General features: G+C 42.7%; 1 protein-coding gene across 8 annotated transcripts; it reads left to right on the top strand.

Annotated features, from left to right (window-relative positions):
- The first annotated feature begins 80,941 nt into the window (after window positions 1–80,941).
- On the top strand, window positions 80,942–283,478 carry RBPMS (RNA binding protein, mRNA processing factor). Of its 8 annotated transcripts, XR_010318656.1 has the most exons (9): window positions 80,966–81,440; window positions 161,793–161,870; window positions 165,018–165,056; window positions 166,300–166,362; window positions 203,849–203,999; window positions 248,965–249,095; window positions 265,513–265,582; window positions 272,599–272,702; window positions 281,180–283,476. XR_010318656.1 is itself a non-coding variant. In XM_010592476.3 (8 exons), exons 1-7 carry the CDS (start codon window positions 81,375–81,377, stop codon window positions 250,853–250,855), a joined length of 585 nt encoding a protein of 194 aa, XP_010590778.2. In that variant the 5' UTR covers window positions 80,963–81,374; the 3' UTR covers window positions 250,856–250,867; window positions 252,201–252,316. The 8 variants fall into 8 exon arrangements, 7 of the variants coding, with proteins under 7 accessions (XP_064128908.1, XP_010590777.1, XP_010590778.2 ...); XM_010592476.3 differs by lacking the exons at window positions 265,513–265,582; window positions 272,599–272,702; window positions 281,180–283,476 and adding exons at window positions 250,799–250,867; window positions 252,201–252,316 and having other exon boundaries at window positions 80,963–81,440; XM_064272836.1 differs by lacking the exon at window positions 272,599–272,702 and having other exon boundaries at window positions 80,965–81,440; window positions 281,180–283,478.
- Window positions 283,479–288,358: the final 4,880 nt, after the last annotated feature.

Raw genomic sequence — 288,358 nt, 5'->3', positions numbered from 1 at the left:
AATGCAGGTCTGTTGGTGATAAATTTTTTTCAGTATTTGTATCTCTGAAAAAAGTAAAAATTTGTATCTTTACCTTTGGTTTTGAAAGATACTTTTTGCTGAGTTTAGGATTTTAGGTTGATAGTGTTTTTCTTTTATCATTTTAAAGATTTTACTCCACTCTCTTCTGGCTTACATTTCTGGTGAGAATTCCACTATTATTCTTATCTTTCTTCTTCCTACTTATAATGTGTTCCCCACACCCTCCTCCGCCAGCTGCTTTTACGATTTTCTCTTTATCACTGGTTTTAAGAAAGTTGACTGTGATGTGCCTTAGTATATTCTTCTTCATGTTTTTTATGTTTGGGGTTCGTTGAGCTTCTTGAATCTCTGGGTTTATTGCTTTCATTGAATTTGGAAAATTATTTGGAAATTAAAATATTATTAAACATTTCAAGAAATATTTTTCATATCCCCTCCTTCCTTTTGGAATACTAATTTTATATATACCTATTGCCATCAACTCCGACTCATAGTGACCCTGTAAGACAGAGTAGAACTGCCCCATAGTATTTCCAAGGCTGTAATCTTTACAGAAGCAAACTGTCACATATTTCTCCAATGGAAAGGCTGGGAGGTTCAAACCTCCAACCTTTCAGTTAGCAGCTGAACACGGAACCCACTGTGCCACCAGGGCTTATACACACACACACACACACACACACACACACACGACCTTCTGAAGTTCTTTCTGTGTTTCATTAGTTTTTATTGATATGTCTTCATGTTTACCAGTCTTTTTTCTGAAGCATCTAATCTGCTCTTAATCCCATCCAGTGCATTTTTAATCTCAAACACAGATTTTTTCATCTCTAGAAGCTCAATTTGTTTGATTCTTATATCTTCTGTGTCTCTCCTTAATATGTTCATGCATTTCTCTACCTTCTTGAATGTATGGAATTACAGCAGAAGTCTGGTGATTTTTTTTTTTTACACTTTTGTTATTGCAGTTAGTTGCCATTGAGTTGGTTCTGGCTCATGGTAACCTTATGAATAACAGAACAAAATGTTGCCTGGTTATTAGATTTTAAGCTACAACTTGCCACTTTCTCCCTGAAGTAAAAAATTGTCAAAAATCTAAGTAATTAAAGGTATGATATTTTAGGATCTGGGTAATCAATATTTATATTTACTATATTTGGTCTTAAGTTGATACGATTACCTTAAGGATATGAACAAAAAACCCGCAAACACAGAAATACAACTAATTAGTGGGCACATAAGAAAATGTTCAATCTCACTAGCAATCTAAGAAATACAAGCCAGAACAAAATGCTATATTTATCCCTCGAATAATAAAAAATTTTAAATGAAAACATTTGATCCTGGCAAGAGTTTAATATAATGGGAACTCTCAAATACTCCCAATGAGAATATAAATCAGTACAACTCTTAGGAAATAAAATTTGGCAATGTACTTCAAGAGTCTTTAAAAACCTTCATTTCCCTTTAACATTTCCCTATTACAAATTTATCATAAGGAAATGACCTAAAATATGAAAAAGGGCTTTTTGAACAAAAATGCTCACCCAGCACCATAAATAATGTGAAATGTTAGAAACATTTATTTGCTAAATATCTGTACTTCCCTGAATCCTCATCAGACCGTGAGTGCCCTATGAGCAGGATCATGTCTATTCTGTGCACCAATTTACCACAGTTACTGGCCAAAGTAGGTGATAATGATTATTATCATAATAATAACTAATATTTTGAGTGCCTATATATGCTTTGGAAACCCTGGTGGTGTAGTGGTTAAGTGCTATGGCTGCTAACCAAAGGGTTGGCAGTTCGAATCTGCCAGGCGCTCCTTGGAAACTCTATGGGGCAGTTCTACTCTGTCTTATAGGGTCGCTGTGAGTCAGAATTGACTGTATGGCAGTGGGTTTATACATGCTTTACACGATCTCATTTTATTATCATTTTATACATTTTGCGGAGACTTCACATATACAGTATTTCAATTTGTTTTTTTGCTAGGCATTATGCCTGCAATTTTGGTACAATGCTGCTGAGGGCATTGGATCTTAGCAGCCAGGTTTCCAGTTTTAAGGTGCTTCTGCTCAGAGAAGAAGGTAAGCTGGGTTTCCTAAGCCAAGGTCTGGCTAAGCCACAAGAGAAGCAACGGCAGAGGCCGGGATCCCCAGTCACCAGAGGACAGGGGTTGTGCGGGGGCGGGGGAGGGGGGGGATCCTTGCTCAGGCTCAGAGCAGGAGCCAGGGGTCATCCTGCGGTAAGCGGCCGGGTGCCATTGGATCACCCAACAATGTGCGCTCCCAGTGGCAGGCTGAGGCGGAAGCGAAGTCACAGAAAGAGGAAGGTCTGGAGGCCAGGACTGCGTGTTGTGTGGTTTCCTCTCCCAACGTTGTTGGCGCACATGTAAAAGATAAATTAGTTGGAAGCAAAGAATATGTAAATTCTGCAACCATCGTTTTACAAGCCCTCTTTTCCTCCATGGACCTAAAGCTTAGGGAGTCAGTCCTATGGCCTCATCCCAGGTTTGCCTGGCCCCTGTGGCAGAAGGGCTCTTCTTCAAGTCAAACGGAGACAAAGGAGAAGTCTGTATTCTGAAGTCATAATTCTCCAGAAAAGCATTGGCAGTACTTTGTGCTGTCCTCTCAAGGGTGCAGTGGAGATAATTCAACCGCAAAATAATTCATTTGCAGATAATTCAGCAAAAGGCAGGGGCTGCTGAATGGCTTAGACTTACACTGGACACAAACCTGTAAACAATCCCCTTGGCAATTCGGACTCATAGCGACCCTATAGGGCAGGGCAGACCTGCCTCAGAGGGCTTCCAAGAAGCAGCTGGTGGATTTGAACTGCCAACCTTTCAGTTAGCTGCTGAGCTCTTAACCTCTGTGCCACTAGGTTTCCTTACACTGGACAGAAACCTGAAATCGAGGCATTTATCTTTCATTCCCTCTCATTTCTTTTTTTGAATTTTATTTAAAAAAAAAATATATATATATATAGTTTAAAAACTAAATACTGCTCCTAGAATTTTAAAAAAGAGCCCCTATTGCATTCCTCTTTTAATCCCTTCCCCTCCCCCCATTTACTCGTTATTTCCAAAACACAACTTATCCAGCAGTTTCTTGAGTTTTCAGTTTTAGATATTGACTATTATCTTTCTGGTATGGAAGAGGAACATCTAGAGCTCTTACACCATACCTTTCCCCATCCCCTATACTCTTCCCCTTCTCCCACTCACAAATTTTTGTTAAATCAATATTTAGCATTTCAATTATTATGACTTTCAGTTTCATTTGCAGCTGAGGCAAAATCGTGAACTCTCTCCTCTGTATTCTCTTCCATTCATTTGGTCCTTAAGGGTATGTATATGTCTTTTCCATCCCTTAGTAACTTTGGGGGAGTAATCATTTTCCCATGTTCACCAGAAGCTTCTTCAAGCTCCATTGAGCCCTCTCTCCTCCAGAGCCTTGACTTGTGCTGGTTCTTCAGAGCACGTGAGCAGATAAAAGTTGTAGTCATTTCCCTTCCCAGGGGTACTTGCATAATGTTATTAAGACATAGTTGATGATTAAAAAAAAAAAAATTGGGATGCAAAAAAGGAGGTTTGTCAAGCAGAATTTCAGGTTGCTGGGGCCTGGGCACTTACTCGGGTGGCCCCCCTCATGTTACGTTTATTCTGCCTGTTTGAGGCTAGCAGGGAATCCTTAAGGGAAGAAGGGGTTAAAAGTCAGCCAGCAGGAAGGAATAGGAGGGGAGGCAGAGGGAGAGGGACAAAGGAATCCAAGGCCTCTGGAGGAAGGCTAGTTGGCTGGAACTGGCCAGTCCCTCCTACGGCTTGCTAAATATAAGGGTTAAGTAATCTGCAGTCCCATGGGTTCATTCTAATGGGAGCAGCTAGGCAGGAAAATAAGTGGTTGTTTGCAGTTCCAGGTCAAAGGTATCTTGGAGAGAGCACCATTGGCACATTCTTTTCCTGCGATTCAGTCATCTGAGTTCAGTGTCATCACTGTTTTCAGTTTTCACACTGAGTAGTCTGTCCCTGCCTGACTGTGCCACATGATAAAGGTCAAACACTCCCCGAGGAAGGTCTGGCTGTCCCTGGTAACTCTGATTGAGTGCCTGCATTCCTCTCAGTTCTTTATCTGAACATTCCTGACTAAAATGAGACTGATCCATGAGAAATGCTGATGGACGGGGTCTCTTGCTGACAGGCGCACAGGGCCAGCCCTGGGCTCAGGGGCCCCACTAGAGCTTTTTTCCCAGAGTGGGATCCCCAGGAAAAGGCCACGCCGCCTGAAGGAGCCTTCTGGAGAAGTGTGCCTGGTCTAGCGCCTGCTGGAAGGAACACTCTGGCATTTCCTGGCTTGTTTGTTTGGTGCAGCCAGAGGCCTGTGTGACAGGGTCCTCTGTCTGACAGGCTTTTGCTTGTGCTGCGCGTGGACTCTGTCAACTGGAAACCTACGATCTCTGTTAAAAAATAATGACAGAAAGAAAATCTGTTGGGGAAGGGGCAGAGAGAAAGGGAGAGCTGGGTTCAGAGAGACGAGTTATAGTTTACAGTGAAGAAAATTCCCTTACTTAACTTTGAAAAATTGCTTTCCAAGGAGCATGGGGGAGAGGTTGTGGTAATTTCAGATGAGGTCTTAAAAAAAAAAAATACACCCTTTTATGTAGGAGTGTTGGTTTCGTGGGAAACCCTGGTGGTGTAGTGGTTAAGTGCTACGGCTGCTAGCCAAAGGGTTGGCAGTTCGAATCCGCCAGGTACTCCTTGGAAACCCTATGGGGCAGTTCTACTCTGGCCTCTAGGGTTGCTATGAGTCAGAATTGACTCGACCGCACTGGTTTTGGGTTGGTTGCACTGGTTTGGGGTTGGTTTGGTGGGGGCATATAGTGTTCTGTTAAAATGCGCGTTCCGATTCAGGTCTGTGGTGGGGCCTGAGAGTCAGCCTTCCAACAGAGGCTCCGGGGATGCCAGTGCTGCTGGTCAAGGATCATATTTTGAGGAGTGAGGCGCCAGAGCACCTTGATAAAGAAACACGGAGTAGCCCAGATGACATCGTACTCAGGCCCCTGGATTTGTGAGACTCCTCTTCCTCTCCGTGGACTCCCGGCTGCCGTGGTGCTCCTGATCCACACCTCTGTCTTCGAACAAGGGCGAGGTGACACCATGCACAGGGTCTTCCTCTGCTTCTCACAGAAAGTTTCATGAATCTGTAATAAGAATAAACCAAACCAGTTGCCGTCAAGTTGACTCAACTCTTGGTGACCCTGAGTGTGTCGGAGTAGAACTGTGCTCCGTAAGTTTTCAGTTGTGGGTTTTCTCAGAAGTAGATTGCCAGGTCTTTCTTCTGAAGTGCCTCTGGGTGGACTGGAACCTCTCCAACCTTTTGGTTAGCAGCCAAGCCAGTTAACAGTGTGCACCAAGGACTACACACTTAAAACCTGCAAAACTCCATAGCAGGCACAATGCTAATTAAGCACTCCATGTATAGTCATCCTCACAAAACCCCATGGGGTTGTGACTATTGTACTTGTGAGCTGGGTGAGGACATCAAGGCTCTGAGAAGTTAAATGATTAGCCAAAGGTCACAGGTGATGGACCTGGGGATCCTAATCATTGTACTGTGCTGTCACCCCATTATTGACTGGGATGGCAAAAGCCAGGAGGGGCCTGAAAGGTGGGGCACCTTCCTGGATTATAGGCACAACTCTAGGACTGGTATCTAATTCTCCTCACCAAACAGGACTTCCTGCATCTGGGCCATGGAGCTGGGGTTCCAAGGCCAATCAAAGCACTGCCATGTGGGTTTGAAAGTCAGTGGAGCAGGGCTATCTTATATCTATGCTTCAGGGAGAGAAAAAAAGGGGTGATGATATTCAGACTATCAGGGCTTGGGAATGAAAAAGCCATAAAGGGAAAATGGGCTTTTCGTAGAAGGTGGCCCTCAGATAACCTTTGCTTCCACTTTCAGCTTTCAGTCAGCCCTGGAATTCCTTGTTTTTTTTGTTTGTTTTCCCTCCAGAAGACTGAATAAGAGAGTCAGAAAAGGCACCTATTTACTTTGGAATATTTTTTATTTTTATTGTGGTGAAATATGGATAGCATAAAATTTACCATTTAAAAAAAAGATTTTTTTTTTTTTTGGTATACACAGCCAAAGATACACGATTTCAGCCATTTCTACATGTACAATTCAGTGACATTGGTTGCAGTCTTCAAGTTGTGCTATCATTCTCGCTATTCTTTTCCACATTATTATTCTACCACCATTATATTAAACTTTTGAGTTGCCATTGTCAATATGATCTCACACAGGTAATTCTTTAAAAGAGCACAAAGCCCAAAGCAGACACACTTCACTAATTAAAATAAGCTATTTTTATTTTTTGATTTAAAGAAGACTTCAGGAGATAGTTTTGGTTTAAGGTTAAAGTTTAAAGATTGTCTCAGGGCAATAGTTTCAGGGGCTTATTCAGCCTCAATGGCTCCAGAAAGTCTGGATTCCACTGAGAATTTGAAATTCTTTAACCATTTTTAAGCATACAATTCAGTAGCATTAATTACATTCACAGTGTTCTGGTATCTTTCAAACTCATCTGTCTATGGCAGTCATTTAAAAGGGGGAGAGTGATCCCATGCCTCCAAGTTTTGCAAGGGTCTGGTGAGCCCATGTTATTTCACATTTATATACATGTGCACACATACACACAGACACACATGTACACATACATAGGCATGTACATGCACACACATGATTTACCAGGCAAATAAAGGGTTCAAGGGTGGGAGGGAGGATATGTATACACTTATGAAAACAATCTTGTTAGAAGAAGTTTGGGAGACTCCATCTTCATATATCTACTTCCTCATCATTGCAAGTCTTGAGCTACCTCTCATTTCATTAAACTTGTTATTGTTGTTGTTGTTAGGTGCCGAAGAGTTGGTTCCCACTTATAGCAACCTTATGGACAACAGAACAAAACACTGCCCAGTCCTGGACCATTCTCACAATCATTGCTATGTTTGAGTCTATTCGTTGCAGCCACTGTGTCAATCTATCTCATTGAGGGTCTTCCACTTTTTTGCTGACCCTCTACTGTACCAAGTATGATGTCCTTCTCCAGGCACTGGTCCCTCCTGATAACATGTCCAAAGTACCTGAGATGAAGTCCTGCCATCTTCTCTTCTAAGGGTGTTCTGGTTGTACTTCTTCCCAGACAGACTTTTTGTTCTTCTGGCAGTCCATGGCATATTCAATATTCCTCGCCAACATCATAATTCAAAGGCATCAATTCTTCTTCAGTCTTCCTTATTCATTGTCCAGCTTTAACATGTATATGAGGCGATTGGAAACACCACGGCTTGGGTCAGGCGCACCTTAGTCCTCAAAGTGACATCCTCGCTTTTGAATACTTGAAAGAGTTCTTTTCTAGCAGATATGCCCAAGGCAATACGTCATTTGATTTCTTGACTGCTGCTTTCATGTGCGTTGATTGTGGATCCAAGTAAAATGGAATCCTTAACAACTTCAATATTTTCTCCATCATGGTGGTAGGGCCCTGGTGGCACAGTGGTTAAGGACTCAGCTGCAAACCAAAAGATCGGCAGTTGAAGTCTACCAGCTGCTCCTTGGAAACACTGTGGGACAACTCTACTCTGTCCTATAGGGTCACTATGAGTCAGAATTGACTCGATGGCAACAAGTTTTTTTTTTTTAATCATGATGGTACTTATTGGTCCAGTTGTGAGGATTTGGGTTTTCTTTATGTTGAGGTGCCATACATACTGAAGGCAGTGGTCTTTGTTCTTCATCAGTAAGTGCTTCAAGTCCTCTTCATTTTCAGCAAGCAAGGCTGTGTCATCTACATACTGACGGTTGTTAATGAGTCTTCCTCCAATCCTGATGCCACAGTCTTCTTCAAATATTCCAGCTTCTCAGATTATTTGTTCAGCATACAGATTGAATAAGTATAGTGAAATTTACTGTGGAAAATCACCAACTGTAGCTACAACCGTGGCCTCTGCTCATCTTTTTCTGTATTCTCATTTCACTGCAGCTCCGTCTGACCTCTATTCAGAGCGCCCTGTGAAGCTTGACATCCCTGGGAAATAAACCAGCCCATATCCTTAACCTTTACTTCATCACCTCGCTTTAAGCAAAATCTGGCTTTATCTGCAGGACATTTCCCTCCTCCCCTTGCACAACATCCCACACACATTCCTCCTACTCCTCACCTTCCCACCCCAAACTGATAGAATCACTAAGGGCCCCTACTTATTCCTTGTTCCCAAGCTCCTTTTCCTGACCAACTTTTACATCATCAACTCAGCAACCTCTATTGAAGTCCACACCATTCCATTTACCATCCTCTCCAAAGCCTTCTTATTCCTGCCTACCACTCTCTAGGATATTCTTCAGATGTCCTAGTCTTTTTCTCCTCCCATTCTGGAAACATCCATAGTTATCTTTTTCTTACTGTTCCTCAGCCTCTGTTGGTCTAAAGAACTTTACCTCCACTCCATTTATGTCATCAAGACACGAGCAGATCATCATATAGAATTGCTTCAACCCCATGCTCTGGGTCTCTGAAATTCTTCTCTCTGCATCGCACTATTTGCCACTCCCTTGCTCCCCCTGAACAGTGATTTTGCCACTAACCTCTCATCTTCTCAGTGCCCTCCTGGCTTTACTTGCATCCCCGTTCAGACTAGACACTTCCTACTTTCAACCCCTTGGGCTTGAGTCCCCTGCCTCAGACATTTCTACAAGGGTCTTCCTCCAGCATCTGTGTTTCTCTCATCCTTTCGGGTTTCTTCTTGACCGTATAAGGTCTCTACTCCGCCTAATCTGCACCTCCCATTTTCTCCTCTCTGCTGTGAGTCTGGTTGCTGGTTTTACTTCTGATTCTTATTTACCCTCAGGGAAAACTTCAGTGGCCCTTGGCAGTCCTTTAGTCACCTCTGACTCCTCTGACACTCTGACAGCCTTTCATCCTTAATTCTCTCTTTGAGTTCCCAGGCAATCTCTGGTCCCTCCTCTTCACATTTAAAAAAATTTTTTTTATTACTGTCTTAGTCAGCTAATGCTGCTATGACAGAAATACCACAAGTGGATGACTTTAACAAAGAGAAGTTTATTCTCTCACAGTCTAGTAGGCTAGAAGTCTGAATTCAGGGTGCCAGCTTCAGGGGAAGGCTTTCTCTCTCCTTTGGCTCTGGAGGAAGGTCCTTGTCTAGGAGCTTCTCCACACAGGAACCCCGGGTCCAAAGGATGCACTCTGCTCCTGGCACTGCTTTTTTGGTGGTATGAGGTCCCCAACCCTCTCTGTGCTTCCCTTTCCTTTTATCTCTTGTAAGATAAAAGGTGGTGCAGGCCACACCCCAGGGAAACTCCCTTTACATTGGATCAAGGATGTGACCTGAACAAGGGTGTTACATCCCACCCTAATCCTCTTCAACATAATCCAATCATGCCTTATTAACCGTAGGCAGAGATTAGGATTTACAACATACAGGAAAATTATATCAATCACAAAATGTAGGACAACTGCACAATGCTGGGAATAATGGCCTAACCAAGTTGACACATGTTTTTTGGGGACACAGTTCAGTCCATGACACCGACAATACTGTGATTACCTGAAGTAAGGGGCTTCCTCATTTTCTTTCCACTTCCTGTTGTCCTTCTAGTTAGAATATTATTTTCAGCTTGGAACTCTGTAATAGCCTCCTAACTGTATTTCATTCTCTCCTCTAATCCAGTCCACTGTGGATTTATCATTCCGATATTGCTCTGACCATATCCTTCCCCTGCTTAAGACTGGCTTTTCTGGCACCATGCTGTGTGACTCGTAAACTGGAAAGTGTGTGAAGGATGAGTTGATTTTGTCACTCTGTGGTTTTTTTCACACTTTGGGATCTTTAATGCCCAGGGTAGTCAAGTTGACCCTTTTTATCAATGCCACCTCCACTGAAAGTCATCAATAACTGGCTTACCCAGAACCTCTGGTCACTGAGTCCTTGAGGGTTCAAAGGATGGCAAGAAAAAAAATTTTTGTTTCAACCGAACTCACTAGGTAAGGGAGGAAAAGATGGAAGGGCTGTAAGAACAGGAGAAGGTGTGCTTTTAGTACTTACACAATAGCCAAACATTTGTATGAAAAGGACATTAATTTATCCAGATGACACACAGATAATGGACTGAATATTTTCTCCTTAGACTTAGCCTTCCCAGAGTTAGCAAATGAAGATACAGGATGCCCAGTTAAATTTGAATTTGAACTAAACAAAGAATTTTTTTTTTAGTAGAAGAATGTCCCATGCAATACTTGGGATACACTAAAAAATTATTTGCCTTTTATCTGAAATTCAAATTTAACTAGGTGTTCTGTACCTTATCTGGCAATCCCAGTTAGATTAGACATTTTTCATTTATAGAGACACAATTTGATTTTTTTTTTTAAGTCAATGATGATCCTTTTCTTAAATATATATCCATAGAATTTAAGTCCTTCCCATGATTTATGTACATTGCCGCCATCTTTGAAATGGAAATTTAGACTGCTCTCTCAATTCCAACCTTTCTTCCTTATGCTCCACAACCCAACCCTTGGCATGAAACACTAACACATCATAGTCTGGTTGCTGGGTAAATTTGAGTTAATGCTCTGTTCTGTCAGTATGCCCTTTATTAACTGATTGCCTCTAACTTTGATCAGTGTAGTGGCAAGCCAGTGTTACAATGCTTAGCCCTTGTACGTGCTCCTAACTAGTGGTGATGCAGTCATCCACTCAAGGACGTCCATTGTCAAGCACATATTTCACATAAAGCACATTTCTAGGCTCTGTGAAGTGTAGACAGATGTCTGACACTCATCCAGCAACTCCTTACAAGAAGCCTACTGTGCAACTCACTATTCAAGGTTCTGAGAGTGCTATCGCCAATAAGCAGTTAGAGTTCCCACCTTAGTGGGGCTTATAGTCTATTGAGGAAAAACACCTCAAATAGGGCGGGGGAAAGGAACCAAGACCTCCAGCCCCAAGGTGCATGCTAACTACAAGAGTTTTGTTTTGCTGAATAGAATATACAAGCTGAGGGCAAAAGCTGAACTTCTTAAGACAACAGAGATAAGTTTTAAAGTTGGGTGGAGGTAAAGAAAGAGGAGAGAAGAGGCAGGGGGCATAGGTGGGCTGTTTGGTGGGAAAAGAAAAGATGTCTGATGGGGTAAAAGACTGTGTTGCTGCTAGGACATGACCCCTCTTTCCCAGGCTTCATGGAATCTTCAATAAAACATTGATTTCTAGTTCATGTGTTGTAGGATTGGGTGTGTTTTGGAGGATACGACAAAACGGAGGGTATGGCTTCAAAGTAAGAGCCAAAGTTCCCCCTTCAGAGTCCCACCCTATCTGGGTTACATCTTGGGAATTCTCATCTCACATATTTGATATAAGGTAAAGAATCCAGCTGCATTTCAGGTTAAGCTGTTGCTAAGGAGAGAACCTCACATCTATGGCAAATATTTGGGTTTTTGTGTAAGCAAGTGAAGACACTCCTGGCATGAGCCACAATGGTCTTAAATTTCTTTTGTTTCAAGCAAACCGAGGCTGATTAGGCAAGAAAAAAGAAGGGGAGGGGGGTGGTGGAGAGGAGAAGAGTGTGGGGGTGGCTGGATGGTGGTATAATTTATTGGAAGCACATGGGGGAGGTCACGGACCCAGAGGAAGAGCTGAACAGCCAGGCCTTAGAAAGGGCAGGAACGAGGCGGCTCCAGGGATCTCAGCAGCCAGAGCTCACGGATCTTTTCTCTGGCCTGCTGCTGTCACGTGATTCAGCCCTGCTTACACACATCTGTGTTGACATTTCAAATTCCTGTCAGAGAGTCTGATTAGTATGGCTCCCACCAGGGCTGGGGTCTCTACCCTTTGAGGATAGCCAGGTAGCATAGATGTGGCTCTCAGGGAATCACTGAATTGGGCATCCTCTCATTTTCATGTCTCCTACATGTCTCAAAGCTAGATGGGAGCAGTGTAATCTCTGGTACTTATACTGTTTTATGCTTCTTCTGGGTTGGCTGAGTTTTTAATCATTCCATCTAGTTTGGAAGTTATACACTCTGCTTCTATTCTTTTAGCAGTTATCCTAAATTGCCTTTCCAGTGGGCCTGGAAGGTGGAGCTGAAGCCCAGTGCAGAGAGGCCTCCACCCAGAATCTGGACAGTGTGGCCAACACCCAGAGTCTGGAGGGCAGGGCCATTGCCTAAATGGTCTCAGAGAACAGAAGGTTCTGTTCAAGCCTTGAGAGCTAATGTAATGTGCTCTGCTGACTTGCTTGGTGCCTGTTATGCCTTCTTTCCCTCCAGTTTCTCCCATTTGTAATGGAAATGTATAGCTCGTGCCTGTTTCACCATTGTACTTTGGAAGCAGATAAATTGTATTCTAGATTTCACAGATGAAGAGGAAGTTTTGGATTTTAGATCTGGAATTCACTTAAGACTTTTGCTATGATATGATGGGGTGAATGTGTTTTATATCTAGCAAGGACATGAATTTTGGGGGGCCAAAGGGCGGAGTCGCCACTCAGATGGGCTAGTAGAATGGGGACCTCATACCACCAAGAAAGCGGTGCCAAGAGCAGAGCACATCCTTTGGACCCAGGGTCCCTGCTCTGAGAAACTCCTAGACCAGGGGACGACTGATGACAAGGACCTTACCCCAGAGCCAACAGAGAAAGAAAGCCTTTGCCTGGAGCTGGCACCCTGAGTTTGGACTTCCAGCCCACTAGACTGTGATAGAATTAATTTTTCTCTTTGTTAAAGCCATCCACTTGTGGTATTTCTGTTATAGCAGCGCTAGATAACTAAGAAACCCTAGAAATTCGAAGTTGCATACTTAACCCAACAAAATCTGAAGTTAGTATCTTTACCTGCTTCCTCCCCAGGAAACACAAGGAACTTAACTCCATTCCCCTTACCCACTTATACATTATTATTTTTAAATATTTTAATTTGATTTTTAAATCACAATCGAGAATCATTCATTCCTATTACGTATTGTCAGTGTCCATTTGCATTTATCACTTTCTTTGTTCTTTACTCCTTTTTTGTGTCTCAAATGTTCCTTACAGAATCACTTTCTTTCTGCCTCAGATATTAAGATAAAACCCAAACCCATTGCCGTCAAGTTGATTCCAATGGACAGCGACCCTGTATGACAGAGTAGAACCGCCCCATAGGGTTTCCAAAGAGCGGCTGGTGGATTCTAACTGCCCACCTTTAGATTAGGAGCCAACCTCCTAACCATCTCACCACCAGGGCTCCACCTCAAGCATATACCTTAAAATTTCCTTTAGGAAGTTTTGTTAGTAATGAACTAACAATTTTTATTTATCTGAAATATTTCTTTATTTTGTCCTTAGTCTTAAAAGATTTTTCCACTAGGTATACAATTCTAGGCTGGCAAATAATTTTTTTCAGCATGCTGAGATGCCATATCACCTTTTCTAGGTTCCATTATCGCTGTTGAAAACCTGCTGTCAGTCTAGCTTTTCTTTTTTTTCTCGCTGCTTTCAAGATTTTTCTATTTATCTTTAGTTTCCTGAAATTTAACTACGATGTGTCTACATGTTTCTTTTTATTTATTCTGCTTGGGATTCAGTGGGCTTCCTGAATCTCTGGATTCACGTCTTTGATCAGTTCTGAAAATGTTTGCATAGTATGTCTTCAACTATTGTTTCTTCCAAGTTCTTTCTCCCCTCTTTCTGGAATTCCTATGTAACATTTCTCCATGTATCTTAGCCCCTCTTTCATTGTTACCACCATTTTTTAAATCTGTGTTGCATTCATAAAATTTTCTTTTGCTCTGTTTCTCACTAATGATTTCTTCATTTGTGTCTAATCCATTCCCCGATTTTGAAATTTTGGTTATTGTACTTTTCATTTTTATAAGTTATATTTAGTTTTTTTCCCAAATCCACTGAAACTTTTTTTTATAGTTTCCCATTTCCTACAGATATTTCTAAATTAGATTTTATTTTTCTTAACCCAGTGACATTGACATCCTATAATTTGTAGCTGCTAATTTCATAATCTAAAGTCTATACGGTTCTCTCTTGTCTCTTTGTTGTTTCTGTGGGTTTTCTTATATGCTTATTGTTGCTGCGTGCCGTTGAGTCGATTCCGACTCATAGTGTCCCTAGACGACAGAGTAGAACTGTCCCATAGAGTTTCCAAGGAGCAGCTAGTGGATTCGAACTGCCAACCTTTTGGTTAGCAGCTGAGCTCTTAACCACTAGGCCACCAGGGCTCCAACCCTTGACAAGAAAGATAATATTAGGTATACAAGAGAATGAGCCCAATGAGGAATGGTAACTGCCATTTAACAGCACAGGGGAATGAAATCTTAAGCCAGGGAGACTTTGCAATCAGGTGTTGCTTAAGCAGAATATCTTAAAGAGGAGACAGACATGGTAATTTTTGTAGTTATAGACTTGGGTTCAAATAGCATTTACCAAGGCCCTATTATTCACTAGGTCATACACTTTTGAAAACAAAATCCATCAAGTTTGTAAGAAAACAGCGATGTCCCTTCTTTGGTGTTGAGCAGAGAAATGTGAGAAAAGAGAGCTATTTTAGGACTAAGGAAGGAAGAAAAGTTCTCAGTAGACATTATTCCATGTAGGGGAAAATATTTCAGAAAAATTTTCTGGAGGCTTAAGGACACATTTTTTTTTTTAATAATTTTTATTGAGCTTTAAGTGAATGTTTACAAATCAAGTCAGTCTGACACGTATAAGCTTATATATACCTTACTCCATACTCCCACTTACTCTCCCCCTAATGAGTCAGCCCTTCCAATCTGTCCTTTCGTGACAATTTTGTCAGTTTCTAACCCTCTCTACCCTCCCATCTCCCCTCCAGACAGGAGATGCCAACACAGTCTCAAGTGTCCACCTGATACAAGTAGCTCACTCTTCATCATCATCATCTCTCTCCTACCCATTGTCCAGTCCCTTCCATGTCTGATGAGTTGTCTTCGGGAATGGTTCCTGTCCTGGGCCAACAGAAGGTTTGGGGACCATGACCGCTGGGATTCCTCTAGTCTCAGTCAGACCATTAAATCTGGTCTTTTTATGAGAATTTGGGGTCTGCATCCCACTGATCTCCTGCTCCCTCAGGGGTTCTCCGTTGTGCTCCCTGTCAGGGCAGTCATCGATTGTGGCCGGGCACCATCTAGTTCTTCTGGTCTCAGGATGATGTAAGTCTCTGGTTCCTGTGGCCCTTTATATCTCTTGAGCTCATAGTTATTGTGTGACCTTGGTGTTCTTCATTCTCCTTTGATCCAGGTGGGTTGAGACCAATTGATGCATCTTAGATGGCTGCTTTTTAGCATTTAAGACCCCAGATGCCACATTTCAAAGTGGGATGCAGAATGTTTTCATACTAGAATTATTTTGCCAATTGACTTAGAAGTCCCCTTAAACCATGGTCCCCAAACCCCCGCCCTTGCTCCGCTGACCTTCGAAGCATTCAGTTTATCCCGGAAACTTCTTTGCTTTTGGTCCAGTCCAGTTGAGCTGACCTTCCGTGAATTGAGTATTGTCTTAAGGACACATTTTAAAGCTGAAATTTGAACACTACGCCACTCAGCGAAGCCTTTAGTTCCTCTGAGGAAAATGCTGAGACTCTTGCACCTAAGAAATTTGCATTTTCTCCACATTAGTTCATCTTACATGTCAACGTTGTGGAAAGCGTGTGCAAGGTGCTGTTTCTGTGAAACACACCATACATGGGGTGAGGGTTTTCAGCACACAGTGCAAAAAGCTGTGCTGCTCTGTTAGGGAAGGAAGCACCATGTGTCTGTACAGTGTCTAGGGAAAGCACCCTTCTTATTTCTCTTTGATATATATATTTTTTTCCACTCTAGCTAACTGTGTCTGTCTTTTCTCTCATTATAAACCTCTGGTTTCCTGGGATCTGAATGTTGCTTGACCACAGCACCTAGCACAATGAGTTGCCCATTACAAAGCAGCACAGAAAGCAGAGATGTAAGTTCTAGATCCAGCTCTACCAGCAAATACAGGGTAAACTTACTTGTAGCAGATGCTAGTTCTTCTTCTCTCTCCAGTATCTGTTCTTCCTTCATCTCAACAACAGCATCCTAGTTTTCATTATCCATTCCTTGCTCCTACAGCCCATGTTGTTTGCAAAAACCTGACCCTGCTCTTGGCTCCAAGGATTCTGTTTGCTTTAAACCAATGGTCCCATCCAGTCATCTTCCTGGATGATTGGATCAAAGATGGGATTGAAGATGGGCAAGTAACCCACTGCAGGACAATGAAATGGAAGATAACATTTGCTGGGAATTTTCTGGAAAGAAGCTTTCTTACTCTTCTATGGATGCAGCTTTACCTACAGAGATGTTCCTTTCCATCTGGACATGAATGAAAAAGCTAAGTCCATGAAAATGGTAGGTAGTCATATTGTGAGCACAGAGAAGCCAGACTTAAGATAAAAGAAAGACGTGGCAGTCGGCCTCCATAAAAATTACAGCCTTGGAAGCCCTAAGGGGGCAGTTCTACTCTGTCCTATAGGGTCGATATGAGTCGGAATCAATTCAGTGGCAATGGGTTTTGTTTTTGTTTATTATTTATTATTCAGGGTATTTCAACTGTCCTTTTAGTGTAGTTTGGTTGCAAAAATTTCAGGCCGTATTAGTCCAGTTTCTAGTCTTTATTTCTAAAGAAAAAAATTAGCCATTTACCCTGTAAATATGCATTCTTCATACTATCATTCCATTTGACAAAACCCCGAAGGTGATGTTTCTGTTTATGTGCTTCACCTTCTGAAAGCCATCAGGCCTCACTACTATACCTCATAGGGCGACACTGGGGAGCTGACTGCAAAAGAGCAAAGCCAGTGGCAGCCACCTCAGGCAGCAGCAAGGCCGCCGTGGGCTCTGTAGGGCTGGGATCTATCTAGCTCTGAGCACTCAAGGACAGATATGGCTGTCCAATCTACAGTTCTCAGAAGCTCTTTAGGAACCCAGAACTAGTCTTCCGGGCCTGACATCTCGAGAATCTCCTTCCTGTAATATAACAAAGCGGTTGCTCTTTGATTAGGGTGCCATAGTTAGCAGTTAGCATGAATGTCGTGTACTCTAATCTCACTGCCACGAATCACAGTTTTAAAACTGATCTCCTTTGCAGTACAGTAAATTGCTGTTATATGGCCTTTCTAGCCATGGTCTTCTAACTTTCCCAAAATGATTGGCCTAACAACAACAAAAAAATAAACCCAGTGCCGTTGAGTCGATTCCGACTCATAGCAACCCTATAGGACAGAGTAGAACTGCCCCATAGAGTTTTCAAGGAGCACCTGGCAGATTTGAACTGCCGACCCTTTGGTTAGCAGCCATAGCACTTAACCACTACGCCACTAGGGTTTCCAAAAAGATTGGCAGGGCCACAGTTTTTCAAGAGATTGGTCGATTACTATGCAAATTGAGTGAACTTGTGGGTTTACCAAGGAGACTGGTCAGTTCGTGGTCCTGGTGGGAGGACCATGCTTTGAAATTGACAAGAAGTAGGCTTATATATACAATGGAGCCCTGGTGGTGCAGTGGTTAAAGTGCTGAACTGTTAACTGAAAGGTCAGTAGTTCTAAACCACCAGTGGCTCCACGGGAGAAAGATGCGGCAGTCTGCTCCCGTAGAGATTTACAGCCTTGAAAACCCTTCAGGGTCACTATGAGTCGAATTGACTCCATAGCAGTTGGTTTGGTTTTTTTTTTTTTTTTGGTTCAGGCTTATGCCAATCCCACAGAGGCTAGGAGCGACCTCCCTACCATCAAGAAAAGTCTAGACCAGAGTTCGTCTTTTGGACCAAGGACCTGGAGTGCCTGTGCTGAGAACCTCCTAGACCAAGAAGAGAGAGCTATAACACTGAAGATGGCGCCAGATGGCAAGAGGAGACTGCAGTGGGCTTGCTGGCCCACGGAAGGAGAGCTGAGCCCCTCTAGGCAGGAGGCTTGCTGCCGGAGCTAAAGGAGCTGTAACATCCGTGCAGGGCAAGAGAGAGTCGAGTGTGCCCGTGCAGGGGTTGTGCATCTCTGCCCTCCACCAGGTAGTGTGGTGGCAAGAGAGCCCCAGGGGCCTGGGTAGCATGGCAGGAGCTGGCAGGGCAGAGTAGAAGCCTTGGGAGCCATGCAGGCATGCCGAACCGCGTGGTGGCAGCCAGAGGCAATGGTGACATGAACACGGCATCTGACTTGAACCATGGTACACCCGCTCAGCAACATAAGAATGGACATGGGTCTTTTAGGGAAGGGTTTGGAGCCCTGGTGGCACAGTGGTTAAGCACTCAGCTGCTAACTGTAAGGTTGGTGGTTTGAACCTACCAGCTGCTCTGCAGGAGAAAGATGTGGCAGTCTGCTCCCATAAAGATTGTTGTTGTTGTTGTTGTTGTTAGGTGCCGTCGAGTCAGTTCCGACTCACAGTGACCCTATGGACAACAGAACGAAACACTACCCGGTCCTGAGCCATCCTTAGAATCGTTGTTATGCTTGAGCTCATTGTTGCAGCCACTGTGTCAATCCACCTTGTTGAGGGTCTTCCTCTTTTCCGCTGACCCTGTACTCTGCCAAGCATGATGTCCTTCTCCAGGGACTGATCCCTCCTGACAACACGTCCAAAGTATGTAAGATGCATCTTGCCATCCTTACCTCTAAGGAGCATTCTGGCCTCACTTCTTCCAAGACAGATTTGTTCGTTCTTTTGGCAGTCCATGGTACATTCAGTATTCTTCGCCAACACCACAATTCAAAGGTGTCAATTCTTCTTCGGTCTTCCTTATTCATTGTCCAGCTTTCACATGCACATGATGCGATTGAAAATACCATTGCTTGGGTCAGGCGCACCTTAGTCTTCAAAGAGACATCTTTGCTCTTCAACTCTTTGAAGAGGTCCTTTGCAGCAGATTTGCCCAATGCAATGCATCTCTTGATTTCTTGACTGCTGCTTCCATGGCTGTTGATTGTGGATCCAAGTAAAATGAAATCCTTGACAACTTCAACCACGTGTCTGTCAGTTTGTCGTACTGTGGGGGTTGCACGTTGCTGTGATGCTGGAAGCTATGCCACCGGTATTCAGATACCAGCAGGGTCACCCATGGAGGGTAGGCTTCAGCTGAGCTTCCAGACTAAAACAGACTAGGAAGACCAGCAGTCTACTTCTGAAAAGCATTAGCCAGTGAAAACCTTATGAATAGCAGCGGAACACTGTCTGATATAGTGCTGGAAGATGAGCCCCCCAGGTTGGAAGGCACTCAAAAGGTGACTGGGGAAGAGCTGCCTCCTCAAAGTAGAGTCGACTTTAATGACGTGCATGGAGTAAAGCTTTCCAGACCTTCATTTGCTAATGTGGCATGACTCAAAATGAGAAGAAACAGCTGCCATAAATATTACACCCTAGGAAACCCTACGAGGCAGTTCTACCCTGTCCCATAGGGTTGCTAGGAGTCGGAATCACCTCGACGGCAATGGGTCTGGTTTTTAAGGTTTTAAGCTGTTCTTTGAGAATCTGTTGTTATCATTTATCGTTTGCTTATTATAAAAAATAGCAATGCCTTTCACTTTGCCAACACTGTGTAGATGTCTTGTGTGTCCAGCTCAATCCCAGATGGACGTAGCATCCATGGAATGATTGATGCTAGTGGGTGTGTGTCTCATTCCAGCAGCCTTCAGAAGTTTAAGGCACAGCCTGTCTCCATATGCAGTGCAGAGAGACAGACAGACATTTGTACGTCCTTTATATTCAAACATGATAAAACATGTATTCCCCACATGGGGGAAATGGAAAACAGGCTGGTAAGCATCAGAAATAAAATGGTCTGCCCAATAGTTCACCAGGAAAGGAAGTAGTTTCTACCCAGGCTGGACCTGGGTGACAAGAGCAGGATTGGCTATATGCAGAGTGGGTGGCGACAAGCACTAGAATCTAACCCTCCCTCATTCTAGGTGCCACAGATCCTCCGCAAATTTCACCATCAGAAACATAATTTTTTTTTTTTTTTTTTGGTTAAGGTTAGTAACCTTCCCTTACAGTTCTTTCAAATGCAAATTGTCTTGGAAGTCCCTCCCATTATTTTATCACCACTCTGGTATGAACTGACATAATAGTCCCTTTATCCCTGCCCCAGAGGGAGGGGGCTAAATAGGGCAATGGGGAGGGCAGAAATGGAGAAGTGGGGATGGGGCTTGCAAAGATGCAGGCATTGGGGACATCGGGGTGCTTTGTCTCGGTCTATTTCTCAGTCGTAGAAGGCAGGCTGCAGTCCGAGAGCGAGGAAGATGGTCTGCTTGCAGTGTGAATCATTGAGGTTTTACTTTAGTTAAAGCGAACAAATGGGGGAAAGGGCTTATAAAAGTAACCCATGCATTTATTTATATTCACTGAGTGCCTACTATGTGTCAGACATTATATTCTAGGCAGGTCCACTCCTGATTCCTCACTTTTGTAGAGCATGGGGCAAGCTACCCTTGGAGACCCCTGGCCTGTGGCTCACTCCCTTCTCCTCTCATCCCCCACTACATCCCACACCAGGGGGAGCCATGTGCAAAGTATGCAGATACTCCAGCCTACCTGTCCAAGCTCTGTCCACTAACCTTGGCAATAAGGCCAAGGAAGGCGGACCTGAGGAAGAGGTCTATGATGCTGACCCTGGAAACAGATGTGGACCATTTATGCAGGTGGCGGCAAGATGTGGGCTCCTGGAGCATGGTCTGGGAGAAGGGAGTGGGCTCTGTCTGGATGCCATGTGGGCACATCCACTTGGCCACACAGACTCCCCACCTGGTGGGGTGAGGCAGGGCCAGAGAGCACGGAGAGTGCTCTCTAAAGCTTGGTGGGGCATAATGACCACACTGAATATGCACAATTAAAACTTACAAAAATCTCCACCCTCGTGGTGCTTATGTTCCAGTGGGGAGAACACAGAATATAAACAGGTAGATGAGTAAATAAATAGTAAATATATCGTGTGTTCAGTAAGGTCCCTGGGTGGCGCAAATAGTTTGCACTCAACTACTAAAGATGGGAGGTTCAAACTCACCCAGCGGCACTGTGGAAGAAAGGCCTGGAGATCTGCTTCCGTAAAGACTACAGCCAAGAAAACCCAATGGAGCAGTTCTACTCTGTAACACATGGGGTCACCATGAGTCGGAATGACTCTGTGGCAATGGGTTTGGTTTTGTGTGTGTATGTGTGTGTTGTTTCGTTTTTATAGTATGTTCGATAGTGATAAGTACTCTGTAGAAGGAAGGGGGAGAGAGAGTACCATTTTAAATAGTGTAGTCAAGGAAGGTTCCACCGTAAAGATGACCGATGAGCAAAAGCCTGCGCAGGGGAGAGGGAGAGTCATGCCGAGACCTGGGGGAAGCGCGTGATGGCAGAGAAAACATTAAGTGCGAAGGTCCTGCTTGTTTCTACAAACAACATTTTGGTGAGTGGATATGAGAGGTCAAGGAGGAAAGCCTGCAGCAGAATGATGCACTAGGCTCAGAAATGACACACCTGCCTCTCAGACATTTCAAAATGAGTTTATTCTTGGTGTCCTCTATCACATGGTCCACCCATTTAGAATACTGAAGACTTACATTTCCTGAAGGCACAGTCTAAGGTCATGGAAAACAGGACACGAGTCCCCTGCCTCTTTATATCCCATGGTGGTCAACGGATGTGTGGGGTGATGCCGAAGCCACATTTGCCGCCATCATCCCTCATCTCCACTCCAAGGAATGGCTTGAATCCAAAAGCTCGGGAAGAGCCCATGGGCCAAAAGGAAATTTGGCGGCAGGCAGGTAAGGTGCCAGAGACAAGGGAGTCAGGTTTACCATCAGAAGAACCTACAGAGTTTTTTTGTCATCTATTGCTACACTCCCGTCAGTCAGCTAACTGGAGGAAGTTATTAGTAGGTTTGGAGCCCTGGTGGCGCAGTGGTTAAGAGCTCATCTGCTAACCAAAAGGTCAGCAGTTTGAATCCATCAGCCGCAATTTGGAAACCCTATGGGGCCGTTCTGCTTCATCCTATAGGGTCACTATGAGTCAGAATTGACGCGGTGGAAACAGGCTCGGTTTTGGTTTTTGATCAGTTGTTTTGTTTTTTGTTTTTCAAAATAGACAGCAAAGTTTTAATACTCATCCTACATTGGGAACTAGAAATCAATTTAAGAAGTAAAACAGCCTTGTTAAAAACATATAAATGATACGAATAAGTAATTTACAGAATAGTAAATCAAACTGGCCAATAAACACATGAAAATATTTTAACCTCACCAATTACAAAAACGAGTAAATTTAAATGATATATATTTTTAAGTAAACTAAAACTGGAAAGTCTGGTGGCGTAGTGGTTAAGTGGTACAGCTGCTAACCAATAGGTCGGCAGTTCGAATCCACCAGGCGCTGCTTGGAAACTCTATGGGGCAGTTCTACTCTGTCCTGTAGGGTGGCTATGAGTCGGAATCGACTCAACGGCAGTGGGTTTTTTAAAACTAAAACTATATACATGTAGTTTTATATATATATATATATATAGTTGTTGTTCTTAGGTGCCGTTGAGTCGGTTCCAACTCATAGGGACCCTATGCACAACAGAACAAAACACTGCCTGGTCCTGCGCCATCCTTACAATCGTTGTTATGCTTGAGCTCATTGTTGCAGCCACTGTGTCAATCCACCTCGTTGAGGGTCTTCCTCTTTTCCGCTGACCCTGTACTCTGCCAAGCATGATGTATATATATATACACTCACCCTCTTCTGTTGATGTGGGTATAAACAGATGACCTTTTTGGTGAGCAATTTGGTAATGCCTATTAAAATTCCAAATATTAGTAGGTTCAGTGCAATTTTTCTTAGTTTTTAAAATCATACCTGCAAATTAAAATTAAACCCCAAAACCAAACCCATTGCTGTTGAGTCGATTGCGATTCATAGCGACCCTATAGCACAGAGTGGAACTGCCCCATAGGGTTTCCAAGGAGCTGCTTATGGATTGGAACTGCTGACCTTTTGATTAGAAGCCTAGCCCTTAACCACTGCGCCACCAAGGCTCCTAATTAAAATCAGAGAAATAAAAAAGTTTTCTGAAATTAAAATTCCAACGAGAAGGGCCTGTCTTGAACGGACACCCGACAGCTGCTGATCTACCCCAGCGTTAGGAAAGGACTGATGTAGCGTTGAAAGGTCTCTGATTTATTTCACTTCAGCTCACATCACAAGAGAAACAAGCAGTTCTTTAGACTTTCATTCAATCTTCCCTGACCTCTGCCTTTACTTATCTCCAAGTTGGAATGCTCTCTTCAGCTTTCAGCCATCACCCCCCACCCGAAGCGACTCCCCCATCCCGTCCATCCTGTCCAGATAACAATCCTTTCCAAACAGGCTTGTTTCCGCCATGTTTGGAACGCTTCAGAGTAAAAGCTCAATGTGAATAGGAACCCACATCGCCTTCATTACATTCCGTTCACCTTCCTTTCACATTCCACACCTCACTCTTAGCTGGAGGGGGCCAGGTTGTGTTCCGCTCATGGCTCCCCCAGTTCCGCTCAACTGCGCCCAGACTTGTTATGAAACCAAGCCCTTTGTTCCCGTGTTCTTTGTGGCTCTGGGCACCCTTCCTTGCCACCCCACACCGGCAACAGTCCCCTCCTTGTCTGTCAAGAGCCGTCTGCGCCCAAATCCTCGGGTAAGATTCTGGCCCTGTGGCTGTTTTCTGGTGCCTGTACCTTTGGCTTCTCCCTGAGGCTGGGACAGGAAGCACAGAAACAGGCTTAAAGAATGGCAGAGGGAGAAAAGGAATAAAACCCAGCCAAGTCCACAGCCTTGTACTTTCTGGGGGTTTCAAAGCAGAGTGTTGACTATGGCTTTCTTTCCAGGGCTCCCTTCTCTCCTTCAAAGGGAGGAGCTCAGTGGATGAAGGGGTGGGCTGCCCTAGGCCTGGTGGTTTGATTCAGTAGAAATCCCAGGATTGGGAAGGAGGAAGGACAAACAAAAGGTTTTTGTGTATGCCCCAGCAAAGTCTCTTTGAAACCAACAGGCACCTAGATATCCTTCTTGGTGTCGTTAACTGCCGTCCAGCTGGCTCCGACTCGTGGCGACTCCATGCATAACTGAAAGAAGCGCTGCCCAGTCCTGCGCTGTCCCCACGATGGGTTGCAGGTTAGACCATTATGACCCATAGGGCTTTCATTGGTCGGCGTCTTAGTGGTGGCGCAGTGGTTAAGAACTTGGCTGCTAACCAAAAGTTCAGAAGTTCAAATCTACCAGCCTCTCCGTGGAAACCCTATTGGGCTGTTCTACTCTGTACCATACAGTCACGATGAGTTGAAATCTACTCAGTAGCAACAGGTTTGGTTTGTTTTTTTTTTGGTGTCTTTGTTATCTAGTGCTGGTGTAACAAAGATACCACAAGTGGTTGGCTTTAACAAACAGAAATTTATTCTCTCACAGTCTAAGAGGCTAGAAGTCTGAATTCAGGGCACCAGCTCCAGAAAAAGTCTTTCTGTCGGCTCTGGAGAAAGGTCCTTATTATCAGTCTTCCCCTGATCTAGGAGCTTCTCAGCACAGGGATACTGGGTTCAAAAGACACACTCTGCTCCTGGTACTACTTTCTTGGTGTTATGAGGTCTCCCTGTCTCTCTGCTCACTTCTCTCCTATATCTCAGAAGAGATTGACTCAAGATACAACCTAATCCTATAGATGGAGTCCTGCCTCATTAACATAACTGCCTCTAATCCTGCCTCACTAACATCATAGAGGTTAGGATTTACGATGGAGGATAATCACAACAGATCACAAAATGGTGGACAACCATACAATATTGGGAATCATGGCCTAGCCAAGGTGACACATATTTTGTGGGAGACACAATTCAATCCGTAACAGCTGGTTTTCAGCAGCAGTTTGCCAGGCCTCCCTAGTTCACCTTAGTCTTGAAGCTCCATGGAAAACTGGTCAACATCATAGCAACACACAAGCCTCCATTAACTAATGGCCAGTGGCTGCTCAGGAAGTGCCTTGGCTGAAAAGGGCTCAGAAATTAATCAATATTGGGGATCTTCTAAGACCCCTGCACATTCATATTCGTTGTATAGTCTTATCTTCACACACACACACACTAAACACTGTTAAAAAAAACACTGTTGGGTAGGTTTTATTATCCTCATTTTACAGACACAGGAACTAAGGTCTGCAATGCCAAGTCCCTTGCCCAGGTCACATAGCCAGGAAGGAACAGAGCCTGGACTGAACTTAGTTCCCAGTCCAAAGCCGAGGCTCTTCCTTCTTATTGAAAAACAAATATTGTTGCTTTTCTGATTATCTAAGTGATATTTTTCTTTATAGAAATTTGGAAAAGGCAATAAAAAATACAAAATCACTTCCACTACCCCAAGATAGTTACTATTAATATTTTAAGTATCTTTTTCTCTAGGCTAAATTTGTTATGCTGCACAATTTTTTGTCCTGTTTCTCCCTCTACACTCTATCTTAGGCCTAGGCTCTTTTGACCCCACAAGTCCAATACTTCTTTTTTCAGGACAGTTTTATTGAGATACAATTGACACACCATACAATTCACCTATTTGAAGTGTATAGTTCAACGGTTTTTTTACTATATTCACAGATATGTGCGACTGTCACCCTAGTTAATTTTAGAATATTTTTATCACCTCAAAAAGAAACTCCATACACTTTAACTACTGTCCCGTATGTACTCTCCCCACCTGAGCCTTAAGCAACCACTTACTCACTTTTTGTCTCTATAGATTTCCCTATTCTGGACTTTCCTATGAATGGAATCATATAGCCTGTGGTCTATTGTGACTGACTTCTTTCACCAAGCGTCATATTTTCAAGGTTTATCCATGTTGTAGCAAGTATCAGGGCTTCATTCCTTTTTATGGCCAAATAATATTCCACATATGAAACCAAAAACACCCATTGCCGTTGAGTCTATTCTAACTTATAGCAACCCTGTAGGACAGAATAGAACTGCCCCACAGGGTTTCCCAGGAGTGCTGGTGAATTCAAACTGCCGACCTTTTTGGTCAGCAGCCAAGCTCTTAACCGCTGCGCCACCAGGGCTCCATAATTTATCTATTTGTCCATTGATGGTTATTTGAGTTGTGTCCATGTTTTTGCTATTATCAATGCTATTACAAACATTTGTGTACAGGCTTCTGTGTGGACATAGGTTTTCATTTCTCTTGGGTTTATACCTAGCAATGGAGTGGCTAGGTCACATGCTAGTTCTATGTTTAACCTTCCAAACTGCTTTCCATAGCAATTGCACCATTTCACATTCCCACCAACAGTGTATGACGGTTCCATTTTCTCCACAGCCTCACCAACACTTGTTGGTATCTGACTTTTTTATTCCAGCCATCCTCGTGGGTGTGCAGTGACATCTCTTGTGGTTTTGTTCTGCATTTCCCTGGTGACTTTTCACCTTGAGCATCTTTTTATATGCATATTGGACATGTGTATATACTCTTCTGTGAAATGTCTGTTCAGATCCTTTGCCCATTTTTAATTGAGTTTCCTTTTTATTATTAAGTTATACGCATTCTTTTTATGTTTTAGATACAAGTCCCTTACCAGATATATGCTTTGCAAATATGTTCACCCATTCTGTGGGGGGTGGCTTTTCATTTTCTTGATGGTGCGCTTTGGAGCATAAAATTTTTAATTTTGCTTTAGTCCAATTTACCAATTTTTTTCAAGTCTAATATTTCTTTGTCAACTTGGCTCACACTAAGTTGTGACAATTGGCAGGTAGTACTGCAGCAGCAAGATGCCACCTGTGTGCTCTGAAGACTGGTAGGATGGGGTGCAGGACCTCAGTGTGGAGAACAGGCTGAGAGGGAGCCCCTGGCAGCCAGCAGCCATGGTCAGTAAGAGAGATGGCAGCAGAACAAGTGGAAGGCTTGGCTGAGACTGGGCAAGAGAGCAGGTTAGGATCAGCATAGACTGGGTCAGTGATATTCCTTCCACCTGATTGCTCCAGCTGTTAGAACAGAAAGTTAGGATCAATAAACCCAGCTGGAAAGACATTGGAGTGCCTCTTCAGAGAGGCGGCAAGGGCATAGGCCAAGGGCAAGCCAAGGTCCAGTGGCCATTTAGACTAGAAAAGGGGTCCTAAAGAAAACCAAAAAGCAAGCCAAATCCTTTGCCATCGAGTCAATTCTGACTCATAGCAACCCTATAGGACAGAGTAGAACTACCCCCATAGGATTTCCAAGGAGTGGTTGGTGGATTCAAACTGCTGACCTTTTGGTGAGCAGCCGTAGCTCTTACCCACTGTACCACCAGGGCTCCAAAGAAAGGATTGGACAGTGTTAAGTGGGAGATTGGGTGAGAGGTGGCGTTAACAGCAATACCCTTAACGTTACTCAATCACTTAGGTTTCAGACGATTCTTCAGCTCCGAGGGTTTGCTCTCAGGCTCACTCACAGTGCAGTCATGCTCTGGGCTTCAGGACTTCTGGCCTTCTTACACAACAATACCCTCAGCTAGAGGAGGGCTGGCAGCTTTCAGTGCCAACCAATTCTGTAGCTCTGAAGATAAGGGTTGACCTTATCTTACCCTCTGAGAGGGGCTGTGGTATCTTTTGCGGGCTAAAATTTCTTCTGAGCCATCTTTTGCTTTCATTGGAATACAGTTGTTGTTTTTCCATGACTGATTACTAGAGAATGCTCTATGGTTAGCAATGGGATCCTCCAATAAACATTGCCTTGAAGCAAACAGACGCAACTGTGGTAGAATCCAGGGGAGGGCTTTCTCAGTATAAACACTTAAAGCCTTGAGATTTGAGTGAATGTGTGATTAAGTGAAGTGGAAGGACAAAAAGCAGGGCAAAAAGGAAGGCAGTGAAATGGTCACAATGCACAGCCAGACACTCCTCAGTTCCTTCTTGCTTTGTTACTGTCCAGCTTTGGCCTTGTTACTTTCTCAGAGTTTCAGTTTCCCTGACAAGGATTCCCAGTATGGCCCCTCAGGAGAGTTTGCTCACTCAGTAACCATTTATGGAGCACCTATGAAGTACAGTAAGCCCCTGAAAAGCAAGGCTATTTGCTGACCATCTTCTATCCCAGATGCCTACCACAGTATCTGGCACATTTTAAGAATCAAATCAATGCTTATTGAATGAGAAAATAAATGCATAAGTGAAAAAAAAAAATAATAATGAAGAAGAAAAAATGAGGGGACACAGAAGCACTGACTGTTGACATGAAGGTCAAAATGAAGTGCTAGTGTTGATGTTTCTAGCAGTCACTAGGAGCCCTGGTGGCACAGTGGTTAAGAGCTCAGCTGCTAACCAAAAGGTCGGCGGTTCAAATCCACTAGCAGATCCCTAGAAACCCTATGGGGCAGTTCCACTCAGTCCTATAGGGTTGCTGTGTTTCAGAATTGACTTGATGACACTGGGTTTGGTTTGGGTTTTTAGCAGTCACTAGCACCTCTGTGAAAGCAGATGGAAATAAAAGAGTTAAGTCCCTTGATAATACCCAGGACAGGGAGACAAGGTGAGTAGAGAAGTGATGGAAGGCCAGGAACTAAGCCAGTGCATTGTGTCAATTGTGTCAGGAGCTACGTGCCCTGACTGACGAGACGGTTGGGCCAATTTTGTTAATGCCCTTAATGATTAATTTCCTGGTTAACCATTGACATGTCCCAGGAGAGAAGCCTGAGAGCTGCAAATGTCAGTTGTTTTATTATTTTGGATTCTCCCATATGTCTGGGCCCTGACAATAGCCACCACCTGATACACGGAGACCCCAGCAAGGAAAGGCATGTTTTAATCTTTTGAGGTATTTAAATAAACTCAAATAAAATGATAATTAAAAAAAAAAATCTCCTTGGTTACCTGAAGAGGAATCAGGGAAGTAAAGAAGGTGCAGACTGGCTGCCCGAGACATCTGAGAGCTCTAAGCAGGTCCTGGGTTAAGATTTGGCACACTTAGGACAGGACTGCTGTAGAACAGAGTCACCCCACATGTAACCGGGTAGCTGAGTTTAACAAAAGGAACTCTGGAGGTTTTCTGCCTTGTCATTTCCTTTTTCAGAACAACAGAAAAGTCTATTTGGCTGGTATTCTGGAACACTGCCGACTCTTCCTGCCCTATCCAACTGTAAAATTCAACAAGGGATCATAAATAATAGACTCGCGTCCAAAAATACATTTGGGGAACCCTGTTAAATAGAACTACTGACGTCAATGACTTCTGCATGGCCTCTGATATTTAGTCTAAACAATGAGAAGAGGGATCACAAATCCCAGTGGTGGTTTTGCTGAAGAGAGCTGAGAGAAGGAAATGAGGCAAACGGAGGCTCAGCACAGCCTAGGCAGCCCCAGGGTTCAGCTATTGTGATGGTTAAGGTTATGTGTCCACCTGGCTAGGCTATGATTCTCAGTGCTTTGGCAGACATTGGACTGATTGCTCTTTTATAATGTAATGCAATGTAATCACCTCCATGATGAGATCTGCTATGAGCACCCAATCAGTTGAAAGGTGAGTTTCCTTGAGGTGGGGAGTGGGTGGCCTGCCTCCAGTATATAAACGGATTCACCAGCAAAGCTCACTCTCACTCTGGGATCCTGCGTCTGACTCATCATCATCTGACCTCCAGTTCTTGGGACGTGAGCCAGCAACCTGCCTCCTGACCTGCTAATTTGAGTTCGTCGGCCCCTGCAACCACGTGAATCAGGAGAAGCCCCCAGCCTGACGCCTGACCCATAGATTTGGGACTTGCCAGCCTCCATAACTTTGTGAGCCATTTCCTTGAATTAAATCTCTCTCCGTTTCACCGGTTTTGCTCCTCTAGTGAACCCAGCTTAAGACAGTTACCTATTGCTGTGGAATAAATTGTCCCAGAACTTAACAGGTTAAAGCAACCAACATTCTACATCATGATATGTGGGTCAGGAATCCAGGAGGGTTCAGCTGGGCAATTTTTCTGCTCTGCATGATATCAGTGGAAGCCAATGAGTCGTGTTCACCTGGCAGATGGCCTCACTAGAGGATCCAAGATGGCTCCGCTCACATCTCTAGAGTATTGGTGGGCTTGGCTAGAACAGCTGACCAGAATGTTACTGGCACGGTGGTCTCAGGGTAGTTGGACTTCTTACGCGGCTGCTCAGAGCTCCCAGGGAAAGTTCCCAGAAGTCTGGGTGGAAGCTACAAAGCGTCTAATGTCCTAGCCTCAGAAGTTCTTGAATGCCGCTTCCGTAACATTCTACTGGTCAGGCAAGTCACGTAAGCCAGCCCAGCTCCAAGGGGAGAAGCACTAGACTCCATCCCTCAAAGGGAGAAGTTGCAAGAATTTGTAGCCATCGTTAATCTAGTACCTCTGAAAATGGGAGGAGTTTCTTCCAAATGGAAGTAGGCCATCTGCACATGCATCCTTTCGCTTCTTTACCTCCTTCTCCAGCAGCACCAAGGCTCCCGGAGAGATGCCAGGCTGGTTGTGAATATGTGCTGCCAACCCTCCCAGAGACTGAGGGCTGCTGCAAACACGTCAGTGGAGACCCAGGGCCTGCTCTGCAAGCAGCTCTCTCTGACCTCCTCCCTAAGCTTCCTGCCCATCTCTTCTACAAACTCTTAAGTCTCAGGATGTTCTGAAAAACTGGTCATGCTCTTCCCAGCAACAACAGATTAGTGTGAGTAAACAGAGCGTGAGCCCAAAGCCTGCACATCCAACAAACGTTCAAGTACAGGCCTTTCTTCATATGTTGAAGACATGTTATTCCAGAAACTTTTCTATTGCACTTTTCTAGTTCCTAAGGCTGAAGAAGGAGCCCTGGTGGTGCAGTGGGTAAGACCTCGGCTGCTAGCCAAATGGTCAGCAGTTCAAACCCATGAGCCGCTCCTTGGAAACCCTATGGGGCATTTCTACTCTGTCCTCTACGGTCACTAAGACTGAAGAAGAATTGATGCATTCGAATTATGGTGTTGGTAAAGAATACTGAATATACCATGGACTTCCAGAAGAATGACCAAATCTGTCTTGGAAGAAGTACAGACAGAATATTCCTTAGAAGGGAGGATGTCTCATGTGAGTACATGTCTCACGTATTCTGTACATGTTGTCATCATGCTTGGTAAAGCAGGGGGTCAGCGAAAAAGAGGAAGACCCTCAACGAGATGGATTGACACAGTGGCTGCAACAATGGGCTCAGACATAACGACTGTGAGCATGGTGCAGGACCAGGCAGCATTTCGTTCTGTTATAAACAGGGTGGCTATGAGTCAGGACCAATTCAATGGCACCTAACAACAACAAACACTGTGATGCAAGAGAGTGTGTGAAGTCAATTTATCCCTTCCAAGACAGACATTTACTGCCCTTAGCCAAGTGGCAAGGACAGAGCTGGGTCCTGGCAGTGCAAAGGAGAATGGAAATCCATTTGGTCTCTCACACCTTTTCTTAGGAAATCCCTCTGAGTGGGCACTCTCACTTAACCTCACTCACAGATGAGGAAACAATCTGAGGCTCTGAGGTTTGGCCATGGGGTGGTGGGCTGGGATTAGAACCCAGATCAGGCTGTCTGCTTCTGGGGCATTTGCTCTGGACCCCATGCAACACTCTCTCGGAGATAAAATCCTCTCACAGGAAAGAAGCAAGATGCTCTTCTGTGTTTTCAGACAGCATGAGGCTGCTGGTCTTCTTGACACCTTCTTCTTCGCATTTAGATAACAGAAGGTTATCTAAATGGAAGGGGACCTGGTGCAACACACAGGCTCAGCTTTTTCAGTTGAACTACAATTTCTCCAGACCCCATTGTCTTATTTGGAACTTTCATAAAAGTATCTCTCCCCGCTGGCAATCAGTCTGGCAATATATAACAAGAGCTATAAAACTGTTCATACCTTTTGACCCAATAATCCCATTTTTGGAATGTATCCCAAGGAAATATGCAAAAGAGAAAAGAAAGCAAATAGCACAAAGTTGTTTACAGTTATACCATTCATAACAGTGGAAAAATGGCACATGATTCAATGCTCAAATTGGGAAAAGGTTACGCAAACTATGGTACATTAGGACAATGGAATGCTACGTTGCTATTTAAGAAAATTAAGTTTACAGATTCGGTTGATACATTAAAGTGCATGTGTAAGATGATTAAGAGAAGAACGCAGAAGAGCTTGCACACCCTGGCTATAAATATAAATCGGTCTGCATGCTCATTGATAAGGATCCGAAGCAAACAGTGACGCAAATAGCCAGCGCTCTAAATTTATAGCATTTTTGCCTCTGAAGTTCACAGTACCATGCAAATCCCATTTTTGGGTCTGGGATAAGAGAGTGGGGAAAAAAGATTTATCATCCTCTTCTGCTCACGTGAGGGTGGAGGGATTTCCTAATCCAAAGTGTCAATGCGCATCTGCAAATGTAATGTGTCTGCAAGAACAGACCCCTTGCTAAGCTACTTAACAGAAATGCAGTGCTCTTCTGAGCACGAATGGGACTCCCGGCCTCTGCTCATCAGGCCAGATCTAGATAATTACCGATAGTTTGAGACAATGTCTTTCAGCGGAGATTGACAAACTAGAGCTCGTTTCAAAGAAAGTAATTAGGTTGTGTCATGACTGAAGACCATGGTGTTGGGATCACACACCCTTCCAACCCCACCTGGACCACCTCGTCAGAAGCCTTGGGCCCAAAACATTCCTTGATAATAGAGGCTGCAAACTGAGCCACTCTTTCTCTCCCAGTTTCTTCTCCTTATGGGGGAGCTTCCCTCCTTGTTCTGGGTTCACAGTAAACTTTCTTTCCCTGCTCATGCAAGGGCATGATATGGTGCCTGGCCAATCCCACTTCTATATCTGCTCCTGGCAGAAGGAAACGAGGCCTCTCAACTGTGGCATGAGAGGGGTGTGTGTGCTGTGAGTAGTGATCCACTGGCCACGGGCGACCAAGACCCACAGTTGAAGCTGACTTTGTTCTGTGTCTTCTCTACACAAGCAAAAGCGTTCCATCCAATGCCTGTGTGTCAGCCATGCTTTTGCTGGTAACCACAGACCTTGGCTCAATACACGGAATACGGAAAAAGCTGGAAAAGATCAAGGATGCCCATCCCGCAGCAGAAAAAATTATCAGAGACCCACGAGCTCTCTTCCAGCCCTTGAGTTAGGCTTGTTTGAGGACAGGAAAGCACCAACAACTAAGGACAGACGTTATGGAGAAGCAGAGTTCAAGCAACATGAGAATAAAAAAAAAACCATAGTTATCAAGTCGATTCCAACTCACGGCGACCCATGTATTACAGAGTAGAACAGCTCCATAGGGTTTTCCTGGCTGTAATCATTATGGAAGCAGATCGCCAGGTTCTTCTTCCATGGCACCCCTGGATGGGTTCAAACGGCCAATCTTTTGGTTAGTACAAGAGCACAAACCTTTTGTGCCTTCTAGGGACCAAGAGGAAATTCTGGTAACGTAGTGGTTAAGAGCTACAGCTGCTAAACAAAAGGTCAGCAGTTCAAATCCACCAGGTGTTCCTTGGAAACCCTAGGGGGGCAGAAACAGCTCAAAACATAGCATAATGATAAAATAACAGTCCTAGGGGTGTGTGAACTAATAACAGAGTTTCAGATACATGAATTAAAATAATAATAATGTAACTGCAAAGAGAAATTGACAAATCTACAATTATGGTTGGAAATTAATTTTGTTTGTTAGAATAAGTAGACAAATCAGTAAGGATTCAGAAGAACTGAACAAAACTATCCATCAGCTTGATCTAATTCGCAGGAGGCAGTGACTCCAAGTTACTAGAAGTGTGTAAGCAAACAGTGTAAGGTTCCATCACTTAACTAAAGGTCCCTGCGTCTCTGACCCTCCAATTTAACTTTCACCAACTTAGATGGGTTTATGCTTCAACCAGGGAGCACAGCTTCACTGATTTATGAGGCCCTGACAGGAGAGCATATGGTAAAAATGGAATATTCTGCCCCTCACATGCTAAAATAATCCTACTGACCCACTGCCAGTGGGACTTACGCTTTGAGTTGTTTTTCCAGGACTAGTCAATAGATGTTTGCAAAGCCACCCAGCCATGATGACCCACCCACCAACAGCTAGAGGCACAGCCTGTTGATTTTATTTTTTCCAGTAAAAAAGGTAACTGTCTTGAATTGAGCAACACCTGTGATCTTTAGCCTCATTAATCAAGCAAACAATTATCAACTACCTATTTGTGTTTTCCAGCCATTACACCAGGACCTCTGAGGGATGCAAAAAAGTATAAGTCATGATCCCTGCCTTCAATGCGATATTCTAGTCTAGTGGCTTCCATTTTTGACTATGAACCTCTATCAGCAAAAAAAATTTGAGCATGCACCCCCAATGGATGTATGCTAATATACAAATATGTGCATGAATACATTAAATACTCATAAAGATTAATTTCTTTCTTATCTGTAGCTAAAACCCATTGCGTCGAGTCCTGTCTGACTCATAGTGACGCCGGGTATTACAGAGCAGAACTGCACCATAGAGTTTTCTTGGCTGCAATTTCTACACAAGCAGATGACCAGGATTTTCTTCCGTGGTACTGCTGGGTGGGTTCAAACTGCAAACCGTTAGGTTAGTAGTCCAGCGCAAACCATTTGTGCCACCCAGGGGCTTATCTGTAGCTAAAAGTATATAAATAAAAGTTCTAATATCTTCTTCCCACGCCCCTTGGATCATTTGCTCTTTCCCTGGGAGTGAACACCCACTCAAGAGACCTCTTGGCAGCTGAGAGGTCTGTCTGATAATATTGAATAAGCTGCGATAGGGGTAAATACATCAGGGTTTAAGAGAATTTATATCTAATAAATGCAATTATCTATAAAAAAATCTAGTTCTATTGGTAGAATTGGAGTTGAGGTTTGAGCAACGTTTAAAAGTACTGTTGATAAAATCTTATAATAAAATATAAGCAACTTTGCAAAGGAATAAATAGGAAGCTTTAAAACAAAATACCAGCTCTCACCTATGGATTTCAGTAGTGCCTAGCACTTAACAATTGATTGGTTTATTAATTTAATATTTATTAAGACCCTAAGAGGCCCCTGGGTGATGCAAACGGTTTGCTCTCGACTATTAACCTAACGGTTGGCAGTTCAAACCCACCCATTGCTACCACGGAAGAAAGGCCTGGTGATCTGCTTTCATAAAGATCACAGCCAAGAAAATCCTATGGGGCTCGGTTCTATTCTGTAACAATAAGGTCACCATAAGTCAGAACTGACTTGGTGGCAACAGGTTTGGGTTTTTTGTTTATTTGTTGGTTTATGTACCAAGTAAGCGCTGAGTACTGTGCGCGAGGCATTAGGGATGCAAAAAACCAAACCAAACCCACTGCTATGGAGCAACCCTACAGGACAGAGTAAAACTGCCCCATAGGGTTTCCAAGGAGCGGCTGGTGGATTCGAACTGCCGAACTTTTCGGTTAGCAGCTGAGTTCTTAACTACTGTGCTACCAAGGCTCCAGTGGGGTAAAAAATAGACAGAGGGTCCCGGAGCTCGTGAAGATAAACAAGGATATGAGACAGAGACTAAACATGCAAGCGAACAAATATCTAATTACAAACTGTGGTTCAGGCTATGAAGTGAATCACCAGGGCGATGTGACAGAGAGCGATGAGGGGAAGGGCAGGGAGCCACTTTAGATAAGGTGCTTGGGGAAGGGCCTCTCAGGAAATGGCATGTGTAGCAAGTGTTGAAGATTGAGAGGAGACTGCCACACAGGAGCAGGGAAGGATATCAATGGCACATTCATGACACCCAAAATCCCCTAAACCACAGAGCAAACTCAAACACTCTTGGAGCCCATCAGAGTCCTTTAAGAGGCTTTCTAAAGAGGCTAGGCAGAGCCCTCGTGGTGCAGTGGTTAAGTGTTTGGCTGCTAACCCAAATGTTGGCAGTTTGAACCTACCAGCTGCTCCTTGGAAACCCTATGGGGCAGTTCTGCTCCGCCCTCTAGTGTTGCTATGAGTTGGAATCGACTCAATGGCAATGGGCTTGGGTTTGGTTTTTTTGACAGAGGCTAGAGAAGAGTTTTGCTCATATCAGGTGTTCAAGACACTGAGTGAACAGACATCTGGCTCTTGGAACAGCTTTCCTGCCTTTGGGCACTTGATAGCTCCATTCAGTGAAGCTCGCCGTGGTTGAGCACTGTTGGCAACTGTTATAGACGACACAAAAGCAAGACGACTCCACCGCCATAGACAAACCACCTCCTATCATGACCCCTCCTAGTGGAGCAGGGTTACCAAAACCCACAAGCGAAATATCAAAGAAAACTTTGGATTTGCTCAAAAGCTGTTCCAAAACCCAGCAAGGGCACCTGCTTTATCTCAACATGTAAGACTCTGGAAGGAGCGCTGTGTCGGTTCCATGACTGCTGGAGATGTTAATGTATGCAGGCTGGTTGGATTTATGATGCCATATCGTCTGGGAATCCGTTCTGTCCATTAGGTCGAGCTAAGTGCTGTCAGGAATGCGAAGCTGAGCTTTGCTGAAGCGAGGGAGCAGATAAGTGGTGATGGCGTTTTAAGTGACTCCAGATGGACCGGCAGGTTCTGCGGTGGCAGCTCCACCCAGGACAACAGCTCACTTAACCCTCAGAAGTTTGGAATTCAAAGCCCTAGGCTTTTGCTGTTTAGTTTCACTTGCTTCTTTTATGCACTTACATGACAAGAAAGCTTGACGAGAAATCACCTGGTACACAGTTTATATTGAAATTAACAAGTGTGAATGTGCCCTTCAAGTCAGATTCGCCTCACGGTCTAGGGTCTCACACCGCAGCTCTCAGAGGTGTGGTTAACACTCACTTCTGTTCTGAGTGCCATCAGTGAAAAAGAGTGAGGAGGAAAGCCCCTTGATTTTTGTTCAGAGAGAGAGAACTCTGGAGCCAGTAAAAATTGGGCATTAAAATAGTATTGTAGGAGAAAGATGTCTTTCTAGTGGAAATAGAAAGATGCTAATAATAGGAGACACTTAGAGACACTGCTAATACAAAAACCTCATCGCTTTAAATAAGTTCAACCCACTACCCACTGCTGTTGAGTTGATTCTGACTCCTAGTGACCCTATGGACAGAGTAGAACTGCCCCATAGAGTCTCCAAGGAGCACCTGGTGGATTCAAACCGCCAACCTCTTGGTTAGCAGCCATAGTACTTAACCACAACGCCACCAGGGTTTCCTAAATAAGTAAGCAGCATGAAATAAATCCCACCGTACCATAAGAACGTCATTCGAGCCATTCTCAGTAATCGTTTAGAATCTTAAAGCAGGTAGGAAACAAATCTGCCTAAATTCAGCATGAGAACAAGGACATATTCAAGGAAATACAGAGCAGAATATGTTTGATTTCAATCCACAGGAAAATGCAAAGATTTATGAGTAAAAGATGGTAAGCAGGCACTGAGAAAAGGAACAGGTGAAAGGTACAGCCAAACTGACTTCAGGTACTTTTTAAGACTGTTTAAAAGATTAACTAAAAAGCAATACAGAAGGCTGTGTACCACGATGTCCAGTAGGTATCTATCAGAATCTGTTGTGGTCTCCTTCTCGTTAGAAGGACATTTGTGGGCTCCATGGATGATAAACGACCAGAGTGGGTTTGTCTGCTCTGTGTAAGCCCGCAGAGGAGGCCTATGGAAGTGTCTGTCCTTAAACAACCAATTGCCATCGAGTCAATTCCCACTCATGGCTACCCCATGTGGTTCGAGTAGAACTGTACTCCATAGGGTTTTCAATGGCTGTGACCTCTTGGAAATCGATGGCCAGGCCTTTCTTCCAAGGCACCGCTGGGTGGATTTAGTAGCCAAGCACTTAATCTTTTGTACTCCCCAGGGCCTATGTCTGTCCTTAGTCCTATCCATTTCAATATTATTGTCAGCCTTCTAGATGGAAACACAGAAGACCAGCTATCTATCAGGCTTTTAGCTGACTTTTTTTTTCTTTTACATGATAATGGGCCATTGACTCATTGGAGAAGACGCACACAAGCTTCCACTCACCACTCATCAGCTGTGGGACCTTCTCTGAGCTTCACTTTTCTTCTCTGAGTCCCTGTAAAATAAGAACACCTCAGAGAGTCGTTGTGAGAATTAAATTACCCAAGAGAAGTAAAATACCCAGGAGGGAGCCTCGGTAAATGCTGATTGTCTTCTAGTCTCAGAAAGGACTAGGATTCGGTATTATCTGAATAGCTGAGAGTGATAGATGAAAAACCCCAAATATAAAATATAACAGAAACAATCATCCCTTTCCTTAAAGTATACAAATGTAGACTCAGGGAGAATTAACCTAATATCAATTCTGATTAAAAAAAAAAACAATAATAAGATTCTGAGAATTTTATAATGGACTGCAAGTAGAACATAAAGAGGTGGGTTTTACTATTATTGTTGTTGGAAAAAGACATATAACACGACACTTGCCAATTCAACATTTTTTAGGTGTACAATTCTGTGAAATCAATGACATTAATCATGTTGTGCAACCATTACCCATTACTGTTGCCAAATTTCCTCCCATCACCATAAACAAACATTCACTAAGCCTGCCCCTGGTAACCCCTAATAAACTTTGGTCGCTATACATTTGTAAGTGAGATCACACAATATTTGTCCTTTTGTGACTGACTAACTTCACTGGGCGTAAGGTTTTCGAGGTTCATCCATGTCGTAGCATGGATCAGGACTTCGTTTCTCTTTATGGGTGAGCAGTGTTCCATTGCATGTAAGAGGTTGCTTTTTAAGGAGCATACACAATCAGAAGACACAGTGATCAGGGTGTAGAATAGGGCTAATGGCTGGACGCTACAACCAGGCAGAATGTCCTCAATAAACTTTTGGGGAGTGAAACTGGTTTCCTAGTGAGGCAGTGAACCTCCATCAGGCTCCCCAGGGGGAGGGAGTATTCTTGGGCTCCAGGTCTTATAAGGTCTCTTTCAGCATCTGGGGGCCCCACACCCTGGCTCCCCTCCTACATGCTCTGCATGGTAGGTCTGCATGGGCTGTGCCTGACCACAGCCAAACTGCCTGGGCTTACACACAAATATGCTCTTCCCATATCTGGAAACCTGATTGGGCATCACGACACAACTGTATAATTCTGTTTACCACCAAGGTCAGGCAGTAATAAAGTGAACAGATTCAGAGATTGAGTTCAGTTCTGGAAAGTTCTACAAGGTGTGGATACCTCAATCTCCACTTAACCTCTAGGCCATGTTGGGGTAACAGTACACAATTAACATGGTCAGTGTTTATCAAGAAGTTCTACATTCGACAACATAGTTAGTCCTCAGTTCAAGCTACTCCAGGTTCATTAAGTGATAAAACTGAGTCTCTCTTAATAATGAATTATTCCGTAATTTGAATTTTAGAGTTTAGGTGGCCCTTTCCTTCCCACCCCATTGGCCAAAATTCTTCTAAGAACTACTGAGTGTCACATACCTATTTTGTGAGTGTGTATGTTTTAAAAAAGAATGAGAGAAGGACTAGAACCTAATTAGAGTTAAAAATTCACATTGGCTCAGATAGCACACTTTTCAAATTTTGTTATTTACAGAAACAAGTCACCACCTCGTCACGTTTACAACGAACACAGACAAAAGGACAGTGACCTTTAAGTAAAACGGCAGACTGCACTAGGTCTGTGCAGAGAGCAGTTTGAAAGCATTTACAAATACAAACCCAAACCCACTGCTGTCGAATTGATTCCGACTCATAGTGACCCTATGGGACAGAGTAGAACTCCCCCATAGAGTTTCCAAGGAGTGTCTGGTGGACTTGAACTGCCAGCCTCTTGGTTAGAAGCCGTAGCACTTAACCACTACGCCACCAGGGTTTCCATAGATTTTCAAAATTACCTTCTTCAAATAAGGCCCTATTCCTCATCCAGGGTCAGATACGGTGCACGCCAAAGTTACTAAAAACAAAGCCATTTTTTAGGTAGGAGTGTAAAAATGTATCTGCTTTTTTTTTTTTTTTGCCTAGTAAAGGAAACATTTTCACAGTGATCAGAAACAACCAAATGGACTTTTAGGGAGTTTCCCAAAAGAAAAGAAAGAGGGAAGTGAGCTGATGTCAAATCCGAGAGAATCTGGTTACCTGAATGAATTTTGTCTATAATACATGAAATATTAATTTAGTAAAAATCATAGTACAGTAGGTCTCCTGGGTTCAGAGTGGCTACTGATACATATTGAAAAAGAGATCATTTATTACGTCATTTGTATTATTATAAACTCAGTATTCACGTGAATCCAGACTTTAGGCAAAGTAACAGGACAAGTCTTGTAGACCAAGTGTATTGTAACTGTCTATTGTTAGAAGTTGTTATCAGTAATTTTGTATCACAGCCTTTCTCTTGTCATGCTTTACATTAAGCAGAGCTTCCAAGAAAACATTTGAAATACTTTCTTTAGTTGCCAGTGGAGTGAGACACATTGAATGAATTAAGCCTGCTTAATGCTGCCGACACTCATGCTGCCATGGGCTGGTGGTGCCGACCCTAGGGTGCAGGAAGGTAGAGAGATATCCAAATATCCTCCAAAAATAACTGACATATTTGTGGAGGCAGCCGCTGTCTTCACTACACTGTCTTGGTTCAAGTCATTTCCCTTCGTGGGAAGTTGTCTGTGAGTTAATCTATTTTCTCATCCAATGGATTGCCTTTTTCTCAGAATTCTCTCTACCTGGGAGGGTCTTTCTTCCTCTCCCCCACAAATCTATTGCCTTTAGCCTTTGTTTTTCTCCAGCCAACTCTGTGATTTAAAAATGTAAAATTTGAACTTAGCATGACTTCCCTGTGCCTTTTGGAAAGATTCTAGGAGCCAAATTTCCCTCAACTAAAGAGAAAGAGGGGGTGAAGGTAGGCAGGGAATTAATCTAGCTGTGGGTATACGTGTTGCTGCAAGCGTAAAAATCTGAGAAGTGTAATTTAACAGGTAAAATGTCTGCTAAAACACAACTACTTTTGATTTAAAACTTCAGAAGATATTTTACTATATAAAACCAAAAAAACCAAACCCATTGCTGTTGAGTCAATTATGACTCATAGTGACCCTATAAGGCAGAGTAGAACTACTTCACAGAGTTTCCAAGGAGCGCCTGGTGGATTCGAACTGCCAACCTTTTGGTTAGCAGCAGTAGCACTTAACCACTACGCCACTAGGGCTTCCATTTTACTATGTGGATGTTCTATATTCACCAAATCAACAAACCAGACAGCTTGGCATAACCCACATGTGTTCTATTACATCAGTAAACCACGTATTAGCTAATATATTAAAATCACCCTTAAACTGAGGACATTAGAGCTTTTTGTTTTTTACTGGGGGCCAGTTACAAATTTGCAGCACTGCCTAAACTCAATAGTCGATATCTCAGTTTCCAAAAGCCCTGTGGCTCTATAAACATAAATAAGTGAAACCATTCTATTATCTTTAAAAAGTCACACATACATATCCTTAGAGATCTATCTGTAGATCAAACCAAGGATGCAGGTAGCAAATCTGACATAAAGGGTGAAGATGAAACAGGAGTCAATGTCAATGCTACAAGCTCCAAGCCTAAGCTACTAGGAGAAGTAATGAACTCAAGTGTGAAGACCAGTTTTATAATCTGTAAAGTGCTACAACAACGTCTGTGATTGGTAAGAACACAGAAAAATAAACTGAAAAGGGAAAAGCTGGAGAAGGTGTGAGGGGTAAGACAAAGCGTGATGAGCGCAGTGCTGGAAATTCCCATATTGAAAGGCGAGACATTGATGCAGAGATGTACTAGAAATAAGAGATTTGCGACCGGAAGTTGAGTAAGGTAGCAAGTCTGGAGACAGAGATTCAGGAGTCAGGCATGTAGATGTTTGAGGGAGAATAGGTAGGGGAAACATCATCAATGCACGACAATCTCTTTGATTTTCACAATATAAATATTTCCTTGTCATTTCCTCCAGTAGGTTGTCATTTGAGATGTCTGTTCTATGTCTGCCCTTTCTCTGTATTTTTTGGTTTAACTCCCAAAGGGTAAGGATGTGTCTGGTTAACTCACTTTGGATAGGAGACAGTTCAATACCAACGGCAAGTAGGCTCTTAAAGTACAACTTCCTTACGCAGACATGAGTTGGTTAGGCCTGGGCTTTGGGGTGGGAGGATCTTGCACAAAGCCTGGAGCTAAGAGTGAGTGGAGGGACAGGGCTTAGAGTAAAAAAAACAGACTCAAAGTCCAGCACCATGGTGAAGGTCCTGGGAGGAGGTGAAATCTAGGTAGAAGACCATCAGAGGTCAAACAGAGGTAGGGTGTCCGAAAGCGTGGGTGGGAGGTTTGATGTGTGATACATGATGGTTTGCCCGAATTGCCTCCCCTCCACTTATACATTCCAATTCTGCCAGAAGCTCTGACACACTGTTTTCATATTTTACCCATTATTTTAGGCTTCCAAGCGTGAGTCAGAGCATACACTGTCCCATGTGTAAAGTAGGGTATTTTAAAGTCAATTGGTTTTCACTGCTGAAGAACCAAATTGTAAGTATCTCATAGGTAAGGATGTATCAGAAGCCCACCACTCACGGCCTATGCTGGAACTCTTGAGCAACTCCCCCAGCCCTCCTGCCACTTGGGTCTGAGTTAAAGGGGTACCCACTTGTCTTAGTCAACGTTCTCCAGAGAGAACAAATAATAGATACTTATTTTAAGGAATTGTCTCAAGCTATTGTGAGGGCTGGTAAGTCCAAAATCCATAGGTCAATCGGTGGGCTAGAAATTCCAGCAAGATATCTGGCACAGTGGTTAAGAGCTTGGCTGCTAACCTAAAGTTTGGCAGTTTGAATCCACCAGCTGCTTCTTGGAAACCATATGTGGCAGTTCTACTCTGACCTATAGGATCACTACAAGTCAGAATTGACTCAAAGGTCATGGTATTTTTTGGGTTATTTTATTTTATTTTATCTATTTACAGTCTTGAGGCAGAATCCTTTTTCTTGGGAAACCTCAGTTTTTTGGTTTTACAACCTTCACCTGATTGGATGAGGCCCACCCACATTACGAAGGGTGATCTGGTTTACTTAAGGTTAACTGATTTAAATATTGCTGTTATTAGGTGCTGTTGAGTCAGTTCCTACTCACTGTGACCCTATGTACAACAGAACAAAACATGGCCCAGTCCTGTACCATCCTCGTGATCATTGTTATGCTTGAACCCATTGTTGCAGCCACTGTGTCAATCCATCTTGTTGAGGGTCATCCTGTTTTCACTGACCCTCTTTAAATGTTAGTCACATGTAAATATCTTTACAACAACATCCAGACTAGCATTTGACTGAACAACTGGGCACCATAGCCTGGCCAAGTTGACACATAAAATTAATTATCACACTACTGAATGTCCAAAATTCAAGGACTCAGTTTACTGAACCAAAGGACCTCCCATCCTTGTACCTTGTTCTTCACACTATTCTCTGTGGTCCCACAGGCAGCCACCTCACTTCTCATCAAAATAACTTTTTTTTTATTTCCTCACCCCTCACAGTCCAAGGAAGCCCTGGTGGCATAGTGATTTAGAGCTATGGCTGCTAACCTAAAGGTCGGCAGTTCAAATTCACCAGGCGCTCCTTGGAAACCATATGGGGCAGTTCTGCTCTGCCCTATAGGGTCGCTATGAGTCAGAATTGACTTGATGGCGGTGGGTTTTTTTTTTTTTTTTCACAGTCCAAAATCTTCTGCTTTCTACTCAAGCTCTATTTGTATCTTTCTTCTTTGGCCGAGCACTTTCTCAGAAAACGATGTCTCAGGCTCAATGCCTCTCAGCTTGACCTGGGCCCAGAATCTCTACACTTCCCTGTAGGCCCCACCTGGTGAAAGAGATCCATCAATCTAGTGTTTGCTGCTACCTTTGGTTCTGGCCTGTTAATTTCACATTTCCTACAGTCTTGTCCCTTATCTTCTGCTATGAAAATGAGTGAAAACCTAAGGGCTGAAACAGCTACCGTTGTGACTAGCGTGTATAAAACTGTTAGCAAACAAAACATAAATCCAACAAACAAATAAAAACACCCCACCTTTGTGTGGGCATACATCTTTTTGGTTATATTTCCTTCTCTGCATAAAATTAGAACTAATTGCTGTGTTTATTGGAAAGACTTTGCTTCGCCAAGCAAATTGGCAGAGAGAATATTCTTGTAATAAAAGGACAGCATCCTAATATCTTTTCCCAGCTCTGGCCTATAAAATACAGCCTCTATTGCATTTCCAAGCAGTAGTTAATTATAACTTCTTCCCATCATCACCAACACTACTACAGGCAGGAAAAGAAAAGCCAACATCTTCATTAATTCTTTGAATAAATTGCTACTGTGTACATGTCAAGGCCTGGGGGTTGGGATAGGCACTAGGAGAGTTACAGTTGCGTGAAAGCCATGGTCCCTGACCCACCAATGCTCACAACTTAGCTGGGGAGATAAGATGTGTACGATCAGCCACTGCTGGGCAATGTGCCATACATACATGGGAGAAGCACTGAGGATCTTAAGTGCCCTAGGATTTCAGAGAAGGCAGGGACATTTTCTGGTTTAACAGAGGAAGTTCAAGTTGAGCTGGTCTTTTGTTAATTCATTCAATAAATGGTTACTGGATGTTTCTCAGGACTGGGCACTGTGCTAATCACTAAGGAACTCAAGAGTGGGCAAAACAACCATGGTCCATGGCTCCTGAGGGATCCCATAGGGAAAGCAGACATTAACAAAAGGATCACACCATTATATAACAATAAATAATGATAAATTGTATGGAGGAAAGTACAGGGGGCTAAGAAGGCACAAAGAAGGGGGCCAGGGAAGACTTCCCTATGGAAGGGACATGGAAGCTGGGGTCTATAAATAAGTAGCAGTTACTCATCACCACCACCCACTGCCCTACAGTCCGTTCTGACTCCTAGTGACCCCACAGGGGTTCCAAGGCTGTAAATCTCTACAGAAGTCGATTGCCGCATCTTTCTCCTGAGGAGCCATTGGCGGGTTTGAACTGCCAAGTTTTCAATCAGTAGTCCAGCACTTTGACCATTGCACCACCAAGTCTCCTTAGAAGTTGTTGTTGTGTGTCCCAGAGTCAATTCCTACTCATAGCGACCTTATACAGCAGAGCAGAACTGCCCCATGGGGTTTCCAAGGAGCAGGTTGTGGATTCGAACTGCTGACCTTTTGGTTAGCAGCTGTAGCTCTTAACCACTATGCCACTAGGGCTCCTTAGGAGTTAACTAGGCTAAGAAAAAAGAAAAACACAGCGGGGGGCGGGGGGCATTACAGTTAAAAGGAATAGTACACGCAAAGTTCTTGAAGGAGGAGAGACCACAGCAATTTTAAAGAGCTAAAAATGCACAGTGTAGGCAGAGTGGAAATGATAGGGAAGAGGGAAGAACAAGAAGAGACTTGACTCTCAGGGCCTAGTAGGTTGTGGTAAGGACCTTGGTCTTGATCCCAGGAGCAATGAGAAGAGTGGTGAGAAACAATAAGAAGAGGAGAGATGAGATCTTCCTATTAAACACACTATTCTGGCTGCAGTGCAGGGAATGAGCAATTGTAGGGCTCAGGAGTGGGTCAGGAGACCAACTGTAGACAATGACAATATCCAAGCAATAGATTATGGTGGCACTGGCAGACAGCAGTGGATGGATTTGGGAGATATTTAGGAGTAAAAAGCATCATTTCTTAGTGATAGGCGATGAGAGTGTGGAAGACTTTTTCCTCAATCCCAATATTTCCTTCCTGTGAATGGTGTTTGTCTCAGTCCTTCTTCCTCTCGGGAGTGAGCTGCCAGAGAATAGGGATTCTCTCCAGGTCCTTCTGGCTGTGAACTGTGAGTGTTGCACAGGACTGGGTGAGCCTGTGAGTCTGCTTTATAGCGTGGTTTACATGCCAGCCCACTTGGTCTTCATGCTGAGTTAAGAACTCAACCCCTCTCTATCAATAAAGCTACTGTGTTGGCCTCCATGTTTACTCTTTGTTCTGTTTCTCAAATTGTTCACATCTCTCTGGGCAGACAGATGCTATTTACTAGGGGCTCCTTTTCAGACCCCATCCCAACAGGGGAGATGACTTAATGGATGAATAAGATTTTGATAGAATAGACATTACAGGCATGGGGACAGCATAAGCAAAGAGGCAAAATGGCAGAAAAACATACACAGCTTCTGTGTGGAAAACCAAATGAACCAATCTGGCTAGAGTGGAAGTTCTACGTGGGAAAGTCACTAAAACCAGGCGAGAAAGATAGGTTGAGTTCAGATTACAGAAGGCAAAGAGGGCCAGGCTAAAGACTTTGGATTTTATACCAGAAGCAATGGAAGGTCACTGTAATATTTTCAAGCAGGTGGCATGAACAAAAAAACTTGTGGTGTGAAGGAAAGCTGGAGGCAGGGAAGACTGTTAGAAGTTTATTACAAGGTTCTGAATTAGTGGATGTTACAGATTGAATTGTGTTCCCGAAATGTGTGTCAGCTTGGCTAGGCCATGATTTCTAGTGTTGTGTGGTTGTCCACCACTGCATCATTTGATGTGATTATCCTATGTATTGTAAATCCTAACCTCTATGATGTTAATGAGGCAGGATTAGAGGCAGTTATGTTAATGAGACAGGATTCAATCTATAGGATTAGGTTGTATCTTGAGACAATTTTTTTTGAGATATAAAAGAGAGACTCAAGCAGAGAGGAGGGGGACCTTGTACCACCAAGCAAGAAGAGCCAGGAGTGGAGCATGTCCTTTGGACCCGGGGTCCCTGCACTGAGAAGCTCCTAGGCCAGGGGAAGATTGATGACAAGGACCTTCCCCCAGAGCTGGCAGAAAGAAAAAGCCTTCCCCTGGAGCCGGCGCCCTGAATTCAGACTTCTAGCATCCTAGACTGTGAGAGAATACATTTCTATTTGTTAAAGCCATCCACTTGTGATATTTCTGTTATAGCAGCACTAGGTGACTAAGACAGACACCTTGGAAGACAGGTCTGATGATCTGTTTTCAAAAGGTCACAGACTTGAAAACTCACTGTATGGAGCAGTTCTACCCTGTGCACATGAGGTCACCATGAGTTGGAATCGACTCGGCAGCAACTCACAACATCATTTATTAAGTGCTTTCTGCACGCTAGGAGCCTTACAAACATTATCGTATTTAATCCTTATAATAACTCTATAAGGGTGATGTTATCATTATCTCCATGTTATACATAAGGAAACGGAGGCTAACAGAAGTTAAATAATTTTCCCAGGGTCATAAGCTATTAAATAACCAGTTCAAAAATAAAATGATTTTAAGTTACTTAGTTAAAATTTCAAGGAATTCTTCAAAGTCAAAGTTAAATTTTTTAAATTCTTTAATGTCAAAGTTAAATTTTTGTACCTGAAAATAGTATTTTTAAGGATTGAAATTATTCTCAGGACTATCGCTACCTCTGGAAACCCTGGTGGTGGACTAGTTAGGAGCTATGGCTGCTAACCAAAAGGCCGGCAGTTCAAGTCCACCGGGTGCTTTTTGGAAACTCTATGGGGCAGTTCTACTCTGTCCTATAGTCACTGTGAGTCGGAACTGACTTGATAGCAACGGGTTTGGTTTCATTTGATCACTGCTTCTAAAAATTAAGTAGCTTTAGAACAAAATGAAATACCAGTGTTTGCCTGATGAATTGCAAAGATTTAAAAATGTGTAAGAGCCAGTGTTCTCGAGGATACAGTGAACTGGAAACCTCTGAACAGCGATTTCACAATGTAAATTGGTACAACCCTTTTAGAAAGCCCTTTGGCAGTGATACCCGGAGAATAGGAGCATCAGAAGACCAGGATATTAAATACTCATTTTCTCAAAGTAATTCTACTTCTGCAAATTGATCCTAGACTAGATTCTATGTATGGAAAGTTGTGTATGCAAAGATGTTAATTGAAACATTATTGTATTAATAAGATGCATTAAAAAAAAACCCTGGAAATAGACTAAAATATCTAACAATCTTAATGGGTATGCAAATTATTATACATTTATTCAACAGAGTATCATATTTCTTACAAGTATTGTTTATATAATATGGGAAGATACTTGTTACAATCCTAAGTTTAGAAAGCTAGATACGAAATTAGAGGTTCGTTATGAGTGTAATTCAGTAAAAATAGTATGAATAAGGAAAAAAATCACTTCAAATTAATAAACCAAAAATTTAAATACGAGAGTGTCTTTGGGCAGTGAATTCTATGTGATTTTTCCCCTTTTTTATGTATTACTCAAATTTTCTCAAATGAGCTAATTAAAAGATAAAATGAACTTTTTTTTTTAAGGAAAGATATGGTTTAAAAAAAATTTTTTTTTTTTTTTATGGTTTAAAAAGACCCAATCTATATTGCACTTTTGGATTCGTAAGTAAAATAAATGATTTTCTTTTTCCATTTTCAAAGATGGTATGTTCTTTTTATTATGTCTTGAGGGCACTGGTGTGATTAAAAAGACTGATAAATGACCAAGAATTCCTGGGTCATCAAATAGATCCCTTGAAGAACTGGGAGAAAATCCAAATCCTTGAGGTTAGTATTAAAATAGCATAAAAATTTAGTCATGTAAATCTAATCAAACTGATTATTCAGTACTTCATTTATTGTTTAGTTAACAACCAAAAACACGTTGCCATCGAGTCAATTCCGACTCATAGCGGCCCTACAGAACAGTAGAACTGCCCCACAGGTTTCCAAGGAGTGGCTGGTGGATTCAAACTGCTGACATTTTGGTTGGCAGCCGAACGCTTAACCACTGTGCCAAGACACCCTGAATTCTCTAGTGCGGGGAAACTGATAGAAATTTTAATAATGACAGCAACAGAGGCATCCCTACTTTAGGCAGAGACCTAACCGGAAAGATTTTGAAAAGATTAAAATATTATAAAAACCTGAAGACAAAGTCACACAGGAAGCTGAGGGTTGATTTAACAGTTTGAATTCAGATTTCGTGCACACACACAGGTGACCCTGGGAGAAAGCTGGGGAGGAGCGAGTGACTCCTTCACACTGAGAAACCAAGTCCAGTCAATTCCTAGCGACCCTATAGGACAAAGTAACTGCCCAACCTTTTGGTTAGCAGCCGAGTGCTTTTTGCTCCTTCTCAAACTGAGGCTCAGGCATAATTAGGTGAATCCTTAACACTAAATGGATATCACAAATCTGTGACTTAGTCTGCATGAGATTTTATTTTTACCTCAGGCTCTGTCCTGCGTCAAAATTTGCCAGTTATTTTCATGAATCCCATGACAGTTTTACATGAGTCCAAATAATGCATCTCACTGTTTAATATCCCTGTCTGACCCTAAGATTTTGATAGACTGGTTTTAATTTTTAATATTGAGCATATTCTATGTTAGACCAGGGAGCATGAAGCCATTACGCAGCTAATGAGTTTCATCGTTGTATACAATACCATGAACAGTGTTTTATTTAAATCAGACAAACATGAACAACATATACACACTCCATTTATGGCAGACGGCAAAATGTCGTGACAGATACAAAGAACAGGAAGAGTGAGCTCTGAACACATGCTGTGACTTTGGACTATGACTCTTATTGGCACATGTAAATGTCCTCCTCAGCCATTCTTTCGAGCCTCTTTTCTTGTCTTTACCAAATTATCACTGCCACTTCTTCGGCAGAGTTTTTAACCTCATCCCATTGCTGTTGATTCCAACTCACAGTTACCCTATAGGACAGAATAGAACTAACTGCCCCACAGGGTTTCCAAAGCTGTCATCCTTACAGGAGCAGACTGCCACATCTTTCTCCTGCAGAGCAGCTGGTGGGTTTGAAACACCAACCTGTCAGTTAGCAGCCAAGCTCTTAACCACTTCGCCACCAGGGCTCCTTGTTTTTAACCTGTTGTTGTGATTTTTGTTAGGTACCATCAATTGGTTCCGACTCATAGCGACCCTGCGTACAACAGAACAAAAACACTGCCCAGTACTGCACCATTCTCACAATCGTTGCTATGTTTGAGCCCACTGTTGCAGCCACCATGTCAATTCATCTTGTTGAGGGTCTTTCTGTCTTTCGCTGACCCTCTACTCTACCAAGCATGATGTCTTTCTCCAGGGACTGGTCCCCCCTGATAATATGCCCCAAGTATGTAAGACGAAGTCTTACCATCCTTGCTTCTAAGGAGCATTCCGGCTGTACTTCTTCCAAGATAGATGTGTTCATTCTTCTGGCAGTCCATGGTATATTTGATATTCTTCGCCAACACCATAATTCAAAGGCATTGATTCTTCTTTGTTCTTCCTTAACCATTGTCCAGATTTCACACGCATACGAGGCAATTGAAAATAACATGGCTTAGGTCAGGTGCACCTTAGTCCTTAAAGTGACATCCTTGCTTTTTAACACTTTAAAGAGGTCTTTTGCAGAGGATTTGCCCAATGCAATGTATCATTTGATATCCTGGTTGCTGCTTTCATGGGTTTTGATTCTACAATATCCTCTCATCCAAGTAAAATGAAAAGCTTGACAACTTCAATATTTTCTCTGTCATGATATTGCTTATTGGTACAGTTGTGAGGATTTTTGTTTTCTTTATGTTGAGGTGTAATCCATACTGAAAGCTGTAGTCTTTGATCTTAATCAGTAAATGCTTCAAGTCCTCTTTGCTTTTAGCATATCACAGATTGTTAATGAGTCTTCCTCCAATCTTGATGCACCATTCTTCATTTGTCAAGCTTTGCTCAGCATACAGATTGAACAAATACAACGAAAGGATACAACCCTGACACACCTTTTCTGATTTTAAACCACTCAGTATCCTCTTGTTCTGTTCAAACTACTGCCTCTAGGGACCTAGAAGTCCCCAAACCTGGCACTTCATCATCTGTGGAGATTTGTTATCTAAAATAAGAGATACTCAGACACCAACCTCTAGAGACTCTGATTCAGAAAACATGAGAGGCTTAGAGGTCAAGAGCATAGAATCTGGGGTCAGATTGCCTGGGTTCAAATCCCAGCTCCCTTGCTTACTACGTGGGTCTGTGAGCAAGTCTCTTATCTGTAGTTCAGTTTCTTCATCTATAAAATTAGGATAATAACAGCTCATAGAGTTGTTAACAACATGGAAAGGGTTATTATCAAGTATATGGGATAGGGCGCAGCATCTGGTATTTTCAAAGGGGCTGTAGACCATGAGACAGCTGATGAGGGGAATCACTTTTCCACAAAGCTATTTTAATTGGTTCCACTCACTGGTCTTTAATGTAATTTCAGAAGTAGAAACAAGAGACTCAGGAACATCAAAGAATAATTTTTGGCAAATGACTAATAACTGACAAGAAGGATGAAAATTTGAAGGCATTGCTTTTTGATCATTCCTTATATGGATACATTTAAGAAACACTGGACACTTTTCAAGGTAAACCAGTTACATCAAGAAGCACAAAGTCAAAAGGTTGGAAGCCAACTCAAAATTACAGGATTGCACATGACAAATCAAAAGGAAATGAAGCATTGCCAGCAATGTTAAAATCTGCTTGAGTTGTACACTAAAAGTCAAGAAAATCAGATGTGCCCATCTTAAAATGGAGAAAATTCCATCCAACTAGATCCAGATGTATTTAGAGCACCACACCTGTCTGTACACAACAGACCAACTGCTTTAAGAGTCAGAAATGAAATGCAGGCAACATATAAAAAGGGAATTTCAGTATTATTAGCAGCTTGGTATGTTATCCATGCTTCTAAACTTCAGAGGTGCCATCCTTACTTGTTTCTTTCTTTTTTTTTTTTTTTTTACTTTTTTCCCCCTTAATTGCTTTCTTCAAATTCCTTTCTCTTCCTTTTGTATACCATCATTTACTCGAATAAGCAATTGCAGAATCATCCATTTTGCCATTAACCATAGCATGGGTATTTAGATGACATTTTTTAATCCAAGTTTTTGTTGAGATAATTGTAGACTTACATGCAGTTGTAGAAAATAATACAGACAGATCTTTTGTACTTTGCCCAGTTGCCTCCAATTGCAACATTTTGCAAAACTATAGTATAATATCACAACCAGGATATTGCTGCAATTCACTGATCTGATTCCAATTTTCTCAGTTTTACTTGCACTCATTTGTGTGTGTGTGTTTGTGAAAGTTTATGAAATCCTGTACAATGTTATCACCTACGCAGGTGATAACGTTGTATAGAATCCTACACCAGAGTCAAGATACTGAACAGTTCCAACACCACAAAGATCCTTCATGTTGCGCTTTTATAACCATTTCCACCTCCCTCCTACCCCTCCACCTGCCCCAAATCCTTACTCAGACATCTATTAATCTGTCCTCCATTTATAAAACTTTGTATTTCAATAATGTTGCATAAATGGAATCATACAGTACACGACCTTTTAGGATTGGCTTTTTCATCCAAGTTCTGTGTAACAGTAGTTCATTCCTTTTTATTGCTGAGTAGTATTTCACGGTATAGATATTCCACAGTTTGTTTGACACCATTCACCTGTTGGAGGGCATCTGGGCTGAGAACAGTTTTTGCCTGTTACAAATAAAGCTTCTATGAACATTTGTGTACAGGTTTTTGTGTGAACATAAGTTTCCATGTCTCTGGGATAAATGCCCAAGAGTGTAATTGCTGGGTCATACAGTAACTACATGTTTAGTTTTATAAGAAACTGCAAAACCATTTTCCAGAGTGGCTGTGCTGTTTTTCCATTCCTATTAGCACTGTGTGAGTGATCCAGTCTCTCTGCAACTTCACCAACATTTAGTATTGTCACTGTGTTTTATTTTAACCATTCTGATAGGTGCGTAGTAATATTTCCTTGTGGTTTTAGTTCGCATTAACTTCATGGTTAATGATGCTGAATATCTTTTCTTGTGCTTGTTTGCCCTCCATATATCCTCTTCAGTGAAATGTCTGTGTCTTTTGCCCATTTCCTAACTCGCTTGTTTGATTTTTGTACCACTGAGCTTTGAAAGTTTTTTTTTTTTTATGTAGTCTACATATTAGTCCTTTGTTGAATACATGATTTGCAAATATTTTCTCCCACTTTGCAGTTTGTCTTTTCAACCTCTTAGTGGGGTCTTTTGCAGAGCAAATGTTTTCAATTTTGATGAAGTGCAATTTATCAATTTTTCCCTTTACAGACTGTACTTTTGGTAATCAACTATAAGAACTCTTTGCCTAGCCCTAGATCCAAGATTTTCTTATTTTTTCTAAAACTTTTAGTTTTATTTTTTACATTAAATCCTTGATCCACCTAGAGTCAATTTTTTTTTTGTATTTTGTGAAGTGTAGGGTTTAGATCAAAGTTTGTTTATTATTTAATTGCTTGTGTATTTATTTTGCCTGTGCCATAAAAGCTATCCTTCCTACATTGTATTGCTGTTGCACGTTTGTCATAAATCAATTGAGCATATTTGTGTAGGTCTATTTCTAGAATTTCCATTCTGTTCCATTGATGTGTGTGTCTCTCTGCCAATACCACAGTGTCTTGATGACTATAGCTATGTAGTAAGATTTAATCTTGGGTAGATCGATTCCTCACACTTTATTCTTCTTTGTAAGATGGTTTAGCTATCCTAGGGCCTGGGACTTTCCATTTAAATTCTAGAATAAGCTTGTCCATGTCTACAAAAAAACTTGCTTGGATTTTGACAGGAACTACAGTAAATCTATAGGTCAATTTAGGAAGACTAGACATCTTTATTACGTTTTCTAGTTCATGACCATGGTATGTCTCTCTACTTATTTAGGTCTTCTGTGATTTCTTTCATCAGCATTTTGTAATTTTCAGCACGTTGTTGTTGTTAGGTGCCACTGAGCCAGCAAATCTGCTGCAAAAGACTTCTTTAAAGTGTGAAAAAGCAAAGATGTCATTTTGGGGACTAAGTTGTGCCTGACCCAAGCCATGGTATTTTCAATTGCCTCATATGCATGTGAAAGCTGGATAATGAATAAGAAAGACCAAAGAAGAACTGATGCCTTTGAATTATGATGTTGGCGAGGAATACTGAATATACCATGGACTGCCAGAAGAACAAAAAACCTGTCTGGGAAGAAGTACAACCAGAACACCCTTAGAAGAGAAGATGGCAGGACTTCATCTCAGGTACTTTGGACATGTTATCAGGAGGGACCAGTGCCTGGAGAAGGAGATCATGCTTAGAAAGTAGAAGGTCAATGAAAGAAAGGAAGACCATCACAGAGATGAACTGAAACAGTTGCTTCAAAGATGGCCTCAAACATAGCAATGATTGTGAGGGTGGCACAGGACCAGGCAGTGTTTCCTTCTGTTGTACACAGGGTCTTCATTCTCCCTTGCTCCAGACAGGGTGGGACCAGTGGAGTATCTCAGATTGCCACTCACAAGCTTTTAAGATCCCAGACGCTACTCACCAAAGTAGGATGTAGAACATTTTCTTTATAAACTATGTTATACTAATTAAGCTAGATGTCCCCTAAAACCATGGGCCCCAGTCCTCAGCCCAGTAATTCAGTCCTTCAGGAAGTCTGGATGTTGTCTGTGAACCTCCTATGACCTTGCCTTGCTCCATATTCTTGCAACACTGTCTTGCCAGACATTATATATATGTATATAAAAAGCCTTTGTATTATGGAAAATTTCAAACATGTACAAGAATAATATTATGAACCATCCCTCAGCTTTAACAACTACAAGCTCATGACCAATTTTTCATGGTCCATCTCAGATTATTTTAAAGCAAATCCCAGACATAGTATCACTTCATTGGTAGAAATTTCAAAAGATAAGGACTCCACCTTTTAAAAATTGAGGTAAAACTTATACAGCAAAGTGCATAAATCTTAAGAGTACAGCTCAGTGAACAGTGAATTTTTACGCCTGGAAAAAAATTTTAAAAAACAAACCTGTTGTGGTCGAGTCGATTCCGACTCATAGCGACCCTAGAGGACAGAGTAGAACTGCCCCATAGAGTTCCCAAGGTGCACCTGGTGGATTTGAACTGCTGACCTTTTGGTTAGCAGCCTTAGCTCTTAACCACTACGCCACCAGGTTATACCCAGACACAACTGTAAAACCACTATCAGATCAAGATCTAGAACATTCCCAGCTTCCTCAAAAGGATCCTTTGTAGGACTCTTTAAACCATAAGCAAACAACTATGTTAACTAGATTACTCCTCTAAAGAGAAATTTTCCCACATTTGGTTACTCTGGGATACAATTTGCATAGGAAATTGCCAAACTTAAAATTTTTGCCAATATAAAATATCATTGTGTTTTTATTTTATTTCTTTGATGACTAATGAGGTTGAGTATCTTTTCAAATACATTTCCATGTTTTCTCTTCTGTGAACTGCCTGTTCTTGTGTTTTGTCCGTTTCTCCATTGGATTGGTAGTCTTTTTCTCACTAGTTTTTAAAAGTTATTTGTATAATCTGCATACCAATTATTTGTTGGTTGCAAATATCTTCTCCCAGTTTGTGGTGTTCAAGGATTGGCAGCTGAGGATTTCCCTACTTTGTTGCCAGCTTGGACATACATTTAAAAGATGCTGAAATATGTTACCCATTATATTGCCATGCGAAGTGCACAGATACACACATCAGTTGCATGTGGCGTAAATGAAATGTGAAGTTTACTGAGAAACTTACAGGCAGAGAGAATTAGCAGCATGCATGGGTTCCCATCCCCTCACTATCTGTCGGTAGGTGTTCTTGGGCAAAGTATAGCTAGAAACACCCAGGAAAGTACTCCAGTAGAAGGTCCTGGCACCTGTACCACTCCACCTATTTATAGAAAAATTAGACTGTGACAATAGGGGCTTCCTAGACAAGGAAACTGGCTTATTTGAAAGGAGGAACCTCTGGAGCTCAGCTACTGGCAAAGCTGTTCTTCTGCTGAGGCACAGACCTGCTGAGGCAGCTTCTTGCTAAGCTATAGAAATGGAAAAGGAAATGACCCTTCTGTGCCACTGGATTTGTCTCTTCTTATTTCTGAGGTGCCCATGGAAGTAGCAGTCAAAAAGTCAAATGATGTATTCCATTGGGCAAATCTGCTGCAAAAGACCTCTTTAAAGTGATAAAAAGCAAAGATGTCATGTTGACGACTAATGGAATCTGACCCAAGCCATGGTATTTTCAATTGCCTCATATACATGTGAAAGCTGGACGATGAATAAGGAAGACCAAAGAAGAATTGATGCATTTGAATTACAGTGTTGGTGAAGAATGCTAAATATAACATGAATTGCTGGAAGCATGAACAAATCTGTCTTGGAAGAAGTACTGCCAGAATTCTCCTTAGAAGAGAGGATGAGAGACTCTATCTCATGTACATTGGACATATTATCAGGAAGGACCAGTCCCTGGAGAAGGACATCATGCTTGGTAAAGCAGAGGGCCAATGAAAAAGAGGAAGACCCTCAATGAGATGGATTGACGCAGTGGCGGGAACAATGGGCTCAAAGAAAGCAATGATTGTGAGGATGGCACAGGACCAGGCAGTGTTTTTGTTCTGTTGTACGTAGTATGAGTTGGAATCAACTTGACAACACCTAACAACATTTCTGAGGTGTTTTGTAGTAGAATTTTTTGGGGGGGCTATGTAGCCTGCCGTTTTACCAGAAATGGAAGTCCTCCAAAGAGTGTTTTTCAGGTCAACTGGTTGCTTCCAATTAGACTGTGCATAGAGTAATATAAGCCAAGCTACACTTTGCTGCCAGATTAATCTTCTTGAAAAATTCACTTTGTTCATGCCAGTCCTAGTTCAAAAGCTTTCAGTAGAACCACACTTTGTACATGTTAAAGTCTAAACTCCTTGGCTAGACACTGAGGCCTTCTACAATCTTGTCCCAGTGCGGTTCTCCAACCACACCTTTACACAAGTCTCCAACCTACTAAATCGGACTCCTTGGTGTCTTTCAGGAACACCAAGCGTGTTTTTATTGCCTTCTCTCCAATTATTCTAGCCAGAAGCCTCCTTTAAGACATAAAACAAATTCTGTCTTCTCTGAGATGTACGCCCTGACTGTTCCTGTCCCCTGTGCACTATTGATTGTTGAGTGGAGACAATGACTTTTGACAGACTTAGTGCACATCCAAAGACCCATGTTCTCCTGATATTTCCCAGCCTCCTTTGCAGTTGGGTTGGGGCTGTGAAACTAGTTCTGGCTGGATGACTATGAGGATGTGACATATGTGCCTTCTGGGCCCAAGGTAGTTAAGAGTTGATATGTTTTCCTCCATTTCTCTATTCCACTACTGTGGCAACCTTGTAGAACATATGTTCTAGATGGCATTGCTATAATATTGAGAAGAACTGTCCAATCCACATTGAAGTTGATGTAAATGAGGACTAAACCGCTGAACTTTGAGAGTTGATTTGCTCCTCAGCATTGACTAAACCAAAACCAAACCTGTTGCCTTCGAGTCGTTTCTGACTCATAGCCACCCTACAGGACAGAGTAGAACTGCTGGGTTTCCAAGGAGCAGCTGGCGGATTCGAACTGCCGACCTTTTGGTTAGGAGCCATAGCTCTTAACCATCGTGTCACCAGGGCTCCCAGTATTGACTAGCCTATCCTCTTTAATGTAGGCCCCATTTCATTTGGTCACTATAAAAGTGTATTGCTTCTTGACTCAGACACAATTTTTTTCCTCTCTCGTTATTTTTGTCTGCCAAGCATCACCACCCCATCTTTTTAAAAATATTCCTCCCCCTCTTCTAGAGGCATGACCCCCATGGGAACGGTCATGTTCTTACAGGCCACAGTTGACTAGTCCAGGGTGTCTGATACGAGCTGGGTCAATGAGTTCCTGCCCATGATTTTTGACTTGGAACCAAGAGTCAGCTCAAACTTTTCTAGGGACTGGAACTCTAGGATATAAAACTAGGCTATATCAGCAGCCATGTCCTGACATGTGGAGACACATGCCAGAATATTGAGTTGAAAAGCAAAGACACTTAAGACTCTGCTTCATTTGTTCCTGAGGCTTAAATGCTTCTTAATGTTTCCCTCATCTTAAGTATTAAACCTTTCCTGAATTCCAAGAGGTAATAAGTTCCAGCTTGAGTGAAGTGTCTGTCACCTGCAACCAAGCGAGTCCAACTGACATCTACTCTTTTCCCTGTGGAAGCATTGTCAAATCAGCTGTTATGGGCTGAATTGTGTCCCCCAAAAGCATGCTGATGTCCTAACCCCTCTAGCTGTGAATGTGATGTCAATGAGGTCATACCGGACTATGAGTAGGGTAGATCCTAAATCTAACCCCTTCTGGTTGGTGTCTTATAAAAAGGGAAAACAGATACGGGGAGAGATACCCACATGGGGGAAGAGACCATGTAAGGAACCATCTACAAGCCAAGGAACACAAAGGAATACCTGGGGCTACCAACAAGGAAGGATCCTCCCCTACAGCCGATGTCCTGATTTGGGATTCTAGCCCCGAAAACTGTGAGAGAATAAATTTCTGTTCTTTAAAGCCATCCATCTGTGACATTTTTTGCTAAGACACCAATATAACAGGAGTCTGGAAAAATTTTTGCCTTTAAGGTTGCCCCCAAGCAGTAATGTTCCTTAAGGGCACAGGATGCCCCGATCCACAACCAGGTATCTTCTTGTCAAGAGAACTTCTACTTTTATGTCCAAAAGAGATACATGGGGTTTAGCTCTACAGAACAATGGAGAATGTGCTGGAAAATGAAAGGAGTAGGCACCTTGGAGGCACAAACCCAGTCCTGCAGGAAGGAAGAATCAGAACAGCTGGCTGGTTATGTGGTGGTCAAAGTCTTAATGAGACTGTTTTGGGAGCTAAGCAGTAGGGTCGGCAGGAAGGAGAGGGTTCTTAAAATGTTTTAATTTCACTGTAGCAGATGCTATTGGTGCCTGCCCACATCCTCTGAACCCATCTCAGATCTCCTGCAGCTTAGTGAATAGTACCTGACCACATCAACTCCTTCTTACCTCGAGCACCTGAGGGCTTTCTCTTGGGGTGCTCAGCCTATGTGCCAGGCAGGCTGGAAGTACCAAGGAATTAAAACACCCAAGAACAACTTTAATCAATGAGGGGTGGTAGTTGATGGGTAAATACCCCAGCCTTCTCACCCTGTGGTAGGACAATTCTGAGGTGTGTTGTATAGTCTCAGAGGGATCCCAGTGGAAGCAAGCAGCAGCCTGCTCATTAATTCACTTTTTCCTCTCGCCCCTGTACTTCCCCACTCCTTCTCTATGCTTTCTGGTTAATAAATTACTCGCATCCAAATCTCAGTCTCAAGAACTGTTTCTGGGAACCCAAACTGAGGCACTCTTTATTGTTGTTAATATTAAAGTGTTTAATTTACATGTAGTAAAAGTCAGTTTTCTTTATGTACTGTTCTGTGAGTTTTGACAAACATAGACAACTGTGTAAATACCACCACAATCAAGATATAGAGCATTTCCATCACCCCCACCCCCCCCCAACAAATTCCCTGGCACTCCTTTGTAGTCAACCCCTCTCTCTTTCTACTCCCAGCCCCTGGCAACCACTGATCAGTTTTCTGTCCTTTTTCCAGAATGTCCTATAAATGGAATCATACACTATGCAGCCTTTTTGAGTCTGGCTAATTTCACTTAACACATATTTGAGATTCACTACGCTGTTGATAGGGAGTCCTGGTGGCACAACGGTTAAACCTGGGCTGCTAACTGAAAGGCTGGCAGTTCAAACCCCCCCAGCAGCTCTGAGGGAGAAAGACCCGATGATCTGCTCCCGTAAAGATTGGGAGAAAACCGTATGAGGCAGTTCTGTTTGGAGCCCTGGTGTGCAGTGTTTAAGAGCTTAGGGTGCTAAGCAAAAAGTCGGCAGTTCAAATTCACTCGCTGCTTTTTGGAAACCCTATGGGGCAGTTCTAGTCTGTCCTATAGAGTCTCTATGGGTTGGAATTGACTTGACGGCAACTTTTTCTTTTATGTTATTAAGTGTATCAGTAGTTTGTTTCATTTTTATTACTGAGCAGTAACCCATTCTACGGATGTTTCACAGCTTGTCCACTCACCAGTTAAAGGACATTCGGAAGTTTTTAGAGATTATGCATAAACTCCCAAACCCAACATAAACATTCACGTACAGGTTTTTGTGTGAATGTGTTTTTATTCACTTGGGCAAATACCTAGGAATAGGACTGCTGCATCGTGTTATAAGTTTATAAGAAGCTGCCAAGTTGTTTTCCCAACAGCAATGCATGGAAGTTCAGTTGTTCCACGTCCTCATCAGTCTTGGTATTTTCAGTTTTAAAGATTTTAGTCATTCTAATAGGTGAAACCTTCTGGCAAAGCGGTTAAGAGCTACGGCTGCTAAGCAAAGCTCAGCAGTTCTAATCCACCAGGTGCTCCTTGAAACCCTATGGGGCAGTTCTACTCTGTCCCATAGGGTCGCTATGAGTCGGAATCAACTCGACGGCAGTGCCAAAAAAAAAAAAAACAAAAAAAACTAGGTGTGTAGTGGTCTCTCATTTCAGTTTAATTTGCACTTCCCTAATTTTTTTTTGGTTTTTAATGACCAAACGTGTTGAGCATCTTTTCACATGCTTATTTGCCATTCGTGTATCTTCTTTGCTAAAGTATCTGTTCAAATCTCCAGCCCATTTTTACATGGGATTGCTTTCTTATTATTCACTTTCGAACATTCCTAAGACATTCTTTTCTTTAATTTTCAAAATCAAAATAAGTATTTTTTAAATTAGAAATGTGGTATGTGCTCGTTAAAGAAAATCAGACAGCACAAAAAAGTCTAAAGAAAATAAAAGCAAAATTAGAGGCCCTTACTCTGAATCTTTTAATCACAACAAGATGAATGCTCAGGACACAAAGAGACGGGTCAAACGCAGATTTTCCTGAGAACGCCAAACATCAGTCCGCTGTTACCCACTGCATCTAGCCCTCTACTCTAGGTGGCATTTCTTCTGACATCGAGGACCTCCAAACTGGTGTGGCCATTGGTCAGAGGATGAACATAGGACCCGCTACCAAGCTCTACTTTCATGACCAAGACTCTGTTCCAAAATGAGGATGTGATCTTTCCATTTTAATATCTTCTCCCAGACACAGATGACGGCAAACAGAACTCTTGTAGCTCACATAAGGCTGTGAGATGGTGAAATCCAATCACAACTTAGTTACCTCATCTAGAAACTGAAGAAAGAATCCTTCTCTGTTCTCTGAGAAAACTGTTTGACACTAGGCAAGCACTCTTTCTTGACAAAGATTTCTCACAAAATTCTACAATAATCCTCATGCATTCTCTTTCCTTGACTTTATACATACGTACATTTATACACACATACCTGTTACTGTGGAGTTGATTTCGACTCATAGCGACCCCATAGGACAGAGCAGACCTGCCCCATCCTTTGATCTCTTTCTTTGGAGCTTTGAAAAGCACCTTAAATATTAGTAATGCTAACTATAATTAATTTAAAAGCCTTCAATAATCACGAGCAATCTTCTTGCCATTCTTCATTTCTTTCTTGATAATTCAATAAAAACCCATTAGGCAGGCCCAAGCTGGGAGGGTGATTGGAGCCTACGCAAGGAAGATGGACAAGCAAGATAATGGCCTGATGGCCATTAGAAGAATACATACAGGGGAACTGAGCAGCAAGTAAATTTACTGATGATAATGAGACCCAGGTTTCCCACTGTTGGATAAGGGAATCACAAACATGGAAAAGTAAAAAACTAGAATGAGCTTTGTGCATTGGATTGGAATTACAGGGATTGGTGTGACATAATCATTTGTCATGTAAATACAGAAAAAAATACATACATATGCAAAAGTATGTGTGTGTACATATGTAAGTATATACATCATATGTATGTGTTCGCTTGTATATATGTATATTTCCTACCTCTGTTCCCTAAGAGGGCCTGCTGCAATGAACACACCTAGTGCCTGGACCTTAGTATGTAAATACCGTTCTCCACTGAAAGGGCTCCTTGTAGAAATGCCTGGTTCCAGGTCTGAGGAACGGAAAGTACAAGAGAAGTTGGGAACATTTTGCTGTACCAGAAAGTAGGAAGTGCTCGTGGGCTGTTGGGGAAATATCAAAAGGACACAGGAGTGAGTGGGGTCTCACTGGCCAAATCTGGGACAATTTGAGTATCAAAATAAATAATGATAGTAACAGATTATATTCCATCGATTAAAATTGTTGTTATTGGTAGATGCCATTGAGTTGGTTCTGACTCTTAGCGACCTTACATACAACAGAATGAAACACTGCCCAGTCCTGTGCCATCCTCACAACCATCCCTCTGCTTGAGCCCATTGTTGCAGCCACTATGTCAATCCATTGAATAAGATGGGAATACATAAATCTATACTGGTGGAGAGAGATAAATAAATTAATATATGGAGAGATGAAAGCTCTTCTGCAGAGTGAAATGTCAACAAATAAATGTAGAAAGAGTGATGAAATTGTAAAATCTCAACAGCAACAAGTTTTTGGTTAATCTACATAGTAATAATTAATTCAGGCATGAAGCATCAGTTGAAGCTAAAACTGGAAGGTGACAGTCGCAAGAGGCACAGGATGTTCACACAGCCTTAAAGTACCTCCCCACAAAATACTTATTAATTTCGAAAGGAAAAAGTAACTTTACCATCAGACACTATTAACATCATTTTGGGACAAATGACATCAGGTACCACCTGATGGGACTGCAGTAAGAAGAAGACAGCATCACTTCTGTGATATTCCTGCCAAAATGCATACATAACCTTAATCGAATCCCGAGACACATCCAACCGAGGGATGTTCTACAAAACAACTGAGGAACTCTTCCGGATTGAAGGAAACTGAAGAGGCATAACAACCAAGTACAATGTGTGATCTTGGACTGGGTCCTTTGGCTACATAGGACATTATTGGAACAGGAGACAAAACTTGATGGTGTCCCTGGGTGAATAGTATATGGGAGCCCTAGTAGTGGTCCAGCAATTTTTCTGTAAGTTTGAAATTACTCAAAATTAAATGTAAAAAGAAAAAATTCTCAAGCAGAGGAAAGCCGAGAGAGTCAGACGTGGGGAACAGGACAGAACACTCAAAAGACCTCCTCTTTGTTTTAAAAATGATGACAGAAAAGCCTCTGAACTAAAGGAGAAAAGAAGGTGCGAATGCCTATAAAATATAATGAATTTTTATTAATTAGTAAACATATAACAGAAATAGGTCAATCCGGAAAGGCAGTAGGCTGCTAAGGTTAATGTGATTACGGATTGTCATTTTCTCACAAACAACTACATGGTGAAAAGCAAGCGTTTAAAGTAAAGACAATCACACACAGTTCAAAACTCTATAAACAATATAGTGCCATGGGGCTCAAGCAGGAGGATACTCTCGGATTGGGTTTCAGTACCTAAATTTAACCATGTGGAGCTTTTTTTAAGGGTCATCCTACTCAACCTTTTCAAATAAAAAATATACCTTTTAATAGAAAAACTGTATTTCATCTTAAAGATGTAAGGAAGCACACCATGCCTGTCTTAGTTATCTAGTGCTGCTATAACAGAAATACCACAAGTGGGTGGCTTTAACAAAGGGAAATTAATTTTCTCACAGTTTAAAAAACCAATTGCCATTGAGTCAATTCTGATTCATAGTGACCCTACAGAACAGAGTAGAACTGCCCCACAGGGTTTCCAAGGAGTAGCTGGTGAATTCAAACTGCCGACCTGTTGGTTAGTAGCCGAGTGCTTAACCACTGAGCTACCAGGGCTCCTTCTCACAGTTTAGGAGGGTAGAAGGCCGAATGCAGAGCACTGGCTCTAGGGGAAGGCTTTCTCCCTCTGTTGGCTCAGGAGAAAGGTCCTTGTCTCTTCAACTTCCGCTTCCTGGTTCCTTGGAGATCTCCATGTGTCTTGGCATCTATCTTACTCCATCTCTGCTGGCTTGCTTGTCCTAATCTGCTCTTTTTATATCTTGTAAGAGATTGACTCAACACGCACCCTACACTAATCCTGCCTCATTAATATAACAAAGATAACCCATTCCCATATGTGATTATAACCACAATCACAGAGGTTAGGTTTTATAACACATAGTTTTGAGGAAATAATTCAATCCATAATGGGCATGTCAGCTGAGGCTATGACACTATTTGGCCTAAAAAAAGTCAATAAAAAAAAAAAAAAAGCCAATGAACATACTAGCAAAATTCACACACTTGTTCTCATTTTTTAAAAAGTTGGCAAAGACGTGGATTTGAAACTATTTAAAGGTATTCATTCTACAAATACTTATTGATTATGTGCCAGGCACACGGTCTAAGTGAGTGAATAATTTTCTTATGTTAATGATGGAAATTAAACTTTGGTTACCATTCCAGTGGCAATATGAGGCATACCTGAGCATACACAATACCCAAAATATTAGTTGTTTCAGGACATTTTTTAGATCAACTAAGGCACTTTATGAAGTATGTGTGTCAAAACGTCACGCCACGGATTTAACTGTTTTAGGTAATTGTATCAGAATCAAATCAAACAGAGTCAGAATGTTTAGAGGTGTTGTAGAATATGAGGTTATTCTGCTTGAGAAGGACAACGTGCTTGGTAAAGCAGAGGGTCAGCAAAAAAGAGGAAAACCCTCAATGAGATGGACTGACATAGAGCCTGCAACAATGGACTCAAGCATAGCAACGATTGTGAAGATGGCTCAGGACCGGGCAGTGTCAAGTTCTGTTGTACATATGGTCACCATGAGTTGGAATCAACTCGATGGCACCTTTTTAAAAAATGAGATCAAGTATACAAATTTTGCTAGTATCTTCATTGACTTTTAAAGCAAATAGTGACATAGCCTCAGGTGACATGCCCATTATGGAGTGAATTGTGTCTCCCACGAAGTCTCATTACGTGGAATTTAAAATTGTTTTCCTTGTTTAAGTCACTTTAAGTCGTTTTATTTTGTTACTTGCAGCTGAAAGCATTCTACAGAATACAGTTAATGATTGCCTTAAAGTGCAAACTACTTTCTAAAACTTAGAAAACCCTTGTCATGTGCTGCTGAGTTGATTCCGACTCAGGACAACCTTAAAGGACAGAGCAGAACTGCTCCCTAGGATTCCCTAGTCCGTAATCTTTACAGGAGCAGATCACAAGGTCTTTTCTCCAGTGGAGCCACTGGTGGGTTCAAATCTTTAGGTTAGCAGCCGAGCACTTAACCATTGCATCGCCAGGGCTCCTTACACTCTTAATAATCTAGCCTTTTTTTCCCTTTAACTTCTCCAAGCTCATCTCTTACTGCTTTTCCATTTGTACTCTTTTCAGTTCTCCAGCAAAAAGTCCTCTCTCCTCCAGTTTAGTTTCTGACTGAAACCCTCACCAGTCTTATCACTCCTATTTTACCTGGCCTCCACCGCTGCCATCCTTTAGGGCTCAGTGAAATGTCACTTCCTTCTGGAAACCTCTACTGGCCACGCGGTGTGTGTATTTACCAACTCCCTAGAATTTTCCCATGACTCCATAGTCACAGCACATATTACACTTCATTGTAACTGCTTGACATTCTATCGGTCAAAGCAGTTACAGGTTCAGCTCAGATTCAAGGAGAGGGAACCCAGCTCCAACTGTTAGTATAAGGTAGACATTTACAGACAGGTAAAATTATTGGGGCCATTTTTGAAAACTAGCTACCACCATCCAGCGTGTGGCTATAACTCATGTACCTCCCATGTGGAAAACATACTTATCTCCTCTCTCTCTTTTTTTTTTAAATAATTTTTATTGTGCTTTAAGTGAAAGTTTACAAATCAAGTCAGTCTGTCACATATAAGCTTATATACACCTTACTACATACTCCCATTTACTCTCCCCCTCATGAGTCAGCCCGCTCCCTCCTTCCAGTCTCTCCTTCCGTGACCGTTTTGGCAGTTTCTAACTCTCTCTACCCCCCCCATCTCCCCTCCAGACAGGAGATGCCAATACAGTCTCAAGTGTCCACCTGATACAAGTAGCTCACTCTTCATCAGCATCTCTCTCCAACCCATTTTCCAGTCCCTTCCATGTCTCATGAGTAGTCTTCAGGAATGGTTCCTGTCCTGGGCCAACAGACGGTTTGGGGACCATGACCGCCGGGATTCTTCTAGTCTCAGTCAGACCATTAAGTCTGGTCTTTTTATGAGAATTTGGGGTCTGCATCCCACTGATCTCCTGCTCCCTCAGGGGTTCTCTGTTGTGCTCCCTGTCAGGGCAGTCATCGGTTGTGGCCAGGCACCATCTAGTTCTTCTGGTCTCAGGATGATGTAAGTCTCTGGTTCATGTGGCCCTTTCTGTCTCAGGCTCATAGTTATCGTGTGACCTTGGTGTTCTTCATTCTCCTTTGATCCAGGTGGGTTGAGACCAATTGATGCATCTTAGATGGCCGCTTGTTAGCATTTAAGACCCCAGACGCCACAGTTCAAAGTGGGATGCAGAATGTTTTCATAATAGAATTTATTTTGCCAGTTGACTTAGAAGTCCCCTTAAGCCATAGTCCCCAAACCCCCACCCTTGCTCCGCTGACTTTCGGAGCATTCAGTTTATCCCCGAAACTTCTTTGCTTTTGGTCCAGTCCAGTTGAGCTGACCTTCCGTGTATTGAGTATTGTCCTTCCCTTCACCTAAAGCAGTTCTTATCTACTAACTAATCAGTAAATAACCCTCTCCCACCCTCCCTCCCTCCCTCCCCCCTCTTGTAACCACAAAAGAATGTGTTCTTCTCGGTTTATACTATTTCTCAAGAACTTATAATAGTGGGCTTATACAGTATTTGTCCTTTTGCATCTAATTTCACTCAGCGTAATGCCTTCCAGGTTCCTCCATGTTATGAAATGTTTCACAGATTCATCACTGTTCTTTATCGATGCATATTCCATTGTGTGAATGTACCATAATTTATTTAACCATTCATCTGTTGATGGACACCTTGGTTGCTTCCAGCTTTTTGCTATTGTAAACAGTGCTGCAATAAACATGGGTGTGCATGTATCTGTTCGTGTAAAGGCTCTTATTTCTCTAGGGTATATTCCGAGGAGTGGGACTTCTGGGTTGTATAGTAGTTCTATTTCTAACTTTTTAAGAAAATGCCAGATAGATTTCTAAAGTGGTTGTACCATTTTACATTCCCAGTATAAGAGTTCCAATTTCTCCGCAGCCCCTCCAACATTTATTATTTTGTGTTTTTTGGATTAATGCCAGCCTTGTTGGAGTGAGATGGAATCTCATCGTAGTTTTAATTTGCATTTCTCTAATGGCTAATGATCGGGAGTATTTTCTCATATGTCTATTAGCTGCCTGAATATCTTCTTTAGTGAAGTGCGTGTTCATATCCTTTGCCCACTTTTTGATTGGGTTGTTTGTCTTTTTGTGGTTGAGTTTTAACAGAATCATATAGATTTTAGAGATCAGGCGCTGGTCAGAGATGTCATAGATGAAAATTTTTTCCCAATCTGTAGATGGTCTTTTTACTCTTTTGGTGAAGTCTTTAGATGAGCATAGGCGTTTGATGTTTAGGAGCTCCCAGTTATCTGGTTTCTCTTCATCATTTTTGTTAATGTTTTGTATTCTGTTTATGCCTTGTATTCAGGCTCCTCACGTTGTCCCTATTTTTTCTTCCATGATCTTTATCGTTTTAGTTTTTATGTTTAGGTCTTTGATCCATTTGGAGTTAGTTTTTGTGCATGGTGTGAGGTATGGGTCCTGTTTCATTTTTTTTGCAAATGGATATCCAGTTATGCCAGCACCCTGTTAAAAAGACTATCTTTTCCCCAATTAACTGACACTGGGCCTTTGTCAAATATCAGCTGCTCATATGTGGATGGATTTATATCTAGGTTCTCAATTCTGTTCCATTGGTCTATGTGCCTGTTGTTATACCAGTACCAGGCTGTTTTGACTACTGTGGCTGTATAATAGGTTCTAAAATCAGGTAGAGTGAGGCCTCCCACTTTCTTCTTCTTTTTCAGTAATGCTTTACTTATCCGGGGCTTCTTTCCCTTCCATATGAAGTTGGTGATTTGTTTCTCCATCACTTTAAAAAATGTCATTGGAATTTGGATCGGAAGTTCATTGTATGTATAGAGGCCTTTTGGTAGAATAGACATTTTTACTATGTTAAGTGTTCCTATCCATGAGCAAGGTATGTTTTTCCACTTATGTAGGTCCCTTTTAGTTTCTTGCACTAGTACTTTGTAGTTTTCTTTGTATAGGTCTTTTACATCTTTGGTAAGATTTATTCCTAAGTATTTTATCTTCTTGGGGGCTACTGTGAATGGTATTGATTTGGTGATTTCCTCTTCGATGTTCTTTTTGTTGATGTAGAGGAATCCAAGTGATTTTTGTATGTTTATCTTGTAACCTGAGACTCTGCCGAACTCTTCTATTAGTTTCAGTAGTATACTGGAGGATTCCATAGGGTTTTCTGTGTATAAGATCATGTCATCTGCAAATAGAGATAATTTTACTTTTTCCTTGCCAATCTGGGTGCCCTTTATTTCTTTGTCTAGCCTAATTGCTCTGGCTAGGACCTCTAGCACAATGTTGAATAAGAGCGGTGATAAAGGGCATCCTTGTCTGGTTCCCATTCTCAAGGGAAATGCTTTCAGGCTCTCTCCATTTAGAATGATGTTGGCTGTTGGCTTTGTATATAGATGCCCTTTATTATGTTGAGGAATTTTCCTTCAATTCCTATTTTGCTGAGAGTTTTTATCATGAATGGGTGTTGGACTTTGTCGAATGCCTTTTCTGCATCAATTGATAAGATCATGTGGTTTTTGTCTTTTGTTTTATTTATATGGTGGATTACATTAATGCTTTTTCTAATATTAAACCAGCCTTGCATACCTGGTATAAATCCCACTTGGTCATGGTGGATTATTTTTTTGATATGTTGTTGAATTCTATTGGCTAGAATTTTGTTGAGAATTTTTGCATCTAATGTTCATGAGGGGTATAGGTCTGTAATTTTCTTTTTTTGTGATGTCTTTACCTGGTTTTGGTATCAGAGATATGGTGGCTTCATAGAATGAGTTAGGTAGTATTCCATCATTTTCTATGCTTTGAAATACCTTTAGTAGTAGTGGTGTCAACTCTTTGAAAGTTTGGTAGAACTCTGCAGTGAAGCCGTCCGGCCCAGGGCTTTTTTTTGTTGGGAGTTTTTTGATTACCTTTTCAATCTCTTTTTTTTGCTATGGTTCTATTTAGTTGTTCTACTTCTGATTGTGTTAGTTTAGGTAGGTAGTGTTTTTCTAGGAATTCATCCACTTCTCCTAGGTTTGCAAATTTGTTAGAGTACAATTTTCATAATAATCTGATATGATTCTTTTAATTTCAGTTGGGTCTGTTGTGATGTGGCCCATCTCGTTTCTTATTTGGGTTATTTGTTTCCTTTCCTGTATTTCTTTAGTCAGTCTAGCCAATGGTTTATCAATTTTGTTAATTTTTTCAAAGAACCAGCTTTTGGCTTTGTTAATTCTTTCAATTGTTTTTCTGTTCTCTATTTCATTTAGTTCAGCTCTAATTTTTATTATTTGTTTTCTTCTGGTGGCTGATGGAGTCTTTTGTTGCTCACTTTCTATTTGTTCAAGTTGTAGGGATAGTTCTCTGGTTTTGGCTCTTTCTTCTTTACGCACGTGTGCATATAAATTGACCTCTGAGCACTGCTTTTGCTGTGTCTCAGAGGTTTTGATAGGAAGTGTTTTCATTCTTGTTGCATTCTAAGAATTTCTTTATTCCCTCCTTAATGTCTTCTATAACCCAGTCTTTTTTGAGCAGGGTATTGTTCAGTTTCCAAGTATTGGATTTTTTTCCCTGATTTTTCTCTTATTGATTTCTACTTTTATGGTCTTGTGGTCTGAGAAGATGCTTTGTAATATTTCAATGTTTTGGATTCTGCAAAGGTTCGTTTTATGACCTAATATGTGATCTATTCTAGAGAATGTTCCATGTGCACTAGAAAAAAATATATACTTTGCAGCTGTTGGGTGGAGTGTTCTGTATAGGTCTATAAGGTCAAGTCGGTTGATTGTAGCAATTAGGTCTTCCGTGTCTCTGCTGAGCTTCTTACTGGAAGTCCTATCCTTCTCCGAAAGTGGTGTGTTGAAGTCTCCTACTATAATTGTGGAGGTGTCTATCTCACTTTTCAGTTCTGTTAAGGTTTGTTTTATGTATCTTACAGCCCTGTCATTGGGTGCATAAATATTTAATATGGTTATATCTTCCTGGTCAATTGTCCCTTTAATTATTATGTAGTGTCCTTCTTTATCCTTTGTGGTGGATTTAACTTTGAAGTCTATTTTGTCAGAAGTTAATATTGCTACTCCTGCTCTTTTTTGATTGTTGTTTGCTTGATATATTTTTTTCCATCCTTTGAGTTTTAGTTTGTGTCTCTGAGTCCAAGGTGTGTCTCTTGTAGGCAGCATATAGATGGATCATGTTTCTTTATCCAGTCTGAGACTCTCTGTCTCTTTATTGGTGCATTTAGTCCATTTACATTAAGTGTAATTATAGATAAGTATATATATATATAAATTTTTTTTATATGTTTAGTGCTGTCACTTTGATGCCTTTTTATGTGTGTTGTTGACAATTTCATTTTTCCACTTACTTTTTTGTGCTGAGACGTTTTTCTTTGTAAATTGTGTGTTCCTCATTTTCATAGTAGTTGAATTTATGTTTGCTGAGTTGTTATGTTTTTCTTGGTTTTTATTTTGAGTTATGGAATTGTTAGTCCTCTTTGTGGTTACCTTAATATTCACCCCTATTTTTCTAAGTAAAAAACCTAACTTGTATCTTCCTATATTGCCTTGTTTTCCTCTCTATATGGCAGTTCTATGTCTCCTGTATTTAGTCCCTCTTTTTGATTATTGTGATCTTTTACATAATGACTTCAATGATTCCCTGTTTTGAGCATGCTTTTTTTTCTTTTTAAAATTAATCTTGATTTGTTCTTGTGATTTCCTTATTTGAGTTGATATCAGGATGTTCTGTTCTGTTCTGTGACCTACCTGATGTTATTGATTTTCTGACCAAACAATTTCCTTTAGTATTTCTTGTAGCTTTGGTTTGGTTTTCGCAAATTCTCTAAGCTTGTGTTTATCTGTAAATGTTTTAATTTTGCCTTCATATTTGAGAGTTTTGCTGGATAAATGATCCTTGGCTGGCAGTTTTTCTCCTTCAGTGCTCTGTATATGTCATCCCATTGCCTTCTTGCCTGCATGGTTTCTGCTGAGTAGTCTGAACTTATTGATTCTCCTTTGTAGGAGACCTTTCTTTTATCCCTGGCTGCTTTTAAAATTTTCTCTTTATCTTTGGTTTTGGCAAGTTTGATGATAATATGTCTTGGTGATTTTCTTTTTGGATCAATTTTATATGGGGTTCGATGAGCATCTTGGACAGATATCCTTTCATCTTCCATGATGTCAGGGAAGTTTTCTGCCAACAGATCTTCAACTATTCTCTCTGTATTTTCTGTTATCCTTCCTTGTTCTGAAACTCCAATCACACGCAAGTTATTCTTTTTGATAGAGTCCCACATGATTCTTAGGGTTTCTTCATTTTTTTTAATTCTTTTATCTGATTTTTTTCAACTATATTGGTGTCAATTGCCTTATCCTCCAGCTCCCCCACTCTGCATTCCGACTGCTTGATTCTGCTCCTCTGACTTCCTGTTGAGTTGTCTAATTCTGTAATTTTACTGTTAGTCTTTTGGATTTCTGAATGCTGTCTCTCTATGGATTCTTGCAGGTTATTAATTTTTCCACTATGTTCTTGAATAATCTTTTTGATTTCTTCAACTGCTTTATCAGTGTGTTCCTTGGCTTTTTCTGAAGATCGCCTTATTTCATTTTTGAGGTCATCCCTGATGTCTCGAAGCATTTTGAAATTAGTTTTTTATGTTCTGCATCTAGCAATTCCAGGGTTGTATCTTCATTTGGGAAAGATTTTTATTCTTTAATTTGGGGAGTTGTAGAAGCAATCATGGTCTGCTTCTTTATGTGGTTTGATATCGACTGCTGTCTGAGCCATCTATAAGATATCATAATGATTTATTTTATATTTGCTCACTGAGTCTTATCTTGTTTTGTTTTCTTTCAATAAACGTAGATGGGCTACTAGATTGCACTGTCTTGATTGTTGTAGCCTTTGAATCACTTATGTCCTTTTACCAGCTGGTTTGGGCCATTACCAGAAATATAAGCCTAAGAGCCCATTCACTATTCTTAAGTAGAATCTGATTTTGGGTCACCAAGTGTGTGGTGCAGACTGTCACCTGTCCATCTAGAGAAGTAGTGGTGATAGTTGTGTGCACCAGATTCTAGTAGCAGCAGGGGGTCACATTCCAGGGGGGACAGGATGCTGACAGGCTTCCCCCAAGTGTCAGTGAGGTAGGTGTGTCTCTATTCCTAAAGCACTTTGGTGGGTGAGCTCTGCAGCTGTACCTTAGGCACCCAATGCATGTACCTCTACAGATTGGTAGATGTCACTATCCTCAGACCCCTATGGCAGGAGGTTAGGTGGTTTGGGTGGAGCTTTTTTTTCAGCCCTCAGTTCCCCGTTGTGGGTCAGTGAGGGCTCTGTTTAATAGGTAGAGATATCAGACCTGGGAAACTTGTCTTTCCAGTAATCTGCTAAAACAATTACAGTCAGATCACTATCAGAATTGCCTTTGCATTGTAATAGCCACCTTGTTCCCTGTAGGGATGAAAGCCCAAGACTGTGGATCTCATATGCTTGGCTGGAGCTGGTTCTGTATTTTTAGTCCGATTTTGGGAAGTCAGTGAAGGATTCTTGGTCCCTGGGTTTTTTGTAGCTGCTTCTCTCAGGCCAGGAGAATGGGTTAGGAAAAGACAAAACAAACAAACAAACAAAAAAAAAAAACTGCAGAGCACTTCACTCTCTGGCCCAGGAAATTCCAATGCTAATGAAGCCACCTGGGAAGGGGAGGGGAAGGATCAAATAGATAGGAGAGAGTAGCACCCAGGAATACAGACAAAGTTACTTATCTTGCTTGGTGAGGACTGTTTTATCTGAGATTCCCGAGGGGCACGTTGACTGTGCGCACTGGCTGGGTAGAGATTGCCCCCGAGGGTCAGACCCGCGTCCTGTGCATGTGCTGTCTCAGAAGCCGTGGTCAGTTCCTCCGCTCCCAGTTCAAAGCCCAGTGCCAAGGTTCCCCGGCTGGGATGCCGCACTCCAGGCTCTAAAACCAGTCGCTGCCTCCCCTTGACTTCTCCTCCTGTCAGCCGCGTCGCTGCGCTGCCTGTATGCACTGGCTGGGCTTCCCCTGAGGTCACTTCTGGGGGCTAGGGCTGCATCCCGTGTTTGCACCATGTCAGGATGCCGTGCTCAGCTCCCCTGCGCCCAGTCCAAAGCCCGGCGCCAAGGTTTTCTGACTGGGATGCTGGCTCCAGGCTCTGAAAACAGTCGCTGCTTCCCCGTGGTTGCTTGTTCTCTCGTTAGCCGCGTCAGTGTACAGCCTGCTTGTGCTGGCTGAGTCTCTACGGAGGTTACCCCAGGGGGCTGGGTTAGGGCTGTGTCCCGTGCCTGCCCCACCTCAGCAAGCCGCTATCAGCCCCGCCACTTGGCACCAGGGAACCGCAAGGGCTCAAGGCTGTGGAGCGGGTCGCGGGTTCCAGAAGCGGTCGCTGGTTCAGGGCGCAGCTTTTCGCTCACCTGTCACTCAGGTCAACTGTTTAGATCTGTGTTTGATGGTCAGAGTTCGTAGACTGTCATGTATGTGATCAATTCACTTGTTTTTCCGAGTCTTTGTTGCAAGAGGGATCCGAGGTAGCGTCTACCTAGTCAGCCATCTTGGCCCCACCTTCTATCTCCTCTCTTAAGACCCCAAAATATCTCATCCTATTGCACATCAGCTCAACGTCTAGGTCAGGAATGAGCAAACCACAGTCTGAAGGCCAAATCTAGCCTGTGGCCAGTTTCTGAAAGGCCCCTCTGTTAAGAACGGTAGTTATATTTTTAAAGGGTTATAAAAAACAAAAACAAAGCATATGAAGACAGGGACCATATGTGACTCACAAAGCCTAAAATATTTACTATCTGGTCGATGGCAGTGCTTTTTTTTTGTGGTTGGTTTGGTCCTATATAGAAAAAGTGTGTCAATCCCTAGTCTAGGATATTGTCATCTAAGTCAGGTCCAAGTGTGGATGTGGCCATTCCTTTAGCAAGGCTCTTCAGACACAGTTCTCTTGATCTGAAGACCAGTTAACTAAAGAAACAAATTCTCCGTTCTCCACACACCCCATACCTAATGATAAAGCAAGGCCGGAAAATCTGTAATAGACATTTCTATGCAAAAAAGGGAGAAAATAGGAGGGGGCACAGCAGAAACTGGTCCATAGCAATTCTGACATCCAGCTAGTCAAAGGTAACCAGTTGCTTAGTGTAGCCACCCCCTGTCTGTCACTGGAGGCTTGTGTGTTGCTGTGATGTTGTACAGGTGTCAGTGGGGCTTCCAGACTAACACAGACTAGGAAGGAAGATCTGATGATCTGCTTCTGAAAAATCAGCCAACGAAACCCTATGGATCACAACAGTGTGATCCCATTGTGCATGGGTTGCCATGAGTTGGGGGCCAGCAAAACAGCAGCTAACAACAACAGCAATTAGGTCCGCTCCTGCTCTTTGGGAATGATTCTCAGTGGCTCCTGGCTCCATCTTCTGAGTCATCGTTCCTTTGTAACCTAATCTTGGAAGTGATAGCCCACCCTTTTGGACGCTCTATGCATTAAAAACAAGTCATTAGATCCAGCCCACACTCAAGGGGACAGGATTACCCAAGGGCTTGTATACCAGGAGGTAGAAATCACTGGGGGCCACAGTAGAGGCTGCCTACCAGAGGCACACCCTTGGCCTGAACTTAGGTAGGGCCACATTTTCCTGGTAGCACCTTGGATTTGACCTTTGGCCATAGGCTATTTCTTATTTCAAGAGTTTTGTGCCGATGGCGAGCTTTTATCTCACTTACTTTGGACATGTTATCAGAAGGGACCAGTCCCTGGAGAAGGACAACATGCTTGGTAAAGCAGACAGTCAGTGAAAAAGAGGAAGGCCCTCAATGAGGTGGACTGACACAGTGGGTTCAAACATAGCAACAATTTTGAGGATAGTGCAGGACAGGGCAATGTTTCATTCTGTTGCACATAGGGTCACCATGAGTCGGAACCAACTGGACGGCACCTAACAACATTAGCCAGGAATGAGAAATAGATTTATTGCAAGTCCCGGCTTCTTTATATTTCTACTAAATTCTGATTGAAAATAGAAGTTTCTTTTCTTTTTTAAAAAACTCATCTCTCTTCTTTTACATTATATCATAATAAACCATTTGGCTCTTTCAACATTCCGTCCGGAAATTTACTTAGCCTGTTCCACATGTTATTAGGCACCTTCTCTACCTTTCATGTAGCTCCAGGCTACAGTTTGACTAATTGTCCTCCCAATACATACATTGGGTCCCCTTTTCTCCAGACTCCGATAACAATATTCTCACTGTCCTTCGAGCCTTCACTAACATACTCCTCAAGACTCGTCTAGCTTCCATCATCCATGTGATCCCAAAGCCACTGCCAAATGTTTTAGGTTTCTGTTATAGCAGGATCCCACCTCCAGGTACCAAATTATGTTTCAGTTATATACTGCTATATAACGAACCACCCTAAGGCTTAGTGGCTTAAAACAACAGCATTCACTTTTTTGGTAACCATTTTGCAATTCGGGCAGGGCTCAGTGAAGACAGCTCATCTCCCTTCCACACGGCGTCGGCTGGGGTAGCTGAACTAAGGCTAAGAACATCCACTTCTGAGACAGCTCACTCACAAGGCCAGCAAATTGGTGCTGGCTGTCCACTGAGAGCTCAGCTGGGGCTGTAAGCCAGGGACCTTGATTCTCCTCCATGTGGGCGTCTCCATGTGGCTGCTAGAGCTTCCTCAAATGATTAGAGGGAAGTGATTGGATCTGAGAACTACTTGGGAGGTAAGATCAGGGGGAGACAGTGATGGCCTGGAGGTGAGTGGTGTGAGGGAGGGAGAGGTGTGAGGATGGCAAAAATCAGCAAAGCACATCCTCTGGCCTCAGGACCTTTTTGGTACAGCATAGGATACAGAAGTTAACAATCACAACACATGTGGTAGATACGCAGCCTTCTACCTCAGAGCTAACACAGGTACAAAAACCCATGCCGCACAAATAGCCTCAGAATAGACCTTTAATGTCTGCAATTCTCAGAGACAAACACGTAAGACATAATTACAGGTTTGCATTTCTTAAAGCAAGCCTCCAAATGAACACTGCCAGAGAAACAGAGATGAGTAATAAAAAATACAGGTGTGTACAGTATTTCCCTTTCAATCTAGCATGTCGCCTTGTAGGCCAGACAGCTGTGCGGTAGGGTGGTGGGCAGGGGAAGAAGCAGATGTTACTTGGTCATTAGCCCAATTTTTCCAGGATATAAAATCCCTTCGTTGTCTTATAATTATATTTATGTGTCTGGAAACTATTGCTACTGAGGCGATCTCATGTTTGAAACTTTTCTTCTTTGAAGTAGTGAACAGGTCATAAAGACCATTTATATCCTGACATTTTCCTCCACGCTGTCAAACTCTTTCCCCTCACTCCCAAAGTTTTATAAATAGCAAGAGTCTGTTTATAGATTCTCATTGGGTTTTGTTTGGTAATACGTTACTCTATCATTCTTCTAAATAAGTCTAAACCATGCTTTATGGAAAGGATAAAAAACCGGAATCCCTCTTTTCCTGGCATATAATTCCATCCGTACGTGCTCTTCTGAAAACATCTTCAATTTCACTCTCATCATTGACGGTAATATTCTAGGTCTCCCTGCTTGATTGCAAACTACCTGATGTATCAGAAGGAACCCTGGTGGGGCAATGGATTGCTCGGCTGCTAATAAAAATGACAGTGGTTTGAAACCACCAGCCACACCCCAGGAGAAAGATGTGGCAGTCTGCTTTCTTAAATATTTACACTCTTGGAAACTCTATGGGCAGTTCTACCCTGTCCTTTAGGGTCGCTATGAGTCAAGATCTAATCCATGGCAGTGGGTAACCTGGTGTATCAATTGTTGTTGTTGTTAGGTGCCATTGAGTTGGTTCCGACTCATGGCGACGCTACGTACAACAGAATGGAACACTGTCCGGTCCGGGGCCATTCTATTGTCCAGACTTTGCAAGCATATGAGATCGAAAATACTATGGCTTGGGTCAAGCACACCTTAGTGGCATCTCAAAGGGACATCTGTGCTTTTTAACACTTTAAAAGGTCTTTTACAACAGATTTGCCCAATGAAATACCTTGTTGATTTCTTGACTGCTGCTTCCATGGGCGTTGATGGTGAATCCAAGTAAAACAAAATCCTTGACAACTTCAATCTTTTCTCCGTTTATCATGATGTTGCTCATTGGTCCAGTTGTGAGGATTCTTGTTTTCTTTATGTTGAGGTGTAATCCATACTGAAGGCTGTGGGCTTTGATCTTCATCAGTAAGTGCTTCAAGTCCTCTTCACTTTAAGCAAGCAAGGTTGCATCATCTGTGTGTATTGCAGGTTGTTAATTAGTCTTCCTCCAATCCTGATGCCCCGTTCTTCTTCACACAATCCGGCTTCTTGCATTATCTGCTCAGCATACAGACTGAATAAATACGGTGAGAGGATACAACACTGAGGTGTGTGTCAGGATGTATCAATATAGTGCCGTGATTTTATTTTTTCTTTCTTGAAATCTCGTTAGGTGCCCCACTGTGTACAAGGTCTCTATCTAGAGTCTGCCCCTTGGAACAAAATAATGAGCAGAAATCACTGCCATGACGTTATGGGGGCTCTCCAATCTCAGATGTCCCCACTAATTTGGTCCTTCCTGCCGGATCTTGGAAGGATCTAATTCATTCAGACTAGAGAATCAATAACTGATGACTTAATGTGTTAATTCATTAAAAATTAACTATTGAGTGCTTACTATGTGTTCAGGAGTCCTGGTGTTGCTACGGTTAAGCTCTCAGCTGCTAAGCAAAAGGTTGGTAGTTCGAACCCACTAGAAGCCCTGCGAGAGAAAATGTGGAGATGTAGAGATTACAACCTTGTAAACCCTATGGAGCAGTTCTACTCCGTCCTATAGGATCTCTATGAGTTGGAATCGACTCTACGGCAACAGGCTTGGTTGTTTTTGGACAACGTGTTTGGCACTGTCCAGATATTGGGAATGCAACATTGAACAATCTAGACAAAGATCCTCTCATGAAACCTATTCTTGTTTTTTATCCCGGTTTTTGACTTTTAATAATAGACAAAGTCCTGGCTTGGCTGAAAGACAAAAGAATCAGGTTCTACTCTGAGAATGAAGCTACATTTCCCTGTGTAGGAGGACGTGAGGTTTTCCCAGCATCCTGAACTCACACAACGTATTCCACCTACTCATCAGTGGGGTCTGACTGGAACCATCAATGACCACATCAACTGTCACTTTTCTTGAGCGTTTGCCAGGCTCCAACAAGACAATCCCCTTCTGTGGAGTGTCCTCAGCAACAGGCAGGAATGGCCAAGGAGGACAAAGTTCTGCCATTATTGACCCTCTCTGGGGCCCAAGACCACCACACAATCATTGCTCAGGAAGACATTGCCCCCTTGTGGTCACCTCTAACCTTTATAACTGAGGGAGAAGCTGGCAGTGGAAAGAGCTCCCAGTTAAGACAAATGAATAAACAAAACAAAGACAAGTGAGTTACCAAGTTTTAGGAACAAAATAACCCTTGTCCTTCTCAGCTTCTTTAACTGTAGTTTCAATAAACTCTTGGTTTAGTTTCATCCAGGATTCACTTTGTTACCATAGAGAAATGATATTACGACAGCAATTAAAGAAAAACATTTTTTTTCTTACAGAAGACCTTATCCTTATCAAAATCTTCAGATCACCAAGTAAAACCCAATATGTAAGTCCAAGTATCACTACTGCTTTTCTCTTCATGGTATGCTTGAAGCAAGTATTTTCTACATTTAGACAATTAAACTGCTTTCGACAATTTAAACCAGAATTCTGCAATCACGTTGCTGTGGCGTTGTTTTGGGTATCTTGTCTCCACAACACCACTTTAAACTTCCCAAAGGCAGAGGCCTCATCTGCAAGCCCTACCACACTTGCAACAGCACGTAAACCAGTATACTAGGAACCAGAATGTCCAGTGGGGGAGAAAGAGATAACGTTACAAAAGCAAATAAACAAAAAATAAGTGATTAGAAATTGTGATTTCTGCTGTGAAAGAACAGCATCATTTGAAAGAGAATTCCTAGCAGTGGCAAGCGGGGGGAACCTACTGATGTGGAGTTTTAAACTTATGTTTGCAGCACTCAAGTTGGAAAGCTTAAAGGAGCCAGTATTGGAGAATCCCTCCAAGGCCCAGCAGAAATGGAACTTTTCTTAATAATCATGTTGGCTTCCATATATTGTGAACTTCGGCTGAGCAAGAATGGCTGTTGGGTGCTACATTTTTATCAATCTATCTTGTTACTGTTGGTTCTGATTCATGGCGACTCCATGTGTGTCAGAGAACAACTGCTCTACAGGGTTTTCAAGGGTGTGACCTTTTGGAAGCAGATTGCCAGGCCAGTCTTCCTTGGAGCCTCTGGGTAGGTTCCAACCACAGATGGCTATTAGCCCAGCGCCTAACCTTTTGTGCCACCCACGGGCCCCTCTATCAATCTATAATCTCCTTCAGTTCGCATGACCCTGGGAGATAAACATAGCTATTTCTACTTTACGGAGACTGAAACAGAAGCCATGCAGTCCTTCCAAGGTTGGTGTACAGTGAAGGTTTTTTTTTTTCTTCTGCATGCTTCGAGCCATCTGAAGATCAGCTCTACTGACCTCAAGTTCTGCTTAGAGTGAGGAATGTTCACTTGGCCAACAAATATTTATTAAGTGCCTACTATATACCAGGTAGTGTATTTAAATAGCCGTGGGATTAAAAAGATAAACAGGGCACGGTCTTTGTCTTCTTGGAAGAAACTCCGGGAAGAGTGAGGAAAACAGCCAGGTAAACAAATAATTCCAAAGAGCCTGGTAAGGGCTGTGGGAGGTCTGAACAAGAGCTATGAGGAGCCCAGAGAGCAGCAGCCCGTGCAAGGAGGCTGGAGAGGCTTCGGTGGACCGGACGTTCGTGGTGGGCTTGAAACTGCGCTTTAAAAAGCCGGTTGGGAGCAGGCTGCCCCAGGGTGTCTCTCCAGTTCCTTCAGGCCGTCATTTCAAACTGCTGGCTGAAGGGAAGAAGTGTGCCTAAACGAGTAGTAAAAGGGGGTAGACTCAGGGACAGGGGTGCAAATCCCTCGCGGAAAGCCAGCAAGCTAAAGTAGCACACCCCAGTTCCCGCTCTCCGCACTGGCAGGGCCTGTTTCCCCGAAGCCCCTCTCCAAGCTCACGCGCACGGACACGCGAATTCGCAACTCGGGCCCCGCTCGGCCGTGGGGCGCAGCGGAGCCCGTGAGCCCGCGGCGCTGACCTTCCCCCCCTCCGGTGCCTTCGCCCTCGGACCTACCGCGAAGTCGCGGGCTGGGGTCGGCCGCTCCCGCCCGCCGCACGCCGCCCCTCCCCGGCGCGCGCCATCCGGCCGCCCGGCAGCCGCCCTCGGTGCAGCCCCTCCTCCCGCGGGGGGCTCCGTGGTCCCGGTCCCGTCCCTCAGGGCTGAAGCCCGCAGCCCACGTCCTGGGAGGGCGGAGGGAGGAGGAGGGGAGAGGAGGGCAGAGGGGAGGGAGGAAGGCGAGAGAAAGGAGGCTGCTCCGATCGCGTCCGCCCAGAGCCAGCCAGCAGCGCGCACTCGGCGGCTCTCCGGCCCCTGCGCCCCAGCCGCCCCGAGCCCGCGCCCGGCGCCCGCACCAGCTGCTCCTCTCGGGCGCCCCTCGCGCTCCCCGCTCCAGCGCCCGCAGGCTCGGCAGCGCGGCCCCGGCCCCAACTCCAGCCCCAGGCTTTCCTCCTTCCTTCCCTCGCGCCCGCCGGCCCGCCCTCCAGGTCTCACTCCCGGGTCCCGATTGTCTCCGTTCCCTTCTCAGTCCGCCCTTGCCCTCGCCCTGCCCGGTCTCTCCCTCGCACTTCCTGAGTCGCCGGCCGCCGCAGCCTCGCCGCGCCGCGGGAGCCCGCGCAGCCGCTGCCCCAGCTCCAGCCTCCGCAGCCGGCGGCGCCCCACCCGAGGGAGCCCCGGTGCCCCGGGAAGGGAAGAGTGGGCGAGCGCGCCCTCGCCCAGCCCCGCGCCCCAGCCCCGCCCGGGAAGAAAGGACCGGGAAGATGAACAACGGCAGCAAAGCCGAGAAGGAGAACACCCCGAGCGAGGCCAACCTTCAGGAGGAAGAGGTACCGAGTGGCCCGGAGCGGTGGTGGGTGCGACCGGGGGCGCGAGCCGCTGGCTTTCTCCAAAGTGCCGGGAGGGAGAAGCCGGCGGGGCGCGGGCGCTTGTCCCGGGGCGACGGGCTGTGTGCCCCTGGAGGTTTGAAATATTGTCCTTGCCCCAAGACACAACCCCACAATTTGGCCCCGGAAGGGTGTATCTTTGGAGTGTGTTTTTGTGTGTCCACGCGCGTCTGCGTGCCTAAAATTGCGTAACTTTGAGGACTTCTCGGAGACTTCTCTAAGTATAATGATCAGCTTTGTTTGCTTGGGATTTTAAAAGAGGAATTGAGAGGTGACTCCTGGGTGACCTCAGATTATTAGGACCCGCAGGGTCAGGGTTTAGTTCTGCGTTTGAGATTGGAAGTTATAGTGTGTGGGTGTTGTAAGAAAGGCGGGGACAAGTTCTCGTTAAAAGATACCTTCTGTCCCCCGCCCCCCTCCCTTTCGGTGTTAAAAGTTCTTGGTGAAAAATCTTTCAAGCGGAGGCATTTTGGTTGAATAGATAACTCATTAGCCTCATTCTTTGATGAGTCAAAGACCCCGAACCTGGGCAGTTAGCTTTTGCAAATTTAGGGACGATGGAGATGTGGGAAGACGAATAAAAGGGTTAAAAACCTAACAGTTCACCAAATGACCCTTGAGGCTATTTCTGAACATAAATTTTAAGTGATTTGTCGGTAGTAACGGTAGAACTTTGCGGCTGCGAAGCGTTCCTTTGGTGGAAACAACAAAGCTCAGTAAATGTAGGGAGGGACTCAAACTTTTCAGGATTTTGTATATAGGATATTTGTGGTACCCTATTAAATAGCTCCGTTCAGGCAGGTACAGAATCTAGGATGCAAAGAATAATATTTTTCTCTTACTTTTTAAGATCTCAATCGCCTGAATTCTTAAACATTTTAAGAGTTTGTGCAAATGCTAGAAAGTATGTGTCTAGATCTGACCTAGATACCATTGTCAGGTCTTGCATCCTAATGTATAAGGTGAATACAGTGGTAAGCCAATTCAGAGTGATTCAGAAACTGAGATTATTATTGTAATACTGTGTGTGCAAACAAATTCAGATAGTGAAACCAAACGTGGGGGAATTCATTAATACACACAAGCCAGCTGGATATTGTCTGTCTGTTATATGGGAACCACTTCAACGTGGAAGATAGAGAACTAAGACAATGTAAAATGATGGAAAATAAATGTAGGATTCTCCTCTTTAACGTTTGTATGATAGTGCAACCTAGGTGAATTGTGGTGAGATGAAAATTGCCTTTTCACTTGAGGAAATTATCTATTTTATGATGAAGTATTATTTTGAAAAGTTTTCTTCGCATGTTTTATTACAAGCGAAGTAATACTACTGATATTTCTTTCCTTTTTCAAAGAGCTGGAGATTTGAATCGCAAGTTCCACTTTTTTTTTTTTTTTACTGGTTGCTTTGCTATTTATTTCCCTATCACTTAAGTAAAATTTAAAAAATGATGGCAAGTTTGTATTTTTAAGGATTGCAATGTGTTTAATCCGCTTAACACACCAAGACAATCATTGCTTTCGTTAGATATTTGTTTCACTTACATGGGCAATCTCTTTACTTCTAGGGGTAAAAACAGATAGTACGAAACCATCTTTCTCTCATCATCCAGTTGTGAAAACTTGTAATTGGGAAAAAGTTGATCAGGCACACCAAAGATTATTTTTTGCTTTTGGTAGGCAGCAAAAGAAGTTTGAGTGTTCCAAAAACATGACCCACTTAATGAAATTAAGCAGAGAAAAGTCACATTTTTCTGCTGGACCTGTCTCAACTGCTGCCAGGACTGAGGTTAGGCTGCCTTGTTCCTGAGAGCCTTACCATTAATGTGTGTGAAATTGCACACCAATACAACCACAGGCAAGCTCGGGACAGTGACCGCCTCCTACCTGCCCAGTTGCCCTGTCTGTGTTCCTCTTCAGGTAGGAATGACATGTGGCTCTAAGAAAGTGTCACTATGTTTATCAAAACTTTTGTTATTTTAAAAATAGGTGGGGAGCCTCAGGAAGATTTCAGAACTCCGGTTGTACAAGAGATGGGGTGTATAAAACACACACCGTGAAGACCGGGTCTGTGTTAGGAATTCAGGAAAAGAAAATAGTGGCCCTGAATAATCCAGGAAATTTTGCTCCAGTTTCCAGTTTTGGGTTTTGTTTGTTTTTCGAAGACTCCTAACCCCCTTTTCTCCCCTAACCGTGAAAGCCACAAGTAAAATAAATGGTATTTGGTGAGTTCCATTAATGTCTTGACATGATACAAAACCACCACACACAGGACTCTCTCCCTGCCCACCCACTGGATCAGCAGTTCTTTCTCAAACACATTTAAAAGCCTTGGCAAAGGACTCTAGTAAACAGAACACACACATATAAAATGTATATATGACGCACAGCGACAAGAGAGGAAAAATGTGTTTTGTTGTAGTTTCTCATGGCTGTTGAACTGACATGGAAAAGTGAGTCCAATCCTAAAGAGCAAATAGTTTATTTCACAGATTCATCAGAGGTTTATTTATATATATATTTTCTATTTTTTTTAAAAGTGGGCTCCTTTTAACATTCAGTATATTTTATCCCTGTTTGAAAGTGTTGCATGCTTACTGTGAAGCCGCAATGATGCCGAAACACTGATTTAGGGCCGGTTGTATAGAATGATCATTTTTGCAGCTTTTTTAGGGTTGGAAATATTTGAGAACTTGGGCAGGACGTGTACTTTTGCTTTGGATAGCATTGAAAACTTTGAGGAAAAATCATTTTAAGTTGTGGCTAGCCAACTGTGTAAGAGATCTAGGTAATACATCTGGCCTTCTGGTTTCTAGAGTGTTACAGCTGTTCTTATACAAGTTGTCCTTGTAAAGAAAAACTAGTTGTTGAGCTGTGGGGGTCTGAGATTTATAAGGCGTACTATGTGTATAACCAGAAAAAACCAAACCCACTGTGGTCATGTCGATTCCAACTCATAGCGACCCTATAGGACAGAGTAGAAGTGCCCCATAGGATTTCTAAGGAGCTGCTGTTGGATTCGAACTGCCAGCTGTTTGGTTAGCAGCCAAATGCTTAACCACTGCACCACCAGGGCCCCACTATATGTATCAAAAACCAAGCCTAGTGACATTGAGTCGATTATAGGGCTTAATATATGTATCAGATCGTTTTTTACATCATTTTATGAATAAAATAATTGCTAGAATTTGCTTCTAATTTGGGTCCATATAATACTCTTAAAACACCTTTGGCAGTTTGCACCTGATCAGGCTTTATTACTAATAAATAATATGTAAGCCATAAACTCATTTAAGTTTATGACCATTTATGGTAAGTTTCTTCTTTCTTCTTAATGTAGTCAAATATACTAAAACGTTTTCTCTCTAAAGAAATAATGTGTTGATCACTGACTTTTCCAATAGAAGTGTCTTTTATGGAAAGTGGATAAATAGGTAATTTGGTTTGATTTTTATTTTATCCAGGTCATGGGGTACTTTTCAGGCAGATTATAAATCATTTCTAAAAAGCGTTTTTATTATGTGGAGGCACTGGCGTTAAATGGAGTCATTTTTCTTAAATTGCTTTCACGGAACCGACTTGTACCTAAAATAAAACCGAAAAAGCAAAAAACTGGGCCCTATTTTTTTTTATTGGAATATTGATCGAAAAGACGTCTGGCAGATGTTGAGTAGAAATCCTGTAAGGACAATTCTTCAGAGGTTAATATGCGTCTTTACTTTGCATTCCGCCTTTTGAAGTGTTTAGTAATTCTGCCCAAATACTGGGGTTGTAAAGAAAATCATTTCGTATAATTGGCACAGAGAAAGGGCATCATGTCATTTGGATGTGGCCACTCACATTGAGTGTTAAGATTAACTGACATTATGGCTTTGGGAAAGTACAGAAAAGTCTTAGTTTAATTGCGTTTGGAGTCTGTTATGCCAAATCAAATATATTATGATAAACTTATATTTCAGTCGTAGAGTAGGATTTGTTGACAATATTTTGGATGAAGGTGTAGTGACCTTATGGTAACATGATGCTGTCACACCACTGACAGCCCGCCATGCACTTTGAGTTACTTTTCCGGGGGCGGTTTTAGAATTTCTCTTATAGGCCATTATGGACCAGTGCAGCCCGCCTTTATCCAATGACCTTTGTTTTCAGGCTAAATAGCCTGTATGGCATATAGGTCCTTTGTGGAGATACTTTCATATCATCTGTGAAGGTTTATATTAATTTTTGCTTCGAGGATAAAAGTGTTCAGAGCTGAAGGACTTTGTCATTATATATCAAAACGTGTTCAAGCCCTTTGATTCAGTAACTTTGTTTTTAGGAATTTACCCTAAAGAAATAGTAAGCATGCACAAAGATTGATTTATAGGAATGATTATTTCACAGTTACTTATGATAGTGAAAATTCACAACTTTCTGATACTTTTCTACATTTTCTAAATGTTCTAAAATGAACATGTCAATAAAAATAATTGATGGTGTCTTTGCTTTGAAGATTTCATTAAATTTCCCTGCAGTATCTGTAAACCAGAAAAACCAAACCCGTTGCCCTTGTGTTGATTCTGACCCTGTAGGACAGAGTAGAACTGCCCCATAGGGTTTCCAAGGAGCAGCTGGTGGGTTTGAACCACCAACCTCGTGGTTAGTAGCCGAGCTCTTAACCCTTGATCTACCACAGCTTCTGGAATATCTGTAGACGTCACAGAGCCATCGGGTTGGTCATACTCGGTTTTGTTCACAGGCCTTGCTGCAGGGCTCCTCTTCCTCATAGCCGTTCTTCATGATGCTTATCACAGTCATTTTTTTATCCTGGGTCATTGTAGTCGTCTTTAGCTGCCTTCCTTGTTCTAACATTCTTTCTCAACCCATTCTTGTACTGCGAATCCTATGATGCCTGAAATCCTTCAGCAGTACTCCGGTCTCCTCAAAATAAAGACCAAGCTTGGCTTAGCATTCAGGATTTCCTGAATGTATCTCTATGCTCTGTAAACCATTTGCTTCAGCAAACAGGTGCCCAATAGCTTTCAACCTCTTTCTTCCTCTTTTATTCTCTTGCTCCAGCCTGAGCTGCTTTCAAGGCAGGATTCATGTTTCAGCTTACATTTTGAAGGATGCCCTCACCTGAAAAGCCCCATCCCAGAGATGTCTTTTCCTCAGAATTCAGTAGAAGTTACTTTCTGTTATGCCTGTTTCTGGAGATATCTCCTGGATTGCCAGGATTTTTTTTTTTCTTTTAAGATCTGTGTCATCTTTTTACAGTATTCCTAGCACTCAACACCAAACCAAACCTAACTGATTCATATCAGCCATGTGTACAATGGAACAAAACACTGCCTGGTCCGCAATCATTGCTATGCTTGAGCCCATTGTTGCAGCCACTGTGTCAGTCCATCTCATAGAGGGTCTTCCTCTTTTTCACTGACCCTCTACTTTACCAATCATGATGTCCTTCTCTAGGGACCGGTCACTCCTGACAACATGCCCAAAGTACTTGAGACAAAGTCTTGCCATCTGTGCTTCTAAAGAGCACTCTGGCTGTACTTTTTCCAAGACAGATTTGTTCGTTCTTCTGGCAGTCCATGGTATACTCAATATTCTTCATCAATACCCTAATTCAAAGGTATCAAGTTTTTCTTTGGTCTTCCATATTTATTGTCCAGCTTTTACATACGTACAAGGCGATTGAACATACCATGGCTTGGATCAGGTGTACCTTAGTAACACCTTGAAGTCACATACTTGTTTTTTATCACTTTAAAAGAGGTCTTTTGCATTAGATTTGCCCAATACAAAGCATCTTTTGATTTCTTGACTGCTGCTTCCGTGGACGTTGATTGTGGATCTAAGTAAAATGAAATCCTTGACTTCGGTCTTTTCTCTGTTTATCATGATGTTGCTTATAAGCAGCTAACACAAGTATACAAGTATTATCCTTTATACATACATGATTTATAGACACATCCTTATTAATGAGGTTGGTGATTCTGACTTCACGTAGGTCAGCTGTTCAGAAGCAGCCACTTGTTTCGTAATGTTGAGGGTCTCTTGCCCACTAGGGATTTAGAGAAGTCATGGATGGCCCAGTGGAAACATTCTCTGCCTTCCTCTTCATCTGTACCCTTCCTTTAAGTGCACAGGTGGGCACAGGTAAGCATGCTTGGTCCCTCAGGCAGCCAGCCACGAGGTACCGTTGAGTTTTTCATCATTAGAATTTGATTTGACCTCTTTGACGAGGGCTTCCGGTAGCCTTGGTTAGGTGGAAGGGCACGGAGCTCCCTGCGTTCCCAAACAAGCCTGCTCTGTGTGACAGTCACTCTGGAATGTTTGTGTTCAGTTTCATTTGGCACCTTAGTGTCTGCCTAGGGGTAGAGGAAAGGGAATGCAAATGTTTCTTGCAAACAGTGCTTGCTTTGGTCAAAGAGAAAACGAAAGAAGGAACGAGGAAAATGGGAACCTTAATGGCTGTAGCAAAAGCGGCTGCCTGACTCGGTGGGCTTGAGGCCACCTGGGACCAGGTAATAAATAGAGGCCAAAGTTGAGAAGAGGATGTTGGAGCACCACGGCCCTGACAGGGATGAGCTCGTTTGACATTTGGGGATAACTTGGGTACAACTCCTCACACTCGTCCCAACTTTAAAGAGTACTGGGGGGATATTTTTGGAGCCCTGGTGGCACAGTGGTTAAGAACTCAGCTGCTAACCAAAAGGTCAGCAGTTCGAATCTACCACCAGCAGCTCCTTGGCAACCCTATGTGGGTAGTTCTCCTCTGTCCTATAGGGTCACTATGAGTCAGAATCAACTCGACAGCGTGGGTAGGCAGAGGTATCAGAAAAAGGAAAATGGGGAAACATTTGAGCCTGTGAAATCTTCGGAAATCTTTTTATTCATCCAGTCAAGAAATAATACATGGCGAACATTTATTGAGTCGTTTCTGTGTGGCAGGTACCGGCCAGGCACGCTCCATGTGTTATCTGATTTCATCCTCACAACAGGCTCTTACGGGGAAGCAGCTGAGGCCCTGAGAGGTTAAACAGCCTGCACTCCAGTGCAGATTCTGGGGAGGCCAAGATGGATGAGAGGCCATTCCTGCCCTGAAGCTGCTCACAGCTTAATGGTGATGCCCTGTGTAAACAAACAAGTATCGTAAACTACGGCATTAAAAGTTGAGGTGCTTGTTTGATTTGGGAACACAGCCAGCTCTGAGGAGGGCTTGATGGGGCTGTGTCAGAGAAAGCTTTAAAGAAGAGGTGACATTCGAGCTAAGTCTCAGGGAGACTTCAGTCAGATGAGGAAAGGGTTGTAGCAGTGGGGAGAAGATGGTCCAGACAAAAAGATCAGCCCTGTACAAACATAAACTAGTTGCCATCGAGCTGATTCTGACTCATGGCGACCCCTATGTGTGTCAGAGTAGAACTGCACCCTGTAGGGTTTTCAACGGCTGATTTTTCAGTAGTAGGTTGCCAGGCCTTTCTTCTGAGGAGCGCTTGCACACGTTAGCCGTTGACACCATCCAGGGAATTCGCTTTTGAGGAAAGGCGACCAAGGCTTGACAGGAGAGGAGGAGAAGAAGTAAGGCTGAAACTGGAGAGGGAGGTGTGGGCCAGTCATACGACAGAGGAGTTTGCATTTCACACCGGGATGGTCTAGACTGTACCCTGTGATTGGGGAGCTGGAATGGTTGTACAGCAGAGATAAGGATCCTGGACTTTCCAGAGGGAAAGGGGATGGTGGAAGGTTCTGGAATAGCTGAAGAGAAAATCAGTGAGGCCACTGCTACAAGAATCTGGGTCTCAACGTGAGATAGTGGCTGGCAATGGTGAATGAGAGGAAGAGAGACTCAGGAGGCGTTCAGAGGCCTTGACAACTGTTAGGTGTGCGGCTGAGAAGACTAGGAGACATCCATAAGCTCTCGGGGTCTCTCCTTTGGACGCCAGGCTAAGTGGCAGTTGTGTTTGTACAAATACAAGATAGAGAGGTCGATAGGGGAAGGAGGTAACTAGGGAGGGAAGATGGTGAGAGTTTGAGATGCAGAGGCGAGCTCTTATTTTGAATACATGTCCATTTTTCACAAGCAGTTAAGGGATTTTTAGCCAGCAATTGAAAATATGGGGGAAATATGAATGAGAATGCCCTGGAAATTGAAGCGAGGTGTGGAACCCAAGTTCTTAGGAAACCTTGTGAAGGTAGGCGAGAAAAGGTAGAAAATTTACTTAAATCTGAAGCCAGGGAGGGAGTGGGAGAATCGGAAATTCTCGGGAAAAATTGAAATGTTTTTTAAAAGCACTCTTTAATTTACGTACATAAAAAGGTATTCTATATAATCTGCCTAGTTATAATATGTTTTGCTATACTTATCTATTTGAAAGCTTCAGGGGAAAGCTTTAGAAAAATACAGGTATATTACAGAGTTCTCCTCATGCCCTTTTTTGCTTTCATCGAGTCTCAAGAAATTGTTTTCCTCGAAAACTTGCAATTCTTTTCCCAATTTTGTACCTAAAAAAGAAGATCAATCCACCATTAAGTCTGTAGGTGGGCTTGGGAAGTAAAGGTGGAAGGTCCGAAGAGGCTGACCTTACCCTACTGTGTCTCTATAAGAAAAAAATTCTCCAAGTTGCTTTGTCTTTTGTGAATTCACTGGGGAGAAAGAGTAGACTGAGCCTGTGGCCAGCAGCTTGAAGTCATCTGTTCTGTTGGTCATCTTTTCAGTTTATTTGTTACCTTTTATGCCCAGAAGGGGTAGGAAAGTAGTTCAGGGACTTTACAAAGAAAACAACAACTCGCATTTGTGTTTCTATCAGCTTTAACCCTGCTGCCACCATTATGATGCAAGTTATGTAGAATACTAAAAAAGGAAATGGTAGCCATAAAGGCCAATCACACCAGGAAGGTAGATCAAAATTCCAGATTGCAATACAGTATTTCCAAGAGCAGTGGGTTTTTTTTTGATACAGTATTGTTACACAAATTTAAAATGCAAGCGGAATGGCTGGGTGGCCCAGCTCAATCCAGTCAGCCACAAGCATTTTGCTAAGAACTCTGCGAGCCTCAAAATGAAGGTGCCTTTCACCAACCTACGAAAATAAGTTCGAGATCAACTTTCACTAATTAATCTTTATTTCTCATGAGTTGGCTTTTAGTAATGTGCCTCTGATTTTCCCAAATTCTTACGCCACCAGGTAGATACGCTGGCTAGTGGCCAGCATTATCCTAAGTGAAATCCTGAAGATTTAAAAAAAAAAAAAAATTCTTCTTGAGTCCCTGGGATCCTGTTTTGTGAAATTTCTTCTTATGCCCACCTAGAAGATGGATAGCTAAGTCCTCGTGGGAGAAGGTGCAGTTCAGAAAGTGCTATCTAAACACAGAAGTACCAGAATTTCCTTTGTGTTCGGAAGGGAAGTGCTACAAAAGTGTAATTACTTTACCCAGCATGTGTGAGCTACAGGACTTAAAATGTGTGAGTTTCCTAAGAGGCATCTGTTTTTAAATACAGTATCCCTCCCAGCCGGCAGGATGTGATGGGGGGTGGGGGCAGGGGACATGCATTTCCGTCCTGTGCCTGCCCTGGGATGCAGGGTGAAGGGGCGCTGAAATTGTTGGTAATTGCTGTTCCTCGGGCCCTGGTTTATCAGAGTTGGAAGAAACAAGAAAAACGATGGAGTGCGGGAATCTGATCGGCTGCTAGTAAGCCAAACCTGTGTTCTGATTCTGCCTTCTCCCCTCTCCACCTACCGAAGCCCAATTTCCTCTTTTCTAGGACCTCCAAGCGTTTTCCCTGTAATGGGCAAAAGAACTTTTAGAGCTAACACTGAGACCATTTTTGTTGCAAAAAATTTCCGTTTTAATCTTACTTCTCTTGAGAAAATGCATGAGAGAAAACTGGAGGGAGAATTGAAGATCAGATGCAAATCCAAATGAAATCAAACTTGTAACATTTATGGCTTTTTGCATATTAATTTGGCTAACTGGCCCAGCATTTAGTGAACAGTGTGCAGCCTGTGTTTTTTAACATTGCTGTTTAACAAGCCAGATGAAGGGTTACCACCCTAGTTTCGTAGCTGAGAAAGCTGAGGTTCTGAGAGATTAGTGTGAGGTTTTACAGCTGGTGCGGAGGAACGTAAAATTCTCTGGAGAAACACAGGCTTCACTTGACTGGGGCCTTGCTCATCTCTCTGACCTCATCCACCACAAATCATAGCCTCCTTCATTATGCCTCAGCTACCTGGAGGTAACTAAAACTTGCCAAACTTGTTCCTGCCTCAGGGCCTTTATGCTTGCCTTTCCCTTGGCCTGCAGAACCCTATCCCAGATGTTTACGAGGCAGAGGCATTCTTGTCACTCATTCAGATCTCAGTTCAAATGTCATCCCAAAGAGGGCTTTAATCTCCAAATTTAAAGTAGCCCCACTAGTACATCCTTCTTATTTTAGTTTAGAGATTTTGTCCTGACTCACTAGCATTACCTTGTTCGGATTTCACTCATTTACAATTCGTCCTGCACCCCGAAATGGGACTCCCTGGCAGCAGGCACCTTCTCTATATTGTTTAAGGCTGTGACCCCCAATTCCCAGAACAATGCCCGGAACTGGTCAATACACTTACTTGCTAAATAACCGGAATACAAACCAGCTCATCAATTTCTGAAGCCTATACAATATTTTTTACAATATACCACATGGTCATAAATCTCTCTTAGCATTTTTTAGATTAAATTTTAATTATTGCTGTCTGTTCATTTCTGGATCTCCATCCCTTTCCCCACTTAATTACGTCAGAAACTTCAACTATCATCTCACCTGCTTTTAAGGGTAAATGCTAACTAGCCCCTTTATTGGGGGTATGGAGCGGTTTTTCACACATCAAGGAATCCTCCCCTTTGTCCGATTAGAATGGAAGCCTACTACATAATTCTAGAGAACTGGGAGTGAAATGTGGGCCTAGAATGTAGTGAGAAGCCTGTAAGTAAAAACAGGGCGAGATGAAGTACTTAATGTCATGATTCCTGTTTTGCAGTTGTGACTCTTGGGTTGCAAATGTTTATGTTAATAAACCAGGTTGAATGGGTTTGGAGATTTAGCTCTTGTTGCTCTCCTCCTCAGCCAACAAAGTAAAAAAAATAGGTAGTTCAGGATAATGCCGGCTGTAGCTGGACCCATCTAGCCTATAAGCACCTGTTTGTGTTAGCCATGAGGGAGCATCTAATTTGTTTTGTGTGAACCCTTACAGAGGTACCCACAGCCACAATTTATGCCGCTTGTCAGCCTCACAGACTCAAGAACTGTTTTTCTTCATTGTAAAGCAGAACAAATGACAGACAGTTCAGGATGAAAGAAATGTAAGTCCTCATTACTTTGGGCATCAGACTGGCAAACCGCTTGCTAATCGAGCAGACCGATGTAGTAATGAAAATGGGGGCCATTAGATCATGGCATTTATGTCCCAGGACTTGACCTTGAGCAAACTTTTTAAACTTTACCATTGTCTGATAGCCTTAGAACCGATCTGTAATATAACCAAAAAAACAAAACAAAACCAAACCCAGTGCCGTTGAGTCGATTCCGACTCATAGTGACCCTATAGGACAGAGTAGAACTGCCCCATAGAGTTCCTAAGGAGCACCTGGCGAATTTGAACTGCCGACCCTTTTGTCTGCAGCCGTAGCACTTAACCACTATGCCACCAGCGTATACACACCTGTATATACACTCAGTTCCTAACCAAGTCATCAGGACCCTTCAGTTCTTTTTTTTTATTCTCTCTGGGACCTTAGACAAGCCACTTAAGCTGTTTGCCGTTTAAGCCTTTGTATCCTTAACTAAGACGTAGTGACTGGACAGACGGTACCTGGTGTGCTTTAGAAGAACCTTAAGCCTGATTTTTCCACTTCCATCCCAAGGTACATCAGGGCTGAAGGGATAGGCTGTTTGGGGGAATGGTTTTAAGCCTTTTAAACGAAAACACCAGACCTGTGCCCGTTTAGTTTGTTAAATTATTTCTTATTTTAATGAAATGAAAAATTAGTGGAGCACTATACTTTCGAAGCTCCTTTCTGTATTTGAAAATATTTTCTTAAGCCCAGATTTTCATACCTGAAGTTTTTTTTTTAATTACTAAGAGAATGAATGCCTCTCCTTGAAATGGGTGGGGGTTGCTGGGTGTAAGCTAGCAGCAGGAAATGACCCTCTCTAAACAAAAGGAGTCTGTAAGGCTCATCCTGAGTCTTTGTGTTTTGAGGAGGGGTTATGCAGAAAACCAGAGCTAGGAAATGAATCTGTACTTTAGCCATTCTGCTGGGGGAGGGGAGGAAGGCGAAGATTTCCCGGGTACACGCCCTCCCTAGCGTGTTAAGCGGGCAGTCGGTAATCTGTGTGAACCTGAAAAGTTTGAAAGAAGGGCAGGGTGGTTCTCCTGGACCACCAGGTTGGGCAGAATTAATACCCAGTGTAGCATCCAACTTTGCCTGGGATATCAGCTTTGACTTGAAAAAGCCCATCACCAGCAAAACTGAGAAATGAGTATAGAATGGGAAGAAGCAGGAGAAAAGGATTTTGTATGAGCTCTTTAGCCAGAGTAAAAGTTCAGGTGCTGTGATCAGCTAGTAAATGCCCTGTAAAGAAATCAGTTTTGAAGCGCTACCTTAACCACTGTCTTCATGTTTCTAAATCATTGGTTCTGTCTCTTGACTGACGCAGAGGGGATTGTCATCATGGCTGTCCTAGGTTGTGGGTCTCTCGAAGAAAAACCGACCATGCCTGCTTGGGAATGTCCCTTCTCATCACGACAAAAAAAAAAAAAAACCTAAACCCGTTGCCATTGTGTCCATTCCAACTCAAAGTGATCCTATAGGATAGAGTAGAATTGCCTCATGGAGTGTCCAAGAAGCGGCTGGTGGGTTCGAACTGCTGACCTTTTGGTTAGCAGTGGAGCTTTAAATCAGTGCTGTGTATCAGGATCCCCAGCTGATATTGCTAGAAAAAGGGGTTATGCCTTATCAGACTTGTTTTGCTTTTACAAATTCTTGCAGCCATGCAGTTCAGCTCTTTGCGGTACATCGTTTCTCCAGGAATATAAATCTCGCTAAAAATTAGAAACAAATATTTTGCTGAAAATGGTCTTGTGGTTTACTTAATTTTCAGAACACTTAAAAACGACAAACATCTTTTCAAAGAAAAAACATTGTTACACTATTTTTAGGCTTTATATTGTAACTACATTTGAGAAAGGCGGGATGATCATTTAGGGGTCTGTGTGTTGGGGTTGCCATGAGTCGGGATCTCCTCTGCTGCAATTGGTTTTGTTTTTTTGTTTTTGTTTTTTTTTTTTGGTGTATTAGTGAGGGTTGGTTGACTTACTCCACAGCACCAGATACTTAACTGAATTGCAGAGATAAGGTTAAAGCTGCCACTCAGATCCCATTATGAAAGAGCTTTGTTTGTATATGAAATATGCCGGAAGATGGTGTATTTTAAATATGAAGTGAAGGGGGTAGTTGTTGTTCAAAAGAGATGAGATCATTCTGAATTCCAAAGTCTACAGGGAAGAGGTACTCTCATTGAAAACCCCCATGTCTGAAGTATTGGCAGGTTTTTTCAGTAAATAATTTTTTTCATCCTTTAATTCGAGGCAAGTTAATATTGTAGTAACTTATTAGTTTACAAATATGGAAATACATGTTGACTTATTTTCATGAGGATCTTACATATGCTATAAGGAACCCTGGTGATGCAGTGGTTAAAGCGTTCGACTGCTAACCTAAAGGCTGGTGGTTCGAAACCCCCAGCAGCTCCGTGGGAGAAAGATGTGGCAGTCTGCTTCTGTAGAGATTCACAGCCTTGGAAATTCTATGGGGTCGATATGGGTTGGAGTCAACTTGATGGCAGTGAATGTGGTTTCTTTTCTTTTTTTTTTTTTAAATATATGGTATACATCTGGTATTTATTTTTCATTTTTGAAGCATCAGTTATTTTCCTATTATTATCCAGGTTAGTATTATGTGTATTTTTAAAAAGAAAAGGATACCAGTAATGATCTACTCTTAAGGTGACGCACTTACAACTCTGATATCCAGAGTCACAGTAAAAGCACTACAGTTCTTTGCATTGGGAACTGTTTCTGCATCCGCCTTGCAAGCGTGGTGAACAAGAGTAAACGCTGGCAACTAGGACACTTTACACAGGTTTGTTTGCGGTGTAGATGGATTCGAGAATGTGGTGGGTCTGATTTACTGGTAGCAGGCGCTGCTTTCTCTGAAGACTTGCACGTTCCTGGAACTACTGGTAAACGCCGAATCCAAGTGAAAACGTCCTGATCAGGAATGTTTGTCCATTCTCCCCATGTTCTTAGATGATCAAAGGGAAACGTCTTACCCTTTGCAAGCCCAGCATCTGTTGCCATTTGGTCATAGTGCACGCAGCCTGCTGACTCTGTGTCTTAAAAACAAAAACAAGAGTCAGTGGGGAGGGAGCAAAGATTCAGTGCTTGTTGGGCTTTGGAATATTGTGAGTTTCTGATGTTGGCAAATACACATGCAAGAAGTTTTAACCATTAACTGTCCCCTCGTCTGTCTTCCAAAACACCCCACAGGCCTTTAACCAAGATGAAGATTGTTCTCCTTTCTGTTATTATAATAGACAGAGAAATCCTTTTGGTCTGAGCTTACCCTGGAGTCAACAAAAACATATTATTTTCCCTAATACACGGTAATGAAGTCAGACCAGGTAAAGCTTGAAAGCCCCTCGGAGTTAGAGATGATGACACAGGAACCCAGAAGTTTGACGTGAGTCTTCTCACTCATGCAAATAAATGTTCCTTGAAATCTCCACAAACCTAATGATGACGTTACTAAAATCATTGTATTTTCCAGAAATTGAAGATTGCAATCGTATTGATGTGGTAAAGACCTCACCTAGTCTCCACCTCAAGGGATAAAGAATAAACATTGTTCGATGTAAAGCCCCTGGGTCGTTTCCCTGGATGGAGAGATGGAGGATATTCATGGAGTTGGTTTTTTGTACTGGAAATGTGAAGTGCCCACTGCTGCAGCAGGTGGCCAATAGCGTAGCTTACTCGTGGAGCAGAGATTTTTCTCCTGCGATATCTTTGCATATTTCAAGTCCCACTATGCACTTCATTCTGTTGGTCATTTCTTCCAGCATTTTTCAGATGAAGGGTAGTAATGTATTGCTCCTATTTTAGAGATTAAAATAATGGCAATAAACCCATACCTGGTAATGGATTTTTAATTTATTTGATTTTTACAATCGGGAAGACCAAGAGTCCTAGCCATTTGTTCACTTAATTGGATGACGTTGTGCTGGATCCAGGTTTCTTTTCACTTTTTGTTTTTCAAAGTTAAGTCTTTTTTTTTTTTTTTTCTTACTGGCAAATAAACTCACACACTGTTCTCTCCTCCGAGGGGGTGGGAGGATCAGAAAATACAGGTAAGCAAAAAAAAAAAAGAAAGAAAGCAGCATAGTTGTAAAACCCCTCCCCCTCCATTAGTGTTAACACCTTAGTGTGTATCTGTGTCCTTTTCTCTTTATTCATACATCTCTTCTAACAAAAATTGCATCACTTTATCAAGTATTTTTGATTTAGTAGACATCTTTGCAAGCCAGCTACATTTCTGCAGCATCGTTTTTTAATTCTGTGTACTGTACCGTAGTATGGCTGGGCTGTGATGTTTTTAACCCTTTCCTTATTGAGCGTGGAGCATGTTTCCAACTTTGTGACAAAGTGCTGTACACCCTCTGAGCTAAATCTGTGTGTACACCCTTAGCGCTTTCTTTAACTTAAACCCTCAGAGTTGGAATTTCTGGGTCAAAGGCCATACATTCTTTTGAAGACATTTGATGTTTATTGCCAAATCTTCTCTAGAAAGTCTGTACAAACTTAGACTCCCACCCAGGGTTTATGAACAGGCCCGTTTTCCTGCGTCCTTGGCCACCGCAGTGTTTCAGAGGTTGCTCTTCACTGCAGAGTTTTTCACATATGTGTTCTATCTCTTTCCCATTTGTGTTGTGTCTGTGATTCATAATTAATAATCCAGTCTCATCTGTACAACACCTGGATGTTACATACTGAGTTACTTTTTTAAAAAAAGAAACAAAACCTTACTTCAAGACATTTTCTCCCAATTGCTTCTGACACTCCTGTCGGCACTAAAACATTTATCAGCTGATTTTTGGAGATACCGTTCTTGAGTTCATTGAACACATTGAACAGTGTTGACTTGGTGATCTTGCTCCGCGGGAGAAAAGACCTGGAGATCTGCTTCTGTAAAGATTACAGCCTAGGAAACCCTATGGGGCAGTTCTACTCTGTACTATAGGGTCCCTATGAGTCGGGGCTGACTTGACAGCATACAGCAACATGTGCTTGATATATTTTGCTGGCTACTCATGTCCGAAGATGAGCCCAATACTTAGGGGGTGTTCTGTGTGTATTTACAGAATTTCATTGAACCAGTTTCATGACCTGTAGGTAAACTGGTAACACTGCCAATTAAACTATTGTAAGATGCATCCTAATTTTCAGAAATGTTACAGTGTGAAAATGTGTGTCTCCGAATCCATATGTCCTTGCATCTCTCCTTTTCTGGTCACATGGTTGGTTTGTCCACCTCACCTTGAGGTGAGGACAGAGACACTCTTAAGACGTTTTGGGCAGTTTGATTTAAGTCTTGGTGGACAGCTGACCATCCTTGGAAGGAGCTTTATGAAAACAGTTAGATCAATAATGCAGTTTGTTAGGTATGGAGCACGTTATGCCCTGGTGACGAAAATGGTTAAGCGTTCGTCTGCTAACCAAAAGATCGGAGGTTTGGACTCACCCAGCGGCTCTGGGAGAGAAAGACCTGGAGATCTATTCCCATAAAGATTATAGCCTAGAAAACCCTATGGGACAGTTCTCCTCTGTCACATGGGGTCACTCTGTGTCGAAATAGACTTGACGGCACCTAACAACAACCACATGGCTTTACTTGTGAAAACGTTCTTTTTCCTTTCCTGCAAATCAAGGAGGAGGATCAGAGCTCCCATGTGGAAGCTGCCAGGAATATTCCTCAGTCAGAAGGACAAGACTGACTGATCAGGGCATTCTCTTCCTCCTGGGGAGGGGCTGTTTTCACTGCGATTTCCACAACCTACCAAGACCAAGTACTGTCTGAGGAGTGGAGCTGAGTCTCCGGGTGCGGGCAGGGCAATCACCATTAACCTCAGCCCACAGGCAGCCTTAATTGTTAACAGAACATTCCCGGGAGTACATACCCTCCACAGAGCCTACACACTGCTGTAGAGTGTGACTCTGGGAAATGAGCAGATGTAATGGAAGCCTCAGTCTTGACTCATCCTGATTGTTATGTATGAGTGGAATTTGCATCTCATTTAGCATTTAATCTGACAGAATTTCAGGGCAAATTCCCGTTGAGGTCATGAAATACTGAATTTATATGCACTGTTGCGCTTTTCTCAAAGAAACCAAGTCTTTGGCGAATGAAAACATGCCTTCTTTTCCTTGAATCCTTGATTCTGGTTGACAGATGGCGAGGGAGTCTGTGAGGAGAACGTTGATTAGTGGTGAAGAGGCTCGACGTCCGTGGGGTACAGACACTGGTACTTGTTGAAGACAGGCCACGAGCTCGGTGTTGCCTTAGCTGTTCGGGGGGAATGTAGAAGTGGTTATCAATCTGGAGCAGCTTCCTGTCTTACTTGGAAAGACCCAGTCACCATGGGAAACAATGGGCGAATAATAGGAGATCTTATATAAAATGTCAGCATTATATAATACAGACAAAGAGGGCTTAAAGAAGATCAGTGTGGATCAGAGTACAGTAGGCTTTGTGGAAGAGATAGGCTTTGAAGAACTGGTAAAATTTAAATCAAAAAAGCCGTGGCTGTCATGGTGATCCTTTTTGTGTCAGAATAAAACTGTGCTCCATGGGGTTTTCAGTGGCTGTTTTTCACCAGGCCTTTTTTCCGAGGCACCTTTGGATGGACTCGAACCTCCAGTCTTTCAGTTAGCAGCCAAGTTTGTTAACCATTCATACCACGCAGGGACGCCAAGATTTAAATAGGTAGAGAGAAAGGAGTACTGAGGTAGGAGCGTTTTCACCATCTTAAAGATGTGGAAGTAGGAATGCACGTGGCATACTTATAGGTCAGGGGGAAACCTTATGGGATATTAATTTTCAGTGGTTGAGATAGTGATTGGGAGCTATTCTAAAGAATTTTTTTTTTGTTAATGTCATTGGTTCCCTAACCAACCTTGTTCCATGGGTGGTAATGTACATCGTGGTAGAAGTTTGATACCTGCAGAAAGTCATGCTAACATGCTAAGCCTTTTTTTTTTTTTGAAGTGGGGAGAGGTTCTAGGATTGCGTGGTCATGAAAGCCCTTCAGATTAGCACACTGGAGAAATGGAAGCATGTTTCTCTTTGATGATTCCCCCTTAGCTTCCTTATGAAGCCACATACTCCATGACTTCACTTGCTGGTTTGCTTCTTCCTTCTGTCTATTCAGAATAGCACAGCTATTTATCAGTCATGATGCTCCTGGTCTTGGAACCTGAATATATAATTCCTTGGTGATACAGTCATCCCAAAGATATTAAACTCTTGTTGTATTAGGCCCTGGTGATACAATGGGAAGCAAACAGATATTGTCCTTGACCTTTCTGGGACGTATAGTGTAATGGGAAGTATATATTAAACAAAGAAAAGCAGAAGTAAATATAGAATTACAAACTGTGATAAGTACTTTGAAGGAAAAGTATAGTTCATGTGAGAACTGTAGTTGTTAAGTAACCGAGGGGACCTAGTTTACTTTGTTCCAGGCACTGTTCGAATTGCTTAAAAAAAAAAAAACCTATGTTAAATAATTTTAATCCTTACTCCAACACTAAGAGATAACTAGCAACTATCATTATCCCTAACTTACAGATGAAGCCCGTAGGCTCAGAGAGCTGACTATTTTGCCCTAGCTCACAGCTAATAATGCAATAGGAGTGTACTATCTATGGAATGACTGTATCACCACGGAATTGTATATTCAGTTTCCAAGACTAGGAGCCATCATAACTGATCAACAGTTGCCCTGTTCTGAATAGGCAGAGCCTGGCTTGAACCTAGGCAGCTGGTTCTAGACTCTGTCTTCTTTATACTAGATATCAACTGCTGGTCCGGAGTACTCTTTCTTCAGAGTTTATTGCAAGAGGATCAAGAGGTCTGTTAAGCCCAGAACATCTCAGGAGCCTGCCTTTATAGAGAGAGGAACCTGAGACCTGGGACTTGCCTTAACCCTCAGGGATCAATCAGTACAGTGTGGCAGTTTCTTGTCAAGGAGGTGAGCAACTCCATTACAGCATCTTTAGTTTCATAAATCTGGGTGGGGTTAGACTTCCCCTCACCACAATCTAATCTTTCCCACCTTTTCTATCCTACTTGTCTCTGTACTCTGGAAACCCTGATGGCCTAATGGCTAAGTGCTGTGGCTGCTAACCAAAAGGTCAGCAGTTCAAATCCACCAGGCGCTGTTTGGAAACTCTACCGGGCAGTTCTACTCTGTCCTTTAGGGTCGCTATGAGTCGGAATTGGGCTTGGTTTGATTTTATCTGGACTCTAATAATAGACCTTCAATTGACTCTCCCTCCTTTAGTCCGTTCAACACTGGTGGCATATTCTGCTTCTGAAGGTACTACTCTCCATAAGTCAGCCAGCACCTGAACACCTTTGGAAGCTCTTTGATCAAAGAATCTAATGTATGTGAAAATGCTCTGAAGACTGTAAAATACTGTACAAGTATAGGCCACTATTCTTACTGCCATAGTTAGTGGATAAGATCCACATTTCTTGGCTTGATATATAAGCTTTCCATGATCAGGCCCTTACCTGCGTTTCCAAACTAAGTGTCTGCTCTCTACCCTGGTGCACTGTCTCTCTTTAACCTCTGAACGAGCAGCTAGTCCAGGGATGGTGCCCTGTTCTTCATTTTAATAATTGTCTCATTGAGATACAATTCACATGCCATAAAATTCACCCTTTTAAAGTGTACAGTTCACTAGTTTTTAATGTATTCACAGAATTTTTAGTATATTCGCTCTGTGCCGTGTAACCATCACTGTTATTTAATTTTAGAACAGGTTCATAACCCCAAAAAGAAGCCTCACGTAAGTAAGCAGTTACTCCCCACTCCCCCTCCCCTTGTCCTCTGATCTACTTTCTGTCTATGGATTTGCCTATTCTGGATATTTCTGTTGTTGTTGTTAGGTGCTGTCAAATCGGTTCTGACTCACGGTGACCCTGTGTACAACAGAATGAAACACTGCCCGGTCCTGCACCATCCTTAAAATCGTTGTTATTCTTGAGCCCATTGTTGCAGCCACTGTGTCAATCCACCTCGTTGAGGGTCTTCCTCTTTTCCACTGACCCTGTACTCTGCCAAGCATGATGTCCTTCTCCAGGACTGATCCCTCCTGACAACATGTCCAAAGTATGTAAGATGCAGTCTCGCCATCCTTGCCTTTAAGGAGCATTCTGGCCTCACTTCTTCCAAGACAGATTTGTTTGTTCTTTTTGGCCTTTTGTGTCTGGCTTATTTCACTTTGCATAGTGTTTCCAGAGGTACTTCGTTCCTTTTTATGGCTGAATAATATTCCATTGTCTGGATATGACACATTTTGTTTATTCCCCAGTCCACAGACATTAGTACTGTTTCCACTTTTAGGGTGGCCTGCTTTCGCAAAGGCATTCCACCACCAAGTCTCTGACTTTCTCATGCCCAGAGTGTTTTCTTCCATCCTCTCCATTATTTACATTTTTTCCCTTCCAAGCTTAGCCTTAGCTTATGGGGCTTTCCCATCTGTTATGCCAGTCACTGCTTTAGCACACTGAGTAAGTTACCTAGTATTTTTACTTACCCATTTATGTCTGTCCACATGTGTGATTATATGTTTGTCTCTTTGGACCTTGAGCTCGTTTTTTGTCTTTTTTTAAGAAAATCTGTTCAACAAGTACATATTGAACACCTACTATGCCGTGGGTACATAGTAGACAATTGGGAAAAATCAGGGAACGAAGCTGACATCCCTGCCTTCGGTGGGCTTACATTCTAGCAGAGCTGACAGTCTAAGCAATTTTTTATTTTTAAACAAATAACTTACTTTTTTATATTTCCAGTACCTGTCCACAAGATGTCAAGTAATATAAATTCTCAATAAACATTATTTGATGACTGTCATCTTGAAATTTTTTTAATAATTTTTTTTTTTAATTTAATGAGGCCTCTTAATCCTCTCAGCATAGGTTGCAATCGTATTTCTTACCAAGGCTTTAATCACAGTTGCCGAGTTAATTTGTGAAGGTGAAGGGACATAGCATCCTGTTAGACAGTAGGAGCAAATAGGGAAAGCACATTTCACATGCTCCCATATGAAACCCTGGTGGCGTAGTGGTTAAGAGCCACGGCTGCTAACCAAAAGGTCGGCAGTTCGAATCCACCAGGAGCTCCTTGGAAACCCTATGGGGCAGTTGTACTCTGTCCTATAGGGTTGCTGTGAGTCGGAATTGACTGGACAACAGCGGTTTGGCTTTGGTTTGGTTTTAATGTGTCTTCACTCCAGAACCCTTGCCTGCTTCTTATTTCTTTCCTGGGCTGTTCAAGTAGGAGTCTTAATTATTCCAAGGGTTGGAATCTTGTGGAGACTCTGTGAGAGGAAGAGGAGTGAGGGTGGAGTCTGTTGGTCACTTACTGTCAAACTTGACAAACCTTCCTCCCTCTTCCTGTTCATTTGTAGGAAAGGCCTTGCTCAGTTCCTGGCAGAATTGAGGCGAGTGTTACCCTAAACAAGGCGCCCAAGGAGGGCTGCCAGCTCCTTACCCACCTTGTCATACTTGGCTGTAATTATCAGTTATCCTTTTCTTACCCCAATCTCTGGAAATTGATAGTAGCTTGGCTCTCCCAGAATACCGAGATTTAAGGAGTTAATATTTACAGAGGCCTCTGGAAATGTTAAGTGCTTGGTGTCCTTATCTTCTCTCTGAACACAGTTGCCTTATAAGGCTGTCCACTGGGGCCCAGAGACTTCTGTGGAGAGCTGGGCCAGCCTGTGGGGCTCCATGACGGTGGCAGTCAATGACAGCAGTCCGGAATGGGCTCAGATTTTAATACTATTTTAATACTGGAGATACCACCTTTTTTTTTTTGCTAATTGTTAGTGTCTCATAAGTACTTTTGCCCCAGCTTTACTACCTCTATTTTTAGCACCCCATCTCCATGATTCTTGCTCTGTCAAACCAATTATAGTAAAATCCGTTTGAACAGAAATATTTGAGCCACAGCTAAGTTCTTTTTTTCCTGGAAAAATAGGCTATTTACCCCAAGAGTTATTTTGAAGTGAGTTCCTTCTTTTTGATGCTGTATTTAAAATAATAATAGCCAATACACCATTCCAATAGTGTTTTTTTTTTAATCAATGAATTAAAATGTACAGATACTCAATATTGATTTCTCAAAAGTTTGTTTGGTTTCCTTTCATGAAGCAAACATTCCTTTCCAAAGAGTAGTGCGCAAACATGAAAATTTACAGGTTCGGAAACCTTCTACCTTGGTTGTCAGTAAGATTTTGATATATAGTGTCATGCTGTTACAGGTTTTTTGAGCTGGAAGGGACCTATAAGGTGATTTTTGTTCAGTGCCCTGAGATCGGCTGAGACCTCAGGTTGGGCTGGAGTTCGTTTCCTTTCTTAAGCTGGCTGCTCTGTTCTGATTAACCCTTATTTCTGTCTCTGGAAGGAGAGATGTTGTTTCTTTCAGGATCCCTTGACGTCAAGTAAAATAACCCCTATATTTTGAGTTTAAAGTGGAGAGAATGATGCCTTTTCTCAGTTTATTCTGAAAAGAGCCCTATTATAGGTGAATATTATAAAAAAAATATATCTAAATGCTTTTTTGGGGTCAAGAGAAGGGTAGAAGGTCAAAGTGTTGTTTCACATATTGTTGGCCTTTAGAAATATTTTGACAAGACCTTTTTTTCGGAGTCGTCAGAACGACAGACATTGCGTCATTGGTTACCATCCATGCGGGTTTAATGGTCTACCATCATTCTCATTAATGATACACTTTTGTTTGCCAGAGCACTTACACTTGTAAGTAAACAAAAATCCTATCCAGAGGCGGTGAACAAATATTTTTGGTGAGCCCTGGGCCTCCTGTATCTGTGAGAATGTTTACGGGTAATCTCTTGTTTATAGCAGATGGCACACAGTTGAGAAACTTTGGCCTTAGTAGTGATGAGAAGTGGAACAAAGTAGGCCGGGTCTGTTGCTGGTTGGCTCGTTTGATTAGAACAGTATGCTAATGGACCCAAGGTCACTGGGCCATCTGTGTGTGGGCCAGCCAGCTCTGCTCTGTCCAGACCTTGGCCAGAAGGCTGGTCAATGTGTGTCATTGGTCAGGAAGCTGGAGTAGATAGTGCAGATTCCTCACCAGACCCAGAAAAAGAACTCAAAAGTTATGTCCTTTGGATGGTAGACTCTTTAATTGACAGGGATATTATACACAACGTGGAAACCCTGGTGGTGTAGTGGTGAAGTGCTACGGCTGTTAACCAAAGGGTCGGCAGTTCGAATCCGCCAGGTGCTCCTTGGAAACTCTATGGGGCAGTTCTACTCTGTCCTCTAGGGTTGCTATGAGTCGGAATCGACTCGACGGCACTGCGTTTGGTTTTGGGTTTGTTATTATAAACAACATTTAGAAATTTTGTCAGTTGTCTTAAGTTTTTTTTTTTCCTGCTTAGTAATAAAATACACATTTATTGAGGGTCCTAGGAAAATACAGCGAAGTATAAGGAAAGAAATAATCTTCACTTGTTATCCCAGTGCTGACGTTTTGGGTTTTTCCGTTCTGGACATTCTCATTCCCTGGCTTCCAGGGTATCACATTCACCCGACCCTCTCTCTGACCCTACCCCTACGTTTTCCTTGGTTTGGTCCTTAAATGGGAGTATTCTTAGCCCGCTGTCTGGTTCTTTATTTCTTATGTCATACACCTCCTTGGATAGTATTGTTCTGCACAGACTTCTGTCCTAAGTGCTAAATTCAAATATCCAAGCGTCCCCACCAACTCCAGTTCATTGTCTCCCGTGCACCTCAAACATAATACATCCAGTAACTGATTTCATTATCCTCACCCCTAAACTTGCCCCCTTTCCATGTCCCCCATCTCTGGGAATCACCCTTCACCCAGGTGCCCAGCTCTTCCCTCTCACTTCCTAACGTTTCTCTCAAATCTGTTGACTTCTCTCATCCTCCTTGCTACCAGCAAAGCTTTCCTCACTGCTGTACCAGCTCCGAAGCCCCTTCGTGTCTCCAGCCTTGCCTCCCTTCAGTCCTTGCTCTTCAGGACAGTCAGAGTAACCTCACAAAATGTAAACGTGCTGTGGTTCTCCTGCTTACAGCCTTTGAGTGCGCCCCCTACCCAGATACCCTCATCTGGGACACTCTCCTGCAGCGTCTATGCTTCAGTCATACTGAGCTTCACTTCCTTCTCTGATAGTGTCCCATCCTCTATTCCATAAACATTTTATTGATTCTCTACGATGTCAGACACCAGGTTCTGGAAACATGCTTCAGGGTCTTAGACGGGGAGGGGTCAAGACAGACTTGGGGTGGGCCTGGCTGTAACGACTCGGTCTGTGGGAAAACCTGGGGCAGGAACAGGCAGTTAGCCGTGTGGTGTGTGGGAGACGGGCGTGCGTACACGCTGTGCCTAGTCACCGTGCAGTACGTAACTTGAGGTTGCTTCTCTGCTGGGCCTTGAAACTCCTTGGAAGATCCATGTGTGAAGCACATTGTGCAGAAGGAAGGACATCCTGACTTCTTCATCTAAAATACATGCTTCTGAGGTTTGTCAGTGTGGTTTCGTGTCAGCTTTCCACTTAACCATCTCTGTGGATAAGGCTAGATTTGGATGTAATGCAAGGAGTTCCTTTTGTTAACTTGCCAAGTCATGTCACATAGCCAATGTGGGGTTTTGAGAACTGGAAAATCCTTGAGAGCCAGGCTAGTAGAAAGAGTTGTTTGTCAGGATATTCTAGAGACTTGTGGGTTGGAAGGTACATATATAATGGCCATGTCCCCTGCTTCATCTTGGATTTGTTTTGCATCTTTCTGGCAGGATAAACTAAACAAAATGATAAAGAGTAGAAAAAGGCCTCCATTTGTGGAGTTAATGTTTGTCTAAGCATTAAACCATAGGAAATAGAATGTTCTTTGCACTCAGCTCTTACAGATATACTCACTCTGCCCTTGTGATGTTGTTTTTCCTTTCTTGTTTTCCTTTTGGTGGGGAAAAGCTTATTCTTCAAAGGGACAGACACATCTTTTCACTTAATTGAAGAATACAATAAAATCTTTTGATTGGGTCCGTGATGACTAAATTGTTTGTTAAAATGTTTGGGTATTTTACTGTCATGTAAAAACAAGACAAAATGTATTATAATGACAGAGTACTCAAGCTTTTACCAGAATGTTTGAACGCTCACTCTGTTTTCTTTCTTACTGTCTGCACCTCACTGAATCTTCACTACTTAGTACCAGATGACTGATACTATCAGTGGCCGAAATCAGTATGGAGCCTTCTCAGAAAACCTGTTTTTCATAAACTTGCTTTTTTTTAATTTACATTTTTTTATTGTGCTTGAGGTGTAAGTTTACAGAGCAAATAAGTTTCCCATTCAATAATTTATACACAAAATGTTCCGTGACATTGATTGCAGTCCCTGCAATGTGTCAGCATTCTCCTCATTACTACCCGGAGTTCCCCGTTTCCACTCACCTAGTTTTCCTGCCCCTTCCTACCTTCTCATCTTTGCTTTTGGGCAGATGTTGCCCTTTTGGTCTTGTATAGTTGATTGTTCTCAGGAGGACTTTCCTCACAGATGTTATTGTTTATTTTTATAGGCCTGTTATTTGACTGAAAGGTGATCTCTGGGAGTGACTTCAGAGCTAAGTTAGAAGGGTGATGAAGAGCTATAGTCTTGGGGTTCCTCCAGTCTCTATCAGACCAGTAAGTCTGGTCTTTTTTATGAATTTGGATTTCATTCTACATTTTCCTCCTGCTCTGTCCCAGACCATCTATTGTGATCCTGGTCAAGAGAGGTCGGTAGTGGTAGCCAGGCACCATCTAGTTCTTCTGGTCTCAGACTAGTGGAGGCTGGGTAGTGTGGGCCATTAGGCCTTTGGACTAATTGCTTCCTTGGGTCTTTGGTTTTCTTTACTCTCCTTTGCTCCAGATGGAAAAAGACCAGTAGTTGTATGTTAGATGGCTGCTCGTAAGCTTTTAAGACCCCATATGCTACTCACCAAAGTAGGATGTAGAACATTGATTTTATGAGCTATGTTTTGCCATTTGACCTAGATGTTCCCTGAGACTATGGTCACCAGACCTCTTCTATGGAAAGTTGCAAAGAACCATGAAGATTATCCCCTCTTGTTTTTCTGTTCTTAAAAATTACTAAGTGATAAGTACTTGTAATTGGAAAAATGTAAATAATTCAGAATACAGCAAAAAGTAAAAATTCCCCCTCAGTGTCCTACCTGATCCACTATCTTTCCGGACCATTTTCTATGCGTCTACTTAACTTCCCTACAAAAAAAGAAACAAAAACAAACCAAACCTGTTGCTGTTGAGCCAGTTCCGACTCATAGCAAGTAGGACTGCCCAGTAGGGTTTCCAAGGAGGGGCTGGTGGATTCGAACTGCCCACCTTTTGGTTAGCAGCCAAACTCTTAAACTCTTAACCACTGTGCCACCAGGGCTCCATTTACCTACTTAAATGCAAATAAAAATGTTTTCTAACATTGATTTGCTCCCTCTTTTTATTTTAACTTAACAATAAATCTTTGATCTTTCATGTCAGTATGCACAACTGTAACGTATTCGTTTTATCAGCCATAAAGTATTTCATAGTGTGGCTATCCCGTGACATATTTAACTAGTTCCTGCTGATGGAAAACTGCCCTATTTAATATTTTTGCTGTTATAAATGCTATTGCAGTGAACATTTGCATATAAAAAATTTGCATATACATCTTTGGAAATGTGTGTAATGGTATTTGTAATAACGTGAAGTGGCGTTTTATGCATTCAGCATATTAGAATTCAACCGTATGTATTCTTAAGTAATTAAAAATGTAAAATTTTGTTTAGCCCATGTATTCGTTATGATATGTGTACATCAGTAAATATAATTTGTGTTTATTTGCATTGCCTTACAGGTTTGAATAAATCACATACAGTTGTGTGATACAAAGAATCTTTAAGGAAACCTTTTACCTTACGCCATTTTACAATTTACTCTTCAACTCCAAAACTTATGTCTAATGCAGAAATTCCTAAAAGCTAAATTTCTGGTGAAAGAGTTCTGTGCATTTCATTTTTTGATAGACAATGCTGAATTGGTCTCTAAAAATACTTATCAACCTATAGTCCCATCACCAAGGTGTTAGAGGGTCTGTTTCATATTAGATATTATCTTTCTGCAGTCATTTTGACTAGAGAAGGGCATTTTCTTATTTTAATTTGCATTTTTATTAACAAAGTTAAACATTTTCATTGTTAACTGGTTATTTTTAGTTTTCAACAACTTTACTATTCTTTGTCTAATTTTCTATTAGGTTGTCTTTATTGATCTCTAGATACTCTTTATATATTGTAGAGATTGATTTTTTTGCCTCTAGTGTACTTCAGAAGTATTTTCCCCAGTCTTTTCCTTGTCTTTTAAGAACAGGTCCAAACTGTCATTTTTTGCTGCCAATGTGATCATCTACCTAGAAAATCTAAAATTATCAATTAAAAAAAAAAAAGATCTAATAACAAACTTAAGTAAGGTAGCCAGATGAGATAAACATACAAAATGAAGGCCTTTTTTAAAAAAAGAAAAAAATGTATATGTGTCTCAGCATAAGGAAGCAGTACTAATCAATTAGAAAACAATAAGATACTGTTCTTGGCAGCAATAAAAAACTACAAATTCTCAAGAACTACATGAAGAATATTATATTTTTAAGGACATAAAAGTCCTGGACAAATAGAGGTAAACATATTCCTGGATCCACCCACTGGAAAAAAAATATATTCCTGGATAAGAATCCTCAAATACTATAAAGTTGTCAGTTTTCTCCAAATTAATTTGCAAATTGAATACAATTCCATTAAAAAGTTAAAAGCAGTTTTAAAAAGAACTTGACAAGCTACCTCCAAAGTTCAACTGGACTTGTCTATAAAGCCAAGAGAAATTGAAAAAGAACACTATGAAGGGGGGCCTTCCTTCACCAGATATCAAAACCCACTTCAAAGCTACAGTTATAAAATAGTACACTGTTGTGAGGAAACTGGGGCCCACAAAGGTGAAAACCAAACCTAAAAGCAAAAATGACTTGCTTAAGGCCGTTTGGCTAGATAGGAACATTTTTCATGTGGATATGTTGAAGTATTTCTCTATTTCTGAACTGACTGTGTATGATTCTAGCTTTTGCCCAGGTTGGTGACTCCATTTGGGGATTTCTTGTTTTACCTACTAAAAAGTGTATTTTGCTAAGATAGTATACGATACACCAAATAGGATGCTGTAATATAGTATGCATGCAAGAAATCAATTTACCGGACATTCACCTAGCTTGAACAGAGGTAGGTAAAGGAGAATGCTAAGGTAAACCTGGCAAGTAAATGTGTGTTTTGTGTTCTGCCATTTTCCTTGTAAATACTACCTCCGTTCTTGTGCAGAATAGTTCCGAAGTGAAGGTAGAGGTGGGGATGAAGAGCGTCCCTCTGGGGGATAGTTCCCACCAAACCCACTGCCATCAAGTCGATTGCGACTCATAGCGACCCTATAGGACAGGGTAGAACTGCCCCGTAGAGTTTCCAAGGAGCGCCTGGTGGATTTGAACTGCCGACCTCTCGGTTAGCAGCTACAGCACTTACCCACTATGCGCCACCCCCCCCGCCCCCCAAAAAAACCAAACACACTGCTCTGGAGTCCATTCCTACTTATAGCGACCCTACAGGACAGAGTAGAACTTCCCCATAGGGTTTCCAAGGTTGTAATCTTTATGGAAGCAGACTGCCACGTATTTCTCCTGTGGAGCTGCTGGTGAGTTCGAACCGCCAACCTTTTGGTTAAAGTCTGAGTGCTTTAATCACTGTGCCTCTAAATCTGCTACACAATATCTAGGAGCAGTGGTTAGAGAAGGACTGGTTGAGAAATTTGGAATCAAATCGAGAGGCTAGTTAGTTCTTTCCTGGCATTGTGTTAAACGTTTAAAATATTTTATCTGAAGTCATCAGAATGGCAACTTTTGATTTATTTTCCTCCTGTACCTAGAATGTGTACTGAATTATGCAGATGAATGAAGAATTCTGGGATGGGAGGGGATTTAGAACTCCAGGGTAGTTTCACTTGCGTAAAAATTCGACAGAATGTGTTTTGATTTTTCTTAGTGCTTCTCTAAGTGCAGTGTGAGCTGGTCAGCTGGAGAACGGCTTGTTTAGCAAACTTGATATCATCTAGGGTGGAGCCAACGGGGCGGGGTGGGGGGGGACGTGTTTAATCACACACTCACCAGCTTCCTGGCACTAAGAAAATTATCACCAGACAGCAGCTAGCAGGCTAATTTAACTTTAGGTCTGGACAGGCAAATCTGCAGCAATCATTTCTTAAAGTAAAAACCTTAAATAAAATGAAGGAATTATATGACTTCCTCTTTCTGGTGATGTTTTCTTAAATACACATTTTTTTCTTGTTTTGTCTTTTTTTTTTTTTTTGGTATGTGTGTGTTTTTCCCAGAAAAATGACTTAAAGTTCAAATGTCATATCCAAATACTATATATAACCCATTGCCATCGAGTCGATTATGACTCATAGTGACCCTACAGGACAGAGTAGATCTGCCCCATAGGGTTTCTAAGGAGCGGCTGGTGAATTCCAACTGCTGACCTTTTGGTTAGCAGCTGTAGTTCTTAACCACTGCGCCACCAGTACTCTTAAATTGGAAAGCACAACATCAAGTAAATTATTTTTTAAAAATTTACTGGGCACCTGTATGTGCCAGGAACTCTGTTGTCGATGTTAGGTTCTATTGAGTTGATTCTGACTCATAGTGACCCCATGTGTGACAGAGTGGAACTGCCTCATAGTGTCTTCTTGACTGTAATCTTTACAAAAGCTGATCACCAGGTCTTTATCCCTTGGAGCCCCGCTGAGTGGGTAAAACCGCCAACCTTTCTAGTTAGCAGCTGAGCGCTTAACCCTTGCACCACCAGGCACTCTAACGCCCTTAAACAGCTTATGAGCTATGTGGAAAGATACATAAATACAAGGATAAAAAAAGAAACCTGATGCTGTCAAGTCTATTCCGACTCATAGCAACCCTATAGGACAGAGTAGCACTGCCCTACAGGGTTTCCAAGGAGCTGCTAGTGGATTCGAACTGCTGACCTTTTGGTTAGCAGCCAAACTTTTAAGCACTGCGGCACCAGGGCTCCAAGTACGAGGTTAGAAAAGGGTAATAGCTATCACAGGTGAGAATAAACTAATAACTGGGTAGGGAATTGAAGAGAGGTTCTTGGGAGCAGTAACGTTTGGGCTGGAATGTATAGGATAATCTGTTATTTTATACACAAATCTGGGCTTTGTTTAGGCATGATGGCGTTCAGCGGTACTTCCTTCCTAGATAGGGACTTACAATGTACAAAAGAAATCCAAATGTCTATTCCTAAACAAATTTAAACAGAAATATCTGAGGGTGTTTGGAAAGCTTGGGATTATTGTCTTAATTTTTTTCATATGTGAACACCAGGGGCCTCATCACACCCGGGAAAGTTGTGGGAAAATTACGGGAAAAAATGCACCTCAAAAAAACATGGGAAGTATCGTTTCTTAATGAATGGTGTTGAGTGGGTGTGTCTGACTGAAGCAAAATCGCATGTTAAATATTTATTTATGTCTACTGTTTGTGGTAGAGAAACTCAGTAAAGCAGGAAATCCTATGTAGTGCAGAAAGGCCCGTTCAAAGTTGCAGTAATCTTTCGTTTTGTAAGTAACCCATTGCCATAGAGTCGATTCCAACTCATGGCGACACTGTAGGACAGAGTGGAACTGCCCCATAGGGTTTCCAAGGAGTGGCTAGTGGATTCGAACTGCTTCCCTTTTGGTTACCAGCCACACTCTCTTAACCACTGCACCACCAGGGCTCCATTTTGTAGGTCCCACCCGCTGCCGTCGAGTTGATTCCGACTCATAGTGACCCTATAGGACAGAGTAGAACTGCCCCATAGAGTTTCCAAGGAGTAGAAGTCACTAATATGTGAGTTTCAATTCCCCAGCACAGGGTTGAGAGGTAGGACCTGGTGCGGCAGTCTCTAGCGGTTGAAATGCTTGTTAGGAGCTCCATGCCCTAAAACTCCCACCTTCTGTTAGAAGGGGAGCTAAGCAGCCTCCCTTAGGGTCTGTTTGCTCTTGGCACTGCATCCTCATGGGCTTTGTTATCTGGTTTCCGAGCCTAGCCAGCCTACCAGCCCCCTGCCCACCAATGTCTCACCAGGACTCTTTTCTATCCTTACTCAGACTGTAATCCAGACTCTCAAACATCTGTAATATTTGTCCCTTATCTCTTTGTTCTTGTGCCCATCACCTTGTGGGTATTTATAAGTCACCAGTTCTGCTTTCGTTTGAAGACCTGTCTGGCAGGGCTTGGCACCTCTTTCCTCTTTGTGTACGTCGGCCTGGTTGCCTAGCTACGGCCTGAGGGAACCTAGTGAGGGTTGGTCTGGAAGGGAAGCCGTCCAGTCGATTCCGACTTAGGGCAACCCCATGTGTGTCAGAGTGGAACTGTGCTCCATAGCGTTTGCGTGGCTGTGACCTTTCAGATTCCCAGACCTTTCTTCTGAGGTTCTTCTGGGTGGGTTCAAACCATCTTTCTTTTCGGTTAGTAGCCTTGTGCTTAACCCAGGGTCTTCATTGTTGGAGAAACGGCCATTTTTCTTGCATTTCTTGACTCTATCCTTCCCCTTTTCCTGCCTCTCTTTTAGTCCTTCATTTCTGCTTACATCTCAGACCTCCCCATGCAAAGAGTGGCCCCGGCCTCGTGGGACTAAAGAATCTTTTGGGTAAATTGGTGGTGAGGGAGGAGGATGGCAAGGAACTTCCCGGGAAGAGTAAATCTGAGTTTAGTTTTTCAGAAGCAAGTCACGTGGGTCAGTTTAGTGGAGGGCAGGTTACTCCCCTGTGGAAGAAAGAAAGGCCTGTTGGAGAGAAGAGTTTTAAACTGGGTCTGCTTTCAGAAAATTTGGATGAGCTTTTTAACCTCTTCGTAGCTAAGTCTGTGGACTTTGAAATCAGCCAGTGTAGATTTTGAGCCCTGGCTCTCACTTATTAGCTGTGTTATCTCGAAGTTCCTTGATTTCTCTGAGGCTAGTTCTTCCTGTATAAATTAGAATAACAAAATCGACAACGTAGGGTTGTTATATGGATTGTAGCGATCATTATATATTACAGATAATGCCTCAATAGAATTTAAATACTGTGCTAAATAAGTGGAAGTTATTATTATTGAAATTAAAAAAAAAAAAAACCCACTGCCAGCAATTAAGGATGTAATTGAGAATGGAGTCCCTGGCTGGCGCAAATGATTAAGAATCAAATACTAAACTGAAAAGTTGGTGGTTTGAACCCACCCAGAGGTGCTTTGGGAGACAGGCCTGGTGATCTTCTTCCGAAAGGCTTCTGGCTTGAAAAACTTCTGGAGCCCCTATGCAGTTCCACTCTGACACACATGGGGGTGCCATGAGTTGGAATCGACAACTACCAACAACATGATTGAGAAATCGAACGAAGACAGACACATCAGTCAAGAAGCCCAGGTTTTGTGATATTAGAAATTCACCTAGGTGTATAGTCCCCACTTGCTGGTTGGGTGATCTTTATCTTCTGAAAACCTTAGTTTCTTCATCTGCGTGTAAGAAGACCGTGATAATGATGGTGCTACTTCATGGAGTTGTTGTGAGGATTGTGTATAAAAAATGTGGTGCAGTGTCTGGCAAGAATTTGGGCCAGAAAGAAGCTATTATTTTTACTTCATAGTAAACTTTAAGGGACAGTTCATAACCCAGTGAAAGAGTGATATACTGCGATGACAATTACGTTATTGTGCTTTATCCCTTTGAAACGTGGCATTTCTATTTCCAAAATTTTTTTATACCCTTGCATTATTTTAGTTTCCTAGAACACATACACACAAGTCCATTATTAAAAACTGTTTACTCCATTACTACGTTTGTAGGGATTTCCATCTTCCAGCTAAGACTGGGTTCCTCAATATATTGCAATATATACAAGCCTGAGTCCTGCCCTGTCACTGTTCTCTGCACCTGTGGTTTAAATATGTATGATAAATGTAGATTAATTTTAAGGCTTATGCTTTATCCCCAGCATCTAGCAGCGTGATTAGCATGTGGTAGGAGTTCAGTAAATGGCTCTTTATCTAAATTTGATTTCCCTATCTTTTTTACTTTTCCTTCCATTGACAATTAAAACTATTTGCACTACAGTGATAATTTTTGGTGCTCTATTTCACAGTTGAACACTAGGCAGATTAACTCTGGGTGTTAGCCTGTTCCTGAACGTGCTTTTTCTTTCATCAGCTTTGTTGGAATAGCTGCTTTCCTTGACCAAGAAATTTTGGTAAAAATTAGACAGTACATCTGTCACTTACAAAGGTCTAGGCACTGTTCCAAACATTTTACAAACACTGACTTATTGAGTTCTCATAATAATACTTCAGGGAGATACAACTGTGACCCCATTTTATAGATGAAGAAACCACAGGGCAGAGAGGGTAAGTAACTTGCCCAAGCACCCACAGCTCATCTGTCTTGTAAAGCTGGCATTTGAGCCCAGGCAGATGCTGACTCCAGCGATGGCTTTCTTAACCACCACTCTGCTCCCCGTTGCCAAGAATGTACCAGAAGGCTTCTCCCCTTTCTCTTTCATGAAAGTTACATACATCCCCTTGACTTGTCACTGCTTTAAAGAAGGCAGCATGGAGTTAAGCAGCGGTCGAGTGAAGTCTGGCAGTAGGAGAATCATGTTGCCTGGACGACGTATGACTAAGAAGTTGATGACACACGTTGGTTCCATGTTCTTGTTCTACCAGTGGACCCAGTCGCCGGTCTCTAAATAAGGTTTCTTGTGTTCAGACTCCTCGGTGATTATTTTTTTTCAGGGGGCAGTCATCCTTTTAATCTTGTGGTAGAAAATTAAAGTGAGTTTCACTCAAGTGTGGTTCATTTTAAGTTTTCTTTTAAATATTAGTTTAGAGAAGTTAATTAAGTACCTGACCCATGGGTCTGGCTTCTTGCATTCCTCCACTGTGTTCGCTATTTAGAGGGAAGGCTTTCCTTCGGAGAGTTAGATTACATATTGGAGAAGATTATACTTTATCGTGGGGCCCTGGTGGCACAGTGGTTAAGAGCTGTGGCTGTTAACCAAAAGGTTGGCAGTTTGAATCCACCAGCCACTCCTTGGAAACCCTATGGGGCAGTTATACTCTGTCCTAGAGGGTTGCTATGAGTTGGAATTGACTCGATGGTAAGGAGTTATACCTTATCTTATTGGTAAATCATGAACGTTTGGGGTCCTGGGTAGATAGCACCCCCCCAAAACAAACAAACAAAAACCCGTTGCTGTTGAGTTGATTCCAACTCATAGTGACCCTCCCTATAGGACAGAGTTTCCAAAGAGCAGCTGGTGGATTCAAACTGCCGACCTTTTGGTTAGCAGCTGTCTTAGTCATCTAGTGCTGCCATAACAGAAATACCACAAGTGGCTTTAACAAAGAGAAATTTAATGTCTCACAGTCTAATAGGTTACAAGTCCAAATTCAGTGTGTCGGCTCCAGGGGAAGCCTTTCTCTCTCTGTTGGCCTTCTTGTCAGTGTTCCCCCCGGATGAGGAGCTTCACACAGGGACCCCGGGTCTAAAGGACTCGCCCTGCTCCTGGTACTTATTTCTTAGTGGTATGAGGTCCCTGCTTGCTTCCCTTTCCTTTTATCTCTTGAGAGATAAAAGATGGTGCAGGCCACACCCCAGGGAAACTCCCTTGACTCCCATCAGGGAGGTGACCAGAGTGAGGGTGGTGTTACAATCCCACCCTAATCCTCTCAACATAAAATTACAATCACAAAATGGAGAGCAACCATACAATACTGGGAATCATGGCCTAAGCAAGCTGATACAGACATTTTTGGAGGGACATAATTCAATCCATGACGACAGCCAAGCTCTTAAACCACTGCACCACCAGGGCTCTGGATAGATGGCAGGCTTGCATAATATGAGCTGAATATGTTAGGCAAACATTGCTATCTCAGATCTTAAAGGCCTTTTGAAAAGAGTCTGAAGCTAGAGTGTTTGTCATAGTTTCAGGTAATACCCAAGAAGGAAGGTGAACTTTCCCATTTTGCTTGCTGTGATTTTTCACTAATAGTGTCTCCGGGTTTCCCCAGGTGTTATAAGCAGGACTCCTTCAGACTCGAGCCCTTGCTGAGAATTTGAATTTTAACAAGTTCCCAGGCGACCTAATGCTGTTGGTTAGGGGCCAATTCTGAGAACCACTGGTAGAGCAGTAGATGACCCACTGCCATCAAGTCAGTTGCCACTCATAGCAACCCTATAGGGTTTCCAAGGCTGTAACCTCTACGGAAGCAGACTGCCACATATTTCTCTGGTGGAGCCGCTGGTGGTTTCGAACTGCCTACCTTTCAGCAGTTGAATGCTTTAACCACTGTACCACCAGGGCGCCTTACTAGAAGAGCGGTGGGTCTCAAAATTTATTATACATAAGAATCACTTGGAGGATCTTGTTAAAATGTAGATTCTGATTCAGTATATCTGGGGGTGGTAATGCAAATTCTCACTGGGGATGAGAACCAGAATGAACCATTTGGAAGTCCTGGTTATAAACTGCATGAAGGCCTGGCTCCGAGCCTGCTTGAAAGCAGTCATTGTTCACATTTTTTGAGGTCATTGATCCCTTTGAGAATGTGATAATACTTAATGAGCACACACATACGTATATATACCCCTTAAGGCCCACGAACATAGGCCTTAGAACATGTGACAATTCATCATGGGGGCCTGTGTATCCCCACCCCCGCCCATCGCATTTTTTTGTCCTGTCTTCTGCCTGGATGGCCTGGCTCTAAGTCAGCTGATTTGTTAGTTTATTATACTTATCCACCCCAGGACTATTTACATATGAAAGTCTTACTGAATCTCATAAGGGAAGAAAAAACATCCCCACAGACTCCATGAGCTATCATTTCAAGAGGCAGCTGTAAAGTAGACCCCGCTTTCCTGCCCCCACTAGCCAAATAGGAATTGAGGCAGAAAGGGGCCCAGTTAGCTAGGCTGTAAAACCGTCCCAGCTCTGTGCCTTCTGCTCTCCCCTCCTGCCACACTGGATTCCCCGCGCTCACTCACCTTTACGTACCTTGGCACTTGCTGTTCTCTATCTGGAATGCCCCTCCTTTCTTCCTCCCCCCAAGGAATGCCTGCTCATCTTTCAGTACCCAGCTCAAATAGAAGCCTTGCTGAACTCCCCTGGCAGCCTCTCTGTCCTCCTCTTTTAAAGGCCTCTGTTACAGCACACATATCATGTTGTAATTATTTTCTTAAATATTTGGCAGACTTCACCTCCTATAAACCAAGTGCTTGTTTTAATCCTCTTTGATCACCCAGCAAGGTGTCAGGTGCTAGACATGTTTGCTATCCAGAGTTTTAAACAAGTGGGCTGTGGGGTTACCCTGCTAGGATTCAATTCTGACTTTGCCACATACTTTGGGTATATGACTTTGGGTAAATTACTTTGTCTCTTTGTGCCTTCCTTTTCCCCATCTGTAGCCTGACATGTGCCTAACACCTGATAAAATGCTCAATAAATGTTAACCGTTGTGATATTTAAGCACAACATTAAAAAAAAACCAGTTGCCATGGAGTTGATTCCGACTCATGGAGCCCTCATGAGGGTCAGAGTAGGACTGTGCACCCATAGGGTTTTCAGTGGCTGATTTTTCAGAAGTAGATTGCCAGGCCTTTCTTCCATGGTGCCTCTGGGTGGACTCAAACCTCCAAACCTTCAGTTAGCACCTGAGGGCATTATCTGTTTGTGCTACCCAGGGACTTCATGACGTTAAGCAGTGTTTTTATTGAGTGGATGAAAAGCTCTTAAAAAAAAAAAATCCAGCCTAATTGGAGATAACATTATTTAGACTTTCAGAAATTTTGTCAATTCTGTATTCTCCAAGTTTAAATTCCTGCACAAATCAAAAACAAATAAATGTTAACATTTATAGAACACCCAGGGAGGCTTGACTGGGCATTCTGTCTGCAGTCTACCATCCATTTCTCTGTATTACTATTAACTGCCATCTGGGTGAGGGCTTTAAGTTGTTAAGAGGTAGGAACTGTGGACATAGTAGGATTTTTTTTTTTTAAAGGGGTAGGAAATATAATGTGCAGTATTTTAATGCTGTAATTTAAGTGTCTTCAAAACCTTGTGTTTTTCAAGTCATTTTTCAGAGTAGTTAGAGCAAGCTTTGTGAAGTGTAGTGGGTCACCACTACTGCCACTCAGGCCCGTGGGAATCCATCAGAAACAGTTAATCACAAAAGCATTTGCTTCCGTCGTAGTGAGAAAAAAACGATCATTGAAGGAACTCTTTCCTTGTTGTTGTTAGGTGCCATTGAGTTGGTTCCGACTCATAGCGACCCTGTGTACAACAGAACGAAACACTGCCCAGTCCTCCACCATCCTCACAATCATTGTTATGCTTGAGCCCAGTGTTGCAGCCACTGTGTCAGTCCATCTCGTTGAGGGTCTTCCTCTTTTTTGCTGACCTTCTACTTCTGACCTTCTACGGAGCATGATGTCCTTCTAGGCAGGATAGAGATTTTTCCACAAAAGTCATGTAAGTGTAATAATTCTGTTTTAGATCTGGAAGGAACTGCATTATCCCAGCCTCCTGTCCCTTTACAAATGAAGAAACTGAGGACCGAAAAGGTTGAGAGATTTGCCATGTAACATCCCGTTGTGGATGCGGAGACAGCAGATCCGTGCCATCAGTCCTTGCGTGGGTGGCCATGTGGTTGGCTAGGGGGCCTTGCGTGCCCTTCCATACCCTTCTGTGCGGGAGCTCCTGTCTGTCTTTGAGCACACAGCTTGCGCCAGGAAACCTTCCCGGACTCTCCAGGCAGTGTCTCCTGTGTTGTTGTTGTTAGGTGCCGTTGAGTCGGTTGTGACTCATAGCGACCCTGTGTACAACAGAAGGAAACACTACTCGGTCCTGTGCCATCCTCAGAATCGTTGCTACGCTTGAGCCTAGTGTTGCAGCCACTGTGTCAGTCCATCTCGGTGAGGGTCTTCCTCTTTTTCGCTGCTCCTCTCTTTACCAAACATGATGTCCTTCTCTAGGGACTGATCCCTCCTGATCACATGTCCAAAGTACATAAAATGAAGTCTCGTCATCCTCCTTTCTAAGGAGCATGCTGGTTGTACTTCCAAGACAGATTTTGTTCGTTCTTTTGGCAAGTCCATGGTATATTCAGTTTTGTTTGCCAACACCATAATTCAAAGGCATCAATTCTTCTTCAGTCTGCTTTTGTGCGTTCATAATTAGATTTTGCCTAAATTAAAAGCAGTGAAATCCAAGCCTCCTGGAAGATATTTAGTTTTCCCTTTTAAAAAGGCAGAACAATTAAGCTAATGATGGTGCTGGAAGCCTTAACAGCCCCATCCGGGGATTGATATACATGTCCCTCAATTTTTTTTTTTTTTTTTAGTAAAATATAAAATTCATCCTATAGTCTTATTTTGTAATAAAAGTTTAGCCAGTTATAGTACCAAATCCACAGCCAAACCTGTTGCCTTCGAGTTGCTTCAGGCTGAGTGACCCTGCAGTAGGTCTTAAATGCAATTGGTTCTTCAAGTAACCCAGCAAGATCCCTTTCATCAAGTTCCTTACAGTCATTTCCTTTTATGTTTTGACTTCTTGGTGTCTACGGAGTTTCTGAACTCAGTAGCCCAGTAAATTGTGTTACTATGTCCAGATGTCCATGTTTTAAAAATGGTACATTTTGCTGTTGTTTCCTTTTTCAAAATGTTTATCCATTTGTGATTCTTATTTTCAGATTAAAAGGGAAGGGAGCTTTAAGTGAATTAAATATTTGCATTGAAAAAATTAAATGCCCAGGCCTTAGTAATTTACATTTATAGAAAAATATTTTTAGTTGTAGCTATATGGTTATAGAATCTACACTTAAATGTGGCAAGTTTTTAAAATCTCAAATCACATAGGCCCCTTGCTCCTGTTGGCAATATAGGAGATAATCATACCAAAAAAAAAAAAAAAAAAAAATCCAAAGCTGTTGCTACTGAGTCAGTTTTGACTCATAGCGACCCTATGAAACAGAGTAGAACTGCCCCATAGGGGTTCCAAGGAGAAATTGGTGGATTCAAACTGCTGACCTTTTGGTTAGCGGCTGAGCTCTTAACCACTGCGCCACCAGGGCTCTAGGAGAGAATCATACTGCTTACTCTATACCTGCAGTATCCATGTAAGAGGAGAAACAAACTGTATGTTTTCATTCTGTTCTGTAATGTGGAAGGAAGTATTTGAGAGCTCAAAGCAAAGAAGAGGCTTCATTTTCATTATGCATATTCTTGAAATGTACTTATTTGGCACGTTTTTCACATCTTATAATAAAGGACACCAATCTTTTAGTGAGTTATTTTGTAACTTTTGCTCCATTCCTCAAAGTAACGTACAACGTCGTGTATCATATCAAAGAATAAATACACAATCATAAAAGTATTTTAAAAATTACTGGTAGTTATCATGCTGTTTGAAGAGGGTTTTGCTTGAGTTCCTACAAGCTTATCTCAGTTGTTAATTAGATATGGTGGAGTAATCATGCAACAATTTTTTTTATATGTGTATGTGTTTGAGTATTTAATACTCACACCAAACTTAGAGTTTCTCCCAAAGGCCAAAATTGCAGCCTCAGCCACCTTCATTTCTTTACTTCAACATGGCTGAAAGTGCTATGAATTTTTTTAAATTCCTGTCTCTTATAGTTCATTTCTTCCAAAAACACATATTCAGTGCTTACTATGTGTTAGGACTGTGCAAGCTGCTAAACATTTAAACAGAAATAAGACTCTTTTTTTCTTGTTTAGTGCCCAGAAAAACCCACAAACCTGTTGCCATGGAGTCAGACTCATGGTGACCCTATAGGACAGAGCAGAACTGGCCCAGAGGGTTTCCAAGGAGCAGCTGGTAGATTCAAACTGCCGATCTTTTGGTTAGCAGCCGAGCTCTTAACCACTACGCCATCAGGGCTGGTAAAAAGTGAAGCAGATGATTACAGTGTAGTAGGATAAGTAATTATTTGTGGGTCTGACTTACTTTTCATGTATAAATTAAAGTGGTTTTTAAATGAACAGTTTAGTAATCTCAATCACTTGAACTGAATGGGAGAGAAAGGTGTAGGATTACAGTTCAGTTCACTGGGAATTGTGCATTATACCCTAGACACAGCTTGGGAGTACACGATAGAACTGCCTTAAGTTTGCACATAGTGTACTTGGGAGTCCCCTGGGTGGTGCAAAGGGTTAACTGTGCTCAGCTGCTAACCGAAAGGTTGGAGGTTTGAGTCCACTCAGAGGTGCCTCGAAAGTAAATCCTGGCAATCTACTTGTGGAAGGTCAACCACTGAAAACCCTGTGAAGAACTTAACAACAAAGACAAATAACCCAATCAAAAACATGGGCACAGGACTTGAACAGACATCTCACCACAAAGGACTTTCAAACGGCCACCAAACACGTGAAAAGATGCTCAACGTCATTAGCCATCAGCAAGGTGCAAATCAAAACCACAATGAGGTACCATTTCACTCCGACCAGGATGGTTAAGATTAAAAAACCCAGAAATTAGCAAATGTTGGCGAGGATGTGGGGAAATTGGAACCTTTATCCATTCATTGCACAGTTGTTGTGGAAGACAGTGTCGTGGTTCCTCAAAAAACTAAATAAAACTTCCGTATGAACCAGCAGTTCTACTCTTAGGCATATGCTCAAAAAACTTGAAAGCAGAGGCTCAGAGACTTGTACACCAGTGTTCATTGTAGCTCTATTCACAACAGCCAAAAGGTGGAAACAACCTAAATGCCCAGCAGTGGATGAATGGGTAAACAAAATGTAGCATGTACATACAATGGAAGAGTACTCAGACAATAAGAAAAATGAAGTCTTGATACATACTACATATAGATGGAGCATGAAGACACTATGCCCAGTGGAATAAGCCACAAAAGGACAAATATTATATGGCCTCACTTATTTAAAAGACAAGAACAATCAAATGTATAGAGACCAAAGTTTATTAGTGGTTACCAGCGGCAGGAGGGAGGGAGAAAGAAAAGATTATTGACTTATGGTGTACTGGGTTTCAGGGTATGGTGATAGAAAAATCACATTGATTAAAGTAGGGTTGCTTAGCTAATTAATTTAATTGTTGCCAGTACATTGTACACTTGTCAAAAGTTGGATTGGCAACAATTATGTTAGATACATATTTACAACTACAAAAAAAAAAAAAAAGTAGCTGCTGAGGCTTCTTATGTAAAACCATATACCTCATGGTATTTGATTCCTTGGTTTGGAGGCTTAGGGTCGTGGTTTAATGGGACATCCTCGTTAATTGCCCTAATAACATGTTTTGTGCTTCTGTTCTACTTCCTAGTTCGTTGCAGAGTGTCTGGGTCTTAAAAACTTGCAAGTGGTAATCCAAGGTACAAAAATTGGTCTCTATTCATCTGGGGCAACAAAAGAAGAAGGAAGAGTCAGGAATAGGAGGAAGAAATGGAATATGAGGTTAATAGTCTCCATGAACAACTGCCCCTTTTGCCGTGAGACCAGAAGAGCTGAAGAGTGCCTGTTTACCATTACTGAATATTTTGATCAAAGATTCCATAGAAGAATCCTGACCAAAAGTGGGGAATGCAGAACAGATTTTCAAATTCTCACGGACTCCAGAATTTCTGGAGCTAGGGCAGCTGGATGAACTCCTGAAACTATTACCCTGAAATTATCTTTAAACCTTAAACTAAAAATATCCCCTAAAGTCATCTTAACACCATAGCCTAGGTTAACTAGTAAGAATGTCTGCCTTGAGTATTGTGCTCTTTTATGATCTATCTATATGGGATGGTATTGACAACAGCAACTCGAAAGATTAGGTGGGAAATTTAGGGGGCAGTGAGTTTATGTTAATGGAGGAGGAACAACTCAGAACAGGAGGATGAGCATGGTTGTACAACTTGAAGAATGTAATCAAGATCACGGACTTTTACATGTAGAAATTGATGTACATCCTGTTGTATATATTCTCAGCAACCTCCCAAAATAAAACAAATTATTAAAAAAAAGAACATTTAAAAAAAGGAAGAAAGAAAACCCTGTGGAACGCAGTCTTACTCTGACACACATGGGGTTGCCGTGAGTCGGAATTCACTCTATGGTAACTGGCTAACTGGTATCAGTATACTTATTACTGGTTATTGGGCTCTGTATATAAGAGATTTTTAGCTTTTGATTTTCCTTCCGAAAGACTACTTTTCTTTTTACCCACTCTTACCAATAGTTTGAAGTAGTTCTGTAGTTTGAATAAACTGACTCTCCATTCAAAAAGAAACAGTTTTCTCCACTGTCTAATGAGACGCTCTGAGCCTTTGGTCGGATGGAGGACCTCAGAGAAGTTATCCCTGCATTTCCTTTGCATTGTGTTTTTACTCTTGTGCAAGAAACATTTACCAGGTCCTATGAGCCCTGGGGGAAACTCTGGTGCCGTACTGGTTAAGCGCTACGGCTGCTAACCAGAAGTTTGGCGGTTCAGATCCACCAGGTGCTCCTTGGAAACCCTATGGGGCAGTTCTACTCTGTCCTATAGGGTCGCTGTGAGTCGGAATCGACTTTGGCAATGGGTTTTGTTTTTTTAAGGTTTGAGCCCTGGGGAGCACTGGTGGCAGAGTGGTTAAGCGTTCGGCTGCTAACCAAAAGGTCGGCAGTTGAAATTCCCCAGCCACTCCTTGGGAACCCTATGAGGCAGTTCTCCTCTGTCCTATAGGGTTGCTATGAGTCGGGATTGACTCTATGGCAAATGGGTTTGGGTTTTTTTGTATGAGCCCTGGGGCACAGTGGTTAGCACTTGGCTGCTAAGCGAAAGGTCTGCGATTTGAACCCACCAGCTGCTCTGAGGGAGAAAGATTGGCAGTCTGCTTCTGTGAAGATTTACAGCCTTGAAAACCTTATTGGAGGAGTCCTACTTTGTCCTATAGGGTCACTACGAATTAAAATCAACTTGACGGCAATCAGGAGCCCTGGTGGTGCACTAGTTACGCACTTGGCTGCTAACCAAAAGGTCAGCTGTGTGGTTAAAATGACCTGGTGATCTACTTCGGTAAAGATTACAGACTAGGAAGCCCTAAGAGGCAGTTCTGTTGTGTCCTACAGGGTCGTCGTGAGTTGGAATGAATTTGAAGGCACACAACTACAATGAGACTAATGTAAGAATTCTATGTAGCAATGATACCATACTGGCCACAGCAATGCTCTTGACTTCTTCTAGTGCCTTTTGGGCTCTGAGGGCAAAGGGTTGCTTAAATCCTTCCTTGAGTGGAATGTTTTCATCCCTCGAGATTTATTGTCTCAACTTGTGTCATTTACAAGTGTTACCTGTTTCCTTAGTTTCTGTGAGTGATTGTGGAAGGGCTACCTCCATGAAGTAACTGGATGGTTAGGTTAGGTGCCATCAAGTTGGCCCCTGACTCATGGCAACCCCGTGCACAATGGAACAAAACACTACCCACTCCTGCGCCATCCCTGTGATTGGACCATTGTGTTCATGGGGTTTTCACTGGCTGATTTTCAGAAGTAGGTCACTAGGCCTTTCTTCCTAGTTTGTCTTAGTCTGGTAGCTCCACTGAAATGGGTTAGCATCCTAGCACTGATAGATGGGTGGTGGATGTTCCTGAAGCGCCTTGGTCTCCTGCATGGAACCATACCAGCTCTCCAACAGACCCACCATTGTCCCCTAAAGTCAGATAAGCTTCATTAATAGAGTGTGGTGCGCAGGTTTATATGACTCGTAGTTTAAGATAAGAGTAATAGTTATTGTAATGAAATCAGGTCCTGCTTCTGGTTTGTTCATATAACAAAGCGATAGTTTATTATTTGCTGCTTTATGCTTGTTAGAATAAGGAACCCACTGCCTTCAAGAATAAGGAAAGAAATAAGTAAATGAACAAATGGAAAAAGATCATCGCACGGTTGTTTTCTCTCTGCCTAAAATGCAGCATAAAAACAACAAAAGAAAAACTCTAGTTTAGACATTTCATTGGCCCCAGAAAAGTCACACAAACTCCCCAAAACAGCTTTTATTTGAAAAAATACTAGACTTTGCTTGAGTCTTCCCATATGGAACATCCAATAGAAATCCAATGCAAGCGTCGACTCCTGAAATGGTGTCTTTCTCCTAAGAATAGATGCTCCTTTCAGTAGAGAAGCCAGATAAGCTGTCATCCAGTGATCCAAATGGCCCGCGGCCTTCCCCGCCCCCACACCCCTGAACTTGACTAACAACACAGCAATATAATTTTACCGTTTAAAACTTGGCTGACCCAAACATGAACTTTCAAAGAAAACAAGAGTCATTACGAAAAGAGATTCCATTTCTTTCCGGGGCCTAATTTAAGATGGCTTTCTAAAACTTTTGAAAAAAAACTTACTCTTCCAATGGCTGGCTTAATTGCGAAACAAAATAAACACCCACCAAGAGGCAGAATATAGAGTTCCCTATACTTGGATTTTAAAATATCTTTTTTTCCAGGGGTGAGTTTTCAATTTCTAGCCTTATCCTACATAGCGTGTCATAATTCTCAGTTTGCATCTGAAGATTCTACTCTATTTACACCGAATTGGTTCATGAATAACTAATTCCATAAAACTTCAGTTCTTAAAATTTGCCTTAGTCTCCCCATAATACTTCTGTATTCCACATGCTTCAATTATTCATAACCTGTGAGTGATGAGAAGCCCTGCTGGCAAAGTGGTTAAGAACTTGGCTGCTAACCAAAAGGTTGGCAGTGTGAATCCACCAGCCATTCCTTGGAAACCCTATGGGGCTGTTCTACTTTGTCCTATAGGTTTTTTATGCATCAGAATTCGCTTGATGGCAGTGGGTTTGGTTTTTTTAAGTGAGGATCTGCAAATATGGGTATTTCAGGGATAAAGTGGCTAAACAATAATTAATCCCAAACCAAGACGGTGACTTCTGAGGTGATTGCGTAGCTGTAAAATGAGGCCGCCACACTAGTTGGTCTCCTAAGTTACCTTCTAACACTGAAATTCTGCCATCGGTGTGAAGTCCAGTGATAGAATTGGGATCTTTTAATTTCTACAACTCCTAGGAAATGAGGTGTGTAGCAAAGATTGCTATGTGAGAGCAGAGGTAAGAAAGTTACCGTCAGAGAGGTCTTTTGTGTCCAATACGAGTAGGAAAAGGAGTCAATGTCCATTCAATCATATTTGCAAATAAAGAAATTTCCTCTCACAGCACACGCACGCGCGCACACATGCACACACAACTTTTTAGTTTTCCGAGTATAATTTTTTTTTAATTGGTAAACAGTTTGTGAAATTCCACTTAACCAGCTAGCTGCTAAGATTCTGTGGGACAAGGAAAGGAACACGCCGCTGTCCTCAAAGGATTTACAGTCTGTACAAAGCTAAATGATATAAAATGAAAAGGGTCTGAGAGATGTTCCCGAGGGAGGAACTTCCAAAAAAGACATACATGGTTACTACTTCCTTGTGTAGGCACTAGAATAGATGCTGTCTGGAGGCCTCTCTAGGCTCATTGCTCTTTAGTTGGTTAAATTTGTAATTTTCAGTGGTACTATTTTATCGTAAACCAAAAATCAGACCTCAACTCCTAGAAACCCTATAGGACAGAGTAGAACTGTCCCATAGGATTTCCAAAGCTGAATCTTTTTGGAAGCAGGCTGTCACATCTTTCTCCCGTGGAGTGGCTGGTGGGTTTGAACTATTGACCTTTCTGTTAGCAGCCAAGCACTTGACCACTGCACCACCAGGCTCCTTTATTTTATGGCTTTTGTGCTTGACATAAATTGGAAGCCCTTTCTGATAGTTTATAATTCCATTCAAATCAGTAATTTTCAGGTGGCAGTGGGTACTGTGTTGGTGACAGATAACTGGGAGCTTAGAGGAAAGACACTGGAGCCAGTGGGAGTGTGTATGTGTGTGCTGTGTGTGTGAGTGGGCGAGCGTTGGAGCAATGAGTTAGGGAAGACTCCATATCAAGAATAATCTTGAAAAGTGTTCAAAGATAAGTTGGTGACTTAGAGAAAAAGAAACTTTTTTTACATTATGTAGATCAACAATGTATTGACCAGCGATAGAGGTTTTTTTTTTTTTTTTTTTTTGAAATAAGGTAAATACAGGAAGGGAGCAACAATTTTTCTGACCGCTTCTTTAATTCTTACTTGGAATTTAGTTCCAATAATTGTCCCCTTTCTCTTTTGAAGAAAATAATTGTCATTTCTTAATTACTTCATCCTCAAAGCTGGCCTTTTCACTTTTCCTAACCTCTAAGTATTTCCTGCTGCCCCGGAGCCTTGTGATGGTTATTCACTCCATACACTCCTGTGACTTCCATTCTTGGTACTGTATCTGCCTTGTCGGATGACTACATAATTAATCTATTCCTTCTATAAACACGGCAGCTCTTCAAATATTTAAAATGCAGTGTCAGTTTCTCCTGAACTTTGCTTGTTCTCCTTCAGGCTAAACATATCTGTTCTCTTCCATCATTTTTATATGCCATAGTTTCCAGTTTCTTTGGTGACCTGATTGTTCTTCGCTGAGTCTCCTCCCAGCTTGTCTTCTGTTGGGATTTTGTGCTTTGAGGGTGTTGCTGCCACATTCCTCCACGGGAATACTGTTGTTGCTTAGGGGACCACCTTATTTTTCTCAACACTTGTGACGGTGTTTCTATACTTCTCCAAGATGGGGATATGTGATTTGCCACAGCGTGCTGGTGCCCTTGAATCTTCGTGTGCTGTTACGACTTACTGGTGTTTTTGTTTTGATAGTGGATGCTTTAAAAGAAAGCTATGGATTCATCGTGTTGAGAAATTCATGGGTTTGGATTTTGTACTAGCAGAGGTCTTTGCTCATGGGCACGTAATAAATGTTTTCTGAATGCAATTGAATAACGAACCTTTAAATGTTTACACTTCCTTGTCATGATATGTGTAGCAATTTGACCTGGAGTTGTCAGGATTATAGGTCAAAACATTAAAATCGATCTTTTTGGAGCCTGCTGTTTGGAAAAACAAGTTCACTTTTCAAAAAGGTTCATATTGAACTCTTTGTACGAAAGCTTTATTTTAAAAACAAAACACTTGTTTTCACTTAAAAAAAAAGCCATTGCTGTCGAGTCGATTCTGACTCATAGCGACCTTATAGGACAGAGTAGCACTGCCCCATAGAGTTTCCAAGGAGCGCCTGGTGTTTTCACTTAGGAGATGGTTTATCTATTATGCAAGTTTGCCTTAGATCACAATTGTAGGTATTTATTGTTTATTAATTCATTCCCATCTTCCTGTTGCCTCACTGATAAATAACCTGGTGGTTTTTATAAAATAAGTTAATCAACAGGGTTCTCTAAATAATATAATCTGTAAAGTTACTGAGTCAACTTCTTTTCTTCTTTCCAAGTTTTAGGATGGTCACAATAACCTTTATCAGATAAAGAGTCTAACCAAATATATTTGTCACTCCAATCACCTCTTTGCAGTGGAGACTGACGATAAGTAGAACCGGAAGTACATGGTGGTCATTAGTACGTGGGGTAAGGAAAATGGTAGCAGCAAAGAATGCCATTTACCAGTTACTTTTCAGGGACTTGGCTGGAGGAACTGTTGCTCAAGTGAAAACACAACTGCCTCACAGAGGAATATGAGAATTGCCACATTTATTCTTGCAGCTGAAATTAATTTCATGGTGTAGTCTTTAGTTCTTTATCCTAATACATTTTTGGGAGTAGAGGGTATATTATTGGAGGAGGCATTTCAAGTGCAGATTTTTGACTATTTTACCTTAATGTTTTTCCTCCCTTGGCATCAAGTTTGGGTTATACCCAGATCTAGAAATAGGAAGGTGTGGTCTTGTTTTAAATGGCAATTGTTCACAGAGGGGGAAAACATCTGAATTTAAAGTGTCAAAAATACTCGGATACCAAAGTGCTGTGTCTTTTCTTGTTTGAGATAAAATTAATGGGAGCTGTAATCAGTCACTGCGCTCAAGAAAATGGTTGAAGGGTAAATTTATGTGTGCTCTCCATTCCTTTCATAGCATCATCTATCAGCAAACCTCTTTAATCAAAGCCAAAAGAAAAGGATGTATTCTCTTTCTTGCATGTTGCTTGGCTGATCTTAGGGCTGAGTTGAAGTTACCTGAATGGGTAACTTCAAGCAGTAAAAAAGTAGTTTTCATAGTTCATCAGCAAAGTCTTTTCCTTTGAGAGTGCTTTCTCAGAGCAGCATAATGACGTGGAGGCACTGATTCATGATTTACGTGAAGCCTTGTAGTGCCTGAGAGAACCTCGAGTAGGCTGACTGCAGTGAACTTCTCCAAAAAGGAATGTTGTGGTGAGAAAACATTCTGACATCCTGAAGGTCTGTTGGTCTGTGAGGGGAAAAAAATTCCTTAGAACCAGCCTACCATTAGCTTCTCTCTTGCTAATGTCAGTTTTTAACATTAACCATTTTAAAAAACAAGAACACTACCAAACTCATTGCTTTTGAGTTGATTCCGACTCATAGTGACCTTATAGGACAGAGTAGAACTGCCCCATAGAGTTTCCAAGGAGCAGCTTGTTGGATTTGAATTGCCTACCTTTTGGTTAGCAGCTGAGCTCTTAACCACAGTGCCACCAGGGCTCCAACACGAACCACAATGACCAAATAATTTTTGTGTGCCTGGGGGTACACAAAAATGGGAGATTTTTGTGTAGTCTAGAAAGTTGTTTTTAATTTTTTCTCCTTCACTTGCTTTTAAGCGCTGGGGGCTTTTTACTTGTAATAGGTCTGGTGCAAAATATTAGTGTTTCTTCTTGATTTTCAGCAAAGTCTGTGTGGGAATTTTTAACCTAAGTAGAAAAAGCAGTGGAACATTATGGTAGCTAAAATTGCAGGTCTCAAACTTGGCAGAACTATTATGCTGATAGTTAAAAAAAACAAAAAGTAAAGTTTAGTAGAACAGATTGTGGGGAAAGCATTATTCATGTCAGAAGAGTTTACAAATAACAGGTGTGCACAGTCCAGGCACCGTGATGATTTTTGCCCATTAATGGGAATGCACCAGAGGCCGTACATCAAGGAAGATGGATAAGGTGGTGGATCTCTTCAGCTCTCGCCAGTGATTCACTTTTTCCTTCCTCCTACCAAACCTTCCGTTCTTTCTCTGTTACAGAGGCTAGATCCTATCAAAATCTGTCATCTTGCTGTTAAATCCAAAAAAATGAACCCTACAACAATTAAAAAAGAAAATCTAAGGTTTCGGAATTTTGATTTTTCTGCCTCATCAATAGTATTTTTTATTCTAGGAGTCTCAGTGTTGCATTAGAAATAACTTTATAATGTGCCTCCTAGAAACTACATATTATCAGTTATGTATCAGTTATAGAATGACATAAACGTGGATAGAACATGGGAAGTTCCTGACCTAAGAGCACATCATGGCAGAGTAACATTTTTAAACAATACTCTTCCGGGCATTGACTACGACAGATGTTCCCTCTGGTAATACAGGCAAAATTAAGCCAAATTATGAAATAAAACCATTTTAGATCCATCTTCACAGTCCGTTTCCTCATTCTTCCCCGTCCCCGGGTCCTAGTCGCTCTCGGCCTTTACGCTTCATTTTGCTGCACTCTTTCTCTGGCTGGTTTTTTCTCAACTAATTCCCACTTCTCTCTCACCCCTTCTCCTCTCCCTTTGCTAGCCCCAGGGTGAGGGTTTCCTGGCGCTTTATCTTCTTCTGTTTCTGTGAGCCTGTCACAGCCCTTTCCATTTTAATTACATTCTCCCACCCCCGCAGTCCTCCGGGAACGCTTCCTGTTTTGCTAAGCCGCCGGCCAGTTTTCCCTTGGTCTCCATCTTGGTCTCTTCTCTATCTCGGACAGCTGCGCGCGCGGGCGGAAGCCGGGTCAGGTGCGCAGCCGCACTTCCGGTCGCGGAACCCGAGGCCGCCGCCATAGCTGTGGAGGGTTGGGGTGCGCCTCCAGGCCAGAGCTTCCTGGCAGACGGGGAGGGCGCGGAGAGCCGAAACCCAGTTAGGGATTTATTAAATTCCTAACCTCCTCCACTGGAGAGAGGGAAGGTCAGAGCAGGGGATTTCGTGTGGCAGGGACTGCACTTGGGTTTCCAGTGGAAGGCTCTTCAAAGACGGGGTGATAGGCTCCCTCTCTTAGTGCGATGCTTCTGTGCATTTTTTTTTAAGGTATTATTAATAATGTCTCCCCTGAAGCATCCACTTGTGGCAGTTGGAACAATGAAAAAAAGCATGTGCTTAGGCACCTTTGTCCACAGGATATATCACGCGTACACTCACCTGCTTGCAATGGCTCCTCAGTTTTGACTGAGTTTTGGGAACATGGCACCTCAAACTGCAGTTTCTCCAGAATCCTAATCTGGAGCAGTAGGCTCTGTGGATGCTGCTTATTTATAAAATACTGGAATGAGTTTGCAAAGGTGTATTTTTCCCCCAAAATGCTTATTCTTCTTTTTCTGAAGCCTAAGTATGGTTTAAAAAAAAAAAAAAAGTGTGTCTTAAAGGTGTCCTGTATTAATTACTTATTGAGAACCTCATTGATTTACACTTTATGACTTAGACTGTTACTATTTAAAAGGTTAGATAGGTCCTTGTGATTCAGAGTGGGTGTTTGTGTGGAGACCCGTAAATACATCAATCTAGTTTTCATTATTTCCTTCGGGTTTCAGGTCTGCCCCTTTTTCTAAAGAGCAAACATTGGGTGAACAGTAACAAGGTGGAGCAGAAAAATTCCATTTTGCCTAGCTTAACATTTGGCTCTGCAAAAAAAAATTTTTTTCCAAAATGAATTCTCTTCCAAAGATTTCCAATAATTTCTGAGATATTTTCTTTTATTGTGACTCTTGACTTCTGCCTTGATACGCCTCTGCTCTTAAGCACCCATTAAGAACAGGAAGCCTTTTGATCTGCATTGCTTCCAGTGGATGGTTTCTGGAACATCTAATGGTGGGAAGTTCTTAAGTTTTAAGCAATTTTTACTACTCCTCAGATTCCAGCTTTATTTATAAATAGAGAACCTCCTAACTTTAGGGCTGTGAAGTAGGTGGTTCATGTGTGAGGTGTGTATTAGGATGTTGATTTGACTGCAAGCAACAGAGACCCAAAATGATATGGCCTAAACATAATAGATGTTCATTGCTCTTGAACATAAAAGCTTACAAATCAGTCCACAGGTGTTTTGGTGGCTCAGCATTCATCAGGGACTTTGCTATCTTGTTGCTGTGTCTTCAATAGGTAGCTTTTATCTTGTGGTCTAAGATGGCTGCTCCAGTTCCCACCATCCATCTGCTTCTAGGCAAGAGAAAAGAGGGAAGGAGGAAGATGTACTTCCTTTAAGGGCACAACCTCCAAATTGCAGTCATCTCTTCTGTCCACATCACAACGCCAGAACTTAGTAATATAGTCAGGGAGTTTGGGAAACCTGGTGCCCAGCTTATATTTATTACTTTGTAAAAAGGGAAGAGTCGATACTGGAGGAAGTGGGCAGTTCTGCTGAAGTGTATAATATTACTGCAGTGTTCCGTTAACTGTGAACGCTCAGCAGTATTAACTTCTGCCAAATGGGAAGAAAAAAAAAAAGGACTCACCTCCATTATACAGCCATTGGGGTCTGTAAGTCCCCAGTCTTTAATATCCCTGCAAAACATCATTCCTGTCTAGTCCACAGTTGCCTATAGAGGAAGAGCTCTCCTAATTCCCAATTTAGGAAAAATTTTAGGAGACCTTGTTATAAAAGTGAAACATAGTAAAAAAAAAAAAAAAACCTTAGTCGAGAAGGCTGGAAAGTACAGGCACTCATACATTAAGAACTTTATTGCATCTGTATACATAATTGTAGATACATACATCTTTTTTTTCTCAGTTTATAATGTATCTTAGACATCTTTCTATATTAGCAATGTAGAGCTACCTCATTTTTTAAAATGCTGGATCGTATGTATTTGGGACATTTCTTAACTGTTACTATAACGGTCTCATACTTCATTTGTGATTACATTTCGTGCTAGATGATGGATTATAGATAGTTCCACTGATATAAACAGGAGATTTCTGAAGCCTCCGAATCCATTTTGTCCTCTTGCTTCAGGAGTCTGTAATCCAGCCTTTTAGTGTTCCTACATTTTCTCTGTGAGAATACATATGCCGTCAGAAGTAAGAGCGTTCGGGCATGAGAAACAAATGAACAAATGAATGAACGATGTGGTCTGCAACCATAGTGCCCAGTGTTAAGTCTAGGATGAAACAGAATAGGCTAGAGCTGGTTTCTAGATCTAGATAATGTTTGCACAGTTCTTTTTTCTCAGTTAGAATTTAACATATTAGCTCGTATATTACTGAAGCATTAGAAGAGTTACGTGTATTTGGTATTTTTCATAAAATTAAGTCGTCTTGTGAACCTTTGTGAGCGCACAGCATAACTGAAATGGAAGATGCCGAAATGCTCGCAGAGTGGTACATTTCCGGGGATTGGCCGGCCCCTGTGTCCTTCCTGCCTTTGGCTCAGGGGACCTGCTCTCCCACTTGTTTTCAGTACTGGTCTTAAATCCAGCTCCTTTCTTATCCCTCCCCTCTTTCCTATGTTGCCTCTCAAATTTAAGGCAAGACACCTTTTCTATCAAACTTGGAATTTTTCTGAGATGGAAACAGCAGTGTGCAAAGAAGAGAAGGTGGTTGGTGGACATTTGTAAGAATTTGGAAAAGCAGAGAGATCAGTACGTAGAAATGGTGTAATGGTGAAGAGCTTTTGGACTCAGGAAGCAGACAGGTTCAAGTCTTGGCTCTTTCTAGTTGTGTTTCTTAAGTTATTTAAGCTTTCTGAGCCTCGGTTCCCTCTCGTATAAAATGGAGACAGAAATAGGACCTAGTTCAATCTAGTTGGAGTTAGGATGGAGTGAAATGCTTTGCAGTGTGTTACAGTTCCAATTCCACATCCAATTTATCAAAACTTTGTGAGGCATACCCACAGGGGGAGCTTTTCTGTCTTCAGTTTGTTTTATCCATCATCCTGGCTGGCTTGCCTACCCAGCCCTTGGACTTGAAGTCAGGCTTACAAATGTGGAGGTTTGGCACATTACGTTTTATGTTATTTGTTCACTCAGCTAGGAATGCTGGAGAAAAACGATAGGTATCTCCCGCAGTGGAAAACAGCTATTAGAGCAGTGCTAATTGCATATTCTCAGGCTTTTGAACAGTTCACCATTCTGGCACGTATCCCTTAAATGCTTTGTCAACTTGAGCCTAATTGAGAACGAAAGAAAAGAAGAAATGAAAAATGAAAGAACAACAGACTTTATGTGGAGATTTTAAACTTAGATTTTAGTTAAAATACTAGAAAATCCTAACATGACTTTCCTTTTCTGATTTAGTCCTGTGTTCTGATATCCCCAAGCAACTCGAATCTTTCTCTCCCCTCCAGCTTCTAGTTTTTCGTAGGTCCTGCAACTTCACGCCACCTCTTTTCAGGTGGAGACAAGCACCGTCACCTCTACCTCACACGTGAAGAAACAGGGCCTGGGGTGACTCACTGGCAGAACATCACGCACATATGAGTCTTGAGGTCAGATTCTAGGGTTTTCTGCTTCTCTGATTGTCTCTTAGGCATTTTGTCATTCAGAGTACTTTTCCATTGTTTTAGAAGAAAATTCCTTCAGGTCTAGATTCTACAGTTTTATGAGCAGACGTGGGTTACAACAGAAAATCATGAAAAATTACAGTTTATTTTTAGTTATACTCCAAGTCAACGAGGATGTCCTGTTTAGAAGCAGGGCTCCGAGCCTCCTTAAAGAACAGTTTATCTTTCTTTTAAACAAATGGAGGTATTATAGAGCACACAGATGGGAGGCAAGTTACCACATCAAAATAAATTAATGCACGGTTATCTTCTCCCAAATAACTTTCCTCTTCAAATGAGGGAATAGGAGACTGGATTAAGACTACAGAAGTGTAGATTGCCATGCCTGTTCAGGTCAAAATCAAGAACCCTGGTAACTACTAGCATTTTAATACTTGTTTAAAAGTAAACTGCTTTAAAAGCCCTGGAGGTAGAATAATCAATTGCATGTTAGTGACTAAGAATTAATAATTAAACAGTTCAGCATGAAATAAATTTACAGATGGACTACTTTGGGTTTGATATTCTCTATCAGGTAGACCTGGCACCCTGGTGGTGCAGTAGTTAAGAGCTTGACTACCAACCAGAAGGTCGGCAGTTCGAATCCACCAGCTGCTCCTTGGAAACCGTATGGGGCAGCAGGCAGTTCTGCCCTGTCCTATAGGGTCACTATGAGGCGGAATTTACTCTACAGCAATGGGTTTGGGTTTTTTTTTTTTTTTCTTGGTATCAGGTAAACTTCGTTTCAGTCTGGTGGAAACTGTGGATGGTTTCAACTTGCTCTGTCTGTTTGTTTTGCTTCTCACAACCAGAATTGGACTTTGAGGAGGAAGGTAGGACAGAAACTGTAGGTCACTTCAGGCAGGGGACGGAGGGTGTGAACACAGCCTCATGCCCATATCTGTGATACTGGCTGGGAACAGCGAATTATGAGCAAATGGTAATTTTTGGTAATATACCAAAACAATTCAGGCCTTCAGCCCCAATTTCTGCCTTGGAATCAGGGATACTTGAATGGAGAGAAATCGTCACACTAAATGCTGAATATAATTTCCTGAACTGCATGACTTCAAAACAAAACAAAACTGGCGTTCTAAAAGCTGATAATCTTTTATAACCGCACAGAAAAATGTAGTGATTAATTGTTTGTCACTTTTGGGTTTATTTGGTTTCCTATTGCATGAAAGCAATAAAAAATACGTTTTTTTTTTTTTTTTAACTTAAGGAAAACCTTTTATTTAAAAAATAGTGAAGCTTCAGAGTAAAATGACTTCTTATCCTTTTACGATACTGGCTGATGAAAAAAAAAATCTGCTCCCCCCGCCCCACAAAAAATTCATTACTGTCAAGGTGATTCTGACACACAGAGTAGAACTGCCCAGTAGGGTTTTCAGGGAGCAAGTGGCTGCTGTATTCGAACTGCCGACCTTTTGGTTAGCAGCCGTACCTCTTAACTTACACCACCAGGGTCCAATTGGCTGATGAAAGGCAGGTGTATATCTTTGGTAAAAATCCTATTACGTAAAATGTGTAGAAAACATCATAAACACCAGAAGAAATGGTCTCATCTTTGGGGTCTTGCACAGGCCCTGGATTTCACAACATAGCAGTTTGTTGTTGTTGTTGGTTTGTTTACAACACTGGCCTGAGCTCCTGAAGCTTTTAGATTCACAGCTGCCATCTGTGTGTGTTAAGAACCAGATTTCCTTTTCATATCACCCCTAAGCTAATATCTCTGAATTATGCCCGGTCACTGACTGTTCCTTATATGATAAACTTCAGGCATACAATGTCTATCAGGTATTACTTCAGCTGTTGACACAGGGTCTGTACTCACACTGGCTTCATTGATTAGGCAAGACTGAGCTGGCTGTCATTATGTACTGGGTGTTTTTATACAGGTCATGTGGAGGTTGTCTTTCAAGCAGAACAGCAATGCTTTGCTCAAGAACCCAGTTGAGATTTTGATAGATAAGGGTTATTATCTCCCCCTCTCTCCCTACACGTTTTCTCCTTGGAATAGCTCACATTATTTCAGACTCTCAGGAAGTGTGAATGGGGCTAGTGTGTTTCTCAGGGCAAGCTGCCGTTCTGCTGATGTTTCCCAGCAGGAAACAGTCTGTCGTTGATGAAGACACGGCTAAGAATGGTGAGCAAGTGAGAAACTAGAGACTTCTGCACAGGCTTTGGGGGCTGATTTTATTTGTGGAGACATTTAGTTACTTGGGTATTTTTTAAATTATTATTTGTTTGATTTTTTAGAAACAAATGCTAGGGAATGCAGAACACGCAGCAGCGGTTGCATTGTTGCTTCAGAAGTTGTCATTCACCTGGAACTACTATGTGATGGTTGGCTCCATGTTTCTTTTCCATCATTATTTTAATCACAGCATTATTTCACGTGTTCTCAGGGGGGAAATGTCACATCCATAGCTGGCAATTTTGGGCAGGGGAGCGGGGGGACCAAAACCAAAGTCATTGCCATGGCGTCGATTCCAACTCATAGTGACCCTATAGAAGGGAGTAGAACTGCCCCATAGTGTTGCCAAGAGGTGCTGGTGGATTCCAACTGCCAACCTTTTGGTTAATAGCCATAGCTCTTAACTACTGTGCCAGCAGGCCACCTTTTACGGGGGGAGCAGTGGTTAAAGGTCATTAGTACTAGAAGACAGGACTCCCAATTCTCTGTCAAGCGCTTTTTCCCCTCCAGACCTCTCTGCCCTCATCCTTTGCGAGATCCTTCACTGAGGCTGCATTTGTGTTCGTAAGTGGTTGCCAGATCGAAAGACTCAACACAGGATGAACTTAAATATTAAGAAGAAAGCAGTGATCAGAAATGTACGTTACAATCATCAGTGTTTAGTTTCCGTGAAAAATATGGGCATTTTTCTGGGCTGCTATCTCTATTCAGAGGTGGGCAGAAACCAGGGTCTGTCCAGTCCAGCCAATGGGGAGCAGGAAGGAATGAGTAATTCCTATTTAATGTGCAGAGAAGATTGTACCAGATAGCACCCTTACAGAGAAGACACCCAGTGCGTAATAAACAAAAAGCCAGCTGCCACAAGGGGGAAAGGTGAAGAATCACTAGCGTGGTGTTGGGTATTCAACACTGGCGTTTTATCCAGACACTAGATGAACATGATTGTTGCATTTATGCCCCACACATTGTGTATAGGGTTGATTTTGTTTTCCTTTCATTTCTTTTGACGTAGTTACTGTAATTTGCTCATCTTTGACCTCTGTGATGATGCCCCAGTGGGGAAAAGTACCAAAATACCTCAAATTACTGCCAATCCTTGGGGTGTTTGTAGTGTTCCTACTGCCAGGCACATACCAGGGCAGCCAGGTTTATCCTCAAAGCACTTATTATTTCAGGGGGTGTTGGGAGGCTGATTTGTATATATATATATTTACGTCATTTGAAGTGTACTTAAGCTGTTTGCTTGAAAACTATCCTTTTGCTTAATAGTTTTAGTTACTGTTTGCTAGTCAAAACTGTTCAAAATCTTTATCTTAAAAAAGTTTTCGTTCCTAAGATGTCAGTATCTTCTAACTTTTAGAACAAATTTTGAGTGCTCTTCTGGACAAGTATCTCATACACTGCTTTGCAGTGTGGCTGTTTGGCACAGATGTCTTCTCTCCTCTAGCCTGTAATCCTCAGAGAGAGATCCCAAACTTTATTAATAACCTTTGTGGTCTCTACAGCAGTGCTCTTGGTGTGTGTTCTGTGGGCTGCATATATCGGTGTCATTTAGGGCCCTTGTTAAAAATGCAAGTTCCGGGGGTCCAGCCTTACTTAATGAAAATATCCAGGAATGGAGACCCAGAATCTTCATTTTAAATACGATTCTATCTTCTCTGTGGCCCCTCATGCGCATTAAAGTTTGGAAAGCTCTTACTTTAGGACCGGGCTAGTGTGAACCTGGCAGCTAGTTAGAAACACAGACTCTGAGGCCCCGCACTAGGCTTACTGAAGCAGAATCTCCATTTTAACAAGAATCCCATGTGGTATAATATGTACACTCAAGTTTGAAACACATGGTTTCAGAGCTCCTTACTAATAGTAAGCTCTCGTTAATTTGTCGTTGCCTGTAGGTTCGTTGATCCCGCTTCACAGATACTCACCTTCTCTAAAACAATGAAGAACCCACAAACAGCATAGGGAGTGTCTCAGGAGAATCTTTGTCTTACTATATGATTTTCAGTAAACAATAGTGAAAGTTAATGGTGTTCCTAGCTTAAGCACAGATTTAGCGATTTCCTTCTGAATAAATGGAGTAGTACCTCATAAAATATAATTGGAAATCTGTTTCTCATATGGAAGAGTCTCATTCTTCCCTGCCCGTGTGAGATTCACTCCAGGCCTGGCTCAAAGGCCCCTGCTCTCAGATCAAGCAGAATCTCCCCAATAGGCCCCGCCGGTGGCACTTGGCAATTAGGAACTTTGAAGGGACAGACCTTACCTCAGAGGGAGTAGGTAGAACTGAACATTGTTTGCATGGTTCTAAAAACTAGAAAACCTCCCATGGATTTGTTGATATGTTAGTTCTATCAGTGTTTCTCAGATGGACCAGTATTGCTAGTTGAAATCATCTGTATTGCTTGTTAGTTTTCAGACTCCTAATCTTCATCCCCAGACCAACAGTGAGAATTTCTGGAGTATCGTCCAAGCAATCCATTATAGCAGACACCCAGGAGATTTTTAAAACCAGGCATGTTTGAGAAGCACTGAATTATGTGGTCTTCCCCACAGCAGATTGCCTTTCTGATTATGTATTTTGGAGCTTCTGGTGTCATCTCCTTTGCCTTCTTGCACATACGTCACCCTGAGTGGAGAGGTCGCTCAGGACTGCCAGTTAGTACTGAAAATTGTAAATGTGGATAACTAAGTACTTCATACTGTTGTTTGTCAAGGACTTAAAAGCACTTGACCAGTAAGTTATTCATACTTCCTATATTTCTTTGGAAACCCTGGTGGCGTAGTGGTTACGTGCTACAGCTGCCAACCAAAGGGTCAGCAGTTTGAATCCCCCAGGTGCTCTATGGGGCGATTCTCCTCTGTCCTATAGGGTTGCTATGAGTCGGAATCGACTCGACAGCACTGGGTTCTGGGTTTATACTCCTTTGGAAACCTTGGTGGCGTAGTAGTTAAGATCTATGGCTGCTAACCAAAAGGTTGGTTGTTCATATCCACCAGGTGCTCCTTGGAAACCCTATGGAGCGTTTCTACTCTGTCCTAGAGGGTCGCTATGAGTCAGAATTGATTAGATGGCAACGAGTTTGGTTTTGGGGTTTTATATTCCTTTGAAAGTGGCATGAAGATGGCAGGTGTCATTTTATCCATTCTACACATGGGGGAAAAACACAACCCGAGGTAGTAAAATGAGGAAACAAAATGAAAAACATGAGAAGTGTCTGTGTGTGAGAGGAGGGTCCCAGAACTCCTTCTGTTCAGATTTAATTCTTGAATGGGCTTTAACTTTAGAGATAACGTTTATTATTATTACTATTTTATTTAGAGAGATGAATTATGGTGCTTCCTTTTCCTTTAATTAAATAGTTCATGTGTCATTCTTTCAGAACTTTACAGGAGGCTGGTTATTAGAAACAAACTAATTGTGTTGGCCTCCAATTTAGGATTGGAATTGTAATCCTTTGTGTCTTGGCCATTAAGAAAAAAAAGATGAATTATCCAATACTTTATTGTATTAGAAATAACTGAATCTCTTATTTGTGTGTAAATCCATGATTAAATTAGGTAGTTTTACCTAATTTGGTATCTCAAATTCTTGAACTTTAAAAAATCATTTGTTGGGGGGGAGGTGGTAATTGATAGCCTCTCAATGTTTGCCTGCTAGTAAGAAAATAAAAAGACTCAGATTTCTTAAAACAAACAAACATTTTTGGGGTTTAAGTTCTTACTTATTTTTGATCAATAGATAGAAATGGAGCCTTTTTTTCTTACAATGAAGATCCTAACCTTTTCTCTGAAACAGTTTAAATACTATTCATTTGTGGCTTTCTCCAAATGAGTAAGTAGGTCCTTCTGTCCATGCCAGATGCACAGGAATACCTAGATCCCTAATTCAGGGTTTAATGATAGAGGTGAGTAAGATATGCTGCCTGCTCTCAAGAAACGTATAGTTTTACTGGAAAGGACTTAACTAAAGCTTGTGAAACAATTAGAGAAAACAATAAGACATGTGATTGTGGTGCAGACAGTGTCCTAGGAGTTTAGAAGGGGAGGGAGTGAAGCCGAGCTTCCCAGGAGAAGCAGGGAGAGCCAAGGCTGCTAACCAAAAGGTCGGCAGTTCAAATCCACCAGGCGCTCCTTGGCAACTCTACGGGCAGTTCTACTCTGTCCTGTAGGGTCGCTGTGAGTCAGAATCGACTCGACGGCAATGGGTAGGGCTAGTTAAGATTTGAACATGTAGTAGGAAGAGAAGAAAGCCTTCTGCAGAAGTAAAGAGTAATAAAAGGCTTTGAGTCAGGAATGCACTTAGAGCAAGGTGTGGTGTTAAGAGCCTGGGGAAGTAATTGCTGCAGAAGAAGAAGAGGGAAGCATAATAACGAAGATTTGAAGACCAGAGACTTGGGAATTTTGTTTGGATGTCGTTGGAAAAAACTAAAGCATGCTAGCAGTGCTGATTGGGAGGTTAGAAAAACAATAATTTTGCTGTGTTTTTTTTTTTTTTTTTTTTAAAGTAATGCATCTCCAAAACCAGATGCGTGTATATGTGTGTACTTGATATTTATTTTCTTTTTTAAAACCTTTGAGCAATAAGATGACGTTGCAAATAAAATTTGACATTTCCAATGAATGGTGTACTACTGTCCAGCGTAAAACAAGACATAGGGAGAAGATGGTAATCGTACTAGTCTTAAACCATTTGCCATCAAGTTGATACTAACTCATGGTGACCTCATGTGTTTCAGGGTAGAACTACGCTCCATAGGGTTTTCATGGCTGTAACCTTTTTGGAAATAGATTGCTAGGCCTTTCTTCCAAGGTGTCTCTGGGTAGATTGGAACTGCCAACCTTTAGGTTAGTAGCCCAGCACTTACCCGTTAGAAGTTCGTTTAAGGTTTGTCCAAGCCCTGCTTTTACCCTTGGGCGGTGTTGAAGAACCCTGGGTCCATAGTGACTTTGACACAATTCCAGTTGGCAAAAAGAGTATATTGCATGTGGTATTAACCACACTAAAAAGATAAAAAACAAAAATCCTGGGTATATTGCAGTTCAATACATGCATATAATGTCTACTGTTTTTTTTCCCCCTGAAGTTTATATTCTATTATTGTGTTTCGCACAGTTGGAAATCTCTCCACAAGGCTCCCAATAAATTACACTGTAATTACTAGCTTAGATGGGGCCACTTGGAAGCATGATTGTGAGACGTTTTGGCACGACACAGCCGCGTATCAGGGATGCTGGTTGTATCTTTATTTGGTCATATCAGAACACAGCCCCGGGCCCTGTGAGGGCTGTTTTGGAGGCACACATCTGAGCCTGTGTTCTGGCCACAGTTGGGCTGGCACACCGGGTTCCAGGGAGGTCACTGACTGGCTGAGGCATGCTCACGCTGAAGGGCCCATCACATGTCCAGCTACGTTCCGATGGATTGGGGAATTCTTTCTCCCTCTGAGGAGAACCGTTTTGAAAACTGCCTGAGCTCTTTGAAATTCATGAAATGGGAAACACGGAGCGGGTTTCTATCAAAAGGGCCATAACATTTTGACTGTGCTGGTAACAAACACGTTTATATTACAAAGGCATATTCTCATTTACTTGTTAAACTTCGAAAATGAATTCAACATTCCTGAAAGGTGGTGGAAGTAGGGGTGGGGGCTGGCTGAGTAATAGCATTTCACACTGGAAATTCAGTATTACTAATAAAATTTTTCTGTCTTAAAGTGATACACACTTTTTTTTTTTTTTTTTAAATTTGTTGGCTGGGCATCAACAGAGATGGCTTACGCCTGAAAAAATCCTCAGGAATTCCAAAGGGGAGCCTGAACAACCTCTGAAGCTTCTGGAAGTTACTCTGATAGGTGCACGTACACATTTTTTTTTTTCTTTTTTACAAATTTTATTTATTTTGTTCTTTTTGAGAATATACACAGCAAAACACACACCAATTCAACAGTCTCTACGTGCATAATGTAGTGACATCGATTACATTCTTTGAGTTGTACAACCATTCTCACCCTCCATTTCTGAGTTGTTCCTCCCTCATTAGCATAAACTCACTGCTCCCTAAGGTTCCTGTCTCATCTTTCTAGTTGCTTTCGTCACTTTGATCCTGTATCAGTAGCTCTTAAGGAGTCCTGGTGGTGCAGTGGTTAAAGCAATCAACTGCTAACTGAAAAGTCAGTGGTTTGAAACCACCAGCAGTCTTGCAGGAGAAAGATGTGGCATTCTGCTTCCATAGTGATATATAGCCTCGAAAACCCTACTGGGTTGCTATTAGTCAGAATCAACTTGAAGGCAGTGAGTGAGTAGATAGTTTTTAAAAGAGTATAATCCTCAAGGCAAACCATTTTTACTAGTTAAGTTATTGTTAGGTTTTAAGATGACCTCAAGGAATGTTTCTGGTTTAAGGTTTAAAGATTGTTTCAGGAGTTCATCCACCCTCCATGGCTCCAGAAAGTCTAGAGTCCAAGAGGATTTGAAATTTTGTTCTACATTTTCCCCCCTTTGATTAGGATTCTTCTATGGAACCTTTGATCAAAATTATCAGCAATGATAGCCTGTACCATCCAGTTCTGGTCTTGTGGCAAAAGGGGGCAGATGTTCATGGAGGAAGTTAGCCGCACATTCCATATCCTCCTCCTATTCCTGACTCTCCTTCCTCTTCTGTCCCAGTCAAAGAGACCAATTGTCATGCCTTGGCTGGCTGCTTGCAAGCTTTTAAGACCCCAGGCACTATGCAGTGAGCTCGGAGGTAGAACAGAAGCACTAAACAGGTTATTAGGCCAATTAACTGGGACGTCCCATGAAACTATGACCCTAAGCCTCCGAACTAACGAACCAAATCCCAGAGGTGTTTGGTTGTATATAAGCAGCCTTGCAGCAATTTTTGTGTGTGTGTATGTGTTGTCACTGTTGTAAATATATATCTGTCACACAGCTTTTGCCAATTCAACTTTTTACAGGTTACGACATATTGATAGCAATTACAGTCATCAACTGTACCCTTAATCAATGTGAGTTTTTTATCACCATTAAACCCTCTTGTCCATGTCCCTTCCACACCTGGTAACCAATAATAAATTTTGGTCTCTGTACATTTGCATTTTCTTGCCTATTTATATAAGTGACGCCATACAGTATGTGTCATTTTGTAATTGGGTTATTTCACTCAGTATAATGTCTTCAGGCTCCATCCATGCTGTAGTATGTACCAAGACTTCATTTCACCTCCTGGCTGAGTAGTATTCCATTGTATGTAGGTACCACATTTTGTTTTTCTATTCATCTGTTGATGGGCATTTAGGTTATTTCCACCTTTTAGCTATTATGAACAGTACTGCAATGAATATTGATGTACAGATCTCTTCTTGAGTCTTTGAAGTATTTTCGGTATATACCTACCAGTGGAATTGCTGGGTCATATGGTAGTTCTATTTTTAGTTTTTTGAGGAACTGCCTCACGGTTTTCCACAATGGCTGTACCATTTTCGTCACCATCAGCAGTCGATAAGGGTTCCAGTTTCCCCACATCCTCGTTAACATTTATTATTTTCTTTTTTTTATCGTAACAAACTATCTTGGTTGTCTAATGCTGCTGTAACAGAAATACCACAAGTGGATGGCTTTAACAAAGAGAAGTTTATTCTGTCACGGTCTAGGAAGTTAGAAGTCCAAATTCAGGGTGCCAGCTCCAGGGGAAGGCTTTCTCTCTCTGTTGGCTCTGGGGGACAGTCCTTGTCATCACTCTTCTCAGGGTGAGGATTTTCTCAGTGCAGGGACCCCGGGTCCAAAAGATGCGCTATTCTCCTGGCTCTTGTCCGTTAGTGTTAGGAGGTCCCTATGTCCCTCTGCTCTATGGATACAACCTGATCTTGTAGATTGAGTCGTGCTTCATTAACATAACCACCACTAATTCCACTTTATTAACATCATAGAGGTAGGATTTACAACATATAGGAAAATCACATCAGGTAACAAAATGGTAGCCACACTGTGCTGGGAATCAGGGCCTAGCCAAGTTGACAGAAATTTCGGGGGGACACAGTTCTAGCCGTGACACCATCCTAGTGGGCGTGAAATGGTTATCTCATGGTGGTAATGATTTACATCTCTCTGATGACTAATGACACTGAGCATCTTTTCATGTGTTTGGTGGCCATTTGGTGAAATGTTTATTTAAGTCCTTTGCCCATTTTATAATTGGGTTATTTGTCTTTTTGTTGTTAAGTTGTCAAAGTTTTATATATATTTTGGTTATTAGATTCTTGTTGAATTTATGGTTCCCAAAGATATTCTCCCAGTCAATGGCTCGTCTTTTATTTGTTTTGTCTTTTGCTGTTTGTACTTTTGTTATTATTTTAGATAATCCATTGTTGAAAGCTAGATCTGACAGAGTTGCCCCTGCTTGTTCTTCTAAGAATTTTATGGTTTTAGTTTGCACATTTAGGTCCTTAATCCATTTGAATTTGCTTTTTGTGTATGGTGTGAGGCATGGATCCTGTTTCATTTTTCTGCATATGAAAATCCAATTTTCCGAACACCATATATTGAAGAGACTCTTCTTTGCCCATCAAATGAACTTAGTACCCTTGTCAAAAATCAGTTGACCATAGATGTGTGAGTTTATTTGAAGCACTATTTTTATTAGGGTAACTTTTCTCAAAGTATATTTAGCTCACTAAATGAAATCCTAAGTTTTAGAGTTTGAATAATTTCATTCTTTAGTATTCTTTCTGCCCCTGCCTCCAGAAAGTATTACCAGATAGCATTTGAGAGATTTTATTTTATTTAACAAAAACTTGTATAGAGCTTACTATGTGCCAAGCATTTTTGTAAATGCTGTATAAATACTCACTTTTTAATCTTCTTAACCCTATAAAGTAGGGTTTTGTTGTTGTTTGTTTACCACATTTTAGAGGTAAGGAAACTGAAGCCTAGAGAAATTAATAGCTTGTCCAAGATTGCTCAGCAAGTAAGTGTTGGTTCTGCAATTCAAACCCAGGCGGTCTTAGCTCCAGAGTTTGTGTCCTTAAACCCTGTGCTCTGCTTAAATAGTTCTCACAAGGAAAAAACAATTCAAGTAGATTTAATCATGACTCTTAGGTCAGAGTGGCCGTGGTTGCACATCAGTAACTCTGGAGATTATTTACCTGGTTTTGCACTGGCAGCTCTGTGCTGAATTCTTAAAGTTTGTAGCCTAAGACGTCACCCTCTTTTTATTCATTATTACAGTGACTATAAATAAAAAAACAAAGAGTTTAGATAACTATATAATGGAAATATGTAACAGAAAGTGAGACTCGGTCGAGAGGTTCTCCATGGTCTTATTGGCTGCTGTCCTGTGGCCTTTGCTTCTCAATATATCTATGGATGTGGAATGGAACTGGGAGATCAACTATTCCACACTTTCATTTTATAAACGAGAAAACTGAGGCCCAGAGAGGTAAGTGTCCAAGCCCTCAACAGCTAGTTTTGAAGTGAAAATAGTATTTAAACCAGTAGGCTCAATTTAGTGGTCTTTTTCCTTCCATTTTATGTATTGGAAAGTTAGACAGTGCAGCACTACGGGAACCCAAATTAAATATAACAAACTTTTAAAATTTATCTTCCTAAATATTTTAGGGTGCCCTGGTGGGGCAGGGGTTAAGCGTTTGGTTGCTAACAAAAAGGTTGGCGGTTCAAACCCACCAGCCACTCCTTGAAAACCCTATAGGGTAGTTCTACTCTGTCCTTACAGGGTCGCTATGAGTTGGAATTGACTCATCAGCAACGGGTTTGGGTTTTTTGGTAAGTATTTAAAAGCCATTTTAAATTTTAAGCACGTATTAGTTCTGTTGAAACCTCACCATTTCTTTGTTCTGGCATTTAAGTTACACGTCTGAGTGCTCCTGGCAGGCACACGTATAGTCCCACTTGTAAGTCATGCCAAGTCTTCTAAGACCTAAGTTTGTTTACATAATTACACACACACACATAGATAATGTGTAAACTCGACAACGACTTGATTCAAACTACCACAAAATGGTTAACAGACATAAATATAGGTGGTGATCAGATCAAACAAGTGTGTCTTCAGTGGAAAGGCAGTTTGTGTAGTTGGCTGGAGGGATATTCATTGTAGCCTAATCAACTCAGTGCCAACCAACAACAACGACAACAGATACATTAAATGTATTCCAAAATTAGAAATGCCTAAGATTGGAAAAACCAGGAGATGATCTAAACTTAATAATGGAAGTTTATACTTTTTACTGGAAGTACTCATTATAAGCTCTGGGCTTTACAGTACTTAATAAATAAAGCAAACTATCCAATTTGTAAATTAGGGGAAGTAGCCAACTTAAAATAGATTGTGTACCAAAAATTAGTATTTCAGTCGTGTGGTATTTTAAATGCGAACAAATAATTGGTTGAATACATATTCTTGTCGAAACAGGTTTAGAAAAGTGGGCGGTCCTCAGTGATATGCTCACCAAAGCCCTGTTAATACAAAATGTAGCCAGCATCCGTATCTGTGCTCTGTGGAGTTCCCTGGGCTTGATCATCTTAGTCTCTTCTGTGGTATCAGTTCAAAATAATTTTAAATTTATATTTTGCTGTTTTATTTTCTTCATCATGTGAAATGTATCGAGAATGAAACATGGATATTAATCAAAGTATTAAAAAACTGGTTGCTGTCAAGTGAATTCTAACTCATGGCGACCCCATGTGTCAGAGTATGTCAGAGTAGAGCTATTTTCCAGGGGTTTTCTGTGGCTGAGTTTTTGGAAGCAGATCACCAGGCCTTTTTTCCAAGGTGCCTCTGGGTGGATTTGAACCTCCAGTCTTTTGGCTAGCAGTTGAGTGCACCACTCAGGGACTCCCTCCCTCACCCTTCAGACTCAGACAAGGGAATTATGCTGAATTAAAAAAAAAAAAATCGCTATAGGTTACATCCACTTATATAACATCCTTGAAATGAAAAATTACAGAGAAAGAGAACAGATTAAGTAAGGGCTTAGGGATGATGACGATGATGACCCTTCATCCCTGCAAACAACTTGTCCTCTTGCCCTATAATTTTTCATTTCAAGAATGTTATATAAATGGATGTAAAAACTGTAGAGACGGGCTCTTTTTTCACTCAACATAATACCCTTGAGAGGGTCTGGAGGCTCTGCTTCCAAGAGAACTCCCTCACATGGCCGTAGTAAGGAGGCCCCAGTTCCTCACCATGTGCACCTACCTGCTGGGCTTGAGTGTCACCACAGCGTGTCAGCCGGCTTCCCCCAGAGTGATTCAAGAGCGACTTCTACTGAGGAAACCACAATGCCTTTTTTGACCTGGTCTCAGAAGTCACAACTATCATTCCTGCTATATTCGGTTGATCTGAAGCAAGTCACTAAGTAAAGCCACCCTTAAGGAAGGGTTAAACTCTGCCTCTTGAAGGGAGGTATCACAGAATGTGTGGACATATTTTAAAACTGCCACAAGCAGGCACCATTACTGTCTCATTTTTGAGATAAGGAAGCTTGGGCTTGGAGAGGTTAAGTGACTTGTCCAAGGTGCATAGCTAGTAAGTTGCAGAGCCTGGCTCCATGTGAGTACTGTTTTTTTTTTTTTTTTTACGGCATATGCTCCAGTGCCTTGAGTACTTAACCACATGAATGCATATGGCAAGTCACACTAACTTTATTTCTTCATACTCATCCACTCATATCTGGATATTCATAGAGTAGACGGCCTTCTCTATTATGCCACATCCCTAGTACGTGACTCAGTTTTTACATTCAGTCCCTTAGTTTATTCTGCAGATATTTACTGAACACCTGCTCCTAGGTACTGAGGCGCTCACCACTGCCATTTGGGAAATAACTTCCCTTTTGAAGGAGGTGAGCTGGCTGAGCACCAAAGAATTTTAAGCTGGGTGTTGAATAGTTTCTCACAACTAAATAGGGACGGAAACCTTTTTTTCCACAGGTTTCTAGTTTTGCAGTTCCCATACCTTCTTGTAGATGTTACTAAGAATGCTTTGCAAACTGAAGTTGGTAATGGGATCAAGTCCCTCATACGGAGTTTTATCTACCACTAATATGAAAAAAGCAACAACTGCTTTAGATCAGTGGGTACAGTTGGAACCATAAACCATCGTTGTCTGATTTTTTTTTCCCAAATACTTTAAGTGCCTATGAAGAACTCTGTGTGCTGTCTGGGGTAGTTTTTTCTATGTCGTTCAGGAGGGGTGGAATGACTTTCTTCTTTGAACAGACCTGCTGCTTATAATAACAATCAGTCTAGCTGCGCAGAAGGAGAAAGGAAGAGAGGTCTTGGGATTTTCATATTTTCTGCTTGCATTTTATTTTATCAGTCCGTGGAAGCGTCTGTATCGTAGTTAGCCTAGGTGATCTTTTTGACATTCAGTTTCAAAATACTCTTGCCTGATATGATTACATTAGAATGCAATAACGGATTGGATTAATGTGTGCATTTTAAATCTTCATGTTTTAGCTGTGTAAGCAGTGTAATTGAATGAAGAGTGAGATCCCATAGGCCAACCAGGATTGAAATAGTGTAAGCAAGCCAGAAGTTGGCTAAAGGAACTAAGGGAAAGCTAATGCCAGGGAGTCAGGGCAGAACAGGACACAAGAGTTAAAGAGTAAAGCTTGTTGCCTTATAAGGAATTTCTGGTTGAGCTCTAAAGACTTGACAACCATATTTTGTGTTTGACAGTACTCAGTGAATTTTCTAGTAATGAGGTTGAGTTCTCACAGGCACACACACACCTCTGCCTATACCAAAGGACTAATGGACCACGTGAACCACAGCCTCCACCAGCCTGAGCCTAGAAGAACTAGATGGTGCCCGGCTACCACCACTAATGGCTCTGACCCGCAATAGAGGTTCCCAGACAGAGCAGGAGAAAAATGAAGAACAAAATTCAAATTCACCAAAAAAACAAAACAAAACAGACTTACTTGTCTGACAGGACCTCCGAGATTATGGCCCCTGGACACCCTGCTAACTCAGAACTGAAGTCCACATTTCAGCCAAAGATTCCCTCTCCATTGCTGTTGAGTTGGTTCCGACTCAAAGCAACCCTATAGGACAGAGTAGAACTGCCCCATAGGGTTTCCAAGGAGTGGTTGATGGTTTCGAACTGCTGACCTTTTGGTTGGCAGCCAAGGCTCGTAACCATTGTGCCACCAAGGCTCCAGCCAAAGATTAGACAGGCTTATAAAAGAAACAATAACAGACATGAGGAATGTGTTTCTTAGTTCAATCAAGTGTATGAGACCAAAGGGGCGACACCTGCCCCAAAGCAAAAACAAGAAGGCAGAAAGAGACAGGAAAACTGGACGAATGGACACGGAGAACCCAGGACATAAAGGGAAAGGGGGAGAGTGCTGACACATTATGGGGATTGCAACCAGTGCCACAAAACAATTTGTGTATGAATTTTTGAATGAGAAACTAATTTGCGCTGTAAACTTTCACCTAAAAACAAAAACAAAAACCTAAAGCACAATGAAATTAAAAAAAAGATTGAACATATGGTGTGGCGTACTCAATACAAAATTTCCTGTTCCTGCATGTTCTGGGCAGTGCTTGGGCTCTGCATATATGACTTTATGGAATACGGTTGTTCCTTTCTTCCATATGTATTCCTGTGAGACGTCCTCTTTCCTATAATCCTCAAAACCAAAAACCAAACCTGATGCCATTGAGTTGATTCTGATTCATAGCGACCCTATAGGAAGAGTAGAACTGCTCCATAGAGTTTCCAAGGAGCGCCTGGTGGATTTGAACTGCCAACCTTCTGTTAGCAGCCATAGCTCTTAACCACTACGCCACCAGGTTTCCCCTGTAATCTTACTGGAGACTTTCTGAACCTCTTGGCAGAGGAACCCTGGTTTCAACTAATAGACCTTAATTCAGGGTGTAAATTTGGTGTTCTACAGATAGGGTCAACCAACTAAACAGCCTTTACGGCAAACACCAGTGGATTCCTCAAAGGTAGGGAGGCGTGCACTGTGGGTAATTATGTGGCTTTTTCCCTTAGAAAGGAAAGAGGACATAGGAATTTATAATTAAGACAAACCTGGGAGCCCATAGCGACAGCTTTGTGACCCTTTCTTTTCTATCCTGTGGTTAGTCAATCCTCGGTGTCTCTAGCAACCTGGCCTCCTGAACCAAAACATACCTTCCCGGGGCATGGAAAAGGAGCGAGTCTTTAATTCAAATAGATGCCCATTGTCGGGAAGAGGAAACCTGACCACCTGCTCTAATCTGAAGCTTGACCAAAGGCCTGTCACTTTCTACTGAGCTGCACCCAGAATTAAGTGCCTGGCAGACTATTTTAGTGATTGTGGCAATCCATTTTCATGGTGGCAAAACATGAATGGGAAATTAAAGCAGGCCAACGAAGCCTAACTTTGGAAATGAGGTGAATAGCAGGGTTCAGTGTTGCAATTCAGTGTTTCAGCTGGTGCTTAACGTGCAGAGAACTAAATCCATTTATAAAACAAACAAAACAGAAAAACCCATTGCTGTCGTGTTGCAACTGATAGCAACCCTGTAGGACAGAGTAGAACTGCCCATGGGGTTTCCAAGGAGTGGTTGGTGAATTTGAACTGCTGACCTTTTGGCTGGCAGCCAAGCTCTTAACCACTGGGCCACCAGGGGTCCAAATTCGCTTACAGCTCATTTTAAAAGAGTGAAATAATTTAACCAGTGTGTACAACTTATAGACCCCCTTCTCCCTCGTGTGTTGAAACAACCCAGCTCTATGAAATGTATGCTGTGCAGATATTTGGGGTTCTTTTTAACTGATCCATCCCTGGAACCACGTTTACATTACATGGTCTCTCAGAAGAGAGAGACGGCAATTCCTGAGGCTTTAGAGAACTGCTGGTCTCTTTGGTCTGGTCTCGGTGGGCAGCAGGGTGGTCCCAAAGCAGGAACACCCTTTAACTGAACCCGGTGCCCTTTTTGGTTAGATTTTCTGTAGAGACATGTGCTAAGAAACACTGACTCTTGGTCGAAATTGAAATGTGAAGCAAGCTACCTGAGTGTATATTCTTCTGAGATGAAGCTTGTCCCTGTGGAGCAAAACAGGCAGGAAAATGAGAAAATTTCTAAGGACAGACATAAATCGGCAGGACCCAAGATTCTGTATTTTCAAAGGAAGGAGATATATTTGGGCTTGTGTTTGTTCTCTGTCGCTCTCTTCCCCTCCTCTCTCTTGAAGTAGTTTATGCTTATAAATATTTAAGTACAAAAATGTGTAAATGTGTAAAATGTAAGTTTTCTATAATCCCAGCTTCCTTCTCACTGTTAACATATAGGTAATTTCGTATATGTTCCTTGCATATTTTTTTTCTTCAGCATGTACTAATTTATAAAAATGTGGGAATTAAACTGGAATTACAGGGATTAACAATTGTGAACCTTGCTCTAAGTCAGTAGATAGAGATGTCTTCCCTCCCTTGACACGTTAAATATGCAGGCAATTAGTGAGTTTGAGTTTAGGCATCTTATCAAAAAACTTTTTGTGGATTATTCACTTATATTTGTTGAAATTGGACTTATATATGCATGTTTTTTTATCATGAATTGAAATGTGAGTGATTTTACCAGTAAATATTTTTACACCTATATTGATACTTTCAGTCTTTGTTGATGGGTCTATATATAGTCTTGAATTCTTTGTTTTCTGTTTTTTTTTTATTCTGTGTTCTAGACTATGGCTTTCCATTTTTCTCCTTTATTTCTGATTTTTTTTGGGGGGGAGGAGGTCTCATTTCTCTTTTTCTCCATCTCTACATTTCTGTCTCTCACAGTGCTAATCTATTCTGCCTTTTGCCACGTATGAGTATCTGTTATTTGTTGTTGGGGTAACCATTGACATGGCTGTTATTGGGAAATGTGGTCATCTCATTTTGCTTGCCATATGGTTACCAGAGCTGTTGACAAGCAGCCACTGATTACCTCCTATGAATACACAATGTTATTCTGTAGATTTCTGAAATCAGTCAACAAATATTGATTGCATGTGGCTGTGATGCTGAACAGGTTTTAGCGAAGCTTCCAGACTAAAGTGGACGAGGAAGAAAGGCCTGGTGATCTGCTTCCAAAAATCAGCCAGTGAAAAACCCTGTGAGTCACAATGATCTGATCTGCAACCGATCATGGGGCCTGCACAAGAGTGGACAGTGTTTTGCTTCATCATGCATGAGGTTGCCATGAGTCAGGGTCCAACCTGATGGCAGCTAACCACTACAATCACTCTGCTTAGGATTGTGCTGCTGCTGCTGTTAGCTGTCATCGAGTCAATTCTGACTCCTGGTGACCACATATATGCAGAGTAGAACTGCTCCATAGGGTTTTCAAGGCCTTAACCTTTCAGAAGCAGATCACCAGGCTGTCCACTACCAAAAAAGAGCCTTCAAACTCTGAAACGCAATTGGACATAGTTTATCTGTGAATCCACCTGTGCGTTTCAAAGAATGATTACTCCAGAAGAGTGATTCAAACATACAGCACATTTGAAAGCTTTTTTTGGAGTCTACATTTATATGTTTAGGAACATGGGTAGATGGAGAGAAAACTTACAGAGGGATAGCTTAACGTAGACACACCCTCATAGAATTTACTCATTAGAGTGTCTCAAATAAGTGACTGTATATGATTACTCATGAGTCATTAGAAAATGAGAAATTGCCTTACCCAATCCTGTGAATTTAAGAAGAACCTCAAGAGGTCAGCTAAGAGCAGCTAAAACATAACACAAAAAATGCCCACAGCCATTGGATGCTGTGCTGTTTACTGGATGTGGCTTGTGGCTGAAAAGTATGTGTGATTATTCTCTGCGAGGTACTGAAATTAATCATTTGTCTCTTGGTTTTTGTTTTTATGTCTAGATTATATTCAGAATAACGTATATGTGCTTCATTAAATTGAGGGCTTCTCCATTTCAAGGCCTATTCCTGGTCTTTCTATCCAGGAGGTTTAAGAATGAATGACACAGTGACTTTTCTTATTGAACTGGAGCCTTAACCCCAAAGCCAGTCACTGAAATGTAGCTTGTCCTTCCCAGTGGGAGCTGGCAGTGCCATTTAAGAACACATGGCCTGTTTTATCCAAAATGTATTGTGGCCTTTGAAGGAACGCTAGATAATGACCGAGCCGGGAAGACCCTTGCACTTGTTTTTCAACACAGGACGATTTCTACTAGCATTTATTCTTTGAGGCCTATTGGGGTAAAAATGATGTTGGAGGTACTTCTACAGAATCCATTAGAGCCCCTTTGGGACAGAGCTATCAGCAGCTTCATCTCTTGAATTTCTATGAGTTGTGTCCTTGACTGAGAAATGTGTTTCCCCATGTGTCTGATAAAGTAAACATCTGTGGCTGCTGAAGGCATAGTTCCAGGCACATCTGTGTCCGTACACACTGCTGGTAAATGAAGGGCTGCCCTAGATGAGGATTTGACCTGCTGTGAAGTTCATTTGGCATCATTTGTTTGTTCTTTTTTGGGAACAGTTTTTCACGAGTGTCTGATGATGGAGAAACCCAGCTTTGCTATCTAATGGTTCAGATATCAAGTATGGTGATGATGAGAAGACTAGAGAGACTAGAATGTTCTTAAATACCCATGTGTTTCTAGTCCCTAGTCATTACAGAAAAGCATGGATTGGCTGTTGAGAAAGAGTAATTTTTTCCATTCCTTTTCCATGATTTCTTTTAAAAATTGTCTTCCCTTCCCTTGTTAGTCTTTCTGTTCTGTCAGAGGAGAGTTTCTCTTCAGTGAGAGAAGAAATATCCTGTCAGGTTTCTGAGACAGTAGTGGGCTTAACTGGATCCCAGGAAATGGACGTCTCATGTCCATCTGTAACTGAAATGCCAAACATCTTAGTTGCCTCAGATTTGATCAAACAGTTGTTTTGAGCCTTTTGGCACCTGTGGGTGAGTGGTAAACTTGGGTCTAAAAGGATCTCAATTTTTTTTTTTTTTAATGCGTAATAGTTTATTATTGAGACACTGGAAACCCTGGTAGCATAGTGGTTAAGAGCTATGGCTGCTAACCAAAAGGTTGGCAGTTTGAATCCACCAGGTGGTCCTTGGAGACCCTATGGAGCAGTTCTACTCTGTCCTATAGGGTCGCTATGTATGAGTCATAATCGACTTGACAGCAATGGGTTTGGTTTTTTTGGTTTATTGAGCCACTAAGATAAGAATCTCACTTTTCATTCTGATTTCCATAAGATTTTCTGTCATACACTTTATAATTTTTTATTCATATAAAAAATGATAATTTTTTTTTAGTTTCCTAAAGAAAGAAAGGTAATTTCCTGAATCCAGGCAGTCATCAACCTAACCAAAGAAAACAAACTTAGAGTATATAATACATGCTTATTATAGAAGGATGGAAAAGAAGGTAATAGAAAACATTAGATTCACTTATTATTCCACCACTCAGGGCTGAACTATTTAAATATAAACATTTTGGTGTATACCCTGTAAGACTTTTTTCCATCTGCAAATATATATGTACCTTGGCTGTTCGTTTTACAGAATGAAAATGCATATTGTTCTCTCAGACATCATTTTTATTGGCTGCATCATATTCCATTATATGGACTTAAAAAAAAAAAGTGTTGCCATTGAGTTGATTCCCACTCCTAGCGACCCTGCAGGACAGAGTAGAGCTGCCCCCATAGGGTTTCCAAGAAGCGCCTGGTGGATTCAAACTGCCACCCTTTTGGTTAGCAGCCATAGCTCTTAACCACTATGCTACCAGGGTTTTCTGTATGGACTTAGATGAAGCTTAATTTATATTAAGTAATCTTTTGTTGATCACCCCTAGATTTTTAATTAATTTTGTTGGTAAATTGTTTTGATTTCCAAGTTTGTAAAGCCTTTTTCTTTAAAACAATGCTATACACCGTAGCTTATTTCCTAGGTAAACTCCCCAAAACCTAATTGATACCTATCACATAGGTAAGCTGCACTGCTGGACAAATGATACCAAACAGAACTTGCTTATATTATTTCCATGGCACCCTCTGTAATCTAGTCAGCACCTGGCATAGTGTCAGGCACGTAATGGGCACTCAACAAAAACCGGGTTGTCCTGGTCAAAGTGGAACAGACTGTGTTCACCTCCTAGGCTATGGAAGAGGGTTTTGGGAGGTAGACTGGGCACACTAGATAGTAGGATTCCCTCATGGTCTATGTCTTTGGCAGCTGTTGGAAATTCAGCTTTAGCAGCCTTGATAAGGAAACAGTCTTTGTCAGTGGCGAAGATGGTGGACAAGAGGGGGAACGTAGGCCTCAGAAAGAGGCGTTGGGAGCTCTTCTAATAAAAAGAGTACTAAATAAGGTGTTCAGAGGACATAGCAATCCAAATGTTCCTGAACCGAGTCACAAAGCTTCAAAATAATATGAAGCAAAAATTGACACAATCGCAAGGCGAAATCTACAATTATAGTTAGAGATTTCAATACGTGCCTTTCAATAATTGATAGAAATTGTAGGAATGAAATCAGTAAAGATTTGAACAACAAATTTGACCCGGTTGACATTTATTGAACATTCCACCCAACAACAGCGGAACATACATTTAAGTGCACACAGAACACTTACCATGTTCTGGGCTGTAAAACAAGTCTCAATAACTTTAAAAGGATTTGAGTCATACAAGCTATGTCTCATACTGCAATGAAATTATATTAGAAATCAATTACAAAGAGATAGCTGGGAAGTCCTCAGATAACTTGGAAACTAAATAAAGTATTTCTAAGTAACCCATGGGTCAAGGGAAAAATCAAACGGGAAATGAGAAAGCATTTTGACTGAATGAGAATAAAAGCACAGCATACTAAAACTTGTGGGAATGTCACGAAAAGTGGTAGCTAATGGTAAATGTATATAGCTCTATATAGAAAGAAAGGAAAAAAAAAATCTCAGTTATATCAATGTCTTCCTGAACTACTAGAAAAAGAAGAGCAAATTAAACCCAAGGAGAGCAGCAGAAAAAAAAAAAAAATCTGAGCAGAAATCAATGAGCTTAGAAAACAGAAAAACCACAGAAAATGGATGAAACCAAACGCTGATTCTTTGAAAAGATCAACAAAATTGATAAACCTCGAGCCAGGATGGTCAGTAGGGAGAGAAGTGATGGACAACTTTATGCCAATAATTTCGGGAGCTTAGATGAAATGGACAAACTCCTTGGAAAACACAAACTACCAAAGCTCATTCAAGATGAGGTAGATAACCTAAATAGCACTGTATCTATTAAAAGAAATTGAATTGTAGTTAAAATCTTTCTTTCCCACAAAGAAAACTCCATGCCTATGTGAGTTCATTAGCAAATCCTACCAAACATTTAAAGAAAAAATAATACCAATTATACTTAAATTCTTCCAGAAAATTGAAGAAGGGAGAATATTTCCCAACTCATTCTACAAGGCCAACATTACTCTGATATCAAAAACAAAGACATTACAAGGAAAGGAAACAATGGACCAATATCCCTTATGAAGATAGATGCAAAAATTCCAAACAAAATTTTAGCAAATTCGGTCTTTAAAATGATAATACATCCTCACCATCTGGGATTTATCCCAGGAATGCAAGGTTGGTCTGATACTTCAAAATGAACCAGTGAAATTCACTGTATTATAAAAATATTTTTGAAGCATTTAAAAAGATGTTCACCATCATTAGTCACTTGGGAAATGAAAATTAAAACCACAGTGAGATACCACGCTTGTCAGAATGACTGAAACTTAAAAGACTGACCATACTAAACGTTGGCAAGGATGTAGAGGGACTGGAACTCTTATATACTCCGGATGAGAATGTAAATTGGTGCCGCCACTTTAAAAGCCAGTTTGTCAGTTTCTTAAATAGTATATGTATTATATGATTAAGCCACTCCACTCCTAGGTCTTTATCCAAGGAAAAAGAAAATACGTATCTATACAAAGACTTCAATGTTCATGCTGATGTAAATGTTCGTGGAAGTTTTATTCCTAAAAGCCAAACACTAGGCACAACTCAGTGTCCTTCAACAGTTGAATGGATGAACAAACTGTGGTGTGTCCATACAACACAATACTGCTCATTAATCGAAAGGAATGTAGTACTGATACATGCATTAATATAGGTGAATCTCAAAATAATTATGCTAAGTGAAAGAATCCAGATCTAAAAGGGTACATAGTCTATGATTCCATTTATATAGAACTTCAGAACATACGGACTTATCTATAGTGACAGAAAGCATGTCATTGGTTTTCTGGAGATGGGAGAAAGCATTAAAGGGGGATGAAGAAACTTTTGGAGGTGATGGATGTGTTCCTTATCTTGGCATTCGGAATCCTGGGGCTCTTCACATCATTATGGAGTCCCTAGGTGGTACCATTGGACGATCACTCGACTACTAACCAAAAGGTTGGCGGTTTGAACCTACCCAGAGGTGCCTCAGGAAAAATGACCTGGTGATCTTCTGAAAAGTCACAGCATTCAAAATCTCGTGGAGCACGGTTCTACTCTGCATACATGGTGTCGCCATGAGTTGGAATCAAGGGCAACTGTTGTTACTGTTACATCATCATTTAATGTTGTTGTGTGCTGTGGGGTCAATTTCAACTCACGGCGACACTATATGACAGAGTAGAGCTGCCCCATAGGGTTTCCTAGGCTGTAATCCTTACAGGGAAACCCTGGTAGCATAGTGGTTAAGTACTACAGCTGCTAACCAAAAGGTCAGCAGTTCAGATCCACCAGGTGCTCCTTGGAAACTCTATGGGGCAGTTCCACTCTGTCCTACAGGGTCCCTGTGAGTCAGAATCGACTCGATGGCAATGGGTCTGGGTTTTTGTTTTTTAAATCTTTACAGGAGCAGATCACCAGGTCTTTTTTTTCTCCCGGATCCACTGGTGGTTTCAAAGCACTGACCTTTTGGTTAGCGGCCGAGCAAGTGCTTAATCATTGCATCACATAGTGCTTATTAAACACCTACATACACATGGCATGACGTTTTGCTGTGTACTGTGCTTAAAGGGACTTGCTTGCTGATTTGTGCTTCTGTGCTAGTAGCACCGGTGCGAAGTGTTAGGGAGCTAGAGGACACCCTTGCTATTTCTCACTAAGGAAAAAGTCTTCCCATATTTTACACACGGTTAACAATTGATCATTCAAATTTTCTTTCAGTAGCAGCATGATTTCTGATGAGGAAAGTCATGTTGTATCACCAGGAGTGGAGAAGGGGACTAGAAAGTGTGGAATTCAATAGTTAACTCCTTGCCTGTTGAATTAAGACTGAATTCCTAGCCAGTGACTTTTTCTGTCCTCTGTGGTTTTGACCCTAAGCTACCTGGTCAGTTTTGGTTCACCCTTCCCCTCTCCCCTGAATCTCTGCAGGAAACCACACCTCCAGTCAGCTGTCTGCGCACCCCGCCCCCACAATCCACCGGGCCACCCCACTTCACTGCCTCCACTAATGCTTTTCTATGCCTGTGATTCTCACCCACCCCATCTCACCTTTATCTTTATCTGCTAAGATGCTACCCTGTCTTTATCTAGTAAAATGCTACCCATCCTTTAAATTCTCATTCAGATGCTAGCATGACTTCCACTCCTGCAGCCAGAACTGTGCCATCTGCCTTCTGCATTTTAGTACACACTGAGCACATGGTGTGCACCCTGTTTCTCCAATTACAGATGTTTACATGTGTCTCGTATGACTTTTATTAGTGGCACCTAGCCAGGCACCTTGGAGCCCTGGTGGCACAGTAGTTAAGAGCTCGTCTGCTAACGAAAAGGTTGGCAGTTTGAATCCACCAGCTGCTGCTTGGAAACCCTATGAGGCAGTTCTACTCTGTCCTATAAGGTCGTTGTGAGTCGGAATCGACTTGACAGTAATGGGTTTGGGGTTTTGTTTTTTTTTTTGAGCAGTGCCTTGCACATCGTAGGCATGCATTTTGGTTGTGCTATAGAAGAACCCAACGGGAGCACCCATCAGTGAGGTCTGCTGCTGTTTTAAAATGGACCAGATGCAGAATTAGCCATTTCAGCTACTATTTCAATTCATTTGGATTGTTAACTGTACTTGTACATTTATTAAAACTACTGTTATTATTCACACCAAATGAGGGAAGCCGTTACAAGCAGGAGAAGGCAAAATTTGTTTCCATTTTGTTTTTGAGGCATGTTATATGGTCATATAAATAGTTAGGGTAAAATTGCATTTTTTTCTGAAGCTAGTATTTAAATTATACGGAACCCCCACACATTTTCAGAACCGGACAATGGCTATTGGGAAAAGGAGGTCAATATGTAAAATTTAAATTGTTGTTAGTTGCTGTCCAGGTGACATTATATAATAGAGCAAAACATTGCCCAGCCCTGTGCCATCTTCTTGATCCTTGGTATGTGTGAGTCTGTTGTTGGAGTTACTGTGTAGTGCCCTCTAACCTAGGAGGCATGTCATCTGGCACTATATCAAACAGTAATTCCATTGTGATTCATAGGGTTTTCATTGACTAATTTTTGTAAGCAGATCGCCAGGTCTTCCTAGTCTGTCTTAGTCTGGAAGCTTTGCTGAAACCTGTCTGCTGTGGGTGACCCTGCTGCTATTTGAGATATTGGTGGTATAGGTTCCAGCATTCTAGCAATACAGACGCCACCACAGTACAACAAAATCATAGACTGCTGGTGGAAATTTAAATTAGCTAGTGGTCATTCAGCAGTGGGGTTTTTTTTTTTTTTTGGTGGTTGTTGTTAGTGGTCATTCACTCTGAATAATCCACATAGAAAATTGGCTTAATGGCAGCTTAATATTAGAATGTTTGTTATCACGGAAACTGCTTGAGTTAGGTGTAGGAGTCATGGAATATTTGGAGAAACGTGTTTATTGAGATTTCAGATGACAGTTATTCTTTGGATTGTCCACTCTCTTGACTGCTTCTCAATTTTATTTTTACAGGTCCGGACCCTATTTGTCAGTGGTCTCCCTCTGGATATCAAACCTCGGGAGCTCTACCTGCTTTTCAGACCATTTAAGGTACCTTTACCTATCTTTCAGAAATTGTAAAAGGAAACAAAAAGTCCATGTACCACGTGCTTCATGGGGGTTTTTGGGAGGAAGAAATGAAAGGTTTGAGAAAGCACCTTGTAAAGTGATGTTTTGAAAAGATTAGCGAGTAAGGGAAATGTAATAGCTTAGTTCTAATGTGTAGTCTCACCAATAGACTAAAACTGTCTTTAGTCCTCCAGTGACTCTTATTACTGTGGACGTGAAACTGGGCCCCACTGTCTGTATTCCAGTCAGAATAGCCTCAGCGTCCTCCTCATTTATCTTACTGCAATTGGGGCTGTGCTTCTGAGTACAGATCACCCACAACATTATAAATTACTTAAAAAGTATTTACATAGCCGTTGCAATAACATAGGTCAAGCCCTATACCTAGGAGGCTTCCTTCTTAGTTGAAATAGTGCTGTTAATACTATTCTTTGGAGACATAATAGGTTAAATAGGCTTTTATGAACTGCCCCAGCCACTATTATTTTTACCATGGGAAAAAGCGTCCTTAAGTTTCAAACAAAGTAGAAACGAAATTTTAGAGAATGTCTTGGTTTGAATTGAGGGGACTTTTTCCTGGTGCTTAGTGAAATACTGAACATAGCTGTTTGTCCATGGTAACTATGGAAATAAAATAACTTTTGGGATTCTTAATGTTGATGAGATTGAAAACTTAACAGGAAGTTGGCATAAGCTGAAATAACTCTGCCACCAAGGAGCAGCCTTGAAGGTTAGCCTTTGGAGAAAAGGAGTAAGCTGGGAAGGGGCAGAATGTGGACCTGGGAGGCGTGAACTCAGGGCCTATGCCTGGGACAGCTGAGCTGGTCAGTGTGGGCATGTTGGCAGCACTTCATTACAGGGGCCACACTTAGGACTAGGTGATGGGCCATTTTAATTTCTGGTTAAAAAGCCATCCTGGTTGAAGCTGGACCCTAGCCAGAGGCAGGACAGCTGGAGGGACAGGATCTAGTTCAGGAAGAAGAGGAAGTAGGGTGTAGCAGCTGAAAACACCTGGGTGGAGGATGCCAGTTACAACTGATAGAGATAGAGTCTGGTTTATGTGCCAAGAAGGCGCCCTCTAATATGGGACATAACTCCCCTCTGACAATGTCCCCCGAATGTAACAATAATGATGCCAACACGGGACAGCAAAGTGGTTGGACATCAGCTTAGCTGACAGAAAGTGGAAAAGGAAGAAGTGTTGTGGAGAGAATGTCAGCTTTATAGGATTTTCTGCGTTTTCTCTACTGGCTAGTGGTTTTTACTATCTTTTTTTGTAGGATGATGACTTTTTAAGCTGATTGAGCTTCCTAACAGAAAAGTTACTGCTATGTTTTTGTATTTATAAAGAAAAAGAGAGCCAGCAAGCAAGCCCCTTATACGAATTATCTAATGTAGTTCTTGCCACAATCCTTTAAAGTAGGTTAGCCCCATTTTTTTTTTTTTTTCAGTGAGGAAAATTAAACTTGGAGCAATTAAAAGAATAAGTTTTGCTCAAGTTTACAATGTGTAATAAATGGTAGAGCCAGGATTCAGACCCTAGCAATCTGACTGTCTTGTTCCTGCTCTAAACTATTAGCATTAAGGTGTACTGCTTCTCTGTTTGGGGCTTGAGAAGTAATATATCCCAAATGAGTCTGTATATTTCACTGGAGTGAAATATACATTTGTCCTTTGCCTCTGAGGCCCTCGGGGTGTTTAAATCTCCGGGTTTTTTCAGAAGAGAGCACTTTGAAAAAGGAGGAGGCAGGGCTGTGAATCATGACCTCTTTGGCCAGAAGAGCTCAAGGCCTTTGAGGTAAAATGTTTACAGCAGCTAATTGGTTACGTAGAGTTCTCTGCCAGAAAGATACGAAGATGAATCAATCCCAACATCCTGTTCACAAACCCCAGTGTGAAAGTCAGGACCCTAGGACATTCCTAACGACTCTCTTTTAATTAAAGTCCCTGGAGGCTGACCCTGGTCTGCAAACCTGCCTTCACACTGATAGGCGCAGTGGTCAATCATGTCAAGTGATGTTTTTCCCCCTCTGTGTCATCCATCAGTGTGAGCCACCAGCCATTGATTACTTTTAGAAATAGACTTGACATTCTTATCCTGAGGAGCTGGGGTGGGTACGAGGAGTGTTTCCATTTTCCTTGAGGAGGAGCAGGGAATTTTTACATGTCCCAATCAGAATACCAGCCTGAAAACTGGCAGCTTCATTAACGAAGAAAAAGAATCCACAAAATTCCGGCTCACTTCTTGCCTGGCCTCCCCTGGCAATTTTGAATTGTTGCTAAATAGGTTGTACCTAGTGTGTTCCTAGGAGCCTTAGTGGTGCCATGGTTGAGTGCTCAGCTACTAACAGAACAATTGGCGATTCAAACGCACCAGGCTCTCCATGGGAGAAAGATGTGGCAGTCTGCTTCTGTAAAGATCACAGCTTTGGAAGGCACTGGGGGCAGTTCTGCTCTGTCCTGTAGGGGGTTTCTATGAGTCAGAATCAACCTGTTGGCAGCGAGTTTGGTTTTTTAGTATGTTCTTAATGTTTCATTGTTGTTTTACAGCGAATGTATGACCAAGTCATCACAGCGTCTCACCTTCTCATCCTTATTAAATCAATCCCATTCTTTGTCCTAGTTCTACAAAATCCCTATTCTTATCTGCTGGAGACAGTCATTGTTTTTCTACCATTGCATAACTTCATGAAAAAATAAAAAGAGGAGACACATAAATACATGAATTTCAGGCCTTTATTTTTTTAGGCTCTGAGTATACAAACCTATTAGAAGTCTATGTCCAAATATAAATCCATTGCCATCGAGTCGATTCCGACTCACAGCCACCCTGTAGTACAGAGTAGAACTGCCTCTTAGGGTTTCCAAGGAGCAGCTGGTGGATTTGAACCGTCGACCATTTCGTCAGTAGCCTGAGCTCTTAACCACTGTGCCACCAGGGCTCCGTGTCTAAAAAAAAATGTGTAGCTTTAGCTATATATGTATTTGCTTTCCAGTTAACCTAAAAGGCATTTGTCAGGAGAATAAAATAGATATTCAAAAAGGGACTCTCTTACTTGAGCAGTATAGTATTAGAGTTATTTTCTTCCCCTAGAACTCATTGGCTAAACTTGCTATTTTTATTTTCAGGGCTATGAGGGTTCTCTTATAAAGCTCACGTCTAAGCAGGTAAGAATCTCAGACTTGGGTATAAATTATCTCTTTATTAAGTTTGAATCATCTTTCTTCAGGAACGTTACTAGGACCCAATATTTTTCATTTCCATTAAGATTTAATTTTTGCTGTTGCTTTAAAACTATGGGGTGAGATCAGTTAGGCATTAGCACAGGAAAGTGATTCATAAATCATTGTCTCCAGCTAGAATGTTCGAGACTGTCCCCAGGGGAGATAACCACAGTGTACCCAGCTCTGAACCAGCTTGAAAAAAAGATCACGGTTATACTGGAATTGGTTGTATATTCAAAGGAAATAATGAATTATCATCCAAACTCACTTTTATTTACTTTTTTTTTTTTTTTTTATAAGGTCAAACAGGCCACCTTTAACAGTCGATAGAGTATCAGATGATGAAGAATCATGCTGTCTTTCAGTCCCCTCATATTTATGGGCAGGGTCACAAGTCTAGACTGGAGCTTGGAAGGGGTAGAATGGAGGCAGTCGTCGATGACCCTGATAGTTACTTTAAACTTCCTGAAGATTTTTAGCTATGTGTTTCTTCTTTTTTTTTTTTTCTTTAATCTGAGCACTCAGCCTGCTCAGCCCACTTTGTATCTCAATAAGGAATTCTCTGGTTCATCAGGAATAAGCCATGAGGCAAGCACCCATCTGAACAGCAAAATATGGAGCCCAAAGGGATTATTACCTTTATTTATCTGACGTTATGTCGTGCCTAATTAAATAACTGATTTTTTAAGGCATCCCTTGGGATTTGAGAGGGAAATGTTCACTTGTGATTCTGCTCATCGGTGAGAGAACAGGGCTTTTATTAGTTTGTCATTGTATTCCTTGCACTTACAGTGTACCGAAAGGTGATTCGGTTCTCTTTCCATTTTAAGAGATGAAGAAACTGAGGTACAGTGAATTTGACTTAGGAAAGTAGAGCCTCTCTGACCCAAGTTTTCCTCTGTCCCCTTGTTCACTGCTACTCACCTTCCAACCCCTTCTAGATTTTTTTGTGATTCTACATCCCCAGCTCTGCCCTTGAAGACCCACCCTTACAATCCCTTTGATTCATGTGAGAAATTTGACTAAGCCACTGAGTCATGATTTTTCTGGACTGGCTTTCTTATTTCTACCCATTGCCTGTGGTCGTTTCTTTATCTTAATGCTTCCGTTCGGCATTACCCTTGACACAGAAAAAATAGACACCCCCCTGATTGTTTTTTCTTCGTATTTCTTTTTATCTCCTCAGCCTGTAGGTTTTGTCAGTTTTGACAGTCGCTCAGAAGCAGAAGCTGCAAAGAATGCTTTGAATGTAAGTACTACAATGACGTAATCTTTGGGGGTTTCTTTATGAGGTGGTGGGAAATAATGGAATCTCTTTGGACAGGAAATCAAATGGAAGGAATATGAGCGCTCAACCTAACAGGGAGGGATTCGTCAATTTAATTATCCCTCTAAAGAGCTCTTTCCTAGAATTGTGATCAAATGTGCAAAATATTAAATCACACTTAGCTTTTCTCTGGCTTTTACTGAAATGCTCAAAATATCTGATGATGTAGGGCCCAGAACATCCCACAGTGGTATGCAGCCCTGCGTATGTTCTCCAGAGGAGATGAGAAACTAGCTTAGCCATCACTATACCCTAAATGACAAAGCCCAAGAATAGATCAAAATCTTGGGTTTCCTTATCTCATGAGGTTTTCCTTTTAGGTATGTGTATGTGGCTTTTTTTTTTTTCTGATTGATGCAAAATTTCCATGTAAGACTTTCCCCAAAGACATTCGGCATTGTGATAGAATAACTTACAGTGAACTGTAAGTGAGTAGAGATACCTATATTTGGTTTGTGGGCATCTTGCCTACATGTCTGGGGGCTTCTACTCGTGTCATTAATGATTCCCCTTTGGTCTGTTGAAAAAGTAAACAAGTTACTGTAGTAAGGGGACTAAGCTCAGAGAAGGTGGAAGGAATCCGAATTTAAATCCAGACGCTGAGGACTGATCCTCAGGTGGGGAGTCTCAGTGAAAAGTCTAGCTCCGTCCTGCTCCAGGCGGTTCTCCTGGCATCTATCAGTAAGTGTGGATTAAAGCAGCCAGAGTGTTCAGGGTGCTTCCTGAAAGGCAAGTGGACACTTGACTGGTTATGGAGTGCCTTTGTGTGGGCTTCGGGGAACTTATTGCTGGCCTTTTTGCTATGTGGAGCCTGCTGAAGTTCCTGCCAGCTTCTCCTGAGGGCCTGGACGCTAAGGCAGATCATGCTTAAGAGGGCTGTTGGAGAGACCTGATATTCAGCTGACGCGGAGTCCTGAGGGAATGAAGCCTTTATATGGGTCTGTTTATTTGATAGAATGATATCACACTGTAAAACAGTCTTGAAAGGATTTTAGACTTGGAGAGAAAAAAATGTGCATGATCTCAGAAGAAGTGTTTTGCTTATTATTATTGTTGGCTTTTCAGAAGAAACCTACAGGAACATCTTAGGAACCAAGTGCTCCAAAGAGCTCACAGTTTTTCTGGGCTTGGGCAAATGACCTCTGGTCAGAAAAACTCTGCCTACTCACTGTGTCCCTCTCCCACAGAACAAAACACAAACCAATTGTTTTTTCAGCACCCACAGTACACGCTGTGCGATTCAATATTTTGATATAGAAGTAGTTTTGTGACTTTTTTTTTTGCATTGCATAGATACAATCAGAGTTTTCTCAGTATAACCCTATTTTTAAACTTAAAAATAGAACTGAAATTTCTTTTTGGGTGGTGTTTTCTATTATTCTAACCAGGTGGGCATCTTTCTAAATGGCAGAAATATTCTGGTGCCTTCGAAGTCGTGTTAAATGAAGGGTTGACCGTGCGCTTTTCACTCGTTCTTTTAAAGGATGTAAGAGCAGATGAAGGTTGTTCACAGGGCATGCCCTCATTGCCCTAAGTTGTCTCTTGTGTGTGTGAAGATGTCAGTGACCCACTGTCTGAAGAACAGTGGGCTCTTTAGTGACCTGTCATCTAAGGGAGGCAGAATTCCTAGATAGGTTGATTCCCACCCCCATAACGAAAGTTTATTTTAAATATTTTTAAATGATGATAGCCCTAAGCTGTGTTTTTTAGCCTTGGTAAGCAGAGTACAGTAAACCTAATTCAACTTTTTCCTGGTGCCCGACGGTCATCGTTACTCATATGAGGTATTGAACCATGCTGTAACTAGTGATAACAGTGTTTAAGTGTGTTTGCCCCTATGTCTGCTGACCCCATATCACTGCTTTCTAGTCTTGAGGCCTGGTTTTGGGTTATTCTCCTTGCTCTCAGCTCTCCCTTCTTTTCTCTGGCAGTGGCCTCCCCCCGCACCCCCCGTCATTAATGCTGTTTGCTGTTCACGTATTAATAACTTGGGAAGACCCCGAAGCAAACTGGCCTCGTTCTGTTTGTGTGGGCCTGAGGGTAACGAGCTTGGGCTTTCTGACTCGGGAGTGCAGGGTATTAACTGAGTTCCTGGCTAATAACCTCTGTTGACATTTTTAACATATGTATGGAGTGCTGGTGGTGCAGTGGTTAAGAGCTCAGCTACTAACCAAAAGGTCAGCAGCTCAACTCCCCCGACTGCTACTTGGAAACCCTATGGGAAGTTCTGCTCTGTCCTGTAGGGCTAGTATCAACTTAACAGCAATAGGCTTGGTTTTGTTATATGTATATATACACACACATATATATTTCTAATATTATGTGTAGCAATACTCTGTTCATTAGAAATCTTTTCCTCACTTTAAAGTGAGAGGAATTGAGACCTGGAGAAAGGTGGTTGCCTCATTCAGTCAGCTCAGATGAGAGCTGCAAGTAGAAGTAAGTCTCCTGCAGCTCAGTCCTCTACATTTCAGACAACATCATGCTACTTGCTTGGTCGATGGAATGTAGCTGCGTTTTTCCCCAGTGGAAGTGTTTAATTCACGTTGTCCAAGACAGATGAACATGATAAAGTTTGGTGTGTGAGCACTGATCAGGCTTTCTTCTCTCTGCAGAGGAAATGGGCCATTCCGTGTTTAATCATGAAGCTGACTCTTATCTTCTGTATGACCCAACACAGTATACTCTTTCAGGGCCGTCTTTTCTAATTGAGTTAAAAACATATGATGCTCATAGCCATTATGAAGTTTTCTTTTCTCATGTCATTTGTCCAGGCTTCTTTTTTTTCAGTAATTTAAATTAAAAGCTTCCCTCACAATTCTTTGGGGAAAGTTTAATGTTGTAATATTTTATTTTATTCCACTATTCAGAAATTTAACTCTCAGTCCCTTAAATCCTCTGTATAGAACAGTTCACAGTGTTACAAACCACTTCTCCATCATTGTAGCTTCTTTTCCTATTGTTATTATTATAGGATAATAATACTCTTGGTTATTATGTCTTGGTTACTGATTGGCTCAGTAATTGATATTAATAACTAATCTTTTTCCCAAATGAGTGATTTTTTTTGTTGGGTTTTTTTTTTTTTTGAACAATTTATTATGGTTTGGGTGAATGTTTACAGAGCAAATTGGTTTCGCATTCAACAATCTGTACACATTTTGTTTTGTGACATTACTTGCAGTCCCCTCAATGTGACAGCATTCTACCTACTTCCTCCCTGGGTTCCCTGTTTCCATTCGGCCATCTCCCCTGTCCCTTCCTGCCTTCTGAACTTTTTTTTTTGGTGGGGGGTGGGCGGTGGGGGTTTGCAGATGCTGCCCTTTTGGTCTGGTATGGTTGGTTTTTCTGAGAAGCACATTCCTCATGGGTGTTATTGTTCACTTTATAGGCTTATCTGTTTGGCTGAAAGGTGATCTCGCTTGCGAGTTGGTTCAGTTCCAGGTTTGAAGGGTGTCCAAGGGCCCTAGTCTTGGGAGGACTGATACTTAAGTCCATTTATTTTCTTTTATTTTTGGATGATGGTTCATTCTGTTTGATAATTTTATGAGAAAACATGCTCAGATCAAATTAAGTGGTAACACTGAACTTTTACTACAGGGTTACAGTACTCAAATCTTCTAAAATAAATAACAGCCCATTTTATTTTTATAGCAAAATCTCCCTAATTAGGCTAAAAACAATCCCAACTCAGACTTCCTTTCAGATTATCTGTGGTCCCATTAATCCACATGATTACAAATCCCATCCATTCCTCACCTTGACAGCAAAATATCTGACATTTCTTGCCCTTCACATATATTTGCAATTTCTGGACCAACAATCCTCCATTTTCTCCCCAATGGAAGGGGGAGCTGATAACCCAGAACATCAAATTATTTTTAGAATTGGCTTATAATTTTGGAATGTAAATCAAGGCTCAGCCTGATTTAACAGAAACTCTGATTTGTGGAAATTTTAAAAAGAAACACAGGAAGCGGGGCAGGTCTAATGGTAAACACCCTGAACAGAGGTGGGAATAGACCCTCTCTGCCTTTTCCAGCAACTGTCGGACCCCCAAATGGCCATTGTTGCCTAGCAGAAATCTTGTTTGAATAAATACAAATGATTTGCATTTAACACTTCAGATAAACAGGTACCCAAGGGTCCCTGTTTGTGTTACAGTTCCGGAAGTACATTGTCTATATCAGAGGCTGGGAGTTGCCCATCTAAAGAAGGTTGTGGACTCTTGAGTCTATGTGTTTGGCTGCTATCCCTTCTATTTGGTATCCCCTATTTTAAAAGTTGTTACCGAGTTAGGTTATATCTTATTGTTGTATGCCGTCGAGTTGATTCCGACTCCTAGCGACCCTATAGGACAGAGAACCGCCCCATAGATCTTTCTCGGCCATAGTCTTCACAGCAGCACATCGCCGGGTCTTTTCTCCTGCGGGGAGTAGTTGATAAGTTAGAACTTCTGACCTTTTGGTGTGCAGCCTAGCGCATAACTGTTGCGCCACCGGCGCTCCTTAGGTTATATCTTAGACTCTATTAATAAATTATTACATCAGAACTAGAAACATGATGTAGCTAAAGGTTTTTTTTTTTTTTTTCTAGGCTAACACAGTAATTTGTTTTACCTGGCTGTCTTAGTCATCTAATGCTGATGTAACAGAAATACCACAAGTGGATAGCTTTAATGAAGAAAAATTTATTCTTTCACAGTCTAGTAGGCTACAAGTCCAAATTCAGGGTGCCACCTCCAGAGGAAGGCTTTCTCTTCCTGTTGGCTCTGGAGGAAGGTTCTTGTCATCCACCTTCCCTTGGTCAAGGACCTTCTCAGGTACGGGGTCCAAAGGATATGCTCTGCTCCTGGCCATGCTTTCTTGTTGGTATAAGGTCCCCAACTCTTTGCTTGCTTCCCTTTCCTTTTATCTCTTGTAAGATAAAAGGTGGTGCAGGACACACCCCAGGGAAGCTCCCTTTACTTTGGATCAGGGATGTGACCTTAGTAACGGTGTTATCATCCCACCCTAATCCTCTTTAACATACAATTACAGTCACAAAATGGAGGACAACCACACAATACTGGGAATCGTGGCCTAACCAAGTTGACACATATTTTGTGGGGAGGACACAATTCAACCCATGACACTGGCCAAGAGAGAAATAAATGTATACATCTCAATTGCTTTGAAAAAATTCATGCATAGGTTAGGATTAGGTATGTTTATGTGTTCTTCTGCATGATGGTGTTCTTCTCATTCTCTCTTCCTCTCAAACCACCCCAAGTTCAATGTGCTCTTAATAAATACTTTTTGACTGATTTTAATGGCAGATTGTTTCCCGATGTATCATCAAATTCACAATTCTTAGCCCTTTCTCTGCCTAACCATTTGATTTCTTTTGGAATCTCACCTGACTTAAAATATTGTTTCTTTTACCAGGTAGCAGTGACATTTCTTTTCTGGGATGATAGATCTAGTTAATGGAAGTATGTTATCCTTAAATGGTTTACTTTACCTGTTAATAAATAGCAGATGGAGGAAAAACCCAACTGTTGGATGATTCGTTTAATGAGACTTATGTGTCGTATTCTTTTATATATAGCAGGGAAGAAGCGAAGGGAAGGTATTTTCTCGAGGTCTAAAGAGATTTTGGAATAAAGAGTTGAAAAGCAGTTCTACTTTGAAAAGGACAAAAGGTGACTGATAGAGTCGTTCAGAGATGTTCAATGCAGAAGAGCCTGAATAGTAAAGGGAACGATAAAGAACTGAGAAGATAGAAAGTTTCTATGGTGTGGCGATTGTCACGTTCGCCTAACACGGGAAAGGTCCCTGGTTCGAAACCGGGCAGAAACAAATTGTTTGTTCTTATGGAAACCCTGGTGGTGTAGTGGTTAAGTGCTACAGCTGCTAACCAAGAGGTCGACAGTTCAGATCCACCAGGCGCTCCTTGGAAACTCTGTGGGGCAGTTCTACTCTGTCCTCTAGGGTCACTGTGAGTCGGAATCAACTCGACGGCAGTGGGTTTTGGTTTTGAGAAGATAGAGTATTAAATTATTCTTTGCTGATTGAAGAAATGTATTGGCTCGACAGTGTCTGTAGTAAATAGAAGAGGTTTTAGGAAGATATTTCATAACTTGTAAGAAAGCGTGTTGAAAAGGTACTTGGCTAGTGTAACATGTTAGAAAAAGTAATTGATATAATTAGGGAAATTTAATTTTTCTATCTTCATAAATTATGCCGGCATTCAACTAAACATTACAGTTATTTATATCACACTGACTCCATCATTGTGCTTAATTCCAGGTTTTTGTTTTTTTTTTTGTTGTTGTTAAATAGCTGAATCTTTCAAACAACCAAGTTATTTGTTATTCCTGTATATAAGATTCCTCATCTATGAAACGGGGGTATTATTCATCCCGAAAACATCCAAGGGAAATAACCAATTAAAACATTTGCAAATGTTCTAAATGTGAATATATTTTCTTAGCCGAAAAATGCAGTGTAAAGTGCACATGAGTTCAGAGGGACGCAGGGCCATGCCGGCCATGCAAAGACCTTTTGGCTTTTTGCTTAGATAGAAGTCTGGATGACAGTCCTGTTTCCTGTATCACAGATTTTCCTAATGGATGGTGCAAATTAGGACTTCAGATCTTTATATGTGTACAGCTCGTGAGTTAGGTGAATTCTTTCCTCTAAACAGTACTTCACACACTCAGGCATTCAGATGGCCCATCTCAGCCCCCTCACCAGGCACCCTGTCAATATGTTTCTTATCAATTTTAAAATTTCTCCCTAAGTTTCTTTTAGCCTATTGCTCAAAGTGGTTGCGAAGGCCCCGTTAGCATGATCCCAGCTGGGACTTTTGGATAGGAAATGTACAAGGCTGCCAGATGAGATCATGAGCCTGATCTAGTGTTTAGCTGTTAAATCTGTTTATAACTGCTTACTCTTGACTTGCAGTGTTTAAAGGCAGCCACTTGACGTCACTGGGTTGGGGGTGAGGCTCATGCCAATATGGAGCCACCCCAATGCAGGGCCACTGGACCATTCCTATTTTTCTCAATGACTGTGTATTCACTTTGGGGCTTAACGGACAACCGAATTCAACTGGCCCCCTAAAGAAATCTGAAATAGGCTCTCCATGAAAGACACACCACCAAAAGTGACCCATACCTCAAATACAGTTTTTTAAAAAGCACTGGTGTAACAAATGGAAACCCTGGTGGCATAGTGGCTAAATGCTATGGCTGCTAACCAAAAGACCGGCAGTTCGAATCCGCCAGGCGCCCCTTGGAAACTCTACGGGGCAGTTCTACTCTGTCCTATAGGGTCGCTATGAGTCGGAATCGACTTGACGGCAGTGGGTTTTTGGTGTAGCAGATATCCAGTGCGTGACTGGTAAATAGAAAAATCGTCCAGATTTTCGTTTTGCTGGGCTCTGCTCTTTTAGATGGGCTGTGCACATTTCAGTTGTTATAAAACTTCTCAAGGATGGAGCAGCACATAACATAAAAGTTTTTCTGGAAAAAAAAAAACACATGAAGATGCATTTTATTTGGGTGGGAGGAATTTGTTAAATTCCCAGTTAGGGTCTTTGTCTGAAGAAGAGCAAGTTATTTAAATCTCTTTAAGTGTTCACATAGTAAACTAGAAAATATAACCCTAGTGTCTTAGTCATCTAGTGCTGCTGTAATAGAAATACTACAAGTGAGTGGCTTTAACAAAGCGAAGTTTATTCTCTCACAGTCCAGTAGGCTAGAAGTCCGAATTCAGGGCACCGGCTCCAGGGAAAGGCTTTCTCTCTCTGTCGGCTCTGGAGGAAGGTCCTTGTGATGCATCAGTCTTCACCTGGTCTGGGCTGCATCTTAGGGCAGGAACCTCGGGTCCAAAGGACATGCTCTGCTCCCAGAGCTGCTTTCTTGGTGGTATGAGGTCCCGCACTCTCTGCTTACTTCCCTTGCCTTTTATCTCTTGAGAGATAAAAGGTGGTGCAAGCCACACCCCAGGGAATCTCCCTTTACATTGGATCAGGGATGAGACTTGGTAAGGGTGTTACAATCCCACCCTAATCCTCTTTAACGTAAAATTACCGTCACCAAGTGGAAGACAACCTAGAATACGGGGAATCATGGCATAACCAAGTTAATGCCCACATTTTTGGGGGAACATAATTCAATCCATGATACCTAGTAAAAGAAATCCCAGGAAAGTCTGAAGAAGGAAAATTAGCCGAGAAGACCCATAGGTTCTCACAAATAAACAGGTATCTATTCCAACAACAAGTATATGTGGATATCTCAAGTTCACCTGGCTCTTCTCTAGGTAAAACAGTCCATCAGATTTTACATGGCTGTTGAGCCCTGGTTGCTCAGTGGTTAACCATTCAGCGGCTAACCAAGAGATCAGCAGTTCAAATCCACCAGCCACTCCTTGGAAACCCTTTGGGGTGGTTCTACTCTGTCCTATAGGGTCGCTATGAGTTGGAATCCACTCGATGGCAACAGATTTGTGTGTGTGTGTGTGTGTGTGTGTGTGTGTTTTGTATGTGAAACTATCCTGTGGATTTTCATTGTGGCCTTTTTTTAATGGAAGGATCTACTCGTTTAACATACTTGGACTGCCTTTTGAAAATGAAATCTCATGTTGACCTTGCCCTTTCTACACGGCATTTCAAAAATGCTGAGAATCTGGTTTACCTTTATTGTAAATGTAAGTGGAAAATATAGTTAGTGTTTGTGGACCATTAAGTCCAAAGAGTAGGTTATTTGCTAGGATGCCTTTTGCTAAGAAGCCAAGCCAGTTTTAGAACTGAGAAGTCTTGACAGCGTACTGCGTTACTACATTACCGGTTATTGTGCTATGTAGCTAGCACATCGCGAGTCATTACACCACTGTCTTTGGTGCTCTTCTTTATTTTTAGGGACTGATCATACCACCATAATGACTGGGAGCTACAGTGCTCCCTCCCACGCTCTGCCTTAATGTTTCTGATAGTCTATGTGGACCACAAAACTGAAATCCTTTGTCTTACTCTGTAACTGGAATGCATTAGAACATTTTAAAGCCTTAGAGGGGGGTGGAGGATTTTACCCCTTAAAATGGAATAAGGTGTTTTGACTGGACATCTGTCAGTTATTGTTATTATTTCCTTGTATGTGTATACATTATGAGGTGCTTTCTTCCTTTATACTTAACTGCGAGCTTTTTCCTGCTGTTTTCATAGATATATTTAACAATTATCACATGGAAACTTAAAAGTTGTGTTTTTTTTTTGTAATAACAGCCCATAAATAGTCAAGAATTTTTTAATGTATAAAATAAGGAGAGAAGAATGAAACAGAATGAATGCTTCTAAAATATTAGAAAAATAGATATCAAATGAATTATGAATATGCAAATTGGAAGAATAAGTAACAAACCAGTTCGTGTGAACTTGAGGAGAGGGCGTATGTATTGGATTAATCCAGAAACTTTTAAGATGAAAAATTCCTTTCTAAATATGTAGTTTTAATTTTCATTAGAGAACATTTTGAAAAATTAAGTGGTACTTTGAATAACCTGTACATTGCATTAAAAAAATAAGATTTTACCTAGCTATTGTGGGGAAATTAATTTTTAAGATCAATACTTTAATTTTAAAAAGATAAAAGTAGTTTCCCCAGAAAATGCAGTTGGATAGAAAATTCCTAGCATCAACCGGTGACAAAGGGTTCTCTTGTTTTTCGAATGGTTTTAACCCACTCTGTTTTGTATTTGCCTTATACAAGACCTCAGTCAAAAGTAAATCAATGAATAAATACACAGAGAACTTAAAGGGTAATTTGGAAGAGTCTTATGGGAACTAAAAATAAGCTTAGATGGAAAGAAATTCACATCACATTCTCAAACAGAAAGTTAACAAAGTATAAAAGGGTTGTTTCTGGACATACTTTCAAAATAGAAACAAAAAGTAGAATCCACGCACAATGGTACAGTACAGTTTCTCAGAGTTTCGGTATTCACTGAGAAGACAGTTGTAATGATGTGCGCAAAGAAAAGAATGTTCAATAGTAGGCAGAAAAGGTTATTCAGGATTTACAGGTCACGGATACAGCTCAATGAGAAAAGCAAACAATGAGGTATGAAAGAGAACCTTGCTAACTGTTTACACGCCTTATGATGCTAAGTAAATGACTAACAAAACTAACAGAGGAAAGGTTTTTTAGGCTTCGGGTCGCCTTAGAAGGAAGATGTTGATTTTCCAACACTTCATGGAGCTTTCTTTATTTAATTCTAGGAGTGTTTACCAAATTCTCAAAGCACACAACAGTCCTACAAATGAATTTTAATTCACTGATACGTAAAGCATACTCTGTATTTGATTTATTATGGTGGTTTTATGTATTGGTGCATAACATTGAGTGTTAGGGCATTCACACCTGTGAAAAGGTGTGGACTTTCCAAATTGAGGCTAAGTGGAGATGAATTCTCCTTCTGGATGACTAATTATCATGTTTTGGGGGCCTTCTCCCTCAAAGGCTGAGTAATAAAGGCGTCAGAGTCGGCAGACTTGTTTTGAATCCAGGTTCTACCACTTATTAACTGATTTGGGTCTCTTCCCTGAGCCTCGGTTTTCTCCCTTTAACATGCTATGATGATACCCACCTCAAAGGGTAAAGGTATCAAATGAGATAAGGTAAAGTCGGTGACATTCAAAAAATGGTAAAAAAGCTGGTGATTAACGCTGATAATAACCTTCACAGAGGACTGACCTTCCCTAAATCTCTTTTTTACACACTAGTTTTAAAACAATTTCGGTGGAATCCCAATTCCTGTGGAGTTCAGAGAACTTCTCAACATTGACTTATATTTTAATATAGTTGATGGCAAGTTGATAGACTCTCCGTCATCCTTATTCTACCACACTAACCACACACATGTTTTTCTTCATTTCTGACAAATTCCAATTGATTCTGTATTTCAAAACAAAGACACCCAGATCCATGCAGTATAAACTGTTGTGTTTAGCAGCCAGTGAGGTTCCTGACTTGGAGTTCATTGTATAGACAAATGCTTTGTAGAGAGGGAGAAGTTTAGCCTCCATCTGTCAGATCACCGGTAAGTGGCCTTAAATGATGCATTAGAGTGGAGCTGACCACTGACTGAAGCTGCTCAGAGGTGAGGAACATTCTGACTCACTTTGTTTTGGCTCCCCGTGCAGCACAGGAAGTACTTTGCAGTGAACTTCCGAAGTTTGGACTTGACTGTTTACATTCTTTTCAACTAATTTGTGCCTAAGCCCCAACTATTTGGTTGGGAAGAGCTTGCAAAGTATTTGATGGTCCGCGCCAGAGTTTTCAAAAAACATGTTTAAAGAGCAAATTCTACCCTCTTTGCTTATTTCTATATTTTCATTGCATTCATCAGAGAACAGACTTTCCCCCATGGAATGATTTATCCACAGTGGTGTTAACGAATGACTTTGACGACCAAGAAATAATTTATTGGTTTAGGTGGCGCTGATATTTATGCTCTATAAAGTTGGAATCGGCTCAACAGTACCTGGTAATGTTGAAGATATAAAACTGTCACCTTCTAAAGATATTTTTAATTTTATAAATATAATACGCTTTTTTCTTTCTATAGCATTTTCCGTAACCTGTTATGCAGCTTGAAAATCAGTTACTACAATGTACAAGTTTTCTGCTTCCTCTTGGTATTTAACTTTATTAAGATTCCCTAGACTTGGCCACTCCGGCACAATGTGGGAGCCTTCATTTGGTCCTGTCTGAGGGGAGTTGGGGGTGGTTCATTGCTAAATACGGGGAGAGCAGAAACAGGGCTGTAAAAATATACTTGAAGGCCTGTTGTGGTATACATCTGATCTTTAAATGGGAGTCTTTTTCAAAACGGTTTTGCAAGGTTTAGGCAACTGTCTTTTTTCAATTGTAGACTTTGTTTATGTCAACACTGTTCTTTTGTTTTTTTTTTTTTCTCCTCCCTCAACCTCTTTCTTTCCTTCTACACCAGCCACTAATAAAATCTCAGAGTAAACTTTGCAGAATGATTCTTAAAGCATATACAATTGAGATGGGTCCTCAAATGACCTAACAAGCACTAAACCCACTGCTGTCAAGTCGATTGCGACTCATAGCAACCCTACAACGCAGGGTAGAACTGCCCCATACGGATTCCAGGGTGCAGACTGCCACCTCTTTCTCCCACAGAATGTCTGATGGGTTCATGGATTCAAACTACCGACCTTTCTCTTAGCAGCCAAGTGCTTTACTGCTGTGCCACCAGGGCTCCTTATCAAGCACTTAAGGTGCCACTGAAAAAGAGTATTATCTTAGCCTGCCTACTTCTCAAATAGGACTTATTACTCATATGCCTTACTACACAACTGTCTTAGTCATCTAGTGCTGCTATAACAGAAATACCACAAGTAGATGACTTTAATAAAGAGAAATTTATTTCTTCACAGTAAAGTAGGCTGAAAGTCCAAATTCAGGGCGTTAACTCCAGGGGAAGGCTTTCTCTCTCTGTCAGCCTTCTCATCAATCTTCCTCTGGGCTAGGAGCTTCTCCACACAGGGATCCTGGGTCCAAGGACACACTTTGCTCCCAGCACTGCTTTCTTGGTGGTATGAGGTCTCCCTGTCTGCTCGCTTCCCTTTCCTTTTAATCTCTTGATAAAACTCCCTTTACATTGGATCAGGAATGTGACCTGGGTAAAGGTGTTACAATCCCACCCTAGTCCTCTTTAACCTAAAATTACAGTCACAGAATGGGGGACAACCACACAATACTGGGAATTGTGGCCAACCAAATTGATACACACATTTGGGGGGGGTGCATAATCAATCCATGACAGTAACACAGGCACACTAGATTTTAATAATTCTGAGACTCTTTGTACTGCACATTGTTAGTCATTCAACATGCCATAAAGCGTATTCATCCACACACACACGAATACATATACACATGTCCATTGTCCTCTTTTCCCTCGTAATAACCCTGGCACGCACATAGTATGTGTTAGATGCAGAGACAAGTCAGTCTCCTTTTCAATAATTAGAAAATTAGTGTGCAATTATGTGTATGTAGTCTTTTGTCTTCAACAGCCGAAACACTTGCCTAGTGATTCTTGATCTTTAAAAGAACTATGTAGTCATCTATTAATGACCCATTATATATGTGGTTAATAAGTATTTAGAAACTCACCCCTGTGTAGTCATCTACTAAACTCATTGATATAAGCCCATAATCTGAGGTTTACAGAGATGTACCACATAACTCAGAGACTGTTATGGATTGAATCGTGTCCTCTAAAAATGTGTGTCAACTTGGCTAGGCCATGATTCCCAGTACTGTGTGGTTGTCCTCCATACTGTGATCTGATGTGATTATCCTATGTGTTTTAAGTCCTACCTCTACGATGTTAATGAGGCAGAATTTGAGGCAGTTGTGTTAAAGAAGCAGGACTCAATCTACAGAATTAGGTTGTATCTTCGGTCAGTCTCTTTTGAGATGTAAAAGAGAATCAAGCATAGAGGAAAGAGACCTCATACCACCAAGAAAGAAGTGCCAGGAGCAGCTTGTCCTTTGGACTCGGGATCCCTGTCTTGAGAGGTTCTTAGACCAGGGAAAGATTGATGACAAAGACCTTCCCCCAGAGCCCAAAGAGAAAGAAAGCTTTCCCCTGGAGCTGGCACCCTGAATTTGGACTTCTGGCTTCCGAAACTGGGAAAGAATATCTGTTTTTTAAAGCCATCCACTTGTGGTATTTCTGTTACAGCAGCACCAGATAACTAAGACAGAGACCACGTATATGGTCATATTGACAGAGCATCGTTTGTACCCTGCATTTCTTTAGGCCGTCACTGAAATTTTTGCTCTGACATCTGTAAGGCTTCCGACAAATACAGGGAGGCAGACCCTCCTTGTTTAGTTCCCAAATAAGTAAAGGTAGCCATCAAAATTCTGAGGCTCCCCTGGTGTCCACTGGAGTAAAAGACATCAAACTAGAATGTCACCGGTCAACGTTAAGCAAGTGTGCACCATCAAAACTTACCCCGTATCAACCCCAACGTCTTCCCAGTTTCAAAAGCGTAAGTAAATGGAAATTATCTCCTAGGGCCTAATTCCTTTTAAGCTTTCATTATCAGTGACATTTGTGCGATGATCTTAATTTAGCAGGTAGCAGCCACTATCTTTTTCCCCCTGAAAAGAGGAGAAGAGGGAGCGCTAGCTAATGAGTGCATTCATTGTCCTACCGATGAGAAATGAGAGAGGGAGGCATAAGGAAATGGACATTAAGGGGGGCTGCTGGCAGCACCAACAGCTTTTGATATTTGTGAATTAAGGTTTTCAAGAAATAACCTTTGCCCCAACCACAGTGGTTGACCTCTGTTTACCTTCATAGTCCTTAGGGAAAAAATGTGAATGTTAGAATTCCTGAGTGAAAGAGTACCATCTGCACTCTGGCCTATGTTTCTTCCCATGTAATATTAGCTATTTCAAAGCGTCACTGGAAAATATTGCTTTAATGGGTAACTGACCGTGCTTGGCTTGGAGACAGCCTCTTCCTAACATTGTCAGGGCCCAGGTCTTTCAATCATCCTTTCCAGGATGGTTTGAGAACATAGTGGCAAAAGTTCAAACTATCATGCCCTCTCACCCCTTTGGAAAATAAACTCTACTTGACTCTGATTCTGTTGACATGTTAAAGATTGAGTTTCTGGCTTCTTCAAAGGCCCTGTCATGACTTTATAGCCTTCCTATACAAAGCAGATTCTCCTAGGGCATGGTTATATATACAGGGGGTGGCTGGCTGAAAACAAAGTAAGTGTGCTTTGGTGGGGGGAAAAAGATTTAACTTGGGTCAATGGTCAAGTCGGATGCAGACCCAGATACCTCCAAAGCACGTCTACGAAGCTCTCCTACGGAGTGGATCCAGTCTCTGTGATTATTAGCCAGTCCCCCAAGAGCCACTCAGTCTGTGGGAACCAGCAGAAACGGGGCAAGAGAAGCAGGATGCACATTCCCTGTGCTGGAAATGACACCATGTGGAATAAAAGAATTCTGAAACTGTACAGCGCCAGATTGAACAGCAGCTCAGGTGTCCTACTGCTTCCTCTCATTTGAGAGAATCTCAGGCCAGGTATAAATTTCATCACTCCTTCCTTACAAGTAGCCTCTGTACGGAGCCCAAAAGAGAAGAAAGAAACTCCTATCTGGCCATGTTTAGGGTAGCTCCATAGCTGATGAGCCCTGGACCACAGGGACTAGAATGTGTATCATAGGCTGGGTCTGAATCTCACCATTCACAAGAGCTCATTTAATCTTCATAAGCAATCCTGTAAGGTGTGTCGTCATTAGGTATTGTCTAGTCAGTTCCGACTCATAGCAAACACAAAACGAAACACTACTAGATCTTGTGCCATCCTCACAATCGTTGCTGTGTTTGAGCCCGTTGTTGCAACCACTGTGTCAATCCATTTCATTGAGGGTCTTTCTCTCCTTTGATGACCCTCTGTTTACCAAGCATGATATCCTCCAGGGACTGGTTCCTCCTAACAGTGTGTCCAATGTGTGGGAGACAGGGTCTCACCTTCCTCACTTCTAAAGAGCATTCAGGTTGTACTTCTTCCAAGACAGATTTGTACATTGTTCTGGCAGCCCATGGTATTTTGATTATTCTTCTCCAACACCACAATTTAAAGGCATCGATTCTTTGATCTTCCTTATTCATTGTCCAGCTTTCTCATGCATGAGTTGATTGAAAATACCATGGTTTGGGTCAGGCTCACCTTAGTCCTCAAGGTGACGTCTTTGGTTTTTAACACTTTAGGGAGATTTTTTTTGCAGATTTGCCTAATTTAGTATGTGGTTTGGTTTCTTGACTGCTGCCTCCATGGGGGTTGATTACCAATCCAAGTAAAATGAAGTCCTTGACAACTTCAGTCTTTCTCCGTTTATCATGATATTCCTTATTGGTCCAGTTGTGAGGATTCTCGTTTTCTTTATGTTGTGGTGCAATCCATACTAAAGGCTGTATTCTTTGATAGTCGTCCGTAAGTGCTTCAAGTCCTATCCACTTTCAGCAAGCAAGGTTGTATATCTGCATATTGCAGGTTGTTAATGAGTCTTCCTCCAACCCTGATGCCGAGTTCTTCCAGATTATTTGCTCAGCATACAGATTGGATAATTATGGTGAAAGGATACAACCCTGATGCACACTTTTTGTGGTTTTATACCATGCAGAATCCCCTTGTTCTGTTTGAATGACTGCCTTTTGGTCTATGTACAAGTTCTGCATGAGCACAATTAAGTGTTCTGGAATTTCCATTCTTCAGAATGTTATCCATAGTTTGTTATGATCCTCAGAGTCGAATGCCTTTGCATAGTTAGTAAACACAGGTAAACATCTTTCTGGTATCCTCTGTTTTCAGCCAAGATCCATCTGGCTTCAGCAACAAATCCCTAGTTTCGCGTTCTCTTGTGAATCCAGCTTGAATTTCTGGCAATTCTCTGTCAGGGTACTGCTGTGACTGTTTTTGATTATCTTCAGCATAATTTTACTTACATATGATATTAATGAAATTGTTAGATAATTTCCACATTCCATTGGATCACCCTTCTTTGGAATAGACAAAAATATGAGTCTAGTTGGCCAGGTAACTGTCTCCCAAACATCTTGGCATAGACAAATGACCACCTCCCATGCTGCATCCATTTGTTGAACCATTTTAATCGGTATTCTGTCAATTCCTGGAGCCTTGTTTTTCGTCAGTGCCCTTAGTGCAACTTGGACATCTTACTTTAGTGCCCATCGGTTCCGGATCATATGCTGCCTCCTGTAATGGTTGAACGTTGACCAATTCTCTTAGGTGCAGTGACTCTGTATTTGTTCCATCTTCCTTTGATGCTTCCTGCATCGCTCAATATTTTGCCTGTAGAATTCTTCAGTATTGCAACTCGAGGGTTGAATTTTTTCTTGAGTTCTTTCAGACTGTGAAATGCCAAGAACGTTCTTTCCTTTTGGTTTTCTAACTCTAGGTCTTTGCACATTTCATTATAATACTTTGTCTCGAACTGCCCCTTGAAATCTTCTGTTTGGCTCTTTTTACTTCATCATTTTTTCCTTTCGCTTTAGCTAGTCTACATTCAAGAGCAAATTTTAAAGTGTCTTCTGATATGTATCTTGGTCTTTTCTTTCTTTTCTGCCTTTTTATGGCCTTTTGCTCTCTTCAAGTATGATGTTCTTGATGTCATTCCACTCTTGTCTGGTCTTCAGTCATTAGTGTTCAACGTGTCAAATCTGTTCTGGAGACGGTATCTAAATTCAGGTGGAATATACTTAAGGCCATACTTTGGTTCTCGTGAACTTGTTTTAATTTTATTCAGCTTCAGCTTTTACTTGCATATGAACGATTGATGGTTTTTTCTGCTGTTGGTCCTTAGTTTCTTCTGAATGATATTAAACTTCTCCATCATCTCTTTCCACAGCTGTAGTCAATTTAAATCCTGTATTCCATCTGGTAAGTCTATGTGTTGTTTCTTCATCTTTGGCATTAGCAGTTGATCCGTAAATTTGAATAATAGTCATGTTAATTATTCTTCCTTATAAGCATATGGTTATTATCCTATCACCGACAGTGTTATATTTCAGGATAGATCTTGAAGTGTTCTCTTTAATGATGAATGCGACGCCGTCCCTCTTCAATTTGTCATTCCCAGCATAGTAGACCATGTTACTATCCAATTCAAAATGGCCAATACCAGTCCATTTCAGCTCACTAATGCTTAGGATAGTACTCTTTAAGTGTTCCAGTTCATTTTTGACAACTTCCAAAATAAGGTATGAACTGTTGGAATTTCTAGCTGATAGCTGAGGAGACTGAGGCTCAGTCCTGAGAGTCTGTGAATTTGAGTGCTACAGTTTGTTCACACAAATAAAAGTGAAACCGAGGATAAAATATATTTTAGGAACTGTCCTCGTCACTAGGAAATATTATTAAAATCCTTTTATATCAGACCCAGGACATCTAGTAAGGGGGTGAGGTTGAGTTTCTCTGTTGTGGCCAAACAGATTCTATTAAGAAAACTCCAGAGACCTGAGTTAGTTATTAAACATTTTTGGAGGAGAAATAACATAGGCTAGAAATCAAGGTTAAACCTCTGGATACATTTTAGGCTAGCCATGGAAGTGTATTCCTTTCTGTCTCTAAAGCCTTCAAAGCAGGAGAGAATTTCATTGTGTATTATGGAGCGTTTGATTTAGAAAAAAATGTATACAGATTTAAATTCTTTATTTTAATTCAAGGGGTTTGTAACAAGAAGAGAGAGATAAAAGCTATTGGAAATCTAATGCTTACTAGAAGGCAATGGAGCAAGGAATTCTACCTGGACTTATCGTCCAGCTTCAAGCTGAAAATCTCTGTGTCTGTTTGGTGTACATATACCCACAAAGAGAACCATTGGAAAAGGATTTTCTTTCTTAACGTATAATACAGATAATATTTCCAGTGGAAAGGTATACATACTTTTCAAATAACTCTTGACTTTAGGCAAGGAGTACATTGAGTAGTAAATTAGATTATTCTAAGGTAAACCCAGGGCAAGTTCTCAGAGATAGTCGGATTAAGAAAGAGAACAAGGCCTAATTGGTCTGGTAGAGTTTCTCAATGGGCAGAGACCCAGCAGCACAGGCTGTTGTATTAACAGTCCCCATGATTCCACAAGCAATGCCCTTATTTAGGAAAAGTATGAAATACGGTTTACATCCAACAGACTCTTCCCCTTGCTTGTTCATTTTCTGTTGGAACTCACGTGGAGCTAAGTTTCAGCACGGTGGGAACCAACCTTCATCATTATCTGAAAGTAATTTTGTTTTTGTAAAATAAAGAACTGTAATGTACAGATGTAACATACATGCTCAGTCACGGACATCAGAAAATTGAAATCTGATCTTGATTCTGCCAGTAGGTAACTGGGAATTTAGGGGGATTGCTTGGCTTTGCTGGATATTAATATCTTCGTCTGTATCAGGAAGGCTGTTGGCATTTTGAATGAGACAGTTTTTATTTTGTATGGGACTGTCCTGGTCATTGTAGGACGTTAACGTGCTTAATTTTTGCCCACTAAGTGTCAGTAATGTTCTTCAGTCATCGTGAGAGCTGTAAAACACCCTAACTTATTTCCAAACACCTCTAAGGAGTCCGGGGAATATATTCCAAACACCTCTAAGGGGTCTCTAAGAGTGTATTTACTTCCTTTTTTCTGAGGGGGAATGACAGATCTATCCATAATAATTCTCAGAAAACAGCTTGTAATTCTAACTTGTGCATTTAACTTCTAAGAGGTAAAAAAAGAAGTCAATTCTTTCAACTTTATTCCCTTTTACATTGCTGAAAGATTTGTGGCCCCCAGGAGAATTCCTTTCCTTGTGGCCAAAATGGTCTTTGAACATAGTTGTCGTTAGTAGCTGCCGCCCCATGCACTAAGGTTGCAGATGGGACTGTTGTGATCCATAGGGTTTCCATTGGCTGATTTTCAGAGGCAGATCGCCAAGCCTTTCTTCCTAGTCTGTCTTAGTCTAGGAGTGCTGCAGAAACCTGTTCAGTGGTGTAGCAGCTCACAAGACTCCACGGAGAGACAGGTGGTAGTGGCATGTGAGGTGCATTGGCTGGGAATCAAACCTGGGTGTCCCACATGAAAGGCCAGAATTCTACCACTGAACCACCAATGCCTCTTGAAATAGTGAAAGTCTTTTTATTCTTAGCCCGCTTTATAAAGTGTTTTAAAAAATAGCAGCACCCTGGCATAACTGGATATCCATTTGCAAAAAAATGAAACAGGACCCATACCTCACACCATGCACAAAAACTAACTCCAAGTGGATCAAAGACCTAAACATAAAGACTAAAACGATAAAGATCATGGAAGAAAAAATAGGGACAACCTTAGGAGCCCTAATACAAGGCATAAACAGAATACAAAACATTACCAAAAATGACGAAGAGAAACCAGATAACTGGGAGCTCCTAAAAATCAAACACCTATGCTCATCTAAAGACTTCACCAAAGAGTAAAAAGACCACCTACAGACTGGGAAAAAATTTTCAGCTATGACATCTCCGACCAGCGCCTGATCTCTAAAATCTATATGATTCTGTTAAAACTCAACCACAAAAAGACAAACAACCCAATCAAAAAGGGGGCAAAGGATATGAACACGCACTTCACTAAAGAAGATATTCAGGCAGCTAACAGACACATGAGAAAATGCTCTCGATCATTAGCCATTAGAGAAATGCAAATTAAAACTACGATGAGATTCCATCTCACTCCAACAGGCTGGCATTAATCCAAAAAACACAAAATAATAAATGTTGGAGAGGCTGCGGAGAGATTGGAACTCTTATACACTGCTGGTGGGAATGTCAAATGGTACAACCACTTTGGAAATCTGTCTGGGGTTTTCTTAAAAAGTTAGAAATAGAACTACCATACAACCCAGAAATCCCACTCCTCGGTATATACCCTAGAGAAATAAGAGCCTTTACACGAACAGATATATGTACACCCATGTTTATTGCAGCTCTGTTTACAATAGCAGAAAGCTGGAAGCAACCAAGGTGTCCGTCAAAGGATGAATGGTTAAATAAATTATGGTATATTCACACAATGGAATACTACGCATCGATAAAGAACAGTGATGAATCTGTGAAACATTTCATAACGTGGAGGAACCTGGAAGGCATTATGCTGAGTGAAATTGGTCAGAGGCAAAAGGGTAAATATTGTATAAGGCCTCTATTATAAGATCTTGAGAAATAGTATAAACTGAGAAGAACACAAACTTTTGTGGTTATGGGGCGGGGAGGGAGGGTGGGAGAGGGTTATTTACTGATAAGTTAGTAGATAAGAACTACTTTAGGTGAAGGGAAGAACGATACTCAATACACGGAAGGTCAGCTCATCTGGACTGGACCAAAAGCAAAGAAGTTTCGGGGATAAACTGAATGCTTCAAAGGTCAGTGGAGCAAGGGCAGGGGTTTGGGGACTATGGCTTAAGGGGATTTCTAAGTCAATTGGCAAAATAAATTCTATTATGAAAACATTCTGCATCCCACTTTGAACTGTGGCGTCTGGGGTCTTAAATGCTAACAAGCGGCCATCTAAGATGCATCAATTGGTCTCAACCCACCTGGATCAAAGGAGAATGAAGAATACCAAGGTCACACGATAACTATGAGCCCGAGACAGAAAGGGCCACATGAACCAGAGGCTTACATCATCCTGAGACCAGAAGAACTAGATGGTGCCCGGCCACAACCGATGACTGCCCTGACAGGGAGCACAACAGAGAACCCCTGAGGGAGCAGGAGATCAGTGGGATGCAGACCCCAAATTCTCATAAAAAGACCAGACTTAATGGTCTGACTGAGACTAGAAGAATCCCGGTGGTCATGGTCCCCAAACCTTCTTTTGGCCCAGGACAGGAACCATTCCCAAAGACAACTCATAAGACATGGAAGGGACTGGACAGTGGGTTGGAGAGAGATGCTGATGAAGAGTGAGCTACTTGTATCAGGTGGACACTTGAGACTGTGATGGCATCTCCTGTCTGGAGGGGAGATAGGAGGGTAGAGAGGGTTAGAAACTGGCAAAACCGTCACAAAAGGAGAGACTGGGAGGAGGGAGCGGGCTGACTCAGGGGGAGAGTAAGTGGGAGTATGGAGTAAGTGTATATAAGCTTACATGTGACAGACTGACTTGATTTGTAAACTTTCACTTAAAGCACAGTAAAAATTATTAAAAAAAAAATAACACCCCAAACGAAACCCGTTGTCATTGAGTCAATTCCGACTCCTAGGAACCATATGGGACAAAGTAGAACTGCCCCAAGGAGCGGCTGGTGGATTCGAACTGCTGACCTATTGGCTAGCAGACGAGCTCTTAACCACTGCACCACCAGGGCTCCAAAATAAAAATGACAAACAGTAACTTATGTTGGTGACGATATGAAGAACCTAAAATCCTCTTACATTGTTGGTGGGATCGTAAAATGGTACAGCTACTTTGAAAAACAATTTGGTTGTTCTTCGAAAGAGTTAAACCTAGAGTTACCATATTACCCAGCAATTCCATTTGCAGGTGTCTACCCAAGAGAATTGATAACATGTCCACACAAAAACTTGTACATGAATGTTCACAGGATCATTCATACTACCCAAAAAGTGGAATCAACCTGAATGTCCGTCAGTTGATAAAGGATGAACAAAATATGTTAAGTCCATACAATGGAGTATTATTTGGCAATAAACAAAGAAATGCTGATACATGCTATAACATGGATAAACCTTAAAGACATTATTCTAGGTGACAAAAGACCCCATATTTTATGACTCCATTATGTGATAAATCCAGAATAACTAAGCAAAACCTTAGAGACATTAAGTAGATTAGTACTTGAAAGGATGAGAGGCCGAGGGAGGAATGGGGAGTGCTAATGGTATGGTTTTTTTGGGGGGAGGTGTGATGAAAGTATTCTAAAATAAGTGATAATGGTTGTACAACTCTAAATATACCAAATATCATCGTATACTTTGAAAGAGTGAATTTTGTGGTATGTGAATATATAAAGCTTTTATTAAAATAGTTTTAAAAAAGAGAACATTGAATTTTCAATTAGATCAACATTAAAAAACCAAATCCATTGCCATCGAGTCGAATCCGACTCATAGCAACCTTACAGGGCAGAGTAGAACTGCCCCATAGGGTTTCCAAAGCTGTGATCTTCATGGAAGCGGACTGCCACGTCTTTCTCCCTGAGCGGCTGGTGGGTTTGACATCGCGCCACCACCACCTCTTGGCCAAATGCTTAATCACTGAGCCTCCAGGGCTCCAAGTCAACCTTAAATAAGTTAAATAAAAACTTGGGTCAGTCATAAAATAGACTTCAGCGTTTGGTCACTTAGCAAGAAAGAACTGGAACACTTTTTTGTGGTTGAACGAAAGAAATCTTTTGCCACCTCTGCCTCTGAATATCATGCCCTTCTCTTCTCCACATACCTTATGACTAGAAATCTTTTGAGTACAACATGTGCAGGAATCCGTAATAGGGATCATTCTCTCGACTGATTTATTTATTAGTTTGTTCTAGTCAACCAGTCATCTGTAGCCGTAGGAGAGGAAATTGGAGTTGGAGCACAGTTTTTTTAATCAAAGAAGCTAAGAAGTTGCTGGAAATCCAGAGAGTTTGCTAAAAATATGATCTCAGTTACTTAGAATATATGTGCTTTACCACATCCCCTCACCATCAGCACAGTCAGTACACTACACTGAGTATTCTCTGAGTAGAACTGAGTTTCATGTACCGTGTTTACAGAAATCTGCCATGTTGCTTCAACCCCCAGTGCTTGGTAATTCCTAATAACTTGGAATGAAATCACTTTGCACTCCACCCCCAGTCCCACTACACTAGTCACTACTTTCAAAACAAGAAATAAAAACAAAAAGGTCCCATAACTCAGACTTAGTTAATGATAGGATAGGCCAGCAGTGAGCACCAGGTGGAATTCTCGTTCTTGGAGGATCTAACAGCAGGTTATGAAGCGGCCCTGGAGATTTACTGGGGTCTCAGTGCCTGAGAAGACCTGAAGATGCATATTAAAACTCCAGCCCTCAAAGGATCTGGCTGGGGTTTAGAATCAGAAACTAAGATAAGGAGTGGTGGGTATGGGAGAAGATAAAACAAGATCCAGGTATTGAGATTAGATTACTAGGTCAGAGAGGGATCAATAGAAAATTTGACCTTGACTCAAGGTCCTATCCTCAAGTTCTTATTATTTCCTGGATGAAAGATGGGACTTGCACGGACCTCATACGTGGAAGTTAGAGGGTTCTCAAGGCTGAGGAAGAGCTAAGCAGATTCTTACAGAAGATTGTTATTACAGAAAAAAATACACTGAGATCTCATGTTGCTGCGTGTATAGTTTCTGCTGACAAGTTATTCTCACTCTGTTTATACCAAGGCAGAGTGAATTGGTCTCCATCACTTAAGCCAAGCAAAGAGCACTTCTCTCCTTCTGTGTAGACACCTGGCTAGGCAGGGACTCCTGTATCCTCACATATCCTAAAGCAGAGGTGGGTTTTCAGTTGGAGTTGGGCATGGAAGAAGGGAGAGCAAGTAGCTTATTAGAAGCACCCAGGGAACTCTTAAGATGAAGTTGAATCTTAAAAAATTGCTGCTACTTTACTGTTTTTATCCTACCCCACCCCAAAAATGAAAAGGTAGTTTTATCTGGTTCTATACGTATTCATCAGATCCACTCAGTTGGAATGGGACGTGTGTGAAATTCTCGGAGATTGTGATAGAAAATGACCTTCACTCTTAAAGAAGTAAGCAACTTGTGGCTGTGTCCCTGAGCGGAGCAGATAGTAGACTGAGTGGTAGGTGGTCTATTACTTTCCTGTAGAGAGGCCGTTTCATATGGCTCACCCTGATAGAACAGTTTCCTTGGCATTTGAATTTGCCTGTATTGGGGTTTCGCAAAGACTTTTGGCCTAGGACTCACCAGGAAAATCCAGGCATCAAGTATAACTCAGCCCCCAGAATACTGTTCCCCACTCAGCTCAGGCCATGAACCTCCCTGACCCTTTATAGGGGTGTTGATTGCAGCTCTTTTGTCTACAATTATCAGTATCTCAGGAAGTCACAGCAGGTGGGGAGGGGCATTGTTAAAACTGTGGTAATAAAACTTGGAACTATTCATAATGGATGAACAGAAAGATGGATGAGTTGATGAATCAACCTTCACTTTTAAAATGGTAAACAGTTTTACCTGCTGCAATATATGAATATACAAGTGGATAAAGTAAAATGCCAGGAAGGATGGGGAGGGACTCTCAAGTTGAATAGAAACAGAAACACAGGAGCCTAAGTGTATTTTACGTGAATAACACAACCACAACGAATGTGGGAGAACTAACCTAAAGAATTCTTGAATACAACATATTGAGTACATACCTTTAGGCCAAAGACAAAAAGAACTGCAAATATCTATTGAATTCTAGTTATTAGGTCTGTTTTGTAGTGGCATTGGTTATGAATTCCAAAATTTCTTAATGTGTGAAAGTATAATGAAAGGCAGGATTCTCACTGTCAGATCGAAAACAAACAAAAAACCAAACCCGTTGCCGACCTATAGCGACCCTATAGAACAGAGTAGAACGGCCTCATAGAGTTTGCAAGGAGTCCCTGGTGGATTCCAACTACTGACCTTTTGGTCAGCAGCTGCAGCACTTAACCACTACGCCACCAGGGTTTCCACTGTCAGATCAGGAGTTACAAGTACGGAAAGGAGAAGGTTAGAATGAACCCTACGGTGTTAGATTGTAATTGGAGCCATCAGTATGAACACATGGTTTTTAATATACCTAAGCATCTAAAAAAAAAAAAAAAAAAGTTTTTTTTTTGTTTTGTTTTGTTTTTTGGGATGTAGAGAAATAGAGACAGATGTGAGAGCATGGTGTGTATGTACAAATCGGGGACAATTTGATCACCAAAAAATGTAATGATAATAATGGATCATATGTTGTAGAATAAAATGAGAATCTGAGTTGGTACTGATGTGAATCGTTGGATGGGGAAAAGGAAAAGCTCTCTAAGATACTTACTAAAAAGGAAAAAAAAAAAATAACTACAGTGAAGAAACCTGGCAAGTGATCAAAGTTAAAATCACTACTAACAGACAAAAATGACATCATATTCCTGATGTGATACAACTGAGGACACAACATCTCTTCTGTGATGTCCCTGCCCAAAATGCACAACTGAATCTAATCAAGATGGAAAAATGAGATAACCCCAACGTGAGGGACATTCTACAGAATAAATAGCCTTCTACTCTTCGAAAATGCCAAGGCCGTGAAAGTCAAGGATGGAGGAACCATTCCAGATGAAAGGAGACTAAAGAGATGACAGCGGAACGCTGTGTATAAGCACGGATTCGATCTTGGATCAGGAGAACAAAGAGATGTCTTTGTTCTTAGGAAATTAAACTGAAAAGTGTGGCAGTAAAGGGGCACCATACTTGCAGCTTACTCTGAAACGGTTCAGGAAAATAATTGCATATTTTGCACACACAAATACATGTAAGGGGAAGAAGCAGAGGTGAGAGACTGATAAAGCTGATGTGGTTAAAAAAAAAAAACAAACTAACATTTGCAGAATCTAGGTAGAGGGTATATAGGAATTATTTGTACTATTACTGAAGCTTTTCTGTAAGTCTGTAATGATCTCAAAATGAAGTTTTTAAAAAGGTTAACAGTACACAGAAAACACCAGCATAGCTGGCTTAGTGCTGTGGGTCAGGATGTCCACTGTTTGTTGTGCTCTGGCTCTTCCAATCCTACATCAAACCAAAAAAAAAAAAAAAAAAAACCAGACCTGATGCCAGTGAGTTGACCCCGACTCATAGCAACACTACAGGACAAAGTAGAACTGCCCCATAGGGTTTCCCAGGAGCAGCTGGTGAATTTGAACTGTCGGCCTTTTAGTTAGCAGCCCCAGCTCTTAACTACTATGCCACCAGGGTTTCCAGCCCTTCATAGGCAGTCTTTTATTTCAGCTCTTCCTCTTTGTTTCTTATAAGTCTATATTGGACTATAGGGTCGCTATGAGTCTGAATCGACTCGACGGTATTGGGTTTGGTTTTGGTTTTTTGGTATATTGAACTTTATAAATTATAACTTTACAAATTATACATATTTGTAATACATTCAAACAATGCAGAATTGTGCAGAGTGGAAGTTCCCCTTCACCCTCACCACCAAGGGTGCCACTATTACCAGGATAGTCGTCGCTTGATAAAGTTTCCTGGCTTTACATAGACAGGTGTGTACATAAACACATATGTACATATACAAAGGCCTTCCTCCCCCAAACGAGATTACTAGACATTGTTGAACATCCTTTTTTTTTTTTTTGCAGACATCTTTCTCGGTATATATAGCTCTGCCGCATTATTTATTTTCTCTAAATGAGTGATTCCATTGACTCTAAAACTAGCTGTCAAGGACTGATAGCCTGGCTTACGTAGTGGTAGAGCTATTTGTAAACACTAGGGCAGCTGGTAGCTCACAGAATTGAAGGATGTACCAAATAACCAAGATTCCATTGGGCATCAGGACATCATTGAAGACCTTTTCTCTAGAGAGAGGCTATTAAAGGTGACTCCACTCCAGGCACCTTCAGTTTCTGTATCTCTCCATTCAAGGTTCAGATACCCAGGAGAGAAAACATGTTTGGTCAGTTAAAGCAGTATCTGCCCATAAATGGCTACAGGAGCATAGACCTTAGCCCCTGGGGCCTGTCTTAGTCATCTAGTGCTGCTATAACAGAAATAACCACAAGTGGATGGCTTTAACAAAGAGAAATTTATTTCTTTGCAGCAAAGTAGGCTAAAAGTCCAAATTCAGGGCATCAGCTCCAGGGGAAGACTTTCTCTGTCAGCCTTCTCATCAATCTTCCCCCGGACTAGAAAACTCTGCACAGGAACCTTGGGTCCAAAGGATGTTCTCTGCTCCTGGCACTGCTTTCTTGGTGGTATGAGGTCCCCGACTCTTTGCTTGCTTCCCTTTCCTTTTATCTCTTGAGAGATAAAAGGTGGTGCAGGCCACACCCCAGGGAAACTCCCTTTACATTGGATCAGGGACGTGACCTGGTATGGGTGTTACAAGCCCACCCGAATCCTCTTTAACATAAAATTACAATCACAAAATGGAGGACAACCACAGAATCCTGGGAATTATGGCCCAACGAGGTTGATACACACGTTTTTGGGAGGACATAATTCAATCCATGACAGGGCCCTTCCCAGAGGAGCGGAACAGCAGGGCGGTCGTCCTGGCCATTTTCTACCCAAGTCCTCTTTATTGCGTTTTTCCTGGCTGCTGTAATTGCTTCTGAGCCCTGTGGCACAGTTGTTGAGAGCTACGGCTACTAACCAAAATGTTGACAGTTCAGATTCACCAGATGCTTCTTGAAAACTCTATGGGGCAGTTCAACTCTGTCATGTAGTGACCCTATGAGTCAGAATCCACTCGACAGCAGTGGGTTTTGGTTTTTGGTAATTGCTTCATGCCTGGTCTTTTCCGATCTCTGCAGTTGAGCCCAGGTTTCCTGCTACCACTAGAGTTACACTCCATACAGTGGTTCTTAAGTGTGGTTACTGGACCAGCAGCATCACCTGGGAGCTTGTTAGAAATGCAGACTTTCACGTCCCATCCCACACCAACTGAAGCAGAAGTTCAGGAGGTGGGGTCCAGCCACCTGGATTTAGCAAGCCCTCCAGGCAATTCTGGTGCACACTGACATTTGAGGTCGGTGGGTCTACTACATAGATCTGATCGTATTACGCCTCCGTCTTAAAAGCTTTTAATGGCTCCGCTCTGCACGCAGTCCAAAGTTTTCACTCAGGGCACAACAGGTCCTCATGATCTTGCTCCCGGCTGCTTGTCCAGCCATGCCTTCCCCTCTCCCCTCAACACATGCACAGCACACACACCCCTCTCCACATCCTGTCACACAGAACTTTGCTGAGCCCTTTCCTGGACTGCCACCTGGTGACCTTGTCTGTTCCCTCACTTCCTCTGGGGTGCTTTCCCTGGCTCCCCAGGCACTCTCTGCCTTGATGGTGCTTCCCACAGTGCCCTCAGCATCGGGTTTATCCCTTGGTTCTCTGATCATCAGTTTACCTGTACTTCCCCCCACTGGCATGGGAGCTCCGAGCTCCTGAGGCAGGGACTTCATTTCACTCATCTTTGTGTCTCTGGCGCCTAACAAAAGTTAGGTGCTCAGTTAAAATTGTTGTTTTTTTTTTTTTATGATGAAAACTTCAAACATACCTAAAAAGTCGAGAGTACAGTATAATGAATATCCATTTACCCTTCACCACAATTTACCAACTCAACATTTTGCCATGTTTGCTCTATTTTTTTCTAAGTATTTTAAAGTGAATACATGATGTTATGTTGTGACATTTTGTAACTATATATTTAACATTCAGTACTAAAAACTAAAGACATTTCCATGCCTTACCATAATACCAAGGAGTCCCTGGGTGGCACAAATCGTTAAACGCTAGACTACAAACTGAAAGGTTGGCGGTTAGAAACCACCCAGAGGTGCCTCAGAAAACAGGCCTGGTGATCTGTTTCTGAAAGGTCACAGCCTTGAACACCCTATGAAGCAGTTCTACTCTGACCCACATGGGGTCGTCATGAGTCGGAGTCAACAGAACGGCATCTAACCACCACCACCACTGTAATATTGTCACACCTAATATAACTAACATTATTTCTCAAGTTATCAGGTAGTACCCTACCTATATTCAGCTTTTTCAAATTTTTCTCCAAGAGGTCTTTTTCATCTGGTTTGTTCCAGTAAAGGACCTCGCACAGCATATGACAATAGGCCTCTAAGTATTTTAATCATCCTAGAACTGCCCCCTCTTTTTTTTTTTTCGTTGTTTAAGGAATATACTACAAATATTTACCTCCGCTCATGTGGGAAACCATCAATCCAATCCCAGTGGGACTTCTGAAGCAAAGTTGGAATGATGTGCTTTTATGTTCAGAATAATCCGGTCGCCTTTTCTCTGACCCCAAACTCATGATTGCAAGCTCATAAATCACTCAGCACCAGCCAATGTGCTCAAGAAGCCAATATGACAACAGGGAGAGAAACAGGAAAGCTACCTAGCATCTGGGCTTTGTGGCATATTCAGTTAATAGTGTCTCCATTTTATCTCCTTGAAGCCCCTAAAAAAACTAAAATTCATATACAGTGGCTTTCTGCATTCTGGTAGAATTGGGTCTTCGGGATTTGATCATTTCCTTTCACCTTCCCATTTCCTTGTGTTTCATTATGTACTACCTCTTCCCTTATGTTTCTAGGACTCCAGCCTTTGGTATGGATGACAGAGCAGTAAAATGGCGTTTTAAAGTTCCGTATGAGTTGCGTGTGAGGCAGCGGGGGTTCAGTGGTAGAGTCCTTCCCTTCCATTCAGGAGAGCTGGGTTCGATTTCCAGCCAACGCGTCCCATGCACAGCCAGCACCCGTCTGTCAGTGGTAACTTGCGTGTTACTGTGGTGCCAAACAGGTTTCAGCGGAACTTCTAGACTGGGAGGAACTAGAAAGAAAGGTCTGGTGATCTGCTTCTGATACTCAGCCAGTGAAAACCCTATGGATCGCAGAGGTTTGACCCGCAGTCAATCGTGGGCATGACATAGGACCAGGCAACGTTTTGTAATCTTGTAGGAGAAAGAAAAAATGAAATAGATTTTTTTTCTTCTCAACAGAGGTCAGGAAGTAATAGCTAGCCTTTTTTGAGTTTAGAGCATTTGTAACATATAGAGAGTTATAATTTTCCTTAGGAGTTCTAATAGCTCTCTGTATGAAACTTTAGAGACGGAATTATTAGCATTTTTAGCGATCACACAACTGAGATGAAAGGCATTGCAAAGGTTATCGAATGAAACTGTTCCTGAGGATTGAGTCACCTGCAGTGAGGGGAAAGGTGGGATAGGGGTTGGGGCTGATGGAGAGGGGGCTACAGGATTGAAGAATGGGGAGATTTACCTGTTTAAGGCCACAGAGGAAGATTCAGAAAGGAAGAAATGCTGTGAGGTGTTTTTTGAAATGAAACCTCTTTATGGCCCAGGAAAAAGAACTGTGTAAGCATAGGCCTTAGGGATTTGAAACTGCCCTGGTGTCCTCTAGAACACTAGTCCACTAAGGGTACACAATTGGTCAGCAGTATCTTTGTATCTCCCAGAGCTTATTCTCCAGGTAGGGAGTTCAGCCTCTATAGATCAGATTGAACCTGCATTGCTTAGCATGATGGTTAAAGTTCTGGGTCAACTTGGCTAGGCCACAATACTGACCGGCTTGGCAGATACTATGTAATCATCCTCTTTTGTGAGCTGATATGAGTAGTCAGTCAGTTGAAAGGGGAGTTTCCTTGGAGGTGTGGCCTGCATCCAATATGTATGGATGTCTGGCAAAGCTCACCCTCCCTAGATCCTGCATCTGACTCATCATCCTCTGACCTCTGGTTCTTGGGACATGAGCCACCAGCCTGCCATCTAATCTGCAGATTTTGGGTTCGTCAGGCTCTCCAACCACGTGAGTTAGAAGAAGCCTCCAGCCTGACACCTGACCCACAGATTTGACACTTGTCAGCCTCCACAATTGTGTGAGCCATTTCCTTGAAATAAATCTGCCTGAATATGTGTATTGTGTATACACGCACTTAACCAGCTTTGCTCATCTAGAGAACCCAGCCTAAGATATTTGGTACTGAAAGCAGTACTAGAGGAACAAAAGCATAAGGATGAATTTTCTGAATTGGTTCTCAAGTTTGGCTGGTCTTAAAGGTGCTGATGACTCTCTCTTCACTAGTAAAGAGGGCACTGCTAATCCATGGCGTGAGGTGACAATAGAAATAGACAAAATATCACCACCACAGGATCAAATATTTGTGATAGACGAGGCCCTGGGTAATTACGTATTTGATACTTTTCGTCAGGATGGGAAGTATAAGGAAGCCAACTGGTTGGTCCTACTTTCACTAGACAAAGTGGTAAAAGAAAGGGGTGTGCTCAAAGCTTCAGAGTCACAGCTTAAGTACAGCATACAAGACCTGAAAGTTGACACTTGTGCTGTGAAAGAAAGCCTTATTCCTCGTAGTAACGGAGCTAATATTGCCAAAAAAAAAAAAAAAAACCAAACCCAGAGTCTTATCATAAGAGTGACAGAATTATCTGAATTACAGTGGCAATGAATTCTCAACCTCGGAAGGTGTTTGACGTTCAAGTGAGGGCATTGATTGAGAAGGAATGGGATCCTGAAATTTAGGATGAGGACATGTAGGCAGATAATCAGGAAGCTGCAGACATTAAGCCCCTAAATTCCGTTGAGACACTCCTACCAGCAGAACCAGCCCTCTTACTCCCATCTGAAGAGATTACTCCATCTTAGTGTGCTCAGCCTCCCTCCGCAGTAAAACCGTTATCCCTTCCACCCCCATCTGATGAGATTAACCCAACTGTGCCTGAAGAGTCATTGTCTGAGATATCACCTGGGACATTTGGGGCATTCTCCTGAGGCAGACACCTTATAAGACACTGCTGATGTCCCCAGGACCTACCCCCACCAACCATTTTTGCTTTTAGACCTATAACTTAAGTCCGAGGTGAAGTACAAAGTGTGACCCAGGAGGAGGGACACTACACTCCAAAAGAATTGTTTGATTTTCCTAACACATGCAAACAGAAACCTGGGGAATATGTGTGGGAATAACTATTAAGGATGTGGGATAATGATGCAAGGAACATAAAGTTGGATCAGTCTGAGTTTATGGATATGGGCCCACTAAGCACAAATTCTCTATTCAGTGTTTCAGCTCCAGAGGTTATTTCGTTGGTTCACTGAAGCATGGATTAAGTGATGGCCTACACTGAGTTGAAATGCCAGCCCTGCCTTGGTGTACTATAGAAGAAGGTATCCAAAAGCTTAGGGAAATTGGCATGTTAGAGTGTATTTATCAGATTGGACCCACAGACTCACCCACGGTGTGCCCAGAGGATACACCTTTTACTACAACAGTGAAGAACAAATTTGTGAATAGAGCCCCAGCATCCTTGAAGAGTGCTGTTATTGCTGTTTTGTGTAAGTTGGATATGGCAGTGGGAACTGCCCTAACTGAATTAAGACACCTAACTACAATGGGGCTGATTGGACCTCATGGTGGTAGGGGTGAAGTGGCAACATTTAATCGCCAAAGACAAGGTGGACATGATTACCATAATGGACAGAAGAATCAAAACAGTGATCAGAATAAGGGGTTACCAGGATGGCGTTTGCTACTTAGTCATGGTGTCCCTAGTAGTGAAGTAAGTGGCAAATTTACTAAATATTTACTTGATCTGTACAAGCAGAAGAATTCTACGTCAAGTGAACAGCAGCCTAACTCGAATTGCCATGATAGAGAATCATAGCTCCTCAACCAATTACCAGACTTGAGACAGTTTGCAGACCCATAACCCCTTAAGTGAAGGGGAGACTGAGACCCCTTGGAGAAGGACCCCCACTACACAGCAAAAAGTTCATACTGGGAATCTTTCTCCCAGCCTTCCCCAAAGGGATCTAAGGCCTTTAATGAGAGTGACTGTTCACTGGGAAAAAGGAAATAATCAGACTTTGGGGATTACTGGACACTGGCTCTGAACTGACACTAATTCCAGGAGACCCAAAACATCCCTGTGGCCCACCAGTCAGAGTTGGACCTCCTTGAAGGATAGTGGTGAAGAGAAATCCTCCCATTGGGCAGAATTTCGAGCAGACCACGTGGTTATTGATTTTGCTTGGAAGGACAGATATGCAATTGTATACTGCTTCAAGGAACATGATTGGAAAATTGGTGACAAGGAGGTATGGGGAAGAGGCATGTGAATAGACCTCTCTGAATGGGCCAAAGAATTGAAGATATTTGGGTCTCATGTGAATGCTCTCCAAAGGGTGACCTCGGCAGAGGAGGATTTTAACAATCAAGTGTTTAGGATGATGAGTTCTGTGGAAACCAGCCATCATCTTCCCCCAGGCACTCCTGTCATTGCCCAGTGGGCTCATGAACAAAGCAGCCATGGTGGCAGGGATGGAGATAATGCATGGGTTCAGCAACATGAACTTCTACTTACCAAGGCCTACTTGGCTACAGCCACTGCTGAGTGCCCAATCTGCCAGCAGCAGAGGCCAACACTGAGTCCCTGATACATTGGACCACTTTCATCATAGAAAGGGCAGTGCTTTGTTCTTACTGGGATAGACACTTACTCTAGATATAAGGACTAGCCTTCCCTGCATGTAGTGCTTCTGCCAAAACTTCCATTCGTGGACTCAGAGAATGCTTTATCCACCATCCTGGTATCCCATCCAGCATTGCCTTGAATCAAGGAGCTCACTTCAGAGCAAATGAAGTTCGGCAGTGGGCCTGTGCTCATGGAATTTATGGTCTTAACATGGTCACCATCATCCTGAGGCAGCTGGCTTGATAGAACGATGGAATGGCCTTCTAAAGACACAATTACTGTGCCAGCGAGGTGACAGTACCTTGCAGGGTTGGGGCATTGTTCTCCAGGAAGCTGTATATGCTTTAAATCAGCATCCAGTATATGGTGCTGTTTCTCCTATAGCCAGTGTTCATGGATCCAGGAATCAAGGGGTGGAAATGGGAGTGGCACCCCTCACTATTACCCCTAGTGACCCACTTGCAAGGCTTTTCCTTCTGGTCCCTGCGACCCTGTGCTCTGCAGGTTGAGAGGTACTAGTTCCAAAGGAAAGAATCCTCCCACTAGGAGACGCAACACTGATTCCATTGAACTGGAAGTTGAGAATGCCACCTGACCACTTTGGGCTGCTCATGCCTCTGGATCAAAAAAAAAGGAAGGGAGTTAGTGTATTGCTTGGTGTGACTGATCCTGATACCAAGGGGGAATCAGACTGACACTACATAATGGAGGTAAAGAAGAGTATTTCTGGAATACAGGCAGTTGTTTAGGCTGTCTCTTAGTACTACCATGCCCTGTGATTAAAGTCAGTGAAAAACTGAATGTTTTAGGCCATTTTGAGGAGATTGTTGGCTGTCAATGTAGCAGTCAGATGGAGTGCTTTGTAAGTAACTATTCTCAGATAATATCATAATAACATTAGAAACTGTCCTTTCTGGTCACCATATGGCAGGGCACCATTTACATTTGGAAGGGAAAATCTTTCTGTTCTTGATAAGAAAAGTTTTCGTGAATTATAAACAAGAGGGGAAAAAGTTGATTTGAAAAGGCACAGATTCCAATTCCTTTGACTTGGCAATTATCTTATCCTGACAGCAATTTATGTGAAGTCACTGTACCCAGAGAATAATCTGAGTAGGCTTTAATTAAAAGCACAAGGTTTTTTTTTTTTATAGGCCTTATCTTTCTCTCTCTTTTTTTTTCTGCTCTTCTTCATTTCCGAGTTCTCCCTTCTCCTATCCCTCTCAGCCTCCTCTTCACCATCCTTTAACATTTCAGATGTTTTTGGCTTGGCTAATCCCTCTGGATGGAAACTGAGCTGAGCAGGATATTGATTACCAAATATGGTATTGCTGCTAAACATGTTAGAGGAATGTGCCTTGTGTTCTAAGCCTCTGGCCTCTGAATAGGCTGCCAAACAAATTAGGTCATTTCAAGGATGCTGGAACTTTGATTTGGAACACTGTGGTGGTGTTATTTTAGCTCTTAGGGGGGTGGGGCATGAGAAGGGGGGCCAGGAGTGGGAGATCCAGCATGTTTTAGGATGTGAGCCACCAGCCCAGGTTGTGTAAGAAGCAGGCACTGTATGGGGAGCCTTGGTTGGCTCTGGAATATCACTGGGAGACCTGAGACAGAGAATTCCTTTACCAGAGGCCTGAGGCTCCAGAGAACTCCAGACATTTCCCAGCATGCTGTGCTCAAGAAGATAATGGCTTCGAGTGTAGGAGCTTCACGCAGGAAGGTTGGTCAAGTTGAATGCCAGGGAAGACAACCCGAAATTGATGGAGGCTGGGGGTTTGGTCTAACTACAGAAGCCCTTACACCACATACCTTGAATTGACAGCCAGGGACTGAGCTTGTCTCTCAGCAGCCCACAGTTTTTTGGGTCCAAATTTGGAAATATTTATTCTCTTGTGATACTAGTTTTGATAGGGTGACATGCTCTTAATGTGGAAGTAGATGGAAGCCAATGTTTAAAAAAAATGCAACTTTGTGCTTTTTCCGTATATACTTTTTTGGCAAGGTAATACTGAGCTTTCCTGAATTAACAATAAAAAACAGGCCAGGAAAAGAAAAGTTTTGTTTGTTTTTTAGGTTTTGCGAAACTGACACACCTCCTTCAGTGGATTCCTTTTTCTTTTGTTTTCCCCCATTTGTCACTTTCAGTTGGTTTCTTCCCCAAAGAATAAGAAAAATCAGGCTCATGAAATCATTCTGACCACTCTGGGGTGTCTTTGGGTCAGGCCTCTGTGGTTTTTGTTGTACCTCCCCTGGGACCTCTCTTTCCTTCCCCTCCCGTCCCTTCCCCTGCCCCCATTTCCGTTCATTGCCACTGCCTCCAGTCACAGGCTCTTCCTCACATCTTTGGAGCCCAGCCTGTGAGGTTTACAGTCCTTCATCCTGGTCTAGAGAGTCAGAAATTCTTACTCATTTTTTAGGAAAGTTGCTCTTATTCTCCTTCAAACGAATAAAGAAGAAGAAAAGGGAGCCCTGAGGCCCACAGGCTCAGATTTGTATACTTACAACGTTGAATGGAATACTCACGTTCTGAGCACGTCCCTTTCCAGAGCACACTATACAGACAAGCGCAGGACCTCATCCTTATTTTGGACGCATGTCCCTGCACTATACTGGGATGAGTGATTTTGGCACTGTTGTTGGGATCCAGAATCCATGGCTTGAACATAGATAGCTTAAGGTCCCTTGTTATGCTTAGTAATGAAGGCATTCTGTAGTGGCCCATTCCTAGGTAGGCCTGTCTTACCCAGAACCTTGTATCTTACAGTGTCTGTAAATTTTTAAAATATGTCTGTTTTAGGTAAACTGTGATAATAGGCACATGGGTGATTGAAATTATTGTTGTCTGCTGGCCAGTATAATCATTTGTCTCTCTTTCCTTGTAGCTAATAAGCCAACCATAATCAAAATCAGGGCTTTACCCACTCAGGACATTCAGATTTTATACAAATTTATAAGCCAGCTAGAATCAAATGATACTCATATTGAAATCCTAAAATGGTATAATTCCTGTCTTTTGATTAACAGGGAGTACTTGTATCACTGCTGTGGAAACTCACCAGGTAGAAAAGGATGGCAGTGTTTCCCTCCATTTATAAGGGATGAAACTAATGCATATAGAAGAATTACACTGTTTTGAACTTCAGTTGGAACATTGGTCAGAGCTGAGGTCTCTTAAGATGTTGGCTGTTAGACTTTCCACAATTGTCCAGGATTTTCCATTAATTCTTTCCTTCTTGGTACAGTAGCCATTAATTGAAGTTTTTAACTACAGTAGGAATTTGCAGGTCCAAATATTAAAACTTGAACTGGAAAGTTTTTGTCCGAAAAGACAAGGAAAAACCACATAAGTAAATTTTTTTTATGAAGTAAACGAAATCCCCTGACCCTATTGTCATGTTGTGTTAGGGGTTTCCGTGTGTTCTGTGTAAGTAGTGAGAGCTCTTGCTGACCTCTGTTTCATATAAGCCAGGGTTTGCTGGTGTGTTTATTTTGTCACCATTCTGGTTTGACTCTAAGGAAATGAAAACATCTTCCATTTGTTCTTTATTTCCAAAGGGCATCCGCTTCGATCCTGAAATTCCGCAAACACTACGACTAGAGTTTGCTAAGGCAAACACGAAGATGGCCAAGAACAAACTAGTAGGGACTCCAAACCCCAGTACTCCTCTGCCCAACACTGTACCTCAGTTCATTGCCAGAGAGCCATGTAAGTTGATCTGCTTTTCATTTTGGGGGGGGGGGGTGGGAATAATTGTTCATATGCTGCATGTGAAATTACACCATGGGACACAGAGCTAGCTGAGCCTCACTTTCTGTTTCTGTGAAGAGCTTGCCTATTCTTGCTGATCGAACTCCAAGTACAGCAGTCTTGGTGGTTCTTGAGCAGAACTTCATATGAAGTGTTTTAGATTTCCCCAGTGGGATCTTGATCTTACTGTGAGTATGTCCTTGTTTACCCTGCGGTGTTAGCCCCTCTTCCCCGCTCCCCCATCCTTGGATGCGAGAGCTAGTTCCCAGCATTCAGTTAACTCCCTTTGTTCAAGGACAACAGTTCTGTGGCTGTGGAAAAATAAGATATTACAAGTGAAATCAGCAAATCTTAAGTTCTTTCTAATTTTGAGGACATTTTAGCAATAACTCTGAGGGGAAAAGTAAACACATGCAAAGAATTTATATATTAGAACAGTCAGTTCTAGAAAACTAATACCAGTAAAGCTTTAAGGAAATTTGGGACTTCCTGTTTTAAATTGATTGGGTGAAGACACTGGCTAATTGCTAAACAAGTCTTTTATCTCACCTTATGTGAGCTTATTCTCTTCAATGTCCAGACTACAATTTTTGCATTGATTGAATAGCTTGAAAAGGCTGTCTTAATTTCTTAAGCTCACTCAGTGGCAGAAGTGAGGCATGAGATAGGACTTAACTTCTCCTTTCATGGCAGAGTTTATGTGATTGAATATGGCGGAGTGTGCAAGGAGCCCAAGTGACCTGCTGTTATTTGGAATATTTCTGTCCTGTCCTTCTTGATCTTCTTTCCAAACCACATGATCTTCTTCCTGCCTTCCCTGACAATGTGTTTGAAGTCTTCTTATTAGAATTGAAGGGCACATTGGTTCCTTTCTTTCCCAGTGTCGTGCACATGTCAGATTTAATCAGGTTATTGTGAAACAGTCGTTCTGTAGCTTAGTCACTCTTGAGAAAGCTGCTGCTGGTCAGTGGAAACTAATAGATAAAAGAATAGTTTCTTCCCCTGGGTGTTCTAAACTAAATTTTTCTATGAGGCCAAAAAGCCAAAATATAGAAAAAATAAATTTGTTTCCTTTTTTTTTTTTTGTTCGTCTACGTTTTAGGAATCCTGAAAATTTATTTATTTGGGAAGGAAATCTAAACAAAAGTTTCATCTTATGGCATAGTCACAGCGTGTAATTCTGTGTCCTTGCAGTATCTGGCTCAGCCCTTCGTACGTTGTATATGTTTAATAAATATTTATTACAGAGAGTGGATGGGTGGATAAATTAAGAGTTGAGTTTGGCTATTTACAGGATTATTCTATTTGTGTGCATTTTCATTTCTCCCCTGAAATTTCTTCTCTCTTGATCAAAGTCTCAGAAAAAAGTGTTTCCACTTTTTAGAAAAGATTACCTGGAGTAACTTTTGGCTTTTCTAGCAAATTTGCCTTCCTCAGATCTCAGAGGACTTGGAAAAGATTAATTCAGACAGGAAGTGTAATACTACCAGTACTTAATCCTTGCAGTTCTCTGGTGGATTTTTTCTTTCAGGGAACTCAGAAACTCTTCCTGCATCTGTTAAAACAGCCCTGTGAAATAGGTAGCCTGGGAAGTGATAGCCAGCTCACAACGAGGTATACCAAAGTGGGAGAAATGCCCCAAGTGGCCATCCACAAGCCTCTGACTCTGGCCCACTCTGCCTGCCTCCCTTCCCTGTGTACAGAACTGCTCAGAAATGGTCAGATCGTTTCCATGGCAGGCTCAGAACTTGTTAGGCTGCTCATAGCAAAACAAACTTGAAGTTTAAAAAAAAATTTTTTTTTCAGACATCCAGCAGTGTATTCTTAAGATAATAAAAGTTAGCATGATTTGTCTTAAGCTCCTTTGTACAACACAGGGGCCTTGGCGAGCAGCAACTCCGCTATGACTCAGTCGCCCTTGTCATCTACTGCCATTCCCTCTGGGCGTGACCTTCATGTGCAGAACCATTGCCTTCCTGGATGCACACTGCAGGCTAAGAACACTGCTGGCCTGTACTGGCAAACCTAGTAACACTGTGCCCATCATTAATTTTCAAGGTGGTCAGTTTAACCGTCCATCAGGTGTGGACTAGGATGGAGTCATAAAACTTCAGGTTTGAAAACCCTGAAGGCTCCTCTGTTCTTCCCTCCCTCCAGTGGAATTGTCCTCCAGTGGAATTGGTGGCCATGAGAGAGTTGGTACTTGTAATAAGTGGCTTTTTTTTTTTTTTAATGTTTTTAGATGGTAGTAGCTGAAAAGAACCCGTTGTCATCATTAAAGGAACTATGTTCTATGATTCATTCTTGTAACAGGCATTTATTTCACTTCTCAATAAATACCTGTTGAACTTAAATGAGCACCTAGTGTGCTAGACACTGGGGCCAGAGAACATGGCCCCACTAAAAGAGGTGTCTTGCAGCTTAGTCTGGATTGGCCCGGAATCTACTCTGGCCGAAGACTCACGAGTGAAAAAACAAGGTATCCAAACTTTCCACGGTATGAAACATTTCATAACCTGGAGGAATCTGGAAGGCATTATACTGAGTGAAATTAGTCAGTTGCAAAAGGACAAATATTATATATGACCATTTTTATAGGAACTCGAGAAATAGTTTAAACAGATTAGAGAATATTCTTTGATGGTTACGAGAGGCGGAAGGGAGGGAGGGAGTTTTCACTAATTAGTAGATAGGAACTATTTTAGGTGAAGGGAAAGACAACACACAATACATGAGAGGTCAACACAAAACTTTTTGGACTAAACCAAAAGCAAAGAAGTTTCCTGAATAAACGAAACATTTCGGAGGCCAGTGTAGCAGGGGCAGGGGCTTGGGGACCATAGTTTCAGGGGACATCTAGGTCCATTGGTGTAATAAAATCTATTAAGAGAGCATTCCGCATCCTGCTATGGAGAGTGGCATCTGGGGTCTTAAACACTAGCAAGCAGCCATCTAAGATGCGTCAATTGGTCTCAGCCCACCTGGAGCAAAGGAGAATGAAAAACGCCAAAGACACAGGGTAATTGTGAGCCCAGGAGACAGAAAGGGCCACATTAATTGGAGACTACATTAGCCTGAGACTCGAGGAACTGGATGGTGCCTGGCCACAACCGATGACTGCCCTGACGGGGAACACAACAGAGAACTCCTGAGGCAGCAGGAGAGCAGTGGGATGCAAACCCCAAATTCTCATAAAAGGACCAGACTTAATGGTCTGACTGAGACTAGAAGGACCCTGGAGGTCATGGTTCCCAGACCTTCTGTTAGCCCAAGACAGGAACCATTCCCAAAGCGAACAGGGATTGGACTGGACTATGGAATAAAAAATGATACTGGGGAAGAATGATCTTCTTGGATCAAGTAGACACATGAGACTATGTTGGCATCTCCTGTCTGAAGGGGAGATGAAAGGGGAGAGGGAGTCAGAAGCTGGTGGAATGGACACAAAAGTAGAGAGTGGAGGGACGGAGTGTACTGTCTTACTAGGGGGAGAGCAATTAGGAGTATATAGCAGGGTGTTTATAAATTTTTGTATAAGAATCCGACTTGATTTGTAAACTTTCACTTAAAGTACAATAAAAATTAAAAGAAAAAAAAGAAGCTTTCCACGCTAGATGGCGGCTTGCAGCAGAGGGCTTTGAAGGTGTCGGTGAGCGTTCCAGGTCTGCCAATTATTTCCAAACTTTGTGGCCTTAAATACATTTAACCTTGTTGTGCTTTTTTTCTTCCAACTGTAAAAAGGGAATAATACCTTCTTCATGTGATTGTTGTGAAAGTTAAATAAGATCACAAGGTCATATTGAGAATTAAATGGGTGTAATAATGCAGGAAAACCAAACCAAATCAAACCCGTTGCCATCGAGTCGATTCCATCTCATAGCAACCCTATAGGACAGAGTAGAACTGCCCCGTAGGGTTTCCAAGGAGCAGTTGGTAGATTCAAACTGTTGACGTTTTGGTTAGCAACCAGATGCTTAACCGGTGCACCACCAGGGCCCCAAATAGATGCAGATTACTAGGTAAATGTAACATGTGGTCCTAATTTTTAAAAAGCACTGGGTTGCTTTTCATAATAGTTGAAAGTAAGCGTTGATCACCTGAGATGTTATCACTGTGTGACTATAGCCAATTTTCTTTGCCAATTAGGAGAAAGGATGAATGAAATTCATAATCCCAAGAAAGTAGCATACTTTGCTGATCAAATTTTTATTAATAGGGTAATTAATTTGAGCTTCTCTTTCCTTTACCTAAAGACCTTGTTAAACATGAAGTAGCAAAATTGCATGTAATAAAGATGGAAAAAAAAAAAACTCAGAAAAAGCAGGAAGTAACAGTGTGGAAAATTTATAAAGTATGTAAAAATCGTCTATTATGCATTTGGTTGTACAGGAAGATAGTATTCTGTATCTGTAGCGTAAGAATTCCACCTTAGAGATGAAAACAGACTAGGTTTGAAGCCAGGACAAGTCTCTTTCTCTCAGAGTTTTGTTTTCCTCATTTGTAAGATGATTCTTTGTGCCAGACACTCGGCCAAGCATTTTATGTGAATTGTCTCAATGGATTTTCAAAATCCATGATGTACAGGGAAACCCTGGTGGCATAGTGGTTAAGTGCTATGGCTGCTAACCAAGAGGTCAGCAGTTCGAATCCGCCAGGTGCTCCTTGGAAACTCTATGGTGCGGTTCTACTCTGTCCTATAGGGTCGCTATGAGTCAGAATCGACTTGACAGCAGCAGGTTTGGTTTTTTTGGCAGATTATGACGTACAGTTGAAGAAACTGAGGTCCAGGAAGGTCTAGTGACTCTCTTCAGGTTGCACAGTCATCAAGTGACAGAGCCTGGATTTAAATTCTGGCCCCTTAGTAGTTTTGTGACCTTGGTCTAGTTACTTAACATGTCTGTCTCAGCTCTCTCATCTAGAAAAAGGTGCCCTCCCATTGTGAGGATTCCGTCAGTAGAAACATGTGAGCATCCAGAAGAGTGCCACATAGTGACTGTTGATAGGCATGTGACACTGTGTATGTTCCTGTGCCGCCTTCGCAGTTGTGAGACCTGTAGTTTTCCTGCTGTTGTATACTCAGTCATGACTCTAGGCGACTCCATTGTGCAGAGTAGAACTGCTCCCTAGGGTTTTCAGGTCTGTGACCTTTATGAAGCAGATACCCAGGTCTGTCTCCCAAGGCGGCTCTGGGTGGGTTCGAACTGACAACCTTTCGGCTAGTAGTAGAGCGTTTTACTATTTGTGCCACCTGGGGAGTCCTTAGCATCTAAACCCATTGCCGGCAAGTCAATTCTGACTCTTAGTGACCCTGTAGGACAGAGTAGGCCTGCCCCATAGGGTTTCCAAGGAGTGGCTGGTGGATTCGAACTGCCAGCCTTTTGGTTAGCAGCCAAGTGCTTAACTGCTGTGCCACCAGGGCTCCACTATGCATCCAGCACCTAGAAATACATTTGGATTTTTTTCTTAAGGATACTGTAGAATTATTCTTATGCTTTTCTATTTGTTCATAATTGCCTGTTCCTAGGAAGTGTGGAGAGAGGTGCCCTTCTGGTGATTTTTTCAATTTAGAATGTTATTCAGGTATGATTGGCATACAATAAAATGTACGTATTTAAAGTGTCCCAGTTGATCAGTTTTGCTATTATATGTAAGAATTTAGATGAATAAATGCTATAGAGTTGTTGGCAACATATCTTGTTCTAATAGTGCCCTTAAAGGTGGAGGCAGACAAAGCTTAGTAGAGCTTTTACTCTGATTAGACAGATTGTCCCCTTTCAGTTCTGTTTTTAATGGAGCAAATGTCAAAAGTCTCCTGAACCTTGCATCGATGCAGATTCCTCTAATCCAACCCCAGGAACCCTGATCTGTGGATCTGGGCTAGGACTTAGGCACTGTAACTTCAGAAGCCCTTCAGGTGCGTCTAATGCCCAGTCAGGGTTGAGAATCACTAATTCTCTAGAGCAAGGAATTTGAAAGTTAAATTCTCCTTCCCAGTCACACACTATTCTTCCTGTCCACCCCGCCCCATCCCCCCAGGAACAAAAGCTTGCTTTATTAAATCGATACTCTCAAACACCTGTTGAGCACATAACCTTTTGGTGAATAAGCAAACCACTTCCTTGTTTGCCTGCCACGCCACTGGAATTTCCCATTTATCCAATGCTGACCAGCACCATCTGGAAGCGAATTCCCTGTCTCATGTCTAAAGAGAGCCTGTGAAGGAAAAGTTCAAGAATGCTTGCAAAGCACCTAACAAGTACCCACCCAGGGACAACACTCAGCAAATACTAAATTTCTTAGCCTTCACCTGTGTGGGATGAGGGTGATGCGGGGCCTTGTCTGAAGCTCCCTTTGCCCACACGACAGAGTCCCAGTGCTCACGTCATCCAGGGCAGCAGGGTGCAACATGTCGCATTGGAAAGACGGTGGGCATCTGTCCAGCTCCCATCCCTGCTCTGAAAATAGGCAGGAGTGCCACCAGTATGAGGTGGCTGTACATCCCCCCTGCCCTTTTCTAGTAGGATCAGTCGGAAAGACAGCGACTGGGCCTGAGGAAGACCTGCTCAGGCTGGGCTCACCTCTAGTAGAAGGGGAGGGGAGGCAAGGAAAACACAGGAAGTACAGGTGACCTGTAGAGGTGACGGCAAGGCTTTTGTACCCTGAAAATTCTCATCCTTGGATTTTTGTGTTTTAGTTCTCATATAAATAACTTTTTTTTTTTTTTTTTTTTTGATGATTCTTGCTTCTTAACCCACCTAACCCACTGTCGTCGAGTTGATTCTGACTCATAGCGACCCTATAGAACAGAGTAGAACTTCCCCATAGGGTTTCCAAGGAGCGGCTGGTGGATTCCAACTGCCGGCTTTTTTGGTTAGTAGCCAAACACTTAACCACTGCACCACCAGGGCTCCATGCTCCTTAGAGGATAGAAAATTTTCAGACAGTCCAGGGAAGTATAAAGAAGAAAATAAGTCATCAAGTTCTACTATCTAAAGATAGCCACCATTAATGTTTTGCTGTATAGCCTTCTGTGCTTTTTTAATACGCATGTAATAAAAATGTACCTCTGCTTTTTGAATTTTGAAATCATTTGACTTACCCCATTTTGTTTGGGACAAAGTTCTGATTAAATGGCCTGGTAGGGCAAAAAATAATAGCTGGGCTCTCATAACCTGTCACCTGAGTCTCTACGCTGCCTGTACTGCAGGGCACAGTATTCATGTGGCACAGAAACCTTCCTAGAATTAGAGCAAGAAGAGCTGTGGTAGACGTGCCTGTTGGGTCGTCTCCCTTACGTGTCTGATGTCTCCAGTGAGCCTAGCCAGTGCCTGGGCTGCTTGTATCTTGGTGGTTGATTGGAGGATCCGTGGGCTTTACCGAATGGATGGGAAGACAGGAAACAAACGTTTTTTCAGCAACTACTCTATCTATAACCTAAGAACTGTATGTAAAATACCCATCTTGCAGCTAAGGTACTGAAACACAGAGAGTTTGAGTAACTTGCCCAAGGTCACATAGCCCATTTTAGACCTAATTAGTTCTAAAATTCATTGCTGTTCTCTCTGCCCCACCGTGCCTGCTTTCTGCCCCACTATAAGGCTGCTAACCAAAACGTCGGCAGTTCTAACCCACTGGGCACTCCTTGGAAACCCTGTGGGGCAATTCAGGGTCACTATGAGTTGTAATGGACTCAGTGGCAACAGGTTTGCTTTTTTTGGTTTTATAGGGTTGCTATGAGTTGGAATCGGCTCGACGGCAACAGCTTGGCTTGGGCTTGTGTGGGGCTATTGCTCTTTTTAAGGCATTCCATAGAAGGTGCTTCCAGTCCACTCAAGCCTTTGAGGGTGCGCTGATTAAAGCTACTGGAGGCCGGCATCATAAGGACACGCTTTCAGGACGAGGCAGCCACTTAATGAAAACCCAGTTTCAGTATAACTCTCTCTAACGCATCAGATCTTAGTGGCCAGGATGCATTAACTGTAGAATGTATCTTTAAATAGTTGACGAAGTTCAACTTCAGGATGGTTTTTATTTACTTTTTTGGTGTACTCCATTCTCTGAATTGTTATTTCGGAAATTAAGATGAGCACTTTCAATGGTTTTAAGTATTTTATTTTGATAAATCAAGGCACCAGCAACAGATTTTGTGTCCCTCAAAAAAATATATTAAAGTCATAATTTATTATCACTGATGTTAACATGAGGTCAGACTGGAGTAGGTTAGGTCCCAGGCTAATCTGAATGATGTTTTTGTAAAATAAAAGAGAAGAGACGCAAAGAGACAGGCAAAGGAAAGACGGCCATGTGAAGCTGTATCTACACTCCAAGAAACGCCTGAGGCTGCCAGAAGCTGGGAGATACAGCAGAAATTAGGATGTGTGACTTTGCTTTATATTTGGAGGACATGCACACAGTTCACATAGGAGGTGTTTGAAATCATAAAATGAAAATGAGCACCGGTGGGAAGGTGAAGTAGTAATACAGCTCTGTTTTACACAGTTTGGGATGGGAACTTACCGTATGCCAAGATCTCACCTGCACCTTCACTGAGATAGTTTATATTATGAAACCAGCATCGATAGTCATGGGCTTATGGCTGTGTACACAGTATGCGCTATAGTGGTTCCTCTTTGTGGAGTCCCAAAAGGCTGATAAGAAATCTGCAGGGACGTTTTCAATTTTAATTTTCAAAGAAATTGAACAGATGAGTAAAAAAAACCTTGCCTGATCCTTATAATGAAGGATGGGATTGAGAATCTCCTTGTCCTGCAAGTTTTTGAAAAAAAAAATAGTGAACCTAGATACATGAGGGATTCTCAAACAGGATATTGGGTCCGTTATTGGGGAAAAGGAGCCCTGGTGGCACAGTGGTTAAGAGCTTGGCTGCTAACTGAAAGGTTGGCGGTTCAAACCCACCAGCCGCATCTTGGAAACCCTATGGGGCTAAGTACAATGATCATATGATCACACTCTGGGCCCACTTCCGCTTGAGAAATAGGCCCAGTCTCCTTTTTTGAAGGTCTGTCTCCTTAGACTTAAACTTGTAAAATTGTGTTTTCATTTCATTTTGTAAACTGACCTTACCTGATCCACTTTCATTGTTAGTTGTAAAAGGACATCATGAATTAAATTTAAATGGGTAAAATTACCGATTTTCCTACTATCCAGAAAGCACCACTGTTAGCATTCTGTTACATAGCCTTCTGTGTACACTTCTATACATTTATACATATGTGTGTGAAATAAAGAACCCTGGTGGCACAGTGGTTAAGAGCTTGGCTGCCAACCAAAAGATGGGCAGTTCATATCCACCAGCCACTCCTTGGAAACCCTGTGGGTAGTTGTACTCTGTCCTGTTGGGTCGCTGTGAGTCGGAATCAACTCAGTGGCAATGGAGTTGTATAAATAATTCATACTTTGGCAGGTTGTTTTGTTTGGGTTTGGTTTGTTTGTAACACAGGATCATACTGTACTTATAATTCCCCACTTGGTGAACTTTCCATCCAGGACCATACACTCAAAGCTTTATTTTTACAGGCTCTTTCTGTGAGAGTGTGGGGCGATGAGGACCTTAGATGCCAGGTTGGAATTTTTTCTGAATTCAGTGGTGGGAAGAGAATGGAGATTTGTGGGCATGCCAGGATCATGGTTTAATAGACTCTCTCCTTCCTTTAGTCTTAGGAAGCTGTGCTGGGCGACAGGAAAGGGAGCAGAACACCATAAAAGTCTGTTTTCTGTAGTGGAAGAAACTGACTAGTGGTCTTTAAGGAGGGCCCTGTCCTGGGGTTGTTTTCTGTTTGTTATGACTTGAAATGCCACAGATTGGGAAGTGCTTTTGCAAGGTGCATTTAGGAAGACAGTTCCTCCATGTGACATCACCTCCCAATTTTGGGAAGAAGACTCAGTGACGGTGAGGACACAAGTCTTTCACCTGCTTTTCCTGTCCCTGGTCCCTGTTGGATAGCATTTTGATTCAAGGGGATCATAAGTGAGAAGCGGAGGTTCTGAAGAGAGAATGGAAAGGGGTGTCTTTAGGAAGTGGGAAGGTAGGGGAGGTAAGAGGCCAGGAGGGGAAGGAGCCCAGCGGCTGCTGAGAGGAAGCGAGATGAGGACATAAAAGCATGGAAGCCAGGCTTGCAAAATGGGGCTCATTTGACTTTCCTGCCCGTTTCCCCTCAGGCACCTCCGCAATGGGACTCTGATCCTGGCTTTTTGAGAGTCAGTTTGAAATGACTGTAAGCAGTGTCACAGGAAAATGCCACTAATTTCCATCCTGTGTATTTCCTAATCATTGACCAATCACCTGAACCCACCAGCTGTTTGCTGGCCAGATTGTCACATCACAGGGAAAGTTCCATTCTCATGAGTGAGGACACATATTTGGCACCCCGGATATGTATTAGGGCACCAAGTGCCAGCACCCCTGGACATTCTGAGAAAAGGAACAAAACTACTGTAAATACAGTAAAATATCCTAAGAAACCAGAGACTGTTCTACACATGTCCCACCCACACTTGCAGATACATGAGTCCCCTCCACATTGCCGTCAAGTCGATTCCAACTCATAGCGACCCTATAGGTCAGAGTAGAACTGCCCTATAGGGTTCCCAAGGAGCAGCTGGTGGATTCAAACCGCCGACGACCTTTTTGAGTCACCAGGCCCCAACAGGTACAAGAGAAAAGCAAAGTACTGTTTTTCTTTTAAAAACGACCAAGAATTCACCGTCCACCTCTGCCTCTCTCTCTTCAAACCTGCAACATCCCTAGTTTTTGCTCAGATGCATAATTTTAATATTTTTTAATAATTAAATTTAACAATATTACTAAAATATGATTAGGCAGTGGGTTTGGTGAGAATAGTTTCTAAATATAGATGCATCTTGTTTTATGTGGGAGGTAAATTATTATAGCACTGTCTATATAAGCTGATCTGATCCGATTTATTTCTATTATTATTTGGTGGCTAGCCTATCACTGAAACAAAAGGAGGGGAGGGGCATCATGTTTGGCAAAGTAGAGGGCCAAAAAAGCTGGGGGGAAACCTCAGTGAGATGGATCGACACAAATAGCCAAAACAACGGACTCAAGCATACCAACAATCATGAGGATGGCGCAGGACCGGGCAACACTTAGTTGTGTTATGCATAAGGTCACCATGAGTCCCCAGGCCAACTAACAACAAAACAAACATTTTACTTGGAATTTCTGTTTCTTCTTTATCAAATCATTTATCAACTGTAAAACAAATACGTCAAGAACTGAGGAGCTCCAATGAATCTCTTTATAAATAACAGAATTCTTTTGTAATGCAATTAACTGCCCCAACTTCAGTGTTTTATAAACTCAAACTATTTATTAACCTCTGTGGAGAATAAAAAGAATTAATGAGTCAATTCCAGAAGAAACAGGTAGAATAAATCTAATTCTTTTAAGGCCAGATGCTGTCGTTACCTCATAAAGGAAGGCATTCTTACCTTTTTGTTAAAGTTTAATGCAGACTCCCTATTTCTTCTCTTCTGCCTTTCCATCCATACATGTAATCCTCAAGTGAAGAGATGTCCTTTCTTCTACAGCAGTTCTCAAAGAAGGGTCCACAGACCCTGGTTTGTCCCTGAGGCCCTTGCAGGGAGGCTGTGGGATCTAAACTATTTCTATGAGAGTCGTTGGCCTTTTCACTGTGGGTAAGCAGCATCAGGATAAATGGAGAAAATATTGAAGTTGTCAAGAATTTCAATTTACTTGGATCCACAATCAACACCCATGGAAGCAGCGATCAAGAAATCAAACGAAGTATTGCACTAGGCAAATCTACTGCAAAAGATGTCTTTAAAGCGTTAAAAATAAATAAATAAGATGTCACTTTGAGACTAAGGTACACCTGACCCGAACCATGGTATTTTCACTTGCCTCATACGCATGTGAAAGTTGGATGATGAAGAAGGAAGATCAGAGAATTGATGCATTTGAATTATGGTGTTGGCAAAGAATATGGACTATACCATGGACTACCAGAAAAAGAACAAATCTGTCTTGGAAGAATTACAGTCAGAATGTTTCTTGGAAGCGAGGGTAGGGAGACTTCGTCTCACATACTTAGGACATATTCTCAGGAGGGATCGGTCCCTGGAGAAGGACAACACGCTTGGTAAAGTAAGATGTCAGCAAAGAAGAGGAAGACCCTTAATGAGATGGATTGACACAGTGGCTGCAATAATGTGGTCAAACATAGCAATGATTGTGAGAATGGCGCAGGACTAGGAAGTTTTTTGTTATGTTGTTCATAGGGTCGCTATGAGTTGGAACTGACTTGAAGGCACCTAACAACAACAACATGCAAATGTGGGGGTGGGGGGAGTAAAACCACTGGCACCTTAGCACAGATCAAGACAGTGGCACCGAACTGTACGTGCAGTCATCATATTCTTCACTGCTTCACACCGTGTTTTAAAAAAGGGGGTGGGGGGAGCTAGGCTAGTTTTACCTAAGAATGTCCTTGATGAGATAAAAAAGTATAAATCTTATTCAGTCTCATCTCTTGAGGAAGAGTCATTTTAAGATTCCAAGCCTCAAACATGGATGAATCTGGAGGGCATCATGCTGAATGAGATAAGTCAATCACAAAAGGACAAATACTGTATGAGACCGCTGCTATAAAAATTCATGAAAAGGTTTACACACAAAAAGAAACAACATTTGATGGTTATGGTGGAGGGGAGAGGTGGGGATGGAAAAACACTGAATAGACAGTAGATAAGTGGTAACTTTGGTGAAGGGGAAGACAGTACACAATACTGGGGAAATCCAGCACAACTTGTACAAGGCAAGGTCATGGAAGCGCCATAGACACATCCAAACTCCCTGATGGATTGAATTGCTGGGCGGAGCATGGTCTCAGGGAACATCTAGCTCGTTGGCATACCATAGTTTATAAAGGAAATGTTCTACATTCTACTTTGGTGAGTAGCATCTGGGGTCTTAAAAGCCTGTGAGCGGCCATCTAAGATACTCTACTGGTCTCATCTCTTCAAGAGCAAGGGAGAATGAAGAAAACTAAAGATATAAGGTAAAGATTAGTCCAAAGGACTAATGGACCACAACTGCCATGGCCTCCACCAGACTGAGCCCAGTACAATTATATGGTGCCTGGCTACCCCCACTGACTGCTCTGACAGGGATTACAGAAGACGGTCCCTGGACAGAGTCGGAGAAAAATGTAAAACAAAATTGTGACTCACAAAAGATGACCAGACTTACGGCCTGACAGAGACTGGAGAAACCCCGAGAGTATGGCCTGCAAACACCCTTTTAGCTCAGTAATAAAATCACTCCTGAAGTTCACCATTCAGCCAAAGATTAGACAGGCCCGTAAAACAAAACGAGTCTAAAGGGGCACACCAGCCCAGGGGCAAGGACTAGAAGGCAGGAGAGGACGGTAATAGGGAACTGCAGGTCGAGAAGGGAGAGTGTTGACATGCCATGGGGTTGTTAACCAATGTGATAAAACAATATGTGTATTGTTTAATAAGAAGCTGGTTTGTTCTATAAACCTTCATTTAAAGTTCAATAAAAATTAAAAAAACTTGTATGTTAATGCTGAAAAAAAGACTATACAAAATCTTGATACAATAAAAGTATAACTATTAAAAAATGTTTATATGTGTTTGAAAATGTGGTCATAGTTCCTCCAACTCCTAAGAAGATTCTCAAATGGTATTGTTAATTTCTAGCCACCTTGGGCATGGGAGAGGTTTTTAAAAAAAAAAAAAGATTCTGTGCCTCAAAATGGGGAGTAGATAGAAAGCATTCCCAAGCTGAGACGGTTTTCTCCAGGAAACACTTTTCTGCAGTTGTTTGAGATGCGAGCTGAAGTAGCTGCTTTCTTCACGAAATACCGTTTTTTACTTGGAAGAGTGACTGGTAGACAAACTATGGTTATTCTGACTTGGATATTTGTTAGGCATTTTCTCGAAAATTAAAGCGAGCCTGTCACTTCCAGAAAAATGACTGACGGTATTTTTTTTTACCAATAATAAAATTCAAGTTTTAAAGCAAAAAATTGGCGGTTTTCAGAGCTTATATCCACTACTATGAGTTCTACAGCCTTCCAGCACTGGAACTTTTCGCACGAGATTGGGGGCGATGTTAATAAATGTGATTTTACATAAGGAAATGAATCTACGTTTGAAGCATCAGCTCGACTCTGTGGACCAGTATTTCCCAAATGACCACTGTATCACGTTACAAAATCGTGCATGGGTAAAAGATCCATCTAAGAACGAGATGGACCAATGGATGTTAATGTAACAGAATACAAAAAGTTTATTGATAAAGTTTCAGATTCCGCTTTGCAACTAATCAGTCTTTAAGAAACGACCCCATGTCAAATTTGAGTGTCGTGTTGAAGAGGAATATCTTCAATTACCTGTAAAAGCTATGAAAATACTTCTCACTTGACCAACTTATCTTTGTGAGGCCAGATTTTTTTCTTACACTACAACCAAAACAAATTTCAATAGATTGAATGTAGAAGCAAATATGAGAATCTAGTTGTGTTTTCTTAAATCTGAAATTAAAGGAAATTGCAAAAAATGTAGCAGTAAAGTTTTTTCTTGCTAGTTTTGGAATATGTAGCTTTTTTTCATAAAAACACCATATTAATATGTAATCCCTTATTATTTTTAAACAAATTCATAAAAAATTAATACGATAAATATTGATTGACATAACTCACATAAACAAAAGTTTTTTAGCATCCTCGGTAGCGTAACCAGCAACCAGTTGCCATGAAGTCAACTCAGCTCCATCTCATGGCAACCCCGTGTGTGTTAAGAGTAGAATTGTGCTCCATAGGATTTTCTGTGGCTGATTTTTCTGAGGTAGATTGCCAGGTGTCCTGGCAAGGTGCCTCTTTGTGTACTTTAATCTCTTCCCTTTTGGTTAGCAGCTGAGCATTTGCACCACCCAGGGACTCCCAGTAGTTTTATAAAGAGATCCTTTAACCCAAAGATTAAAAGCAGCTGGACCTGAACTTTTAAAGTTACCTTTGTGTTCCTTGTTGATTAAGAGCGTGCATGGAAATTTGCAGTTGCCAGGTACCTGAATGGCTCCTATCCATTTGGGGCAGGTGATTCAGTTTGGCAAAAGCAGCTAAAGCCTGGCAAAGTTAGATGGAGGAAACCGTGGTGCCCTTCTGTACATGGGACCCTTGCAAACTCGCGTGCCAGCCTCTGCTTTGATGAGGGGCTTTGCTCCTTATTCTCCAGAGTCCAGCCCAAGGAGAACTGGGGTGTGGTTGGTTGAGGAGCTAGAATAAACCACCCATTCGTTTTCAGTAACTTTCAAAAATGCTTAATCCTCCTCCACCCTACCAGCCATCCCCATTACCAAATGTGATGGAAGCTTGTTTCAGTCAACTTGGAAAAGACAGAAAAGGGGAGGAAAAAATGTTAATGGTTTTCAATTCTCTAACCTAAAGGCGCAAGCTACCAAATTCTGTTCAAGGAATTTTAACATTGTTTTAAAAACAGACAAGTATAGTTTTCCCCATGTTCATTGATTTTTGTCCCCCATAATGTAACTTTAATTTAACATAATATCTGCATACTTTTAAAATCTGAATGCAGAAAATTACATCTGAGAAAAGTAAAATAGCACACCCAGAGGTAGGTATTTTGGGTGAACAGCTGTACAAAAATATAGACATCTCTGTGAATGGGATCAGATGTGACATTCTGCACCGATACTTGCTTTCAATCTCAGCTCTAGGCTTTACATATTTTTACATACGAATAAATGTATACCTGATCCTTAGCAGGAAACCCTGGTGACGTTACGGCTGCTAACCAAAAGGTGGGCAGTTCAAATCCACCAGGCGCTTCTTGAAAACTCTATGGGTCGGTTCTACTCTGTCTTATAGGGTCGCTATAAGTCAGAATCAACCTGACAGTGGGTTTGGATTTTGATTTGGATCTGCAGCAATGAAAAACCACATAATCGAGGCTCTTTTCCTTGGGGAAAAGATTGGCAGAAGTGGTGCTTGCTTGGAAAGTAAAGCCAAACCAAACCTGTTATTGTCCAGTTGATGCTGACTCACAGCGACCCTATAGGACAGAATAGTGCTGCCCCATAGGGTTTCCAAAGAGCGGCTGGTGGATTCAAACTGCCAACCTTTTGGTTAGCAGCCAAGCTCTTAACTACTGCGCCACCAGAGCTCCTGAAAAGTAAAACGTGAAAAATCTCAGGGTTAAGGTGAAACGTAGCCTGTGCAAACAGTCTCTTCATCATTTTACAGTGTGTGTGGCCACTATGGTGTTAGCTATGTCAAGAAATGATGTAACTGGAGCCATGAAGAAGCAACACTACTTGAGCAAAACAGCCTAATCAGCAGCTGAGGGTGGAGGAATGTCTTCTTGTCTTTTAATTAAATATCTCTCACAAGGTCAAGGAGATCAAGCTAGTCAAACATTAACAGCTCCGTACAGGAAACGGTAGTGAGTTCCACTTCTAATATTCTCACTTGAGTTTAGCAAACCTTTGAAGGCAGGTGAGATTAAAGTTGAGTAAGGTACAGTCTTGCTCTCAAGGTGTTTACACAACAGTCCTGGGATCATAGGAGCTCTGATGGCACCCTTGGCTGCAAACTGAAAGGTAGGCTGCTGGAACTCACCAGTGACACCTCGGGAGAAAAGACCTGGTCATCCGCTCCCATAGAGATTACAGCCTGGGAATCCCTATGGGACAGTTCTACTGTGTCTTGTAGGGTCGCTATGAGTCACAACTCAAGGGCACACAACAACATGGGGAAACAGACACCTGTCAAAAGTCTACTCTGTAAGGAGAGCAAATGCTAACTGGGGTATAGGTAATACTGTTGTGCAGATGGTTAAGGTGATAATTATGAAAGGTACGGGGAAATGCCTTCTCAGCAGCTTTTGACCTAGTGGCTGAAGGTAAGAAAGGTTTCAGTAAGACAGAACGTGCAGAAGGATCTCTGGTCTGAAGGAGAGCAAGAGTCAAAATTGTAAAGGTGTAGGAAGGAAGTGATCACAGAAGGAAATAGAGGGCGACAACGCTGGACAGGGAGATTGGGCTGAAATCTAGGAAATCCTTAGCTTCCAGTTGAAGCCTTTTGTGAACAAGAGAACCACTTCATGTCGTTTACATCATGACAGTATACATCTCACGAGCACACTGCCTTAGTCACCTCAGAGAAGCATTTATGGAATAAACAATTCTGATAACAGAGTGTGATCCCCCCCCCCACAGTCGTTTAATTGAGCTACTACTGTATGCCACTTATGGGCACATACACACATTATTGGTAATTCTTCATAGCAACACTACAGCACCGTTTGACAGATGGAGAAAAGGAAGCAGAGCACAGATGGAATGCTGATCTCTTTTTTTTTTTCTCCTTTCCTCCTCATGAGCAGATGAAGACTCTCCAGTGATACAGCTTACCTACTTATCCCTCACCCAGAGGCCTGAATTTAGCTCTAAAGGAAAACATTAACTAAAAGTCTTGTTAACCATGTGGCTTTTGAGGAAGGGGGAGATGTTGGCGTAACACGACTCCATTGCTGTATAACTTAAATCACCTACATCATGGGACCCCTGTCTCATGTAGTTGGTGTCTCCTTGGTGACATTACACAACAACACCTGTTTCTAAGCCTCACCACAGAAGAGATTGGTGTCTGGGTGATTTGTGTTTCATTTCTGGTTAGGGTGTCTCTCCCCTTTCTTCCCCGTATTCCCCTCTCCCCATATACAGAGAAGAGTATAATCAATCCCAGAAACCCATCATTCATATTTAAAAATTAACAAGTTTTCAACATATTTACTTGTTCACAAAACAAAACAAAAGCCTTCAACTGGTAGCTAAGGATTTCCCAGATTCAGCCCAGTCTCTGCCCAGCCAGCCTTCCTGTGAAAAGATCCTTCTGGTTTTGTCTGTTGGCTTCCCTTAAGTGTCCTGTTATTTGTTCCTGAATCTCCTCTGTTTATATCAGAAGGCTTGATTAGATTCAAAAGGTTTGGTAAATGGATGTCCAACTTTTTTAGAAAGAACATTTCATAGGTGGTGCTGTGTACTTCATATAGCATCACACCATGAAGTGACTAACGTTTGGGTTGTTCCACATTTGGTGATGCTAAGACAGACTTGTGGATTTAGGCAGCAATATCCTGATGATTCCCTTGTAGAGGTCCCATTGACTTTTGATTTTAGTTGTTTCATCCATTCATGATCTTCACCTCATTATTTCGTTAGCAGTTGAAAAATGGTGATTTTTTTTTTCCCTCTAATTCAGTTTACTCTGAAATATAGTTCACAAGATAAGGCAGGATAAATTCTTGATTCTTTGTCTTTCATTGCCAGTGTTCAACATAAGGAATTGGTGCCCGGTGACCTCCACTGATAATCAGTGTTGTGTGTGTGTGTACTATGTTTCTTTTGCTTCTATTTTTTGAGTATCATAATGAACTCATGTGTATTCATATTTTCAAGGTGTTTTACTGTATTGCAGTCCTTACTCTTGCTTATGCCCAGGGGCCATCCTTTTGATAGAAGGAACCACCAGGACTGCCTCGGTGGCAGACTTTTGGAATGTCCATCATTCCTGGGAATGCAGCAGTACCTGGGGACCTTGATGCCTGTGTCTGGGGCTGGTGTGCTTTTGTCAGTGTGTTTCCCCACATGCCCAATGTGATCTGTTATTGTTGGCATAAAATCTGTTTCTTCAGCTATTTATCTGGATAAAAATGTTGCTTCAACATTTTTATCTAGAAAAGGCCACTTCTACAACTTTGCTAAGGATATTTAGAAAGGATATAGTTTTTTTTTTTTTTCAAGTTATTAAGATTTCTTAGGAGCTACAATAGAGCACTGGGATTACTAGTGGTTATAGAAAATTTGTTATTTTAAGAATTATGGTGTTGATGAAGAATATTGAATATACCATGGACTGCCAGAAGAATGAACAAGTCTGTCTTGGAAGAAGTACAGCCAGAATGTTCCTTGGAAGTGAGGTTGGTGAGACTTCATCTCACATAGTTAGGACATATTATCAGGAGGGACCAGTCCCTGGCAAAGACATCATTCTTGGTAAAGTAGAGGGTCAGTAAAACAGAGAAAGACCCTTAACGAGATGGACTGACACAGTGGCTGCAACAGTGGACTCAAACATAGCAACAATTGTTAGGATGGTGTAGGACCAGGTAGTGTTTTGTTCTTTTGTGCATAGGGTAACTGTGAGTCAGAGCCAGCTCAACAGCACGTAACAACACAGCAAGAATATGTCAGCAGAAGAGTAATGAAAAATATTTCTACATGTCCAGGAATTTCCCCTAATGAAATTAAACTGGAAATGAAAAGGTGGGACATGTGATAGCCAGACTGTTAATCCAAAAGAAATGAAATTTGTCTCTTATAAAAAGAGGTTCTTTGAATTGTGTGTGTAAAATAACATAAAACAGACTAAGCAGTGATATTGACTAGATGCTTTAAAATACATTCATGGGGCAGAAACTTAAATATTTAGGTTAGTGTGAAATGTTAGCTTTGTGGAAGTATACCACTGATGGAGTATTCTTGGAACATGTCTTCTCTGCTTGTTTTAACACCTGACCTTGGACCCTGCAATGGAATGTATAGACAGGAAGATACTAAGTGATATTGTTAAGTTTGTTTGACATTTTCTCCTTGTTTTTACAAACTCCTTAGTTATTTCTTTGCACTTTCCTTCATACTGTTGAATATTTGCTGGCTTTACAGAACCAAGACAGTATGGATCTGTCATTCTGTCATGATCTGTTTGGGTTCACTGATGGTTTCTCCAAAAATAGTAGATACTTGAGCCTGGGATTGTACTTACTTGACTTTTTTATCTTGTGTTAATGAGAAATAGATTGATCCATCACCAAGTACACTGCCTGGTACACAGTAAATACTTGTTGAATGAATTCTGTGATGGACTGAAGGTGACCTTGGAACGTTCCTGTGAGAGCAGTGCAACTTTGGAGTCTCCTCATTTAAAGTACAGAAGGATTAGCATAATAATAATAATAAAAGTACAGAAGGAGGAAAGAGAAAAAAACATGGCAGGGCCCAGGACAGCAGTCATCTGCACAGTGCTGAGAAAGCTCCACCCAGCATTATTGTTTCTTTAAGACAAGTACTTAACCTTCTAGTTGAACATTCTATTCATTGTCGAAAATTTAGAAAAAACAGATACACGCCAAAAAAAGTAAGTCACTGGAATCCAACCATACCAGAGCTAATCACTGTCATCGCTTTGGTGTATAGTCTCAGTCTTCTTTTGTATGTCTGTGACTTGTTTTTTAATGGAATGCTTTTGAGAAATATTACCTGCTGTTTTCACATAACATATTATGAGTATTCTAGTGTTTTTTGTTTTTGTTTTTTACCAAATGTCATTTTTAATGGCTAGGTCTTATTGTATTGTGTTACATCAGATCAAGAGTTATCAATCCACATTTTCCTGGGCATTTTGAATGTTTTCAAGTTTGTCTTATAAAGAACACCCACCTACTGCCGTTGTATCTATCCCGACTCATAGCGACCCCATAGGGTTTCCAATGCTGTAAATCTCTACAGAACCAGACTGCCACATCTTTCTCTGGAGGAGCCACTGGTGGTTTCGAACCACCAACCTTTCAGTTAGCAGTCAATCGCTTTAACCACTGTGACACCAGAGCTCATTTATGAAGAGCACAGTGGATGTTTTTCTGATATGTCTTTAGGTTATGTCCACGATTGCTATTGTAGGATAGATTTGGAGAAAAGAAACCACTAGAAAGATCAGAGTCTTTTGATACATCCAACATGATATGAGAATGCTTGTTGTCCTGCCTCTCGCTCTCATCTACAAAATTATTTTTATCATATATGAGATTATTTTTCTTTCTCAGGCAAAAATGGCGTAGTATTTTAATGACTTATCAATAAAATTAATTTTTTGTTATATAAACATGGGCCATTTGATTTGAGAAAGGTATATTCCAGTCATTTGTTCCTTTCCTATTAGTGTGGATCTATCTTTTCCTCACTGATTTTTCTATGTAAGGAGAGCAATGCTTTCTTTATACAATTGTGGTTTATTTTCAGTGGATAAATTCTTCATCATTTGGGCAAGGGAGAAGCTGGTGGCAGTGTCTTTTCATTTTTCCTCACACCACCCAGGGCTGGATGGTTTCTTTTTTAAAATAATGATGAACTTCCTGCTCTACTTGACCTCGGTGAGCTGTGTGGGAATAAAATGAAATGCTTTAAAGTGTGTTGTTGTTATTGTTGTTAGTTGCTGTCAAGTTGGCTGATTCATAGTGACCTTATGTATGTAGTAGTTATCTAGTGCTGCTATAACAGAAATACCACAATTAGATGGCTTCAGCAAATAGAAGTTTATTCTTTCACAGTCTAGTAGACCAGAAGCCCAGTGCAATGCCTTCAGTGTAACTTGAATTTTTCTGTAGTTCCAGTGGTTCTTGATTATATGCTACTTTCTGAAATGGTTGGGCATTAACCAATGCCTTTTGGTACCAAACCGAAACCCGTTCCCATTGAGTCGATTCTGACTCATAATAACCCTACAGGACAGAGTAGAGCTGCCCGATAGAGTTTCCAAGGAGCGCCTGGTGAATTCAAACTGCCGACCTTGTGGTTAGCAGCTGTAGCACTTAACCGCTACGCCACCAGTGTTTCCTTGATGCTTCCTGCATCATTCAGTTTTTTGGGTTTTTTTGCCCGTAGAATCCTTCAGTCATGCAATTTGAGGCTCAAATTTTCCTTTCATTTCTTTCAGCCTGAGAAATGGCTATCATGTTCTTGCCTTTTGGTTTTCTAACCCCAGGTTAATGTACATTTCATCACCATGCTTTACCTTGCCATCTCGAGCCACTCTTTGACATCTTCTGTTCAGCTCTTTTGCTTCATCACTTCTTCCATTTGCTTTAGCTACTCTACATTTAAGAGTCATTTTCAGAGTCTCTTCTGACATTCATTTTGTTTTTTTCCTTCTTTCCTGTCTTCTTAATGATCTTTCATTTTCTTCCTGTATGATGTCTTTGATGTGATTTCACAGCTCTTCTGATCTTTCATCATTAGTGTTCAGTGGGTAAAATATGTTCTTGAGTGGGTCTCCAAATTCAGATGGGATGTATTCAGGGTTATTCTTTGTCTCTTGTGGACTTGCTTTAATTTTCTTCAGCTCCATCTTGAACTTGGAGACAAGCAATTGATGGTCTCTTCTGCAGTCGGCCTCTGGCTTTGTCTTGGTGGATAATATTGAGCTTTTCCATCATCTTTCCCCACGGATGTAGTTTATCTGATTCCTCTGTAATCCATCTCGTGAAGTCCTTATGTGTAGTTGTCAACTATGTGGTTGGTAAAAAGTATTTGCAGTGAATAAGTCCTTGGTGTTGGCGGAAGTCTATCCTGTGAATCTCTAGCATTGTTTCTATCACCAAGGCCATATTTTCCAACCACTGATCCTTCTTTCTTTTCACCTTTTGCGTTCCAATTACCAGTAATTATCAGTGCATCTTGATTGCATGGTCAGTGAATTTTAGACTACAGCAAGTTGTAAAGGCCTTAGCTCCCAGTAAGTGGGAACCACAGCGTCCCAGTGAGTGGGAACCAAAAGTGTAGACACGAAAAGAGAGTCTAAAAATTTATGTTTCTTTCAGTGTTGCTCTTTGCTTTTATGGTTACCACTTTAAATGTTTGTTTACTTTTTTTTTTTTTTTTACTTTTTTATCATGGAAAATTTCAAACATATACAAACAGAGAGAAGATAGCATGATGTTGTTTTGTTTTTATTTTTAGCAGTTTGTTTCCATTAGGGTCCAAATGTATTCTGTCTCTTCATTTGGTTGGTCTCTTAAGTGTCTTCTGATACAGTGTCATGTAAATTTCCTTCTCAGTCTCTCCCTCTGTCTCTCCTTTTTTTTTTTTTTCCCCTTGCAGTTTATTTGTTGAGGAACTCAGACTGTTTGTCCTGTAATTTCCTGTGGTGCTGATGCTGCTGTTTGGATCTCCTTGATGGCCGTTAGCATGTCCCTCTATTTCTGTGTTTTTGGTAAATTTGGTGCTGAGTTATAAAGGCTTGATCAGATTGAAGTTTGATTTTTTTTACAAAATTATAGTGGTAGGGTGTACTTCTGCTCTGGAGACACCTAATGGTTCATGGTATCTCTTTTTGTGATGTTCACAACCATTGATGATCATTACCTAGACCTACTAGTTAATTGCCCAGTTTTTTTTATATAGCTTTTTTTTCTTTTGGTCTTTTGGTTATTTTAATGTATTTCATAGAGTTTTAAAAACTTTTGATACGTTTGTCAAATTGCCCTGTATTAATGTTATGCCAGTTTACATAACCAACAGCCATGTACCAGAGTCTCCAAATTTTATTTTTCTTATTTTACAGATAATTTATCTGCAAAGAGATTGATAGTTTTCCCCAAGGTCACACAGTTATTGAGCAATACCTAGAACTGACAGATGGGAGTCTTGGTTCAATCCAATATAAAACACCAGTTTGTCTCTCCTTTAACCCTACCAAAAAAACCGCACCCACTGCCCTCAAGTTGATTCCAACTCATAGCAACCCTGTAGTAATTGCTTATCTCCCTTTTTGAGAAATGGTAAAAAGGAAGTAATAAAGAAGGCGAGGTGAGAGATTAAAGAAAGGAAACTGAACAGTTAACATAGGAGAGTTAAAGACACAAAAGTGATTTCCAGAACATTCCCCAGTTTCTTCTTCCATATTGCTACTCTAAGACTTACAATGATCTGACCATTGACCATTATTACCTAGATCTAGTATAATGCATTGCCTAACACCATATATTTTTCAAAACACACATTTTACCACATGGGCAGCTTTAGAATTTTAGTCTCAAGCTTTCCCTGTAAGACCACTTTTTTGTAGCACCTTCTTCCATGCCCTTTAAAGACCATTATTAACGCTATCTATAAAAAGCTGGGAGCCTGTGGAAACATTCCAAGGTTAGTCCATCATTTCACCTAAACATATCATTTTTCCTAGTACTCGTCTCTAAATTTATCAGTGGATATATTTATGAAGAAATTCAATCTAGATGTGTTTGATAAACCTTGTCATTAAAAGGTATTTCAAAAGCCCTTTTATTATATACTAAATGTTTCTCAAACTTGTTGGACTTAAGTTCTTTTCCTAAAATAGCAATTTAATTTGACTTTTGGCAAATAGTTGCGCCTCAAGGGTTGAGCTAAGTTTTGAATGTAATAATTTTGCATGGAATCTAAATTTAGTAATTAGCATCCTCTCACTTTTAGTTTAAATCTAAGTGAACTTTGAAAAGTCCAATGTACTGGCCTCTCCCAAGATCTAGTCTCTGATATTAACAAACACCAGAAGAGATGTGCAAACAGGAAACTGTGATTTTTTTTAAAAACACGTTTTAAAACCGTAGAACCACTTTTCCCCCTCCTTTCCTCCCCCCCGAAAGCAACAATAATCCTGTAGAAATTTAAGAAATCTTTCTGTTTGTCTTCCTCACATCTCCCTATTTATATATTTTAAGTGCTACCTGATAGGCCAAACGAATGTAAATGATGGCCTTTCAAACTTGTCTAGCTTCCCCTCTGAAGTCATCTCACATTCTGGGGCCATAATACAAACCATCAGATAAAAGTGTAAGACTTGTTTCTAGAAGGAATTGTGTTACTCCTTTAAGTGGGTCAGTAAGGAGATTTTAGTTCACGGGTATGCAACTCCTTGAGGGCACCATACGTATTGGGTGGGGCTCAGACGCTAAGGCCAGTCAGATTGCTGGTCTCAGAGTCAACCCAGGCAGAGCCCACACCTCTGCTGGGTCACAGCCCCTCCACCCCTTCCCAGCCCAGCCTTATCTCCCCTGAATACCTGCCCAGTGTGTGATAGAGTGACTCACAGTTCTTGTAAATGTGTTAATTTATTTTAAAATATCTGACCATTTAGATCCCAGAGTAGCTGTAATTATGATAACAGACTTCCTTTGGATGAAAGGCTGTTTTCCATGCATGGGGACCCCTGTAGTGCCCTCTGAATAAATCCACCTCCTTAGCATGGTGTGCAGGCCCCTTGCCATCTGTATCTTTGCCCCTCACCCCCATCCACTGGCCTTCTCAGAAGCTATACTCCAGCAGGACTCAGCTCCCAGGGGTCTTTGCCTCTGAGCATTTTGCTTAGCAAGCCCATTACCTGATCATAAATTCGTTCCCTTTACAAATTAGCTGCTTGTCCTTCAGAAGTCACCTTAACTGTCTCCTCCTGTGGAAAGCCTTGTTTGACTCTGCAATGGTGGGTTAGTTGCTTGTTACCATGGAACATTGTTTACTCCTTTGGGGAGAAACCTTACTGTGTACAAATTGCAGGTTACATCTCCATCTTCCTCTCTTGAGCTCCTTGACTAACAAGACTGGGCTTTGCATAGTGTTGGTTACATAACCAAATCAAACCCATGGCCGTCGAGTCGATTCCAACTCACAGTGGCCCTAGAGAACAGAGTAGAACTGCCCAGTATTTTTGTTTGTCAGGCGCATAGTAGGTGCTTGATAAATACTTGCTGAATTAATTAATCTAGCCCCAGTCTGCTACTAACTGGCCAAAATCTAAAACCCTGAAACCTCTGCTCACATACCTATTCTTACTCATTGGGCCTCATGGGACAAGTCTAATCCCACTTTCACATGGTACCCTTCAGAATCAGTATAGGTCACCTGTAAGAGTGAGATATTCCAAAGACAATGATTTTTTTTTTTTTCTTTGTACCTGGGCAGAGCATAGCGGTCGGGAAAGAGAACTAAAGAATAGCTTATCTCCTGAAGGCAAAAAATCTTACAGTCTTTGCTGTAATGAGGGAAGGAAGACAGGCCAGAAGAATAGCTATTGACTGCATTTAATTAGGGGATAATAGGCATAAGGCAAGTTCCTTCAGTGAAGACATTCCACTGAGATCAAATAGTCAAGCTCGATTTTATTTTAATAACTTTTGAAGGCTGGGAGACCCCGAAGTTGGCTCTTGAAGTGCCCCCAGCCTGGGAAATCCCTCATTCTGAATTCCTGTGGCTAACCCTTGATTTAGATAAGTTATAGTCCAGGAAAGGTGAAGACCAGGTTTTAAAATTCACAGGCAAGACTTGATTCAGGAAGTCATAACTAATTTTATCCAGCTACATGTGAGTTGAGGGTGTGTGGTGAATTTGGAAACAAAGGAGAAAATGGAAATCCTTGCTACAGTGAGGAGATGTCTTTGATTTAGAGGGAATTGGGGACTTTCGGAGATCTGTAAGGAGAATTACATTCTCAGAGAGAACCCAGCAGTGGGTTGTGAAGGCAGTATGGCTTTCTATAGGTATTTTCTCACACAAAACAAAAATAAGAGAATAATTAGAAATGCATCACCAGAAGTGCCAGGGTGATGATTCAGATGGCACTTTGTGACTCCATCCTAAAAAGGACATGTTAGCCCGTTTTCCTGATACATACTCTGAAGAAAACTTTCCCAGGCCTCTCCCCACCTCTATTTATTTCCAGCACCATTTGCCCCTTTGGACCTGATTCTCATCTAAAGATACTGTAGTGTGGGAAGCAAGTATACCCTGAAAAAAATAACTCTTACAGACAAAACCTTGAGAGAAGTTACTGTAAACCTTCAGGCTGGCTTCCTGCTATATATTTGCAATGGAGACAAAGGAATGAACAGAAAGAACGGCCCTGGGAGCCAGTGTGGAGCCTCTACACCATGGGGCTTTCCTTGCTCCAGCCATGATCACACAGCTACTCTGTGACGCCTTTTCTGGGGTCTCCCAGCCTCACTGGTTGAGTTTGTTCTTCTCTCCAACCACGAATTCTCCAGGCCTCTCAACTAAGCTTTGCATTCTCGTCTCTTTTCATCAATTACCGTTAAAGGCCCAGAGACAGCTCTCCAAACAGTTTCTGTTCCCCCTGAGACATTTGTAAACTACCATCACGTCACTCATTAGCTGGCCCGCAGCCGTTGGTTACATACACAGTCTGATCTTTTCATAACTTACCCTCCAAGCCCCACACTGTATGTGCCTTGGGCTTTATGATCCATTTACCAGACTGTTCCCAGCCCCTGCATCCTGTGCTGGGCCTCAGCACTGTGTGAGAAAAGGAAAACTTGGAGGGGGTCCAGCACGAGGAAAATGCTAGAAAGACTGGGAAGAGGAGTCACTATGAGAAAAGGATGAAAGAACTGGATAGCTTTAGCTCTGCGAAGAGATAGAGTGAGACAGATTGAGAGAGAACAGTTGGCCAGTGATCCATTGCACCATGACTGCAAGGATTATCTGCAAGATATTTTTAAAATTTTAAAGTTTTGTTTTGCAATGGCCTGTGTGTGGGATGTTGTATTGCGTTAGGAGGGGTGGTCTAAAGTGCTCAAATAGCCCCAGCAATAGAATTCTGCTCCCTATGTTTTCCACCCTTTGTCTGATGAGCTGTGAGATCTTAATGGTGGACTGACTGATGGGGAGTGGTGAATGGATATTGGGTGAGACATGTGGGATGGGGGCCTCCTGCAGAATGTTTGTCTAACGGGCTCCAGACGGGGAGCCAGGGGATACACTGAAGCTTTACTGTTAGAGAGTCCATTTACCCTGGTGAATCATTAGGTCTTATACTCTTCTGAGATGGGGTAAAACCTGGGGTCAATAGGTAAAGCATATTTGATCTTTGGCATTTTCCAGTATGAGAAGTTAAAAATAATAATGATAGTAGTAAGAATAATAGCAGCAGCTGTTATTCATTCAAGGCATCTTTTTAAGCTCTTTATATTCACTGTCTCATTTAATCCTTCCAGCAACCTATTACATCAATACAACTATGATCCTCACTTTACTAATGAGGAATCAAACTGAACAGAGTTTTGAAAAATGTCCCCAGGGTCACAGTTGGTAAGCTGCCCTTCTGGGGTTCAAAGACAGCCCAGTGTATGTTACAGCATAGCTGAGGACCACCCGGAATGAAATCTCATGACCTCAAGGCCAGGAGTTGCACCAGGTTGCAGCGAAATTTGTGTTACATTGGCATTTTGTGGTATTTACAAGAGTCATACAGACCTGAGTTTTGAAATACAGGTCTGTCCTGCATTAGTTGTGAGACTCTGGGCAAGTTACTCAACCTGTCTGACCCTGGGTTTTCTCAGTCTCTAAGGTGGGGATAATAATACCTACCCTACAGGGTTATTGTGACATAAATAATACCCATCCACTGCTGTCAAGTCGATTCGACTCATAGCGACCCTACAGGGCAAAATAGAACTGCCTCATAGGGTTTCCAGGGGTGTACATCTTTTTTTTTTTTTTTCTTTTATTGTGCTTTAAGTGAAAGTTTACAGCTCAAGTTAATTTCTCATACAAAAATTTATGCATACGTTGTTATGTGACCCTAGTTGCTATACCTATAATGTGACAGTACACTCCTCCTTTCCATCCCGAATTTCCCGTGTCCGTTCAACCATCTCCTATCCCTTTCTGCCTTCTCATCTCGCCCCCAGACAGGAGTTGCCTGTTTAGTCTTGTGTATCTACTTGAACTAAGAAGGACACTTTTCACAAGTATCATTTTATGTCTTATAATCCAGTCTAATCTTTGTCTTAAGAATTGACTTCGGGAATGGCTTTAGTTCTGGGTTAACAGAGAGAGTTCAGGGGCCATGTCTTTTGGGATTCCTCCAGTCTCAATCAGACCATTAAGTCTGGTCTTTTTACTAGAATTTGAGTTCTGCACCCCACATTTCTCCTGCTCTGCCAGGGTCTCTCTACTGTGTTTCCTGTCAGGGTGGTCATTGGTGGAAGCTGGGCACCATCTATTTCTTCTGGTCTCAGGCTGATGGAGTCTCTGGTTTATGTGGCCCTTTTTGTCTCTTCGGCTAACGTTTTCCTTATGTCTTTGGTGGTGGTCTTTCTCCTTTCAAAGGCTGTAAATCTTTGTGGAAACAGACTGCCACATCTTTCTCCCATGGAGCGACTGGTGGGTTTCGTTAACGGCCAACCTTTTGGTTAGCAGCCAGGGGGCTCTAACCATTGTGCCACCAGAGCCCCTGACATAAATAGCACTCGGTAGTTATTATTAAAATGGCTTTTTTGGTCGGGTTTAGATTTTTTTTCCTTTGATATATTTTTGCTGACATGAAATTTAACAAGTACGAAAATCTTCAGTCTTCACATTATTCTATGTTTCTTTTCATAACAGTTGGAGGAATAAGTGCTTTTGTGTTTTTTTCCCCCGTTTCCCCCCTCCAAAAAAAACCCCACTGCCATCAAGTCGATTCCAACTCATAGCGACCCTATAGGATAGAGTAGAACTGCCCCATAGAGTTTCCAAGGAGCACCTGGTGGATTCAAACTGCCAACCTCTTGGTTAGCAGCTGTAGCACTTAACCACTATGCCACCCGGGTTTCTATCCCCCAAATGGCCGATATATTTTGTGTCCCTTTGTTTTCCTCCTTGGAAGAAAAAACTACAGAAATAATACATGGTCATTGTAGAAGCTCAGAACGTGAATGAGGTAAAAAGAATGTATAGAAGCCACTCTCTAGAGTTACCACAGTAATATCATCAAATATGTGTTACATAAGGGCATTTTCTAAGTACTTTGCATATCTCACTTAATACAACAACTAAGGAGAACAGGTACTCTTTTCTTTTAATAGTTTTCAGATGAGGAAATTTTCCCTTAGAGAGGTAAAATAGCTTGCCCAAAGTCGCATAGATGGTAAGTGGCAGAGCAGTGACTTGAAACCAGGTCTGTTCACCAAAGCGCTATGCCCATCCCTCATGCAAAACCCATGTATGTATTAATGGGGTCGTACTATACTTTTTTTTTTTTTTTTATTGTTTTGTGACTTTTCTTTTTCACTTAATGTTTTGTGTACATCTTTCCGTATTTGTAAATAAGGGTGTCTATATCATCATTGGCTATGATAATATATCATTTTGTGGTTATCTAACCAGTCCCTAAATTTGAATATTTAGGTTCCTCCCCATTCCCTCATTTTTTTTTTTTTTTTTTAAAGCCTCATGACTGTCTTCATAATGTTTAGCCAGCTGTCTGTTCTAGGCTTACGGGGAACTCACCTGCACTCAGATGTCTTGAACATCCCCATTGTACTCTAAGGAGCCCTGGTGGCACCGTAGTTAAGAAAGAGCTCAGCAGCTAATCGGCAGTTCAAATCCACCAGCTGCTCTTTGGAAACTATGGGGCAGTTCTACTCTGTCCTATAGAGTCACTATGAGTCAGCATCGACTCAACAGCAACAGGTTTGGTTTTGGTATTGTACTCTAAAATGTTCTGGTAACTGGCTCTGGGAAGGTGAAGAAACACTCTGGTTCCTGGGTAGATCATCCAGCAAGGCTCTAAGTTATACTAGAACCCACCTTCCTGCAAAGCCCCAGGCCCAGATTTCCATAGTTTTGAGTATTAGAACTAAAACTGGAAAAAGACTTATTAGACTGCACACAACCTTTTAAAGGAGTTTGAAGGTAATGTGTTCATCAAAGACCCAAGATCCTAATGAGATAGAATTATTTATCATTCCCCAAAATAAAGGAGCTTAGTTAGCCTAAACCCCTCTAGTTTTCTTTTGGTATTTCAGTGCTTGTAACCAGGGTTGGGAGCCCTGGTGGTGCAGTGGTTAAGAGCTTGGCTGCTATCCAAAAGGTCAGCAGTTTGAATCTACCAGCCACTCCTTGGAAACTCTATGAGGCAGTTCTACTCTGTCCTGTAGGGTCGCTATGAGTTTGGAATTGGCTCCACAGCAGCAGGTTTGATTTTTTTTGTTTTCGAACCAGGGTAGGCTGCCCTGTTGTCTTAAATGAATCTGCCTGTCTTTCACTTCCCAAGAATGAGTACAATCTTCAGGAGTGAGTGGTGGTGGGGTGGGGGGGTTGTTTACGTTAGCGTTTGCCAAGTTTTCACTGTTTATCTAATTGGAAAGTCAACAGTGTGACTGCTAACCTCCTGCACAATTAAAATTTAGGCTTTTTGTTATGGTTGTACTTGAACTTGTGGTTGAATCTTTCTGGTCTTATGAGGCAGAGATAGAGAGCAAAAAGAAAATCAGACATGCATTGCCAGGCAGGGGCTGAGGTGCAGGGAGACCTGGAGTCTCACTGCAGCCCCGTGGAATGGAAGTGTAGCTCGGAGTCTCCAAAGGTTTTGTTTCATGAGGTAAATTGGACCTTTGGAGCAGATCAGATTCCCTGGGTGAACCTGTAGGGCAGTGAGACTTAAAGAATACCCTCAGGCTCTTAAAACATAAAAAATGAGCTTCTTTAAAAAATCAAAAAGCAAAACCCTATCTAATTAACAAAGTTCTGTCTTTCACTTATCATCAACTTAGTCACAGTAAAACAGTTGAACAATAAGTATGAGGCACAAAAGAATGAGGAAGAAACAGAGTTGGACATGGGAAGTGGCTGAGGGTGTGCTTTCCAAAGCTCCACCCCCTATGGCGTCCTCCAAGCAGGTATAAAACCAAAAAAACCAAACCCAGTGGCATCAAGTCGATTTGGACTCATAGCGACCCTACAGGACAGAGTAGAACTGCCCCATAGAGTTTCCAAGGAGCGCCTGGCGGATTCGAACTGCCGACCCTTTGGTTAGCAGCCGTAGCACTTAACCACTATGCCACCAGGGTTTCACGGGCCCCAGAAAATTTGATGAACTGAGGAATTTCCTTGTGGTAAGGAGAGATTTCCTGTAGCATGCCCATTGATGATGAGTCGATTCTGACTCATAGCGACTCTAAAGGATGAAGTAGAACTGCCCCATAGGATTTCCAAGGCTGTCATCTTTATGGAAGGAGACTGCCACACCTTTCTCCCACGGAGTGACTATTAGGTTCAAACCACCAGTCCTTCAGTTAACAGCCAAGTGCTTAACCCCTGCACCACCAGGGGTCCTTTTCCTGTAGCCTAAAAACCGTTATTTACACCCCCAGATTGTATCCTCACCCTCTTTCCTTTAATGGTGTCTATTATTTGTGTTGTTAATAGCTAACGGTATGCACTTACTATGTTGTTATTGTTAGTTGCCAGCCGTTCAATTAGGATTCATGACGACCTCGTGTTACAGAGTAGAGCTGCTCCATAGGGTTTTCTTGGCTGTAATCTTAACGGAAGCAGACTACCAGGCCTTTTCTTCCATGTTACCACTGGGTGGGTTCGAACCAGTCACCCTTGGGGTAGTAGTCGAGCGCAAACCATTTGCGCCACCTGAGGATGCTTTACTTACCATACAACCAAAAGCAAACCCACTGCCATCGAGTCGATTCTAACTACAGGACAAAGTAGAAATGCTCTATAGGGTTTCCAAGGAGTGGCTGGTAGATTCTAATTGTCAACCTTTTGGTTAACAGCCGAGCTCTTAAGCACTGCACCACTAGGTTTCTGCACTTACTGTAAAACCCATTGCCATTGAGTGGATTCCGACTCATAACAACCCTATAGCAACCCTATAGGACAGAGTAGAACTCTCCCATAGTGTTTCCAGGGAGTGTCTGGTGGATTCGAACTGCCGACATTTTGGTTAGCAGCCGTAGCTCTTAACTAGTACATCACCAAGGTTTCCAATAGCGACCCTATATGTGCATCTCAAATTCTCATTTACACCCTTCAGCCAAAGATTTGACAGGCCCATAAAACAAACAGTAACACATAGTTTAATGATAGTTTTAGACTACACCAACCCCAGGGCAAGGACAAGAAGGCAGGAGGGGACAAGAAAGGTGGACAAGTGGAAACGGAGAACCTAAGGTCAAGAATGGGAGAGTGTTCACAGATTACGAGATTGGCAGCCAATATCACAAAACAATACAGGTATTAATTGTTTAATGAGAAACTAACTTGCTTTGTAAACCTTTACCTAAGGCACAATTAAAAAAGAAAAGTTCTCATTTAATTTCTATAATGAACCTATGTGAGTTTGTATTTTTATCTCAAGAAACCAAGGCTCAGAGAGATGAGTTGTACAGGCCTTCAAACCTGTTGGTTCTGGTTTGAAACAGTGCTAAGAATTTGCACTTCTAACAGGTTCCCAGGCGATGCTAATTGGCCCCTAAGACCAATTCTGAGAACCACTGGTAGGGCAGTGGGTCTCAAAATTTATTCTATGTAAGAATCACCTGGGGATCTCATTAAAATATAGATTCTGGTTCAGTATCTCTCGGGGTGAAAATGCAAATTCTCAGCAGGATTTTGAGCCGGAACAAACTGGCTGGAAGCCGTGGAGTTGTACAAGGTTGAAGAGGCAGGAACATTTACAACTGAAGGACTTAAAGAGTTGAAACACCCGTTAGACTTTCAGGTGAAGCTTTTGAGTCATTTTTTACTACCATAGATACACATTTCTGGAATTCCTGGTGTTATACTGACACAAGAAGGTCATTCGTTCTTCCTCTTGTTCAGAATCTTTTCAGTGACCATTTTCTGATTCTCTAAAGAGTTTACAGCCCCTCAGACACTCTACATCTATCAAATCACATACTTCTCATAGCCTGCTGCCATGAAATTAACAAGGAATTCCATTTCCAAATAGTTTTTTTCAAGTCCATTCTTGTCACCACTTCCCTGTCTGGGATCATCTGTGAAATGGGAATGTTAGTATCTAGCACAGAGGACTTAGGGGAGATTTGATGAGACATGATCCATGTAAAGGATCAGATGTGGACAAGTACAAAATAAATCTTCGTTCTTATTTCTAGGCATATACTAAAATTTTTAAATAAAATTTCAATCATTAAGCATACTTTTTTCCAACTTTTTTCCTCACTTAGCAATATTTTAGACAGCTTTTCAAATAGGTCCACAGAGATCTACCTCAGTTTTATAGAAACTCATTAAACGGATGTACTTAATTTTTCTAGCACTTTCCCTATTCATGAACATTATGGTGTCCGTCCCCCCGCCCCCCCCTTTTTTTAATTCTATTACATTTTTGTTTTTTTGTTTTGTTTTTTACTTTTTTTAATTACTTTTTAGGTGTTTCTCTGTTGACTTTTCTGTGCGCTAATGTTGCATAAAGCCCTAGAAATAAATTCCTGATCAAAGGATATGAGTATTAAAGCTAATTTTTAAATTCTTTACCTCACTAGCATAGTGAGCGTCTCAGGTTATCTTCCGCGTAGTAACGACACCTGGCAGTTATTGTATGGAGCTACATCAGCGGTATGGTTATGGAGACAGGTATAGATGTCATTATTTTGTGCCTTTCTCCCATTCAGGGGCTGGGGCGGGAATGGTTCATAAAAGCGTGTTCATGCATGGAACTTTCTTGACATTTACCAAAAAATCAAACCAAACCCATTGTTGTCAAGTTGATTCCGACTCATAGCCACCCTATAGGATAGAGTGGAACTGCCCTGTAGGGTTTCCAAGGAGCAGCTGCTGGATTCAAACTGCCGACCTTTTGGTTAGCAGCCAAACAAACGCTTAACCGCTGCGCCACCAGGGCTCTTGACATTTACTGTGCTGCAATTCAGCTACTGTACTTCTGGCTTTGGTGGACACTGGATCTGTCCATAGTTAGTCAGAAACATGCATCAGTGCACTGGAGATCCAGGGGAGCGAGGAGGAAGCAAATTCTGTCAGGGTGAGGTGGAAGTTGTGGTAAAGAGCCCAAACCACCTCAGTCAAGGTGACAAGTGACACACACAGCTCTCTGCATTTCTGGATGAGCTCAGTTTTGTAATTGTAATAATTATGTTTAATAACTTGAATTTCTAAGAGCCTGGATTATAATTATAGTATCACTTAAAAAACAGGAAAGAGAATAAAACTTTTCAGCTATATATACCTGGCGCTAATGGTGTTTTGGTCTAGTAGGTCTTTACTGTCTGTTTAAGACTGACACATTTTATTCCATAGGCTCTTTCTCTTCAGTGGCTATGGGTTAGAAAGATGCCCAGCAAACACAGTCTTATTAGCACAAGCTTTGTGTTATTAGTTGAGTCAATTTCAACAACTCATAGCAACCCTATGTGACAGACTAGAACTGCCTCATAGGGTATTCTAGGCTGTAATTTTTATGGGAGCGGATAGCCAGGTCTTTCTGCTGCATAAATGCTGGGTGGGTTGAACTGCCAACATTTTGATTAGCAGCCAAGCGCTATAGCATAAGCTAGCGCCTGGTTTTTGTTTTTCCATAAAGGTGGATAGACAAAACAGAACGCTGTGGTTAAAAGCGTGGGCTCTAAAATCACATTGCTTGTGGTCAGATCATGGTTTCACTGCTCCTGGTTGGTTGCATGGCTGTTTGCCTGTTACTTAATCTCTCCAAAATGTTAGTAAACACCCTCCATCTGTAGCATGGATGATAATAGCAGTATCTACCTCATAAGGATACTTTAGAGATTAAATAAGTTTTTTAAAAGTCTGTGAAAATTTTTGCACAAAGTACTCACTGTATAAAATCCTTATTCTAAAACTTGTTGCTGTAGAGTCTGTTCCAACTCATCACGACCCTATCGGAGAACCGTCTCATAGGGTTTCCAAGGAGCAGCTGATGGATTCAAACTCCCAACCTTTTGGTTAGCAGCTGAGCTCTTACCCACTGGGCCACCAGGGCTCCAAAATCCTTCTTACCATTCTATACACACATTGTCTCATAGAGGTGCCACACAGCTACCTTCAGTGCACAATCCTGAAATCCCTTTATAATCTAAATTCTCCTCCACAGATTGAAAAGGCTGTTTGGGGCAACAAAAGAGACAAAAGAAACACAGTAAATGAGAGACAGTACAGTTCTTGGCTAGAAAAGGAGGAGGAAGTGGGACATTATCCAAAAGAGGTTGAGCCTCAGGAGGTGTTTATGGAGTATCCGCTTTGTGCTAGACACTGTGCAAGCCTTGGCGTACATTGGTAGATACAGCAGTAAAGTTTTCTGCCCTAATGAAGCTTACCAAAGTGTCTAGCAACGTGAATGGAGCAAATATTTTTTGTTTTCCATGGAGCAAATTTTCTTTGTATGAAACTAGTGCTTTCTGGATATAAAATTCCTATTAAGGATCCAGCCTTGTTAAGAAACCAGGCTCTCGGGGATGTCGGCAGACACTCTCTCTCTCTCAGTGCTCCCATGCCTGAGGATGGAATCACTCGCGGAATTTCTGGGTAAGCCCGTCTCCCTCCAGCTGCAGCTCAGAGAAAGGAATGGGGGTGGAAAGTGTCCCATTGCGATGAACAGGAGTAGATAACAGTAGTGGCTTCAATCATTCAGTCCCCATTGGAACAGTTTCGCTCTGGGTTCCCTTCAACGCTTAGATCAGTGCTCAGATCCTTTTCGAACCATGGGTTGCATTGGATGGTTCTTGGCATGCAACAGCTGGTCAGTAAAGAAAGAACAGGATCATGGGAGCAGTGACTGCTAAGAGGAATGGCAGAAATTCATTAACTGGAGAGGAGGCAACTCCTCTAGGCCAGTCGAATCAAGACCAACTAGCTTTTGGAATTTCCTTGGCATACTTATTTTGTGGGTCTGTGTTTGCCTTCCTGCAGGCTTAAAGGGACACTCCAAGAATACTGTATTATGAGAGAAATATTGGAGTGTCAATTCCAGTGGAAGATATTAGGAAGCCAGTTTGAAGTCAGCAGGCTGTTAAAAGAATCAAGGTGAGAACCTGCCTTAGGGTGGGAGAAGCAGGGATGGAAAGAAAAACATGGAGGTGTAATCAATGTGGACAGGCAGAGAAATGCAGAGGTGAAGGGTCTGGGCTCTAGATGCAGGATGACCTTGACTTTACATCTTGGCTTTACCAGTTGCTCTGAGCCCTTGGGCTAGTCATTTAACTTCTCTGTGCCTCTGCTTTTTCATAACGTAAAAGGGACTTCCATGAGTATCTACCACAAGGAGTTAGGAGGATTGAATGATCTGCACCAGGTTGTGCATTAGCATATTGTCTGGGACACAGAGCGTGCTCCATAAACATTAGCTGTTACTGTCATTCCCATTATTATCATTATCTTCGTCATCTTTATTGTTACTAGGACTTAGCAGTTGTTTGACTATGACAAATGAAGGAGGTTTTGAACCTGAGTACTGGAAAAGAGAGGAAAGAGTTGCAAGCAAGGAAAGAAATTGGCTTGAGAGTAAGTTCACTTTTGGATGAGTTGAGTTGGATGAGTTTAGGATGTCTAGAATGGAGTAGAAGTCAGAGCTATAGATCTATGGGGTTTCCTTAATAGAATTAGTAATTGAAATGGTGAATGTGGCCAATTCCATGATAAAGAGCAGGTAGAAGTGGAGGAGGGCTGAGGACAGGCTTATTTTTTTGTGTCTCCAGCACTTAATGCCTTTGGTTCCAACCTGCACAAAACGCGATAACTGATCGCGGTGGTTTGTGCTGGTTGGTGCTGAGGTTTTCAGCAAATCTTTTGGTTACCTTCTGTCATAAAAATCTTCCCCTTATCTTCTTGTGGAGCCAGGGAAGGCGTGTGACCTTCCCAGTATGCACTGCTCTGGGCCACGGGAGCCGGGCATGGGTGGCATTCTGGCCCTAACAGCAGCGAGCACGCCCTGATGGGAGAGTCATCAAAAGAGGACCTCAAAAGGCTGGTTTTTGAAGGGTTTACTTCACAGACATGGATCAACTACTTGCAGAGGTATATGAGTGGGAGTTGACTGCTAACAGAATCCTTATTTATTTTTCTTGCTTCAAAATGGATTGTTGTATTCATTAAAAGTGGAATTTTTCATCATGTTTGGTTCTTCTGTGGCATGGCTGCTGTTTTTTCTGGCTGAATTTTTAATTGACCAGGCAAGTTCTACTGGAGGACTCGTTCCCTGAGTTTATGATAGTAATTTGAGCATGCTCAAAGCTAGAGGTGAAGACCACCTGGACTCTGGGAGCCTGTCATCTCCACCAGTAGCCAGGGCATCCACCCCTCACCCCAGGGAGGGCAGGGTGGTGTATGGGAGGGACCCTGAGCCATGAGACAAGAAACCTGGGTTCTAGCCTCAGTTCAGACAGTAAGTTAACTATGAGATGTTAAGTAGATCCCTATGCCTTGATTTTCTCATTGTGAAAATTGGGGTACTAATGACTGCCTTTTCTTCCCCCCATAGATTTTAATCAATATCCAATATCATAATGGATGTGCAAGGCTCTTAGCTATGTATAAAAAAGTATTTAAATATCAGGTGCCATTTTGAAAGGGCTGAAGTGTCATTTTTCATAGGAGTGATCAGTTACACGCTGTCACGTCCATCTTCCTTATTGCATCTTTCTGTCCCGCACAGAATTGAATTAAGCGACAATCTGATCATCTCCCCCTCTGAAAGGCAGGATGGACGTTTGTTTCTGTTCATTGTTGTTGTCGTTGTTTTCTTTTTATTAAGCGTAAATGGTTGACTTTCTGATCGGCTTTGTTAGCTAGGCACTGGGGTCCAATGAAGCCTGAGCTTGCAGCCCTGGCAGTAGCTGCCACAGAGCCCAGAGAAGGAAGGGCACTTCCTGTAGACTGGGAGGAAGTAGCATCTGATGGAGTCTTCTGAGGGATGAGTAGGTGTTAGCCAGGTGAAAGGGGGGCAGGGTGGGGTGTCCTACCGAGTGTCCAAGTCCTACAAGTGACAGAGAACAGGGCACGGTGTACCAACTGAAATGACTGATTCTTGACCATGAGGGAGAACAGGTGAGAGCAGGGTGAGAGAGATTGACAAGGGCCAGATAGTAGAGGCTCTTGCAGACTATGGAGTCATGCAGTTCAGACACTACCCAGAGAAAAAAAAAAGGTCGGGGGGGGAGGGAATCATAGAAGGATTTCAAGCAGGAGAGTGACTTGATTGAATTGTATATTTTAAAATCATCCTGGCTGCAGTGCCGAGGCCACTAAGGAGGCCTTTTCAGCAGTTTAGTAGTGATGGTTAAAATTATAGTGGATGGTGGATAAATTCAGCAGGACCTTGGTGAGAGATTGAATATGGCAGGGAATTGGGTGACTGTCAGGTCTCTGGCTTGGACAACCAAGTGGAGTCTTTTACTGAAATCTGCAACCAAGGAGGGACAGGCAGTTGGAGGAGTGTGTTTAGTTTTGGACATGTTGAGTATTAAGTTGACATGGAATATTTCTAAATATAGGCATATCCAGGAGGCGAAGTAAAGACTAGCTTAAAGTTCTTGGGCCCGGTCTGTGACTCTGTTCTTCTTTTCTCAGCTATTCTCAGAGGTTTGTGGCCATACGTAAGAGTCACATTCATCTTCATCTCTGTCTCTGTGTGACCTTGGACTGGACATTTCCCCTTTCTGCATCTTTGTTTTCTCATACAATGTGAAAAGGCAGGCTAGATGTCTTCCTCAGCTCTTTGGATTTTCCTCAAGGACAGACATCTCAGTGCTTTCTTTTCAAGCTCATTGGAGGGTGAAGTTTGGGGGAGTTTTTCATTCTTGCTGATCCAATATGAGCTCTTCTGGTTGTATATTCTCAAGCTGAAAAAAAGGGCTATTCAGATGTACATTGTGGGCCCTCAACAACATTATCATCAGAAAGTACGAAGGGAGAAGACACGTAGCTAGATCTGGTGCAGTGGGAAAGGATTTATCCATCCTATCAGAAAAGTGGAAACCCTGGTGGTGGAGTGGTTAAGAGCTACATCTGCTAACCAAAAGGTCAACTGCTAACTAAAAGGTCGGCAGTTCGAATCCACCCACTGTTCCTTAGGGCAATTCTGCTCTGTCCTTTAGGGTTTCTGTGAGTTGGAATCAACTCAACAGCAATGTGTTTGGTATGGTTTTGGTATCGGGAGGGTTTAATTAGGCGGGGCGAAACAGCCCTGGCTTCCTGGCCTGCTTCTTGCTGCTCACTGGGACATTGCTGACTCTGGGTGGTCAAGAGCATCTTTTGTCAAGAAAAATCTCACCCCTTCCCTGAACTCCAGTTCATCCCAATGGGCCTTGGGCAGCAGAATGACTCTTCTTTTTTTCAGTCTTCCTATCCTATTAAGTTTGTGCAGAAGGGGCTATGGCTCTGGAAGGTGAGACCCATCAAGACCATACCACTACCCTGCGATTGCCACCTCCTTCAGTTGAGTAACCCCTCGAGGGACTTCTTCTGTGGAAAATCCAACCAAAAAAAGTCTAAAGATGCAAAAAGCTCATTCTGCCACACACCCGGTTCCATGGAAGGAGCATGTGCGGGCTTTAGGAGCATCCTCAGCCTCATACTGATATGTAGGTGACTGTGAGGCTGCTTTACCACACGTGTGATCCTGACCTGGTCAGGCTACCCCCACTGGGCTTCTTACTTGTAACTGTAAGGAGAGGTAAACATGACTCCAAGCCACGCAGGGGAGGTCAGGCTGGATCTGCTTTGGCTCTCCTAGTTTCTGTCAAAAAACAAGTCTAGGGTCATTGCTTTTGGTTGCATTTTCTCTCTCCTGGAGTGTGTCATTCATTCATTCATTTAACAAACTACTGTGTGACTGGTACTATGCTGAGCTCTTTGGAAGCAAAACACATAGCACTTGGCTCAGACCATAAAAACAAACCCATTGCCATCAAGTTGATTGCAACTCATAGTGACCCCGCAGGACAAAGTTGAACTGCTTCATAGGGTTTCTAAGGACTGGCTGATGGATTCGAATAGCCAACCTTTTGGTTAGCAGCCATGCTCTTAACCACTGCACCACCAGGGCTCCAACACCTTGGTCAAATGGCTGATAATACAGTAGGAGAGAAATACAAGACGATAAATTACTGAACAGCACTGGTTCTCAGACTTGAGAGTGCTACAGAATCACCTGCAGCGCTTGTTATGACTGGACCACACCAGCGGAGTTTCCGGTTCTGTAGGTCTGCCTGGAGCGGAGCCAAGAATTTGCATTTCCAACAAGTTCTTCAGGGAGATGGTGCAGGCCTGTCGGTCAGGATCCCCCACTTTGAGAAGCACCGACTCAAATGACAGGGCAACGGGCTGCAGGAGCATGGAGGAAGGAACGATTAGCTCCACCTGGTTGATTTACAGTCTTCTTATTATGTTACCTGGTATATTTCTTGGGTCAAATTTTTCTTCATTCAGCCCTGTTATGGATTGAATTGTGGCCATGATTCCCAATATTGTGTGATTGTCCACCATTTTGTGATCTGATATGATTTTCCCATGTGTTGTAAATCCTATAGGGTCTCTATGAGTCAGAATCAATCCAGGGGCAACAGGTTTGGTGTTTTTTTTTTTGGTGATTTATGATGTTAACGAGGCAGGATTAGAGGGAGTTATGTTAATGAGGCAGGACTCAATCTATAAGATTAGGTTGTGTCTTAAGCCAGTCTCTTGAGATATAAAAGAGAGAAGCCAACAGAGAGACAGGGAAACCGACCTCCTACCACCAAGAAAGCAGAGCGTGTCCTTTAGACCAGGGGTCCCTGTGCTGAGAAGCTCCTACAGCTGGCGCCCTAAATTTGGACTTCCAGGCCACTAGACTGTGAGAGAACAAATTTGTTTCTTAAAGCCAGCCACCTGTGGTATTTCTGTTATAACAGCAGTAGATGACTAAGACAAGCCCTTTATTGTGAGGCTCACTCAGGGACTCCATCTGCAGTCCCAGGTAGCTTTGCACACTGAAGTCCACGTCCATCCAAAGAGCCTATTTTTTTCCATCCCAGTTGTTCCATTGTTCTTTGTTTCTTTCTACCCCACTGCTCTGGCTACTATCGTCCCTCCCTTCCTCAGACTTAAAGAGACTTTGAAGAGGAGCTTACTTTTAAAATTGGTTCCAGAGAGCAGCTGTAAGAGCCATTTTCAAACTGTGTTCTCTGGAACCCCAGTGTACCTCAGGGACAACTGCAGGGGTTGAGAGACTGCAGCCATCACTACCTACCACCACTGCCAATTCAATCAAAACAGCTACACGTTTCTTAACAGGGGTTTCTTAGAAAAATTAATTTGAAGAAAGGCTTCCGCTTTTATTTTAACTTTGAAAGTCACTGCTCTGTAACACTTGCTCTAGTTTGAGCCTCCTTTTGATCAGATTTTGTGTGTGTGTGCACACTTGACAAATACAGCAAATTTTGGGAAATTTTAGATCTAGAGCCTAAGGATTTTCCCTGAGTTTCTTTAACAAAGAAAATAATGCTATAACCTTGAACAACTTTTAGACGTTTTCATCAGATATGATACAATCGGACACTAAATGCCAGGCTCAGAGCTGGCCCAGGGGCACAGACATGAGCAAGACCTGGGTCCTGCCTGGCTGGGCTCTCACTAGCCAGCCCTTGAAAGTTACGTTATTCCAACTCACCTTCACTGCCCTGCTCTCTCTGTCCTCACCAAAAGAAAAATCCCCAGCGACTTTTCACCATATCATACTCTCTTCCCCCCTCCCCTGGTCAACCCACTATGTTCTATGTGTTCCTTGAGGCTTACAGTAATTCCAGACTCTTCCACATAAGGAAAACCGGGAGGTAATCAGTAGTATCGTGGGGTTGATGGAGTGTAAGCTCACCATCATCTCTTTTAGGCCTTTGCCTGGCTGCCTCAATCTACTATTACTCAACCACTTTGAGTGCAGGGGATTCGGAAACCTGTCCTCGATTCTGCTGGGCTAGGTTTGACACAAAAATTAATGAGTGAATTGACTCTAAGCATCATTCTAAACCCAATGTGAAGAGCAGAGATGACCAGGAATCACATGCTCTATCCGTCAGGCTGCGGTTGAAACCCAGCTTCACCTTACCTCCGTTATTTCTCCCTTCAAGACCAGATATCTCCATGTTGTTCTATTTTAACAAACACCTACACTATATTCATTTCATTGTTAAGACCTTCTAAAGGAAACACCTGTTGATTAGGTGAAAGGTCCCCCAGTTTGCAAATTCCTGTCAGGCAGGAGGATGACGAGGGACCACTGACCACAGACACTGAAAGGCCGCAAGCCAAGCACATCCCTGTGGTGGCAAGTCTTCCCGCTGCCACAGCAGGCTGGGCAAGCATGGACTGAACACTAGTGCACTCAGTCTTGGGACTCTCTCGATTTTTCTTAAAAGACTCGGAATGTCTTAAAATAGCATAGTAGCTAAAATAACAACAATCATAGCATGCCATTCCTGAGAATGGTTGTTTGTTTAAAATCTGAAGCATTGGTTGTGCCAGCAGTTAGTTTCCATAGCTGGGCTCCCACAAGAGCTGTTCTAATGGAAATCAGATGGTTTCATTGTGACAGGAAACCCAGGGGCCTGGTAAGCCTTCTCTCAACCCCTCTGTGAGTGCTTTCCTAAGCCTCAGGCCACAAACACCTACACACCCTTGAACTCTGAAGTAGGTTGCATGAACCTGGCCATTTCAAAAGAAGTTCACCATGTTGCTCTTCTCCTCTCCAAGCAGTCAATATTCCCCTCACCAAGTTCTGAGGTGGGAATTTTAACTGCCTTGTTGAGAAACGGAGGACAGCCAGCCGTAGTGGGTTAAGCCACATTTCTGGGATTCCCTGTTCTGTGTGGAAGTGAGCACAGCCTGCCCTCAGAATAGATTGTCATCAGCCATATCCTGTCAGCAGTGTTTGCCACGCAGGCTGGCTGCGAAAAGCCTCATCTACACCTTGTACACTGTTCACATGTGCCCATAGGCTCAGCTACTTGCTGGTTCCTCCATGGAGCAATCCCCATACCATACCCAACAATGCATTTTTCTGTTTGTAGCCTGCTTCCCTTACTGAAATCCCAGCCCAGAGCCAGCTTTTGGGGAGTCTGGAGGGGAGGGGTGAGGGGGTAGAAACAGGCCTAGAATGGCTTCTTTGATGGTGGGGAGGGCATGAAGAGATTCACTTGACCTTGGCCACATGTACTCTTGACCTCTCCTGGACAGTCCTGAATGGCAGGGTCACTAATGGCTTTATCGAGTCACCTTTCCCTGACTCCCTCAGGAAAGGATAGCAGCATCTAGGGCAGCACCCCCCCACCTACTTGATTTCAGATTTTGACAGGTGATAAAAAGCATACTGAGATGGCTGCTTCACAGGGTCCAGATTCGTAACTATTGACTGATGTTAATTTTGCCTTTGCCGAGAAACTCTGTCATGTGTTTGCTCTTACTTTTAATGGATTGCTTCCTGATACGCTCTGAGGCCCAGGCACTTACCCTTCAATCTGGCAAACAGCAGCTTGACCTGAATGGAACCGGAGCTGTCTGAGGAACATGTAGGCCAGACTGTTGGCTACATGACTCCCCTTTTTTTCCCTAGAAAATATAGTCAGTGTCAACAGCAACAGAAAACATTCTTGTTTGGATCTTTATGAAGCTTAACTTTAACCAGGATACTCAAGGTGTTTCACTTCCATTATCTGAATTTTTAATATCTAAAATGCCTTTTGGTGTTAAAGCGTGTTTGGCCATGTGCTTCTGAAGGTTAAATGGAAAAAGCTTGATAATCATGATTTATTTGTGAACAATAACTACACTGATAAACCAAAAAGTCTGAGAGCTCTTTTGGTCTGTCAGGGTCCTACCAGTAGGCCATTGTTCTCCCAAAGGCTCTGAAGTGGGTTCTCATGGGGTGTCTCCTACCAGTTCTCCCTCTTTGGTCTTCTCCTTGGGATTGGGTGGGAGCTGCATTTGCTGTTTTGTGCAGGAAATCCCCATGTTCTCCGTTTCCACCAGCTACAGTTGGAAAAACATCAGAGTGTCCAAGGTGGACCGTGGGCCAGAGATCTCTGCAGGGCAGACAGGCAGCAGTGGATGCTTGTTGCTTTTCTGTTGTTGTTACTGTTCCCTGACTTAGAGTTTGGGGGACCACATCCAACAGGTTATTAAAAGAAGGAGAGTCATTTGACTTCTAAGATTGACTGGGGCTTGGGGTTATTGGTGTTTTGTTTTCTGAATTGAAACCGGCTGTCTGGTAACCACTAACTCTCCCTTATTCTTTTCTTGCAGATGAGCTCACAGTGCCTGCACTTTACCCCAGTAGCCCTGAAGTGTGGGCCCCGTACCCTCTGTACCCAGCGGAGTTAGCGCCTGCTCTACCTCCTCCTGCTTTCACCTATCCCGCTTCACTGCATGCCCAGGTAATTTATACCCATCGGCCACAACTTCACTCACTCCACCACCAGTCCTTTCAAACCTGGTTCCCCAGAGCACACCATACAACTAACACCTATCCAGCTAACAGATCCACCTTCAAGAGATTAATGATCCCCTCTAAATCAAGCTGACACTCCTCCAGGACTTAAGAGGACCGTCTGACAGCAATGATATCACCCACTGCCTGATGTTTGCCCCAAACGACACCTCTCTCTTCCTTAATGATCTCACCCTCATATCACAGACGAGGGACTGGGACCAGGCTCCCTCCCCGGCTCCAGCTAGCCAGAGGGCGTCACCAGAGCATAGATGTGTGTGCCTTGCCGTGTGGAAGGGCTGCAGGGGAGGCGCGCACTCGTAGAGTCGTGTGTCTGTGTGTGTTTCTGTGTATTGAAAGATTGTGTTCCATGAGAATCTAGTGACCAAAGGGGGAAGTTTGGAGCTTCCAGGAGGAAGACTATATGATACCTTATATATGTTATGGAAAAGATGAAGGGTGGTGGCTGTCTTTCCATTTTTAGGAAACCCTGCAGGAAAGGAGGTACAATCTAGTGTCTAGAATGTAATTATAGGTGAAGGTAGAGATCACTGTTCTGACTGGCTTTCCTTTTTAGATAAGAATAGCCCAAATTTTATAAACAAACTCTCTGGTTTGTCCACAAAGATTACTGTCTACCTACTAACCCTTTCTCTCCCCCCGGAGCAAATGTTTCTCTTAGCTTTGCTTTTTGTGTAAACAGTAGTGATCAATGTTAGGATTCAACTTTGGAAATAACCACTCATTCTTTGTCCTGCAAAGAGTGATGTTCAATACCAAGGACAATAGAAAGAATACAGATTTCATTTGTTTTACTGCGTGTGTAACACCTCTAAGCAGGAAAGCCTGGTTTTCAAAAAATTGTTGGGCTGGACAGATGGGCTTTCTTGTTTGTTTTGTTCTGTGTTCATTTACAAGGCTGAATGAAATAAACAGCTTCCCAGAAAACTCTTCCTTCTGACTTAAAACTCTTTTATGTTGTACAAAATCACACTATGCTGATAAAGACACCTATGAACAGAGCAGCCCCCAAGGAGGGTTCTCAAAAGCCATTGGGTCAGGAGGGTTGTGGACTGGACAACTTTCCATTCTCTTTCAGCCGAGTTGTCCATGCTTCGTGCATGGACTACCTGGTTTCCCCAGCACAGTGAAGGCAAACAGTCCAAGGGAAGGCCTTGGTGCCGTGGGCCCCAGTCGTGACTACCCTTTGTGTTGGGGGAAGGAGGTAGAAAGTAGTACCTTTGTGAAGAAGACTGTTAATGGTGATGGTTAGAATACTTGGCACAGAGAAAAATTAAGGTAACCATAACTAACAGTTACCTCTGGATTATTCTGAGACTGATAACCCAGTTTCTAGATTAGCTGTGCCTTTCGCTTTTCCTTCTATCTTTCGTCTATTGCACTGCTTGGTGACCCTTGCAATGGCAGGTAGCAGGGGAAGGGGGAAAGGGGTGAAAGAGAAATCTGGAAATCATCTGCTGAGTTATCGGTATGTCTTTGCTGGGCCAGACATAACTTTGTAGATGACCTGGAACAACTAAAGAGAGTCTTTTCTGTTCATTGCCCACCCCACCCCTTTCTTTCTCTGTGGATGATGTGTCCCTATTCCGCTTCTTTTGCTAAACTGCCCAGTTTTCTTTCTTCATAAAGCGTACACAGGTAGTCCCCAACTCACGGCAGGCTTCCGTTCTGATGACTCCGTCATAAATCCGTTCCGACGTAAGTCGAATACCTTTTTTTTTTTTAATGTTCATTATTATTGCCTCTTCTGATCAGTATCTTTATAAATCCAGCAGTGTTTTGGAGAGTAAATCATAAAATTGAATATCTCCAGGTGAACATCTGAGAACAATAACATCAGCAAATTACGCACTGCAATATATTACTAATGATAAAATGTACCCAAAAAAGTGTAGCTTGTCACAACTTGAACATGTCATCAGTTGGGGACTACCTGTATAATACAGATCAATTAGCCATTAAGGCAAACTGTAATAAATACCATGAAGCAGTGCCAAGTTTGCATTAGTCTTTTGACTATCCATGGCTTTGATTAATCCGAAGCAAAGCCTTTCACCATTACCCTGGGTAATCAAGTGTTGGCAGTGACCAGTAGGTTCTGGGAACTGTGGCTTTTGGACATGACAACTGGGTGACTAACCCTTGCTTCAATCATGTAATGAATGAGATCAGGCGTAATCCTGGGGATATGGTGGGAGAAGGTCCTACAGAAGCTAAGAAATCAGAAAGCCTTTTCATTGTGAGGAAGGGTGAGGAGAAACAATGCCAAGGTTAGGTGGACTCAGCTGTTTGTGTTAATGGGATGCATTGTCCATGGTGGGACCATCCCCTTGAGTTCTTCCTTGATTTTGAGGTCTTCCCAACCTGGAATCCACTTGGCTTTGCCACATCTATCCTAGATTTGGTGGCGCTCTCATCTGATACAAGTGAGATCCATGTGCTCAGCCTCTCTTCTCACTTGGAGGATTCCCTGTGTGATCTTGGGTTTTATATCCTAAAGACTCAAGAGCGAATACAGTTATTTAAATTTATCTGTCCAGTATGAGAATCATAGAATGAACTGGTACCAGTTTTCCATATCAGCTAGTCTGAGCCACTTTACACATGAGAAAGCAGACCTGGAAAGAAGGAAAGAGTTATCCAAAGTCACAAGTAGCTCTACCATGACTAGATCCAGGTCACTCTGCGGGACTGGCTAACCAGAGACTTACTCTTTGATGACATTTTGGAAAGACTTCATTCCAGTGACTCCTTGGATCTTTCTTCTCTAACTAGATGGGAATCCCGTAAGAAGAGTCTTGGAGGCAAAGACAGGGGAAACAGCCCTTAACCTTCACCCAGAGGGCCTAAGAGGATTTTAGTAATTGGAGGTAGAGCAGAGTGGGAAGGCCAGAGTGGAGCATCTCCCCGTAGTGGATAAATTCAGTTTTTGTTTCCGAAACCTATGTCTTTGGAGAAGCTTCTAAATAATTTTGCTTTTCTTAGCAATGTTGTGCTCTATTTTGAGACATGGATTTTTTTTTTCTTCTAGTGTTTCTCTCCTGAGGCAAAGCCCAACACACCTGTCTTTTGTCCACTTCTTCAGCAAATTAGATTTGTCTCTGGGAATGTGTTTGTAACATATCAACCTACTGCAGACCAGCAGAGGGAGCTCCCTTGTTGAATGTACTTGTTTAGCTATTCGCCCCCTCCCCCTTTTACAAAAACTATTTCTTGACAACATTTGAGAGATTTCAATAAAAATTTTAATGAGAACGAAAATGATCTCCAATAGACTGCAGCGTTTTGTTTTCATGGTGATGCAATTTTGGAACTAAGGTGTTACCTCTGCTGAAATTGTGGGGAGAACCAGGGCCTGTGACACTGAGTATATTTCATAAGAGAGAAGGAATCAGGAAAAGCACCCTGGGGAGAGTCGGCACCAGAGCAAGTCCTCGTTGCTGCTGCTCGTGTCTTCTTGGGCTTCTGAACCACCAACAGCTAAGTATTGGAAGATTCTCGTTCCAGCATCCGTAGGTCATGTCTACCGGGACAACTCACTTCAGTAGAGATGGTGTAGCTAGCTATTTGAAACAAAGGGATGTGTTTTCCAATCAATCCATTATGACCCAGAGGAAGGAGGACCCAGGAGACAGAAAATATCATTGAAAGGGGGACAGTTGAGTCACATTTCCAGTTCTGCCCCAACTTCAATCTCTGGTCTGGTATCCCCTCAGTTTTCCCAGCTCTAAGTTGAAGGTGCTTATTTGCTGTCAAATCCCACTTGATTAAAAATTATTAGATAAGATAATAGGACTATGAGTCTCAAGATGGCCTTATTATTTTTAGAGATGAAAGGACAACTCAGTGCAGCAAACATCTGATTCTAAGAGGACCGTTAATCTTGTTAGCTGTGATCATTCTGTTTACTTTCAAGGTCTTTAGTATTTGAAATTTATTAACTATACTATGTAAGTCACTGTGAAGAGGAGAGAAAGGTTTTAATATTGCTTTCAGGAAGGTTATACTCTGAAGAGAAGATACAGCTGTTTGCGGCACCTCGTATTCACACATCTTAGCTTTGTAAGTTCATTTTTGCTCTTAGTCTCATTGCTAAGCGAGAAAGTCAATGAAGCGCCGTGTGTGTGCCACATTCCAGAAACACAACACATTGACCCTTCACCAGTCACAATCACACTGTTGGGCCAGAAACTCTTGCAGGTAAGTAGGACCAAGAGAGGGGGTCCTGGTTACCTCCTTCTTCCTTGGAGGCATTTACCCTGAGAACAGCAGTTCTTTCAGAATTCTCACAGGGCTGCTATACAGCTTATGACTGGAACCTATCACCTATACATGCAATCTGGAAAACACCCAGCAGAAAGAAAACAAAAGGATTTAAAATCATAGCAGAGACTTCCCGGGGGCAAGACATGCCTCTTGGGAGGTCCCTTGTGACACACTGGAAAATTTTTAAAGGTTAAACCTAAAATAAATACAGCAGTGGACCATGGGAAAAGACATAAAGGCAAGCAGGGCCGAAAGCTCAGAACGGGCTAGATGGGCCTGGGAGTATCACGTGGGTTCCTTCCCTGCATAGCTGCCCCATCACCAACCGACTCAGGCATTTACTCAGTAGCAGAGTGAGTGTAGCATCTGAGAACTAGGTTTTAAAATAAAATGAATTAATCACAAATTTCCTGAACAGATTTCACAGTGCATCTCCCGTGCCTCTAACCATGCCCCGTAAGGTACACTGAGATAAAGAAGACACAAAAACTTTTGGTTTGGTACATGATATATTTATGTGCGTAGGGGTCCAGAGGGAGTGTCCTTGGGGAGCAGGAGAAATCTGAGCAATCAGGTGAGCTCATGACCCCTGGGAAATCTCCCAGCAGTGCACCAGGTATCCATCCTACCCAGGTACATGTGGCCCTCACATGGAAGGAAAACCTAATTTCTTTTTTTTTTTTTTTTTTTGTCTTCTGTCTTCTGTTAAAAAGGCCAAAGCTATAATGTACTGGCGGTTGGTCCTGTAAGGTCGCCTGCAAACAGAACCCTCTCTGAGACCCATGGGAGACAGCTTCAGCACTTGACGGGGCTGGCCAGCCTCCCAAAGGCAATGGAAGCTTCGGGAAGAGTTGAGAGATTCTGGCCCATTTGTTCTGTAAATTCCAGATTGAATCAGCTCTTCACCTCTGGCCTCCTTGTCCTCGAGGCCTGGCTTTCCCAGAGATATGTTGTCTTCCTCCAGACCTGGGGCTTGTGACTGTCTAGGAGACCCACAGCTCAAGGACTACAGAGGTTGTCTTTGGGCTGTTCAGCTTGAGGCTTTAATTCGTTTCCAGATATAATTGAAACTATTAGTCCTCTGACATTTACCTTTCACTATGCCTGCAGCTCTGTGAAGGTCAGACTGTGAGGAGAAAGCACTCCTTAAAGTGCTCTGACTCCTGAATGTGCCCTATTTTGTCAGGCTTTTTGTTCGGCCGGGTGCATCTGGCTCAACGCTCGTAGGGTTTTGGGGGAGCAGACAGACAAGGCCGTGTGTGCACAGCCCAGCCTCCTATGAGCACGTCCCTTTGTCCCTGAGTTGGGAAACACTGCCCCAGGCTATTTTGCTTACTGTCCTGTGAGGCTTGGCCTGTGCTGACTTGACCCCTTTGGGAGAGCTTTGAGGTGCTGGTTTTCCTTTCTGAGCCCAGGGCAGTGACAGAGAGTGTGCCTGGCACAAAGTAAACTCATTGCCGTCAATTCAGTTCCGGCTCATAGCAACCCTACAGGACGGAGTAGAACTGCCCCATAGGATTTCCAGGGAGTGGCTGGTAAATTCAAACTGCCAAGCATTGGGTTAGCTGCAGAGCTCTTAACCACTGTACCACCAGGGCTCTAGCACATAGTAAGGAGTTAGTAAATAAAAGCTAAAAACGATGGGAGTGGTTAGTGCTTCCCAGGCACCTTTGAAGAAACATCTGAATTTTTCAACAAGGAGAAGAAAGCCCAGGACTAAACCAGTTTACCCACAAGGCTTTGCTAGTTCGGACACTCAGGATTTTGACGTTACTGGAGTTGCAGCGTCCCATGGCTACAGCCAGGTGGAGGGCCAGAGGCTGGGAAGAGTGAATGAGGGACAGGTTAGACAGATGGAGGAGCAAGTGGGAGTGCCGCCGATGTCCTGACTTAACCGCACCTGCCCTGCATCCAGCTGTGTGGTCCCTCAGGTTGTGCCAGAGCCTGAGGACTTGTCCCACGCAGGAACTCTTCCCCTCTAGCTGGGCTGGGCACGCCTGCCAGAAGAAAACCTTTCCCTGACGGGAAACATATCCAGAGTGGGAAACAGCTGAGAGCCCAGAGAGACTAAAGCATTCCTGCATGTTGCTTTCCTCAAACCCACTGTCCTTGAACTTTCCAGCTGCTGCCTTATCATGCCTTCCTATCAGAGAGACTGGAGAAGAGAAAGACCCACAGGTCACTCAGCCCATTCCTCCCTGGGCTTTCCAGCGCTTTCTTCCCACAGTCCCTCCACTAAGATCTGCCCTGCCTCATTTCCGGGCAGTGGAGTTACGTCTTGTGCCTTTGGGAGATTTTTCTCCTCGTAACCTGTGACTGTGAAACCCAAGGGACTTCACTCACCAAGCAAATACTCTATCCTATTTACCCTTCCCACCCCTTCCGCTCCTCTGCCGTTTGGTCTTTGTAGAACTAAGGAGCCCCCTTAGCAGTGAGGTGTCATAAATATTTGCCCTGCCCTCACTGGCCTCCGTAGAAGCAATCTCAGCCTCCTAGGACCACCATAATGAAACACCACAAAGTATATGCTTTAAAACATAGAAATGTCTTTTCCTCACAGTTCTGAAGGCTGGAAGTCCAAATTCAGGGCTTTGGCAGTACTGTGTTCTCTGTGAGCTCTAGGGGAAGATCTTTCCTTGTCTCCTTCTGCTTCTGGGAGCCCCTGCTATTCCTTGGCACCCCCTTGCCAGTAGACAGTTCCTCTCATGCTGTCGTCTCCTTGAGTGTGGCCCTGTTTCCCTGTCTATTTTATGAGACACCACTCAGAAGGCATTGGAATTAGGGTCCACCCTACTATGGTGGCCTCGTTCAACTTAACTGATAATGAAAGAAAAACTTTCTCCCAAACAAGGTCATACTCAACAAGTCCAGGGATTAGGATTTCGACCTATCTTTTGGGGAACACAATTCATTCCTTAATGTAGTCCAAAATCCCTCATCCAGAGTTGGTGGCAATCATTGTTCCTTTGGCCACAGCTGGTGCTACTGACCCCCGACCAGAGTTGACACCTTTGTGTGATGTGTGGGGACATCCTGAGAACACATGCATTGCCGTGACTGGGAGAACAACTTCAAGCGTGCCTCCTGACGGATCGGCAGCCTTGCCTTCATTGGTTGCACTGCCTTTTCCGGGTTTCTCAAGCCTGTTCCGTCTTGTTCTTCGGGTAAGACTAAGCTCCCTGGATCCTACGTCTGTTTTCCCCTGACCTTGTTCATTGGCAGAGTGATTCTTTCAACTCTTGGTTTCACCAGCAAGTGACGAGGTTGTGAATGCCCCTCTTCCTGGGATTCCTACAGAGCGTGTGATCGGATTTCCATAGCTGGGTGCTGTAGAGTGCCTGGCACACAGTTGGGGCTCAGCGTTTTGAAATTAAACAAACTGGGTATTCATGGCGATTTCCACCCGCTTTGCTGATTTGTGGGTTTAAGGCGAGTGTTTTAACCTCCCTGAGCCTGTTTCCTCATTTGTAAGTTGGAATGATGAGCGCCTATTTCACGGAGTTATTTTACAGTAGAGTAAGAGGTTTGGCAGGGCCCTGGCGGCACAGTGATTAAGCACTCAGCAGCTAAGTGAAGTCGGCAGTTTGAATCCATCAGCTGCTCCTTGGAAACTCTGGGGCAGTTCTACTGTCCTCTAGGGTCGCTGTGAGTTGGAATCAACTCAACGGCAACGGGTTTGGTTTTGGCACAGAGTAACCCCTACCAAACCTGTTGCTGTCAGGTTGTTTCCGTCTCATAACAACGCTATAGAGTAGTAATTATTAAAATAGTTTTTCCATTTCCTTCCTTTTGTCAGGAGCCCTGGTGTCTTAGCGGTTAAGAGCTACAGTTGCTAACCAAAAGATCAGCAGTTCAAATCCACCAGCCACTCCTTGGAAACACTATGGAGCAGTTCTCTGTCCTACAGGGTTTCTGTGAGTTGGAATCAACTCAATGGCAACAGGTTTGGTTTTGATTTTGGTTATAAGCTTAAGAAGCATTTAGGATATAGGGACTCCAGGCCAAGACACCTATGAGAGAAACCTAAGGCTTTTTTTTTTTTTTTTGTAAAGAAAAGAAGCAACTGAATCCAGGGCTAGAATAATGGCTTCTGGCTTATGTGTATTGAGGTGAGGGTTCATGGTGGGTCAGCTAGTCATCTACCTAGGGCTTTACCCTGCTTTCATAGGCACCCATATACCATCTGAAAGTATGTGAATTCTGACTGCTTTTTGGAATAACAACAACAACAAAAAACCAAGTCTGCAAAGAAACTTTGGGATCAGAATATAGGCTTCATGAAGAGAAAGTGAACTTTTCCTTGAAGAAAACCAATTGTGACAGGGAAAAAAAGAAAATCAACTCCAAATGGGATCATGTTTTATTCAGGATTTGTGCTGCCGGTGGGGAAGGGCCAGGCCCCGGTGACAGGATGGGAAAGTGGGACACCCCAACTTCAAGCCTCATTCCATCAGCCACGAAGTACTTCTCGCTTCACTGGGCTCAGCTCCTGGGGACTTCTAATGGCCCTTGATAACAAACATAGTTAAAAATTAACAGGCTAACAAAATTAAATATGGATGACCAGCAACCACTGTGGACTTCACCTGACACAGGGTGTTACACGCTTGGGTGCCCTCGGCCCTCATGACATCTTGAATGAACTTCTGGGATGTCTGAGCACATTTCACATGCCTGTTTGGAAGCAAGAGCCTGGCCTGTGCTCAGGACAGGCAGGGAAAGAGGCTAAAAGCCCAGAAGAGAAAGTTATGGCTGAAAGCCCAACCTCAGTAGGTCTTACTTGGAAGTGTTCCCAGTCCTACGGCCTGGCCCTTATAGTCTAGATCTTGTCTCTGCCTGTGCCCAGACCTTAGCAATGTCCCGCCATCCAGATTGAGAGCATAGGGCTGGCTGGAGCATGGAATTCACCAGCCAGGACATTTTTACTCATCTTGTTTCCAGTTGGTGGGATGGTGAGATGGCAGGCTTAACCTTTGGACAAATTCACATAAACCTTGACATTTTGCCTAGATAATAAAAAAAAAAAAAGTAATAGCAACTTGTTTAATTGCCCTGGGTAAGGAGTATCATATGCCAGACAAGTAGTAAAGAATGCTGCTTGTGTCTCATCCTCTTTGTATCTGCTGAGGAGAGGATGGGCTGGCTTAATTAAAGAAAGAATGTGGCCTGCCAGTTTTTTGAGAGGAGGAGAGCCGAGGGAGGGCTTATATTTTACAAAGTTCTGCTCAGTGGGCCTCATGTCATACAGCAGAGAAATTCCTAAAAAGTGTTCATCTAGTGTCGGTGAATGCTTTCTTGGAAATGCAGAGGCTTGCTATTTGAAAGAACTCTGTAATTAGGATAATTTTTTGTATTATAAATCATTGCTTCAGTCCATTTGGTGACTTTGGAGTGTCTCGTCTTGGACCAGGGTATACTTCTGTCTTGGCAGCCTCTTCTCAGCCTGTCAGCCCTTAACCAAGCTTGCTGGAGGACCTGACATGCCTTGTTTGGTGATGCTGCTCAGGAGGGGACCCTTAGGTCTAGAGTGAGTGGGGCACAGTTGATTATAATTAAATGTGTGAATGTCTCGATGCTATCAGCTCAGTGTTGGGAAAGCCCCCATGGGATATCTAGGACTCCATCTTGGGGGATAGTAGTAGAAAGCTGCCTAAGAATGTCCATGCCTCAACAGCTGATTAATCATTTCATTTTGAGATAACATTCCTGCCGTTCATATATTTGTTCGAGTCACTGTTTTAAAGTACTTGTTCTACAGGGATAGCTTAGTCCTAGGGGGCATCTGGATCCAAGGAGAGCACCTGCGTTAGTACAGCTGAGAGGAAAACCTTAGCTGCTCCCATACAGAAGATTAGACATCCAGGGACCACTGGGTTTGACTGTCTTCCAGCTCTAATTACCTTTGTTAAGAGCTAGAAACTTGGGTACCATATTGGTGTGCATCAGCTCCTTAGATCCACAGAATGTTACCACTGGAACGGGTCTCCCTCCCAGACCAACGTTTCTCAATACCCACAGGTGTTAATGGCTGTTAAATAGTAATAAGATTATGTGGTCAGATAAGTTTGGGAAACCTAGGGTTAGTTAACTCAAGTTAAACAGGTTTCTTTATTGTAGAACTTCTCAGTGCCTCAGTATGCTGATGTGTACCAAGAATCTGCTGGAGGGGCATCCACGATGCATTTATCTCAAATTTATTTGGCCCTTGAATAGCTTTAGACTAGCCTTTTTCCAGCCACACTCTTGGAAACCTTAATCAAGAGGAGTGCTTCTCAAACTCAAAGCATGCATCAGAATCCCCTAGAGGGCTCCTTAAAACAGGTCATTGGGCCCCAACCCCAGAGTTTCTGCATTTCTAGCAAATTCCAGGTGATGTGGGTGGTCCAGGGACCACACTTTGAGAACCACTGATCTAGACTTATCCCTTTATTTCACAGAGAAGAACATAGCTAAGCCAAAGTATATTTATTATTAGTAGCCACCATGAGTTTTACTTGGATCCACAGTCAACAACCATGGAAGCAGCAGTCAATAAATCAAATTATGTATTGCATTAGCCAAATCTGCTGCAAAAGACTTCTTTTGAAAAGTGTTAAAGAGCAAAGATGTCACTTTGAGGACTAAGAAGAGCCTGACCCAAGCCATGGTCTTTTCCATCGCCTCATATGCATGCAAAAGCTGGACAGTGAATAAGGAAGACTGAAGAAGATGGATGCCTTTGAGTTACGGTTTTGGTGAAGACTATTGAATATACCATGGACTGCCAGAAGCATGAACAAACCTGTCTTGGAAGAAGTACAGCCAGAGTGCTGATTAGAAACAAGGATGTCTCATATATTTTGGACAGTTATCAGGAGAGGCCAGTCCTGGGAGAAGGACATCATCTTTGGTAAAGCAGAATGTCAGCCAAGAAGAGGAAGACCCTCAACGAGTTGGATTGACACGGTGGCTACCACAATGGGCTCAAGCATAACAATGATTATGGAGATGGCACAGGACTGGGCACTGTTTTGTTCTGTTGTACATAAGGTCACTATGAGTCAGAACAACACCAAGTTATTGAGTGATGCATCTGTTAAGCACTTCTTATGACTGATGTCAAGTGTGATCATGGAAGTGAGTCCACTAGAAGATAGATCATGCAATGCCAGTAATTACTCTTAGTGTTTTATAGTGGTGTCACACTAGAAGACTGGTGGCTCAGGCAAGGGGTCCATCCTGGAGACTAGTCTAGATCTTCTGTCCTTGGCAACATTATTGAGAACATGAATTCTGAATGTATTTTAATCCTCTGGCCTTAGTTTCCTTCACTGTAAACAGAAGACGATGGAAATTATTTTTATGTGTACTTTCTATAGCATTCCATTATATTTGTCCTGAGTTCTTTCTGGGCATCTGGTGCTCTTCTGTTCCCCTGTCCTGTCTGTTACCAGTCACAGTCAGTAGCTAGTACCCAGCTAAGGTGTTAGAGACTTACGGTGTTACCCCTCGCAGGGGAACTACATTTTAAAAGAGCATTCCTAAAGAAGTGTAATGGTAGATCTTCAAGCATGTGACCCCTGGATCGTGAGTCATAATAATAATAGCTATCATTAAGGAGCTCTGGTGGTGCAGTGGTTAAGTGCTTGGCTGCTAACCGAAAGGTCAGAGGTTCGAACCCACCAGTGGCTCTGCAGGAGGAAGATTTGGCAGTCTGCTTCTGTAAAGATTACAGCCCTGGAAACTCCATAGTGCAGTTCTACTCTGTCCTATAGGGTCACTGTGAGTCAGACTCGGCAATGGAGTTTCTTACTAAGTTCTGATGGAGATTCCATAGTCGTCCATGTTGCTTATTCCCCTTATTGGTGTATGTCACAATCCATGTGAAGTGCTTAGTGCAGTGTCTGGCACAGAATATCAGTAATTGTTAGCTTGAACTCTATTTATTGCGGTAGAAGCTCTTAACAGGAACTGCAGAGGCCTCTGGAATTGTGTGCAAGATTGTGAGTGTGCCTGTGTGAGTGTGTGCATGCATGTGTGCATTTTTCTCTAGACAGGATGAAGACGTGTCAAGGCTCATTGTCATGACTTGCCGTCACATCGCTCAAATCATTAGGTTTAAAGCCCTGATGTCTGTGGAGAGGAGCCCTTGTGGTACAGTGGTTAAAGCACTTGGTTGCTCTCCGAAAGGTCGACGGTTTGCACCCACCAGCTGCTCCTCTGGAGAAAGATGTGCAGTCTGCTCCCATAAAGATTCCCAGCCTTGAAAACCCTATGGAGCAGTTCTACTCTGTCCTATAGGGTCTCTTTGAGTCGGAATCGGCCCCATGGCAGTGGATAGATCTATGGAGATGGAGGGAACCATGGGTTTCCCCAGGGCTTCTGACCTCTCTAAAGCAGCCCCTCGAGAGTGGGCACAAGTGGCCTGGGGCCAAAAGCCACAGCAGAACAAGCAGCTCTCGTGGGTGTAAGGCAGAGCCTTTTCACCCCTACCCTGGAGAACAGAAGCGATGATCACAAAGCTCGTCCATCTGGGCCAGCTGCCTGAACTCTGGCTGCAGAACTTTGAGAAGCTCAGGCTCCGCCTGGGGGGTACTGCCCTCTGCTGGAAGGTGGGCGGAGCCCAGCCTCTCAGCTGGATTGCGGGGAGTCTGAACTGAGGGGAGAAGAGTCCCCACCTCCTTGGCAAGCACAGTGGTGTCCGAATATCAGGGACCTGTCTTTACTCCACACACCACTACAACCTCTCTGAGAATCAGCCAGCCGCCTGACCCCATCCCTGGCTTCCCTGACTTCAGCTCAGCTGAGCACTATGTTTCCTGGACCCTGGCAGCCCCACAGCTCTGCATCGGCCTTCCTGTCACCCTGGAGTGCCTGGGTGTCCTAGACCAGGCCAACAAGAGCCTACGACAGGCTGTAACGGTTTTCTCCCTCCCACTGCAGGGCACCTGTGAGCCTGAGGGAGTGTGTGAGGGGTCGTGCGTGAGACTAAGGGAGCACGTGAGGGGCTATGCGTGAGACTGTGTGAGACTGAGAGAGTGCGTGAGGGACCCTGCTTGAGACTGTGTGTGAGACTGAAGGAGCACATGAGTGGAAGAGGCACAGTGTGAGAGGGGTTGTCAGAGGATGGAGTGGTCGCGAGAGAGATGAAGGGCTTCCTGCTCTCAGTCACCTTCACCGAGATACAACCATGCCATCCACTCTGCGTCCCTCCCCAGCCAGTCTCCTCCGTGAACACCATTGTGCCTTGGCCTCGTCAGGCGCAGCGCCCAGCCCACACCCAGGCAGCACCAGTCACCACCACTCCGCTCCACCCTGACCCCATTGCACACAAACCCCCCTGTTTACTGTGTGTCTGGTTCCCAGCCCCCCACCTGCCACGGGGACCCTGTGCCCCCGGCCCACCCTTTACCACCTGTCTCAAGAAGGCAGCTCCAACTCTGCCCTTTGTTTAATGAGCAAGTGGATTGAGATGCACCAAGCCATAAGCCACGGGTAGGTACAAGTTTTTCTTTGTTTCTCTTTCTCCCCCTCCTCTCCCAAACCCCACTCTCCCTCTCTCCTACCTTGTCCAACTCCCACATTTCCCCGTTATTTCCCTTTTTCTTGGATTCACTCCAAAATTCCCCAAATAACATGTTTTTTAGTCTACCTGCATAGAAAAAAGGTTTTGGTCCTTCATTGTCCCCTGATTGCTGTGACTGTCCAAAATGACTCCTAAAAAAAAAAAAACCATTGCTGTTGAGTCAATTCCAAGTCATAGCAACCCTGTAGGACAGAGTAGAACTGCTCTTCCACAGAGCGGCTGGTGGATTTTAAATGCTGACCTTTTGGTTAGAGTCGTAGCTCTTAACCACTGTGCCACCAGGTCTCAAAAAAAATGACTCTAGCCCTGCCTTAGATGAGTTTGGTGCCCGCTGGTGGCTGCCAAGGAATACAGCCCTGCCCTCTCCCAGTACTGGGGCCGTGTGCTCTACCTTTCCTCTGATTCAGTACCTGATGCGGTGCCTCTGGAGCCCTGGTGGTGCAGTGTTTGAGAGCTACGGCTGCTAACCAAAAGGTTGGCAGTTTGAATCCACCACCAAGCTGCTCCTTGGAAACCCTGTGCGGCAGTTCTACTCGGTCCTATAGGGTTGCCATGAGTCGGAATCGACTCGATGGCAGTGGGTTTGGTTTTGTTGGTACAGTCCCTTCAGAGGGTCTCTAGCTCAGCTGGTCCAAGAGATACCTGAGATGCATTCCTGTTGTCAGCAGAAGCTCAGGATGCCCCCTTGCCCTTCCTGAACCTCCTTTCCTAAGTGAAGTCAGGCGCCTCTACCCGGGGTTGGACAAGGTGGATAGAGTTCCCCAGTGTGGCCCTTCACCCATGGCATTGACAGCCAGGGAGGAAAGAGGAGGCACCTGGGGGCAGTAACAGATGGAGCAGAAGGATTCTCAAGGACAACATCCATTTATGGGACAGAGCAGAAGGCCAAGGATATCTGCTGTCTTTCTCAAGGGTCCCACTTCTATGCACCCAAGCTATTGGAACCAAGTTAGGGGATCTGATAGATCTGACCCAGCCCTGACTCCACTGTCAGGCAGAGTGCCCAGGTCATCCTCTCAGTCCCCGAGTTCCAAGGCTGCCTCATGTCCTCCAGCCCCACTGCACTCCCATGCCCACCAGAACAGCCCCTGCTGCTTCATCCTCTGGAGATCTGAATGCCCTACGGGGAAAAAATGGTTCCACTGCAAAATACCCATAAACCCGTTGCCGTCAAGTCAATTTCGACTCATAGCCACCCTGTAGGACTGAGTAGAACTGCCCCATAGGGTTTCCAAGGAGCTGCTAGTGGATTTCGAACTGTTGATCTTTTGGTTAGCAGCCATAGCTCTGAACCACTGTGGCACCAGGGCTCTACCCACTGCAAAATAGATATTTTCAAAACCAGTGATGTAGAATCGTCAGGGTAAAATCCCTTCCAGCCTCATATTCTATTTTTCTAGAAACTCTTTCAGGCAGAACAGGTTGGGCCAGACCAACATAAAGAGCAGTTTTCTACTCCTGCCCCGCTGGTGGGGAAGCTGCCTCCTCGGGGGGCCATTCAGCCCCTCCCACCTGCACAGGTCTCCCCCCAGCCCTTGTCATTTCCTCTCCCCACCCAACTCCTGCCAGTGCCTCCTGCGTTGCTCTCTCTGACCATTCCCCAGGGGTAGAGATGGGGAGGCTGTCCCTTCTCAGCGTAAAAGGAGAAGCAGCGTTTAACGGCAATCTCTTGCCCTCTCTGCCCAAAGGCTTAGGGCAAACTGACACTGCCTGTAGATGGATGTTTGTGAAAGCCAAAGTGTACTTGCTCTTTTAGTTGTTTTTCCATTTTTTTCCTCGGCACAGAACCTGGAACAGTCTGCCAAGTTGGCAAAGCATCCCTTAATCCGTCTGTGCCCAGGGCCAGCCTTCACTTTGAAAACCCAGTGGAAGCAATGGGGTTGCTGGTTCCACCAGGTCAAAGTTTGCAGTCACCTTCCCTCGTCAGAGTAGGCAGAGGGCATGGGGACCAGACATCCCATAGAACCAGGAAGTCAGACCCCATTCCTAAAAATGTAGTAAGAGAATCTCAAAGGAGGTCATGGCCAGGCCACTGGTATGGATGGGGTCCTGATCTGTATCCTCCTGGCTCCTTTTCAAGAAACCATATCAAAACAGGTAGATTTTTCACAGATGCTCAACTTCCTGCTTAGAAAAGCATTAACCAGTCTTTCCCCCAACCTTAGGCATTTCTAAGGTGTATGGAAGAAGGAATTCACTGGGCCACATTTTAGCCTAGCATGGCTGGTAAACTATGAAAAGGATGTTGAGAGTAGGGGAGTGGGTGAGATCTCAGCTTCGTCTTGAAGTGGATGTTTTCCTGAGCACTTGGCCCATGTATTGATAAAAGTGTAGAAAATTCCTCAGGGCTCTGCTATTCACCTTTTCAGTCCCGGGGGTAGAATTCCATACAGGGATGTGTGAGTGGGTACCATCTTGGAATAGTGAGGAAATGGTAGGCAAGCAAACCCTCTGAGGAATGAGAATGTACCTATCACAGGGCTCACAGCCTTGTCCCCACATGTCTTTTCAGATGCGCTGGCTCCCTCCCTCCGAGGCTACTTCTCAGGGCTGGAAGTCCCGTCAGTTCTGCTGAATACTATGTAAGTACTAGGTTTCAGCAAGGAAGATGTAAAGCACCCAGCACATGTCGGTACATAGTAGGCATTTGGTAAATGGCAGCTCTCTTACTGCTGGCCGCACCCACTCTTCTGCAGTTGCTTTGATTGTCTTTGCTAAACTCACTTGAAGAACTCTTACATGGACAGTGCATCTCTTCTGACAGATTTTCGCCTGGGATTGAGGGAGAAGTGAGGTGTGGGATGCGGCTCTGTTTGAGTCTAATTTGAACAGGCTTTTCAAAGAGTCCTGGGATTTATTTTCCACGGGCAGGTCGCTCTGTTGACCTGAAGAGAGCTGGTGTGTCAGGTCAGCTTCACCTCAGCTTCTGGGGCACTGCTGCGTGTGGGCTCCATCCACTGAGGTTCTCACCACGCCTCTCACTTCCAGACAAGCTCTGGGGCCCAGGTCAGAAGAACTTCTTTGTCCTCAAAGGAAGGGCCTCAACGAGTAGGGGAAAGATTAGTGATGGATATCAGAGTATCAGAAATCACACAAAAAGATTATCAGTATGGCCAGTCAGCAGACCCATATACCTGCTGGTCAGGATTCTTTCCCTGGTGGTTGGTGGTAATAAGAAACAAGTTGAGGGAGAACATTTCTGTGCTTTAAGACATCGACTTCAGTAAATTAGAATTGTACCTATTCTTCCCCCAGCCCAAGACTTTCCTGAGCGTGGCCCAGAGAACACTCATCCTTAGCGATAATCATAGGTGAAGCACGCAAGGGCTTCCAAGGTCAAAGAATTACACAGATTCCTTTATCTAAAGATCCTCAGAACCTTTCATACAATGTGGGCATCATAAATCTCTAAGAGGAAGAGTTAAGGTGTGCAGTACTTCTCAAACTTATCTGAGGCCCACCAAAAAACCCTACTGCTGTCAACTCTGACTCATAGCGACCCTATAGGACAGACTAGAACTGCCACATAGCATTTCCAAGGCTGTAAATCATTACAGAACCCAACTCCCACATCTTTCTCCTGTGGAACAGCTAGTGGGTTTGAACCGCCACCCTTTTGGCTAGCAACCAAATGCGTTAAGCATTTCACCACCAGGGCTCCTTATTTGAGACCAAAAAAAAAACCCAAACCAAAGCCATTGCTGTCAAGTCTATTCCAATTCATAGCAACCCTATAGGACAAAGTAGAACTGCCCCATAGGGTTTCCAGGGACCGCCTGGTGGATTCGAACTGCTGGCTTTTTGGTTTATAGCCGTAGCACCTATCCACTACACCATCAGGATTTCCTGTTTGAGACCAGGGCACCTTATTTTAACAGAATATTTTAGATTCTTGTTTTACATAGAGCACACGTTGGGAAACAGGGCCCTATCCCTGTCCAGGAGTGTATCTAAACCAGTCGCTCCATAGATTCTTGGACCAGTGGTGGCTTGTGGTATTTTTTCATTAATGTGTGATGGTGTGGAAATTATAGTACAGGACAATGTAGTAGTTTCTTTCCTTAAAGGTACTTGTATTTTTCCCTTATCCTGGAAGTATGTTTGTCTGTGTGTGTGTGTGCGTGCACATGCGCATGTTCAGGTATCTTTTTTAAAATGAAATAGTAGCTTCAGTAGATGGCAGTTGTATGTTAAATGTCCTTTCATAGAAAAATAGTTAGCAATCCATGGTAGATACATAAAGTGTTCTCTTAAAATTTTTTACTATTTTGTGAAATCTAAAAGTTTGCTTTATAGGGGACACTTTACTTTGCCTTTTCTCCTTCTGAAAATACCATTTGACATGTGTTTCTGGGGTTTTTTAAGTCCAGGGTTTCATAAGCCATGGTCCATATCCATCTGCCCTTAATTAATTTTTAAACTTAAGTCATGTATCCTCCTAGCTCTGTTTCTTCATTCAAGAATCCTGATTGTTTAGTCATACGGGAGCCCCTCTATTACCATGTGGCGTTGGCCCAGCATGGCCATGTTGCACAATTCCAGAAGGCACCATGACACAGGCCCTCTTTTCCATGACAGTGTTTATATCTCAGTTTTCAGAGGCTAGTAAGGTATTCAACTAGAGCTGTCTAAGATGAGCTGACTGGAATATCTGAAGCTCGGGAAGAGTTCATGACCTGAAATGTAGATCTGTACTTCAGCAGACGTGGGAATTAACGCCATTTTCCGAGAAGGAAATGTAAGAGCAGTCACTAAGGACAAAATCTTGAAGCTCGCCTAGTTGTAAGAAGTCAGCAGAGAAAGATCAGCCTTTGAGAATGAAGACTGATCAACAGTAGCAAGTGAGCCGTGAAGCCCAAGAAGGAGTGCTGTGCTCTGGTCAGCAGTGTTCCATGATGTAGGGAAGTTGAGAAAGATGAGAGAATACCTTCAAATTTGGCAATTTCATTTGGTAGAGAAGATGCCAAAGGCTGGTGAAATAGTGCCTAAGGAAAGTGTAGTTTTTTGCTCCTTGTTGTTTTTAAGCATTTGTATAGGCCAAAGGGAAGACCTCCATCTTTAAGCAGTTACATGAGTTCCAGTCAAAAGGACCCTGAGCTTCGTTGGTATCAGCTCATCTAATTTTTTCCAAATCGTCATTCTCCATGGACTAACCAACCAGTCAGCCGCAGATCTAGAGGCAGCAGTAGCTACCAAAGAAAGGCTAGCCCTTGCTCCACTTTGCAAATATGGCTTATAAAACACTGTAGGATCTGAATAAGGATATGTAATGTCTCCTGAGGGTGAATCACTTGGTCTGAGCTAAACCTGGGCTGTGGGCCAGACTCCCGTCCTGGGTAACATGGGTTACCACTGTGCTTGGGGTTGGGAGTCTGGTCTCCCATCCTGCCTGAAGTTAGACCCACTCAGTGTGGCTCCGTTACTCAGGCTCCTTCTGGTCTCTTGGATCAAGTCCTTTTCATGACAGCTAATAACCCAAGTTACGTAATCTTAGGGAAATGTAAATTAGAATTGGGAACAGTGGTGCAGATGAGCTAATGTAAACATTTTAGAGCAAACACGAGTCTCCCAAAAAGGCCAAATGAAGGGCAGATGCCACTGACGGCACCATTGGCCCACGTGGTCCTCCTCCATTTACCCGAGGGGGCTTTCCTGGTGTGGGAAAGATGGTGCCAGAACAGCAGGCAAGCAGGATTGATTTCTGGTAGCTGGCACCAGAATGCAGACCAGCCTTCGTTTCTGATTTGAGGGAGCTTCAGCTGCTCTCTTTCCAAATACTGTTTGGATCAAAGTCTTGTTCTCCCAAAGGTCCTTCGAGGATTATCCACTTTGACCTTCTATTGGTGAAGGAAAATCAGCAGCTAGACGTGCTGCATATAAAAATGTGAAAAAACAAGTCTGTGCCCCAAAGGAGCTTAAGCTCTGATGGGAAAGAGTCATGGACTCTCCTATCTTGCTCAGGACGCTCCAAGATAAGGTAATAAGATGCTCTGGAGCTTGTGGGGCTCCTGTGAGAACCGCTCCCAGGTGGGACGTGTGTGAGTGAGGGAGTGTGTATGTGTGTGAGTGTGTGTGTGTGTGTGTTTGTTACTCGCATCAGTGGCATAAGTAAGAGCATCAGAAGCGTGGTGGTCAGATGGGTGGCTTACTGGTGGTGTAATTTGCTCAGCATCTCGCTTGGTGTGGACAGTGTTTAGCCTGGCTCTGAGTTATGTCCCTGCATCACTAGAGTTTTACTAATGGTCCAGCCATGTGGCTGAGAAGCCTAGAATACATAATAATGGTTGAAAATTATCAATTTCCCAGATATGTTCAGAGCAAGCAAGCATGAGCAAGTTCTTCCTCACTCCTTACAGGAAATGAGAGTTACAGCTTTCCTTGCTGGGAATCTGAACGGAGTTTTAAAAAAAAGGGGGGAGAGAAGAAAGTTGAGATTTGGGGTGGGGACAGGGGACTGCTCTTCTTTAAGAGCTCATGAAATTTCCCTGGCCGTGGTCCAAGACCACAGCATAGAAATTACAAGCACATGTAGTGACGGCCTCATCAAATTAGAGAAGGATATGGCAAGTGATAACAAGGCGAGAATTTGAAGCTGTTTATGCTTTATGTTTTCTTTTGGGAGGAACAGTCTGGTCTGTCTTGGACTGTGAGTACAAGAGGCATGGGCACAGTGTCATCCTCAGGGGAGCTGCAGGTCCTAGATGTCAGGGCAGAGCACAGAGCTTTACAAGGAGAGAAAGGCACTGGGTCTTCATGCAGGCCAGACAGCTGCTGTGGCTCCTGCAATCACACCTGCCTTCTCCCTGATAGAGACACAATGTGCCCAGAAATTAGGACGGTGCTTGTGAATGATTTATCATTCCCCCTTCTATTAGTCAAGTTCTCTATGTCACACTTAGTTCATTAACACAATAAATACTCAGTGAATACCTGTGATGTCTAAGGTGTTATTTCAGGTGCTGAGGATAGAGCAGAGAACAAAATCAGACCAAGTCCTTGCCTTCAGGTAGCTGACATTCTGTAACAGGAAATGGGTGATAAAATGATCAAATAAACATCTTAGGTCTGGGGTGATGAGCACTATGGGGAGGGGGAAATGAGGTAAAAGGGATAAAGTGTTATGGGGTTGGCAGAAATTTCTGTTTTACATAGGGCAGTCACAGGGCAGCCTGATAAGGTAACATTTGAACGGAGACGTAAAGCTTTTCCAGATTTATATGGGCCTCCTTTTTCAAAGCAGACCCAACTTTACTCAAGTTGAGAGAATAATTTCACTTCTCTGAGCCTCTTCTTGCATCTCTCTTTCCTAAATCAAAGTGAATGGGCTTGGTGGCCGCAGGCTTGACTTAAAAATGTGCTGGAAGAGAATACGCAGGCAGCCTGCGTGTCAGCCCCTTCTCTGAAAGCGGTCCCCCCTCTTCCTTGTGAGGAGATGTGTGTCATGGTTCTGGGCCTTCGAGATTCCCTTGAGCCCACGGTCTGTTACGGTTCCCCCCGCCCCATCCTGTGGTGGGTGCTCTTTCCAGCCATTTCCAGGTTTCTCCTGACTTAGGGAAAGACGACAGACTTCTAACAACGCAAGCACTTCCTGAGTGAATCTACAAACGAAGACTGTATGGCAATCAAAGGCAATAAAGGCTGAGATTTGTATTTTCCCTGAGTCATCTGGGAGTTCTTGGAGACCCCTGCCCAAAGGCATCAGTATCGTTGCCAGACGGTTCTCTGGAGGAGGTTCAAAGAGGGAGGCCATATGTGAAACCTGTAAATTGGATCTCAGTGGCTGCACAATTCCCAGGGGCAATCCCACAGGCCCACCTATGGGACCCACCAGTTCCACCATCTCTCCTACTCGTTTAAAAGTGGAAATTCAGAGGGCCCATGTGCTCACCACAACGTTAAAAAGGAAATCGTTTGGTGCTCCACCCAGTATGTTAGGTCCTCGTGGGGAATCCTCTTACTGGGTCTCTGCAGAATGGACTCTGGCTCATGTATCTCACAGCCCTACAGGTGAGCCGCTATGTACGACATGAGCTGTTGATGAGTTACCGTTTTGGGACCAGGCATTCTACCCAGAGAGCTGCTTGTTGATAAAACCCCATGCTCCTGAACTTGGGCTGGAGCTAAAGTTACAGTACTCTTGATTCGTCAGTCCTGAGTCAGGCCGATTAGCTGAAGTCCAGGGCCCCGGAGGAATCTGGTCATACAGTGTGGATTTCTCGAGAAACAAGGCCTGCAAGCAACATGGCCTCACTGGTGGCCCCCGGAGGCCCTGTGGGCCTCCCGCTGAGGCACTCCTGCGTGCTGTGGGAAGTGGGAGGTAGGGCTGAGAGAAGGTTTGTGGGCAGGTAGGTTTCATTTGCAAATATGAGTGTTTATTTTTTGTGTTCTAATCACTTAATGCTCCATCTTTGAATGTTTCTTATAGTGAAATTCTGGGTTTTTTGTTTTTCATTCTGAGAAATGATGTCCTGGTAAACCTTTCCTTCAGCCTTACGCATCATTTCAGAGTTGGGTTTCAGCCTAGGACACGCTCTCTGCTGAAGACTGTCAGGGGCCAGCCTGAGGGGCTGTGGGGGCTGGTTCTGTGGGGGGCGGCCAGGTATTTACCAGGAACTCGGAGGAGGGTTTGCAGCAGAACAATAGTTTTGCATGAATGTTCACAGAGCCCTGCATACCTGAACCCGCCTCTGTCTGCAGGAAGGAAAACAGCCCTGACCAGGGCTGAAGTGTCGAGCAATTTGTAGGGAATCCAGCCTTGGGCGTCCGCAGGCACAGAGCAGGGCTTCCTTCCTGCATGCGGGAGGAATCTTAAAAACGAGTCATTTGATGGGTCTCTGCACCTTCTGAAGGCATGTTTCAAAATTCTCAGAGCGTCGGGACGAGGAGGAGTGTTCCCTTGTGATTCTGTTCTCCAGTGGTTGCCGGGGAGGAGCAGAGCTCATGTGCGTGTCTCCTGGAGAACTGTGTCTGTGGTCTCCTGACCACAGCTGTCCTTGTGGGTCCTGGAGTGGCTTAGGTTTCTGGGTTGTCCCCTGTTGGGGGCCTCGGGGCCTGTGCCTTTCCTGTGTGGGGCTACTTCTGCCCTCAGGTGATTTACTTCCTCCTCCTCTTGAGTGCAGAGCCCTGGTGGCGCAGTTGTTAAGAGCTCAGCCGCTAACCAAAAGGTCAGCAGTTGAAGCAGTTCCACTCTGTGCACTAGGGTCGCTATGAGTCGGAATCAACGCGACAGCATTTAACAACAGCATTCTTGAGTGCACAAGTGAAGGGAAACACCAGGCCCACGTCCACGGCAGCACCATGTCTCCGAGTTCCTTCCCCCTGGCCCTAGAGTGCTCTTTCTCTCTTGCTCCTCCACCAAGTCCTAAGTTCATTTTTCCCGCTGAGGGCTTTCCATGCCACTTATGTCAGGACCTTCTTAGGTGGCAGTTTGTCCTCAGCTCAGTAGCAGGGGCCCTTGGTCTCTCGGTTTTGAATCTCAGCTCTTTGCCCTTGGAGCTGACAGAACAGGCGGGCCTTGAAGGCCCGGGGAGCCCCAGCAGGAGGCCAGCCGGGGAGGGGTTCTTGCGAACACTGTTAATGGTGACCTCTCTCCACCCAGGTTCCAGGTGTGTGATGGTGGCTGCAATCTGTCTTGTGGGTATTAATGCAATCTTCAATGGTGGCTACTGTTCTGAAGCTGTTCCACAAAACTGGAGCGTGCTGGTGAGTTCCAAAGTCAGTGGCTGAACAAGCCCTCCAGATTCGAAGGGTGTCCTGGCAGGGGACCAGTGCTAGTCCAGTGGTCAGGACCATCACACCAGCATCAGCTGGGGACCCCAGGCTGAAGGGATCTAAGCTCTGGGGGCGGGGTCCAGGCACGTGGTGCTGACACTTCCCCCGGGATCCTGATGTGTGCTGGTGAGAAGCACTGGTGTAGAGCACTCAGCCCTGTGGGTTTGTTCAGCAGTGTCTCCACCACGCCCGATGGCGGTACGTGGTTTTCAGAGCGTCATCCCACCCAGCATTTAATCCTTCCCACAGCCTTACCAGGTGCGGCTGACACCATTAACAGCCGAGTACCCGGTGGCGGCATGAAATGAGATATTCCACCTGAGGGGCTTTTCCAGCTACATAAACACTTTTCTCTTGAAGCCCCTAAGCCTTTTTTGAAGATTAACATTTCTGGTGGAAATCATTTTCAAATATAGCATGTACGTTGTCCCTGTCTGATGCGTCCACTGACACGGAATATAATGCCCCGCTTTCTCGATGACTCGGGGGTGTTTTATTGAGCCTCTTCAGAAACAGGTGATTACCCTTGGCCGTTACTGATCTATATAGGATTCTTACCGAATTCCCCTAGACTGCTGGGCTTTTCTGGTTGGTGATGATCTGGGTGATTTATCTGTCTTTTCTGTCAATATCAGCTGTCAGTTTGTAAGCTTCTGCTCCCCTAAAGATTTCAGCCTAGAAAACCCTATGAGACAGTTCTACTCTGTCACACGAGGTCACTGTGAGTCAAAAAATCAACTCAGCGGCACCTAACAACAACAGTGGCATCTACAGTCTTAAAATAACATAGCCCCCCCAGAGGTCACCCGCCTGCCAGGCAAGAGGCTTCTAGGTCTCTTTGGAAAGCTTGGCTTAGAATGGCAAGAACACCAGGGCATGCCAGCAGTGGTTTGTGTCTCAGCCCAAATAAGGTGGCAAATCTCATCCCCAAGAGGGGCCAGTGCAGAAAAGATGAGTCAGAAAGGAGGGCAAGATTCCTGCTAAGGACGGGAAACCAAGCCTTTGTGGCCAGGAAAGTTATTAACACATTTTTGGGGCTTAAGCAATTTCATGCTCACAATAGCACGACGGGAGGTACACACAACGCTGTGGGCCGAGTTTTACTGCCTTCCTTCGCCCCCTTCCTGGGCACCTTTCCGCACAGGAAGCCAGCAGCCTGCGCCCTCCGCAAGTATTTCTCCCCCTCACGTCTGTTTCTCACCCTCACCCGCACTTACCAACAGGTAAGCGTTTTCCCACGTCACCGAGGGCAGCTAATGTTTATCCTACTAATTCTACCGCTTTCTGGTTAGATTTTTCTCCTGTCTTGGTTCTTAATAGCAGTGTCCACAATATTCTTATTGATATTATCAGGCAGGAAAGCTTCTTAAAAGACAAGGGTTTTCCTCTTCCCTCTGGGGAAATTTAGTGGCCAATGAAAAGCCATTCATACAAATTTTTTGGAAGCAAGTGGGGACAGAAGGATCTTTTAAATGCAATAAACCAACCCAAGTATTAGTCTCAGAGGACGCAGGCAGACGAGCCAGTCAGAAAGCCGCAGCCGAGGTAGCCTCTGGTGAGTTGGCGGCTGAACTGAGAGAGGGCCTGGTGACAGGGTCCGGGGGAGAAGTGCCTAGGAGTCAGGTTGAAGATGCTGAGGTGATGCTGAGAAGTGGGGTGGCCTGCCAGACTGGAGCTGACGGGACGAGGGTGTGTGCAGAGCTGAGATGCTGGCCATGTGCCGTCACATGGGGTCCCAATCCCTGGGGCCTCCATGGTTAAAAGAATGGACGTGGTTTATGGTGATGGGAAACCAGCAAGGATTATGGGTGATGGTTGAGCAGCATGATTAATGTAACTGGGATGACTAAATCATACACCCAGAAAATGTTGAATTGGCAAATGTTGCAAAACGTATATTTTTTACAATCTTTTTTTTTTTTTAATGGGTTTAGAGGAGGCAACTCTGCCCCTCATCTGAAGTCAGACTGCTATGGCCTGCAGAGACCGGCCTGCTGTGACAGGGAGGGTGTCTGCCCCAGGGGTGAGCCTTCTTTGGGCCCAGGGGGAGCTGGAACCGTGGGTGGACATGTTCAGGCAGCCCGTGTGAACTGTGGAGGACAGGAGGGACCCCCAGCCTTGGTGTCTTCGGAGCAGGAGGAGTTACTAACTAAAGAACACGATTTCCCTACAGACTGTGAACTTCTTAAATGTTACCTGGTCTTTGTATTACAAGTTGATACCAGCACTTGATTAAAAAAAAAAAAAAAAAAGCTGACGCACTCTTACTTAAAAAATTGCTGTCACATATAATGTCCCATATTTACTTGGAGTCTGATGGAGTGGCATATTCCTTATGGGACTTTTGATAAAAATGAGTAAATGTTGTTGTTAGGTGCCCTCGAGTCAATTCCAGCTCATAGCGAACCTATAGGACAGGGTTTCCAAGGAGCGGCTGGTGGATTTGAACTGCCGGCCTTTTGGTTAGCAGTGGAACTCTTAGCCGCTGCACCACCGGGGCTCCACAGAGTAAATGTAAGAGGGATAAATTCTAGGGAAGAAATTATTAGCGTTTAGGTCAAGTATATGTACATGGACTGGGGGAAAACACAGAGAGAGAAAGAGAATTATTTTTTATTGCCAAGAGTGTCACAAAGCTCCTGGAAAAACACAGCCTAGCTTACAAATGGGAAGTTGATCGGGGCAGCACAGCCACCCCCTCGGCATTGCTGAGTCCCCCACGGGTCGGCCAGCAAGCATCTTGACCCCCCGCCATCAGCAGCTGTCCCCAAAGTACTGAGTACCCCATGCGGATTTTCTGATCAAGGACAACTGAGATTAAACGTTTTAGAACTTGATAACATTCCTTAAGATATCAGGTGACCCCCTCCAAGGTCTTCAAATTGGCGTAGTGACCCCCCGAGACAGGATATTTTACATGTATATTTATATCCCTCGTTATCCCTCACGTGCGTGTTGTAAGGACAATTTGCTCCTTAAACAGAGCCTGATCCTCCTCACTGGCCACCCCTCATGGTATCTTGTGTTTTCTTCCAGATGTCTTTGGTTTCTGTTTAAAATGACCTTTTTAATACATTCCAAGGTTTGAACTAGGTCCCTAGTTAAACCTCTTCCTTGTTTACAAGGACTGAAATAGCCACATTTTGACCTTCTGTTCAGCCTGGAAACATCTATGGCAGTGTGGATACATTCTTTTCCCAGGCGAGAATTCCATTTCTGTGGCACAGTTAGGGAAAGCTCAGCAACTAGACTCTAGTCTCCCTCCTTCTCTGTCATCCTTCCGCCCTTCCACACACTTAGGGAAAAGCTCAGCAACTAGACTCTAGTCTCCCTCCTTCTCTCTCATCCTTCCGCCCTTCCACACAGTTAGGGGAAAGCTCAGCAGCTAGAGACTCTAGTCTCCCTCCTTCTCTCTCATCCTTCCGCCCTTCCACACCCTTAGGGGAGAGCTCAGCAGCTAGAGACTCTGGTCTCCCTCCTTCTCTCTCATCCTTCCGCCCTTCCACACAGTTAGGGGAGAGCTCAGCAGCTAGAGACTCTAGTCTCCCTCCTTCTCTCTCATCCTTCCGCCCTTCCACACAGTTAGGGGAGAGCTCAGCAGCTAGAGACTCTAGTCTCCCTCCTTCTCTCTCATCCTTCCGCCCTTCCACACAGATAGAGGAGAGCTCAGCAGCTAGAGACTCTAGTCTCCCTCCTTCTCTCTCATCCTTCCGCCCTTCCACACAGTTAGGGGAGAGCTCAGCAGCTAGAGACTCTAGTCTCCCTCCTTCTCTCTCATCCTTCCGCCCTTCCACACAGTTAGGGGAGAGCTCAGCAGCTAGAGACTCTAGTCTCCCTCCTTCTCTCTCATCCTTCCGCCCTTCCACACAGTTAGGGGAGAGCTCAGCAGCTAGAGACTCTAGTCTCCCTCCTTCTCTCTCATCCTTCCGCCCTTCCACACAGTTAGGGGAGAGCTCAGCAGCTAGAGACTCTAGTCTCCCTCCTTCTCTCTCATCCTTCCGCCCTTCCACACAGTTAGGGGAGAGCTCAGCAGCTAGAGACTCTAGTCTCCCTCCTTCTCTCTCATCCTTCCGCCCTTCCACACAGTTAGGGGAGAGCTCAGCAGCTAGAGACTCTAGTCTCCCTCCTTCTCTCTCATCCTTCCGCCCTTCCACACAGTTAGGGGAGAGCTCAGCAGCTAGAGACTCTAGTCTCCCTCCTTCTCTCTCATCCTTCCGCCCTTCCACACAGTTAGGGGAGAGCTCAGCAGCTAGAGACTCTAGTCTCCCTGCTTCTCTCTCATCCTTCCGCCCTTCCACACAGTTAGGGGAGAGCTCAGCAGCTAGAGACTCTAGTCTCCCTCCTTCTCTCTCATCCTTCCGCCCTTCCACACAGTTAGGGGAGAGCTCAGCAGCTAGAGACTCTAGTCTCCCTCCTTCTCTCTCATCCTTCCGCCCTTCCACACAGTTAGGGGAGAGCTCAGCAGCTAGAGACTCTAGTCTCCCTCCTTCTCGCTCATCCTTCCGCCCTTCCACACAGTTAGGGGAAAGCTCAGCAGCTAGAGACTCTAGTCTCCCTCCTTCTCGCTCATCCTTCCGCCCTTCCACACAGTTAGTGGAAAGCTCAGCAGCTAGAGACTCTAGTCTCCCTCCTTCTCTCTCATCCTTCCGCCCTTCCACACAGTTAGGGGAGAGCTCAGCAGCTAGAGACTCTAGTCTCCCTCCTTCTCTCTCATCCTTCCGCCCTTCCACACAGTTAGGGGAAAGCTCAGCAGCTAGAGACTCTAGTCTCCCTCCTTCTGTGTCATCCTTCCGCCCTCCCATATTCTCTTTCACTTCCAATCGGTCTTTCTAGCCAGCTGGAACTAACCAGACCCCCACCCCTTTCTTCCTGCTCAGGGGTCCAAATATTTGAATGTGGGACTGCATTTTTGCTGTAGTTTGGGGTCTGGGGGCTTACTTATTTCCCAGGAAAACTGCAGGTACCTCCCACCCCCAAGGTACCAGCTTTCAGCAGGAGGCCCTCAGGGTGCCATGGCCAGGATGTAGAGGCCCGAGGTGGGTCCCAGGACACCATCTCGTGGTTCTTAGCCCGGGGCATCAGCAATCAAGGGGATTGTCTCTCAGAACCCTCCCGTGTCACTTACCCTAGAGTCCAAATATCTGAAGATGTGACCGCATTTTACTCTATGGAGGGGACCATTTCTGGGGCTAAGAGAAGATAGTCTTAGGAGACAAAGTAACAATTCAAGGTAATCCTTGCCAAAGCCAAAGAGGTGGCCTCATAGGAGCTCCAAGAAGGCCCTGCAGGCTGAGGGGGCCAGGAGAGGCTGGAGGAGCGGAACTTAGACAGTTCTGAAGGGTGGTTTGTGTATGCTGATGGGGATTAAGAGTAGGTGCAGCATGTTTTTGTTAAAAGTAGGTTAGAACCAAGCTGTTGAGGGCCTGGATGATGGGTCAGGGACTCGGGGAGCCACGGGAGAGATGTGAGCAAGGGGAGGCATTTTAGGACTCATTGTCTCCTTGCTGTCGTAAGCAGAATGGATGAAGAGTCAGGGTAGACACATGTATCAGGAGAGGCAAACCCAAGATGGCAGAGTTGGGGAGTAACAGAATACCCAAGAAGAGCAGGGCTGTGTGGACTCTGAAGGGACAAGTTGTCATGAGGGTCAGATCAGCACCAGGCTGGGCTTGGGTGACAAAGAATAACGTCAGGGGCTGGAGCTGTTTTAAGGCAATGCGATGACTCCGGGTTTGGACATGTTGCCTTTGAGGTCATGGCAGAAACATCCAGGAGAATGCTGAACTCATGGGGGGTTGAGGAGAAGAATCGCCCAGGAATTGGCCGTCAAACCCTCCAGAGAACAGAGCAAAAGCAGACGGGCCAGGCCCTGCCAGACACAGCCCAGGGCAGAGAGAGACTGCAGGGACTTGGCCTTCATCACCCAGTGGGCTCAGCCCACAGGAGGGAGCTTTTAGGAAGGAGAGCACACATGTGGCCTCTATTCATTCAGCCCCTCTTTTCCCACAGCCCCTAAAAGCAGTGTGGGGATTTTGATGCTGGCACATCTGGTTCCAGCTGCTTTCCCAAGGTGGCCTTGGAGCCTTGCTCTATAAGAGCCCATGTGCTGCCAGGTGCCATCCCTGTGAAGTGTTTCAAGATAGGAACAGCCGTGGAGTGACTGCCATTCCTTAGAAATGGTTTTCTAGAATAAACACACACAACTTGCTGGCGTGTGGTCAGGCTCGGGATGATGTGGGACTTGTTCCAGGCCTGACAAGCCGATGGTGTTGGGAAGAAACCTGTCCTTGTGTCCGATTTCCTTAAGTGTTTTCACTGCACATACGTGACTGTGGGCGGGCAGGAGAGGTGTCATCTCCTTCAAGCTGGACCAAGTCTCTTTGAAGACCAACCTTCTGGAGGGGAGCCTCCTTTGGCCGTTGAAGGGCCGCTGAGGTGTTAGTGAGGATGTGAGGTAGGCCAGGAGAAAGTCATGGGCTCATGAGGGAACATGGGCTGCTGTACACCCAAAGGTAAAATAGCTGGCCTCGTGAGCCCCCTACACCCTGGATCCTGGCCCCATGAAAAGATGCCCCATTCCGAGCATGCCCTCCCTTCTACCACCCACTGGGGCTCCTACATGCTGTGCACGCAGCCAGCATGGGGGGATCCCTGGGCCCCGCCTCCTCCCAGGAGACATAGGGGGCAAGTAGCAGAAGAGGTGGGAGGCTTCCAAGAGAAGGTCCTCCTGCTGGTCCTGCTCCCCCTGCACAAGTCACAGGCTTCCTCAGGCAGACCCTGCCCGCTGAGTGTCACAGGACGAGTGGCCTATCCCAAAGATAGGGTGTACACGGCTTCTGCCCACTTAGATCTCTTCATCAGTGAACATTTGCTGGGTGAGGGTAGATCCCACTGCTGTGCCAGGCACGAGAATCACAAAGTTTGATTTTACTGAAGTTTATCTCCTCGGTCACGCCTGGGAGACAGAGCCTCCTGCTTCAGAGAATTCTACTGAGAAAGTAAAGGGAGGAGGAGGGAGGCGAGGGTGGAGCTCAGGGGACCAATGTTTGAGGCTCTATATGTGCGGTGTGTCAGGCCCTCACAGAGCTAATGCTGGGAGCATTTCCAAATCAAGGGGCTCTAATTAGGTCTTTTTAACGTACACTGATGTGATAAGAGTAATTGAATAACTGCCATGCTAACCAGGCAGGCAAGATAGCTATTATTGTGACATTATAGATGAGGTTCTGGATGTGGAGAGAAACTAAGGGGTTTTCCCCATGATCTGTACATAACCGTTGCCATTGAGTCGATTCTGACTCATAGCGACCCTGTAGGGCAGAGCAGAACTGCCCCATAGAGTTTCCAAGGAGCACCTGATGAGTTTGAACTGCTGACCTTTTGGTTACAGCCATAGCTCTTAACCACTGTGCCACCAGGGTTTCCACTATGATCCGTTGTAGGTATATGGTAATTATATTGGATCTTCTGACTTGCCCCTGGTTCTTATTTCTACCAGTGTGTAACCCAGAACCCAGTGCCATCAAGTTGATTCTGACTTGTAACTGTCCCCCAAAAACTAGGATGTGAAAAGATCCACTGGGTCACAGTTCAGATGCAGCCAGAGTAGTACAGATGGGGTATGTATAAGATTGGTTATTCACTAAGATTGTCCAGTTAGCTGATTTCAGAATTAAATACGAAACACGCATTTTCCCAAAGAAGTCTGACTTGGGACTGTTAGGTGGGTCGTCAGGATGCTGTTTTCCTACACCCTCTTCCCACATACAAGCAAGCATTTTCCTATACAGAATTCTAGTTATACATGGATTTACTTCTGTACAGACAAATGTGAGTCTGACATGTAAGAAGTAGTAAGAAAACGAGAGACTGGAGATTGAAGAGACATAGGACGGTAAATGACTGACAAAGTAACAGCAGAGGTCTTACAATGCAGCCTTCAGCACTATGCAGACCAAGCACAGTAGAGCTGAAGTGTGAAGAAAATCCTGGGACCAGAGTGGGACTCTGCCAGGAGGTCCAGAAACTCTTCAGGAATTGCGTGAGGCCCCTTTTTTTGCCACGAGGTGATACAAATATGTGAGCACTTCCTTGCAACTTGAGGGAAAAGAGGTTTGGAAGTTTCCGTTAAGTATGGCTAACAAATGGAAATTAAATTTTTGTATTACCCATGTATTTCATGGTGAGACCACTGATGCTCTTGTGTGGTCTTTATTTGAAGGGTCAGAGAGAGTATGTTTATACACACACACACATACTTTCATTGAGAATCACTAATGAATTTTCCCATTAGTTTCTAAGCCAGGAATTCTTCTATCACAGGCATCTTCAAAGCAAAACCAGAGCAACGGGAGTTAGTGCTGCGCATGGTTGAGATCCGCCCGTCTGACCTGTTTCCTTTGTTTCAGGCTTGAAAACACCTCGCCCAGTTTTGACCCCTTCAAGACTCTGCCACAGCCTCTATCACACATCTGTTTTCCTCGAAGAAGAAAAGTATATATATATATATATAATAAAAATGTTTTACTCTTTTACACTGTATAATTGTGAGAAATAGTGTGTTATTTGTGAACGCATGGCCTGACATACATTTCTGTACAGTTTGGAGATATTTTCAAACAAAACCTAAGAGAGGTTGGCAATAGAACCAAGAGAGTGAGTATTTTTATACCAAACATTTTAAGTCTATGACAGGATGGATGAACTTACACTGGGTTGGATCACAATTTTTGTGCTTGACTTTTGAATGCTTGTAATTAAAAATACTTTTTTTTTTTTCCTCTGAAATGAGCTGCATGTTTCAGGCATGTTTTTAAATATTATCAAAAGTTCCAGAACTGTATTGTGAATGTATAGCAACCCATTTCCCTGGGCTGAGTCCAGGGCGAGTTAGTAATTGGTGCCCATTAGAGACAGAATTGTTACCTGCGGCGTTAGGTGTGTGATCCCACTCTCGTAGGATATCCCTGCAAGACAATCAAAAACCTACAGAAGTTTCTAACTTGGTGGCATTTTCACAACTGGGCAAAAAAAGGGTTTCATTGGTACAAACTCCTGGTTGGAGGCGCACCCTTAGAGAGCCCTGGCAGCTCCAGATGGGACTGTGCCACACTGGGTGCCAAGCGTTGGTTTCTGTGGGCTTATTATTTTTATCTTTTATAATAGCACACTCTTGAGTGTTTGTAACTCACTTGATGCATAACTCACATTCCTTAAGCCATCCCCCTTCCCCAGTGGAAGTGAAGAGTCTGTTTCACACCGATAAGGAAAAAGCTCGGCTTGGGAGGCCAGCCTGCCCAGGAGTGAGCCCAGCCTGCCCAGGAGTGAGCCCAGCCTGCCCAGGAGTGAGCCCAGCCTGCCCAGGAGTGAGCCCAGCCTGCCCAGGAGTGAGCCCAGCCTGCCCAGGAGTGAGCCCAGCCTGCCCAGGAGTGAGCCCAGCCTGCCCAGGAGTGAGCCCAGCCTGCCCAGGAGTGAGCCCAGCCTGCCCAGGAGTGAGCCCAGCCTGCCCAGGAGTGAGCCCAGCCTGCCCAGGAGTGAGCCCAGCCTGCCCAGGAGTGAGCCCAGCCTGCCCAGGAGTGAGCCCAGCCTGCCCAGGAGTGAGCCCAGCCTGCCCAGGAGTGAGCCCAGCCTGCCCAGGAGTGAGCCCAGCCTGCCCAGGAGTGAGCCCAGCCCTGCCTCTTCACCCAGCTGACTGCCATGGGCAGCTCATGGCTCCCAAGTGGTTTTGCCAACATGGGTTGAACTGAGCTGGTGTTCCTGAGACTTGGCAGCACTTTGCCAAATGAACCATTTAAAACATTGTCCTGAATCCCATTTTCTCATTGTGAGACTACTACTACACCAGCACAGGAAGAGATGATGTTGCCAGCGGAGCCGAGGATGAGAAAGTTGAGTTTGCTTCAAGCATCAGCCAAAAAGCCTGTCTTGTGTTGTATGTAAGTTGGCGCATTTCCAGAGTCTGTGGCAGCTCAGCCTCTCCCTCTCGTCGAAGAGCCATGTGTAAAATTACGTTGAACTAAGAATTTCTGATGGCTGATAATGACTAAATGTGATGAGAATCTTTCTTACTGACCTGCTTACATCTGTGCTGAAGACTCAATGTTTTCATGATTACATGGTTGGTTTGGTTTTTTGTGTGTGTGTTTCATTTTTCCACTGGAAATAAAGATGTCAAGAAGCTTTTAAAGGTCATGAGGAGGGGAAAGAAAAGAAGGGCCGGGGAGAAGGGTGCTTTCTTACCATAAATAAGGGGGGAAAGGACAGTGAGCAGCTTGAGTATGACTGATGTGAACGCCAGTGTGTTAAGGACCAGCTTATGCCATCTGTGCCACCTGGCTCCTGGTCTTGTTTCTATGGGAAACAGAACAACTTCCACATGGTCTGTTGTGCTTTTATAAATTGTTTGAAGGTACTTTTCTATTGTCATTTTTAAAAATAAAGTGCTTATTCCAGCTGTCACACCATTGCTTGGCAAATTCGTTTTTGCAAGAACCACCAAAACGCATCCCACACAGCAGACCAGGGACCAGCAGGTCTTTTTCCCCAGTTTCAGGCCTTGACAGAGCTAAGCGTTGGCCACTGAGCCGGAGGACACAGAGATGGGAGAGCCGGATGCACTCTGAGGGCACCGGACCATAGGTCCCTCCTGACCTGGGAAGGAGGATCTCATTTTTTTCTTTTTTTTAAATGTTGATTACCACATCCACCTCAGAAGGGCAGTTCACTGCTTCTCAGTACCAGGAGCCTGTTGTATAGCCTTCCTCAGCCTTTCAGGTCCACACCCGGCATAGCTCTGGGCATACCTGATAGACGTCTTTGCCTTCAGCCCACCTGTGAGATTCCAACTCAGAGGCAACTCAGAAGCTCACCAGACAGCCTAGGAATTGAGGGCAGCTCATCCCAGAAGAGCTTGGCTGCCTCCCAGCCTGTCCTGGGTCACCCCCATCCCAGTCAGCCACTGACTGAACACATGGTCTCTTCCATATGGTTTCCACGAGGGATACTGGGTGGGTGAGGGTCCGGTTATCACCATGCTGGTGGCCATTAGTGATGTGTGAGTGACAGAGCTGAGTGGTGTTTACCTACCACTCTGGTGTGAGTTCTAGATATATTCCCACTGACCCATGGGTCCAACAGCAACTTCACCACAATCTGAACAAACTGTCTTTTCTGTTGTTCTACTGAGGAACACAGGAGTATGTCTTTTGGAATCAGAAACTTGGGAAAAGAAGCCACGTCTGTTTGTCCCCTCTTGCTTGTATGCAAAGTGTACCAATTTGGCTAAGCCATCTTTTTGGTCCACTGCTGAATAAACCTTTCCTCAGGAAGGAAGATTTGCCACTTGTGAACACAAAAGGCAAACTATAAAAACTGGCCTCTGAAATAAAACACTATGCCTCTGTAACAAAATTACAAATTAAGGAATTTGGGAAGAACCTTAAAATTCGTCAAGTGAAATCCACGCCTCCAGATCATCGTGTCTAGGTTTCAGATGCACTGGACCCAGTGCCTGTACATATGTCGGACCTACTTTCATGGGACCCACTTGTAATTCAGGAGTCCATGGGTGGCACAAACAGCTAAGCACTCAACTACTAACCGCAAGGGTGGAGATTCAAACCCACCCAGAGGCACACTACAGAACAGGCCTCCTGGAGATCTCCTTCTAAAAGGCCAGAGCCTTAAAAACCCTATGGAGCAGTTCTACTGTACACGCGTGGGGAGTCACCATGGGTCAGAATCAAGAAGTGGTTTTTGGTTTTATGTACAATTAATACCCTCATCTCTGAGGTCCCCCAAACCCCATTATCCCATGGCACGTTTGATTTTCCTGAAAGTAGCTTGGCATAAGGAACATTCTTGAGAATGCTGATGTCATAGCTAACATCCCTGGACTCTAGATTCCAATACACATCTTTGGGGTCTGTGACAGGGTGGCATATAGGAATCAACTGTTAGTTATTTCTGAGCACTTTGGGCAAGACTTGCTTAGTGCTAAGCAATAAGCAGATTTGTTCCCTATCACTGGAATGGAAGAATCCTGATAACTAGTGAGAAGAACACTCTTGCCCGATTTTGGAGTATTTGCACATAGTTGCTCTCTTGCTTTTCAACTCCGAAACTTCCACCAGACCCTGTCATGGCATAAAACAGTTTACAGCATTCTTAGGTAGCAGGCAGAGTATCCATTACTAGTGAGGGGTTACCTGAAATGCTGACCCTCAGAACGCCTATGCTAAAGCCCTAATGACTGATACTAAGACCCTATACGCAGTCAGCTACGTGATTAAGGCTCCCTCGTTAGGGATATTTTAACAAGTACCATGGGGAAGCTCTCTGCCGCTGCTGTACAACACTCCTGATGCTAACATCCTCTCCCCTCTTCCCTAAACCAGCCTGGCACCAAAACCGCCCCATGTCCCCAAGGTGCCCACGCACTGTGAGGACTGTCCTCTTCATCCTCTCTTCCCAGCTCTTCAGCGACACCCACAGGCTTCTGTTTTACCGAAGGCATTGGCAGCTCAAACCACCTGATTCCTGCTTTATGAGAGGGAAATCAAAAGCTGTCCATGCTGTGACATAATACGCCCACGAGTGAAGACAGAACAAGGCGCTCTGCTGGTGCAATGGATGAAGACTCAGCTGCTAACCAAAGGTCGGCAGTTCGAACCCACTAGCCACCCCCTGGGAGAGATCACAGCCTTGGAAACCCTACAGCAGCTCTGCAATCATAGAGGGTTGCTGTGAGTCGGAATCGTCTTGACGACACACAACAACAAAAGACAAATCCGCGAAGCCCTTCATTGTCCACTCTCGGACCTCTCTCTCTCATGGCAGGTCTGGGCGGGGGGGAAATCAGGTCCTTTGGTTCCATGGTTCACTTGAAAAATTCAAGAGGAACTCTTTGAACATGCTGACAAACGCCAAATTAGAAAAATAATTAGGCGAGGTGCTTACATTCAAGCCAAACCTGTCTTCTAAAAATCTAACAAAAGGGCTAAATGCAGTGAGAACTGATGCTGCTGAAGTTATTTACCTGGACACAGCAGCCCTTTCTCCCTAACACTAGGCCGTGACGGGTTTGTCAAGTTAAAAATGCAAACCAGGTGAAATACTCTTCTAACATCAAGTGTATGGCAAGCCTGCTCTCCACGTTTCAGGCTGTGACTGACTCTCCCCGGCTGGCATCCTTCTGCGCCCTTTGAAGTGTAAGCCATGCAAAGTTCTGGTCTGCTGAAGTCTAAGAACGCTCAAAGCCCCTACATTTGAAGTTGACTGCTAAATACTCCAAATTACACCCTGAAAAGTCACTGGTTTCTCACCAGCGTCTTAAAACCACATAGTTTGAGTTACAGGAATGTGATGGCCTAGCTCCAAACCAGTGGAGCTGGACTGGTAATAGGGCCCTAAACTCTCCGAAAAGGCCTCTTAACAGAGTTGCAGTCTTGATCTGCCGGAGGGTAACCAGTCCTGTTTATTTCTAATGAAAAGCCTTTTATGATGGAAAATGTGCTTTTTTAACTATGGCCAGAAGGAAGGTCACCAGCACGATGCCAGGGCTGGCCTAGTACTGTTTCCAGAGGACGTTTCTCCTGACACCCACCCTACAGGATGTGGACAGGTGTTCCAAGACCCACTTAGTTTGAAAAATGGTTTCCAAATTTATGTGACTTTGGACCTCCCCCAGAATACCCATGAACACTCTCAGGACAATCCCACGAAGTACATGCTGAGAAATGACCTGTCACACACAAACCACCGAGGAGAGCAATCCTAATGACAGCAGACAGCCGCCATTACTGCTACGGATGGCACTCTGACTACCCACAAGGCACATGCTAGTCTCAGCTTGTTAAGATCAGTTCATAAAAACTTAAAGCCCAAACTCTTCTTCCTCACAAATGAATCACTGGAAAATAAGAGCAATGGCTGGGGGTGGGAGGTGACATTGAGTCTCATCTTTAATGCCTCAGGGAACTGCCAGTAGCTCATGAGAACTGAGGAATTCATAAATTAAAATTCCCACATCACCACCCACATTCAGGACATGTTTTTGCGGCTGGCAACTTCAGAACAGCAAGGGCTGCAGGCCGCGCACACTGCTGGCTGTGAAGGCTGGTGCGGGAAGTTGGGGTGTCTGTCCCCGCTGCTGCCTTTTCACTAGTGCTGCCCCTCCATCCCCTGCGTCCCGCCATCATCTGGCCACACTTACAGGAGGTGACAGCAGCAGCCCAATGCTCATTTTTTACGCTTTGTCTAGGCTCAGCCACGTTCTCTGAGCTCTCCCCTGAAAGCCTCTCAAATGGCTGTGATGAATTATACATCAAATGCCTACAGACTGTCTTAACCTTTTAACTCGCTCAGCCATGTCCGTTCCCACTTGCCTCTAAATGGCCGGCAGAGCCAGGAGAAACGGGCAGAGGTGAGAACACGGCTTCAACGTTCACCTGGAATTTGGGGGGATGTGTTTTTAGATACCCAGGAGAACTGGTGAGAGACTATTATTTCTTTTTATTATGCTCTTCAAACACGACTGGGCTCCCCTCACAGCACAGCTGACCCAATCCCAGCATCTCACCACAGGGAGGAATGTCCTGACATGTGGTAGAAAAGGACTACGGATCCACAACAGAAAACGGCCATCAGTAAGGTGAGGCTATAGGATTTGAAAGCGTGGTAATCGAGCAAGATGCTTCATTTCTCTAGATCTCAGTTTCCTCATTTCTGACTGAAATGAGTTTTAAACAAGATAACTGAAATCAATTATCAGGCCCAGTCCCCACAGCACTGATGACCACAGGCTTAGCTAGAAATCACTAATAATATACAACTGGCAATACCGCAACTTATCTTAGAAATGGTGGATGGAGCCCTTGATGTCTGTCTGCTTGCAAGGCAAGATGATGTGTTTAGACGCCCACAACGCCTTTCCAGACCTAGCCCACAAAACAGCATGGTGTGTCTGACCGTAAAAATGAGGCACCTGCTCTGGAGACAAGCTAGCTCTAGATGTTCACGGGAAGGAAGTTTTATGCCACAAGACATTACGTTCCTTCGTACTAGCAAAAACCTGATACCAAGTAAGGCGGGTTGAGCATTTGTGTTCTAAATTACCATGTGGCACCCTCAGTTTTTTATCTTCCCATGCCAGGTTTTGGGGCTGAGAGGTAAGCAGTAAGGCGACACTGTAAACGGGAGATAGGTAGATAAAGGACAGAAAGAACTAGAGAAGGGGCTCCCTGTCACCTCTACAGCACACTGACTGCTCTGTTACCATCACACCCTTTTTCAGAACACTGAACCTTGTCGTCTGTAGTCCACTCAGAGGACCACCGTAGACCATATAAAAAGCACAGTAAGGAAAATGGGTTGTTTGCCCCAGGAGGCTGGAATCAGCACATGTATTTCTCATAAACCTCTGTGACCCTTAAGGACCACACGTATCTGATAATGGCATTCACGAGCTTGGCTGGTGCCAGGGAGACAGACAGGAGGAGTCTCCAGCAGAGGAGCCTCGAGGTCAAGCCACCAGAGGGCTGGGACATGATGAAGTTGATGCTGAGGTGGTGGGAAGACCCTCTCCACCG

The sequence above is a fragment of the Loxodonta africana genome, chromosome 19 (assembly GCF_030014295.1).
Source record: "Loxodonta africana isolate mLoxAfr1 chromosome 19, mLoxAfr1.hap2, whole genome shotgun sequence".
NCBI classification, from domain to species: domain Eukaryota; kingdom Metazoa; phylum Chordata; class Mammalia; order Proboscidea; family Elephantidae; genus Loxodonta; species Loxodonta africana.
Note: the sequence above shows the minus strand (reverse complement) of the source record. Positions and strands in the feature narration are given on the sequence as shown.

What these genes read in the sequence shown, in the direction of transcription:
- RBPMS (XM_010592475.3), top strand. Translation starts at nt 81,375, where the DNA reads ATGAACAACGGCAGCAAAGCCGAGAAGGAGAACACCCCGAGCGAGGCC. An exon ending in CCAACCTTCAGGAGGAAGAG is followed by an intron (nt 81,441 to 161,792) that starts GTACCGAGTGGC and finishes TTATTTTTACAG; the next exon opens with GTCCGGACCCTATTTGTCAG. An exon ending in TGCTTTTCAGACCATTTAAG is followed by an intron (nt 161,871 to 165,017) that starts GTACCTTTACCT and finishes TTTTATTTTCAG; the next exon opens with GGCTATGAGGGTTCTCTTAT.